We start from the raw sequence: 288,358 nt of genomic DNA, 5'->3' as shown, positions 1-288,358 counted from the left end.
ATGTAGGGTATGTGAACAAAGTGGCATAGTTTAAAGTGGCTAGTGATACATGTATTGTATAAAGATGCAGTAGATGATATAGAGTACAGTATATACATATGCATATGAGATGAGTAATGTAAGGTATGTAAACATTATATTAAGTAGCATTGTTTAATGTGGCTAGTGATATATTTTACATCAATTTCCATTATTAAAGTGGCTGGAGTTGAGTCAGTGTGTTGGCAGCAGCCACTCAATGTTAGTGGTGGCTGTTTAACAGTCTGATGGCCTTGAGATAGAAGCTGTTTTTCAGTCTCTCAGTCCCTGCTTTGATGCACCTGTACTGACCTCGCCTTCTGGATGATAGCGGGGTGAACAGGCAGTGGCTCGGGTGGTTGATGTCCTTGGTAATCTTTTTGACCTTCCTGTAGCATCGGGTGGTGTAGGTGTCCTGGAGGGCAGGTAGTTTGCCCCCGGTGATGCGTTGTGCAGACCTCACTACCCTCTGGAGAGCCTTACGGTTGTGGGCGGAGCAGTTGCCGTACCAGGCTGTGATACAGCCCGACAGGATGCTCTCGATTGTGCATCTGTAGATGTTTGTGAGTGCTTTTGCTTTTAGCTCAATCAATGTTGCTTAATATCATGTGGCCGTCCATGATATTGATTTGTGTGTGTGTGTGTGTGTGTGTGTGTACTAGTTGAACGCCAATGCCATCCTCCTCGTGTTGCCAAAGCAGTCTATGGTCTGTCATATACTACGCTTTTAGTTTTTCCATAGGCTAGCAAGCATTTTAGCCACAGTAGGTAGCCTAACTTCCTCGCATGGGCAAAAATTAACCAGTTAAATTAGCTAGCTAGTTAACGTGAGCTTACCAGGCTACATCTAGGCTACATATTGAACTTCAGTCATCTCAGGCCAGTGGCACAATATATTCATTTATGGTTAGATCCTAATCGTTGGCCTGTACAGAGCATTATGTCAAAACCACAAGTCCAAATCCACATCTCCATCCACGGCTTAGGAAAGGGACGATTTTAGCAAGCTAGGTACTGCAGGTCAACACAAGCAGACATGAAACAGACACGTTTGTCTGACAATGATGACGTTTTGATTAGGATGTGATTTGATTGGTGTGAAGCCAAATCCAAACTGGTTGCCCTTGGGGGGAATTTTGCTGTGCCAGGACAACCCACAGTTGAGCTCAGCTCAACGCTGATAGGCTAATTATTTTATAATTGTTTTATCAAAGGAGGCCAAATGCTTGCTGGCATCAATCAATCAAATGCTACGGTGGCAACATGTCATACTCTTTTGTTCCAGACAGCATCAGATACATGGGCTACACATACTGAGACAGAGGGGCGCCGTTTCCCTCGCTCAGATGATTTCTCCGGTGAGATTCAGCCACTAGCGAATTGACGGAAAATTATGAAAACACAGAGAGACGAAAGATCAATTATTATGATTATTTATTTATTTTATTGGTCAAATATTTGGGGAAGTCTGGCTTCCCTTGGCATCCATGAATACACGACACTGCAATTAATGTGGCTAATTCATATAATCAGAATCCACCACGGCGTTAATTAAGACTGAAACTGGCAAGTCATTTGTTTAATTGGCTAGCTAGCTAACGTTAGCTGGTCGAGGATGGAGAGAATCCGAAAGCAAGACGGCAGTGGTGTGCTCCGATGAGGATTGTAGGGAGGACAAATTTACAAGGCTGCTCTTTAACTATTATTGAAATGTGGTATGCTTTCTGGCACCACTTCGTGACTGCCATAGCATCATCCAAGTGAGGGCTTCATTTTTGGGGTAGTGAAGTAGGTAGTTAGCTAGCTAACTACCTACTTACTACAGAGTCCATGAACTGCAGTGGCTTAGCCACAACTTCATCCGACTGAGACACCTTGATGAGACTGCGTTTCCTACCCTGCCTACGGACTTTCTCTCCCCACTTGACCACCTCCCTCAGATGACCACTCAAGCCATGAAGTTTCTATCGACTGTCTATTTCATGATGTCGTGATGTTGTTTTTCTCAATTACTTGTCTTTTTTTTGTGTGCTTTGAAGCGCTTTTGAGATTCTTTGAAAAGCACTTATATAAATTGAATAAATTATTATTGTAATTTGTATTATTACTTGCACAATGCAAATAAGATATGAGTTGTGTCATAGGTCTACACACGTCAGACTAACACAGTAAAGTATTCAGACCCCTTGGATTTTTCCACTTTTTGAATACGTTACAGCCTCATTCTAAAATGGATTAAATCAAATAAAAAATAAAAAATATTTTTTTTAAAGTGCCATGGGATCTTTAATGACCTCAGAGAGTCAGGACACCCGTTTAACGTCCCAGCCAAAAGACGGTACCCTACACAGGGCAGTGTCCCCAATCACTGCCCTGGGGCATTGGGATATGTTTTAGACCAGAGGATAGAGTGCCCCCTACTGGCCCTCCAACACCACTTCCAGCAGCATCTGGTCTCCCATCTAGGGACTGACCAGGACCAACGCTGCTTAGCTTCAGAAGTAAGCCAGCAGTGGTATGCAGGGTGGTATGCTGCTGGCTTAGCAACTGCAGTGTCTTCTGGGAGTTGTAGTCTCATCTCAACATGTTCTCTCTTCCTGTTTTGCTGTAGGACTTCCTGACTGACCTGATGATGTCAGAGGTGGACCGGTGTGGGGAGAACGAGCACCTGATCTTCCGAGAGAACACCCTGGCCACTAAGGCTATAGAGGAGTACCTCAAACTGGTGGGGCAGAAGTACCTGCAGGACGCACTTGGTAAGTCTGTCTGTCTGTATCTATATATCTGTCTGCCTGCCTCGTTTTCTGAATGTCTGCCTTCCTGTCTTCTCCAGCCTCTCTATGTGTTCAGTTATAGGAGAGGAGAGATAAAGCTATTGGAGACGATGTATGTGGTAGGATCTGCTGTACAGGTGAGGAGGATGGGGCTGTAGATATGGTCTTTGTATTCAGCTGTAGGAGATGGCTGTAGAGATGACTGCTCCAGTCTGTGGACCGTGACATTTCCCTTCAGCGCAGGCCACCCTCTGGAGGAGAGAAGATAAACATTATTTATCTCTCTAATGCCTGCCTTCAAGCCTTCAAGTCTTCACACTATTAATCAAACAAGCATGAATTCATAGAATGCTTGGGAATGACGTAGAGTAAGGCTATTTGTGAATATTCTATAGCATTATAGAGTGGGATAGCGGCCGTGCGTTTGGACAGTCAATAGACACTGCGGTAAATAACGCCTAATTAAAAACCATCTGTCTTCACCGGGAAAAATTGAGAGGAAAGGTCGGTCACTCACCCACTCCTCCAATGACCTGACATCCTCCAAGCAGCGAGCTAACGTTAGGCCCTCGGTTTCTAGCTTGCTAAATAAATAGCTAAATAAATAGCTAAATCAATAGATATGTTAGCCTATTAGCCATGTTGACTGACTTGTGATCATTGCCCTTGGTAGTTTGATTGTATTGACATTCCCAGCCTTAGTTACATCAATCCGTTTTTGTCCAAAATATTGAGTCATTGAAACTGAAACTGTCTAATATTATGATTGTCTGTTTGTTTCATATCTGCAAAGTAGTTCAAACGCTGCCAGTTCCACTTTAAGTTCAGATGTGGAAAATGAGTAGGCGCGGTCAACACACTTAACACGATAGGGGATAGAGTTTTGTTGATGCTGAGAAGAATGGAATGTATATGTTTTAAAATAACATTATTAGAACGTTCCCTGAACGTTACTAAAATGTTCTTGTTGTTTTTGTTGAAAGTTTTCTTAACGTTCCGGAACAATTTGAGAACATGGCTTTAAATAGAACCATAAGGAAACCTGTAGGAAACATTATGCTGAAGTACTGAAATTCCCACAGAAGAACGTTGTTTTTTAACATTCTCTGAAGTTGTGCCGTCTTTCGGAGAACGTTCCTATAACATTACCAAAATTGAAATTAAATATAACCATCTTTTAAGTTTCAGGAAATGTTCTGTTAAAGTAATGAAATACCAATTTTTTTTAGATAGTTCATAGTAAAGAGCTTACTGAGCTGTAGTAGAGGTCAAAGGTCATTGAGCTGTAGTGGAGGTCTTAAGGCAGAGAAGGCCCAACCCTCCTGTACACAGGACTTTCTCTCTTTTTTCCCCCCTTCCCTATCTCACTCTCCCTTTCTCTACCATAAGGTTAGTCCAGTGTTATTGTTTGGCCGTGGTCCCGGCGATAAGCCTGGTGCATGTTGCTGTATTTACCTCATCCAGCCTGATTTAGACACGTACACAGCAGCAGTTTTAGCTGCAGAAAAGCACACGCCCTCCCTGCAAATGCTCTTTCTTTTTCCATCCCTCTCTCATTTCCCTCTCTGTGTATAGATCTAAAAGGTCTGTCTGTCCGTCTGTCCGTCCGTCCGTCCGTCTGTCTGTCTTTATTTATTTCTGGGGTTGTGTTAAGAATATATTGGGGCCTCAGGGAATCATCCATGTGTGTATTCCTTGGAGCTACTGTGCTTTGAAGACTACTGAAGGTGAATAATGGAACATCTCATCGCATGCCATGATGAACTGGTTCTGGTCTGCCATGCAGGGGTGACATAAGGATGACCAGGAGTAGGGGGAGGGAGAGGGGGAGGGAGAGAGACAGACAAACTGGTACAGGGGAAGTGATTACACCTTTATCACTGTCAAACTACGGATGAGATCTTCTTTTTATAGTCTTACCACATCCACTCTCTCGTTCTTTCTCTCTCTCGGTCTCCTCCCTCACTCTCTCTCTCTCTTCCTCTCTTGTTCTCTTTCATATGGGAAGGGCAAGGTTGACAGGAAGGGGGAGAGGGGGGGGGGTTGTGGAACGTTGATGGAGCGTTGTCTGAAGCACATGAACATCAGTTGTGTTACCTGGGATGACCTGGGTCTCTGACTCAGGTTCACTCAGGGTTCTTATTGTTGGTTGACATACTGTTGCCATTGGATAGTTGGTGACGGTCTGAAGTGATGTCTTGCTTATGGTATGCTGTTATGGTATGCTGTTATGGTATGCTGTTATGGTATGCTGTTATGGTATGCTGTTATGGTATGCTGTTATGGTGTGATGTTTTGAATTGAGACGGTCATTCTTTCAGCGATTCAGTGTCATTTTAATTGTTTTAAATCCCAGCGGTCAATAGCAAAAACAGCCCCCTGGTGGTCAATCATTATAACTACCTCCAGCAACAAACTATTTACTGAATGAATTAATGTTTTGTGTCTGAATTAATGAATGTTTGTGTCTGAATTAATGAATGTTTGTGTCTGAATCAATGAATGTTTGTGTCTGAATTCATGAATGTTTTGCGTCTGAATTAATGTTTGTCTGAATGGATGAATGTTTGTGTCTCGTCACTCACCTGTCTCCCTCTCCAACCCCATTGACTCTCCGAACTGGCTGAATGTCCGTGTCTAACTGTCTCCATCTCCAACCCCGTTGACTCTCCGAACTGGCTGAATGTCCGTGTCTGACTGTCTCCCTCTCCAACCCCGTTGACTCTCCGAACTGGCTGAATGTCCGTGTCTAACTGTCTCCCTCTCCAACCCCGTTGACTCTCCGAACTGGCTGAATGTCCGTGCCTGACTGTCTCTCACTCCAACCCCGTTGACTCTCCGAACTGGCTGAATGTCCGTGTCTGACTGTCTCTCTCTCCAACCCCGTTGACTCTCCGAACTGGCTGAATGTCCGTGTCTGACTGTCTCTCTCTCCAACCCCGTTGACTCTCCGAACTGGCTGAATGTCCGTGTCTGACTGTCTCTCACTCAAACCCCGTTGACTCTCCGAACTGGCTGAATGTCCGTGTCTGACTGTCTCTCTCTCCAACCCCGTTGACTCTCCGAACTGGCTGAATGTCCGTGTCTGACTGTCTCTCTCTCCAACCCCGTTGACTCTCCGAACTGGCTGAATGTCCGTGTCTGACTGTCTCCCTCTCCAACCCCGTTGACTCTCCGAACTGGCTGAATGTCTGTGTCTGACTGTCTCTCTCTCCAACCTCGTTGACTCTCCGAACTGGCTGAATGTCCGTGTCTGACTGTCTCTCTCTCCAACCCCGTTGACTCTCCGAACTGGCTGAATGTCTGTGTCTGACTGTCTCCCTCTCCAACCCCGTTGACTCTCCGAACTGGTTGAATGTCCGTGTCTGACTGTCTCTCTCTCTCTCTCTCCCTGTGTTACAGGTGAGTTTATCAAGGCGCTGTATGAGTCAGATGAGAACTGTGAGGTGGACCCGTCCAAGTGTTCGTCCAATGACCTGCAGGAGCACCAGAGCAACCTGAAGATGTGCTGCGAGCTGGCCTTCTGCAAGATCATCAACTCCTACTGGTAACTACTGGGACACCGGGCCACAATACACTACCATTTATCTCTCATGACATTTTAGGAACCACAGTTACCACAGGGAACAGCACACTGTCTAATCCCCTCCCTAACGTTGTTGATACGTCCCCCTCCCTGGCAGTGTGTTTCCAAGGGAACTGAAGGAGGTGTTTGCGTCGTGGCGACAGGAGTGCAGTAGCCGGGGCCGACCGGACATCAGCGAGCGGCTGATCAGTGCGTCTCTGTTCCTGCGCTTCCTGTGCCCGGCCGTTATGTCCCCGTCGCTCTTCAACCTGATGCAGGAGTACCCTGACGACCGCACCGCACGCACACTCACGCTCATCGCCAAGGTCACCCAGAACCTGGCCAACTTCACCAAGTGAGTGTGTGTTGACGGCGTGTGTGTGTTGACGTCGTCCGTTTTCACTGTGTTTGCGAGAGAGATATTTCTATACGCAGGCACTCACTCTCTCCCTCTCGCTTTCTTTTTCTCTCCCTCCATCCCAGGTTTGGCAGTAAGGAGGAGTACATGTCCTTTATGAACCAGTTCCTGGAACATGAGTGGACCAACATGCAGCGCTTCCTGCTGGAGATCTCCAACCCGGAGACCATCTCCAACACAGCAGGGTTCGAAGGTTACATCGACCTGGGACGGGAGCTGTCCACCCTGCACAACCTGCTGTCAGAGGTCGTCTCTACCATGGACCAGGTAGGGCTGACAACCAGAAGGGGGGGGGGGGACAACAATGAATACAAGGGACATTTTGTCATTTGTTCATATACACTTACGTCTGTATATCGTTTTTCATGAATTGAATTGTCCTGACCACTCAAGGCCCCAGCTATAAGTGGATTTTCATGATCGGAATTGACCAAGAACATTTTCTGAGACCTGGTGAAAGCCTATATAACTAGGCCCCCAGACCTTTTTCTCTGGTCAGGTCATGTAGTCAGGAAAAACCTCTGGCCCTAATTAAATACGTACTTTGAAAGTACATACTTAAAAATGCTGTGGTGCATTATCACTACCCTTCAGGTTTTAATGATGTACAGGGTGCATTAGCATGTTTACCGAACAACATTCACCAATGTGTACAGCACACCATTGCTTATATAATACAACTACCGCGACCACTCTCTGTCAATGAGAGTGCACTATTGGTGTGCTCTGACTTGCAAATGGATTTGCTAGGGCACCTAGTGCATAAGCCATGGTTCCGTATGGAGAGCCATCCCAGCGTGGTAATGACTAGGTACATTTGGGGTCAAAACCCATATAGACGCAAATCAAATCAAATCAAATCAGCAAACCCATAACCCATCAGCAAAACCCATATAGACTCCATTTGTATGTGTGTGTGTTCCATCCAATCCTCACAGAGAACAACACCCTTCCTTTAATTTCATTTTTCTTTTTAAATCCTGTCTGTCCCCGTTCGACATCAAGTCCTCCCAGGCTCGGATTCATTATTCAAACTGAAGGGCATAATTAGAGTAAGATTAGCACTCTGTAATTGGAAAAAGAATACGCCATCGAGCAGCTGACTGACTGACACAGACACGGGGAGGAAAATAAGTTGCCGTCTCATCTGCGATCCAAGGTTTCAGTTAGTGCCTATAAAAGTTGCAGCAACACCACACGGATGCTTAAAATGTCTTCATATATCGTGGAGTAGAAGACTGTGAAGAATGCCATTAATACAGAGTGAGCCTAAGTAGGATGACGTTTGCCCCCAAGCCTAGACACTGATCTAATGTCAGTCTTGTCAGTTTAATGTCTTCCGTACCCCACCGCCCTGATTCATTATTAGGATTGCAGGAGGTGGAAGTGGATCTCAGATCTGTGCTTAAAGGCCTCAACTTTTCTACTGCGCTACCCTCACCCCTGACCCCATCTCTGACTTTGAACCTTTTGCCCCTCAGACCTCCGCCTCCAAACTGGGGCCTCTACCCAGGATCCTCCGGGAGGTGAACACAGCGCTGACCAATCCGTCCAGTATGACCATGACCATGACCGCTCCGTCCCCCTCTGACCGTACAGGGTCTCCGCCCAACACCGGGGCAGGCTGCAGCATCTCCACCGGCCTGCAGAAGATGGTCATCGACAATGACCTCTCAGGGTAAGGACAGGGTGAGGGTAGGGTAAAGGTTAGGAGGAACAAAACAAACAAAAGGAAACGGTATGGGTAGGAATGATTAAGGTGGTCAAGGTTTGCTCTTCAAATTTCATGTGAGATAAAAGGTCATGACGATCTCTAATGAAGGTCAACAAATGAAGAATGATAATGACGATCTCTTGTAAGTTCATTTCTTTGATAGGTGAATGAGATGACGGTCATTGTTGTCTATTGTGTTCAACAGCGGTCCAGGATCAATCGGTATAATTAGCCACTGTCGTCGCGCACCCCCCTTATCAGACCACGCTATGGTGTGTTGACCCAGTCACAGTCCCTGTCCTGTCCCCTCCTTATCAGGCTGGCAGAGAACCTGTAACCCCAGTCAGATTTATGGCGGCTGGAGTGAACAAGACTAGCATTCTAGCAGTCTTTCTTAATTACATCCCATTCACACAGAGGGAGGGAGGGAGGGATATAGAGAGAGGAGAGAGAGAAAGCAGCAGAGAGAGAGAAAGTGAGAGAGAGAGATTATGGGGACATAAATCGTGGCTGTCAAGGTAATCGTCTCCAGACAATAAAGCTTCTGACTGGGTGGTGGAGGAAATGAGAGGAGGAGGAGGAGGAGGAGGGGAGGGGAGGAGAGAATGAGTGTGGATCACTTAACTTCTCCCTATGACTCACATCCTCACCTGCTGCTGGTTTGCTGTTTTTATACCATGTGTCCTGTTGTGTAGGGTGAGTGTTCATTGGGATTTCACACTTAACTGTTTCTCATGTGTGGGCTGAAGGGTTTGACTGGTCATTTTTCATGTCTGTAAGGGTCAATAGATACAGCCGTGTACAACTGTTTTACAGAATAGTCAAAACCTCTCTATCTTTGCCATTCCTCCTTTTTACCTCCTGCTCCTCCTCCCCTCAACCCCCCCCCCCCCAGGTTGGTGGACTTCACCAGGTTACCCTCCCCGACCCCGGAGAACAAGGACCTTTTCTTCGTCACCAGGAATTCTGGGATCCACCCCTCCCCGGCCCGCAGCTCTAGCTACTCTGAGTCCAATGAACCCGAGCTGGGCATAGCCAACGGCAGCAAAAGCCTTTCCATGGTGGACCTCCAGGACCCCCGCATCTTAGAGGGCGGCCCCTCAGACGGACTGGGAGAGGGCATCGTTCCTGGGGGAGTGTGGTCGGCCCGGACCCCCCAGGGTAACATCATTGGAGGTCCTACACTGAGGAGGCCGGTCCAGACCCCCACCACCCCTGGGTCGGAGAGTGCCCCAGGCAGGTCGGCTCAGCTTCTGGCCCCCCTGTCCTTCCAGAACCCCGTCTACCAGATGGCGGCAGGGCTGCCAGTGTCGCCGCGAGGCATGGCCGACTCAGGCTCCGAGTGCCACAGCTCACACAGTTCCCATAGCAACAATGAGGACGGGCTGGGAGGAGGAGGGAAACACAACACCTTCCTGAACCACGGAGGAGGAGGTGGTGGTGGGGGGAGTAGCGGGGAGGAGTATGCACGTCGTTCGGGGGAGTTTGTAGGCACGCGGAGGCAGCTGTCACTCACAGAGGCCCAGCCCACCATGCCCAGACAAAACAACGCCGGCCCCCAGCGCAGGATAGACCAGCCCCCTCCGCAGACCACCGTCACCAGGGGCCGCACGCCGCCGAACCTGCTCAACAGCGGGCCCTACCCGCGCCCCGCCAGCGGCAGCATGATGTCATCATCGCCCGACTGGCCCGGCAGTGGTGCGCGGCTACGGCAACAGTCATCGTCATCAAAAGGAGACAGCCCCGAGACCAAGCAGAGAGCCCAGCACAAACAGGTCAGGCAACGTACACTTGTTCAAATGACTGTGTATGGGGATAGCTGTTACAACGTGGTCCTTGGCTGGCAGTCATGTTGGTAACTTCAAAATTGGCTTTCAGGAGGGTTCGTAACGGATCAGCGTTGAAACATGGTCATTTGTCTCTCAATGAGTTCTCAGGCTAAATAAGGCTTTAAATGAACAAATGACGCAGAGTCGCGGAAAGCTTCCATTAACACAACTTTATCCCATTATGCGCTGCATGTTGACGAGGCCTGTCTGTCCGGTGGGTGGTGCCAGAGCTCTCAGTTGATTCTAGTTGTCGGGGGCAGCCAGCGTGTAGTGGCCGTAAACGCCACGCTCAACGTCTCCACCACTTTTACACGTGGAAGTCTAATAGCACGGGATCACAGGTAGAGTGATGGATGCAGGCGTAGGTCTATCGTTTCCTGCTTTTGTACTGACGCATCGAGATAGACAGGCTAGTTTGTTTATTAGTTAGTCGTTTTTTGGGGGGGGTTGGTGGGTTGGTAGCAGGTCACACACACACTCATGCAAATCTTGCGCTCGGTTATTCGTGTGTGTGTGTGTGTGGCTGTGTGTCTCTCGCTGTTGGGACTGGGAGTTGTTCTAGTGTGTCTATAATTGATCTGCTGGCATCCTGGGGCTGTTAAAGATGACCTCAGTCAGCAGGTCACCATCGACCAGGTTGGCTGTTCGATGGTCCCCCCCCCCCCCCCCGGTGATCTCTGGCCTCAAGGTGACAGGAAGGACATTTACATTCCCAGTTTCCCGCAATACCCCCCCCCCCCCCGCGCACGTGCTTAGTGATTGACTGATTGGTGTAGCCCGAGGGTCGAGGGTTAATGGGGTCGTAATGGAAACCAGACAGACACCATGCGCGCTCTACTGGGATTTGTTAAGCATGTTGTTTTGAATGTCTCCCTTCCTTCCTTCCTCTCTGAACTCCATTAGAGATACATAGCAGGGGGATTAGAGCGAGACATTGAGAAGGAAATCAATTGCTTGATTGAGTCGCTGTCTGGCTACACTGACTGGGTTTCAGCTGTGTCTGGAGACGCATGTATTTTTAATAGAGCTCGGTGCTTTATATACTGACAAGATTGCAACTGTAGTTCTCATCCGTGCAACACAGCTGTAATCAAACCTGGCTAGGTTCTGAGTTTACAAAATGATCCTGTCTCTGTCCAATTTGGAATGACGTCCAGATATGTCGATAGGCTGCTGGGCATGTCGCCAAACATCACATGAATATGTCGCTACCTAACTAACTGACTTACTAACACTGTATATTCAGTAGAAATCTCTTGTCTGTCTTGACCTTGGTATTCTTCTGAGAAGTGTCCAAGGACAATGAAATGACAGTGTGAGGTTTGAGCGAATATATTTGAATTCATTCAGCACACCATATCTGAGATTCAAATAAATTTAGTCAATGTTTCAGTTCCAAAGAGTGTTTTGGACTTTGTCTGTGAAACGACCCTACTGTTCTTCCCCTCCCTTCACAGTCCAAAGGCTCCATCTCCCTCTGACCAACTGTCAGTCACCTTAACTGACACATTTAATGACACACACACACACACTCTCTCACTCATACACACACACGCTCGCTCTCTATCTCACACTCAAACACACACACACACACACTCTCTCACTCATACACACACACACTCTCTCACTCATACACACACACGCTCGCTCTCTATCTCACACACACACACACACACACACACACACACACACACACACACACACACACACACACACACACACACACACACACACACACACACACACACACACACACACACACACACACACACACACACACACACACACACATACTCTCTCACTCATACACACACACACTCTCTCACTCATACACACACACCCTCGCTCTCTATCTCACACTCAAACACACACACATACACTCTCACACATACCACACCCTCTCTCTCTCTCTCACACACATACCACACTTTGCTCTGGTGATCACATCTGTTCGTCACGTTCCATGCACATTCCATGCTTATTCCGGTGTGTATGTAATCTGTATGTCGGCGTGTGTGCACCGTATGCTGGTGTGTGTGTGTACCGTATGACGTGTGTGGTCGTCCCACTCGACTCAGCTCATGTGTGTGTGTTGTGTTGGTTCCACTAGGCCCCCTCCCCAATGAACCCCAATGCGCTGGACCGTACGGCTGCCTGGCTGTTGAATATGAATGTGCAGTATGTAGACCATGAGGGGATGGACCCCGAGTTCAGAAACAGAGAGGATCTCACTCTGGCCGAGAAGGTAACGTCCAACTCCCAAACCAACCTTAACCCTCTCTCAACCTCCCTTTTACCTCCCTAACTACCCCCCCGGTCCTCAGCACCCATCCTCTACCTCTCCGCCTAACCCTCAAATGTAAACACTACCTCACTCCCTGTAACCAGTACTCTCTCTACTCCCCTCAACTCCCAATGCCAAGACCTCCTTCCTACCCTTAAGCTTTCCCCCCTTACAACTTACAATCACTCACAGTAACCCGGCATCTCTAATAACAATACTCTGAATGGTCAAAGGATTTCAACTTTAAGGTATTCTCTTTTGTAATTGTGTGTGTGTGTGTGTGTGTGTGTGTGTGTGTGTGTGTGTGTGTGTGTGTGTGTGTGTGTGTGTGTGTGTGTGTGTGTGTGTGTGTGTGTGTGTGTGTGTGTGTGTGTGTGTGTGTGTGTGTGTGTGCGTGCGAGCGAGTGGTTATGCTTCCTGCTGCTTATTCACTTGCTTGTCATCCCACCAGCGCATCTCATTGGCTCTCAGCTCCTCCTGCTTTGACTGGCCGTCACGCCTCGGCTGCACATGATTCATACATGATCGTTGGCGCTCTATCAAAACGCTGAGGAAAATGGAGCGTGCATAACCAACACACCATCAATAACTAACTCCAGCTTTGATGGGATCCTTCACAGGACGTTTTAAAACTACACACACACAAAAAAAGTCTGGGTTCCTCAAGGGGATGGTTCTATGTGGAACCATAATGACTCAAATAAACCTTTGAGTCTCCGATGGTTCTTCACAGTTCACAAAATACTTCTTTGCTCTTTTAGTGATAATTAAAATGTAGGGGAGGCGGCTCACTATAATTCTTTGGGGGTGTGGTTTGCGTAGCGCTCTTTTTGTGTGTCAGAGTGTCATTCCAGTTGAAGTAATGTGTTTTAATGCCGTTACATGTTATATAAGACTATGACCAGTGACGCTGTCTTGTGAAACACTCCAGGATGGCTTTGTGTCGATTGAGTCTGGTTGACTAAATCAGTCCTTGCGTTCTCAATTCTCTCCTCAGGGACACCCAGCTGTTTCAAAGGTAGCACACTCGATTCAACTTGTCAATTAACACAATCATAACACCTATGGAATTTTAACAATATAATGTGGCTGATAGAAAACCCTGTGGTTCTTCAAAAGGACCTATAAAGAACCATTTAAAAAATGGGTTGGAACCATAGCGGAACCCTTTTTGTGTGCTTTATAGATCCTTAGGAAAGGGTGTTCTTTATACCACCATACAGGTTCCATTTAGAACCCCTATCTGGTACTATTTAGAACCATTATTGTTTAGTGCGTACCCTTAAATGCAGCTGCAGGATCCAGGATGTGTTTTATTAAAGGGATTTGCTTCTGCGCCTCGTTTCTCCCAGCCAGCACAAACTCTCTCCACTCCAGTACCGTTCACAGGTCCGTGTTCTCCCTCTCATCCCTCCGTCTATTCCCTCTCTTCCTTCTTCTTCTTCTGGAACAGTGCTCAGCTTAAGTCCCCTCACAGGCCCAGGTTTAGAGGTTAGGGATCAAAAGCAAGTGCTGGTGGGATTTGGGACATGGAAGGAATGGAAACTTATCCCTCCCAGGAGTACTGGTGGCTTAGAAAAGTTTGACGTTTTACTATGAGTATTGGCTAATGGGTACTTATAGTCTTCCACACTTCCAGCGCTTTTTATAATCCTGATTCGTGCGAGTTTCAGTTTCCCTTCAATATTTGACTATGTAAAACGCGAAACCAGGTGGACCAACAAAAAAAAACGAATCAGATAAGATGCAGAAATTGTGTGACAAGGAGGTGATACACCTGTCAAGGTCTACCGGAGGACCACTTTGATGAGGAGGACATTGATAGTGGTGGTAATGTTGACAGTCAATGCCCTCCTTAACCTAGAAATAACAGGACAATTGAATGGGCTAGTATTGGTCGGCACCATTTGAAACAATTATCGGGTTGGCGCTGTTGATGATGATAATAATACAAATTCTGACTCTCTCTCTCTCTCTCCTGTCTGTAGTAGCAGGTGGCTGTATTGCTGGTGACTGACTCTTCCTCTAACCCTGTCTCTCTCTCTCTCTCTCTCTCTCGGTCTCTCTCTCTCTCGGTCTCTCTCTCTCTCTCGGTCTCTCTCGGTCTCTCTCTCTCTCTCTCTCTCTCTCTCTCTCTCTCTCTCTCTCTCTCTCTCTCTCTCTCTCTCTCTCTCTCTCTCTCTCTCTCTCTCTCTCTCTCTCTCTCCAGTACCAGCAGGAGATCGTGGTCCTCCAGGAGAAGCTGCGTGTGTCGGTCCAGAAGCTGGAGGAGTACGAGGCTCGTCTGAAGGGCCAGGATGACGGAGGTCCGAAGGTTCTGATTGAGTACCAGGCACGGCTGGAGGAGTCTGAGGAACGCCTGAGGCGACAGCAGGACGACAAGGACCTCCAGATGAAGGGTATTATCAGCAGGTACGTCTGGCGTGGGGGATCAGACCCTTTCCCGACAGCCCGGTGAATGTAGAGTGGAGGGATGGAGATAACGTCGGAGGTGAAGAAAGAGAGGTGAACATGTGGAAAGAGAGAGCGAGCTCACGCCGAGAGAGAGAGACAGAGAGAGAGAGAGGGGGGGGGGGGGAGGGTGTGTGTCGTACGAGACAGAAAGTTCAAACTAAAGGCTGATTTTACCTAGGTTTTGTAGAGACACAAGGGACCTCAAGAGTTAACCATCCCTGTGAGTGGGTTTCATGCCTCATATTTCTATGCTTTAACAGAGAAGTGAGATATGTTAGAAGCTTTGTGCAGCAGAGATCTGGAAACAAAAAAGGGGAGAAACGAAGTGATCTACGGGAATTTCGAGAGGTCCAGCCGACCTTCTGATAAAGGATGCGGTGATGAGTATTAAACCGGTCACCTGTGACAAAGTGAAGCGGGCTGCGCTGAATAAAATGGAAGGGGAGAGAGAGATGGGGGATGTTATCTGCTGGTCTGTGATGTCAGGAGAACCAACGCTTCCCTGTACCCGTCAGATCCTTATCACACTGCACTCTGCTGTTAGAGCCTACACACACACACACACGCACAAGCACACAACTCACACACATCTCACAAAACTCAATATACTGGCATTTCACAAACTCAATTAAAGTGAAAAGTGTTATCCTGATGTCTAAATGCCTAGCAGACCAGTGCCCGAGACACACACACACACACCTCACAAACTCAATTAGAAGCTCCACACTCCTACACACACCTCCTAAATACATAGCAGACGAGTGGGCCCAAGATACCCTCCTTCCAATAACTCCATTACAGGCTGTGCAGCGTGCACTCCAGCATACATCTTTAAGGCACGAGCAGACCCCCTGCTTGTCAAGAGTAACACAATCCTTACGCACGCCCCTGCACTGTGTCCACATGCCTTGGTTCTTACACGGTGTGCGTCCTTCTGTTTGTGTCGCTACTGTCCCTCTAACACAGTGTGTGTGCGTCATGTCTCGCTGTGTACGTGTGTGTGTCCAGGCTAATGTCTGTGGAAGAGGAGCTGAAGAAAGACCATAGTGATATGCAGGCTGTGGTCGACTCCAAACAGAAGGTCATTGATGCACAGGTGAGAGTCAGTCACACACACACACTTACCCTAACCCTTAGTACACTACTACCCTCATCCATACGCGGGTATATTATCCCATATTCCATCGCCCCTGCATGCCTTTTCAAGTTTTCAAGCTATATAAAAGTCGTATGTACAATATACACATGGAATGCTTACTTGCAGGCTCCTTCTCGACAATGCAACAACAGTAACAAATTATAAAAGATTACAAACAAAGTAAATGAGCCAATAGAATAAACTGGCCTACACACAATACCCCAAAATGTCAAAGTGGATTTTTTTTTTTTAAATGGCTTGAGCCAGTAAGTATTCAAGCGATTTGTTATGGTAAGAGTAAATTAGTTCAGGAGTAAAAATGTACCGTATGACGTGTGTGGGCTTCTCGCTCTGTGTGTGTGTGTGTGTGTGTGTGTGTGTGTGTGTGTGTGTGTGTGTGTGTGTGTGTGTGTGTGTGTGTGTGTGTGTGTGTGTGTGTGTGTGTGTGTGCGTGTGTGTGTGTGTGTGTGTGTGCGTGCGTGCAATAATAGTGATTTAACATTATTTTTGAATGAATACGTCATCTCTCTACCCCACACATACAATTATCTTTACGGTTCCTCAGTCGAGCAGTGAATTTCAAACACATTTTCAACCACGAATACCAGGGAGGTTTTCTAAAGCCTCGCAAAGAAGAGCACCTATTGGTAGATGGGTACAAAGTAAAAAAATTTAAAAAGAAGACATTGATGAAGTTATTAATTACACTCTGAAAGGTGTATAAGTGCACACAGTCACTACAAAGGTAAAGGCGTCCTTCCTCACTCAGTTGCCAGATTATAAGGAAACCACTCAGGGATTTCACCATGAGGCCAATGCAATGGTGACATTAAAAACAGTTACACAGTTTAATGGTCATGATAGGAGAAAACGGAGGATGGATCAACATTGTAGTTACTCCACAATGCTAACCTATAATTGACAGAGAGAAAAGAAGACTGTACCGAATAAACAATATTCCAAAACATGCACCCTGTTTGCAACAAGGTACTAAAAGTAATACCTCAAAGAAATGTGGCAAAGCAATTCACTTTATGTCCTGAATATAAAGTCTTATGTTTGGGGCAAATTCAATACAACACATATTTTCAAGCATAGTGGTGGCTACATCCTGTTATGGGTATGCTTGTAATCGTTAAGGACTGGGGAGTTTTTCAGGATAAAAAAAAATGTTACAGAGCTAAGCACAGGAAACATCCTAGAGGAAAACCTGGTTCAGTCTGCTTTCCACCAGACGATGGAAGATGGGATTCACCTTTCAGTAGTACAATAGCAAGGCGACAGTGAATGTTCCGGCGTGGCCGAGTCACAGTTGTAAATCTAAGGCAAGACCTGAAAATGGTTGTGTGGCAATGATCAACAATCAATTTGACAGAGTTTGAAGAATTTTGAAAAGAGTAATAGCACATGTCGCACAGTCCAGGTGTGGAAAGCTCTTTGCGTCTTTACCCAGAAAGACTCACAGCTGTAATCACGGCCAAAGATGCGTCGACAAAGTGTTAAAATACTTATGTAAATGAGATATTTGTGTATTTATTTTTCAATAAATTTGCTCAAATGTCTAACAACATGTTTACACGATGTGTATTGTGTGTAGGTGGGTCAAAAAAAGAATAATTCAACAATGGGGGCGGCAGGTAGCCTAGTGGTTAGAGCATTGGGCCAGTAACTGAAAGGTTGCTAGATTGAATCCCCGAGCTGACAAGGTAAAAATCTGTCGTTCTGCCCCTGAACAAGGCAGTTAACCCAATGTTCCTAGGCCGTCATTGAAAATAAGAATTTGTTCTTAACTGACTTGCCTAGTTAAATAAAGGGGAGGGAAAAAATAATTCAGGCTGTAACACAACAAAATGTGGAATAAGTCAAAGGGTATGAATTCTTTCTGAAGGCTCTATAAAACTGCACACTATCTCTACTGCAGTCTCGTGGATCGGGGTCGTGTTCCCTCCCCTGCTTCCTGAAGTCAACAATGAACTTGTTTTGCTGATGCTGAGAGAGAGGTTGTTGTCCTGGCACTACAATGCCAGTTCACGTACCTCCTCCCTATAGACTGACTCGTCGTTGTCGGTTATCAGGCCTACAACCGTACGGTGTCGTCATCAAACTTGATGATGTAGTTGATGTCGTGAAAAGCCACACGGTTGCGGGTGAGCAGGGAGCAGAGCAGAGGGTGTAGAGAGTTTCACACAACCAATGGGCATCTGGGCATCTGGTGTGGGCCTTGCGATTCTTAGTAACCTCCACCACTTTTACACACACGCTACACCACTTTTAGGTAAGGAAGAATGTAAACAGGGTCATTTACTTGTATGTCGAGGTCTGCTCGGATGGGATGAAGCCACGTCTCTCCCGACAGTAGAGCTGAGGATTGGTTTTCATCAGTAGGTGTTTGCTTTTCCAAAGAGATCCCATGGGCGTGGCCGCACCTCGCAGAAACTTGATCTTACATCTGTTAGCAAGTTCTGTAAATTATAGTGATTACTCACAGGGGGACAGGCTTATGACGGTCCGGACAGCATGTTTCTAGTGTACAGTTTAAACAGTCTTTAGGATGTAGTACATAAGCCTGTAGGCACCAAACATGCTTTTGGTAAAATGTGTCTGTTCTATGTTATAGCAAAATACCTGTTATATCCCCTTGAATGACATAGGACAATCGGGAGAATAATAGCACATTATGCTTCCAGATTACATTGATAAGAAAACATGTTTAAATGTCCTTCAGACTCAAAAGACTGGCAAGCCATTTAGCCATTTACAAAGTAGATCACAAGACGTTCTGTTTTCTGTCTGCTGGCCCCCCAGAGTCGTAAATGGGGAAAGGGAGTTTATTTGTCTTGTAAAGGCGGAGGGCGAGAATTTGGGATATCTGTTCTCCATCACCCAGTCCACCCCCCTTGTGGGCTCTTGTTACACCACTCATCGGGGAGGGAGGCTTCGGTGGGCAGCACACAGCTGGATTTGCCTTTGTAGTCTGTGTTAGCATGTAGTCCTTTCTTTCATTTGACCTTTATTTAACCAGGCGAGTCAGTTAAGAACAAATTCTTATTTTCAATGACGGCCTAGGAACAGTGGGTTAACTGCCTGTTCAGGGGCAGAACGACAGATTTGTACCTTGTCAGCTCGGGGATTCAATCTTGCAACCTTTCAGTTTCTAGTCCAACGCGCTAACCACTAGCCTACCTGCCACATGTGTTGTGAGTCTGAGTTGTCGAACATCTATTCAAGTTTGAGTCTGTATTGTCTTTTTGCGTCCCTAATGGATTTACGGCGCTTTGTACCTGGCTTGCTGTGTATGTGTTGCGTGTCATCGGGGTTCGTTCTGCGGACATTGAATGATGCAGTACGGCTCTCAGCATGGTACGGATTTCTCTGTTCATCCAGGGTTTTTGGTTGGGGTGTATCCGGATTGTTATTCTGGGTACAACATCAATCAACATATTTCCTAATGAAGCCTGTGACAGATAGATTTAGCCAAAGCATTCTCAGGGATAGTTAGTTGATTGACTATATAAAATCCCAATGAGAGAGGGCAGGGCAGTCTGCGGTGGTATAAAACAGTACTGCAGGTCATTATGATCATCTTGGAAGGAGAGTTGAGCACTCACACACTTCCTGTCACACACACACGTCCTGTGTTTGCAATGTTTGAACCTCGTGGAGAGAGATGCATGGAGAAAACAAAGCCCATGCAGCGCCTAGTCAACTGTGCTAAATATATTGTGTGTATATTTGTTCCTACTATTTATTTTGCGTGTGTGTGTGTCTGTGTGTGTGTCTGTGTGTGTGTCTGTGTGTGTCTGTGTGTGTGTGTGTCTGTGTGTCTGTGTGTCTGTGTGTGTGTGTCTGTGTGTGTGTCTGTGTGTGTGTGTCTGTGTGTGTGTGTCTGTGTGTGTGTTCTGTGACATCTGCTACAGGACGTGAAGGGTGACAGAACATGGAAATACATCATGTTTAATTCAACCAGTCAGAACTCTGGCGGTGACAAGGCTTGAATGGCTGAGCGCAACACGCGACTCTACGCTTCACTAACTAATATTTACATGAACACTATTCTTCCTTTGCTTGACTCATTCCTGCCCCTGCCGGTCTGTCAATGGCCGTGACTCGTTTTACATTGTAAACTCTTGTCGACTTCTGAGAGCAGAGTGGCAGCTCTGTGTTGTGGCGTAACATTTTCTGATGCAAACACAGACACTGACGCCAGCACACAAGCTTCAACGAGAGTTAAACAAAGTTGCAGAGGTGTGGTTGAAAGACGGCTCAATGTCAACTCACAGACAGCGGTGCACAGACACACACACGCGCGTACAAACAGAAGCTCATCTGCACAGTGAAGTAATGGGAGATGAGTGTGCAAACAAAGAGGCGGTGGCGAGGCAATGAGCCGCTCCCTGAGTCAACAGACAGAGAGAATGAATATGGAAAGCTCATTAAGAAGAGAGGGAGAGAAAGGGAGAGAAGTGAATGGTGAATTAGAGAGCACCTCGGGTGGATGAACATGAACGCGATGGGACTTCAGATGATACCGTAAGCAACACTAACAGGAGCAGGAGGCTACATCGCCATTTTGCCATTAATGCGTCTGGTCGTCTGGCTGGCTGCCTCGCTGGCTGGTCATCTGGCTGGCTGCCTGGCTATCTGCGTCTGTGTACCTCACCGCCTATCTTTGCACAGGCCTATATTTGGTATCTCTCTCTCTTGCTGTTTGCTGCTCTGTCTCACCCCCCCTCCCTCCATCTCTCCCGCTCTCTAACCCAGTGTTTCTCTCTCCCTCCCCCTCTCTCTCTCTCTCTGCAGGAGAAGCGTATCGCGTCTCTTGACGCAGCCAACGCCCGTCTGATGAGTGCCCTGACCCAGCTGAAGGAGCGCTACAGCATGCAGACCCGTAACGGCATCTCCCCCACCAATCCCACCAAGCTCCAGATCACAGAGAACGGAGAGTTCAGGAACAGCAGCAACTGCTAGAGAGAGTCTGATAGAGAGTGTGTGTGTGTGTTGGCTGGTGCTTGTAAAGGACACTTCCTTATATGGACACTAAACGGGGGTTAGTCTGAGTGAGGAGACCACTGTGAGGGGCCAAGCAGCGAGGAGGCAGGACTTCAGTTTGACAGACAGCTGACCAAGTCAGTGACAGCGAATCAATGGACAGAGCTGAACACCAGTGGGCCCTGCAGAGGAGGAGGCTGGACAAGCTGTAGATATGAACTGAACTCTCCATTAATCAACCGATTTGGATGTTTCCATTGGATGTATGCAGTTGCTGGGACAATTTCAGACTCTCTTCCCTAAAGCTTTGGACAAATCACTATAATCAACACAATGTCTGTCAGATAGTCACCCAATCCTCTCTCTTCCCCTCTCCTCTGTTTTCCTCTCCTTTCCTGGCCTCCTCTATTCTCCTCTCTTCTCTGTTACAACCAGGTCATGTGGACCATGTACAAAACAAAACAATAATAACTGAAAAATAATTTATAGTAGTGTTAAATCTCAAAGTATTTTTGTCCAATGGTTTATTTAGATCTTATCTCATTCTTTAAAACAAAAAACAAATAGGAGCTTTTAAATATTTTTTGTCCAGACTGATATTTCTTTTTAAGTCCTTTTGTGTTCCAAAGTGCCCCCCAACCCCGAACAATTAATGATACTTTTTGAGGGAATTTTAGTTTGTGGTCAAAAAGACTGTAAAATCACTATGAATTCAGCAAAAGATGTGTTTAATTTAGGAAATCTGTTCCTAAGTATTCCCAAGAATTAAAAAAAAAGGAGACATACAGTGCCTTCGGAAAGTATTCAGACCCCTTGACTTTTTCCACGTTACGTTACAGACTTTAAAAAAAATGTTGAGCACACAATATCCCATAATGACAATGGGAAAACAGTTTTTTAGAAATGTTTGCAAATGTATTAAAAAATAAAAACAGAAATACCTTATTTACACAAGCATTCAGACCCTTTGCTATGAGACTCGAAATTGAGCTCAGGTGCATCCGGTTTCCATTGATTATCTTTGAAATGTTTCTACAACATGATTGGAGTCCACCTGTGGTAAATTCAATTGATTGGACATGATTTAGAAAGGCACACACCTGACTATATCAAGTCCCACAGTGCATGTCAGAACAAAAAACAAGCAATGATGTCAAAGCAATTGTTCGTAGACCCCCGACACAGGATTGTGTCCTGGCACAGATCTGGGGAAAGGTAACAAAAAAATTCTGCAGCATTGAAGATCCCCAGGAACACAGTGGTCTCCACCATTCTTAAATGGAAGAAATGTGGAAACACCAAGACTCTTCCTAGAGCTGGCTGCCCGGCCAAACTGAGCCATCGGGGGAGAAGGGCCTTGGTCAGGGAGGTGGACCAAGAACCCGGTGGTCACTCTGGCAGAGCTCCAGAATTCTGTGGAGATGGAATAACCCACCAGAAGGACAACCATCTCTGCAGCACTCCACCAATCGGGCCTTTATGGTAGAGTGGCCAGATGGAAGACACTCCTCAGTAAAAGGCACATGACAGCCTGCTTGGAGTTTGCCAAAAGGCACCTAAAGACCCCCCCCCCCCCCCCCCAACCATGAGAAACAAGATTCTCTGGTCTGATGAAACCAGGATTGAACTCTTTGGCCTTAATGCCAAGCGCCACGTCTGGAGGAAACCTGGCACCATCCGGATGGAGCAAAGTAGAGAGAGATCCTTGATCCTCTCCAGAGCACTCAGGACAGACTGGGGCGAAGGTTCACCCTCCAACGGGGCAATGACCCTAAGCACACAGCCAAGACAACGCAGGAGTGGCTTTGGGACAAGTCTCTGAATGTCCTTGAGTGGCCCAGCCAGAGCCCAGACTTGAACCCAATCAAACATCTCTGGAGAGACCTGAAAATCGCTGTGCAGCGACGCTCCCCATCCAACCTGACAAAGCTTGAGAGGATCTGCAGAGAAGAATGCGAGAAACTCCCCAAATACAGGTGTGCCAAGCTCGTAGCGTCATACCCAAGGACACTCGATGCTGCAATTGCTGCCAAAGGTGCTTCAACAAAGTAAAGGGTATGAATACTTATGTATAACGTGATATTTAATGGTTTTATTTTTTTATTAGCAAACATTTCTAAACACCTGTTTTTGCTTTGTCATTATGGGGTATTGTGTGTAGATTGATGAGGGGGGGGGACGATTTAATCAATTTTAGAATAAGGTTGTAACGTTACAAAATGTGGGAAAAGTGGGGTAAAAAAAGTACTTAGCGAAGGCACTGTATGTGACCTGTGACCGTGTCTCAATGTAATCAAGGTATTGAAATGTATTATTATTTTCAAATACAATCTTCTTTTGGGCTTAGTTGTGGTCAATTTGCAGTGTACAAATTATCATAGCAATGTTCCGGTCCCCAACCATCCGCTCTGAAAAAAATAGTCCCGCAGCAGAATCGAGTTGCCTACTCCTGCCCCACCCCCGGGCTGTTCAGTGTCAGTCCTGGAGGGCCAAAACACTTCCGCTTTTTCCTCCTCTCCCTATATAATGCACTTTGTGAAAGCTATTGGTACATGAAACGCCTTAAGTAAGGAACACATCTCTACTTTGTCCTTCAGACCCCCTATTCCTACAACAACAAAAGGCACATCTTATGATACAGTAGATTTGTAAAGGAATATAAATATATTGTACAAATACATCACGCAAAATGTGTTATGAACACTAAATCATGACCTGTATGTGAAAATATACTAATGAAATGTAAGATAGATGTATGCATATTTCATTTTTTCCTCTATAAAATATACATGAGAGATATAGATATATTTGATCAGGTCAAGAACGAAAGAAGCCCGTTCCAAGGAGTGGGTGGTTGCAGCTATAGTGTGTCTCATAGGGCTTCGGGGCAGGGAGAGACTACACACTATGCTGTGAGTTGCACCATAAGCAGATGAAATACAAATCCTGTTTCCCTTCTTCTTCTTCATGACCTGTACTTTATCCAGGTTTTTGGAAACAGACCTGGTCGGGATTGAGGTTTGCTTTAGTGCTTCACCAATAATGTTGAATCGACGTTGAAACGACGACGTATGTTGGTTGTGTGTCGCTTTGCGTTCAGGACCCTTGCCATGGCTGGTCTGATAGCCCTGTAGCACAAGGGGAGAGAGAGAGAGTTGCGTTGTTGAACACGATGTTATACTATACACTGGACTGGTGTGTGTTATAATGTGACCTCACAGGTTAGAATCGTACGCTTTTTCTTAAAACTCTCCTGTTTGCTAATTCATGTCAAAGAAGCATGCCGCATAAAGACTGTGACCCCCCCCCCCACACACTTCGCTTCGAGGCATCTATCTCTCCTCTCCTCTTTTTTCCCTCTCCCCTTCTCCCTCATTCCCTCTCTCTATTGAATGTGAAGATGCTACTCAAACACACGGTTGGTCTTAATGTGGGGGTCTAGACCCTAATGTGGGGTCTAGACCTATTGTCCCTGAATGATCCTATAGCTACTGTTCCCGCTTGCTCCCACCACCCCACAGACATTTTCAGCACATCTATATTTTGTATATTTTTGTAATTCATTTTTCTTACCTTTACAGATGAGTTAGGGTTGAAAAATCTGCATGCTTCATTTTGGCGCTGTAACGAATGGTAGCGACCCACTGCGTCACCATTTCAAATAAATAAATAAATAATATGTTTCCAATGTAGGAAGATGATGGAATGTTGTTTTTATGAGTTGCTGCAGACATGAATGATATGTGATTTATATATCATATAAATATATGATAATGAGTGTATCAAGAGGCTGGACAGCCTTGGAGACGAGAGTGTAGATAAATTGTTCACAATATTTTTTAACTAATGTTAAAAAGAGAGCCTTTTTTTGTAAATGTACCTTGTGTTCAATAATATTGCTGTATCGATTGATATTACTGTATCATGGACATTGTAAATAGCTCAACCAGCCATCTGTCCTGTTCAGTTAGATCTCCAGGTTTTAGTGCAATCCTCTAATCACCCCCCCCACCCCCCCACCCCGCATTCAGTATGCTCTTTTTTTATCAAGGGAAAAACACTTCAAGAGTATATTGCAAATAAATGTAAATGACTATGTTGACTCTGGGAAGGCAGGGTAGCCTAGTGGTTAGAGCGTTGGACTAGTAACCGAAAGGTTGCAGGTTCGAATCCCCGAGCTGACAAGGTACAAATCTGTCGTTCTGCCCCTGAACAGGCAGTTAACCCACTGTTCCTAGGCCGTCATTGAAAATAAGAATTTGTTCTTAACTGACTTGCCTAGTAAAAATAAAGGTAAAATAAATAAAAATGTCTGGCGTGTAGAGGTCAGAGAGAGTCCAAATGTCCAGCGACCTATGACCCAATCAGGTGCGGTGAGAGAGAAATACAAGCACAAAACCCCATTTGTCATCAGCCCAGCTCATCAGCCCAGTTTTAAGCATTGATAGAGCTGGATCCAAACCGTATCGGATTTAACTTCAAAGGCAATGTCCCCAGCGTTCGCAGAGACTTACTTACGTTCCTTCGGGAGCTCCCTTGTGGGTTCCAGTATAGAGCTTGCCTGGTGATGTTGGAGGGGAACTTTCGGAGGGTGGGAGCTCCCTTGTGGGTTCCAGTATAGAGCTTGCCTGGTGATGTTGGAGGGGAACTTTCGGAGGGTGGGAGCTCCCTTGTGGGTTCCAGTATAGAGCTTGCCTGGTGATGTTGGAGGGGAACTTTCGGAGGGTGGGAGCTCCCTTGTGGGTTCCAGTATAGAGCTTGCCTGGTGATGTTGGAGGGGAACTTTCGGAAGGTGGGAGCTCCCTTGTGGGTTCCAGTTTAGAGCTTGCCTGGTGATGTTGGAGGGGAACTTTCGGAGGGTGTGACCGATCCATCCCCATCTTCTCCTCTTCCACCGGAACCTGGCTGATGCGCTCCCACGGGTCAATGCTACGGACTCTGCCCATCCATCTGATGTGAAGGATGCGTCGCAGGCACTTGTTTATGAAGCTCTGAGTTGTTGTCATTGTGGGTTTTGTTGTCCTCCATTTGTCTGAGCCATGCAGCCATCACTGACTTAACATTGGTGTTGAAAGGGTTTGCGTTTTCATTTTCCTGGAGCTCCAGATGGGACATGAAGGCTACTCTTGTTTCTTTGGGAGATGAAGGCTACTCTTGTTTCTTTGGGACATGAAGGCTACTCTTGTTTCTTTGGGACATGAAGGCTACTCTTGTTTCTTTGGGACATGAAGGCTACTCTTGTTTCTTTGGGACATGAAGGCTACTCTTGTTTCTTGAATTCTGCCTTTACATCCTGCTCGGTTTCGCCTTGTTTGGTGATGACGCATCACAGATCGGTGAAGGAACTGGCATCCTCCAGGGGTTCTTTTTCTGAGGGGGATTGGATAGTTAGATTTGTCATTGATCGTTATTTTGGTTTTGTTTTCTGTGGATATGGAGTCTTGGCTGGGATGATGTGGTGTCCAGGTCTGACGTTTTATCTTACATTTGCTGTTGAATGTGCGACAGGAGTGCTAGATCCTCCGTCGTCCAACTGTGTCCATAGAGACCATTGTATGCCATGTCACCTGTTCTCGGTTGTCTTCCTCATGACCCAGTCAATGTCTAACAGGAAAAGGAAGGGTGACAGGAGACATCCCTGTTTTTCTCCAGTCAGGAGTCTGAAGGGTGTGCTAAGCTTGCCTGCATGCACAACCCTGCATGTTATGCCATTATAGGTAGTGCAGATCATTCTGGCAAGCTTCTCTGGTCTGAGGAGCCTCCATAGGGCGTCTCTGTCTAAGCTGTCAAATGCTTTCTCATAGTCCCCGAAGTTGACATACAGGGATGAGTTTCAGTTTGAATGTAACGCGGAGCGTGGCACATTCGCGGAAACTGCATTTACCCGTAAACGCTGCCTATGTCAGCGCAATTGGAAATGATCTAGACATTTTAACGTGGATCTTCCGCGACACGGATTGACTCCAGCCCCTAGTCTACGTTCCATAAACACACCCCTGTCTTTTGGACTGCAGACGTGTGCACTCCTGGCTTGATCAGCCATGTCGTGGAGTTGTACTACTGAGCGCAATACTCATATACATTTGCTCACTCAATTTACTTCAATTGTGTATTTTATGTCCAGCATTTTGAGGGGAAAAGACATTAGTGACTGTTGTCGAGAGGACTAAATGAAGTCAAGACTTCCGTCTTTAGGGATGTGTTCTCTCTAGTCCTATGTATAGTCTCTACCTCTAAACTGAAACAGGAAATGGAAAATGCCAACTCTCCCAGATCAGCTAGTTTAATACTGGTATAAACTGTCATGATCAATTTGTGTTACCAGTGGCACATAGCATAATGCCACTTCCACAGAAATAGGCAATGCAATGTCCTTCATTTGGCTGTCAATTCTAAATCCTCTTGTCTGTTTCTGGTCACGTCCCACCGCCGTTCCACCTTCGTTAAGTTGTTGAAGAATGTAGGAGAAGAGAGTCAGAGAGAGAAATGTGATGATGATGTCTCTGTAGCCACACACACACACACACACACACAATTATATAGTACATACAGTGCAGTTACAGCCAGTGGAGGGAAAAATACTATAAACTAAATATATATCTATAAATAAAGTAAAAGATGTATGTTTTCTAATATCTTGTAGAAAATGCTTTTGTAATGATGTTGAAAGTAAAGTATTGGCTGGATTCTGCTTCCTTGGACAACAGTGACAAAAACAATAATGTACAGAGGAATTTGTTTGTGTTGACGATATATATATATATATATATATATATATATATATATATATATATATATATATATATATAAAAAACAATGTGGCTGTGCAATTTATGTACATTTGCAACTAGACTTATTAAAGTTTTATTTACCTATTATAAGCCTTGTGTGTTTCTTGCCACTGTGGTGAATATATTTTCCAATACGTTTATATTTTCCATACCATGTGATTTTGGTAAATGCAACAAATCACGTAACGGTTGTCTCAAATTACTATGCGGTTTTCATGTGACTCAGACAAAAAAACATTAACATATTTCCAGCCACAACCTATAATTCAGCCGCAAACCAGTAGATTCAGACCTATAATTTGGTAAACACTGTCTTAGTTGATTGACAGGTATTAAATCAGATACTACTTGGCTTATAATTAGAAAATGTACATATGTTCTAAGATATACTCAGTCTAGTAATAGAATGATGATTACGAGAACCATTTAGAGGAGGGGAAGATGGAGGGAGAGAGGTAAAAGAGGGAGAGAGCTAAAAGATGAGAGGAAGATGGAGAGAGAGAGGTAAAAGAGGGGTAGTGAGTGGTGCATGCTCCTCAGCTCGGCTGACCTACATACTCCCTGATTGTTATTCCCCACAGTAGCTGGGAGAGAAGATGAAGAGAAGAGGGAAAGAGGGAGAATGCTCCAAAAACACATGAGCTGGAAATGCTCAAAATCTCTATCCTACCCAAGGTAGACATTATTTCTTGCCATGTATTACAGTCAGGGTTGGGTAGGTTACTTTCTAAATGTAATCCATTACAGTTACTAGTCACCTGTCCAACATTTTAATCTGTAATGTAACTTTTGGATTATCCAAACTCAGTAACATAATCTGATTACTTTCAGTTACTTTTGGTTCACTTTCCGTTTAAGAGGCATTAGAAGAAGCCAAAAATAATCCATCAAACGTGTTTGGTTTGTCATCATAGTGGTCTCTGACTTGTGGTAAAACTCGCTCAGGTGGAACAAACGTAAACTTGTGCTTTTTCCAGTGCTGCACTGAATGTCATTGACAAAACAGAAAGGTGTGTTTTTTTTCCACTAACATTGTTTAAAAGTAATCCAAGAGCGCTGTGTTTACACAGGCAGACCAATTCTGAACTTTTTTCTACAAATTGGTCTTTTGACCAATCACATCAGATTTGATTGGTCAAAACACCAATTAATGAAACAAATATCAGAATTTGGCTGCCTGTGTAAACACAGCCGAAGTAATCATCTAGTTTTTTGAAGGTATCTGTAATCTAATTACAATATTTTTGCTGGTAACATAACTGATTGCAGTTAGTTTTTTTTGTAATCCAATTACGTGTAATCAGTTACTCCCCAACCCTGATTACAGTATGTGAAAGTGTGCTATATGCTACACTTCAAATAAAATGGCTTAACACCAGTGTAGAATTACTGCCCTGTGGGCCAGTAACAGGCAGTGATGTGCAGTAAGGGTAGGCAAGGTAGGCAGTGCTAACTCTGTGAAAAGACAATAAGATGGCACCAATATACAGTGGGGCAAAAAAGTATTTAGTCAGCCACCAATTGTGCAAGTTCTCCCACTTAAAAAGATGAGAGAGGCCTGTAATTTTCATCATAGGTACACTTCAACTATGACAGACAAAATGAGAAAAAAAATACAGAAAATCACTCATGAATTTATTTGCAAATTATGGTGGAAAATAAGTATTTAGTCTCCTACAAACAAGCAAGATTTCTGGCTCTCACAGACCTGTAACTTCTTCTTTAAGAGGCTCCTCTGTCCTCCACTCGTTACCTGTATTGACAGCACCTGTTTGAACTTGTTATCAGTATAAAAGACACCTGTCCACAACGTCAAACAGTCACACTCCAAACTCCACTATGGCCAAGACCAAAGACCTGTCAAAGGACACCAGAAACAAAATTGTAGACCTGCACCAGGCTGGAAAGACTGAATCTGCAATAGGTAAGCAGCTTGGTTTGAAGAAATCAACTGTGGGAGCTATTATTAGGAAATGGAAGACATACAAGACCACTGATAATCTCCCTCGATCTGGGGCTCCACGCAAGATCTCACACCGTGGGGTCAAAATGATCACAAGAACGGCGACAAAAAATCCCAGAACCACACGGGGGGACCTAGTGAATGACCTGCAGAGAGCTGGGACCAAAGTAACAAAGCCTACCATCAGTAACACACTATGCCGCCAGGGACTCAAATCCTGCAGTGCCAGACGTGTCTCCCTGCTTAAACCAGTACATGTCCAGGCCCGTCTGAAGTTTGCTAGAGAGCATTTGGATGATCCAGAAGAAGATTGGGAGAATGTCATATGGTCAGATGAAACCAAAATATAACTTTTTGGTAAAAACTCAACTCGTCGTGTTTGGAGGACAAAGAATGCTGAGTTGCATCCAAAGAACACCATACCTACTGTGAAGCATGGGGGTGGAAACATCATGCTTTGGGGCTGTTTTTCTGCAAAGGAACGAATGAATGGGGCCATGTATCGTGAGATTTTGAGTGAAAACCTCCTTCCAATCAGCAAGGGCATTGAAGATGAAACGTGGCTGGGTTTTTCAGCATGACAATGATCCCAAACACACCGCCGGACAACAAAGGAGTGGCTTCGTAAGAAGCATTTCAAGGTCCTGGAGTGGCCTAGCCAGTCTCCAGATCTCAACCCCATAGAAAATCTTTGGAAGGAGTTGAAAGTCTGTGTTGCCCAGCAACAGCCCCAAAACATCACTGCTCTAAATCAAATCAAATCAAATTTTATTTGTCACATACACTAGAGGAGATCTGCATGGAGGAATGGGCCAAAATACCAGCAACAGTGTGTGAAAACCAGTGTGTGAAAACCTTGTGAAGACTTACAGAAGACTTTTGACCTCTGTCATTGCCAACAAAGGGTATATAACAAAGTATTGAGGTAAACTTTTGTTATTGACCAAACACTTATTTATTTATTTACGCTGGCCTGACCAATCCATGCTTAAAGATTGTTTTGATCACGCCAGTGGTAATGGCTGGAGCGGAATCATTGGAATGATACATGTATACCCCAAACACATGGTTTCCATGTGGTTGATGTGTCATGATAATTCTAATCAATAATGAGGAGAGGATATTAACTTTATTAAAAACACATCGATGAGGGTGCAGGTCAATGCAACATACAAGGTGAATCGACTGAGTTCTCAAATAATACAGAGACGCAAGGGGTTTACATAGAAACCCCAAAAACTGCTTAGTCATGGTTGGTTCCATCATAAGCTACCTTGTTTTCTTCTTGTGGCCAGGTGTATTGGTTGTGTGAGGTCATAGTGCAGAAACAAGTGATAACGGCTGTTCCATTTACTCCTTTCTCTACCAAGCTAGTCTCCATTCTCTTCCACCTCCCCACAACGGTGCCCTTGGAAGATAGTAAAAGAACAGGAGGGACTGTAGAACTGTGGTCTCTTCTCAGAGGCTCTTTGTCTTATGCTGTGTGATCAGGTTACTCAGAAACAAAGATGAAAACAAGACAGGTCTATCTGTTCCTCAAGTTTATCTCCATCCCATGTCCTTGACTACATGCCTAGACCAGCAGCGGGGAGTGAACTTGGAAGAGATCAGATAAATACGGGATTCTCTCTCACAGATGCCATTCCATTTACTCCCTTCCAGACATTATTATGAGTCGTCCTCCCCTCAGGAAACTATGAGGTATTTAATACCATTCCACCGATTCCACTCCAGCCATTACCACAAGCCTGTGCTCCCCAATTAAGGTCCCACCAACCTCCTGTGGATCACGCGGACTGGGATATGTTCCGGGTTACATCTGAGAATAACATTGATGTATACACTAACACGATGACTGAGTTGTTAAAACATACCCAAACCAAAAAACGTGGATAGAGGGCAGCATTCGCGCAAAACTGAAAGCTCGAACCACCTCATTTAACACCAGCAAGGTGACTGATAATATGGTTGAATACAAACAGTGTAATTATTCCCTCCGTAAGGCAATCAAACAGGTAAAACGTCGGTACAGAGACAAAGTGGAGTCACAATTAAACGGCTCAGACACGAGACTCATGTGGATGAGACTCCAGACAATCATGAATTACAAAGGGAAAACCAGCCACATCGCAGACGTCGCCATCTTGCTCCCAGACAGGCTAAACACCTTCTTCACCCACTGAGAATAACACAGTGCCACCAACATGGCCCTCTCCCATGGACTCTGGTCTCTCGTTCTCCGTAGCCGACATGAGTAGGACATTTAAACGTGTTAGCCCCGCAAGGCTGCCGGCCAAGACGGCATCCTAACCGCGTCCTCAGAGCATGCACAAACCAGCTGGCTGGAATGTTTATGGGCATATTCAATCTCCCCCTATCCCAGTCTGCTGTCCACATGCTTCACGATCTTCCTGTACCCAAGAAAGCAAAGATAACTGAACTGAACTAAATGACGATCGCCCTGTAGCACTCACTTCTGTCATCATGAAGTGCTTTGAGAGGCTAGTTAAGGATCATATCACCTCCATCTTACCTGACACCCTAGACCCACTTCAATTTGCATACCGCCCCAAGCTCATCATTAAGCTCGGAGCCATGGGTCGGAACCCCGCCCTGTGCATTTGTGTCCTGGACTTCCTGACAGGGCGCCCCCATGTGGTAAAGGAAGGAAACAACACATGTACTACACATCCTCAACACAGGGGCCCTACAAGTGTGTATGCTCAGCCCTCTCCTGTACTCCCTGTTCACCCATGACATGCATGGCCACGCATGCCTCCAGATGACAACAGTATTAGGCCCGATTACCAACAATGAAGAGACAGCCTACAGGGAGGAGAGGAGAGTCCATCCACATCGACAGGACCGCAATGGAGAAGGTGAAAAGCTTCAAGTTCCTCGGTGTACACATCACTGGCAATCTGAAATGGTCCACACACACAGACAATGTGGTGAAGAAGGCGCAACAGCACCTGTTCAACCGCAAGAGGCTGAAGAAATTTGGCTTGTCCCTAAGACCTTCACACACTTTTACAGATAAAAAAACCATTGAGGGCATCCTGTCGGGCTGTATCACCACCTGGCACGGCAACTTCACCGCCCGCAACCACAGGGCTCTCCAGATGGTGCTGCGGTCTGTCTAACGCATCACCGGGGGCACACTGCCTGCCCTCCAGGACACCAACAGCAACCGATGTCACAGAAAGGCCAAAAATATCATCAAGGACATCAACCACCCAAGCCACTACCTGTTCACCCCGCTAACATCCAGAAGGTGGGGTCAGTACAGGTGCTTCTATCTCAAGGCCATTAGAATGTTAAATAGCCATCACTATGCCCCACCCTGCCCTGAACTTAGTCATTGTCACGGCTACCACACGGATACTCAACCCTACCCCATAGAGGCTGCTGCCCTATGTCCATAGACATGGAATCACTGGTCACTTTGATAATGGAACACTGGTCACTTTGATAATGGAACACTGGTCACTTTGATAATGGAACACTGGTCACTTTAATAATGTTTGATACTGTTTTACTCATTTAATTCAGAAAGCATTCAGACCTTTTTCCACATTTTGTTAAGTTACAGCCTTATTCTAAAACAGATTAAATAGTTTTTTTTCTCATCATACTACACATAACCCACAATGACAAAGGAAAAACTGTTTATCCATTTTAGCAAGAATATTTATATTAAAAGGAAATAACCTTAACATAAGTATTCATGCCCTTTACTCAGTACTTTATTGAAGCACCTGTGGCTGCGATTACCCCCTTGAGTCTTCTTGGGTATGATGCTACAAGCTTGGCACACTGTATTTTGGGGAGTTTCTCCCATTCTTCTCTGCAGATCCTCTCAAGCTCTGTCAGGTTGGATGGGGAGCATCGTTATTTTCAGGTCTCTCCAGACATGTTTGATCGGGTTCAAGTCCAGGCCCTGGCTGGGCCACTCGAGGACATTCAGAATCTTGTCCCGAAGCCACTCCTGTGATGTCTTAGCTGTGTGCTTAGGGTTGTTGTACTATTTACCACAGGTGGACTCCAATCAAGTTGTAGAAACATCTCAAGGATGATCAATGGAAACAGCACCTCAGCACCTGAGCTCAATTTCGAGTCTCATAGCAAAGGGTCTGAATATTTATGTAAATAAGGTATTTCTGTTTTTTTGCTAAAATTTCTAAAAACGTGTTTTTGCTTTGTAATTATGGGGTATTGTGTGTAGATTGAGGAGGACATTTTTTGAATAATGATGTAACATAAATGTGGAAGAAGTCAAGGGGTCTGAATACTTCCCGAATGCACTGTCATGACTTGCCCTTTTTGGTGAGGACCATAGGCACCAGACCCCCCCCCCCCTTCTCTTCTCTTCTCTTCTTGTTCACACCACAGTTTTATGATGGTCGTAAATACCTGCAGGAAAACTCGTTCTCTCTTTCAGAAATGGAAGTTAAATCCCTTTGTTACCACAGAGAGAGATGTTGCAGTGCGGTAACATCAAAAGGTTGAATAATGAAACAATATTTCTGTAATCCAAACAGTTGGAAGGGTACGTGGGTACTTAAAGAACAATCATGTCGAATTGATTACTAATTCAATGAGTCTGGTGGTTTTCCTGCTCAAAATCTAAAACTGCATCAAAAGTTCAGAAAAGGCACCAGAGTACGCATGCCTTCCTTCCTATCCATTCAAATTCCTTTAAAATCGTTGACGAGCATGGCCATCCCTGATGACAGTCACTCTTAATGGACAGGCTCAGCATAGGTCTTGCTGCCTCGCTTCATTCATTGCATTGAGCCCATTTCATATTTTGTGCATGCGTATTGCCTAAACAAGTTGTGTGGGTAAGCTCTGCACATTTTGGGCATGTCTACATCATTTGGCGCTTGCATCCTTTGAACTGAACAAAGCTACAGTAGCTAGATAGCAAAAACAACCCGGCACATTGACATTATACTACATTATACAACATTTTTATACAACATTTTCCAAACTTGGTATAATTCAGAGGGGAAGACCAACACCTGCGCTGCCGACCTTCATCAGAGGAAGCGACAGAAAATCATCAGGACAAGGACACGCTCAGGCCCGGCTCAACGAGGTGGCAAAAGGTAGATTTGCCACCTCAGTTTTAGTGTTATATCCCTGTATTAAAATAGCAAAAAAGTGAAAATGATTTAGTGACAGGTTGGCGCTGTCTCCACTGCGCTGTATCAGGAACCATGGACAGAGCGCCCCGCGGAGTGTGTGTGTGTGTGTGTTTGTGTGCGCAAGGGGGCTATGGAAAGCCACTGGGCGGTTAGGTAGGATATGATTCCTTTGGGTTTCCATAAGCGTGAAAAAACGCTACTTATCTGTGGTAGGCTACGTGAATAACGTGGTAGGCTATGTGAATACGGTGATACGCCTCCGCCTGTAATTTTGATTTTGATTCATAAGGACGGGGTCAAGTTTACAATTGAAACTGCTTCACTCAACTCTGCCTCACACCCCACCACTACAGAAATGAGTTCGCTTCTTAGCTAGCTGTAAAAGGCATTAGCGTTTTTAGCCTATTTAGCTTCAACCAGCTAATCTGCCACTGCCACAATGGATCTCAGAAATCAAACCACGAGGCCGCTGCCAAGCCCAGCAGCGATGATGCTCGAAGAGCTTATCACCCCTTCCAAAAGTAGCACCAGGATAACTGCTCAACAGCCCCCTCCAACTGTTCCTGATGATCTTGGAACAGAGGAGCCAGCCCAGGTTAGCCTAGAATCCTAATGCAAACAGGGCTTTCACCCAAGGCGGATATTGAAACTGGAAGCATGCTATTGACACAACCAAATTATTCGCATCAAGCAAGGAGAATTTTAAAGGTACTGCACTGTGGCAATAACTAATTTTCCACTTTGACAAACCGTCAATCAATCAAAAGTATTTATAAAGCCCTTTTAACCTGTCTAGGACACAGGTTCCGCTAACGGAACCTATGGCTGGGGGGCAGTATTGAGTAGCTTGGATGAATAAGGTTCCCAATGTACACGGCCTACTCCTCAGTCTCAGTTGCTAATATATGTATATTGTTATTAGTGTTGGATAGAAAACACTCTAAAGTTTCTAAAACTGTTTGAATGATGTATGTGAGTATAACAGAACTCATATGACAAGCAAAATCCTGAGGAGAAATTAAAACAGGAATTGAGATATCTGGGCTTTGTATGTATTCACCCGAGTCCCCAATGAAATCCCCTTGAGATATGATGTTGCACTGACTAGGGGTTCCACTAATGTCAACCATCAATAGAAATTATAATGAGGCTTCTATGTTGTTGTGGGAGTGAATGAGAGCAGAATATATCAGCTGTCCATCAAGCAGCCATTTTGTGATTGCGCTTTTTCCTCATGGTACCCACTTGCGTTCCATTGCTCACGAAGACAAGAAGGAATACTCCGGTTGGAAATTTATTGAAGCTATATGTTAAAAACATCCTCATGATTGATTCTGTACTTAGTTTGAAATGTTTCTTCAACCAGTAATATCACTTTTTGAAGTTTTTGTCCGATATAACGCTGACCAGAATTAGCGTTTGGATATGTATACCAAACGCTCTAACAAAAGAAGGTATTTGGACATAAATAACAGACCTTTTCGAACAAAACAAACATTTATTGTGGACCTGGGATTCCTGGAGTGCTTTCTGATATAGGTAAGGGGTAAGGTAAGGGAATATTTATCATGTCATTTCTTGTTTATGTTGAAGCCATCTTTGCAGCTGTGGTGTTTTTAAATTGAGCTCCGTCTCAGGTTATGGCATGCATTTCTTTTTCCGTAAAGTTTTTAAAAAATCAGACACAGCTGTTGCATTAAGGAGAGGTATATCTATAATTCTATTATCATCTACATTTATGATGAGTATTCCTGTTGAATGATGTGGCTATGCAAAATCACTTGATGTTTTTGGAACTGGTGACTCTAACGCGCCAATGTAAACTCCGATTTTTAAAATATAAATATGAACTTTATCAAACAAAACATGCATGTATTGTGTAACATGAAGTCCTATGAGTGTCATCTGATGAAGATAATTCAAGGTTAGTGACTAATTTTATCTTTATTTATGGTTTCTGTGAATGCTATATTTTGCTGGAAAATGGTTGTGCTTATTGTGGTTTGGTGGAGACCTAACATAATCGTTTGTAGTGCTTTCGCTGAAAAGCCTATTTGAAATCGGACACTTTGGTGGGATTAACAACGAAAATGGATTTAAAATTATATAAGACATGTATATTTTAGGAATTGTAATTATGAGATTACTGTGGTTTGAATTTTGGCGCCCTCTATTTTCACTGGTAGTTATCATATTGATCCCGGTACCGGGATTGCAGCCATAACAGGTTAACATCAGCAGATGTCCCAAAGTGCTATACATAAACCCAGCCTAAAACCCCAAACAGCAAGCAATGCAGATGTAGAAGCACGGTGGCTCGGAAAAACTCCTTGGAAAGTCAGGAACCTAGGAAGCAATCTAGAGAGGAACCAGGCTCTGAGGGGTGGCCAGTCCTCTTCTGGCTGTGCCGGGTGGAGATTATAAGAGTACATGGCCATTTAAGGCCAGATGGTTCATCAAGATGTTCAAACATTCATAGATGACTAGCAGGGTCAAATAATAATCACAGTGGTTGTAGAGGGTGCAACAGGTCAGTAGCTCTGGATTAAATGTCAGTTGGCTTTTCATAGCCGAGCATTCAGAGGTTGAGACAGCAGGTGCGGTAGAGAGAGAATGAGCCGACGACAGGTAGCGCATCCAGTGAACAGGTCAGGGTTCCCTAGCCGCAGGCAGAACAGGAGCGGCAGCACGACCAGGTGGACTGGGGACAGCCAGGAGTCAACAGGCCAGGTAGACCTGAGGCATGATGCTAGGGCTCAGCTCCTCCGGGCAGGGAGGGAGAGAATTAGAGGGAGCATACTTAAATTCACACAGGACACCAGATAAGACAGGAGAATTACACCAGATAAAACAGACTGGCCCTAGCCCCCCGGCACATAGATGTGTTCAGTCAGCACAGATGAAGCATGCTACACTCAAGGAATGCTCAACTAATCCAACTGGGATTTGAAGGGGATTTTGGAATGAATAAGCTACTTTCAGCATTTAGTTTGTATTCTTTTGGTAAGATAGCTGTGTGTACGGCTGCACTCACGTAGGGTAATTCACCTATTACGAACGGTCTATCTAGCTTGCAGTCTAAATTTATTGCCAAATAGGCCTTGCTTTAGTGTCTTGGGCGCTGTCAATTGTGCTGATGCACTCTTTCGTGTTCTGCAGCATAAAACAATAGACATTTGGGTTCTGCTGCGCACGTATCAGCGACACGATGTATGATGCGGATGCCAGGAGGCAAGTGTTTCTATGATTGGTTTGAGGAGAACTGCACTACACTCGGCCTGAAAAGACAAAGTAATCCGGAGCAGACGGCCGATTGGAGATGAGAGGAATGTTTTACAACATTTTGGACAATATCAGTGTTCAAATGAAAGCCAGGTTTGATCATTTTGTCACCCATGGCCCTACAATCCTGTCACTGAGAGGTTCACCCTGAAGGACAGACTAATGGACTTAATTTACAAGTAAAGTTAGTTCTAAATGCATTTTCTTTTGCAATTTACGGGTTAGTCAACTGTTGAATAAACATGAGAATAGACAGCATTCCCTTTGATGCATTTCAATGATCAAGTTGGAATTTGTCAAGCTGGAATTTGTCATGGAAAATCCCGTGTGTGTCCCGCGCAGTGCATTGGAAGAATTGTAAATCCATTGTGAAAGACTATGGAGTTTGCGTTGAAAACTATTCAGATAAAATGTGTCCATACATTGGTCTTTTAGTGCCACCTATTGGTTGTAACTGTGGATGTTACATCGGTCTATGGCTGAGCTCAGTTGTGCTGTGTCATTTTGTCAGATGATACAAAAAAAATTATTGGCTACATTGGTATTTACAATTTGGTGACATTTTTCAATTTCGGTTAATAGCCTATGTCACTGGTTGTTAGAGCTATCTGTTGTATGGTGAAGTTGGGCACTATCAATGTTTATTATTGACTAAGAGCTCGACTCAATCTGTATCGCGGAAGGTCAGCGTAACAGCGGAATTGAAATTTAAAGGCAATGTTTCCACGTTAGCCGGAGACCGCATTCACGCTGCATACACAGTATGTCGGCTCAATCGTTAACTTACCTTTACATTTCTATTGTGCAATCTGTAACACTTCAGCGATACAGATTGAATAGATCCTTAAATCTGGATTTGATCATAGCCAGTGCCTACCCAGCCACGGACCTCACCACACCACACATGCTTCACCACACGTGCTGTGGACCACATATTAGACGGTGTAGAAAATGTACAATATGTAAGATCTAACAAATCTAAGATTAGACACAGGCAGCCCAGAATGATGCAAAGCAGAGCATTACCATCATCCTATAGCATAACGCCTCGTCTTTCCACATCCACTTCAGAGGCTGAATTGATTGAATTCTTGAATGCATTTCCATTGACTCAGGCCTAGGAGCAAATAGCTAGCGGGGAGGGAGAAGACGGTGGGTAGGGAACGGACCACATTCATAATGCCTCCTCATGCTTATTTCACAGAGATGCCTTTAATTGCTCCCTTGAGGCTCACTTAAGGCCTGATTCAGACTTAGGAAATGTACGTCTTTCCTACGCATTTCTCCGTAGTTGGTACTCCGACTTAAGCACCGACATAAGTTAACAGGCGTTTGCAGGCGTGATTACCTTGAGCGTGCTGAATACATTTAATTAAACCGCTAAAAAACTTGCTGGTCAACAGATTTTCTTGTGGAGTTTTCATTCAATAGAGCTTTCAGTACATTTATCGAAAGCAATTCCTTAACATTTGGTGTGCCTTTAATTGGAGTTTTCTCAACAGAGAACAGTCCAGAATATTAGGGGTCAATGAAAGAAATCCATTTAAATACATGCATATTAGTCTCCTTTTCAGCAGATTTAAAATACTCGGATCTTGTATATTATTTAGGGTGAGTAAAACATTTATAAATAGTTTTTTTTTAAATGATGCAGAAAAAACACCGCTCAGAAAAATAAAGGGAACACTAAAATAACACATCCTAGATCTGAATGAATGAAATATTCTTATTAAATACTTTTTTCTTTACATAGTTGAATGTGCTGACAGCAAAAATCACGTAAAAATTATCAATGGAAATCAAATGTATCAACCCATGGAGGTCTGTATTTGGAGTCACACTCAAAATTAAAGTGGAAAACCACGCTACAGGCTGATCCAACTTTGATGTAATGTCCTTAAAACAAGTCCAAATGAGGCTCAGTAGTGTGTGTGGCCTCCTCGTGCCTGTATGACCTCCCTACAACGCCTGGGCATGCTCCTGATGAGGTGGCGGATGGTCCCCTGAGGGATCTCCTCCCAGACCTGGACTAAAGCATCCACCAACTCCTGGACAGTCTGTGGTGCAATTATTGGAGCGAGACATGATGTCCCAGATGTGCTCAATTGGATTCAGGTCTGGGGTAAGGGTGGTCCAGTCCATAGCATCAATGCCTTCCTCTTGCAGGAACTGCTGACACACTCCAGCCACATGAGGTCTAGCATTGTCTTGCATTAGGAGGAATCCAGGGCCAACCGCACCAGCATATGGTCTCACAAGGGGTCTGAGGATCTCATCTCAGTACCTAATGGCAGTCAGGCTACCTCTGGCGAGCACATGGAGGGCTGTGCAGCCCCCCAAAGAAATGCCACCACACACCATGACTGACCCACCGCCAAACCGGTCATGCTGGAGGATGTTGCAGGCAGCAGAACGTTCTCCAGACTGTCACGTTTGTCACATGTGCTCAGTGTGAACCTGCTTTCATCTGTGAAGAGCACAGGGCGCCAGTGGCGAATTTGCCAATCTTGGTGTTCTCTGGCAAATGCCAAACGTCCTGCACGGTGTTGGGCTGTAAGCACAACCCCCACCTGTGGACGTCGGGGCCTCATACCACCGTCATGGAGTCTGTTTCTGACCGTTTGAGCAGACACATGCACATTTGTGGCCTGCTGGAGGTCTTTTTTCAGGGTTCTGGCAGTGCTCCTCCTGCTCCTCCTTGCACAAAGGCGGAGGAAGCGGTCCTGCTGCTGGGTTGTTGCCCTCCTCCACGTCTCCTGATGTACTGGCCTGTCTCGTGGTAGCGCCTCCATGCTCTGGACACTACGCTGACAGACACAGCAAACCTTCTTGACACAGCTCGCATTGCTGTGCCATCCTGGATGAGCTGCACTACCTGAGCCACTTGTGTGGGTTGTAGACTCCGTCTCATGCTACCACTAGAGTGAAAGCACCGCCAGCATTCAAAAGTGACCAAAACATCAGCCTGGAAGCATAGGAACTGAGAAGTGGTCTGTGGTTATCACCTGCAGAACCACTCCTTTATTGGGGGTGTCTTGCTAATTGCCTATAAATTTCCACCTGTTATCTATTCCATTTGCACAACAACATGTGAAATGTATTGTCAATCAGTGTTGCTTCCTAAGTGGACAGTTTGATTTCACAGAAGTGTGATTGACTTGGAGTTACATTGTGTTGTTTAAGTGTTCCCTTTATTTTTTTGAGCAGTGTATATTGTATAAACATAATTATATCATATAAAAATATACAGCTGGTCCTATAAATTTACTCTAATAATTATCACTAATCATGGAACTGTGATGACAATGTTCCAGTAGTCCAGTGAACCTTCATGAACCGTGCCAGGCTCCAGGTTTAAACGAGCGTTCCATAATAATAATTCAAACAGGCTACATTATTGCACAACTTGTAATACATTAGTCTAATATGATCCACTATTGCTAGAGATCCTCAGGAACAACCACATGAACGTGACAGAGGAAATAATGCTAAAATAACATTGTAATGGAACGATGCTAAACGCAAGGAAATTAACATTCACATGAGTTATAAATGTAGGTTATGGGTATAACTGACGGTGTTTACTGATAGTGGCTAACATTTAACACGATACAAATTGTTTAAAAAAATGCAGTGAAAAGTCCTGGAATAGAATTAAAACATTTTATAAATCAACTCAGTAGGTTTGGCGCTATACTGTTATTAATTTGCGCATGGCTACTGAAGCCTATATCTTGGGTCTCCAAATGTTTAAGTACGTTAGTCTACTTAAGTAGGCAATAGAAAAAAAGCCTGTCTATCATGTTCATTGATTGGGTTAAGACGAACCGTCACTCCAAAACTAGCGGACCAATGGAGACTCATTGTCTCCGCCTCCCTCTAAACCCCGCCCTTCACGGAAAAATTATGCAAAAACTCGCAATCGAAAAGACTGGCAGTAAAAGCAAAGAAACAGACATTGAGAGCAAAGATTAGAGTAGCGTAACCAAAAGGTAGTACATGCAGGGAAGAGCGGTGGCTAAATCTATTCAATAGGATTGGTTGCTGGGAAAGTTGAACCGAAAAAGATTTTTTTTCCAAATATATATATATTTTTTAAATAATTTGTCATAGAGTTCAGCTCTTGCTTTAAAATGATCTGCTTGTAAGTTGGTATTTTGCTTTTAACACCTTATTTGTGTTTACAATTCTATACATTTTGCTCTCAATCGTTTGGTTTTTGATTTCAACATTCATTATTTCACCCGCCCTCGAAAATGTTTACAATTTTATATTTAACTAGGCAAACAAATTCTTATTTTCAATGACGGCCTAGGAACTAGGAACAGTGGGTTAACTGCCTTGTTCAGGGGCAGAATGACAGACCTTGTCAGCACTGGGGATTCGATCTCGCAACCTTTCAGTTACTAGTCCAACGCTCTAACCACTAGGCTACCTGCTGGTTACTAGTCCAACGCTCTAACCACTAGGCTACCTGCTGGTTACTAGTCCAACGCTCTAACCACTAGGCTACCTGCTGGTTACTAGTCCAACGCTCTAACCACTAGGCTACCTGCTGGTTACTAGTCCAACGCTCTAACCACTAGGCTACCTGCTGGTTACTAGTCCAACGCTCTAACCACTAGGCTACCTGCTGGTTACTAGTCCAACGCTCTAACCACTAGGCTACCTGCTGGTTACTAGTCCAACGCTCTAACCACTAGGCTACCTGCTGGTTACTAGTCCAACGCTCTAACCACTAGGCTACCTGCTGGTTACTAGTCCAACGCTCTAACCACTAGGCTACCTGCTGGTTACTAGTCCAACGCTCTAACCACTAGGCTACCTGCTGGTTACTAGTCCAACGCTCTAACCACTAGGCTACCTGCTGGTTACTAGTCCAACGCTCTAACCACTAGGCTACCTGCTGGTTACTAGTCCAACGCTCTAACCACTAGGCTACCTGCTGGTTACTAGTCCAACGCTCTAACCACTAGGCTACCTGCTGGTTACTAGTCCAACGCTCTAACCACTAGGCTACCTGCTGGTTACTAGTCCAACGCTCTAACCACTAGGCTACCTGCTGGTTACTAGTCCAACGCTCTAACCACTAGGCTACCTGCTGGTTACTAGTCCAACGCTCTAACCACTAGGCTACCTGCTGGTTACTAGTCCAACGCTCTAACCACTAGGCTACCTGCTGGTTACTAGTCCAACGCTCTAACCACTAGGCTACCTGCTGGTTACTAGTCCAACGCTCTAACCACTAGGCTACCTGCTGGTTACTAGTCCAACGCTCTAACCACTAGGCTACCTGCTGGTTACTAGTCCAACGCTCTAACCACTAGGCTACCTGCTGGTTACTAGTCCAACGCTCTAACCACTAGGCTACCTGCTGGTTACTAGTCCAACGCTCTAACCACTAGGCTACCTGCTGGTTACTAGTCCAACGCTCTAACCACTAGGCTACCTGCTGGTTACTAGTCCAACGCTCTAACCACTAGGCTACCTGCTGGTTACTAGTCCAACGCTCTAACCACTAGGCTACCTGCTGGTTACTAGTCCAACGCTCTAACCACTAGGCTACCTGCTGGTTACTAGTCCAACGCTCTAACCACTAGGCTACCTGCTGGTTACTAGTCCAACGCTCTAAACCACTAGGCTACCTGCTGGTTACTAGTCCAACGCTCTAACCACTAGGCTACCTGCTGGTTACTAGTCCAACGCTCTAACCACTAGGCTACCTGCTGGTTACTAGTCCAACGCTCTAACCACTAGGCTACCTGCTGGTTACTAGTCCAACGCTCTAACCACTAGGCTACCTGCTGGTTACTAGTCCAACGCTCTAACCACTAGGCTACCTGCTGGTTACTAGTCCAACGCTCTAACCACTAGGCTACCTGCTGGTTACTAGTCCAACGCTCTAACCACTAGGCTACCTGCTGGTTACTAGTCCAACGCTCTAACCACTAGGCTACCTGCTGGTTACTAGTCCAACGCTCTAACCACTAGGCTACCTGCTGGTTACTAGTCCAACGCTCTAACCACTAGGCTACCTGCTGGTTACTAGTCCAACGCTCTAACCACTAGGCTACCTGCTGGTTACTAGTCCAACGCTCTAACCACTAGGCTACCTGCTGGTTACTAGTCCAACGCTCTAACCACTAGGCTACCTGCTGGTTACTAGTCCAACGCTCTAACCACTAGGCTACCTGCTGGTTACTAGTCCAACGCTCTAACCACTAGGCTACCTGCTGGTTACTAGTCCAACGCTCTAACCACTAGGCTACCTGCTGGTTACTAGTCCAACGCTCTAACCACTAGGCTACCTGCTGGTTACTAGTCCAACGCTCTAACCACTAGGCTACCTGCTGGTTACTAGTCCAACGCTCTAACCACTAGGCTACCTGCTGGTTACTAGTCCAACGCTCTAACCACTAGGCTACCTGCTGGTTACTAGTCCAACGCTCTAACCACTAGGCTACCTGCTGGTTACTAGTCCAACGCTCTAACCACTAGGCTACCTGCTGGTTACTAGTCCAACGCTCTAACCACTAGGCTACCTGCTGGTTACTAGTCCAACGCTCTAACCACTAGGCTACCTGCTGGTTACTAGTCCAACGCTCTAACCACTAGGCTACCTGCTGGTTACTAGTCCAACGCTCTAACCACTAGGCTACCTGCTGGTTACTAGTCCAACGCTCTAACCACTAGGCTACCTGCTGGTTACTAGTCCAACGCTCTAACCACTAGGCTACCTGCTGGTTACTAGTCCAACGCTCTAACCACTAGGCTACCTGCTGGTTACTAGTCCAACGCTCTAACCACTAGGCTACCTGCTGGTTACTAGTCCAACGCTCTAACCACTAGGCTACCTGCTGGTTACTAGTCCAACGCTCTAACCACTAGGCTACCTGCTGGTTACTAGTCCAACGCTCTAACCACTAGGCTACCTGCTGGTTACTAGTCCAACGCTCTAACCACTAGGCTACCTGCTGGTTACTAGTCCAACGCTCTAACCACTAGGCTACCTGCTGGTTACTAGTCCAACGCTCTAACCACTAGGCTACCTGCTGGTTACTAGTCCAACGCTCTAACCACTAGGCTACCTGCTGGTTACTAGTCCAACGCTCTAACCACTAGGCTACCTGCTGGTTACTAGTCCAACGCTCTAACCACTAGGCTACCTGCTGGTTACTAGTCCAACGCTCTAACCACTAGGCTACCTGCTGGTTACTAGTCCAACGCTCTAACCACTAGGCTACCTGCTGGTTACTAGTCCAACGCTCTAACCACTAGGCTACCTGCTGGTTACTAGTCCAACGCTCTAACCACTAGGCTACCTGCTGGTTACTAGTCCCAACGCTCTAACCACTAGGCTACCTGCTGGTTACTAGTCCAACGCTCTAACCACTAGGCTACCTGCTGGTTACTAGTCCAACGCTCTAACCACTAGGCTACCTGCTGGTTACTAGTCCAACGCTCTAACCACTAGGCTACCTGCTGGTTACTAGTCAAACGCTCTAACCACTAGGCTACCTGCTGGTTACTAGTCCAACGCTCTAACCACTAGGCTACCTGCTGGTTACTAGTCCAACGCTCTAACCACTAGGCTACCTGCTGGTTACTAGTCCAACGCTCTAACCACTAGGCTACCTGCTGGTTACTAGTCCAACGCTCTAACCACTAGGCTACCTGCTGCCTACATTCTTAACTTTATTCTTCATGTTCACAATTTATTTTATTTTGAATTGAATACATATGGCTTTAAAATTGACCCCCCATACCCCTTATTCCACACTGGCGCAGGAAAATATGTATATGCACTGCACATTCAAAACCTATTGGGAGTTAGGAGATTTCGTTTTTACAACCTGTCAGCATTCATTTCGAGACCAAGAAAAACACTTTCAACTGGTTTAAATACAGTCCTTTATTCTGCATTGCAGTGCAATGAACAGACGCACAATACATCCCAATGGAGGTCATGGTTGAGTATCTATTTTCTCAGATGCTGTGGTGGAGTACAGTAGTAGATGGCGCAAACGTCTATAGTCTTAGTAGTGTAGTGTGTGTTCTTAATGATGAGCTTGTGAACAAGCAGCAGCCCATATGGTACTGAAGGAACCAAGATGATAGCTTCAGTGTTTAGTTTCATTCTCCGGCAAGCGGCAACTGTTTATAGGTGACACTGACTGGAGGGAATAAGTGACGTGGAGGAAAAACTAACTAAATCAAATACAATACAAAACATTCCTATGGATACGGATGACACAAGTATTCGTAAACAAGCAGTGTTGAATAACAGCATTCTCCTGATTACAGTCCTGGTTCGGTCTCGTAACTTCCTATTCCCCATGAAGGGCGTCAAAGCAAAGGAGACGCGCTCCTATTTGGGTCTGTGGCGGCCATTTTGAGTAACCATCTGTCTCGCTCACTGCTGTTTGTCTAAGGCTGCTATGTTATTGGAGTAGCTGCTGTTATGAAAGGAGAGGAAATGCCCAGTCCCAAATCAAACCAAAGCCCATATGACCTACACACTGGAGATCTGAGAGTATATGATAGGTATTGGCAAATCATTAATTACTTGACTTTGTCTTCAGATAGGCTGTTTTTTTTCTTCATATTACTTATATACCATCCAATCTTCTCAGGTGGTCTTCAGTGCATGGGGGGGTACTGTTGGGCTAAGGGACGATTTGTGATTGGGTAGAACGGTCTGGGAGGATGTCCTTTTCCCTTTGGTACAATGATGAGACATCTCATCACTGATTGGTTCTGTGAGCAGGAACAGCTGAATGGCAGAACCGCTGGCCATTACAGTTTATGGCCGTTATCTCAAATACACTAAACACACACACACACACACACATCTGTGCAAATGTTGTAGGTTCTAAAGCTATCGTGGAATTGCTCAGATCCATACCCGCAACATACACTGTGTGTAAAACTGCAGTACGTGCGTCGATTTCCCTGAAGAGAGAGCGTGTGTGTGTGTGATTGCTCAGTGGGTTGCTCAACAGGGCTGAAGCGAGACACAACCTACCCTGAAGTTATTAATCAATAATTGCATCTCAAGCAGGGCCTTACAACCAACCATCTCCCCCTCTGGACCTGAGTGACCTTTCTTGACACACACACACACACACCCCCTTCATACCTCGTTCTCCCACTTCCTCAACCACCCTGTGGACTTCCTCCTCTCCTTTTAAAGGAAAGTAATGAATTCCAGAAAAGGCCTCATGGTGCTGAGCCTCTGAGGTCAGCTCCCAACAATCTGTGTCTCTTCTCTCAACAGGACCCCCTGGGGGAGCCAGTCTTTGTGTTCCTCTGTTAGGAGTGTGTGTGTGTGTGTGTGTGTGTGTGTGTGTGTGTGTGTGTGAGCGTGTGTGAGTATTGCTCCTTAGGCCCCAGTCGGGTCAGTTCTCTACATTGCCCTTGTGTGTGGGACGTAGTCTCTGATGCAGCCTGTAGTCTTGGGACGAGGCCCTGCGCGGGGTGGCCGGGGAGCAGAGCTGGGGGGCCGACAGAGCCTGGCCTGGGGTGGAGGTTGACATATGGTGGGGGTGTACAGTCCTGACTGGCTGGGTCCTGCCGCAGCTTACAGAGCGCCTGGTGGAGGAGGTGCTGTCCTCGGGTAGAGCTCCTCCAGGATCCCCTCTTCCCTGGTTCTCCAGCTGAGCCTCACACACCTCCAGCAGGGACACCACCTGCTCCCTCAGGGGGAGGGACTTGAACCGGCGCTGGGCCAGGTAGAAGAAGGCCTCTACAAATGCCTGCAGACCCATCCCTGAGAGGAGGAGACAAATAGAAGAGATGTGGTAGAAGGGGGAGAAGGGTGAGAGGAAGGGTGAGAGGAGAGCGGGGGGGGGAAAAGGATAACAGGGAGGTGGAAGAGTATTTGCCGTGTATCAAACTGATTCTCCCTGATCCTTGAGTCACTCTCCTATAATGAGTAACTATACTGAACAAAAATATAAAACGCAACATGCCATCTCTAAGATTTTACTGAGTTGCAGGTCATGTAGGAAATCAGTCAATTTAAATAAATACATTTGGCCCTAATCTATGGATTTCACATGATTGGGAAAATAGATATGCATCGGTTGGTCACAGATAACTTCTTTTTTTTAAAGAGTAGGGGAGTGGATGAGAAAACCAGTGAAAGAGATGTGTTGTACTGCATGATTTCACATTAAGTTGATCAGGCTGATTGTGGCCTGTGGAATGTGGTCCCACTCCTATTCAATGGCTGTGCGAATTTGCTAGATATTGGAGGGAACTGGAACACGCGGTTGTACACGTCAATCCAGAGCATCCCAAACATGCTCAATGGGTGACATGACTTGTGAGTATGCAGGCCGTGGAAGAACTGGGCCATCTTCAGCTTCCTGGAATTGTGTACAGATCCTTACAACATGGGGCCATGCATTATCATGCTGAAACATGAGGTGATGGGGTCAGATGAATGGGACGACAATGGGCCTCAGGGTCTCGTCACGTATCTATGTGCATTCAAATTGCCATCAATACAATGCAATTGTGACTGTAGCTGTCCACTAGCTCTCCCACATCCCTCTTGTTGTCCATAACTTATGCCTGCCCATACCATAACCCCACCATGGGGCACTCTGTTGACATCAGCAAACCTGCTCGCCCACAAGCCGTAGTCTGTGATTTTGAGACCAGTTGAACATACTGCCAAATTCTCTAAAACTTTGGAGGTGGCTCATGGTAGAGAAATTAACATTCAATTCTCTGGCAACAGCTCTGGTGGACATTCCTGGTCAAAACTGCACATTTTAGAGAGTGGCCTTTTATTGTACCCAGATTAACCAGCTTCTTGACATGCCACACCTGTAGGTATCCACATCAAGATGAAGTTAAACTAATAAATCAACCTACCTACGACACACAGAAGCTCTGACCGTCCAACCAGAACACACCCAGAGACACACCATCCAGGTAGGTGCACTACATCCCTTTGATATACTGTACTTGCACATTGCACACCATTTATTCTAGCTTTTACTATTTACCACACGTTCCATCAAACTGTGCTGTGGCCCTCAATAAAACATTAGGAAGAGTGGGTGAAACACACGAAGAAAGTGAAAAACAAGGATTAAAGTGAGAGTTATTTTCCTATAAAGTCTCGTGGAGGGGGGGAGAGAAAGCCAGAGAGAGCGACTTTCTTCTGAGGTGATAAGGGGCTTTTAGCATTCAGCTAAAGTCCTGAGTCAGCGCTTCCCTCTTCCCAAAACACAAGTATTTATTATTAATCATAAATACTTGCCTTATCCCTACATACACTCCACAATCCTTCCCTCCCCAACACTGCGACCCAATCATCAGAGAGAGATTGGCTCTGTTTTCCTATTACCCGTAGGGGTAATGACCAAATTCTCACCCCTTGATTTTGGTCTGGAACCAAATATTCAGCTCACAACTCCTCGCGTTGCGTCCTGCTAAAAACGGTCCCCCCATGCCAACCGAGCCCAGCAAGAGGAAACCCGAACAGCAATCAATCGTACCGCTGTACCCCTCTCTTCCTCCCTCTTCCTGCCCCCTTCCTGCATATTTTCAGGTGGAAGCTGGTGAATTATTCATAGTGGATGCTCTCACAAATGGATGTCACTACGCTGTGAGCTCATTTCAATGATGTGAGAGGGGATTCCGTAGACAGTTAAGAGCCAAAAACAAAACCTGGCCAATTAAAAAAAAAAGGTCACAGCTAGTTCTGCCGGAGAAGACCTGCATTAGCTTCCCCAACGAATACCTAGTGCTTAGTTCAGCGGGCTAACACAATTACGGTTTGTTGTTATTGGTGGGCAGAGTGATTCGTGACTGGTGATTGGCGGGCTGTGTGAGAGGTGACTTGTGATTGGCCGGAGGGTTACCCGCTTCTCTGGAGCCAGGCAGCATGCTGGCCCAGCGTCGTGTGACGTCGATGTAGAGGATATCCACAGTCGCCATGGAGAAGTGACTGTTGCTCAGTTTACAGTTCCTACACACAGACAGACGGATAGCATGGTTTTATGTGGCCTATGGGTTTCATTGACTAGAAAAAGAACACAACGCACCATCGGCAGCCAAGAAGTGGAATCGCTTGAAACAACTGACAAATTAGGTTACTTATCAAAAAAGAACCATTCTAAGGCACTGCTTGACAATAAGTCCACGCACACACCAATGTAAGCTCTCTGACTCTGTGTGTGTAAGGGGTGAGGAAGAGGAACTAGTACCTGATGAAGGTTCTGAAGCCAGTGGGCCCCAGGCGCATGTTGCCCTTGACGCCCAGGAAGCGCAGGAAGAGGGCAGTGATGCGCTCCACGGTCCGCAGGTAGCTGAACTGCTTGGTGTACTTAGGGAACACCTGCTTCAGACACATAGAGGGTAGGACACGCCCCTCCTCCCCAGCCCCCCTCACTGGTGACCCCGACAGCTCCTCCTGCTGGTGCTCTGGGTAGGACCTGGGGGAGGAGAGGGGGAGGGTCATTGATGGGAAGTGGGTGTATCCACCTAGATTCACCTATTCTACGGAGGTCAGGTGTGTGTGTGTGTGTGTGTGTGTGTGTGTGTGTGTGTGTGTGTGTGTGTGAAGACAGAGATAGATTGAGAGAAAGAGAGAGAGGTTATTTAGGGGAATTGTGTGTTGATAGGAGTTGATCTATGAGTGAATAAGAGCAGTCTCCATCTTGTGTAGACGCCTATAGTGATGTAACACTGATGCGGCGTCTGAACCTATGCACCCAGGCAGCAGGGCTGAGTAATGGCCTCTATAGTCCTTCTGGACATAGGAGCACAAGGCCAGCCTAATGAGTCAGCTGGTATACTGGAGAGGAGGAGAAAGAAAGAGAGAGCGAGGAGATGGACAGGCGAGCCAGAGGAAAAGGAGGACGGAAGGTAAGGATATGTGGATGGAAGGTTTCACTGCGCTCGGCCGGGAGATTAAATCATCTGTCTATAAAAGCACTGTGCTGTGGCTCTTCACTGGAGCAGATAACACACTCATGCCTGGCCCATACACACACACACACACACACACACGTCGTAAATGTCACCTAAAAGGCCGGCTACCAGATGGACTACAAACAAGACATAAACTAAGTGGTGAAGAGCGGAAGATGCTAAGCTCTCCTCTCTGTTCCTGGACGTCTAGGTCCGTCTTAGCGGACCGAGGGAGAGGAGGAGAGAGAAAAGGGGAGAACAACATAACATTCTTACGGTTCAAGGAGAAACAAAAGCAATTATTTGTGAATGATGTTAATGTGATGCAGGCCACACGCCTTACTTTCAATTAGTCCTCGAGGCAGGGGAGGAAGAGGGGACCAGAGAGGACAGGGTGCAGGAGTTCATCCCACCATTCCTTCTAGCGGTGCTCCCATGTACTCAAAGAGGGACCAGGGGTCTACCACCATTGGCCCACTGTGGCGAATCATTAGGATAATGCACCCACGGCCCACAGCACCCACACAGGTAAAGGAACCCGCACGCACGCACACGCACAGAAGACAAATGAGGTAGCAATCTCAGCACTCTGGTTTAACTTGCTGTAGGTTATATCTGTATTCCTCTCCGATACAACAGCTGAATATGCTGAAGTACCGCTCGTGTTTGATGAACAAAGGACAACGTCAACAGAAATTTAAAGCCAACCCGGAAAACCAGTCACAAACACAAGTGAAAACAGGGGAGCAGAGTACCACTTCCCGAGAACAAAACATTTGAGCTTACAATGCAAATCTCCAATCCTCACTTTCCCTGCATAATACCTCACCTTCATCGGGACACTGAATCGTACAAAATCAGCAGCACATGGGGGGGGGGGGGGGACTGTAATGCTGTTAAAAAAACAATTTTGCTGTTCTGCTCCTTTAGTTGACGTGGAACAAAATCACTCACACGTGTTCTACCAGAGGAGTCGAACACAACTCGTCCTTTCAGAAGCGGTGTAAGAACTTTAGTCTTTCTTAACGTCGTTCTTTCAGGAGGTAGGATGGTTCAGTGCTAGCTCTGCTAGGTAATTGGGAGTTTTGGGCTGCCCTGGTTGAAGACCTAAGAGCAGGTTAACATACATTCACACATGCTGGAAGGAGACAGGACACACAGATGAATCCCTCAAGCTCCCCTGTGTGAGCAATTCATAAACACTCGGCGTTGGTTGTGGAGGATATTCGGCAGTGTTGAGCAAAGCTGTAGCGGCAAAACAATTAGTGTTTAGTTCGGAGTGGCATACTGCTGCTCGGGAGAACAGATAGCGCTCGACTTTCGCACAGACCAACTCAGATTAACTGTCATGTTTCTATGTCAGACTCAGTTTGAACCCATTCTCTCTCAAGACAGTTCTCTAGGAATATCTTTGTGTTTGACGTTACCTATTCGATTTGACCTTTATGCAGAGTGCCATGCTTTGATGAATGACGGCAGAATAAAGCAGAGAATAAGACAGAGGTGAAAAACATACGGTACCAGTCGAAAGTTTGGACGCGCCTGCTCATTTCAAGGGTTTTTCTTTATTTGTACTATTTTCTACATTGTAGAATAATAGTGAAGTACTGTTAATACAGTCCCAAAGTGTTGTGCGTGTCATCAGTCAAGTTTTCAAGAGAGTAGACTTACCCTGGATGATTATGTGTGGGCGATGGTAACAGGGTGGAGGCAAGAGAAAGAGTCAACAATAGGTTGAGCAAGAGAGGGAGAGAGAAAAGGACAGAAGCTAAAAAAATAAAATATGAAGAAATAGGAGAATGAGTAGAGTGCAGAGGAGCGATTAGGGTCTACTGTTGGTGCATAGTAGGAGAGAGAGACACCCCGAGAGAGAGAGAGACACACACCCCGAGAGAGAGACACACACCCCGAGAGAGAGACACACACACACACACCGAGAGAGAGACACACACCGAGAGAGAGAGAGAGACACACACACACACACACCGAGAGAGAGAGAGACACACACACACACCGAGAGAGAGAGAGACACACACACACACCGAGAGAGAGAGAGACACACACACACACCGAGAGAGAGAGAGACACACACACACACCGAGAGAGAGAGACACACACACACACCGAGAGAGAGAGAGACACACACACACCGAGAGAGAGACACACACACCGAGAGAGAGAGACACACACCGAGAGAGAGAGACACACACCGAGAGAGAGAGAGACACACACACACACACCGAGAGAGAGAGACACACACACACACACCGAGAGAGAGAGACACACACACCGAGAGAGAGAGACACACACACACCGAGAGAGAGAGAGACACACACACACACCGAGAGAGAGAGACAAACACACACCGAGAGAGAGACACACACCGAGAGAGAGAGACAAACACACACCGAGAGAGAGAGACACACACCGAGAGAGAGAGACACACACCGAGAGAGAGAGAGACACACACCGAGAGAGACACACACCGAGAGAGACACACACCGAGAGAGAGACACACACCGAGAGAGAGAGACACACACCGAGAGAGAGAGACACACACCGAGAGAGACACACACCGAGAGAGAGACCGAAAGAGAGAGAGACACCGAGAGTGAGAGAGAGACTGTCCATTGGAAAGGGTAACCACAGAGCTGAGCTACAGCTAATCAATGAGAGAAGAAACAACCTCATTCCCACCCTTTATCCGTCCACTCTCCTGTCATCCACATCCATCTCTCCCTCCCACATCTCTCCCTTTCCACTCAAATTGCTGTGGTGGTAGCAGAGTGGCCACATAACTCTTAAACCTGCTGTCACACTGCAGAGGGGGGTTTAACCAGCAGCAAGCGTTTCCAAAACACTCCCTGCCAAGCCAACCGTAGCCAGCTAAGGACCTAAAACAATCTATATTCCACTTTCTGTTTTCTCACGGCAACTTTGTGAATCGTCACCCTCCAGTAACCAACGTGACCACGGAGAAGAGAAAGTAGCATTGATCAACGATAAAACAGCCCGGTTGTTGTTGACCAAAGTGTGCAGCTGACTGATTTTCTACTTGTCTGAATCGGAGCCTTCACTGGGTGGGAAAAGACGGATGTAAAGACGAAACACAGATTCAGGCTGAAGCATCCCATTGAAGTTGAATAGGAGTGTTGGGGGAAAAAAAGAGCGATGGCACAGGATAGGGTGAATTTGTCACCAGGCAGTCAGTGTAATCTAGGTTTGGCTTGAAGGAATTGACAGTCTTCCTTACGATGGGTCTTCTGCCAGTTGGCTCAGCCCTTCACCTTTTCCAGCAGTTTTAGAACTAAAGAAAAGACTCCTGTGGCCCGGCTCCACAAAGGGTGATATTTCTGCCTTTAATGGGTTCAAATCAGCCCGGCAACAAGAAAAGCAGATCCAAAACAGAACCAGAGCAAATACAATGCTACAAACGGTCCTCTCATTTCATATAAATATACTTTATTGTCCCCTTGGACAATAGAGAATGCTGCTGCTCCCACATAAATAGAATCAATTGAGAATAACACTCAATCACACACACACACACAAAAAGTTCATGTCAGGCCAGGCCGTGACAAGGTGGCAGTTCCACATGATGAAGAACTACGGGCCAGGCTCCAGTCAGTCATTGCCAACTCCCTCAGCTCTACTGTATGTCTCCCCTGTTGTTAAGATGTTTTATTGACAGGGGTACAAACTAATGTTTCTATCTGTTCCGACTGCATATAGGCACCCTATAACGTCTCCTCGATGGCTGGAACTCTGTTTTCAGTGCATGTATGGGGTCCCATGTGACCTTTCTGGCCTGTCTGATGATGGTGTCTTGGAGAGAGAGGAGGGAAGTGTCATGCCTATAAATCTTCCCTGCGGTCTTGGTTAATCTCAAGATTTGGGCATCGGGCTACACGGTCAGGTTACCAAACCATGTAGCAATGCTGTAGTGTTGACGCCATAGACCCGGCGTTGACGAGCTCTCCACAGCGGTGCGCCAGCACAGCCCAATGTCGACGCAGACCCCCGGGTACTTGAAGGAGCGGACCTGCTCAACGTTCCCCTCTGTGCACCCCTATGGGGCTGTGGTGCCCAACAGACTTAGGGTTGAGGATAATCTCCTGTTTATTTTTTTGTCACATTCACTTGTAGGTGATGTTCATCACACCATCTGACAAATACTTTGAGCTCTGCCCTGTGGCCGTTGGTGTCGACCAGAGTGGTGTAAAGCGCTCTGCCGTTGGACTCTGGAGCAGTGGAAACGCGTTCTCTGGAGTGATGAATATCGCTTTACCATCTGGCAGTCTGACGGACCAATCTGGAGCCCGAGGACAGCGGTGTTGTCCGAGAGCTTAACCACGTAGTTGTTGGGGTGCCTGATGACGCAGTTGGTGTTGTCGTATACAGCGTGAAGAGGATAGGGGAACTCACGCAGCCCTGGTCGCCCAGTGCTATTGGGGGCACCCCAGGGTAAGTGAAGTGGGTTTTCAGTCAGGTAAAGCTTCTTGTATGTTGGGATGTGTGTGTGAAGTAATGACACACACACACACCTCATTCCGACTCATAAATCGTCCTCGCCGACGGCACAGGACACACGTCGTAGCTCACCGCGACACACACCTCAGCTCACCGTAGCTCAGCGTAACACCGTAACACAGAGTCTGTGCTGAAAGATTAATGTGCTAGGTGAGTGCGCTGCATGTCTGAGTGTGTCAGTGATACCATCAAACCTCTCCATTCTACCGCTCTCTGGGTGCCGGTCGAACCGTAATTATTCATCCTGCCTGTCTAGCTCTCTCACTCCCTCCTGTCAAACCTCACCAGTCTTTCCACGCTCTCAATTTTTTTTTTTACCTCTATATTTGACTCCAACACCATCATTAAGTTTGCTGATGACACAACAGTGGTAGGCCTTATCACCGACAATGACAGGGAGGAGGTCAGAGACCTGGCTGTGTGGTGCCAGGATAACAACCTCTCCCTCAACGTGATCAAGACAAAAGGAGACAATCGTGGACTACAGGAAAAGGAGGGCCGAGCACGCCTTAATTCTCATCCACGGGGCTGCAGTGGAGCAGGTTGAGAGATTCAAGTTCTTTGGTGTCCACAACACCAACAAACTATCATGGTCTAAACACACCAAGACAGTCGTGAAGGGGGCACGACAACACATATTCCCCCTCAGGAGACTGAAAAGATTTGGCATGGGTCCTCAGATACTCAAAAGGTTCTACAGCTGCACCATCAAGAGCATCCGCACTGGTTGCATCACTGCCTGGTATAGTAACTGCTCAGCCTCCGACCACAAGGGACTACAGAGGGTAGTGTTACGGCCCAGTACATCACCGGGGCCAAGCTTTCTGCCATCCAGGACCTCTATACCAGGCGGTGTCAGTTGAAGGCCCTAAAAATTACCAAAGACTCCAGCCACCCTAGTCATAGACTGTTCTCTCTGTTACCACACGGCAAGCGGTACCGGAACACCAAGTCTAGGTCCAAAAAGCTTCTTAACAGCTTCTACCCCCAAGCCATAAGACTCCTGAAAAGCTAATCAAATGGCTACCCAGACTAAATGCATTTATACATGTATTTTTTTTTTACAGATAGCCAGGGGCCCACTCCAACACTCAGACATAATTTACAAACAAAGCATGTGTTTAGTGAGCGCCAGATAGGGATGGGTAGTAGGGATGTTCTCTTGATAAGTATGTGAATTAGACCATTTTCCTGTCCTGCTAAGTACATTTGGGTATCAGGGAAAATGTATGGAGTAAAAAGTACATACTTTTCTTTAGGAATGCAGGGAAGTAAAAGTAATCAAATATACAGTGCCTTGCGAAAGTATTCGGCCCCCTTGAACTTTGTGACCTTTTGCCACATTTCAGGCTTCAAACATAAAGATATAAAACTGTATTTTTTTGTGAAGAATCAACAACAAGTGGGACACACTCATGAAGTGGAACCACATTTATTGGATATTTCAAACTTTTTTAACAAATCAAAAACTGAAAAATTGGGCGTGCAAAATTATTCAGCCCCTTTACTTTCAGTGCAGCAAACTCTCTCCAGAAGTTCAGTGAGGATCTCTGAATGATCCAATGTTGACCTAAATGACTAATGATGATAAATACAATCCACCTGTGTGTAATCAAGTCTCCGTATAAATGCACCTGCACTGTGATAGTCTCAGAGGTCCGTTAAAAGCGCAGAGAGCATCATGAAGAACAAGGAACACATCAGGCAGCTCCGAGATACTGTTGTGAAGGAGTTTAAAGCCGGATTTGGATACAAAAAGATTTCCCAAGCTTTAAACATCCCAAGGAGCACTGTGCAAGCGATAATATTGAAATGGAAGGAGTATCAGACCACTGCAAATCTACCAAGACCTGGCCGTCCCTCTAAACTTTCAGCTCATACAAGGAGAAGACTGATCAGAGATGCAGCCAAGAGGCCCATGATCACTCTGGATGAACTGCAGAGATCTACAGCTGAGGTGGGAGACTCTGTCCATAGGACAACAATCAGTCGTATATTGCACAAATCTGGCCTTTATGGAAGAGTGGCAAGAAGAAAGCCATTTCTTAAAGATATCCATAAAAAGTGTTGTTTAAAGTTTGCCACAAGCCACCTGGGAGACACACCAAACATGTGGAAGAAGGTGCTCTGGTCAGATGAAACCAAAATTGAACTTTTTGGCAACAATGCAAAACATTATGTTTGGCGTAAAAGCAACACAGCTCATCACCCTGAACACCCATCCCCACTGTCAAACATGGTGGTGGCAGCATCATGGTTTGGGCCTGCTTTTCTTCAGCAGGGACAGGGAAGATGGTTCAAATTGATGGGAAGATGGATGGAGCCAAATACAGGATCATTCTGGAAGAAAACCTGATGGAGTCTGCAAAAGACCTGAGACTGGGACGGAGATTTGTCTTCCAACAAGACAATGATCCAAAACATAAAGCAAAATCTACAATGGAATGGTTCAAAAATAAACATATCCAGGTGTTAGAATGGCCAAGTCAAAGTCCAGACCTGAATCCAATCGAGAATCTGTGGAAAGAACTGAAAACTGCTGTTCACAAATGCTCTCCATCCAACCTCACAGAGCTCGAGCTGTTTTGCAAGGAGGAATGGGAAAAAAATGTCAGTCTCTCGATGTGCAAAACAGATAGAGACATACCCCAAGCGACTTACAGCTGTAATCGCAGCAAAAGGTGGCGCTACAAAGTATTAACTTAAGGGGGCTGAATAATTTTGCACGCCCAATGTTTCAGTTTTTGATTTGTTAAAAAAGTTTGAAATATCCAATAAATGTCGTTCCACTTCATGATTGTGTCCCACTTGTTGTTGATTCTTCACAAAAAAAATACAGTTTTATATCTTTATGTTTGAAGCCTGAAATGTGGCAAAAGGTCGCAAAGTTCAAGGGGGCCGAATACTTTCGCAAGGCACTGTACATAGTAAAGTACAGATATCCCAAAAAACTACTTAAGTAGTACTTTCATGGATTTTTACTTAAGTACTTTACACCACAGGTGTTTGATGGGGTTGAGGTCAGGGCTCTGTGCAGGCCAGTCAAGGTCTTCCACACTGATCTCAACAAACTATTTCTGTATGGAGCTCACTTTGTGCACAGGGGCATTGAGATGCTGAAACAGGAAAGGGCCTTCCCCAAACTGTTGCCACAAAGTGAAAGCACAGAATAGTCTAGAATGTCATTGTATGCTGTTGCGTTAAGATTTCAGTTCCCTGGAACTAAGGGGCCTAGCTCAAACCATGAGAAACAGCCCCAGACCATTATTCCTCCACCAAACTTTACAGTTGGCAATATGCATGGGGAAAATAGCGTTCTCCTGGCATCCGCCGATCCCAGATTTGTCCGTCGGACTGCCAGATAGTGAATCATGAATCATCACTCCAGAGAACGTGTTTCCACTGCTCCAGAGTCCAATGATGGCGAGGGCAAGGTTTACACCACTCCAGTCGACGGTTGGCATTGCACATGTTGATCTAAGGCTGCTCGGCCATGGAAACCCATTTCACGAAGCTCCCGATGAAGTTATTCTGTTGACGCTGCTTCCAGAGGCAGTTTGGAACTCGGTAGTGAGTGTTGCATTAGAGGACAGATGATTTTTACAAGCTTCAGCACTCCGCGGTCCCATTCTGTGAGCTTGTGTGGCCTACTACTTCGCAACAGAGTCGTTGTTGCTCCTAGACGTTTCCACTTCAAAATAACAGCACTTACAGTTGACCGGGGCAGCTCTAGAAGGGCAGAAAGTTGACGAACTGACTTGTTGGAAAGGTGGCATCCTATAACAGTGACACTTTGAAAGTCACTGAGCTGTTCGGTAAGGCCATTCTACTGCCAATGTTTGTCTATGGAGTTTGCATGGGTGTGTGCTCAATTTTATACACTGGTCAGCAACGGGTGTAGCTGAAATAGCCGAATCCACTCATTTGAAGGGGTGTCCACATACACTATATATACACAAAAGTATGTCTCTAGTCTACAGCCTACCTTTGTGTCCTACCTTTCGATGTGCCATCTTTTCCACATCCTACCTTTTCTACATCCTACCTCTCTACATCGTCTAAAGCTGCCTGCGGTTATAATCCACTCTGGTACGTTTGGTTACGGATGTACCTGCACCATCTGCTGAGTAAGCAACGCCTTAGTTCCCCCAAATGACGCTGGAAACGCACATTGTTTTCCTAGAGTTGAAGAGAGGAGTCCCTGATCAGCGGTTTTTAAATTTTTTAAACGCATTCCGGAACAGTAAACGTCGGATAATGAGAGGTATGCTGAGAGAGTGAGCCGTTATTAACTCATTAATAGCCAGCCAGAGCGAGGACGAGGAAAACAGACGTGTATCCCATCCAGTTCCAGTGAAACCAGGGAAAACCGCAGAGTTGTTCGAGTTGTTATTGCTTTCCTGCTAACATTGTTATTGCCTGTTCTGTTTTGAGCCCACGACATCCCCCTGGGAGAGCGAGAGAGAAGTCGAAAGAGGAACAATACCAGCAGCTATGGATGGGTGGCCTGTATTCACAAAGCATCTCAGAGGAGGAGTACTGATCTCGGAACAGTTACGCCTTTCAGATCATAATATTATACGGACAAATCCCGGATCAGCAATCTGAGACGCTTTGTGGATACGGGCCCTGGCCTTAGAACCACCTTCATGGTGGGTTTGACACACGGATGTGACCTCCCTTGGCCACCCGGTCATTACTTTCTTCATCTGTTCCCGTGACGATTCCCGAATCAAAATGTCTCCCATTCATTTTTACACTTCGTTTTATTTGAATTTTGCAGATCATTACTGGAAATCAGACGCGTTTGGCTGCTGTGGAAGGTATGGAGGGGGAGGAAAGAGCTTGTCAGTGCGGCTAGTTTAGGATGCATCAGATGAAGCCACCAGCAGCAAGTTTTGGCTGGCTGTTGCCATCGCTGCGTCACGTAGTTTCTTAACGATGGGTTTTTGTTCGATAGACAGAGTTGATAAACACAGCTCAGGACACACACACACACACACAGTAACTCAAAAAAAAAAGAAGACATGATTAACGTCTTCTCATTTTGCTCACTGTATCGCTCGGCGCTGCACTGATTGCATGTTTTAGCAACATATCAAATCTAAATGGCTAAATTAATAAGTATTAGCGCTAGGTAGCCGGGGATAATTAGCGTTTTCCACTACAGGCAGCCATCAGACTCTGTCACACTCCATCTGCACAGCTGACAACACATCACCGCCTCACCTGCCTGACACGATCACTCACATTTTTGTTCCCGCCTGGCAGAAAAAGCAGGGGGAGTGTGTACTGTGTGTGGGTGCGTGTGTCTTAGCAGAATACATAAAGGGAACCAAAGCAAAACAATCGGATTTGTTGTGTCATTTTCCATTACTTTGTCGTTTTCAGCAGATTTCAGCAGACTGAAACACTGAATCAAACAGAATTGTGAGCTAGAAGACAATCAGAAACTGTTGACGGCTTAAAAGCAACTCAATACTCCCGTCATCTGATATAGAACACAAGTGGGCTAAGGCAGAAATGACGACAAGGGAATACCAATGCCAAAACACCATGACAACTGAGTCAAGTCTTCAGAAGGTCATAGCTCTCCTGGTAGTAGGAACCAATGTCATTGGTTGTCATTGGTGTCATACATGATATCTACGGCAGTACTGTAACTATGGCATTACACCTTGAGGAAAAGAATCCAAAAATCACTTTACTGTTCAGTGTATTTTCCACTAACGACGTCACAGAAAGTATGAATCCCTCATAAAATATGAAAATACTGCCCTATTCAGCTGCGATGTACACGATACAACGGGTTACCAACATATTCAAATAATTCGACATATTTTCATTATTTTGATGAATTTATTCATTCTATTTCATCCGTAGTAGTCCCGACACAAATCTAGGGTTGCTACCCAAGCCAGCTGGTCGTTCGTTCTATCGGTTTGGTTGCCATGATGGCTGGCAACGTTCTAATCTCTTGCTTGCTAGAACACTTGCTCTCTCGCCAGGCCACTGTTCAGACGAGATACACAGCAGACTACACAGCTAACACGATCACTTCAAAATGAAGCTGAAATGAAAGCAAACTAGCTGCATTTTGTGTTTTTCGATTGATATTTCTTCATGTACATCCATAAAAAATTATGCCAATTCATGATTTCGACTGGCTAAGAACAGCTGCCAGCCTGTTTCTTGTCCCGACACGTTGGAGATCGAACTTCAATATTGAAACAACGTTGCAAATGTTGGAGACAGACGGCAAGGTCATTACAAATCTCTGCTGTTGAAAACCTAATGCTACACGAAAAGAAAAATGGAACATAATGTCTAGATGCTTTTTACAGTGTAGATCTAGTATATAAATTGCCTGGCTGAGCTGAAAAGACAGTGGATTGAACAGTCAGAAGGAACAGAGTAAAATAGGCATTTCAACATAAGATTTAGCCGGTGGTAACTTGTGGAATAGACACCGGCTGGAATGCGGTTTTAACCAATCAGCATCCAGGTTTAGCCCCACACCGGTTGTATAAAGAGCGAGAGATATGCAGTGAGGATGATCTAGGATTATAGATATTATACAGGATTATACCAATAAGGTCCTGGTCATGAATATGGTAATAGCTAAAAGGGCATTATCCCCCAGCAGATATTCCTCTCACATAGGAAAAACTGACTGATCATAGAAGATATGTGACCGACCGGCATGATTAGTCTTATTTAAATTGTGTTTTTTTTTATACATTGGATATAAAATAGAGACTCAGAGCTAGAAAATGGTATATCATACACTACAGTTGAGGAACAATGGGAAAGTAATTCTGCTTTGAAAGTTAATAAACTTGTAACCTCACATTTGAGAAAATGGCCCTTGAATGTTATGGTAACTACTGGAGAGTTCTCCATTGTTTCCACCCATTCAGCATCATTCACACCCTCTTAAGCTTTAGCCCCACCCATCTGTTTAAGGATTCCAATGTGAGGCCATGTGCTAAACCAGTGGTCACCAACCTTTCCTGAGTCAAAATGTATGCAGAGATCTACCGCTCTGATTTTTTTATTAACATGACTTAAGCCTATGCAACATTAACCAATTAAAAACAGTACTGTAGCAGTGGTAGCAGAGGTTTGTGCAGTAAGCGATAGGTCCAATACATTATCACCGCATACTGGCTTTGCTTGAATTTACCTGCCATTGCGTAGTTGTTCGGGACATTTTTTTAAATTCTATTTCAAAATTTGAGGTAGGCTATACGATCACACCGGAAATAGATCCATTGTTGTATTACTTGTGAGGCACTGCTGAGTGAGCATACATTAAAATCATTTTTATTTTATTTTACTGGGCTGATGGTGCCTGAATCTGATGGTCAGTCTCAGCAGAGGGAGAGAGCAGCAGACTGAGGGTCGTCTCAGCCGAGGGAGAGAGCAGCAGACTGAGGGTCCGTCTCAGCAGAGGGAGAGAGCAGCAGACTGAGGATCCGTCTCACAACATCCCTCCGCTCTCCCTTTCCTCCACTGACACTGACCAAAAAGGTCTTCCAGCTGATGGCGAAACTCGAGTCACGCCGCATTATTTCTGCCTCATGCACAAACTCATATTGTTACTCCTATGAACAGAGAAAGTGAAATACTTGATATTAAAAAAAGACCCAAGCCGCTAATAATAACAAAAACAACGTACGCCTATAGATACACTTTCCTACTCCTTCATTACTGCTGAACTGCTTGTTGTAGAGCTGAGTGGAAATAGGAAGAACACACATTATATGGGTTATAATAAAGTGTTGAATACAAAGTGTCGACAGTGCTGAGTAAGAACTTAAACATGAACTCACTCATAAAAACAGCAGCTCTTTGCTGTGTTCGTTGAGTCTCTCTCTAGTCGTGGTCTTAAACGTTTTGAAATCTCACAGTATCAACTTTGCCGTAGCTTTCTTTTATGCCTGATATGTTACTGCAGGTCATCTGAGCAATCTGATTGGCCAGCAGAGACATAGTGCACTTGATTTCCTCTCCAGGCCCACCGGGAAGGCAGAGTTCGTACCTTCAGACACATGAAATGGCAACAGTTTGCCTAACTGGCACGCAGGGCAGCTGAATTGGCTGCACCTACTATCAACACAAGGCTTTATCAATGTTTGGCGATCGACTAGAAATGCCTTGGAAATCGACAAGTCGATCACGATCGACCAGTTGGTGACCACTCTACTACACAACCTAAGATTTCAAGACTAACGGCTGGTTTATACTACTGGTGTGTTCCTAAATGAAATCTGGAGTGTCCGAAGGCGCTCTGGGTTTGCAGGAACTCAGATCCATTCGTAAAGTCAGACTGTTTCACTCACGGAGCGTTCAAACACTGGATGTTCTGGCTGAGGTGTAGGGTTGATTCGAGCGCTCTGTCCTAACAGCAGCAGTCAAGCACCCAAGCTAACTGGCTAACGTTGGCTAGCTACCTCCAGACACAAATGAGAGAACAGCTCACTGACCATTTTACTCACCGCAAGAGAGCTGGGTTAAGCTGTTTTTATGTTATCCAGAGCGTTGGTGAATCCAATGTTTACTGACACCGGCTATATTCAACAGGTGTTGAGTGTTTTGTAAATTGGTAAATTCACAGTTGTCGCAGTGACATCGTAAACATTCTATTGAAATAGTTACTTGCATTGTGGAGTCTTATTTTTAGACATGTAGCATGAATCTGCAGGTCGCTAACCAACAGGGTTCAATGTCAGCTAGCTAACATTAGGCTATAACTAAACCCGGTTTATTTTCAGCAAACTTAACTTGTAAATATTTGGACGGTCCTGTCTCCCTGTAGCGCTGTCTTAGGCGTCTCACAGTACAGACATCGCAATTTATTGCCCTGGCCACATCTGCAGTCCTCATGCCTCTTTGCAGCATGCCTAAGGCACATTTCCGCAGATGAGCAGGGACCCTGGGCATCTTTCTTTGGGTGTTTTTCCAGAGTCAGTAGAAAGGCCTCTTTAGTGTCCTAAGTTCATAACTGTGACCTTAAATGCCTACAGTCTGTAAGCTGTTAGTGTCTTAACGACCGATCCACAGTTGCATGTTCATTAATTGTTTATGGTTCATTGAACAAGCATGGGAAACAGTGTTTAAACCCTTTACAATAAAGATCTGTGAAGTTATTTGGATTTTTCCAAATTATCTTTGGAAGACAGGGTCCTGAAAAAGGGACGTTTAGCAATGCAAATGGCTCTGAGATGTGAATAATATTACTACACAGATCATACACGTAACATGAGCTAGTTAGCTAACAGTACTTGAAATATAAAATTACTTTGACAAAATTAGAAACATGTAGTATCTGAAGATGTAACTAGACTCTCTTACCTGTATACATGGATGGACGCTTCTCCCTCTGTCACGGATGCCATGGTTTCCCTTTGTTTGAAGATGTAATCCGGAGACAGGTGTTTTATACAACAGCATTCTGTGTGTTCTCTTTTCGACTCTGTCTGCATATTTGCAGAATTCTCTCTCTCTCCTTAGCTATCATACTCCACTGATTTCAAAACTCAGTCCTCCAGAAAGGGGAGAACAACACTTATGCAGCTCTACGACGTGATTTCTTTTTTTTCTTTTCTTCTTTTATTACACGTTAGAAAGGATTACCTACACATACTGACCAGCTCATTAATAGAATAGAAGCATGCTACATGGCAGACCAATCTGAACTCATCTCTCCAGCCAACTCGTTATTTTAGCCAGTCATGGCTAGCGGGAAGGTTGCTGACTTTTTCCGTGGCTAAACCAACTAGGCTCGTAATTTAACCATTTTTATTCGTATTTACAGATGGCATACGAGTTTGTTATTAAAGGCACATGAAAGATCACATGTTCCAGAAGTTTACGTTCAAATGGCGCTCCTGCGAAGTCGTGACGTGCAACACGTGCCTAGTTTCCTGAAATGAGTCACATGTGGAAGATAATCGTACATAGAGAAAGAGATACGGAGAGAGAGAGACCATTCTGACTGTGAACGCCGTGTCTTGATAACCAAGGAAGGGAGAGCGAGAGAGAACAGGGATAGATCAAGACAGAAAGTGAGGGGATGAAAATGATAGGAAATGATAGAAAAGGGCAGAGAAAGCAGAGAGAGAGGGAGAGAGAGAGAGATACCGTTACGGTAAGTCTCAACGGAAGAGTGGTAAGGGGAGGTTAGTGATGGCCACCCCATGGGCCGCAGAGCATCGAGCTGCCTGCTAGACACACACACACACACACACAAACATACCCGGTATAGACACACACGGCAGTCATGTGTGAAATTTCATCACGGCTGGGCTGGAATTGAATGTTTCCCTTTAACAGGCTTATGGAGAGCTGCTCACTGGGGCGTTTCTAAAGCTGGCTGGCCAGAGAGACCAGAGGGCGAGAGAGAGATAGACTTTCCCCTATCAGCAATCCCCAGGTCCAGCCTAGAGCCCAGACCCACACACGTCACACTGATTGGCTAATATCACCACACACAGGGTGAACTTAGTCAAGATGGAGGGAGGTAGGGAAGGAGAGACTTGGGTCGCTGACACCAGCTATGGTAATGGGGGAATGATGCAGCTTCACCCTAAGCTTCATCCACATCTCAGTAGAACACTAACCCTAGCCTCAAAATAAACCGTCTTCAAAGTAACTACTGTTGTTCTCGTTACATAGAGGAGAGTCACGGCTTTCTGGTCGTACATAATTTATTTGATATAGAGTTCATAGCATCACTTTACAATCAGAGTAGGCTTCTTCTTGGACATCTGCAACCTGTCCCTGTCCCAGGCTGTAGTCCCCACTTGCTTCAAGGAGACGACGATCGTCCCAGTGCCCAAGGAAAGACAAGGTGACATGACTATCGCCCCTTCGCACTCACCCCGGTCATCATGAAGTGCTTCGAGAGGCTGGTCACGGCCCACATCAAGGCCAACATGCCAGGCACACCGTACCCACTCCAGTTTGCATACCGCCAACAGCTCCACGCAAGATTACATTTCCATCGCCATTCACACAGCTGTAGCACATCTAGACAAGAGGAACACCTATGTGAGAATGCTGTTAATTGATTACAGTTCAGCATTCAACACTATTGTTCCCTCCAAGCTCGAGACCAAGGTCAGAGCCCTGGGTCTGGACACCTCCCTCTGCAACTGGATCCTGGACTTCCTGAAAAGCAGACCGCAGGCTTTGAGGATTGGCAACAACACCTCCTCCACACTGACTCTTAACACAGGGGCCCCCTGGGGTGTGTCCTCTGCCGTACTCCCTCAGTGGTGTGGGGGCTGTGCTTTGGCAAAGTGGGTGGGGTTATATCCTTCCTGTTTGGCCCTGTCCGGGGGTGTCCTCGGATGGGGCCACAGTGTCTCCTGACCCCTCCTGTCTCAGCCTCCAGTATTTATGCTGCAGTAGTTTATGTGTCGGGGGGCTGGGGTCAGTTTGTTATATCTGGAGTACTTCTCCTGTCCTATTCGGTGTCCTGTGTGAATCTAAGTGTGCGTTCTCTAATTCTCTCCTTCTCTCTTTCTTTCTCTCTCTCGGAGGACCTGAGCCCTAGGACCATGCCCCAGGACTACCTGACATGATGACTCCTTGCTGTCCCCAGTCCACCTGGCCATGCTGCTGTTCCAGTTTCAACTGACCTGAGCCCTAGGACCATGCCCCAGGACTACCTGACATGATGACTCCTTGCTGTCCCCAGTCTACCTGGCCATGCTGCTGCTCCAGTTTCAACTTCCACCTGACTGTGCTGCTGCTCTAGTTTCAACTGTTCTGCCTTATTATTATTCGACCATGCTGGTCATTTATGAACATTGAACATCTTGACCATGTTCTGTTATAATCTCCACCCGGCACAGCCAGAAGAGGACTGGCCACCCCACATAGCCTGGTTCCTCTCTAGGTTTCTTCCTAGGTATTGGCCTTTCTAGGGAGTTTTTCCTAGCCACCGTGCTTCTCCACCTGCATTGCTTGCTGTTTGGGGTTTTAGGCTGGGTTTCTGTACAGCACTTTGAGATATCAGCTGATGTACGAAGGGCTATATAAATAAATTTGATTTGATTTGATTTGATTTGATTTGATGCACCCACGACTGAGCGACGTTGCAAGACACCAACTCCAAGTTTGCGGACAAAACTACGGTTGTAGCCTGATAACCATAATGACGACTCAGCCTATAGGGAGGAGGTGAGTGAACTGGCATTGTGGTGCCAGGAGAACAACCTCTCCCTCAACGTCAGCAAAACAAATGACTTGATTGTTGACTTCAGGAAGCAGAGGAGGGAACATGCCCTGATTCACATCAACAGGACTGCAGTAGAGAGAGTCAGCAGTTTTAAGTTCCTCGGCATCCACATTACCGAGGACTCGACATGGACCAACAACACCACCACTCTTGTCAAGAGGGCGCAAAAGCGTCTCTACTTCCTCAGGCGGCATCCTCCTCAAGCTCTCCACATACCCCAGCCAAGAGCTGTGCCTTACCGTCGGGCAGACGGTATCGGAAGCATGAGGTCTGATAGAAAGTTTTACTGAGCCGTTTACTTTATGTTCGTATTCTTATTATTTCGTATTGTTGCATCGTCGAGAAGGAACCTGCAAGAAACCATGTGTATCCCGTACATACTATACTACTAGTTTTATTAGTGGTATGAAGTATATGGTTTTGATGCACCCGCGGAGCGGAGCACACCACATGCAGTGACTAGGCCTACCTAAAGTAGCCTGCATAGGCCTAGCGCTGGAAAGTTGCTGTAGGACATTACATTTATTGATAGATGACTCAATTAGCCTACATGGCTATCTTGCAACATTGTCATATTTAAAGTTAGCAATATAAGTGTTTTGGAGTTCCCACTTCCTCAGGTGGTGAATAATATAGCCCAGGCCAATATGCACAAAAACCTAAAAAATACTAAAATCTGATCATTCGATAGGTTGCACGTCAAAATATCACGCATTCCCTGGATATGTCAGATTAAAATAGCTTACGTTTTTTTTAAATCATAGGCTACCATCTAGGTTGTCTTACTTGTCACCGGGAGAAGAAGAAAAAAAAGGTGTCTATTGGCTACTGATAGGCTACAAAAAGAAAAAAGGTACAAAAAGACACCTAGCATTTGTCTTGGCTAGCCTACTGTCGTCAATCTTAAAAAGACACCTAGCATTTGTCTTGGCTAGCCTACTGTCGTCAATCTCAAAAAGACACCTAGCATTTGTCTTGGCTAGCCTACTGTCGTCAATCTTAAAAAGACACCTAGCATTTGTCTTGGCTAACCTACTGTCGTCAATCTCAAAAAGACACCTAGCATTTGTCTTGGCTAGCCTACTGTCGTCAATCTCAAAAAGACACCTAGCATTTGTCTTGGCTAGCCTACTGTCGTCAATCTCAAAAAGACACCTAGCATTTGTCTTGGCTAGCCTACTGTCGTCAATCTTAAAAAGACACCTAGCATTTGTCTTGGCTAGCCTACTGTCGTCAATCTCAAAAAGACACCTAGCATTTGTCTTGGCTAGCCTACTGTCGTCAATCTTAAAAAGACACCTAGCATTTGTCTTGGCTAGCCTACGGTCGTCAATCTTAAAAAGACACCTAGCATTTGTCTTGGCTAACCTACTGTCGTCAATCTCAAAAAGACACCTAGCATTTGTCTTGGCTAGCCTACTGTCGTCAATCTCAAAAAGACACCTAGCATTTGTCTTGGCTAGCCTACTGTCGTCAATCTCAAAAAGACACCTAGCATTTGTCTTGGCTAGCCTACTGTCGTCAATCTCAAAAAGACACCTAGCATTTGTCTTGGCTAGCCTACTGTCGTCAATCTTAAAAAGACACCTAGCATTTGTCTTGGATAGCCTTACTGTCGCCAATCTTAAAAAGACACCTAGCATTTGTCTTGGCTAGCCTTACTGTCGTCAATCTTAAAAAAGACAGGCCTACTTTGGAAACAAAAATAAACGCAATGCAATCCTAAAGAATAGAGTAATGTCTTACATTGCTCAGATATGTCATAACGCTTTGTAGCCTTTTACACTGCTTTGCATATTTGGTCACCAATAAATGCCTAAAATTGGAACACAGTGGCTGTACAGTGACATGCGATACAAGACGTCAGAGCTCTGGCTCCGCGCTGGATGGGGTTTTGACTGACAGCCGTTCTGAACTTGAGCACCTCGCGTGACAAGACGCGCTAATTGGGCAAATATTTCAAATGTTTTTGTTGTCGGAGTGAGGGAAATGCTATAAATTAAGAGGACTCTCTGTATTTTGAACGATAAGACATTGAGGATTATAATAAATATACATTTACGATCACTACGCTTGATGTAAAGTTACATTGTAGTCATTTAGCAGAAGCGCTTATCTTGAGCGACTTACAGGACCAATTAAGGTTAAGTTCTTTTGCACAAGGGCACATCAACAGATTTTTCACGGAGTCAGCTCAGGGATTCGAACCATCGACCTTTCGGTTACTGGCCCAATGCTCTTAACCTCTAGGCTACCCTGGGTTGTTCTGAACAGAATGAGCCTGTGTTTGTATATTGTGAAGAGAATTAGCCGCGACACACGCACTCGAACGCACTCACGAGGACTCCTTTCTGCGCACGTCAAAATCACAAACCTGTTTCCTTGAAATGGATTGTGAACACCTAACGCTGTGATGTCATAGGGCCCTGAACCCTAACTTCATGTCCACATTCCAGGTCAATCCAAACCCCTGCCTTAACCATAGCTTCATGGTCACGTGTGTGTGTGTGTGTGAGACTCACGTTAGTGATTTCTTCTGAGCAGGGTCCATGAGACGAAGTGTGTCCCTAATGACTCCCACCTTCACCTCCTCGTCTACTGGGCTGGGGACGTACTCAAACACCCCCGGGGACACCTGAAACAGACACACCATTAGCATTTCAGAGCATGGCAGTGGTGGTGATGATGATCGTCCTACTCACTTCCTGCTCGTGTTCTATTCTCATACTGGGGTTGGCGTTGACCTCCAGTAAAACTGGCTTTAGGTTCTTCATCAGGAGGATGTCAAATCCTAAGATCTAACACACACACACACACACACGGTAGAGATGGGCGTTATGTATTGCAAAACACCACATCTACAACTCAGTCAAATTATCCTTGAAAAACATCTAGCACCTAAGAACACATATCATATATATTAGGTGTAGTTTTCCATAACTCCGTCTGCGCTCAAACCTTGATACAAGGTGTGTGAGAGGAAAATGACGTATTTACCTGATTTTATTTCATATTAAATGGTTAACAATTAATATTTAACTAAGAGTAAGACATTTCTGTCCTACTAGTGTCTGTGTTTTTAATAGTCTCCACTCTAGTTCCCTGCAGCTAATCTGGGCGTATGGTCACCAGAGAAGGCTTGAGCTGACAAATGAGTTAGACTGCATTACAGAAACAAGCATGTGTTTTACTAGGAATAGCTTAGGAGTAGAACGATCCCTCACTGTCTCCAAATCATCCTTGCATCTGGGAAACTAAAAACAGGGTGGGGTTAACACAACAACCCCGTGCAGATAACGACTGGATGAACCCAGAGTGGCTTATGATGCATTTTTAGTCTCAGCTATATTTGGACTCTGCATTTGTGTAAAGGTTAGGTTACTCGACCAGCCTCATTATTGCAATAATGAATCAATATTGAATAAAGATGATTGTTTGAAAAAATGACAAGTCTCTCTCACTTGATTCGAATATTCAACGACAATAGTTGTATTAGACTGCAAAACCTCTTTCCCGTGACATTCACATGGCAACTAACTGAGTCACACACTCCACCCTCTCCTCTTCCTACTCCGTACCTGGAAACAAGTGGGTCCTGGTTTGCCGGGCGGTATGTCGGCCTGGTAGTAAACCTTGAGCTCAGGAACCAGGGCGATGATCGTCTTGATGACCAGAGAGATGATGTCTGACCACACCTTCTTAATGTCCACTCCTTTAGAGGCCAGGCGGTAGAGCACGCTGGAGAAGGTGCGCTTGCTGCCCGACGACAGGCTGTCGGAGTGGACAAAGTTCCCACTCTGGACGTTGAGAGAGTAGTTGGTCAGGTGCATGAACACGTGGCTCAGGTTCTTCTGACTGGGCTCCTAGTGGGGTGGCAGGGAGATGGGAGAAACACATTTCAGAATACTATATTCACTGTTTAAAACATGAAGAAAGGCAATGTTGAAAATGCTAGTCGTATGCTTTTAGGCCAAGTGGAAGATAAGATATTTTATGTACTGCTTATGGATGCGGTATGTATGCGTCATGAAGGCCATGCGTAGGTGCTCTTCAGTTAAAGTGTTCCTACCTGGTATGGCTCGGTGCAGAAACGCGACAGACCCTCTTTCGCGATATAGATCTCCAGCGGCTCCAGGGACTTGACCAGCACGTAGAGACGGATATCGAACTTGAGCTTGTCGATGAGCAGGGGCTTGTGGATGTACTCCTGGACCACGGACTGCTTGGTATGTGACCCCGCTATGACCCTGAGGTCGCCGGGGTCACGGATGAGGTAGATGCCATCCCCCTGGGACCCTCCGTCCGGCTTGATGATGAAGGTGGGCTTCTGGGACACATCACCGTCCTTGGCCAGACTGATCTGAGACAGACAGCAACACTCAGAAATAAAACATTTGACCAGCCAGGAGTCTAAATGGGAGAAGACGTTAAAGGTCAATCAAGCAAGGGTCATCTGATTTGATGTTTAGGGGAAAATGCCAAATATTTTTGTGCTTTAACGTTCAAACCAATTCTCATCAATGGCAAAGAGGCCAAATCAGCTGGATTGTAAAGGAGCCCCCTCCGAGTCAAATCCCAGTACATTTAGTGCTGAAAGATGATAGCGCACTTCCTGTCATCCCCCGTAAACGTGACTTAAGCTCATGCAGAGTGATATAAGGAGAGCGATATGCTTGACTGCATCTTTAGCGCAGGACATTATCCTGTCCGTGTCTCTCTGGAAAAACATGACTGCTAATGTCTGTATGGACATTTTTCAATATTCACTCTCTCATGAGTATTTTTGCACCAGTCAGACACCACATCACAAGGCCAGATATTGAGCTCAGGGGGGTGGGGGCTTATATTTATCTAGAGCAATTTCCTACATTGGGATTCATTCATATTAAACTACATACAGTCTCATTCCTTATCGTAACTTACCGTGATTGAAGAATGAAGTAATTCAGCCTGATGTTAATACTTAACGCCCTCAGCTCTGATAGGATCCTTATGTCACAGCCCCATCGAGGTTAGTCTATGTCTAGTCCAGGGCTCTCCAGCCCTGTTCCTGGAGAGCTACCGTCCTCTAGGTTTTCAATTCAACCCCAGTTGTAACTAACCCGATTCATCTTACCGACCAGCTAATTATTGAAATCAGGTGCACAAGGTTAGGGTCGGAGCGTAAACCTACACGACGGTAGCTCTCCAGGAACAGGAATTGGAGAGCCCTGCTGTAGACCGTCTGTGGTAGAGATGTAGAGCCTTTAAAAAAAAAAGGGGCTGTAGTGCCCCCCTCTGTTGGACTAGCTGAGCTGTGTTTTTTTACACTGTGCCCTTTCAATGTCAGTTCATTCACAAAACCAGTTGAATGACCCATCCACCATTCATCCCTATGCTAGGCAGGGAGGCTGTCCGAGGACACACCCTCTCAAAGTCACAGTGACCTCCGAAGGTCAAACACCATTACATTTTCTAGCTCTAAATAATCCTGCGTGCCAACCAGGGGAGAACGACTGCCCCCTCTCATCGAAGCCACAATAGTTCAAGGCCAACTTCTGTACGGCAGGCATTGTTAGCAGAAAACAGGATGTCCAATTATAATGAATAGGTCTATCTTCTTGTACATAATAAAATGTTTCAAAGACAATCACGGTGCCAATAATTGCTTCTAATACACCCGATGTATGTCCTTGAACCAATCATTTTAAAAATCACACACAAAATAAGATAAAGATAATCGAGTTGCTAATGGGAGCCTGCAGTACACCGGTCGGCCATCAACGTGAGTTACTCAATGAGAGGGGGCAGCACTGAGCTAGCCTGCAACATCACTTCCTGGAGTAGCTCAAACTGCGCATGTTATGTCTCCATGAGAGGCCATCGTAACCGACTTCATTTGGCTTCAAAGCGTTATTAGACTTATATGGTGTCACGTAATCAAAGGCTTTATCCATTCATACAGTCAGGTACATAAATATTTGGATATTGACCAAGTTATTATTATTTGACCTGTCTACCACAGCATATTAAATAATGAATATTCATTTGCGGGTATTTACATCAAAAATCCGGTGAACGGTGTAGGAATAACAGTACTTTATATATGTGGTCCGCCCCTTTTTAAGGGACCAAAAGTAATTGGACAATTGGCTGCTCAGCTGTTCCATGGCCAGGTGTGTGTTATTCCCTCATTAGTTCATTTACAAGTAAGCAGACAAAAGGTCTAGGGTCGATTTCATGTGCGGCATTTGCATTTGGAATCAGTTGCTGTTAACCCTCAATATGAAGTCCAAAGAGCTGTCACTGCCAGAGAAGCAAGCCACCATTAGGCTGAGAAATCGTAAAAAGAAAGAACGCACTGGTGAGCTCAGGAGCACCAAAAAGCCCAGAAAGACCACAGAAAACAACTGTGGTGGACAGAAGAATTGTTTCCCTGGTGAAGAAAAACCCCTTCACAACAGTTGTCCAGATCAAGAACGCCCTCCAGGAGGCAGGCGTATCTGTGTCAAAGTCGACAATCAAGAGAAGACTTCACCAGAGTAAATACAGAGGGTTTAGCACAAGATGTAAACCATTGGTAAGCCTCAAACAGGAAGACCAGATTAGAGTTTGCCAAAACAAATCAAAAATAAAAGCCTGTACAGTTCTGGAACAACATCCTATGGAGAGATGAGGCAAAGATCAACTTGTACCAGAATGATGGGAAGAGAAGGGTATGGAGAAGGGAAGGAACTGCTCATGATCTGAAGCATACCACCTCACCTGTGAAGCATGGTGGAGGTCGTGTTATGGAGAAGGGAAGGAACTGCTCATGATCTGAAGCATACCACCTCACCTGTGAAGCATGGTGGAGGTAGTGTTATGGAGAAGGGAAGGAACTGCTCATGATCTGAAGCATACCACCTCACCTGTGAAGCATGGTGGAGGTAGTATTATGGAGTGGGCATGTATGGCTGCCGATGGAGCTGGTTCCCTTGTATTTATTAATGTGACTGCTGACAAAAGCTGCAGTATGAATTCTGAAGGGTTTAGGGCTATATTATCTGCTCAGATTCAGCCAAATGCATCAAAACTCATTGGACGGCACTCCACAGTGCAGATGTACAATTTTGTTTTACATTTTTACTTTTATTTAACTAGGCAAGTCAGTTAAGAACAAATTCTTATGTTCAATGACGGCCTAGTGGGTCAACTGCCTTGTTCAGGGGCAGAACGACAATATTTTTACCTTGTCAGCTCGGGATTCGATCTTGCAACCTTTCGGTTACAGGTCCAACGCTCTAGTCTACCCGCCCCCCCATGACCCCCAAGCACACTGCGAAAGCAACCCAATACTTTAAGGCAAAGAAGTGGAATGTTCTGCAGTGACCAAGTCAATCACCTGACCTGAATCCAATTGAGCATGCATTTCACTTGCTGAAGGCAAAACTCCCCAAGAACAAGCAGGAACTGACAACAGCAGAGGTAAAGGCCCTGGCAGAGCATCACCAGGGCTGAAACCCAGCATCTGGTGATGTCTATGGGTTCCAGACTTCAGACAGTCATTGACCGCAAAGGATTTGCAACCAAGAATTAACTCGTGATTCGCTTGGTTTGTCCAATTACCTTTTAAGACCCTACAATTGGGGGCCATGTATAAAAATGGTCGTAATTCCTGCACCGTTCATGCAATCATTTTGACAAAACCCTTAAATTAAAGATCAAAGTCTACACTTTCACCATGCATCTTGATTGTTTCCTTTCAAATTCATTGTGGTGGAGAACGGAGCCAAAATGAGGCACATTGTGTCACTGTCCAAATACTTATGGGCCTGACTGGCTTCAATATGGAGACAGGAGGACTGTGTATGTGAGGTGTGTGTGTGTTAATATATGTGCGAGTACATGCGAGCATTAGAGTATGTGTGTGTGTGTGTGTGTGTGTGTGTTCAACACAGCAGGAGCTGTGGTACAGTATGTGTGTGTGTGGTATGCTGTGATATGGTAGGGACCAGGGTGTGTCACAACCTGTTAGAGAGCGTGTCATTCACTATTAGCAGCTGCTGCTGGCTCTCTCTGTGCTAAACTGCTTAGCCATGCCCTGTTCGCACTGAGCACGCTCAGAACAGATCCACTGTCCCTGCCAATTACCCCAGAAGTGTGTGTGTTAGTGTACGTGTGTGTGTATACACATGTGTGTGTGGAATACACAAAGGCCTGTGCACCACTAGTTTGCATTAAATCATTGGACGCAAAACTGTGCCATAGGAGTTAAGACACTGTCTGGATTGCCATTTTCGACAGATGGGTTAGCGGTACATGCCAAACTGTGCCAAAGAAAGTTAACTAAGAATAGTAAAACCTCATCATTGACTCAGAGATGCCAGCGAGCACTTACACTATTTTACAACATCCAATTAAGGTCAAGAGCTCAGCCTTGTGACTGGATGCCCTGGGGAGTGAATGTCCCTGGTCCACTATGGGAGGACAGTCTCTGGAGGGAAGTAGAGGCTTACAGTGCCAGTGTTTCCCCTATTTTAATGTAGCAGGGGCGGGGCGCCAGTACTAAATAGTTTACGCCACAAAAAAAAGATTAATGATAAGATTATATACTCTGTTTATTAGGTACACCAATCTAGTACCGGGTCAGACCCACCCTTTGCCTCTGGAACAGCCTGAATTCTTCGGGGCATGGAAACTTTGCTTAATTGGTATTAAGGGACCTAACATATGCCAGGAAAACATTGACTGATACTGGAACCAGCGCGCCTGGCACAGACGATCATACCATGCTCAACGTCTCTTAGGTCACTCGTTTTGCCCGTTCAAACGTTCAATCGAACAGTAACTGAATGCCTCGATGCCTGCTTTATATAACAAGCCACGGCCACTGTCTGTGGGAGCAAACCATTTCGTGAATGGGGTGGTGTACCTAATAAACAGTCCACGGAGTGTATATACTGTATGTTTTTATATATAATTTGGGGGATGGTAAAACATTCAGTGTAAACTTAAACTACTAAAACCAGATATAAAGTATGCAGAAATGATATTGCTATATATATTTTTTTTTTAATAAGATCATCTTTGAGAACTAATAATCACCAACAATAAAAAAAACACAAGTCAGGGAGAATCAAACATTCTCAGTGTCATGGCATGGGGCCCCCGTTGATTTTATCATTTTTTTGTCACTTAGATATAAGAACACGGCATAAGCCATGGCAAAATGTGTAGAATTACAAGAAATTTGCTTTAAAACCGAGGGCCTCTAAAACCCACACCAACTTTGCCACCGGGAAACACTGAACGCAGTTGAAAACAGAGGTGGGGAGACAGGCATTTACACAGGCAGCTCAATTCTAATCTCTTGCCCAATTATTGTCCTGTACCTGTGTGGAGAAGAGCTGGTACTCCTCGGGCAGGATCCAGGAGCGGGGGTAGAAGTTGTACTCCTCAGGGAACAGCTCCTGCATGGTCCTTACAGCTCGGGTCAGGTTGATCTTCCTCAGCATCTCAATCATACCTGCAGAACAATTCACAGATGGTCAGATAGACAGAGGCCAAGTTAAAAGGTTCCCTACATGAAAGTATCTGGACACTTGCTCGTCGAACATCTCATTCCAAAATCATGGGCATTAACATGGAGTTGGTCCTCCCTTTGCTGCTATAACAGCCTCCACTCTTCTGGGAAGGCTTTCCACTAGATGCTGGAACATTTCTGCAGGGACTTGCTTCCATTCAGCCACAATAGCATTAGTGAGGCCAGGCACTTATTTTGGGGAATTAGGCTCTCAATCGGCATTCCAATTCATCCCAAATGTGTTTGATGGGGTTGAGGTCAGGGCTCTGTACAAACCAGTCAAGTTCTTCCACACCGATCTCGGAAAATCATTTATATATGGACCTCGCTTTGTGCACAGGGGCATTTTCATGCAGAAACAGGAAAGGGCCTTTCCCAAACTGTCGCCACAAAGTTGGAAGCGTAGAATCGTCTAGAATGTCATTGTATGCTGTAGCGTTAAGATTTCCTGTCACTGGAACCTAGCCTGAACCATGAAAAACAGCCCAAGACCATTATTCCTCCTCCACCAAACTTTACAGTTGGTACTATGCGTTGGGGAAGATAGCGTTCTCCTGGCATGCGCCAAACCCAGATTCGTCCATCGGACTGCCAGATGGTGAAGCGTGATTTATGACTACAGAGAACGTGTTTCCACTGTTCCAGAGTCCAAATGGTGGTGAGCTTTGGTGATATTTGGCTTGTTTGTGGCTGCGCGGCCATTGAAATCCAAGGTCCCGAAGAGACAGTTATTGTGCTGACGTTGTTTCCAGGGGCAGTTTGGAACTCGGTAGCGAGTGTTGCAACTGAAGACAGACTATTTTTACACGCTACGTGCTTCGGCACTCGGTGGTCCTGTTCTGTGAGCTTGTGTGGCCTACCACTTTGCAGCAGAGCCATTGTTGCTCCTAGACGTTTCCACTTTATAATAACAGCACTTACAGTTGACCGGGGCAGCTCTAGCAGGGCCGAAATTTGACAAAATGACTTGTTGGAAGAGTGGCATCCTATGACAGTGCCACGTTGAAAGTCCCTGAGCTCTTCAGTAAGGCCATTCTACTGCTAATATTTGTCTATGGAGATTGCATTGCTGTGTGCTTGATTTTATACACCTGTCAGCAACAGGTGTAGCTGAAATAGCCCGAATCCACTAACTTGAAGGGGTGTCCACATACTTTTGTATATATAGTGTATATTGAGAGGTAGAAGACAAGAGAGAAACAGATAGGTGTAAAAGAGGTAATTTGGTGAACCACATTCAGGTGATAAGCAACCTTAGCCAAGTCTTCAGCTCTTGGGCAAGATCTTACACCAAAAAAAAAGGTTCCAAAAGGATGGCTGTCTCCTTAGGACAACCCTTTTAAGTTCCAGGTAGAACCCGTTTGGGTTCCAGGTAGAACCCTCTATCGAAAGGGTTCTACACTGAACCCAAAAGGGTTCTACAGACATTACAATAAATCAGTAATACTTGGTTATTACCTTGGCATGACAAGGCATTAACAAAGCTGGGCTTAGCAAGGCTCACATTACAGGATGCATGCCACAAACCTGCCTGACAACAGTGTTTCCCACTATAACATTATATAGGGGGTAGGACTGACCAATACATTTTTTGTTAAAAGAGGCTCTGGATGTTGAATTGGGAAACTGGAAAATCATCTGTGGGAAACACCGGCATCTCCCATAGGTTCTTTCCATAAATAGAGGGGATCAGTCTACCTGGGAACTTGTTGACCTGTCCAGAGATGATGTTGTCATTGTCATGGAAAGAGACACCATGCCAGTAGATGTCACAGGCAGACCGTCTACCCACAGGGAACTGTAAAAGGAAGAAGAGCCATGTTAGAGGATAGGGTTTTGATGAGGCCATTTGATGGTTATGAATAAGAGAAATCATTTCAGGCCAAGGCGTAGGGGTGGCCCTTCCTGTGACACTAGGAGACAGAGCTTATCCTCCCAGTAGATAAAGTGAATGAGACTTGCAATCCGGTGTTAGCTAATCATATACTGTAAGTCTCTGTTGAGGAGGAGCCCTGGCAGGGGGGATGACATGATTTCAACAACCCCCTGCTGGGGCCTGCCCTGGACCACTGAAACCTTCCTGCTAACCCTTCACACACACACACACAGAGAAACCCATGGTGTCACCAGCGGTGGCAACATACTGTCTCGTCACATCAGACAGAAAATGTGGGTTATTGTCTGGAATCTACCTTTATGACGGTTAAAGTTAGGGAATCTCACAACTCCACACATCGTATTTCTATCTGCGATGTTCTGAAATATCCTCATTGCCACCTCAAGTGAACAGGCCCAAGGTGGCCCTTGAAGAAAAACGACTTGGATTTCAGATGTGAACACGTGATCTTACGTGAGGTCAACGTGGTAACACGCAAAGCAACGTGATAACACAAAACAACATGTGAAACATGAAAATCGTGATTTTCCACACGTGAAGTCCTTTAGTTTTTTTCTGTTTGGGGAGCTACATGCCAGGGGAGGTGTAGGACCATCCCGTGGTGCTAAACTGAATAAAGAAAGAGAGTGCGAGACAAAAACATGCATGACAGTCAAAGCCTGCTATAAATACGATCTCATAGATTTCAATGTTTAACCACCCCTTAATCTTATCAGCCAATTGGGTCACATTCATTTGGGAAGTATCTAGTGGAGGAGGGGGAAGAGAGGACGGGAATAGCCCCATCTGTGAGTGCATTCCAGAACTTCATCTAACACACGAACACACACACAAAGGGTCACTTGTGGACATTGCGTGATTTGAGTGAATAATGAACAATTCTAGTTCTTCTGGCACCGTCCCACAGTTCAGAAGAGGACATGAGCTCATCTCCTTACCATTCAATCATAATTGGCTGAGAGACATTGGCATGAATTAGCAGACTTGTCTTGGCAAGCCTGATCATTCCTCCCGATCCAGCCTGGTAAGGTTGCCTGGCAGTGGGCACGTAACAGTTTTATAACAAGATCTGTACTCTGCCGGTCAACCCGTCGCCTCACTATTCTTTCACATCATACTAAAGTTGGAGTTGTTAGGCGAGCTATCCATGTCAACAACGCTACATGTGGCCGAATATGCCAAGCGGTTAAGTCAGCCCTTGGCACATGTGGCCATGTATGGTGTTGTTGGTAGAGGGCAAGTGAGAGACAGACGGGTTTAACAGAGGTGATTTGGTGAACCACGTTCAGGTGCTTGGTAACCTTGCCCAAGACCTGAAGACTTGCCTACACTCTTAGGGGGGGAAAGTCTCCATCGGGTAACCCTTTTTTGGTTCCCGGACAACCCATTTTTGGTTCCAGGACAACCCATTTATGGTTCCAGGACAACCCATTTTTGGTTCCCGGACAACCCATTTTTGGTTCCCGGACAACCCATTTATGGTTCCCGGACAACCCATTTATGGTTCCAGGACAACCCATTTATGGTTCCAGGACAACCCATTTATGGTTCCAGGACAACCCATTTATGGTTCCAGGACAACCCATTTTTGGTTCCAGGACAACCCATTTTTGGTTCCAGGACAACCCTTTTTGGTTCCATATTTTTCTTTTAATCCAGAAAAGGTTAATGATGACAGCCTACTGTCTTAAAAAAAAAAATTCGCAACCTCACTTGGCAAGTAGTAGAAAACAGAAACATAATCTGTCAGATCCAAATTAAAACAGACATTATCCTCCCTATTTCAAGTGACGTTTGACTCTCTCTCTTTCTCCCTCTCAATCTGACTCTTTCCTGTGCAGCTCCCTGAGGGGAATATAATCATATTGGATTATCAGAGATTACTCTCTAATCATTTCCTACCGTTAAGAGAAGGCCATATGCTGAAAAGTCAGCAGGCAGAGATGCCTCTGGGGCAAAAGTGCTGTGCCAACAAAACCACCCAGTTAGACAGCAGCCAGAATGTTAGGCCTAGTTCACTGACACATTATGGCCAAGCCTTATAGGCTACACTAACTCAGTGAGCAAACCATGATTACGACCCTGCCCAGGGCCTATTATAGTGCTATAATCTAACAAACAAAATGCCCTTAGTGACAGTCAATGATACAGAGGGCTTGTTCCCCCATAGCAGAGCCAGGCTTTGGACAGTTTCTCTCATGCAGGCTGAAGCTACTCTACACAAGACTAGCCTACGCCTGGGGAATAACACTAGTGTCGGTCCTCATCCTAAAAATAATTGTTTTGTTGTTTTTTTAAACTCAGGAAATGGATAGCAGCGAGTGGGTGTAGTGAGCGACTGAGGGTAATGTCTAACGACAGATGACAGTAAGGGTGGGTCATCTGCAGTGGAGCATGGATCAATAACAACCGTAGAGTGCGGGAGTAGTGTAGGAAATGAGAGGAGAGATGGGTCACTTTCACTCTGCCGTCGATCAATACATTTAGGCTTAGCGGGAAGACTGTGCGATTCTCCCACTGTGCATCTTGTCTTTCGGGCCTAGCCCACATCGTTTCAGTATACGTCGAGGCAATGCACAGCAAGCATATCCAATGTCATGTTAGGCTACTGGCAAAACTCAAAACCGCATGTCCCTTACTGGTTATCAGTGAAAAGCGGAGTTGAGAACCAGAGCCATACAGTAAATGGCTCTGGAATCAACTAACTAGACCGGCTTCCTGCCGTAGGAAGGAATGGGGGAATTAGATGTCATTATTGTAATGTAATTATTGTAATTGAATATGGAGGGAGGAACCGCTCTCCGAGTTCACATATGGGTCAAAATCTTCAAAGACCTACTCAGATAATAAATGACACTAGATAATCAAATCGTTCCAAGTTCCTCCTCTCCATACACCTGGCTTTAGTCTACTAAAGGTCAAAAGGTCAAAGTGTCACTCAAAACATGTTAAGCTGAATATTCTCCTGCCACTGAAAAGGTAGGTGGGCCTTAATATACTTTCCTACCTACCTAAACTAGTGTTATTCCTTATGAAACTAAAATAAAAAAAATATACCATGATTTGGGGTATTTTCACAAAATGTCATCCATAGAACGGAAGGATTATTGACACATATCTTAAAACATAATTGAGAAATACATTTATGACATGTTGGCCTTACCAAAGCCTCTATCATGAAAATATATATATATATATACACACTGCTCAAAAAAATAAAGGGAACACTGAAATAACATCCTAGATCTGAATGAATGAAATATTCTTATTAAATACTTTTTTCTTTACATAGTTGAATGTGCTGACAACAAAAATCACAGAAACATAATCAATGGAAATCAAATTTATCAACCCATGGAGGTCTGTATTTGGAGTCACACTCAAAATTAAAGTGGAAAACCACGTTACAGGCTGATCCAACTTTGATGTAATGTCCTTAAAACAAGTCAAAATGAGGCTCAGTAGTGTGTGTGGCCTCAACGTGCCTGTATGACCTCCCTACAACGCCTGGGCATGCTCCTGATGAGGTGGCGGATGGGCTCCTGAGGGATCTCCTCCCAGACCTGGACTAAAGCATCCGCCAACTCCTGGACAGTCTGTGGTGCAACGTGGCGTTGGTGGATGGAGCGAGACATGATGTCCCAGATGTGCTCAATTGGATTCAGGTCTGGGGAACGGACGGGCCAGTCCATAGCATCAATGCCTTCCTCTTGCAGGAACTGCTGACACACTCCAGCCACATGAGGTCTAGCATCGTCTTGCATTAGGAGGAACCCAGGGCCAACCGCACCAGCATATGGTCTCACAAGGGATCTGAGGATCTCATCTCGGTACCTAATGGCAGTCAGGCTACCTCTGGCGAGCACATGGAGGGCTGTGCGGCCCCCCTAAGAAATGCCACCACACACCATGACTGACCCACCGCCAAACCGGTCATGCTGGAGGATGTTGCAGGCAGCAGAATGTTCTCCACGGCGTCTCCAGACTCTGTCACATGTGGTCAGTGTGAACCTGCTTTCATCTGTGAAGAGCACAGGGCGCCAGTGGCGAATTTGCCAATCTTGGTGTTCTCTGGCAAATGCCAAACGTCCTGCACGGTGTTGGGCTGTAAGCGCAACCCCACCTGTGGACGTTGGGCCCTCATAGAGTCTGTTTCTGACCGTTTGAGCAGACACATGCACATTTGTGGCCTGCTGGAGGTCATTTTGCAGGGCTCTGGCAGTGCTCCTCCTTGCACAAAGGTGGAGGTAGCGGTCCTGCTGCTGGGTTGTTGCCCTCCTCCACGTCTCCTGATGTACTGGCCTGTCTCCTGGTAGCGCCTCCATGCTCTGGACACTACACTGACAGACACAGCAAACCTTCTTGCCACAGCTCGCATTGATGTGCCATCCTGGATGAGCTGCACTACCTGAGCCACTTGTGTGGGTTGTAGACTCCGTCTCATGCTACCACTAGAGTGAAAGCACCACCAGCATTCAAAAAGTGACCAAAACATTAGCCAGGAAGCATAGGAACTGAGAAGTGGTCTGTTGTCACCACCTGCAGAACCACTCCTTTATTGGGGGTGTCTTGCTAATTGCCTATAATTTCCACCTGTTATTCCACCTGTCTATTCCATTTGCACAACAGCATGTGAAATTTATTGTCAATCAGTGTTGCTTCCTAAGTGGACAGTTTGATTTCACAGAAGTGTGATTGACTTGGGAGTTACATTGTGTTGTTTAAGTGTTCCCTTTATTTTTTTGAGCAGTGTATAATTTATATATTCCAATATTCATAAATGAATGTAAGAAAATTGTAATTGAAAATACCAAATCATATTACAGAGCAAGTTTCATATGACACAAACTTAAGCAACGACAGATGAAAGAGTTTCAAAGGAGGCCTGGGTAAGGCCAAAGGCCATGTCACAAATATTCCCAACTTAAAATGAATTGTGTAAATTATGCTTAAAAGATACAAATATCACATATACAGTACCAGTCGAAGGTTTGGACACACCTACTCATTCAAGGGTTTTTCTGTATTTGTACACATATGGAATCATGTGGTGACCAACAACAACAACAAAAAGTGTTAAACAAATCAAAATATATTTTATACTTAAGATTCTTCAAAGTAGCCACAACTTTGCCTTGAAGACAGCTTTGAACACTCTTGGCATTCTCTCAACCAGCTTCATGAGGAAGTCACATGGAATGCATTTCAATTAACAGGTGTGCCTTGTTAAAAGTTAATATGTGGAATTGATTTCCTTCATAAATGGTTTGAGCCAATCAGTTGTGTTGTGACAAGGTAGGGGTGGTATACAGAAGATATACTTTTTTGGTAAAAGACCAAGTCCATCTTATGGCAAGAACAGCTCAAACAAGCAAAGAGAAACAGTCCATCATTACTTTAAAAGACATGAAGGTCAAGAACTTTGAATGTTTCTTCAGTCGCAAAAACAATCAAGTGCTATGATGAAACTGGCTCTCATGAGGACCGCCACAGGAAAGGAAAACCCAGAGTTACCTCTGCTGCAGAGGATACGTTCATTAGTCACCAGCCTTAGAAATTGCAGCCCAAATAAATGCTTCAGAGTTCAAGTAACAGACACATCTCAACATCAACTGTTCAGAGGAGACTGTGAATCAGGCCTTCGTGGTTGAATTGCTGCAAAGAAACCATTACTAAAGGACATCAATAATAAGAAGAGACTTGCTTGGGCCAAGAAATATAAGCAATGGACATTAGACCGGTACAAATCTGTCCTTTGGTCTGATGAGTTCAAATTTGAGATTTTTGGTCCCAACCGCCATGTCTTTGTGAGAAGCAGAGTAGGTGAACGGATGATCTCTGCATGTGTGGTTCCCACCGTGAAGCATGGAGGAGCAGGTGTGATGGTGCTTTACTAGTGACACTGTCTGTGATTTATTTAGAATTCAAGTGACAGTTAACCAGCATGGCTACCACAGCATTCTGCAGCAATACGCCATCCTATCTGGTTTTGCGCTTAGTGGGACTATCATTTGTTTTTTAACAGGACAATGACAGGACACCTCCAGGCTGTGTAAGGGATATTTGACCAAGAAGGAGAATGATGGAGTGCTGCATCAGATGACCTGGCCTCCACAATCACTCGACCTCAACCCAATTGAGATGGTTTGGGATGAGTTGGACAGCAGAGTGAAGGAAAAGCAGCCAACAAGTGCTCAGCATATGTGGGAACTCCTTCAAGACTGTTGGAAAAGCATTGAAGCTGGTTGAGAAAATAGTAATAAAAAGAAGAGAAAACCCCTTGAATGAGTCGGTGTCTAAACATGTGATTGGTCCTGCATGTCAACAATCCTTCCTCCAAAAGGACCCCCCCCCCCCCCCCCCCCCCCCCGCAAAAAAATGATATTGTTCTGTTCTGTTCTATTTGTGAGAAATCACTCACTACACCTCAGCATTGCATGCCTCAAACCTCTTTTCAGACTGACAGGGGATCAGTTACGCCCTTGACTATGCTAAAGGTGTATCTGTCAGAACAAAGGGTAATGTATAGGGCCTCCGTCTACAAAGGTTTTGAAACCAGATCAGATGCGCTGAGGCGGACTTGGAAAGGATTACGTTTCTACGCATGACGGTCATCTGTGGTGATAGTGAAGAGAGTTGTTTACCTCTCACAAACTCCTCTGGGTCTCATGTATAATGAACCACACCGTTGATAATGGCTGCAGGCAGGTATTAATTGCGTCACATTCGATGCCTTTAGGGCCGAACAGATGGAGCTCACCTGGCGACGTGAGGAGACCCGTATCAATTAGCCATCTCATAAATGTATTAAAAGACATTGCTTGCCATTAAGCACAACTTTCAGATGGCACATACCCAGGTGCAGGCTGTGTAACCGTATACGGGACTTGGGGTGGTCAGGCCGGTGTGAAAGGGTTAACAGAGGCCGTGTGACCTCATCAATGTGTTGTAGGACACTGTCTATCAACACTTTAACATTGAAGGCCTTCTATGCTATTCTTTATCAAGCCCTTGAGGGACAAAAGACTACAAACAGATTAAAACTGTTGATGCAACAAAGATTAATGGGGTGTATAGTGGTAGCTGCTATACCGGTTATAACATTGTTGTTCCTTTATATAGTTGTTGTAGTAATTTATGCTGTTTTGTATTATTACGCAAGCGGAATAAGCGTCAGTCCTACAGTAAACTGGAGTCGTGCACCCCTGATAGATGTAGGCCACTCACGGCCGGCCCGCTCATTAGGCAGGATTAGGCGGCCGTCTACGGCGGCAGATTGACGCGGGCGGCCTTTTCTGAGGCAAACTGCCCAACAACCTGAAAATAAAAGGAGAGTTACACTCTAGGAGCTCAGATGCAAAAAAAAAACATTATACCCAACGTTTGGACAGCCAAGCTATGTCTTCGTCAGGGTATATGACTGCCCAACAACAACACATAAAACCTCACATTATTCTGCCCCCAAAACAATGACAATTTGCTTCATCCAGTGGCATAACGGTTTTTTTTTAGGTTGAGTGTTGATGTCGCCCTGTGATAAGCAGTGGCCACTTAGTCAAAATATGTTGCGTGTCCATTCCCAGCGTGCCTCTCCAGGGTGCTGTTGGATTTGACTGCTACTGTATGTCAACAATCCGTCCTCCAAAAGGAGCCTAAATATGGATAGAAATTTGTCAAAATCCCCTTGATCCCATTCCACGCCAGCCATTACCACAAGCCCGTCCTCCCCAATTAAAAAGGTGCCACCAACCTCCTGTGATGGTCATTCATACAATTCCATTGAGGGCTGACATGGTAAACTACACCCCAGTAAACACGAGCCAATGTCTTTTTGGATGTTTTTTTGTTGGTCTTGTCCAGATGTCCTTTTTGGTGTATTACAAACAGTAGGCTTACCACGTAGATGTGCATTCATCAAATTCAATTTCAGCTAACAATGTAGGCTACACCTCAGTAAGCACAGGCCGACGCCGACTGGATGCTTTTTTTGGTGCAGTCCGGACCGGCCTTGATTTCCACACCCACAGATATTGATTTTTGGTCCGGACCAAATCTGAACCAATTATAGATGTCTATATTTGGTTCAGATTTGGTCAGGTCTGGAACAGCCTTGATTTGGCCCAAAACATAGACGTCTATAAATGACATCTTTTCAACTTTCATTCAGAACCTAAAAATGACCTAGTTTCAACTTCCGGAAAATAAGTATTATTCAACTTCCTGGAAGATGCCTTCTCAACGTCCTGGAAAATATGTACTAAACGTACGGAAAATACGTATTTTCACCTTTCATTCAGAACCTAAATTGAACGCAACTTTAACATCTGAACAATACGTATTTTAGACAAATTTTCAATGTCCTTTAGCTCACTGGGACTATACTAGTTTTGCAGGGGCCACATTTTTTGGTCTCAACGAGGGCGGCGGGATGCCAAGGACCGGCCCATAGGCTTCTGAACTCCCTAACTTAAGCACAGAGGCCATGTTGACTATCTATAGCCTACATTTTGTCAATAAATATGAATCAATGAAACAAGGACTTACCTCTTTCCATTTGAGCTGCCTGATGCTGAGCTTCAGTGCCTCCAAAGAGGTTTTGGCTTTGAACGTGTCCACGGTGACTGGCTTCCTCCTCTTCGCAACTTTGTTGGCGTCCTCTTTGTTGTGTGGGTCTACTTTGTTGTCTTCTGGCAGGTGGATGGGAACAGCGTTCCCATTTGTTTCCGTCTTCCCCTGCAGCATCTTCCCAGTCCCTTTGATTTGAAGCGTCTGCTGCTCATGGTCTTTTCGATTCACAGGTTTCCCCAAATTGGCATTGGAAGCTACTATTGTCCCTTGCAGTGCAGGGACTGAATCCTGCTTGGTGCCGGTGTTCTTCTCATCTTTGCCTAGTTTTCTCCTACTTTTACTCTGATTCCTGCAAGTGACAGAGGTCTTGGGTGGTTCCCTTTGGGCTGCGGGGGTACAACTAGCCGGGACTGGGGAGACAGATGCGGGCGGGGATGCCACCAGCACCTCCGGGGATGCCACCAGCACCTCGATCATATCTGCCTCCTCCTTCTCCACACCCTCGCCGGATGATTTCATTTGTTCGAGTTGAACCTTCACTTTTACATAATGATCACTCATTATACGAATCAATACCACAAGGCAGGGCTCGGCAATAACGCACAGCCCGAAAATAATGTGTGAGCCAGTGACAAACAGAATTTTGCATAGCTGTCCAGTCACACGCTAGCTACAGTGCAACCACTCGTGGACCAGTTTGCCTAACGTTGCAACGGTGCCCACAGTTCAGCTAGACTACAGATGATTCAGTGAAACCGCCCATGGACAGAGCCCATGTCAGCTGTCATCGTTAAGTTGCCTAGTAGCTAGCCAAGTAAGGCTTTGAACTAGGCTATTGTATGTGAGGTTTGGGCAAAATCTTCCCACGAGATATAGCTAACGTTAGCTATCTAGACACTTTGTTTCATCCCCGGAAAGTAAATGTTTGCTTAGGTTGCGATAGCTGGCTATCATTATTCAATCACTGAGTAGAGTAAATTGCAGGGCTAGCAGGCTAGCTAACACCAGTGGACATTGCTGGCTTGACTGCCTCACACCGCTAGCTTGCACCTAGCGAACAGTAACATATCAGTTGTCTTTTGTGTCATCCACAAAATTGAATTTCGCCAAATAATCTACAGATTGTATCGAGTTACCTTACAAGACTGTCGCGTTGCAGATGTGCCCCTGCCTGGCTGTCACTGTGCCTGATTCGGCAGAAGAGTCATTTTGGCAACAATTGCGCAAGGCCAGCAGCACAAATGATGACGTCACTTCGCATGGAAAGGTTGAAACCTTCAAAATAAAAGCCCGCATTTCAAAACATTGCAAATGTGAATAACTCAATGAAAATATTTTACAATTGAACTAATGTCAATTTTTATTGTGCGTATAAGGATAAGGAATTGATGGAAACAATTATGCTTCCCCTACAAAAAATGAACACCACTATCGAACAATACAATGTTTAGACTGCCTGTTCACAATATTGGGCTGTAGAGAAAAAAACATTTTATGTGCAGAGGAAAAGTTGGGTTGGGTATACTCAGTAGGGCCTGTAGAATACCCAGCAGCACTTTCTATTCCACTGACTACATTCACTGCAATATAGGCATACTATAGGCATATATTATAGGCACATAAATGACATATTTGCTTATAGAGAAACAAATATTCCATGTGTCGAAGTAAACGTGGCGTTGGGATTAATCAGTAGGGTCTGTAGAATATATACAGTACCAGGCAAAAGTTTGGACACATCTACTCATTCAAGGGTTTTTCTATATTTTTACTATTTTCTACATTGTAGAATAATAGTGAATACATACTATGAAATAACACATATGGAGTCATGTAGAAACCCAAAAAGTGTTAAACAAATTTAAATGTATTTAATATGAGAGATGACTCTATACTCCTCTATAAACTGGTAATCTCTGTATACCTGTCGCAAGACCCACTGGTTGATGCTTATTTATAAAACCCTATTAGGTGTCACTCCCCCCTTGTTCCCCTCTGAGACAACCCAATTGAGATGGTTTGGGATGAGTTGGACTGCAGAGTGAAGGAAAAGCAGCCAATAAGGGCTCAGCATGTGTGGGAACTCCTTCAAGACTGTTGGAAAAGCAGTTCTCATGAAGCTGGTTGAGAGAATTGCAAGAGTGTGCAAAGCTGTCATCAAGGCAAAGGGTGGCTACTTTGAAGAATCTCAAATATATTTGGATTTGTTTAACATTTTTTTGGTTATTACATGATTCCATGTGTTATTTCATAGGTTTGATGTCTTCACTATTATTCTACAATGTAGAAAATAGTCACACACAAAAAAATTGAATGAGTAGCTGTGTCCAAACTTTTGACTGGTACTGTATAAGGTGTTATTTCTTGGGGGACTGTGGTATAAATACCCAGCTGCACTTTATACTGCACCCACTACATTCATTGTAATACACTATAGGCCTATAAATTGCATAGTAGGAAGTGCCGCTGGGTATTTACACAACAGTCCCACAACAAATAACACCATATTTAGATTCCACAGACCCTACTGAGTATTCCCAATTGCACTTTTACCTCGGCATGTAGAATCGTTTTTTCTCTATAAGCCAATATGTTAAAGGGTTCCAAAGGGGTTCTACGGTGATCCCCATAAGATAACCCTTTTTGGTTCCAGGTCAAACTATTTTGGCTTCCAGGTAGAACCCTCTGTAGAATGGGTTCTACCTGCAATCAAAAGCGTTCTACCTGGAACCAAAAATGGTTCTTCAAAAGGGTTCTCCTATGGGGACAGCCGAAGAACCATTTTAGTTTCTACATAGCACCTTTTTTTCTAAGAGTCTAGTGTGGGCTTATTGCATCGCAAGTGAATGGAGTGTGGGTGGAGTAGAAAGTGCTGCTGGGTTTTCAGACCTCAATCCCCCATGAAATAGCACAATATATAGATGATACAGACCCAACTGAGTATTCCCAACCCCAATTTTGCCTCGGCACATAGAATAGTTTCTCTATAAGCCAATATGTAATTAACAGGCCTATAGTGTCTTGCATTGCAGTGAATGGACTGGGTGGAGTAGAAAGTGCTGCTGGGTAATTAGACCTCAGTCCCCCAACAAAAAAACACCATATATAGATTCGACAGACCCGACTGAGTATTTCCAACCTCACTTTCACTTTTTACACATAGAATGGATTTCGACGAGCCATTGCTGCATGGACCTAGCTTTGTGCATGGGGGCATTGTCATGCTGAAATGGGGAAGGGCCTTCCCCAAACTGTTGCCACAAAGCTGGAAGCACATAATCGTTTATAATGGCATTGCATGCTGTAACGTTAAGGTTTCCCTTCACTGGAACTAAGCGGCCTAGCCCCAACCATGAAAAACAACCCTAGACCATTATTCCTCCTCCACCAAACTTTGCATTTGGCACTATGCATCCGGGCAGGTAGCATTCTCCTGGCTTCTGCCAAACCCAGATTTGTCCGTCAGACTACTGTTTCCACTGCTCCAGAGTCCAATGGCAGCGAGTTTTACCCCACTCCAGCCGACGCTTGGCGTTGCGCATGGTGATCTTAGGTTTGTGTGCGGCTGCTCAGCCATGGAAGCCCATTTCATGAAGCTCCAGATGAACAGTTATTGTACTGACTTTGCTTCCAGAGGCAGTTTGGAACTCGGTAGTGAGTGATGCAACCGAGGACAGACGATTTTTACGGGTTACCCGTTTCAGCACACTGCGGTCCGGTTCTGTGAGCTTGTGTGGCCTACCACTTCGTGGACGAGCCTTTATTGCTCCTAGATGTAATAACAGCATTTACAGTTGACTGGGGCAGCTCTAGAAGGGAAAGGTGGCATCCTATGACTGTGCCATATTGAAAGACAAGGAGCTCTTCAGTAAGGCCATTCTACTGACAATGTTTGTCTATGGAGATTTCATGGCGGTGTGCTCGATTTTATACACCTGTCAGCAACAGGTGTGGCTGAAATAGCCGAATCCACTCATTTGAATGGGTGTCCACATACTTTTGTACATAATGGGTATTCATTTAATTAAAATTGTATTTCTTTAAATATAGCCTACACAATAGATTTTAACATACCAGTATTGGTGTGTAAACCTTCTAAAGAAATGCTGGTATAAATAATACAATATAAAAAATAAAAGTACATCAAATTATCAATTTATTTATCCGAAGGTGGTTCCAAACGCGACTCTTATTTTGAAAAGGAATGCACCATTGTGCTGCCAGCATGATATCCCGCTTCTAGGAGAACGGTCATCTCATTTTGTTGTACGGTGGACGTCGCCTGTGTTTTGATCCCCTTGACAACGCAACTGACGGAAGAGTTTAAGGGACAAAACAGCTGACAAACTGGCAGTGCTGTAGTTCTATTACCAACAGAGGACGTGCTTTCTCTATTTTAGGTACATTTATCTACTGTTTCTCCGATATGCTGCCAAAATTGTATTTCTAACAACACTCCCTCTGCGCGGATTAGTGACGCGGAAGGTGTGGTGAGGTATTAGTGGTTGTGAAGGTTGCACAAGTACCTGTAATGTGCCCACCATTAAGAAAAAATATTGCAGTCTGACTAGTGTAGAATAACTGCAGAAAACACCGCGTCCAAAATAACCGTTTTTTTTACCAAAATATAACTGCCTGTAACTCGGGCCCTGAAGCAAGGATATGCATATTATTGATACCATTTGAAAGGAAACACGTTGAAGTTTGCAGAAATGTGAAATTCATGTAGGAGAATATAACACATTAGATCTGGTAAAAGATAATACAAAGAAAAAAATATGCGTTTTCTTTTTGTTGTTCCATTATCTTTGAAATGCAAGAGAAACGTCACAATGCATTATTTCAGGTTAGGCGCAATTTAAATTGGTCACTAGACGGCAGCAGTGTATTTGCAAAGTTTTAGACTGATCCAATGAACCATTACATATCTGTTCAAAATGTTGTGTCAAGTCTGCCCAAATGTGCCTAATTGGTTTATTGATACATTTTCAAGTTCATAACTGTGCACTCTCCTCAAACAATAGCATGGTATTCTTTCACTGTAATAGCTATTATAATTTGAACAGTGTAGTTAGATTACCAATCACTTAAGCTTTCTGCACCTAACAGATATGTCTATGTACTGGGAAATGTTCTTGTTACCTACAACCTCATGCATCCTGTAGAGAATAACCGCAGTTCAACTGCAGTACACTTTTATAATTTTTTCATGGCTTGCCTTTAGCAACAACTTAGGGTACTAGGGGCTAACTAGCCCCCCTAAGAACAATGTCTAATTGCTGACACAAAAAAAGCACATTTTGGAGAGAAAAAAATGTGGATGTGGATGAAGATCATGCTTCGGCGAATAAACTACAAAGGGAAATAAATGTTTTTGTTATTTCATGGGGGGTGCCAGTTACCCCGGTACTACGACAGAAGATTATGGCATAGGGTTTCACACAAGTGTGTTAAAATCCATTTAATCCGTTTTTATTTAGAAATGATTTAGTAAGTAATACCTAAAAGCTAAATCTAGTTGTCTTATTTGAATGATTTAAATTAAATATGGGGGATAAATGGTGTTGCACATGTCACACTATGGGGAGATTTGATGTAAAGTCCCTCTTTTTAACTCACCTGCACATTCATTTTCTTTGTTCTTTCTGTGTTGTTCCTTTTCCATACAATCCATTATGTACAATTGCACTAAATCTCAGCAGACTTAAAAAATGCCATTCAGGACCACAAGGTTTTCAATTGTTTTTTTTTTCATTCATGAAAAATATTAATTGGAATATAACATTGGAATGGAATATAACCAATAACATTAAATAACATTGGAATATAACATTTAATAACAATAACTAACTAATTCAGTGTAACATTGATGTGGCAACTCTCTTATGCTCTGCTATTGCACCATCCTCGGTCACAAATAAGGCTATCCCCAGTCAAATTGGAGCACAACTCATGAGCCCACCTTCTGCACTGCTCAAGCCTAATCCAGCCCCCACCTGTGACTGAAAACAGGGGGAGAGATGCCAATTGAAAAGTTCCCTCTTAAAACCATAGCTAACCATTAGCTAAAAGTGGATTACTTATCTTAAGGCTTTTCTACTGGTATATTTAAAAAATCATATATTATGTCCATAAAAGTTGTGACGAAACAGAGGAAAAGTGTTGTTGAGCAAGAGCAGTGGCAGCCAGGGAAATTGTTGGGGAAAGAATTTGGTGACATCTTGTGGTCTTAATGTGATTTACGGGGGGGGGGGGGGGGCACTTACCCCACCCATTGTATCCTACCTGTGATGCCGCTGCACCTGGGCGCACCTGTATTCGTTTGGTCGGTTACTGTAGGCCTAAGCTGACAGATCGAACGCTTTAGCCTAGCCTACTTTATCCCACTTTTGAAACAAGTTTATGTTAGGGTAGAGTAGGCTACTGCGTTTTTAGAACGGTATTTGGTTAAGAAACACTTTCCCATTTTATGGAATCTATCTCCGCATGAGAACGAGAACCAGGCTATGCGCGTCATCAGTAGAATGGATGGTAGTTAAATCTGTTTGAATAAGGTAAAGGAGAGAAAAACGAAAGTTGTTCCAGTCCGCATCACTCTGCAACAATGGAAATAGATAGTATGGTGGCAAACAGCGCACTCATCAGTGCCAGGGAAGGTAAGAAAGATATAGGAAAAACTACTTCTTCCATTACCATATAGAAGCAAGAAAACATTTTCTTCAGGAAAACATTTTTTCTTCTAGTTGTCACTTGTCAACATGTCTGTCTTTATGCATTCGTTTTATTTAACCATGGAAGTCAGTAATGATGCGTCTACAGTTAGTTGTACAGTATATTCGTTTAAGAAGTTTAGAAAAACATAGCCTATTTACACCTCTGTTACAATGCTGTGTTGCCACATATGAGTAGGGGGGTTACAGTAGGCTACAAGGCAGTAACGATTTTAGCATGTACATCTTGGTGGGGTAAATTATTATTTTTTGCCAGCAAAGCCACTACACAACACTAAACAATACATTCATTGCACTATAAAGGTGACCACAAACTGTTAGGGTCTGCATAAAGCTGTCCCAACAGCAGAGTTTTCTTTTCAACACAATGAAGTGAAGGAGCCTTGTCTGGCAGCGAAACAGTTCATTCAGACTCATTACACTGCCTTTAAAATAAAAAAAAACATAGCTGATATGGATTACTTGTTTCAACAAATGTGGTTTATACTGACAATTCAGATGTACAAACCCTGGCATAAGGGAATGACGAGTGGAAAAGAGCCCATCCATAATTTCGAATTAAGCCATTATAATGAGCGAATTAGGACAGACGTAGTCAACGTAACTATTTGACCAGAACCTTTGAAATGTACCGTGACAGAACTCAGAATATGGACAGTTCTAGAATATGAACAGTTCTTACATTTTTCTCCATGTACACCAAGTCAGAACCGTAGAATAAATCAAATCAAACTTTGTCACATGCGCCAAATACAAAAGCCGATTAATCGGAATGGCCGATTAATTAGGGCCGATTTCAAGTTTTCATAACAATCGGCAAATCGGCGCCCAAAAATACAGATTTCCGATTGTTATGAAAACTTGAAATCGGCCCTAATTAATAGGCCATTCCGATTAATCGGTCGACCTCTACTTGTAAGTAAGAATTTCACGGTAAGGTCTACAGGTTTTGTAGTTGGCGCATGTGACAACTACAATTCTACGGTTCTGACTTTTAAAAATGTCTTTAAAAAAACAAACCTTTATTTAACTAGGCAAGTCAGTTAAGAACACATTCTTATTTTCAATGATGGCCTAGTAACGGTGGGTTAACTGCCTTGTTCAGGGGCAGAACAACAGATTTTCACCATGTCAGCTCGGGGGATCCAATCTTGCAACCTTACAGTTAACTAGTCCAACGCAATAACGACCTGCCTCTCTCTCATTGCACTCCACAAGGAGACTGCCTGTTACGCGAATGCAGTAAGCCAAGGTAAGTTGCTAGCTAGCATTAAACTTATCTTATAAAAAACAATCAATCATAATCACTAGTTAACTACACATGGTTGATGATATTACTAGATATTATCTAGCGTGTCCTGGGTTGCATATAATCTGACTGAGCATACAAGCATACAAGTATCTAAGTATCTGACTGAGCGGTGGTAGGCAGAAGCAGGCGCGTAAACATTCATTCAAACTGCACTTTCGTGCGTTTTGACAGCAGCTCTTCGTTGTGCGTCAAGCATTGCGCTGTTTATAACTTCAAGCTTATCAACTCCCAAGATGAGGCTCGTGTAACCGAAGTGAAATGGCTAGCTAGTTAGCGCGCGCTAAATGTCGTTGTGTTGCTGGTTCAAGCAAAGGGAGGAGCGAGGAGAGGGACGGAAGCTACAGTGGGGAAAAAAGTATTTAGTCAGCCACCAATTGTGCAAGTTCTCCCACTTAAAAAGATGAGAGAGGCCTGTAATTTTCATCATAGGTACACTTCAATTATTACATACAAAATGGGAGAGAAAAAAATCCAGAAGATCACATCATAGGATTTTTTATGAATTTATTTGCAAATTATGGTGGAAAATAAGTATTTGGTCACCTACAAACAAGCAAGATTTCTGGCTCTCACAGACCTGTAACTTCTTCTTTAAGAGGCTCCTCTGTCCTCCACTCGTTACCTTTATTAATGGCACATGTTTGAACTTGTTATCAGTATAAAAGACACCTGTCCACAACCTCAAACAGTCACACTCCAAACTCCACTATGGCCAAGACCAAACAGCTGTCAAAGGACAAAGTATATAGGATGCCAGAGAGATATGTATACCGTAGTTAAGAAAGTAATACTAAGTGTATGTTGTGTAGTAAGCTTGTTAGTAAGCCCATGTGCCTCACCCTAATCATTTGGTCTGTTTTCACCAACGCGGTATTGTAAACACATAGTTTGTGGCCGGTGTGCTGCTTTGACAGTGCTACTGATAGTAGTGGTGGTGTTTGGCTTGTACACAACCTTCTATAATAGAATTGTGTTATTTGGCCTGTCAAATGAAAAGCTTATTTAACGCGTCAAATCGTGTATCCTTTTCGACACACAAAGACCCAAACGGTGTTCAATGTGCCTCACCCTCATAATTTAGTCTATCTTCACCTCTTCATTTCACCTACTGTTCTAACTTGGTGGTGCACGTGTAGCCTATAACATGTTTTAGAGAAATGTAATCATCAAATATTGTAAGAGCTTTCAGTGTCTGTTTATAGGCCCCCTTTATTTATCGTACGGTTCTGACCTGTTGTACAGGGAGTACACTGTAAGAACGGCCCATGTTCTGAATTCTATCACTGTACTTTTCAAAAGTGCTGAACAAATAGTTATATTGACTACGTCCGTCGTCCCTCGCTCATGAATGTCTTAATCGAAATTACGGATGGCCTCTTATCTGCTTGTCGTCCCCTTATGCCATAGTTTGCACATCTCAATTGTCAGTAGAAACCACATTTGTTTAAGCAAGTCAGCCATATCAGCTATGTTTTTTTTAAAGGCAGTAAATGAGGCTGAATGAACTGTTTCGCTGCCAGACAAGGCTCTGTTGATAGCCAGGTGTAGCAGCGGTAAGGTGCTGGGACTGCTGTTGGGACTCTGCTGCTGGGCCAGTTTTATGTAGGCCCTAACAGTTTGTGGGCCCCGTTTGTCACCGTTATAGTGCAATTAATGTATTGTTTAGTGTTGTGTTGTGTTGTTGTGTGTAGTGGCTTTGTTGGCATGCATCCCACATTTTTGGTTTGTTTTCCCCACCAAGCATAGATAATAAACAGCGAGTAGCAGTGGTGTAAAAACAAATGGGGGGGTCAATGTAAATACTCCAGGTGGTCATTTGATAAATTTTTCAGCAGTCTTATGGCTTGGGGGCATATAAGCAGACAATGAAAGCTCTTACGATATTCAATGATTACATTTCTCTAAAACAGTCTATAGGCTACATGGGCACCATCAAGTCAAATTAAATCAAACTTTATTTGCCACATGCGCCGAATACAACAAGTGTAGACTTTACTGTGAAATTCTTACTTACAAGCTTAACCAACAGTGCAGTTCAAGAAGAAAATATTTACCAAGTAGGCTAAAATAAAATTTTATAATAAAAAGTAACATAATAAGAATAACGAGGCTATATACAGGGGTCACCGGTACCGAGTCAGTATGTAGGTAAAGTAATTATGTAACGCTTGTCGTTAAAGGAAGACCAAGGTGCAGTGTGGAAGGCGTACATTTTCTTTTAATTTTAAATGTTCCACCAAAAACAATAAACAACTCAACAAATGTAAAGCTAGGAGTGCAAACACATGCAACACACAAAGACAAGATCCCACAACAGAAGGTGGGAAAAAGGGCTGCCTAAGTATGATTCCCAATCAGCGACAACGATAGACAGCTGCCTCTGATTGGGAACCATACTCGGCCAACAAAGAAATATAAACATAGTTTTCCCACCCTCGTCACACCCTGACCTACCAAATAGAGAATTTAAAGGATCTCTAAGGTCAGGGCGTGACAGACTATACATAGATAACAAACAACAGCGAGTAGCAGCAGTCTAGAAAGGGGGGTGGGGGGGTCAATGTAAATTGTCTGATGGCTATTTTTGTGATTTGTTCAGCAGTCTAATGGTGTGGGGGTAGAAGCTGTTGAGGAGCCTTTTGGTCCTAGACTTGGCCCTCTGGTACCGCTTGCAGTGTGGTAGCAGAGAAAACAGTCTATAACTGGGGTGATTGGAGTCTCTGACAATTTTATGGGCTTTCCTCTGGCCTATATATAGGTCCTGGATGGTAGGATGCTTGGCCCCATTCGCACTACCCTCTGTTAGAGGTCGACCGATTATGATTTTTCAATACCGATACCGATTATTGGAGGACCAAAAAAGCGGATACCGATTAATCGTCTGATTTAAAAATATTTGTAATAATGACAATTACATCAATACTGAATGAACACTTATTTTAACTTTATATAATACATCAATAAAATCTATTTAGCCTCAAATAAAATGAAACATGTTCAATTTGGTTTAAATAATACAAAAACAAAGTGTTGGAGAAGAAAGTAAAAGTGCAATATGTGCCATGTAAAAAAGCTAACGTTTAAGTTCCTTGCTCATTTACATGAGAACATATGAAAGCTGGTGGTTCCTTTTAACAGGAGTCTTCGATATTCCCAGGTAAGAAGTTTTAGGTTGAAGTTATTATAGGACAATTTCTCTCTATACGATTTGTATTTCATATACCTTTGACTATTGGATGTTCTTATAGGCACTTTAGTATTGCCAGTGTAACCGTATAGCTTCTGTCCCTCTCCTCGCCCCTCCCTGGGCTCGAACCAGGAATACATCGACAACAGCCACCCTCGAAGCAGCGTTACCCATCGTTCCACAAAAGCCGCGGCCCTTGCAGAGCAAGGGGAACAACCACTCCAAGTCTCAGAGCGAGTTATGTTTGAAACGCTATTAGCGCGCACCCCGCTAACTAGCTAGCCATTTCACATCGGTTACACCAGCCTAATCTCGGGAGTTGATAGGCTTGAAGTCATAAACAGCTCAATGCTTGAAGCACAGCGACGAGTTGCTGGCAAAACGCACGAAAGTGTTTGAATGAATGCTTATGAGCCTGCTGCTGCCTACCACCGCTCAGTCAGACTGCTCTATCAAAGCATAGACTTAATTATAACATAATAACACACAGAAATACGAGCCTTATGTCATTAATATGGTCGAATCCGGAAACTGTCATCTCAAAAACAAGACGTTTATTCTTTCAGTGAAATACGGAACCGTTCTGTATTTTATCTAACGGTTGGCATCCATAAATCTAAATATTCCTGTTACATTGCACAACCTTCAATGTTATGTCATAATTACGCAACATTAGGCGGCCCAAACTGTTGCATATACCCTGACTCTGCGTGCAATGAACTCAAGAGAAGTGACACAATTTCACCTGGTTAATATTGCCTGCTAACCTGGATTTCTATTAGCTAAATATGCAGGTTTTGTCAGATATATGTGTATAGGTGGCAGGGAAGTCAGGCGCAGGAGAGTCAAACGGAGTGTAAAATTGAGTCTTTTAGTAAATGTCCAAGTAACATGCTCCATAACACTAAATAGAAAAATGAATATAAACAAATATGGGTACGAAGACCCGTCGCGCACCTATACAAAAAAACACTACTACCCTGACAATAAAACAATCTCTGACAAAGACATGAGGGGAAACAGAGGGTTAAATACACAACAGGTAATGAATGGGATTGAAAACAGGTGTGTGGGAAGACAAGACAAAACCAATGGAAAATGAAAAATGGATCAATGATGGCTAGAAGACCGGTGACGTCGAACGCCGAGCACCGCCCGAACAAGGAGAGGCAACGACTTCGGTAGAAGTCGTGAGAGGTTTAAAAATATATACTTCTGTGTATTGATTTTAAGAAAGACATTGATGTTTATGGTTAGGTACAGTCGTGTAACGATTGTGCTTTTTTCGCAAATGCGCTTTTGTGAAATCATCCCGTGTTTGTCGAAATTGGCTGTCTTTGTTAGGAAGAAACGAGCCAGGTTAGCAGGCAATATTAACTAAATATGCAGGATTAAAAATATATACTTGTGTATTGATTTTAAGAAAGGCATTGATGTTTATGGTTAGGTACACATTGGAGCAAGACAGTCCTTTTTCACGAATACGCACCGCATCGATTATATACAACGCAGGACACGCTAGATAAACTAGTAATATCATCAACCATGTGTAGTTAACTTGTGATTATGATTGATTGATTGTTTTTTATAAGATAAGTTTAATGCTAGCTAGCAACTTACCTTGGCTTCTTACTGCATTCGCGTAACGGGCAGTCTTCTCGTGGAGTGCAATGTAATCAGGTGGTTAGAGCGTTGGACTAATTAACTGTAAGGTTGAAAGATTGAATCTCCGAGCTGACAAGGTAAAAATCTGTCATTATGCCCATGAACAAGGCAGTTAACTCACCGTTCCTAGGCCGCCATTGAAAATAAGAATGTGTTCTTAACTTACTTGCCTAGTTAAATAAAGGATAAATAATTTAACCAGCAAGTTGAGAACAAGTTCTCATTTACAATTGCAACCTGGCCAAGATAAAGCAAAACAATTCGACACATACAACAACACAGAGTTACACATGGAGTAAAACAAACATACAGTCAATAATAGAATAGAATAATAGAAAAAATAATAGAAAAAAAAGTCTATATACAATGTGAGCAAATGAGGTGAGATAAGGGAGGTAAAGGCAAAAAAAGACCATGGTGGCGAAGTAAATACGATATAGCAAGTAAAACACTGGAATGGTAGATTTGCAGTGGAAGAATGTGCAAAGTAGAAATAATGGGGTGCAAAGGAGCAAATTCATTAAATAAATACAGTAGGGGAAGAGGTAGTTGTTTGGACTAAATTATAGATGGGCTATGTACAGGTGCAGTAATCTGTGAGCTGCTCTGACAGCTGGTGCTTAAAAAGCTAGTGAGGGAGATAAGTGTTTCCAGTTTCAGAGATTTTTGTAGTTTGTTCCAGTCATTGGCAGCAGAGAACTGGAATGAATGAACAGCATTCTCACATAGGTGTTCCTTTTGTCCAGGTGAGATAGGGCAATGTGGAGTGCGATTGAGATTGTGTCATCTGTGGATCTATTGGGGTGGTATGCAAATAGGAGTGGGTCTAGGGTGTCCGGGAGGATGTTGTTGTTGTGAGCCATGACCAGCCTTTCAAAGCACTTCATGGCTACCGACGTGAGTGCTACGGGGCAGTAATCATTTAGGCAGGTTACCTTCGCTTCCTTGGGCGCAGGGACTTTGGTGGTCTGCTTGAAACATGTAGGTATTACAGATCGGTCAGGGAGAGGTTGAAAATGTCAGTGAAGACACTTGACAGTTGGTCCGCACATGCTTTGAGTACACATCCTGGTAATTCGTCTGGCCCAGCGGCTTTGTGAATGTTGACCTGTTTAAAGGTTTTGTTCACATCGGCTACCGAGAGCATTATCACACAGTCATCCAGAACAGCTGGTGCTCTCGTGCATGCTTCAGTGTTGCTTGCCTCGAAGCAAGCATAAAAGGCATTTAGCTCGTCTGGTAGGCTCGCATCACTGGGCAGCTCGCGTCTGCAATAGTTTTCAAGCCCTGCCACATCCGACGAGTGTCAGAGCTGGTGTAGTAGGATTCAATCTTGATCCTGTATTGACGCTTTGCTTGTTTGATGGTTCATCTGAAGGCATAGCGGGATTTCTTATAAGCGTCCGGATTAGTCTCCCACTCCTTGAAAGCGGCAGATCTAGCCTTTAGCTCGATGCGGATGTTGTATGTAATCCATGGCTTCTGGTTGGGATATGTACGTACAGTCACTGTGGGGACGACGTCATCGATGCACATATTGATGAAGCCGATGACTGAGGTGGTGTATTCCTCAATGCCATTGGATGAATCCTGGAACATATTCCAGTCTGTGCTAGCAAAACAGTCCTGTAGTGTAGCATCTGACCACTTCCGTATTGACCGAGTCAAGTTTTTGCTTGTAAGCAAGAATCAGGAGGACAGAATTATGGTCAGATCTGCTAAATGGAGGGCGGGGGAGAGCACCAGCTGTTATTGACAAAAAGACACACACCCCTCGTCTTACCAGAGGTAGCGTCTCTGTTCTGCCGGTGCATGGGAAATCACGCTAGCTCTATATTTTCCACGTCTTCGTTCAGCCATGTCTCGGTGAAACACAAGATGTTACAGTTTTTAATGTCCCGTTGGTAGGATAATCTTAATATTAGGTCATCAATTTTATTTTCCAATGATTGCACATTAGCAAGAAGAATGGAAGGCATTGGAAGTTTACTCCTTCGCCTCCGGGTTCTCAGAAGGATCCCCGATCTGCGTCCCCTTTTCCGGCGTCTTTTCTTCACGCAAAAAGGCATGGATCTGGGCCTGTTCCAGTGAATGCAGGATTTCATTCTCGTTGGACTCGTTAAAAGAAAAAGTTTCTTCCAGTCCGCGATGAGTAATCACTTTTCTGATGTCCAGAAGTTATTTTCAGTTATAAGAGACTGTAGCAGCAACATTTATGTACACAATAAGTTAAAAAATAAGTTACACAAAACGCAAAAAAATATAACTAAATAGCACAAATGGTTTGGAGAATGTAAAACGTGTTCTTCAGTGCATCTTAACAGTTACAACAGTCAGAACAGTAGGCCAAATTATGAGGTAGGAAAGGGACCAAATTATTAGGGTGAGGCACTTGGGCTACTAACAGTTTACTACACAACATACACTTAGTATTACTTTCTTAGCTACAGTATACATATCTCCCTGGCATATTACATCATTTATGCAGCAGCATACAATACATTTTTGGACTCACCTTGTTGTGTTGTTGTCACGACTTCTGCCGAAATTGGTCGTGCTCCTTGTTCGGGCGGCGTTCGAAGTCGCCGACCTTCTAGCCATCGCTGATCCTCTTTTCATTTTTCTTTGGTTTTGTCTTGTCTTGTATCACACCTGGTTCCAATCCCATACATTACATGTTGTGTATTTAACCCTCTGTTCCCCCTCATTGTCCTTGTCGGTGATTGTTTCTTTGTAAACTATGTGCAAGATATGTTCTGGTGTGCGACGGGTTTTGAACCCACTCGTATTATTTTGTATATTTTGGTTTTCGGTTGTGCTTCACTTGAACAGGAAGGTGGCGCGGCGGTCCTGCTTGTGGGCTCTAGACAGAGGCCTGAAATCCTGACTTGGAATTCCGAGTTGGATGAATGTTCAAAATTATTTCCCGTATTTTCCCAGTCTGAGCTAGTTTTATCCGAGTTCCCAGTTGTCTTGAACTCACTGAAGTCTGAGATTTCCCAGTTGCGAGTTTCCAGTTGTTTTGAACGCGGCAGAAGTCATGCTGGATTGACAGCATGGCCAATGTATTAAAACTTTTCTGGCCCATGGCATTACCCCCCTTTTTTATATCCAAGTGGTAGTTATGAACTTGTCTTATCGCTGCAACTCCCCTACGGATTTCTTCTTGACACACTGCTCACTTAACCCGGAAGCCAGCCGCATCAATATGTTGGAAGAAACACTGTCGAACTGATGACCAAAGTCAGCTTGCAGGCCACTGGCCCGCCACAAGCAGTCGCTAGAGCATGATGAGACAAAGAAATCCCGGCCAACAAAACCCTCTCCTAACCCGGACAACGCTGGGCCAATTGTGCACCGCCTCATGGGTCTCCGGGTCACAGCCGGCTGAGACACACCCTGGGATCAAACCCGGGGCTGCGGTGGCGCCTCAGCACTCATTGTTGAATTTGCGATTTCCAAGTTGTTCTGTAATGTTTATGTCCAATGGCCAATAGGCACCGATATGTTTTATCTATAATTTATAGGGTTATAGGGTTGGAAAAGATTTTCCAGTAGATTGCCTACTTGATGCATGACTGCTTGTCTAGCTTGCTCGCAAAGATTTTGAAAGTGTGATGACATGGTCAGTCCAATCAAAGCCACGGTAGATATAACGTGATTTGACATAATTTTATCTGTGGCCAATGACCTTGAGCCTTCTTGGACGGGCACTTCTAATGTAGGTCTATGGCAGCACCCAAGTGGCTTGAATTTTCTAGGTCTACATTTTGCGGCGACGTGTCCCCATGAGTGACAGAACACTGAGCCAATCACGGCGCAACTAGAGAACATTACCAACCTCTACACACCATATTTTCCGCTGGCTACCCCACCACAGAAGCACTGAGTTAGGCTGAAACACCTGTATTTTGGAGCTGCCTTACTCAAGAAAGCTAAAAGATACAAATGTTTGTATGCAGCTTTTGTAAACTGATATGTGACACGTATTAATACCAAAATTACATGCAAAAAAATCTATATATTATTAGTTTTTAGTTAAACATGACCCTGAATAATACGTCGCCACTGGCTACAGGCCATGCCCTGCTTTGTGGGAGATTGCAGTGCAAACGCTTGGACACAGCTACTTATTCAAGGGTTTTTCTTTATTTTTACTATTATCTACATTGTAGAATAATAGTGAAGACATCAAAACTATGAAATAACACATATGGAGTCATGTAGTAACCAAAATAATTGTTAAACATATAATGTTTTAGGGAAGATCCAGATGCAGAGTGTCGAAGTAACAAAAGTTTATTACTAGAACAGGTGGCAGGCAAAACAACAGGTCAAGGGCAGGCTGAGGTCAGTAATCCTGATCAGAGTCCAAAAGGTACAGAACGGCAGGCAGTCTCAGAGTCAGGGCAGGCAGAGGTCAATAATCCAGTGTGGTGTGACAAGGTACAGAACAGCATGGTCAAAAGGCTCATGGTCAGGGCAGGCAGAATGGTCAAACCGGGAAAACAGGAACTAGAAATGGACAAGAGCAAGGGTAAACATGCTGGTAGGCTAGACGAACAAAACAAACTGGCAACAGACAAACAGAGAACACAGGTGTAAATACACTGGGGATAATGGGGAAGATGGGCGACACCTGGAGGGGGGGGGTGGAGACAAGCACAAAGACAGGTGTAACAGATCAGGGTGTGACAGTAACCTCCCTCTTGGGGCGCCACCTGGCGTTCTACCTGGGCACATGAGTGGTGGACCGGGGTGCCGGCGTTGGAAATCAGTGATGAGGCCTGGGTCCAGGATGTCCCTAGCGGGGGATTCTAGACACATGAAAAGTTGGATGTATAAGGAGGGTACGGGGCAACAGAAGACGAACAGCAGAGGGGCTAATGACCTTGGAGATGGGGAAAGGACCGATAAACTCGAGGGGAAAGCTTGCGGGACTCCACCCGCTCTTGCTCAGGGAAGAGTGGGGTTTGATAACCCAGGGAACACTCAAAGGGCAAGAGACCCGTGGCAGAGCAAGGAAAGGTGTTACGACCTTTCGACCCACACTAGTTTTCGACCCACACTAGTTGCTGGCTCCAGGTTGTGGGGTTGGCGGAGACCAGGCAGTGAAGAGTCGTCTCCAAGTCTTGGTTGGCTCGCTCCGACTGGCCGTTGGACTAGGGGTGGAACCCGGAGGAAATGCTGGCCGACGACCCAATGAGTGTGCCGAACGCCTTTCAGAAGCGGGGCGAGAATTATTATATATTTTTTATTTAACATTTATTAAACTATGCAAGTCAGTTAAGAACATATTCTTATTTACAATGACGGCCTACCCAGTCGGAGACCATGTCCAATGGGAGTCCATGGATCCGGAAGATGTGCTGCACCATGAGCTGGGCCGTCTCTTTGGCAGAGGGTAGCTTGGGGAGAGGAATGAAGTGGGCAGTTCTGGAAAACCTGTCCACTACTGTCAGAATGGTGATGTTGCCATCAGACGGGGGGAGACCCGTGACAAAGTCCAGGGATATGCGAGACCAGGGACCGTGAGGGTCAGGCTGAGGTTGAAGGTAACCAGCCGGAGCTTGCTGAGGAGTCTTGTTCTGCGCACAGATCGTGCATGCGGCGACGAATGCAGAGACGTCAGGGCCACAAAAAGCGTGGTCGCACAAAGGCCAAGGTTTAGCGGGAGCCTGGGTGGCAGGCAAGCCTGGAGGAGTGGGCCCACTCCAGGACCGAGGAGCGGACCACGTCAGGACCGAGGAGTGGGCCCACTCCAGGACCGAGGAGCGGACCACGTCAGGACCGAGGAGTGGGCCCACTCCAGGACCGAGGAGTGGGCCCACTCCAGGACCGAGGAGCGGACCACGTCAGGACCGAGGAGTGGGCCCACTCCAGGACCGAGGAGCGGACCACGTCAGGACCGAGGAGTGGGCCCACTCCAGGACCGAGGAGCGGACCACGTCAGGACCGAGGAGCGGACCACGTCAGGACCGAGGAGTGGGCCCACTCCAGGACCGAGGAGCGGACCACGTCATGAACAAACATCCGGTTATCTGGGCCTCCCACCAGGGTTCTGCTGGGAATGCTGAGCCTCACGAACCTGCTTCCCTATTCCCCAGCTGAACGCAATCGGCAGGCACGAGGTGGGAAGGGTGGTCTCGGGTTCCGAGGTTGTAGCCGTGGGGCTATAGCGGCGTGACAGAGCATCCAGCTTGGAATTCTTGGATCCCAGTCAGTATGAGAGGGAGAAGTTGAACCGGGAGAAAAGCAGTGCGCCACGAGCTTGCCTGGAATTGAGACGCTTGGCGGGGAGGAGATAATCCAGGTTCTTGTAGTCGGTCCAAACAATGAATGGATGTTCCACCCTCTTCCAGCCAGTGCCTCCACTCCTCCAACGCCATCTTCACCGTGAGGAGCTCACGATTCCGCACATCGTAGTTCCTCTCCATGGTATAGAGGCGATGGGAGAAGGCGGCGCAGGGATGTAACTTGAGGTCCAGGGCAGAATACTGGGACAGGAAAGTCCCCCACTCCAACATCATAACAAAATTTGGAAAAAGTCAAGGGGTCTGAATACTTTCCGAATGCACCATGTTCTTCAGACTTTTACTGAAGCAATTGTTGATATCTTGAAAACGATGGGTTCCAGCTAAGATTCCCTTGGAGATTATATAGTGCCTTGCGAAAGTATTCGGCCCCCTTGAACTTTGCAACCTTTTGCCACATTTCATGCTTCAAACATAAAGATATAAAATAATTTTGCACGCCCAATTTTTCAGTTTTTGATTTGTTAAAAAAGTTTGAAATATCCAATAAATGTCGTTCCACTTCATGATTGTGTCCCACTTGTTGTTGATTCTTCACAAAAAAATACAGTTTTATATCTTTATGTTTGAAGCCTGAAATGTGGCAAAAGGTCGCAAAGTTCAAGGGGGCCGAATACTTTCGCAAGGCACTGTATGCTGAAATACATTTGTCATATATGGCAGTACTGTTTGTTTTTTTAGATGGAAAGATAAGTGTCCTTTTCAAATGCAAACAAAATATTCTGACGTCACCCAGTGTCCAGAGAAGTGGGTTGGCAGTATAGGCACGTCTATGGTCTTATTTGCATGCATTGTTACAATATTTCAGAAACATTTAAATATTTTTTAATGTTTTATTTAACTGGTAAAGGTACATTTTTAAATACATCAAGAGAAAAAAAGGACCTATTAGGGTGTGGTGCCTGGCAGTCTATTATCCAGGGTACATGTTATGTATGCAATCCTAATATACTATGCCTTCGATAGGACTTTTTAAAAACATGACAACAAATATGTTGTGATAGATTTTTATCAAGAAATGTTTAAGATTCGAATGTCTATTTCAGACTCAGTACTAATGGAAATGACACGTTTCTCTTAATTATTGTTTTTGTGTTCAACCAAGCCTTTCCTTCCAACTGACCATGCATGTTTTGACCTAAGGTCTACGAACTCAGACTTTTGCTAATTAGTTCAGTCTGCCCAAAAAGTGTGTATATTTCATGTAACATACATAACGCTTCTTATTTGCTTTTTCTCCAACATCCGCTTTTTTGTCTGAGTACCAAGGGGTACCAGTGGAGGCTGCTCATTACCACGAGTCTGTCCTCCCCAATTAAGGTGCCACCAACCTCCTGTGGTAGGCACACACATCAAAAGATGACTTTATATTTTGTTTTTCCATTCTGTGAGACATTAATGTTGGGATTTTGCGTGAGGTCACAAAACAGGTTGGACTCCTCTCTAGATTCCATCTGTCAATGACATCATCAGTAGGGGACACCTGTAAGCAGGACACAGCTATTTTTTACACTGTGAGTATGTGTTTTTTTGGTTTTACTATCCTTGTGGGGACCAGAATTTTCAGACAAGTGGGGACATTTTGCTGGTCCCCACAAATAAAAAGGTTATTTTAGGCTTAGGGGTTAGGTTTAGGGTTTGGTTTACAATTAGTGTTAGAATTAGGGTTAAGGGTTAAGGTTAGGGAAAATAGAATTTTGAATGGGAATCAATGGTTTGGTCTCCGCAAGGATTGTAAAACAAACGTGTGTGTGTGTGTAGGATGCAGTGCTACTGTATGTGGACCCATAGGCTTTGTTCCTGCTCCTAGACCTATTTATAGATCTCTCTTTTGGAATGGATGGATGCCAGGGCTGGAACCTGATTGACAAGGAAACTACACACACACACACACTGGAACAAAGGCTGTTGTTGACAGACTGATAGTAATCTATTTCCAGTGTGTTGAGGTGAACGAAAAGGTAAACAGAGCAAAGACCTTCAGGTTAAGGTTGTAACTGCTCAACTAGAAGCCTGAATCTGCCCAGTTATCAAATGTGAGATGTTTTGGTCTTACTGCTGATATTGTTTATATATTTATTTGATTTCTGAAGCCCCCTGTTAACATATCACACACAATACATAACCCAAAGGGTTGAATAAACTCACATGCTTTTGGGTAAGAAAAACAGTATACTATGACAGCTCAGCCTTAAAATCAAATGTCTTCTCATTCTTCTCTACCCTGTTGCATCTCTCTCCAGGTGGAGGAGGAAAAGGCAGGAGTTGGAAATGGAGAAGGATGCTACGCTTCCCTCACATAAGCCAGTGTATGGAGCTGGGTAACACCATCGGTCAGTGTGTGTTTGTTTGTGTGTATATATATATATATATACCAGGGCTGTGCTCCGTTCATAATTTTGGAATTGACTCCCATTCAACTCATTGAAATTTGAGTTGAAATTTGAATTGAATTGACCACACCCAACAGGATCTAGAATTTGAATATCAGGAAGTAGAATTTAATTTGGTTCAATTCAAAGAAATTCCACTCTATCGTTGAACATGAGAGTTTCATTGAATCTGACAGATCACACTTCCAGATAGCAAAGAATATATAACTTTTCTATATAAAATGTTCATATGGTCTTTGAAACTTAATAGCCAATTATATTTCCACCAACCATTGTATTTGTTTGGAAAATAAATGTAAGGCCTCAGGGTCAACTTGAGGGTTAAACGAATGCATTCTGGGAAATGTATTATTTTTCCCATATTGAACAAAATGTAAGTGATTACTGAAATATAATAACTTAGAATATTCACATACAGGTTTTGTTTTCCTTGATCATACATTAAGGTTTTGTCCTGAACATCTATTGTATCAACAATATTTTATACGCATGTACAGTTGAAGTCGGAAGTTTACATACACCTTAGCCAAATACATTTAAACTCAGTTTTTCACAATTCCTGACATTTAATCCTATTACAAATTCCCTGTCTTAGGTCAGTTAGGATCACCACTTTATTTTAAGAATGTGAAATGTCAGAATTTTTTATTTCAGCTTTTATTTATTTCATCACTTTCCCAGTAAGTCAGAAGTTAAACTTAAACTCAATTAGTATTTTGTAGCATTGCCTTTAAATTGTTTAACTTGGGTCAAACGTTTCGGGTAGCCTTTCACAAGCTTCCCACAATAAGTTGAGTGAATTTTGGCCCAGTCCTCCTGACAGAGCTGGTGTAACTGAGTCAGGTTTGTAGGCCTCCTTGCTTGCACACGCTTTGTCAGTTCCGCCCACAAATGTTCTATGGGATTGAGGTCAGGGCTTTGTGATGGCCACTCCAATACCTTAACTTTGTTGTCCTTAAGCCATTTTGCCACAATGGGGTCATTGTCCATTTGAAAGACCCATTTGCGATCAAGCTTTAACTTCCCGACTGATGTCTTGAGATGTTGCTTCAATATATCCACATCATTTTAATTCCTCATGACGCCATCTATTTTGTGAAGTGCACCAGTCCCTCCTGCAGCAAAGCACCCCCACAACATGATGCTGTCACCCCCGTGCTTCACGGTGGGATGTTGTTCTTCTGCTTGCAAGCCGCCCCCTTTTTCCTCCAAACATAACGATGGTCATTATGGCCAAACAGTTCTATTTTTGTTTCATCAGACCAGAGGAAATTTCTCCAAAAAGTATGATATTTGTCCCCATGTGCAGTTGCAAACCGTAGTCTGGCTTTTTTTATGGAGGTTTTGGAGTAGTGGCTTAGGACTCGTTTTACTGTGGATATAGATACTTTTGTACCTGTTTCCTCCAGCATCTTCACAAGGTCATTTGCTGTTGTTCTGGGATTGATTTGCACTTTTTACACCAAAGTACGTTCATCTCTAGGAGACAGAACACGTCTCCTTTCTGAGCGGTATGACGGCTCCGTGGTCCCATGGTGTTTATACATGCGTACTATTGTTTGTACAGATTAACGTGGTACCTTCAGGTGTTTGGAAATTGCTCCCAAGAATGAACCAGACTTGTGGAAGTCTACAATATTTTTTCTGAGGTCTTTGCTGATTTATTTTGATTTTCCCATGATGTCAAGCAAAGAGGCACTGAGTTTGAAGGTAGGCCTTGAAATACATCCACAGGTACACCTCCAATTGACTCAAATGATGTCAATTAGCCTATCAGAAGCTTCTAAAGCCATTACTTCATTTTCTGGAATTGTCCAAGCTGTTTAAAGGCACGGTCGACTTAGTGTATGTAAACTTCTGACCCGCTGGAATTGTGATACAGTGAATTATAAGTGAAATAATGTGTCTGTAAACAATTGTTGGAAAAATTACTTGTGTCATGCACAAAGTAGATGTCCTAACTGACTTGCCAAAACTATAGTTTGTTTCACAAGAAATTTGTGGAGTGGTTGAAAAACGAGTTTTAATGACTCCAACCTAAGTGTATGTAAACTTCTGACTTCAACTGTATATAATGACATGTTTGATGTTTTATGTACAATATGTATATTTGTATAGACTACACCTAATATAGGCATTTGAATTTCAATTAATTTCACTGAATTCAGTTCTATTGCATTTAATACCAATTTCAATTGAAATTCTGTATCATGTTTACTACTTCAATTCAAAATGACTTATGACGCATTCTCAATGCAATTATGAATTGAGCACAACCCTGGTGTGTATGTGTGTCTATGTGCGTGTGTGAGTGAGTGCAAGTTTTGTATGTGTAATACTGTATGATTGTAATGTGTTTGTTTCAGCGAGAGACTACTCCAGTCTGTGTGTGAAGCAGCCTATTGGCAGACAACTATTCTGTCTCTTCTGTCAGAGCAAACCTGAGCTACGGCACTGCAACTCTCTACTGGACAAAATGGTGCGATTCACTATATAGGCCTTATTCACTATGAAGGTGGTGGTATGGTCCATTTTGGGGGAGGTGATCTGACTGAATGCTGCGAGCTGATGTTAAAGTACACTCTGCTGAAAGACCTGTGTCATAGCAAAGTGATGCCATATTTCCCGAAGGGTGTGTGTTTTGGGTGCACGGCCAGGAAAGAGTTCTAACATGATAACTTTGTTAGAAACGTAAAGTATGTTACAGTATGCAGAAGACGACTTATGTCTACTGTGTTATAAATAACTTTGTTATTCAGATCTCTCTGTATTTCCTTATTGGCCTGGATTCAATGGCATGCTGAGATTTCGTGACCTGAGTCGTTCATGAAGAACGATCAAGCAATCAGTGACAGATACTAGACGGGGATCTTCAAAATTCATGTTGACAAAACAGGAATCACAAGTGCAGATGTCTTTGAACTTTTACAGGGGGAGTATGAGGTGCAATCAGATGAAGATAGGAAGAGTTTTGGCATGCAAATCATTAACAGGTTCCTCAGTAGACAGGTACTGTCTTTACACACACACACACACACACTAAAGGTTGATTTCTCACTTTAGATTTGTGTTAAATAACTGTGTATGTTCTCCTGCCAGTCGTCTGAGTGTGTACAGGTTGTGGAGAGCTATGGTAAGAGGTGCAGAGAGAGTCTGGAGGTGTGGCACGGTAGAGACATCTTCATTGACTGCACAGAGTGAGTCTGACCCTTATCCTAACCACAGATCTCTAAACCCTGACCTCCCTCTTACTCCAACCTTCCCCATGTTACTCTCACCCTTCCCTCCACTATCTTACCCCACGCATGTGAGTGAATGTGTGTGCTGCGAAGTAATTCACCCTTCTTTCACTGTGTCCACAGTGACCTCCATGAGTTTCTGAGTGGTGCCCCCTTCCTTCAGTACCTACAGAGCATGTACTTTGAGCGTTTTCTGCAGTGGAAGATGGTAGAGAGGTCAGTGCATATGGACGGGTGTGTGTTTGACTGAGTAATCAAACTAAGTGAGATATGTCCCCACGTGCTTGACACCCAGCCGCTAACTGTGTATTTCTCTCCCACCAGACAGCCCGTTACCAAACACACCTTCAGACAGTACAGGATGCTGGGCAAGGGAGGCTTCGGGGAGGTTAGGCTTCTTTCACTACACTTCTTTTCACAAAGTTTTGGAGAGAAATCAAAACTCTGAAAACATAGAGCCCAAATCCAACTTGAGATGCAAATTATTAACTACAATTTTGATCGTGAGGATTCAGCTCATACAATCTCCGCCTCCCCATCCTTTACTCCCTTCCCCCCCCCCCCCCCCCCCCAGGTGTGGGCATGCCAGGTGCGAGCCTCTGGGAAGATGTATGCGTGTAAGAAGCTGGAGAAGACTCACATGAAGAAGAGGAGAGGAGAGGCCATGGCCCTCAACGAGAAACAGATACTGGAAAAGCTCAACAGCAGATTTGTGGTAGGGTTCTTCACACAATCGGACTCTCTCTCTCTCTCCATCCTCTTCTCTTTCTTTCCATCCTTTTTCCCTCAACCCCTTCTTTTCTTTTCCTTTTTCTCATCCTCCCATAACTTTATCTCTAGGTGAGTCTGGCGTATGCGTATGAGACCAAACAATCTCTTTGTCTGGTGCTAAGCATAATGAACGGAGGAGACCTGCGGTTCCACATCTATAACATTGGTCCTCCAGGCCTGGAGCCGGCCAGGGTTCGGTTCTATGCTGCTGAGGTCTGCTGTGGTCTCCACCACCTCCACCAGAGGAACATTGTCTACAGGTCAGTAGACACGGGCTCTGTCCTGATTCTACACTCTTTTCCAGAAGTGTGCCCTCGCACACTCGCCTTCATGGATTTAAAAGCATAGGATTGGCGTAAGTATTGACTGGAAGGAGTCCCCCCCCCCCCCATTGTAAATCTGTGCGAGAAATTGTTTGCCCACCTCTTGCACACTTCTGGAAAAGGGTGGAGAACTGGAACACAACCAGATTAAAACAGATTGTGACATTGAAAAGGCACTGTACTGACTTCTGTCTTTTTTGTTTTTTTGTTTCAGAGATCTGAAACCGGAGAACATACTTCTGGATGACAATGGTAGGTACACTTTAATAATATCGCAATCCAGGAGCGCAACTTTGGTTTGAGAAGTGGTGGTGGGGGGCATAATTATTATTATCCAGTCAGATAAACACACCAAACAAAAGTTGAAAGTTGCACCTCTGTCGCAACCTTATCTGTGCTTCACGCCCAGATCAGATCACGCTTCCATCTCTGTCGCAACCTTATCTGTGCTTCATGCCCAGATCAGATCACGCTTTCATCGATGCAGATTCTAGTTTCCCCAAGCAGGATATCCTGGTGACGTCATTTCAGATGTTCTTTTCACACAAACGGTTGGTCTATCAGGAAGTAAGTTAACGGTGTGTGATAAGCAGGTCTAGTATATATTTAGATCAACTTATTTGCACCTGTTCCAAACTTGGCAGTGTGTTGGAGGCACCTGTAGATGATATCAACCATACCACTGTAATTAGTAACTACCTCAAAGGATACAAACACTCTGCCAATGTCACCTGCCAAAAACATCCTACTTCTTCCCTCATATACAGTGCATTCGGAAAGTATTCAGACCCCTTCACTTTTTCCACATTTTGTTACAGCCTTATTCAACATTGGATTACATTGAATAGGGGGGAAAAAATCTACACCCAATACCCCATAATGACAAGGCAAACACTAGTTTAGTAATTTTTGCAATTGATTAAAAATAAAAACAGAAATCATTCTGTGTTCAGACCCTTTACTTAGTACTTTGTTGAAGCACCTTTGGCAGCGCTAACAGCATTGAGTCTTCTTGGGTATGACGCTACAAGCTTGGCACACCTGTATTTTGGGAGTTTCACCCATTCTTCTCTGCTGATACTCTCAAGCTCTGTCAGGTTGGATGGGGATTGTCGCTGCACAGCTATTTTCAGGTCTCTCCAGAGATGTTCGTTCGGGTTCAAGTCTGGGCTGAACCTTCGTCCCAGTCTGAGGTCCTGAGCGCTCTGGAGAAGATTTTCATCAAGGATCTCTCTGTACTTTGCTCCATTCGTCTTTCCCTCAATCCTGACTAGTCTCCCAGTTCCTGCCACTGAAAACATCTCCACATATGTGACGCTTGGCATTCAGGCCAAAGACTTCAATCTTGGTTTTATCAGACCAGAGAATATTGTTTCTCATAGTCAGAGTCCTTTGGGTGTCTTTTGGCAAACTCCAAGAGGGCTGTCATGTGTCTTTTACTGAGGAGTGGCTTCCATCTGGCCACTACCATAAAAGCCTGATTAATGGAGTCTTGCAGAGATGGTTGTCCTTCTGGAAGGTTGTCCCATCTCTACAGAGGAAGTCTGGAGCTCTGTCAGAGTGACCATTGGGTTCTTGTTCACCTCCCGGACCAAGGCCCTTCTCCCCCGATTGCTCAGTTTGGCCAGGTGGTCAGCTCTAGGAAGTGTCTTGGTGGTTCCAAACTTCTTCCTTTTTACGAATAATGGCCGGCCACTGTGTTCTTAGGGACCTTCAATGCTGCATAATTGTTTGGTATCCTTCCCCAGATCTGTGACTCGACACAATCCTGTCTCGTAGCTCTACGAACAGTTCCTTCGACCGCATGGTTTGATTTTTGCTCCAACATACACCGTCAACTGTGGGACCTTATATAGACAGGTGTGTGCCTTTCCAAATCATGTACAATCAACTGAAATTACCACAGGTGGACTCCAATCACGTTGCAGAAACATCTCAAGGATGATCAATGGAAACAGGATGCAACTAAGCTCAATTGAGTCTCATAGCAAAAGGTCTGAATACTTACGTAGGTATCTGTTTTTTATTTTCAATAAATTTGAAAAAACTCCAAAAATCTGTTTTCGCTTTCTCATTATGGGTTATTGTGCGTAGATTGAGGAAATGTTTATTTAATCAATTTTAGAATAAGGCTGTAACGTAACAAAATGTGGGAAAAGTGAAGGGGTCTGAACACTTTCTGAAAGCACTGTACTTTGTGTTCGATGATTTTCCCTGTCATGGGAAAATGTTGATCTAGTATGTGAAATAATCTGTGGCTACCATACTATATGAACTAATGCTCCACTTAACCCCTCCCCTCACCTCCTCTCTTAGGGCACATCCGTATCTCAGACCTGGGCCTGGCGGTGAAGCTATCCGGGGGGAATCTGGTACGAGGCAGGGTGGGGACCCTGGGTTACATGGGTACGTGGCTCTAACCTACTGTACACTTACAGGTTGTAGTGGTGATTCCCCATGAAAAGCCGCTGGCACAGGAGAGAGCCGTCCATAACACGTCCACAGAATCAACTTTCCAAACGTTACTCGTCGGCTGAAGTTCCCATTTATTGCGTATTTAAAATATAAATAGCTCCAATACACATATTCCTATACAAAAAGGTGCAGAGAGAAGCATTTTATAAGCTGTATGGTTAAGAACTGTATGCGCTCTCCTCTCAACTGTGCTTACCCTTCCTGGTCACCTGTGCTACCTACACACACACACGACCAGTGACCCCATCATATAGTGTACAAAACATGTTAAAATAGCCCTTGACAGACAACATACACACAACACATAAACAGGCCAAAATGGCTCCTAAACACCGGCCCCTAATTGTTCTCTGATTTAGGGAAGAAACAATTACACAAATTACACAAATGTATGTGTGTGGATTAGTCCTTAGGAAGGGATGATCTTCAGCACCAGAGGTTGCTAGCACTTTGCCCCTGTTCAGCATAAGTGTAGTAGCTCCCGAGTGGCACAGTGGTCTAAGACACTGCATCTCAGTGCAAGAAGCATCACTGCAGTACCTAGTTCTAATCCAGGCTGCATCGGTTCTGACTTAGAATATGTGGACATCTACAAATACCTAGGTGTTTGGTTAGACTGTAAACTCTCCTTCCAGGCTCACATTAAAATACCCCAATCCAAAATTTAATCTAGAACCGGCTTCCTATTTCGCAACAAAGCATCCTTCACTCATGCTGCCAAACATACCCTCGTAAAACTGACCATCCTACCGATGTCATTTACAGAATAGCCTCCAACACAATACTCAACCAATTGGATGCAGTCTACCACAGTGTCATCCGTTTTGTCACCAAAACCCCATATACTACCCACCACTGCGACCTGTACGCTCTCGTTGGCTGGCCCTCGCTTCTTACTCGTCGCCAAACCCACTGGCTCCAGGTCATCTACAAGTCTCTATTAGGTAAAGCCCTGCCTTATCTCAGCTCACTGGTCACCATAGCAGCACCCACCCGTAGCACACGCATATCTCACTGGTCACCCCCAAAGCCAATTCTTCCTTCGGCCGCCTCTCCTTCCAGTTCTCTGCTGCCAATGACTGGAACGAACTGCAAAAATCACTCAATCAAAGCTGGAGACTCTTACCTCCCTCACTAGCTTTAAGCACCAGCTGTCAGAGCAGCTCACAGATCACTGCACCTGCACATAGCTCATCTGTAAATACCCCATCCAATCTACCTCATCCCCATACTGTATTTATTTATCTTGCTCCTTTGCACCCCAGTATCTCTACTTGCACATTCATCTTCTGCACATTCTACCATTCCAGTGTTTAATTGCTATATTGTAATTACTTCGCCACCATGGCCTATTTATTGCCTTACCTCTCTTATCCTACCTCATTTGCACATGCTATATATAGATTTTTGTACTGTATTATTGATTGTATGTTTGTTTATTCCATGTGTAATTCTGTGTTGTTGTATGTGTCGAACTGCTTTGCTCTATCTTGGCCAGGTCCTAGTTGCAAATGAGAACTTGTTCTCAACTAGCTTACCTGGTTAAATAAAGTTTAAAAAAAAAAATAATAAATCACATCCGGCCATGATTGGGAGTCCCATAGGGTGGCGCAAAATTGGCCCAGCATCGTCCGGGTTTAGCCGGGGTAGCCCGTCATTGTAAATACGAATTTGTTCTTAATGGACTTCCCTAGTTACATTTTTTTAAAGTAGCTTGTCCCAAGTGTGCCACTTTCTATGTGTAGATGAGGTGGGCAGTAACAGCAGGGCAGCCAATCTGTCCTGGGTTGCCACCACCTCCTCCTAAGTGGCCGCCAGAGACCCACACCAATGGGATCCATCTCCAACACGGTCGTCACCAGCAGGGTGGATGGCCTGTGGAGCATCGCTGCCAATCCACCATATTGTAGTTTTTATCTGTCAATTTCTTACATGTTATCAGAGCAGTGGAAATGCTTGCCACAACCCTTGCTCGTTGTCACAGGCATAGCATGAGCGATTCCAATAACCTGACATTCTGCACGCAATGATCCATTAGTCCAATTTCCAATCAAAGTTAAGTTCTTACTTTTTTCCCCCTTTTTTGTTGATTTTATTAACCCTGACAGGCACGACGACTAGGTTGCAATCAGGATTCCTGTCCCCAGCATTTCCATCCAAATTAACAAATGCACTGGTAGCACTCTGCTCTCCGTTTTCATTTTTTTTGCAGTGGTTTACCTTTTTGTGGGTGATGTGCAACATGGTAGGATTATTTGCGCGAACAAACTTCACGGGTATGTCTGTGTGCATCCTTTGCTCGTGTTTCCAGGGGTCAGACAACCCGAAGCAGGCTCCTTTGGATCTTCAACAAGTCCAACTTCTCTCGATGTGGCTTTTTGTTCAGTTCTGTGCATGTGCCTGGACTGTGTTCTCTTTTGACAGAACGGACACTGCCGGAGTGCCGCACTAGAGGGATTGCCAACCCAGCTCTTTCACTGTTTTCACAGCTGGTGTGACACTGATGGCAAAACCATTTTCTCTCTCTTTCAAAACACTTGACCTATTTACAGGTACTGAGCCTCCCCTCACTGCTGAGGTGGGGGGAGGGTTTCCCTTAGGTTTTCAAACACAGGATGTTATGCTATTCTGGCTTGGCAATCAACAAAAGTGAACCAGATCAGCAAACCTGGCTCTTCTTCCATTTCTCTTGTAGGTAGCCGACCCACCTTTAAACTTACATGGCAGCTTTGAGACTACAGCTCTCATTTGTTGGGCTGTCCATTTCCTCCCTATATTGAACATTATCCATAGTGTTGAGGCCTCCAGTGAGAGAAATGTCGGAATCTTCAACCCTGATTGGCGACCAGCTTCTCAATGTAAGCTGTGGCGACTCTATACTCATCTCAAGTGGGGGGGTTCAGAAGCCTTTTGGCATCTGCATAATCTCTGTCAGCCTCCACGTGTCGGCAACTGCAGACTAGATGTCTGGGTTGGCCCATGGTGCATTGCTCCAAAAAGTACAGCCTGTCTTTGGTGTTCTTGGTACTGTCTTCAATAGCATGTTCAAAGAACCTGTAGTCTAGTGGGTCACCCTTAAACACTGGTACACTAAGAGTTGATGAGGACAACCTTTGCTGCTTTACCAGTGTTGCCAATGCTTGTTTCCTTTTCAATGCTTCAACTTTAACCAGTAAGAAGGCTGTCTTTTCAGACTGGCGTTTGGGCCAGACCATTCAACCGGATCCTTTTCTGCCCCCTCGGCAGGAAACAAAGCCTTCATGGACTCATTGAGATCATGCAACTCAACCAACTTTGAGAAATCAGTGCACATCTTTGACAACCAATTGAACATTTTCACCATGAGCTGTGTGATCTCATCTCTTTTAAGTAAAGTACGCCGAACTTAGCACTTTTAGATCCTTTGAATTTTTGCAGTTTCCATTTTAAAAGGCATGTAACACTGAACATAAATCCCATTGATTTGCAACCACCAGCACAGCAGGAATACAGTTTAGCAAGGCACAGTGTAATGAATGAGTCCAACACATAACAGACAACCAGCAAAGCGTCTGCTTTTCTCTCCGCTGCAAAGAGAGCTCTCAACTCAGAGCCCGAATCCAACAGAAGGCACACACAGCTAAAGTTCCACAATCTCAAAAGTTCCCAAATTCATCCAACACTTCGAGCAGATTGAGCAATAGAAAGAGTAACCGCACTTCATTACCCTTCTCCCTTCTCCATTTCATGTACTTTGCGATTGTGTAGGCAAGTAGCACCAAGGGAAAATAAAAATCAGTCAGAGCTACACTAGCTTCAGTCAATATTGTAGTACCCGAGACCACATATTGATCTATTGATCGGGTACTCGGCCTTGACTCGGTCTCGGACAGTGAGGACTAGTAATTTCTTCCTGAGATCAGCCGAGTAAAAAACCCAATCATCAGCATCTATTAAGTCAGCGCATAAAACCACTTCACCAGATACATACACTCCTTTCTTGAAACATTAATACAGTATCTTAACAGCCTTTATATATTTTATAGCCATGTTTGCGCAGGGGTGAACCTATAGTCTTTCAGTGTGTGACAGTTTTGTGATTCTGAAAGGACAGAAATGTAATACCAGCATACTAATGTGGGAGAGTGTACTTTTCGTCAAACACAAAGGGCGTTTGCTAACCATACCGTTTGCTAACCATATGCTAACCATACCGTTTGCTGACCATATGCTAACCATACCGTTTGCTGACCATATGCTAACCATACCGTTTGCTGACCATATGCTAACCATACCGCTTGCATTACGTGAGCGAGCGTTGCAAAATAAATGTACACGTTATTCAATCATTGCATCCAAACTGCCCACGAGCATCTGCGTAGCTTGGCGCTAAAATATAACTTGGTTCTATTTGTGACGCTTGACACGATGCAAGTCCTGCCTCTCCCATCCCCTCATTGGTTTATAGGAGCATATACACAAGTGGGTGATTGAAGATAAACTGAGATCAACACTCCAGTCCAGTCGGTGGTGGTAATGCACCTTAAAGTTGGTTGCCAACCGCCATATAAAGTCCAAAGAAGACAGAGACTGAACGAGAGATTACAAGAAACTAACTCGGTTTACTCTTTTATCTGTGGATTAATTGTCGGAGTAGAGGACCTTGTGCATTTCAGGTAAAATAACAACCCAATGTTTATATCCCAGGACAAATTAGCTAGCTAAATCGCCATGAACGGTTAATGCTTATCCAGGCCATTGGGCAGCGCACAATTGACCCAGCATTGTCCGGTTTTGGCCGTCATTGTAAATAAGAATGTGTTCTTAACTGACTTGCCTAGTTAAAAGGTTAAATAAAATAAAAAATATGCTCTCTGTGACTGCTGTCTTTCCATCGGCCCTATGCAGTGGAGGAGTGGGTATACTCAAATTTAGCCAAAAAGTTCCCACACGGCCCGCCCAGCAAAGGAAATGCACCCTGTGTGAAATATCCTGTTTTGTTTGTTTTCCTATAGATTTTTCTGATTTTCACTGTCAGTAGTTTTATTTTGAACAATTTGATTGTCACAACGATGCTTAAACCACATCAAATCTGATTGGGTGGGCCAGTCAGGGCCCACCAGTGGGTGGGCCTCTGTCCACCTAGGCCCCATCCATATCTACGCCCCTGATGCAAATAGCACATGAAGACAATTGCACATCACCAATAACCTACTAACCAACACTTCGGACTAAACTTTTTCAATTCCTGGTTTGCATACCCATTGTTGCCTTAGCATTTCTTACCCTACCAGCTGCTGATGTAATTCTTCGGTGAGCTGCTCCATGCCAAGACCAGTTGAGCTGCACACACTTGCTGCCTGCAGATGATATTCCGTTGAAAGTAAGCTATGTGTGCGGCGCATATGTGAATATATTTCATGTACTTTGCGATTGTGTAGGAAACTTTTTGCATCATTTCTCTATTGTACTACATCATAATAAGTCATATACCTCCGCTACACTACTTCGATACGCATCAGTAGGGAATAAGAAGTGAGTATACGTAATGTCCACTGAAAAGAAAGTGGGTGTACGGCTTACCTGCCGACCTAGACCGGGCTCGAACACACGCCATTGCGAGCATATTGATTTTGTCCATCCACACCAGACACGATCAGGACACGCAGGTTGAAATATCAAAACAAACCCTGAACCAACTATATATTGATTTGGGGACAGATCGAATAAGACTTTTTTTTTTTTACCTTTATTTCACTAGGAATCGAACCAGGGTCTGTAGTGACGCCTCTAGCACTGAGATGTAGTGCCTTAGACTGCTGCGGCACACGGGAGCTCCCATGACATTAAAGGATAAGCAGTCCATTCACTCAGCCATAAGCCTGTAGAGGTCCCAATCATAAGAATACAAAAACACAACCATTCAGCATTTCCCAAATCGAAATGTACAACTATTACTTCCCAAAGAAACATCACATTTAGCACACAAAGTGACCAGTGACAAAGTTTAAAGTGGAACTGTCAGCATTTTAATATGAAACAGACAATCATATCAGTCAAAAATATAAAATTCCCAGTTAATGCTACAAAACCAACTTTATAAAGGAGGTTTTAAAAATAGGGTATATTTAACTCAACGTTCCATGACACACACTAAGGCATTGTTGGCAGTATAAATGGATGCAGTTCAATGCATGATTCATTCACCAGTACATTTCTTGGTAGTCCAAAAAATAATGCTATCAGTTTGTAAATCACAGCTGGCCTGGTACATTGTCTGCTGCCTCCATTCAAATCAAATGTATTTATATAGCCCTTCATACATCAGCTGATATCTCAAAGTGCTGTACAGAAACCCAGCCTAAAACCCCAAACAGCAAGCAATGCAGGTGTAGAAGCACGGTGGCTAGGAAAAACTCCCTAGAAAGGCCAAAACCTAGGAAGAAACCTAGAGAGGAACCAGGCTATGTGGGGTGGCCAGTCCTCTTCTGGCTGTGCCGGGTGGAGATTATAACAGAACATGGCCAAGATGTTCAAATGTTCATAAATGACCAGCATGGTCAAATAATAATAAGGCAGAACAGTTGAAACTGGAGCAGCAGCACGGCCAGGTGGACTGGGGACAGCAAGGAGTCATCATGTCAGGTAGTCCTGGGGCATGGTCCTAGGGCTCAGGTCCTCCGAGAGAGAGAAAGAAAGAGAGAAGGAGAGAATTAGAGAACGCACACTTAGATTCACACAGGACACCGAATAGGACAGGAGAAGTACTCCAGATATAACAAACTGACCCTAGCCCCCCGACACAAACTACTGCAGCATAAATACTGGAGGCTGAGACAGGAGGGGTCAGGAGACACTGTGGCCCCATCCGAGGACACAGGGCCAAACAGGAAGGATATAACCCCACCCACTTTGCCAAAGCACAGCCTCCACACCACTAGAGGGATATCTTCAACCATCAACTTACCATCCTGAGACAAGGCTGAGTATAGCCCACAAAGATCTCCACCATGGAACAACCCAAGGGGGGGCGCCAATCCAGACAGGATGACCACATCAGTGAATCAACCCACTCAGGTGACGCACCCCTTCCAGGGACGGCATGAGAGAGCCCCAGTAAGGCAGTGACTCAGCCCCTGTAACAGGATTAGAGGCAGAGAATCCCAGTGGAAAGAGGGGAACCGGCCAGGCAGAGACAGCAAGGGCGGTTCGTTGCTCCAGAGCCTTTCCGTTCACCTTCCCACTCCTGGGCCAGACTACACTCAATCATATGACCACTGAAGAGATGAGTCTTCAGTAAAGACTTAAAGGTTGAGCCTGAGTTTGCGTCACTGACATGGGTTGGCAGACCGTTCCATAAAAATGGAGCTCTATAGGAGAAAGCCCTGCCTCCAGCTGTTTGCTTAGAAATTCTAGGGACAATTAGGAGGCCTGCGTCTTGTGACCGTAGCGTACGTGTAGGTATGTACGGCAGGACCAAATCAGAGAGAGAGGTAGGAGCAAGCCCCTGTAATGCTTTGTAGGTTAGCAGTAAAACCTTGAAATCAGCCCTTGCTTTGACAGGAAGCCAGTGTAGAGAGGCTAGCACTGGAGTAATATGATCAAATCTTTTGGTTCTAGTCAGGATTCTAGCAGCTGTATTTAGCACTAACTGAAGTTTATTTAGTGCTTTATCCGGGTAGCCGGAAAGTAGAGCATTGCAGAAGTCTAACCTAGAAGTGACAAAAGCATGGATTAATTTTTCTGCATCATTTTTGGACAGAAAGTTTCAGATTTTTGCAATGTTACGTAGATGGAAAAAAGCTGTCCTTGAAATGGTCTTGATATGTTCTTCAAAAGAGAGATCAGGGTCCAGAGTAACGCCGAGGTCCTTCACAGTTTTATTTGAGACGATTGTACAACCATTAAGATTAATTGTCAGATTCAACAGAAGATCTCTTTGTTTCTTGGGACCTAGAACAAGCATCTCTGTTTTGTCCGAGTTTAAAAGTAGAACGTTTGCAGCCATCCACTTCCTTATGTCTGAAACACATGCTTCTAGCAAGGGCAATTTTGGGGCTTCACCATGTTTCATTGAAATGTACAGCTGTGTGTCATCCGCATAGCAGTGAAAGTTAACATTGTGTTTTCGAATAACATCCCCAAGAGGTAAAATATATAGTGAAAACAATAGTGGTCCTAAAACGGAACCTTGAGGAACACCGAAATTTACAGTTGATTTGTCAGAGGACAAACCATTCACAGAGACAAACTGATATCTTTCCGACAGATAAGATCTAAACCAGGCCAGAACTTGTCCGTGTAGACCAATTTGGGTTTCCAATCTCTCCAAAAGAACGTGGTCATCGATGGTATCAAAAGCAGCACTAAGGTCTAGGAGCACGAGGACAGATGCAGAGCCTCGGTCCGATGCCATTAAAATATAATTTACCACCTTCACAAGTGCAGTCTCAGTGCTATGATGGGGTCTAAAACCAGACTGAAGCATTTAGTATACATTGTTTGTCTTCAGGAAGGCAGTGAGTTGCTGCGCAACAACCTTTTCTAACATTTTTGAGAGGAATGGAAGATTCAATATAGGCTGATAGTTTAAATATTTTCTGGGTCAAGGTTTGGCTTTTTCAAGAGAGGCTTTATTACTGCCACTTTTAGTGAGTTTGGTACACATCCGGTGGATAGAGAGCCGTTTATTATGTTCAACATAGGAGGGCCAAGCACAGGAAGCAGCTCTTTCAGTAGTTTAGTTGGAATAGGGTCCAGTATGCAGCTTGAAGGTTTAGAGGCCATGATTATTTTCATCATTGTGTCAAGAGATATATTACTAAAACACTTGAGCGTCTCTCTTGATCCTAGGTCCTGGCAGAGTTGTGCAGACTCAGGACAACTGAGCTTTGAAGGAATACGCAGATTTAAAGAGGAGTCCGTAATTTGCTTTCTAATAATCATAATCTTTTTCCTCAAAGAAGTTCATGAATTTATCACTGCTAAAGTGAAAGTCATCCTCTCTTGGGGAATGCTGCTTTTTAGTTAGCTTTGCGACAGTATCAAAAAGGAATTTCGGATTGTTCTTATTTTCCTCAATTAAGTTAGAAAAATAGGATGATCGAGCAGCAGTAAGGGCTCTTCGGTACTGCACGGTACTGTCTTTCCAAGCTAGTCGGAAGACTTCCAGTTTGGTGTGGCGCCATTTCCGTTCCAATTTTCTGGAAGATTGCTTCAGAGCTCGGGTATTTTCTGTGTACCAGGGAGCTGGTTTCTTATGAGAAATGTTTTTAGTTTTTAGGGGTGCAACTGCATCTAGGGTATTGCGCAAGGTTAAATTGAGTTCCTCAGTTAGGTGGTTAACTGATTTTTGTCCTCTGGCGTCCTTGGGTAGACAGAGGGAATCTGGAAGGACATCAAGGAATCTTTGTGTTGTCTGTGAATTTATAGCACGACTTTTGATGTTCCTTGGTTGGGGTCTGAGCAGATTATTTGTTGCAATTGCAAACGTAATAAAATGGTGGTCCGATAGTCCAGGATTATGAGGAAAAACATTAAGATCCACAATATTTATTCCATGGGACAAAAGTAGGTCCAGCGTATGACTGTGACAGTGAGTGGGTCCAGAGACAAGTTGGACAAAACCCACTGAGTCGATGATGGCTCCGAAAGCCTTTTGGAGTGGGTCTGTGGACGTCACCAAAGATTAGAATATTATCTGCTATGACTACAAGGTCCGATAGGAATTCAGGGAACTCAGTGAGGAACGCTGTATATGGCATCCATTCAGGATGTACTGTTTCAGTTTCAATGACTCAATATTCTGGACAAAAACAGACATGTAATTCAGGCTGGGAATGTCAATACAATCAAACTAGCAAGTGCATCATCACAGGTCAGTCATAACATGGCTAATAGGCTAGCATATCTATTTGTATAACAAGATGAAAACACAGAGCCTAACATTAGCTAGCTGCTAGGAGGATGTCATGCCATTGGAGGAGTGGGTGAGTGACTGACTTTTTACCTACATATTCTTTTTCGGTGGCTACACACAGCTAGAGATACAGGTGTCATTTGGTTAGCTAGCAAGAACTTGAACAACTGTTATCAAGTTAGCATATCTCTTTCTCTCTGACACCCGCTGAATATGACCGGTGTCAGTAAACGTAGGCAAAAAAAAGTAATAGTCAAGAATGCCCTAGATAACATGTAAACAGCCTAACCAGCACTGCTACAGTGAGTAAAATGGTCAGTGAGGTGTTCTCTCATTTGTGTCTAGAAGCAGCTAGCTAGCAAACTTTAGCCAGTTAGCTCGGGTGCTTGGTTGGGACAAGCAAGAATGTATTTATTATTTTACCTTTATTTAACTAGGCAAGTCAGTTAAGAATAAAATCTTATTTTCAATGACGGCCTAGGAACAGTGGGTTAACTGCCTGTTCAGGGGCAGAACGACAGATTTGTACCTTGTCAGCTCGGGGGTTTGAACTTGCAACCGGTTACTAGTCCAACGCTCTAACCACTAGGCTACCCTGCCGCCCCAGGGAATTGGCAGGCGAGCTGCAGAAGGACGATGAGGCTACAATCCCCATCATTTTTCAGTGCAATTTTGATGGCCAAGTAGCTGAAAAAGTTGTTCCTTCATTAGATTTTAGCTCATCTTGCTCTGGCAAGCATTAGTTGTTGATCTTGTTGTTGATGTTCATAACTGAGGGAGAGGGAGCCTACCTTTTTCAGAGTTCTTTGATCAATAAGACTGTAAAGTTCCCAAATGTAAGAGGACTCCTGTAGTGTTCACAGATTTATTTTCAGAAATCTATTCATGTGTATTTTGTGGCTTTTGGTGAATGTGTTGTAATGATCTAAAGTCACGCTGTTCCAGCTTCCTGTAAAAACAGTTCATTTAAAAGTGAATGATGACAGGCCCTTGTGGCAAATACGGGGGATTTTCCGGTGCATGTGTAGTGCGTCTTGGAGTGGTGAGCACAATCAGTGTAGGCTTGGGGGGAGGCCATTGTGTGTGTGTGTGACTGGGCTTGAGGGAGGCCGTTGTCTAGTCCTTTGGGTGTCCTTGGACATGTTGTGTCAAACTGAAACTGTATAGAAAGTGATCTCAGTCTGGGACCGGCAGTTGCTCCATGGACCAGCTCGGCTTGTTACTGTGTAATAAAGTCAACATTGAATTCACAAGCTCCGGTGTCTAAGATATATTTTTAATAAGTATTTCCGACACAAATGGCTTGTTTGTATAGAGGCTTACTGTAGCTCTGATTGGCTATAGTGCACCGGTCTGTGTAGACCGGTCCTGGACAACACCAATGTTTTAAGTATTATTTAAGTGGTCACTTGTCAGAAAATGTTATTTTTAAGTGTCATTCCTGGAGATTTATATTAAGTGATTTTAATAAGATTTCATGTTGCTAAAATGCTATCAGTTCCACTTTAAATGCAACAATGTTTCACAAGTAATTTTCAAAGAGATGGCTAACAGCAAAAAAGCCGCAATAAAAAAAATCATTAAATAACAGTTCCACTCACCAGATGGTGATCATTTGAAACTTAATTTCTTGTTGAAAGTTATTCCTGAAAAGGGAGAAGCTAACAAATTAGCAACATCATCCTCTTTGATAACACCTGCTGCAAACTAGCCGACAACAAGCTAGCTAGCCCACCCATGGGAAAACTACTGCTCGCTATTGCGCAGTAAGTTTACCTAAATTATTGTAATAATGGTCCCATCCATTAAGTCAAAATGTGATTCCACTTCAACATTTTTCCCTAATACAATTTAAATAGTGGACATTTTTAACTTTTGTGGTGGCAATTTGACTAAATTAAAATCATGATAATTGAACTCGCATATTTCTGGTCTCGGTCTTGACTCGGACCCCTTCTCCCGGACTCGACATTTGGCTCCAACACAGGTTGTGTATTCATATCTTGTGGACTTCAAAAAGTGCAAGGTATATGAAATATCATTACAAAGACTTGCACACTGTTTAGATGCCCACAGTGGTCAAAATGAATATATATATATTTTTTTACATTCACCTTTTCCTTCCAGATGTTGTACTATCACTAAGTCTCATTACAGATCTAATTTAGGAGCAACAACAAACAGTGAGTGGACATTTCCAAACCCGTCCTTCTTTCACTCAGCTCCAGAGGTGATTGGCCATGAGTACTACGGGATGAGCCCTGATTGGTGGGGCCTGGGCTGCCTTGTGTACGAGATGACGGCCGGACGATCCCCATTCAAGAGACAAGGGGAGCAATTGACAGAAAAAGAGATGGAGAGAAGGATACAGGAGACGGAAGAGGTGTACAGGAAGACATTTAGCAGCGAGACAGAAGACTTCTGCCGCTCTGTGAGACTAGACTTTTGCTCAGCTTTGACCTGAAGCTTGTCAACTAAATGTAGTTCAAATATAAATGTAACTGTCAACATAAAGGAAACACCAACAATGTGGGCGTTGGGCCACGACCAGCCGTCAGAACTAATTCAATGCGCCTTGGCATAGATTCTACAAGTGTCTGAAACTCTGATGAAAGGATGCAACACCATTTCCCCCCTGAGAAATTCCATAATTTGCTATTTTGTTGATAGTGGTGGAAAACACTGTCTCAGGCACCACTCCAGAATCTCCCATAAGTGTTATTGGGATAAGATCTGGTGACAGAGACAACCTTTAATTAATGCTCCTTTGAAAGTCACTAAGATCTCTTATAATGGACAACTGGGCATTTATATACATGACCCAAAGCATGGGTCAGGGACCACGTGTGGAAGCACCTGCTTTCAATATACTCAAGTGTTTCCTTTATTTTAGCAGTTACCTATACAGTGCCTTGCGAAAGTATTCGGCCCCCTTGAACTTTGCGACCTTTTGCCACATTTCAGGCTTCAAACATAAAGATATAAAACTGTATTTTTTTGTGAAGAATCAACAACAAGTGGGACACAATCATGAAGTGGAACGACATTTATTGGTTATTTCAAACCTTTGTAACAAATCAAAACTGAAAAATTGGGCGTGCAAAATTATTCAGCCCCCTTAAGTTAATACTTTGTAGCGCCACCTTTTGCTGTGATTACAGCTGTAAGTCGCTTGGGGTATGTCTCTATCAGTTTTGCACATCGAGAGACTGAAATTTTTTCCCATTCCTCCTTGCAAAACAGCTCGAGCTCAGTGAGGTTGGATGGAGAGCATTTGTGAACAGCAGTTTTCAGTTCTTTCCACAGATTCTCGATTGGAATCAGGTCTGGACTTTGACTTGGCCATTCTAACACCTGGATATGTTTATTTTTGAACCATTCCATTGTAGATTTTGCTTTATGTTTTGGATCATTGTCTTGTTGGAAGACAAATCTCCGTCCCAGTCTCAGGTCTTTTGCAGACTCCATCAGGTTTTCTTCCAGAATGGTCCTGTATTTGGCTCCATCTATCTTCCCATCAATTTTAACCATCTTCCCTGTCCCTGCTGAAGAAAAGCAGGGCCAAACCATGATGCTGCCACCACCATGTTTGACAGTGGGGATGATGTGTTCAGGGTGATGAGCTGTGTTGCTTTTACGCCAAACATAACGTTTTGCATTGTTGCCAAAAAGTTCAATTTTGGTTTCATCTGACCAGAGCACCTTCTTCCACATGTTTGGTGTGTCTCCCAGGTGGCTTGTGGTAAACTTTAAACGACACTTTTTATGGATATCTTTAAGAAATGGCTTTCTTCTTGCCACTCTTCCATAAAGGCCAGATTTGTGCAATATACGACTGATTGTTGTCCTATGGACAGAGTCTCCCACCTCAGCTGTAGATCTCTGCAGTTCATCCAGAGTGATCAGGGGCCTGTTGGCTGCATCTCTGATCAGTCTTCTCCTTGTATGAGCTGAAAGTTTAGAGGGACGGCCAGGTCTTGGTAGATTTGCAGTGGTCTGATACTCCTTCCATTTCAATATTATCGCTTGCACAGTGCTCCTTGGGATGTTTAAAGCTTGGGAAATCTTTTTGTATCCAAATCCGGCTTTAAACTTCTTCACAACAGTATCTCGGACCTGCCTGGTGTGTTCCTTGTTCTTCATGATGCTCTCTGCGCTTTTAACGGACCTCTGAGACTATCACAGTGCAGGTGCATTTATACGGAGACTTGATTACACACAGGTGGATTGTATTTATCATCATTAGTCATTTAGGTCAACATTGGATCATTCAGAGATCCTCACTGAACTTCTGGAGAGTTTGCTGCACTGAAAGTAAAGGGGCTGAATAATTTTGCACGCCCACTTTTCAGTTTTTGATTTGTTAAAAAGGTTTGAAATATACAATAAATGTCGTTCCACTTCATGATTGTGTCCCACTTGTTGTTGATTCTTCACAAAAAAACACAGTTTTATATCTTTATGTTTGAAGCCTGAAATGTGGCGAAAGGTCGCAAAGTTCAAGGGGGCCGAATACTTTCGCAAGGCACTGTAGTTCTATATTAGAACTGCATCGATGCTTTTCTCTCTCTCACTAATCTTTCTCTTTCACCCCCCACCGCTCTCTCAGCTGTTGACCAAAGACCCGAGACAGAGGTTAGGGTGTCGAAGGTGTGGGGTGGAAGGGGTCAAGTCCCATTCCTTCTTCAGCACCATCAACTTCAGGAGGCTGGACGCCGGAGTCATTGAGCCACCCTTCAAACCGAATGTACATACCCTATCTGTACCCACTAACCTCTACTTGTTAACCCCCAACTATAGCATTAACCCTAATGAAGGCATGTCATCATCCCCATCCTTCCCTCCCTCTGTCCAGCCCAGGGCGGTGTACTGCAAGGATGTGCAGGACATTGATGAGTTCTCCACAGTAAAAGGAGTCATTTTGGAGAGGACAGACGACAACTTCTACACCAAGTTTAACACAGGCTGCGTGGCCATACCCTGGCAGACAGAGGTAAAGTCAACTGCAGCAGATTACCTTTGATTTAGTTTACGTTTTGTTCAATTCAATGCAATTTATCCTCTTTGAAATTTGAACATAAGGTTAGGTATGGTTACGTCATAGGCTAATAGAGATCACTCGCCTTTCTCCCCCGTCTCTCTCTATAGATGATAGAGATGGGTTGTTTCAAGGAGCTGAATGTGTTTGGCCCTCAGGGTTCTAGACCCCCTGACCTGGACTGGGGCCAGAATCCTGCCCCAGAGAAACATAAACGTAGACTGCTGGACCGCATCTTCCACAAGACACACACCTGTTGATAGATGGGCTTCCTCAAACCCTCTCACCACTGCAACATTAGTTGTAAATGAGAACATTCCCTCAATCAGCTTACCCGGTGTAGAGTAAAATGATTTGTTGGTGTTGATGATCACTCAGCACACTGATCAATACACAGATCAAACCGTTAGTACTTTAAAAAATGTTTTATGTATGTTACCTTTATTTAACTAGGCAAGTCAGTTAAGAACAAATTCTTATTTTCAATGACGGCCTAGGAACAGTGGGTTAACTTGTTCAGGGGCAGAACGACAGATTTGTACCTTGTCAGCTCTGGGATTGCAACCTTTTGGTTACTAGTCCAAAGCTTTAACCACTAGGCTACCCTGCCGCCTTCTGCAAATCAACAACCCAAACACAGCCAAAGAAGAACAAGAATCTGTGGCCAGATGTTCTCACTTTCTCTCCAGCACTTAAAGAGCGCACACTTTAAAGATGAAGTGATAGGACAGGGCTTTATTTAAGAGATGTCTTTAATGTCTCTGTCACACACTCGGGCCATACCATCTATCATTCACCAGCACAGGCCAAAGGGACCATCCCCAAACTATCATACTGAGGAGAGGCGGTCTTATTTCTGTAAAACACTCATTTAGAATGATCAAAGGGAAACCTCAGCAAAGACAGTGTTTTGATTTTGTACCTACCTGTGTTTTGTATGTAACCTCAGAATAAAGAGCCTGAAAACAAATCTTTCCAAAAATCTTCACTTTATTAAAACCAGTATGAATGTAAAACAAAATAACATTGTAAAAAAAAAGACCAAACTACTTGGTAAAACAATTCGATTTTACATCTACGAGACCAGCTAGTAGCTACACTACATGGCCAAAAGTATGTGGACACCTGCCCGTCAAACATCTCATTCCAAAATCATGGACATTAATATGGTGTTGGTCCCCCCTTTGCTGCTATAACAGCCTCCACTCTTCTGTGAAGGCTTTCCACTAGATGTTGGAAACTTGCTTCCATTCAGCCACAAGAGTATTAGTGAGGTCAGGCACTGATGTTGGGCGATTAGGCCTGGCTCGCAGTCGGCGTTCCAATTAATCCCAAAGGTGTTCGATGGGATTGAGGTCAGGGCTCTGTGCAGTCAAGTCAAGTTCTTCCACACCGATCTCAACAAACCATTTCTGTATGGACCTCACCTTGTGCAGGGGAGCATTGTCATGCTGAAACAGGAAAGGGCCTTCCCCAAACTGTTGCCACAAAGGAGGAAGCACAGAATCATCTAGAATGTCATTGTATGCTGTAGCGTTAAGATTTCCCTTCACTGGAACTAAGGGGCCTAGTCCTAACCATGAAAAACATCCCCATACCATTATTCCATCTCCACCAAATTTTATAGTTGGCACTACACATTGTGGCAGGTAGCGTTCTCCTGGCATTCGCCAAACCCAGATTCGTCCGTCGGACTGCCAAATACTGAAGCGTGATTCATCCCTCCAGAGAACGAGTTTCCACTGCTCCAGAGTCCAATGGTGGCGAGCTTTACACCACTCCAGTCGACGCTTGGCATTGCGCATTGTGATCTTAGGCTTGTGTGTGGCTGCTCGGCCATGGAAACCCATTTCATGACACTCCCGACAAACAGTTCTTGTGCTGACGTTGCTTCCAGAGCCAGTTTGGAATGCGGTAGTGAGTGTTGCAACCAATGACAGATAACACACTACACCCTTCAGCCCTCGTGGTCCCATTCTGTGAGCTTGTGTGGCCTACCACTTCGCAGCTGAGCCTCATACTTCGTTATTGCTCAACGCTCCTAGACATTTCCACTTCCCAATAACAGCCCTTACAGTTGACCGGGGCAGCTCTAGCAGGGCAGAAATTTGACAAACTGACTTGTTGGAGGTGGCATCCTATGACGGTGCCACGTTGAAAGTCCCTGAGCTCTTCAGTAAGGTCATTCTACTGCCAATTTTTGTCTATGGAGATTGCATGGCTGTGCGCTCGATTTTATACACCTGTCAGCAACAGGTGTGGCTGAAACACAGGTGTGGCTGAATCCACTAGTTTGAAGGGGTGTCCACATACTTTTGTCTATATATAGTATTTTACGACGTTCATTTGAAGATAGAACCTCTGTCAATAAGACTACTTGGGGTGCTGACAAACGTTAGATATATTAAATTGAAACTTAGTTGGGTCAAAACAATGTACAGATTTGTTCCTTCCTTTTGAAGGACATTTCACAATTTTAACTTCACATTCATCATCTCCACGCCAACATATGTGAAACTGGCGTGTTATGTTTTATAGTAAAAGAGGAAGATAAGTGTTTCCAATTAGTAGGCAATGCCTACTCGTAATTGGTTAAAAATCACATGATGCACACCGATGATGTCATTAGAAACACTTAAGGTTCTCTATCTTTTTTACTACAAAACAGAAACGCGCCATTTTCACATATGTTGGGATGATGCTGGAGATGAATATGAAGTCAAAATTTTTTTTTTTACACTTCCCTTTAACTGTTTATGCATACTAGTACATGAATTTACAATGCTGAAACACCTGGATGTGCTTCATAAGCTAAGAGTTTTATGTTCAGACACACATAAAAATCAGTCAACTGACATCAAAGTCTCCCTATTTCAGATCACACACACATCTTATCCATTAGGATTTTTTCAAAGTTACTAATGAAGGTAATGTTTAAAGAGTACAGTGAGAGAGTACAAAGAGAGTACAGTGTGTCAGTGTTCAGGTCGACATCAGCCCACCTATATCTGCTGGAATGGACTCCTCCGTGCCTTTGTCCAAACACTCAACTGGCCGTCTGTGTGTTGAGCTCTGGTGTGCGCGTGCGTTTATCCTTCCCAGGGCGGGCTACGTCGTCCGTCCACGTCCGTCTCTACGTGGTACAGCATGTCAGCCAACGTGTGTTCGATCACTGCTCCCCAGCCCATGTCACTCATCTGGGAGGGGACACACACAAACGTACACCAATTAATCCCATCTACAACCTCAAGTTACGTCAAAACTCCCAAGTACTGTACCTCTATTGCTCGTCTAATCAAAAAATGTTAAAGCATGCACGTCTGTGTACTCACTGGCTGGTACTTGATGTCCTTTGGAGGGTGTTTGAAATGTGGTCCAAAGTTAACGGACACCTGGGAGAAAGGAGGTACAATCAACATAATGTGATTCAAATGGGAATCCCTGAAGTAGATACTTGGCTATATCAGAGCACAAAACTTTGGGGCATTGAATTATTTCTAGTGCTGTAGGGCAGGGGTTCTTAAACGTTTTCAGCCTGGAACACAAATGAGAAATTCAGTGTTTTTCCTGGGACCCAAGCTTAGGACAATATGCAACTACACATAAATGTCGGTACATTTCATTGCCCTTATGCCTAAAACAAATGCAATAGAGACAAAAACAAATAACAATGAAATGTAATATCCATATAAATATATATTCATGTTTATTCTCCCCCATAAAAAAAAACACTCGTAAATATCTGTCTAGGTTGGAACTGTTGCTGTTAAAATACAATAAATCATTTACATTCTGAACTGGAATAAACAGATTGATCACATCACACAGATGTAGACCAGAAAACACACAGTCCTAATGACAGCATGTCTATTCTGAGGTCAGAACTTGTGGCTAGCATGAGTCCATTTGATGATAGCGGTGAGTGATGGCGAGTGGGAATAACAAGTCGGTGACTTGAACGACAGCGCTGCATCGTGTGGGGTCGCCGAGTGATCTTAAAGAAAACTGCAGAAAAAAGATCTGGTAAACCGCGAAGCACACGGGCATCTCCCTCTCACACTTCCGCAGCTGCCAAACTGAGCAGAGGCTGCTGCTAAGCAGAGAGCAAACTGAACGGAGAGAGCAAATGCACGTTGCCAAATCAATTTCAGTAATTAATGAAATAATTACACATTTACTCTGACACGTCGCGACCCACCATTAACAGGTCCGTGGGTCACGACCCATACTTTAAGAAAGGCTGCTGCAGATGGAGAGAGAAAATAGAACCCTTCAAACAGACACACACACAGCACTAACCGTGCAGCCCCTGTAGAGAGAGATGGCAGGGAAGTAAAGCCCCTCAAACAGGTTCTCATAGGCCTGACCCTGGTTCACCCCATTCTTATAGAACAGCATCTAGAAAGAGGGAAGAACAGAGATTTCAACAAATGGAAAAGCCAATTGCTATATCTACTGTCAACAAACGTATGATATTGACAATAAAAATAGATTGAGATTATCCAAATTCATCAACATTCCAAATGGTACATCCAATATGGCCTCTGGTTGCCACTGCTCTGAATTATCTACTGGTTCTAGTTATGCGTTCCACTGCTCGGAATGATCTACTGGTTCTAGTTATGCGTTCCACTGCTCTGAATGATCCTCTGGTTCTAGTTATGCGTTCCACTGCTCTGAATGATCGACTGGTTCTAACTATGTGTTCCACTGCTCTGAATGATCCTCTGGTTCTAGTTATGCGTTCCACTGCTCTGAATTATCGACTGGTTCTAGTTATGCATTCCACTGGTCTGAATGATCGACTGGTTCTAGTTATGCGTTCCACTGCTTGGAATGATCCTCTGGTTCTAGTTATGCGTTCCACTGCTCTGAATTGTCTACTGGTTCTAGCTATGCGTTCCACTGCTTTGAATGATCTACTGGTTCTAGCTATGCGTTCCACTGCTTTGAATGATCTACTGGTTCTAGCAATGCGTTCCACTGCTTTGAATGATCTTCTAGTTCTAGTTAGGCATTCCACTGATCTACTGGTTCTAGCTATGCGTTCCACTGCTTTGAATGATCTACTGGTTCTAGCTATGTGTTCCATTGATTTTAATGTCTGAGCTATTGGTTGGAGTTCTATGCTGGAGCCTCACCCTGCTGGGGGTAACAGTCTTCAGGCTCTTCTCTGCCTTGTCCACATAGTCCTTCTCCTCAAAGTACAGATAGCTCTTAAACTTAATCAGCGCCTGAGTGAACACAAACACAAAGGGATGAGCAGTCAAGTCTCATAAAAACAGAGAGTGGATGTCTGCTATTTGCTCATCATAATTCAGATATTTTATTGATTCTCAGTTAGTCATTTATCAACTATAGTATTTGAAAAATAATAATAATTAAAGTACCTTGTCTTTGTACGTGTCAGGCAGTGCCTTGGCTGTCTCAGTGCCGTCCGGCAGTTCTACGAAGAAGCCCAGAGTGTCTCCTTGTCCGTAGCCTGAGGAGTAGTGTTTCCCCACAGACTGGTGGAAGCGTGTCCCTTTCTTACTGCGCCACGAGTAGCTGAACTTATCATATCCCAGAGGGGCCTGCAGGTTACCTACAACACACACAGGGAGACAGGACATGTTTTAACGTGTGGTATCAACTAGATGTAGCTGCGGAGTTTGTACCTGTCTCTCAGTATGTGTGAGTGTGTGTCTCTGCAGTATCTACCTAGGGGCTGAGACCAGCCCAGTCTGGCTGCGGTGTCCGGGGGCATCTCATCGATGGAGACCTCAAAGTACCAAGATCCTTTCCTGACACCGTGGGAGGCTCGGACCATGGAGTAACCCTTCTCCCCTGTCACGGTCAGACGGTCATCTGAGATCTTCAGCTGGGGGGCTGCATACAGACAACTCAAATCAACGTTTGTCATGTGCACAGAATACAGCAGGTGTGAAAAGAACAGTGAAATGCTTACTTGCAAGCTCTTCCTCGACGCAGTATTCAATGTAAAGAAATGGAAAACTGTCAAATCCAGAATAGATTCTTAATAAAAACATTGAATCAATACGAAGTCAAAGAAAAAAAAACACGCTAATATATATATATTACACAGATAATACATTTGAATTTATTTGCAAATTATGGTGGAAAATAAGTATTTGGTCAATAACAAAAGTTTCTCAATACTTTGTTATATACCCTTTGTTGGCAATGACAGAGGTCAAACGTTTTCTTTAAGTCTTCACAAGGTTTTCACACACTGTTGCTGGTATTTTGGTCCATTCCTTATGCAGATCTCCTCTAGAGCAGTGATATTTTGGGGCTGTTGCTGGGCAACACAGACTTTCAACTCCCTCCAAAGATTTTCTATGGGATTGAGATCTGGAGACTGGCTAGGCCACTTCAGGACCTTGAAATGCTTCTTACGAAGCCACTCCTTCGTTGCCCGGGCGGTGTGTTAGGGATCATTGTCATGCTGAAAGACCCAGCCACGTTTCATCTTCAAAGCCCTTTCTGATGGAAGGAGGTTTTCACTCAAAATCTCACGATACATGGCCCCATTCATTCTTTCCTTTACACGGATCAGTCGTTCTGGTCCCTTTGCAGAAAAACAGCCCCAAAGCAGGATGTTTCCACCCGCATGCTTCACAGTAGGTATGGTGTTCTTTGGATGCAACTCAGCATTCTTTGTCCTCCAAACACAACGGGTTGAGTTTTTACCAAAAAGTTATATTTTGGTTTCATCTGACCATATGACATTCTCCCAATCTCCTTCTGGATCATCCAAATGCTCTCTAGAAAACTTCAGACGGGCCTGGACATGTACTGGCTTAAGCAGGGGGACACGTCTGGCACTGCAGGATTTGAGTCCCTGGCGGCGTAGTGTGTTACTGATGGTAGGCTTTGTTACTTTGGTCCCAGCTCTCTGCAGGTCATTCACTAGGTCCCCCCGTGTGGTTCTGGGATTTTTGCTCCCCGTTCTTGTGATCATTTTGACCCCACGGGGTGAGATCTTGCGTGGAGCCCCAGATCGAGGGAGATTATCAGTGGTCTTGTATGTCTTCCATTTCCTATTAATTGCTCCCAAAGTTGATTTCTTCAAACCAAGCTGCTTATCTATTGCAGATTCAGTCTTCCCAGCCTGGTGCAGTTCTACAATTTTGTTTCTGGTGTCCTTTGACAGCTCTTTAGTCTTGGCCATAGTGGAGTTTGGAGTGTGACTGTTTGAGGTTGTGGACAGGTGTCTTTTATACTGATAACAAGTTCAAACAGGTGCCATTAATACCAGGTAACAAGTGGAGGACAGAGGAGCCTCTTAAAGAAGAAGTTACAGGTCTGTGAGAGCCAGAAATCTTGCTTGTTTGTAGGTGACCAAATACTTATTTTCCACCATAATTTGCAATTCATAAAAAATCCTACAATGTGATTTTCTGGATATTTTTTTCTAATTTTGTCTGTCATAGTTGAAGTGTACCTATGATGAAAATTACAGGCCTCTCTCATCTTTTAAGTGGGAGAACTTGCACAATTGGTGGCTGACTAAATACTTTTTTGCCCCACTGTATATATACAAACACACGGTTGAAGCCAGAAGTTTACATACACCGTAGCCAAATACAAATACATTTATTGAATCTGACAGGTCACACTTCCAGATAGCAAAGAATATATAACTTTTCTCTATAAAAAATGTTCATATGCTCTTTGAAACATAATAGCCAATTATATTTCCACCAACCATTGTATTTGTTTGGAAACTAAATGTAAGGCCTCAGGGTCAACTTGAGGGTTAAACGAATGCATTCTGGGAAATGTATTATTTTTCCCATATTGAACAAAATGTAAGTGATTACTGAAATATAATAACTTAGAATATTCACATACAGGTTTTGTTTTCCTTGATCATACATTTTAAGGTTTCGTCCTGAACATCTATTGTATCAACAATATTTTATACGCATGTACAGTTGAAGTCGGAAGTTTACATACACCTTAGCCAAATACATTTAATCTCAGTTTTTTACAATTACTGACATTTAATCAGTTAAAATTCCCTGTCTTAGGTCAGTTAGGTTCACCACTTTATTTTAAGAATGTGAAATGTCCGAATAATAGTAGAGAGAATGATTTATTTCAGCTTATTTTTCTTTCATCACTTTCCCAGTGGGTCAGAAGTTTACATACACTCAGTGGGTATTTGGTAGCATTGCCTTTAAATTGTTAAACTTCGGTCAAACATTTTGGGTAGCCTTCCACAAGCTTCCCACAATAAGTTGGGTGAATTTTAGCCCATTCCTCCTGACAGAGCTGGTGTAACTAAGTCAGGTTTGTAGGCCTCCTTGCTCACACATGCTTTTTCAGTTCAACCCACACATTTTCTATAGGGTTGAGGTCAGGGCTTTGTGATGGCCACTCCAATACCATGACTTTGTTGTCCTTAAGCCATTTTGCCACAACTTTGGGAGTATGCTTGGGGCCATTTGGAAGACCCATTTGCGACCAATCTTTAACTTCCTGTTTGATGTCTTTAGAAGTTGCTTTAATATATTCACATAATTGTCCTCCCTCATGATGCCATCTATTTTGTGAAGTGCACCAGCCCCTCCTGCAGCAAAGCACCCCCACAACATGATACTGCCACCCCCGTGCTTCACTGTTGGGATGGTGTTCTTTGGCCTCCCCCTTTTTCCTCCAGACATAACGGTGGTCATTATGGCCATTTTTGATTCATCAGACGAGGACATTTCACCAAAAAGTACCATCTTTGTCCCCATGTGTAGTTGCAAACCGTAGTCTGGCTTTTTTATGTCGGTTTTGGAGCAGTGGCTTCTTCCTTGCGGAGCGGCCTTTCAGGTTATGTCGATATAGGACTCGTTTTACTGTGGATATAGGTACTTTTGAACCTGCTTCCTCCAGCATCTTCACAAGGTCCTTTGCTGTTGTTCTGGGATAGATTTGCACTGTTCGCACCAAAGTACGTTCATCTCTAGGAGACAGAACGCGTCTCCTTCCTGAGCGGTATGATGGCTGCGTGGTCCCATGGTATTTATACTTGCATACTATTGTTTGTATAAATATACGTGGTACCTTCAGGCGTTTGGAAATTGCTCCCAAGGATGAACCAGACTTGTGGAGGTCTACAATATTTTTCTGAGGTCTTGGCTGATTTCTTTAGATTTTTACATGATGGCAAGCAAAGAGGCACTGAGTTTGAAGGTAGGCCTTGAAATACATCCACAGGTACACCTACAATTAGCCTATCAGAAGCTTCTAAAGCCATGACATCATTTTCTGGAATTTTACAAGCTGTTTAAAGGCACAGTCAACTTAGTGTATGTAAACTTCTGACCCACTGGAATTATGATTCAGTGAATTATAAGTTAAATAATCTGTCTGTTAACAATTGTTGGAGAAATTGTGTGTGTGATGCACAAAGTAAAAAAACTATAGTTTGTTAACAAGAAATTTGTGGAGTGGTTGAAAAACTAGTTTTAATGATTCCAAACTAAGTATGTAAACTTCCGACTTTAACTGTATATACACACACACACACACACACACACACACACACGGTATCAGTATCGTAAAATTGAAATAACAGACACACAAGCACAAAGACGCCCACACACACACAGTATTCTCAGAGAAGGTGAAAGACATTACTGGGTAAGGCTAATAAGAAGAAGCCCATCTCTACTACATTACAGTAGGGTTTCCTGGGTGTGTGTACCTCTGTCGTGCAGGGCTAGCAGTACTCTCTCGTAGAGACAGGCTCTGTAGAGGTCTCCGGGGATGGGTTTCCCAGCCCAGCAGTCCAGCTCTAGTTTCTCTGGGTCGGGGGCATGGGGGTCCGGCTCTGCTAGGATATAGCGGTAGCCATCTTTGTTGAAGGGGTGCTCCAGGGGGTAACCATGGGGGGGTAGACGCTGGGCCGAAAACAGAGGGTCACTACAGAGGGGAAGGAGAGAGGAAAGAATGAGAGAAAGAACAGGATTGTGTGCATGTGGGATAGAAAGAGAAATGAGGTGGAGGGAAAGAGAAGGAGAATAACAGAGAGGAGAGTTGCATTGATTGCATATTATAATACATCCTACATATGTTTCAGTCTGTGTTGTACCTGCGTGTTCTCTTGGCTGCTCCGGCTGTAGCTCCCTCCTGTTGCTGCTGCTGCTTACGCTTGGCTCCCCTACCCTTCCCTGGGCCGGGGGCCAGACCACCTTCACACGACAAATACACAAGTTACAATATAGAACGCACACACTTTCAGCAAAAAGTCACCGAAGAGGCACAAGCATGGATTGAGCAGGGAGGGACACCACATATTAGGGTGAAAGGAGAGTAGCAGCCACACAGAGGAAGCCAGGGGATTATTTCACACCACTTCACGGCTGCATCCCAACAGTAACAGCCTCCTTTGGTCTGTCCTTTAGCACTCACCACTGGGTACGGAAAGGAAGACAAGGCTTTTCCAGAGCATTGGGATGAAGCCCGGGAACTCAGGAGCAGAAGGCCAGAGGAAATTAAATCATTCAATCAGTCCACTAATCAAAAGCCAGATCAAAAGGGTAAAAGCTTCAGGGCACCAAGCATAAGCGCAGAGCAGGTGAGGGACGGGGTTTCCATTGGAGCAGGGTGAAGTTGCCCATTGACGCTGATCTAAGGTCAGATTGCATTTTGCCCCTTCGTTGTTTCGCTAAGGAATGGGGGAGGGGGTACGCTGATCCTAGATCTGTGCCTATGGCAACCTCTAACCGGAAAGTTGTGATTGCACAAAACACAGAGCTCAGAGGTAGATACCAAACCACCACATCATATTCACCTGAGAAACAAGGTCCACCTGGAACGCAACACAGCATGTCGAGAGCATTTATAACAGAGGAACCCCTTAGGGCTTTAGTGTGGAATTATAATCTGTGACACAGTTTTTCATGGAATTAGTTATCAAAGTGTGTGTGACATGTGTTGTGTGTTTGGTGCGAATTTGTGTTGATGTGTTTAGCAAGTGTGTTGGTATGTTTTGAGCTTACCGTTGAGCCCTCCAGGAGTGGGAGCAGCGGTGGTCTGTTTCTGGTTGTCGTAAGATGGTCCAATGTTTCCCAGATCCTGAGATGAAAAACCAACCAACAGTCAGCCTCACTGTGTGTGTGTGTCTGTGTGTGTGTGTGTGTTGTGTTTTCCTACCTGGTCCAGCAGGCCAAACTTGGGGTAGTCCTCCTCTGGGTCCTTACTGCCTGGGTCTGGATGCTCCTTCACCAAAAACACATCCCGCTCTTTACTCTGAAACACAGTCAAATCAAGTAAAGACATGATTCTAAAGAGAAAGTCCGGCTACTTTTTCAACAGTGATCATTTGGTGTGACGTGTACAGTTTGGTGCACTTGTGTAAGTCGGTGGTTGCTCATAGAATCACCATGGCTTTGACTATGTTGTTGGGCCAGGTGAGCTTTCCAGGTCTCTGTCGGGTGGTCATACACTCCCAGTATTTATCAATGAACGGGATGATGTCCTGCAAGGAGAGAAGGGGAATACAGGAAAACACTAACAAAACACATCCAGAGTCTTTAAGGAGAAGTGGATCTAAAATTCCATGCATAACACTTGTATCTTTTATCAATGTTTATTATGAGTATTTCTGTAAATTGATGTGGCTCTGCAAAATCACTGGATGTTTTAGAACTACTGAACATAACGCGCCAATTTAAACTGAGATTTTTGGATATAAATATGAGCTTTATCGAACAAAACATACATGTATTGTGTAACATGAAGTCCTGAGTGTCATCTGATGAAGATCATCAAAGGTTAGTGATTAATTTGATCTATATTTCTGCTTTTTGTGACTCCCCTCTTTGGCTGGAAAAATGGCTGTGTTTTCTGTGACAAGGTACTGACTTAACAATCGTTTGGTGTGCTTTCGTCGTAAAGCCTTTTTGAAATCGTACACTGTGGCTGGATTTACAACAAGTTTATCTTAAAAATGGTGTAAAATACTTGTATGTTTGAGGAATTTTAATAATGGGATTTCTGTTGTTTTGAATTTGGCGCCCTCGCAATTTCACTGGCTGTTGGCAAGGTGGGACGCTACCGTCCCACATATCCCAGAGAGGTTAAGCAGGTGTAGAGAATGGAAAAACATACGCAAAAGACTGTGTCGTATCTTGGCGTGACATGTAGTATCAAGCATTTTCAAAAGATCACATTGGCTTTCAAAGTGGATAATGTAGGGACTGTTGAGAGGACTAACCTTGTCTTTGGAGAACATCGTCTTGGGGTGCTCTTCCTGAGTCCTGGACCTCCATGTGAGGTTAGCCAGGGCAGTCAGACACATCTCCTTCAGGTCTGGAACACACAGCGACACTCAATCAGTACAATCAATCGATAACAGACCATCAATAATCCCAAAGCTCACACATGCACACGGAAGTGACTGAGAACACCTACTGGCTTGTTTCCTGAGGAAGTAGGTGTTGCCGCTGTGATGACACACGTTACAATGGAACACATAGTTGGTCATGAAAGGCAAACAAGTCCTGGAGAGAGAGAGGGAGAAAGACTCATCAAAAAACCTTGATCCTTATATGTTCATCTCAGCCAGTACCTGGTTAGTCGAGCTACAGGGAGCAATTTTAAAAAGTCTAACAAGCTTAGTCTTATAATCAGTTGGCCAGAGGCCTCCATGAAAAGAGAGAGAATGAGTTACTCAGTGAGTCAGACGTACGCGGTGTCGATGCTGAAGGTGTCGGCTGTGAACCACTTCATACAGAGAGCACACTGCAGCTCCACCTCTCCCTGGTGCCTGCCGCTTTCCTCGTCCCCAGAACCTGTCTGGGTGTCCGCCGCCTCCAAACCCTCACCACCCGTGTCCTGAGGAGAACACAGGAAAAAGGGTTAGCTACTGTCTGTCTGAGAACAGGGATGCCCAGAGAACTGCTGTATAAGAGGTGTAATACCATGGCCTCTTTGCCATTTGATGACTCAGTGTCCATGTTGCCTGTCAGGTCCCCAAATCCAGCATCACTGAAAGTAAACAAATATATCAACATGAACATTAGCTTAGCTTCAGCTATGTATTTGATACAAATAATTCCCTAAACTCTAGACCTTAGCTGAATCTGGTAATGAATGGTGTGGCTGTTGAACAAGTTGAGACTAAATGACTTAGCGTTACCTTAGATTGTAAACTGTCAAAGTCAAAACATAGATTCAATGGTTGTAAAGATGGGGAGAGGTCTGTCCGTAATAAAGAGATGTTCTGCTTTTTTGACACCACACTCCACAAAGCAAGTCCTGCAGGCTTTAGTTTTGTCTTCTCTTGATTATTGTCCAGCCATGTGGTCAAGTGGTGCTAAGAAAGACCTAGTTAAGTTGCAGCTGGCCCAGAACAGAGCGGTGCATCATTGTAATCAGAGGGCTAATATAAATACTATACATGACAGTCTCTTGGCTAAGAGTTGAGAAACTGACTGCGTCACTTTTTATAAGAAACCATGTGAAAATTCAAAATGATTTGCGTCGTCAACTTATGCACAGCTGACACACACATACCACCCCAGACATGCCACCAGGGGTCTTTTCATAGTCCCCAAATCCAAAACAAATGCAAGAAAGCGTACAGTATTATTGCATGGCACTCCTATCTCATATTGCTCAAATAAACAGCAAATCTGTTTTTTTTTTTAAAAACAGATAAAACAACACCTCACAGCACAAGACCTGTCCCATATTTGCCCTAGATATTTTGTGTATGTATGTAGTTATGTCCTTGAACTGTTCTTGTCTATTAATGTTCTGTATTGTGTCATGTTCTGTGTGGACCACAGTACGACTAGCTGCGGCTTTCGCAACAACTAGTATTAGGGCTCCTAATAAAATACCAATGCTGCCAGCTGGGATAAAGCGCTCAAAACTCGTTTATTTCGTATTTTGGATAAATGACAGCTTGTGCACACAGTCAATGGTTATTCAGCACTATAGTAACATCTTTACTTTTATGAGTAACGAAAGTATAATAGAGAAAGATGCAGAGCCCCGCTGCTGAACCTTCAGCCTTCGCTCAGCATCCGCAAGCCGCACGTAACTCCCCGGACCTGAGCTAGCTATTTTCACTTGGTTTGCTAGTTAGCTAGGTTCTGCAGGATTCATGCTAGATATTTATTTAGAAGTAAATATTCGACAAGGAAACGAACCTGTTCTTTCATGCTTTAGTTAGTTTGTTGCAAGTTAGCTTACAAGTTGGGCATTTGAATGAGGCGTCTAAGGGTTGTTAGCTTGCTAGCCAGCTAGCTTCAGTTTAGTTAGCTAACATCAGCGGTCTAGCTTGTTGAGCAATATTTATCTGGTTATCTAGCATCACACTTAAACAACAAACAAAACGACTGCCCTTTCCCTGTTTTAACGGAGACTTACCAGTCTCCATTATCTGGTTCAACAACAGAAGCACTACCCGCTTCTCCTTCCGACGCCATGTTTCAAATCTATGAAATATGACCTCTCGCGAGACGTTTTGGTGTAAACTGACGCTAGACGCCAAGCGCTGATCTGGAGTCAGTTTCAGCTTTTCGCATGTAAACATTATACATACATTGGGGTAGGGGAATTATGATCCTATATCATTGACAATTAAGTAGAAACTTTTGTGAGTGTGCCATGAAATTGTGTCGCACTGCTCGGGATGGTATTTGCTAAATGGAATCCCTACCTTAAACCCAAACCCTTGCCTAACCATAACCTTAACCTTTATATCAATCATACCATACCATAACCCGTTTTGCATTTCAACTTAAATTGGGTCAGAGGTGAACGTCCCAAGGTTTTCACTTAGACTTTTCTCAGCGAGGATGGTCCGTATAGAAAAACATTCTCTGAGTGCAGCATTATTGTAGAACAGAAACACAGCTGATTAATCAAATTGCATTCTAAACTGAAGATCATGATTAGCTGATTATTGGAGTCGGGTGTTAGCTGTGGCTGGGGCAAAAATGTAACACCAATCAGGCCCTCGGGGACTGGAATTGCCCACGCCTGTTGTAGAACATGTTTTTTAGGCAAAACCCACATCCTATAAATGAAATAGCAATTTCTTGTTTGAACACATAAGCTTACATTTATGACCACAGACAAACCCCTTCCTAATGTGTGGTTAAACATGTCTAAAACACATTTATTACCACCATCAATGCTATAATGCCATTCTGATATTTATTGGCAGTTTCCTCCGGCTTTACCATGACGACAGAAAGGCACCATTATACCCCATAGGCGTGTGTCCAAAAGTGTGGCAGATAGATAGACCATAAAGGAATCCTACTGCTGTGGAATGCTAAGAGCACCCCTGAGTGTGGTTAGAAGTGCTTTTAACTGTTGTTAAGGAGATGACCTATTTGTAGGTTCTCCTCCTTTTCGCTCTCTTATTGTAGCGGAGCCCATCTGTGAAGTAGAGTGGAGAGAGGCAGGTCGAAGGGGGGTAAGGAGGAGAGGGGTGAGGGGTAGTTATGAATGGGGTACCCCCTGTAAGCCCATTCAATTCTCAATTACACCATGACTGTCAGGATACATACATTTCACCAAAGGAGAGCGATACAGATGGATACTAGTTCATTATTTCACCCACTGTAGGCTCTACCATCGGTATAGCTTATGATATCTACCCACAATGCATGATATCTACCCACAATGCATGATATCTACCCACAATGTTGATGGGTAAGTTCAACCTTTATTTAGGCTTTACTAATAGACACAAAGGATAGACCTGGGCCTGGTTAAAGTTAAAAAGTATACTGTATAATCTAGAAAATCTCTGCCTCTTCCACAGTTTTCTTCTTGCCCCCCCCCCCCCCCCTTATCCTCACCTCCTTCTCACCCCTCTCTGTCAGATTTAGATCAGATACACGTTTTATTAGATTTTTAGCAATATGGAAGGTCATGTAAAGTGTAAGGTAAATACACTCACTTTTTAAGTCAAGATTATGTCAAGAATATAGAATAAAGTTGATGCAATAGTACTTAGGACTCTTTCTTCGACCCTGGGTAAGCCAGTGCTTGGTGTGGGTTGATAAGTTTGACGCTCTTCACCACACATTTCATAAATGCCCCCCCCCCCTGGACTCCTCTGGTCCTGCTGGACAAAGGCATGGGTCAGGGAGGGTCAGGCCCACTGGTGACATCTGCTAATTGTCCCGGTGGGCCGGCCTCTCTTCTCCCCTCAATACCAGCCGCTCTGTAGGGGTCACTGCTGGAAGAACGCTGGCAGATGCCATCCTGCTACCCCACCTTTACGACATGGCCTGCTCCAAGGGGTCAGGTCATTTAACCCCCTCATATACCCCTACGGACCACTCTTCAGTTGGAGCCTCAACCCCCCCCCCTCTTTCCCTTTACTCATTCCCTGGAGACTACAGATCAGTAGAGGTCATATTACTACTGTACAGCTAAGGACAGGACTATTACTAAGGCTTAAAAGCGCTTGGTGCAATTATAGACCATTCCTGATAGAGGATGCAGATATACAACATGTAGGCTGCAAAGAATGTATAGTTGGCCCTACAGTTATTTGGAGGACCAGTAGACTGCACCACCTAAAAAAAGGTTGCACTTATCAGTGGGCTTGATTATCATACAGTACAAACTTCCAGGTGGATCTCTCTGTGGTCATATTACGCTCTGTGGCTGATGTTGCTCTCATCTCGGGTTTGGTTGACATGAAAGAGACCAAGAGATTTGTGTATAGACGTTTGTTGACTGGTTTGAACTGTAATCTATAACAGTCCACAGTCAGATAGCAATAGGTTCCCACTTCCACCCCAGCAGGTGTATTTGGAAACGTTGGAGAAACTGTACACCAATGAAGAGCATTTGAAGAACCAATATCAAGGGGGTTTTAAACTAACTTTCTAACAGTAGCATTTCATGACTACAGTGGAAATACATGAACAAAACGGGCACAACATGCTTCCCAATGATAAAAATCGGAGTCTCGTTTCCCCCTGTTGAACAGGCAGATGGGCACTCATAATCTTGTTAGTTCTAATTGTGTGGCCCTCTAATTATAGCGAAGTACTTTGTGTGATTAGACTGACTACAAAGCTATACACTTTAACCACATTCAATAAAAAACCCAAATGCCCCTATTGATATTCGTGCACAAGTGAAGCAGCAGAATTTTGCCTACAAATCCCTCTGAGTAGAGTCGATTAATTAGCATTACAACCCGCGTTTACGTGTCCTACCAGCGTAAAATCACACAATTGCAAATAACGACAACTCAAACAACAAAACAGGAACACGGTTGTAAAGAAAGGGGCACATTTTAACCAGATGCCCTGCAATAAGTAACCCAGCTAGCTGAGCGCGGACATTAGCATTTTAAAGTACCCGCGCGGGGGTTCCTTCTTCCGCGCACGAGGTCGATTTCGTGTGTGTGTGTGTGTGCGCGTGTGTGGCGCGCGCCAAATTAGGCACGCAGAAAGAAGGAGCGCGTGTTTTGTCTTGCATTGCGCAGTGACTTGTCATTGTGGGCCTTTACTGTTTTGGAAATGTAAATGTTATGCTTGTGATGGGCGTGTTCTTGACCTGTATAAATAGATGTGGCGTAAGGGCCACATGCATCAGATCACAGGGAAGCGAGGTGGATATACGATACGTGTGTAGTGGTCGTTCTCTGTCACGGTCTTCAGCGAACAACGTGCCTTTTCGTCCAATTTTACAGAACTAAAAATAGAAATGCAGCCAGACAAGTTGCTGCAGGTCAGCAGAACCTCTTTCTATGTGGCAGACATCCTGGATCCGTCTAAATTCACTGGGAGACCAAGCATTACTCATCCAAACCATGGTTCAATTCAGATTGACGCAGCGAGAGGGACCACAGGTGAGATTTCTGTTATTCGATCTATATATTTTGAAAGCTTAACGGGCTTTAAAGCTTTACAAATACATGAATGGCTTCGAAGCTATTTACTTACTCGTGAGCTGTTGCTTTTTTATAAATATGATCCTTGGACTGAGGTATAGGTTTTATGCAGAAGTTTAGTTTAATAAGAGTGTCCTCCTACGTTTAGATGCGGTAGTATTAGTTTCATCCCAGGAGAGGTCAGTGTTGGTTTATTTATTATTGGCCCAGCCTCAGACTAGTATCATAATGACAAACTTTAATGAAAAGGTTATTTCTTCATCAGCATTCAATTAATATCATCATAACTGCTGATTTTTATAATTTTTTAAAATTAATTTTCATTTTATTTTAAAGAATGGATGAGTTCCTGCTTTAAACTCACTATTTTCTATTCAGGTGGGGCAGCCATTACTGAACACCAATCCAGAGTAGAGTTCCCAAGTGGTCCAGCAGCCAGTGAATGCTCCACCACAGTGGAATCAGCAATGTCGCCGGTAGCGAGCGAGGCCCGTCCTGCATCTGCATGCCATTGCCCGGAGAGGTCAAAGGGCAAGTTGCGGCGGGTCCGGACAGCGTTCACCCTGGACCAACTACGCATTCTAGAACATAGTTTCCATAGCAGCCGCTACCTGTCTGTCTTTGAGCGCTACGCTGTTGCTTCGACACTCTGTCTCACTGAGACACAGGTGAAGATCTGGTTCCAGAACCGACGCACCAAGTGGAAGAAAGAGTGTGAGGGGAAAGGGGTGCCTGAAGAGCAGCTCCAGTGTGGGGTCGGATACCCCTCACCGCCTCCTGTCTATCCTACAACCCGGCCACTGTACAACACTATACGTTGTCACCAGGGACCACAGATTCAACTATTCACGCCACCCTGCTTCCTCGTTCCACAATACCACCGTCGTCCGTATTAAATGAGAAAGGATGTAGCCTGTTTGTTAGAGCTAACGTTGGTGTTTTGTAAGGAGATTGAAGTCGGCGTTCACAGTTTAGATACTGTAACCTGCCCTATCCTAAATGTATTTGTGCAATATACTATAGTCCACTGTAAATGAATGTAAGTATTTATAAATGAGTTACTATTTATGTGCTGTTTGAAAGCCAGTGGGAAAACTAGCCAAGCTATCCTGTAATGTGCCAAAGGATTATCACTGTGACATGTTGACTGATGGGCTTTATCTTTCTTACTGTTTCAAAGGATGGAACTTATCTTGATACATTTCCATGAGCATGAAATATTTTTGTACTGTACCACGAGTGTTCTTCCAAATAAAATAAGTCAATCAATCCTGCATTTTATTATGCAAGAAAGACACACGCACAGATGGAACGGAAATGATCGTAATAGCCGCCAGTCCTCCTAGTGGTTTCCTGGTCTCTGAGACGAGAGACGGCACCACTCAGATGAGGAAGGTATACAATCAGTGTGCAACCCACCAGCTCTTGTGTTGTCGTCGGGTTATTAGATCCCCTCCCTCACAATCACCAACCCCAGCAGAATCATCACTAAGGAGACGCAGCTAGTAAATAACCCTTTTTATGCTTCTTAGGTTTTCTTGATATGGATCCTCAAAGAGAAGCAGCTGTAAATGTTTAGGGTAGCCCTAATATGGCAATTCCGAACACTGCAATCTGTGACTTCCAAGTGTCACTCAAAAAATAAGACACACCCATTGGTTGTAAATCGCTCTTTGGCTTGGTTGTTTCACAGCGATTTCCTTGTACTTTGTCATGTAGCCAAGGGGGGACAGACAGTCCGAGACGCAAGTTAGAGAGCACTTCAAGTTGTAAGGGAACTCGTTGGCACTGCTCTGTAACCACTGAGATAGAGAGGTCTCTCTCTCTGACAGAACATTAACCTATGATCTTTTATATGGACGATCTTTCCATGTAGTAATCTCTGTCCATTAAACAGCACTGTACAGCCATCTGAACTAAAGCACATTGTTTTGTTCTGGAGATCTTTAAGAGAAGCAGAACTCCTCCTTGACCACCAGGCACCCCCTCCAGCACCACTATTACAACCAGATGGATCCACCGCAGAAGAATGCACAACGGGGAGAACATAGTTAACTCAAACGGAGAGAAAACGGCGACTTGAATTTCTGTTACATTTAAGAAACAAACTATTTTTTTCTTCCAGAATTAAAGAACAACATCCACATGGGTTGTGATAGGATATTTGATCTCTGGGTTGATTTCCGTGGGTATATACTTTGTTGGTTCTGTTGATATACTGTATGTGGTAGCTGGTACCAGTCTGTTTGTGCTATCATTCATGTTTCACGTGACAGAGTGGCAAGGAGTGGAATGATAGCACAAACAGACTGGTACCCAGGCTAATATATGGGTCATTGGATGGTCCTCATCATTGGGTTAAACGTAGCTCGTTGTCCTTGCTTTGATAATCGGACACAGCCGTTGGGCAGAGTGTCAACACTGACTCTGTCTTTAACAATGGAGGGTGCGTTCTCTGGTTCTCTCCATGAAATGATCTCAGTCACTGTGGGACTAATATAAGACTGAGTCCAATAGTGCACGCACGCACAACACACACACACACACGGTTAATAATATCAGGTCACCCTTTGTAGGCCTATCACAGTCACTAACAGCAAGGCCAAATGTGTGTAAGTGAACAGGAGAGAGAGAGACGAGATCTTATGGAAATAAATCTGCCAATTTTCCATGAGACACACAGATACAGATGATACAATGCAGACATCAGTATGACTGATTGGGTGACTGGTTACATGCTACAGTAATAATGAGGAAGGTATTTTCCCGTCCTTGAGGCTTCAACATAGACGTATCTACCAAGTCATAAACTGTACAGGAATTCACAACCCATTCATTTATAACTTTTATGCATGATCAAATGTACAACATATGATAACCAGGTATGTTGAGCTAAGTACATACACTGCTGGATTACCTCCCAGAGTTCATAGCATTTTTATTCATGTTCACTGACTTCTGATGATCTGTGAATAGCAGACTTCTATCGTTTCTTTGTACATCAGATCAGATGTGTTCTTTGATGCATGGCAATACAAAGGAATGTCCTCCTGCTGACATTCTGCAGTCTGACTCACTGCTCCAGAAATAGAGAACGTAGATATCCCAGCACATCTGGCCTAGAAATTGAGCACTTAGACATCACAGCACATCTGACTGCGATTACTCTCACAGGAGAAATAACTCTCTGTAACTCAGTGGCCCCTAGATTCAGTAGTCCGAGCATGAGTTGGGGTCATACTAAATGTATTACTGTAACTGCAGGTCACTTTCGGTACAAGTCTATGACGAATGAATAGTAACAAACATATTTCTTTGTTATGAGAGTATATCGACCAACGCAAAGCTGTAGGTTCTTTCTCGTTGTGTTTCTAGTCGGAACCCAGAGAACTCTGAAGGAATGAACTGCAACTCACCACTATGTCCCGACCCACCTTTGGGAACCAGTGTAACTTCATGTATTTTTGGGGGGGGAATTCACTTTCAGCTCACACTCTCCTTTCCACACTTTCTCTCTCTTTTTCTCTCTCTTTCTCTCCTGTTTTCTGCTTGAGAGCAGAGTAGGCGAAAGGGATAGGTCCTGACATCTCCTGTATGACCTGGAGGCATGTTAAGCTGAGCTGGGTTGTTTTGGTGTGTGTGCGTGCGTGTGCGCGTGCACGTGTGTGTGCGTGTGTGTGCGCTTGTGTGTGCGTGTGTGTGTGTGTGTGTGTGCGTGCGTGTGTGTGTGTGTGTGTGTGTGTGCGTGTGTGTGTGTGTGTGTGTGTGTGTGTGTGTGTGTGTGTGTGTGTGTGTGCGCGTGTGTGTGTGTGCGTGTGTGTGCGTGTGTGTGTGTGTGTGCGTGTGTGTGCGTGTGTGTGTGTGTGTGTGTGTGTGTGTGTGTGCAGTCTTTTAGCAAGTCTGCTGAAGCACTTATATCCAACCACACAATGTGGGTACATTCTTAAAGATGGAATGAGTTTTCCTCTCCAATAAATCATTTCATGTGTAAATACTGTAGTTTTTCCGGAACACATTGAACAAGTTGACCTAGCTGGATAAAATGGATTCACTATTTTGTCTTTCTGTGCAAATGCCTTGTCAATTTTTTGAGCCTAAACATTCTTTTTTTTTTATGCTCATTACTATTCTTCTCTTTTCTTTTCTCTTTTCCTTGTCAACTTTTGTCAACTTTTGAGTCTAAACATTCTTTTTTTAAACATTTTCATTACTATTCTTCTCTTTTCTCTTTTCTTTCTCCCTCTCTATCTCTCCTCCTCTGGAATGTGAAGTGTGGAAGGCTCCTCCCCTGTGTTTAGTGAAGAGAGGGAGAGGGGGATAGAGGGAGAGGAGAGGAGAGGGGATAAGAGAAGAATGCCTACGGAGAAGCGAGAGGGAGAGGAACAGACGGGAGCCAGGAGGTGTGCTGTGTAGCTGCTTCTGAGACTCCAGACTCCTGCATGCATCTGCGGTTCCTTTCCTTGGTCTCTGCCAGGAGGCTGCTTAAAAACCCTGAGCCCACAGCTATATCTTCCTCCTCTCCTCTCTCTGACACACCAGCAAACAGGAATAGGTTCTATACACATCTGCACACCAAAGTTTTCACCACAGCCTTCTACGAACCAAAACGTTCTACACACCAAAGATTTCAACAATATTTTCTTCAGTCTCCTGGCTCTTAGAGACTCTTCAAGCTCTTAGAGACTCTTCAAGACAGACTGACTCCGGCTGAGACGTCTTCTAAACCTGTGGACTGTTGGATGTCTGTCTATTGTCTGTCTATTGTTGTTGCTTGTCTAACTCATGCAGGTCATCTGTTAGCTGACTACTTTGACTGGTCTGTGTGAGAGGCTGTGGGTGGCCTGAGGATTTTGTGCGTCACTAAAACATTAGTTGGCCTATTTGGTCTGCAACCTTGCCTTTGTTTCGTTGGTACAACCCAGAGTGACTGAGGCATCTTCTCCTGCACGGCAGATAAGGCCTTTTTAGAGCTGGGGTCAGGTTGCACTGTGAGTCCTGGTTCTGAGTGTAGGAAGAAGATGAGGGGTGCAGGGTTGAGTTTGTGGGTGTCTCTGGTCCTGTGCTGCTGGGTTCTGGGCTGGGCTGGAGGTGTAGAGGGACAGGACACTGCACGTGTCCAGACACAGGTGAGACAGACTGGACCTGTGGCACGTGGGAGAGAGGTGGAGAAAAACAGGGAGGAGGTTATGATGGACGACCCTGGCGTGGAGGTGGAGGAGAGCAAACCAAAGAAGAAGAAATCTCCAGAGGAGGTCGAGGAAGGTAAGAGTTGGCTCCTTCAGTTCTTCTTCTTCTCCTTCTTCTTCTTTTTTTGTCCTCTTTCTCTCCTTGACTGTATCTTCCTGGTGGTCCATCAACCAGCAATCCCTGTAACAACCTCTTGGGAACAAACTTACCAAAGACTTGGCCCAGTTTCCCCCTTGTTGCGTCTTGTTCACAAACATGCGTGGAGACAGAGGCATTGGCAGAGATGATCCTGGTCCAGTAGAGCTCCCAGCGGAATGATTCCCACACACTCCTCTCTGAAACACGTGTGCATGGAGCCAACCAACGTGGTGTGTCTCATCCAAACCCAACACGCCTGATGCTGTCGGCTCTGAGAGAGGAGGGTAACGGAGCACTTTTCTATAATGTTGTTTCTCTATAGTTTAGATATGTAATAATACTACTGAACAATGTGTGGGAGCCCGAGTCGTTCCTTGAGCCTCTTACTGTCAAAAATTACTCACAATTTCTCACAGGCAGTGGGAAACATCCCAGTTCAGCAGTGTGCATGTGTGTGTGTGCCTGTGCGTGTGCTTGTGTGTGTGTGTGTGTGTGTGTGTGCGTGTGTGTGTGTGTGTGTGTGTGTGTGTGTGTGTGCGCTTGCATGTGTAGATGGCAAACACCTCTGGTCTGTCTCATGGTAGAAGCGGGGTGGTAAGGGGTACGTGGTGGTAAGGGGTAGAAGCAGGGTGGTGAGGGGTGGTTCAGTGGGTTTCCTTTCCATCCCTTCATCATCCTTCATTTTATAACCCTTCTCTCTATACCTTCCTCTTTACGCCCCCCCCGCCCCCCTCCCCCCTCCATCCTCTCTACACTCTCCATTGCGTGGGGAAAACACACAGTTAGTTATCTGTCAACAATATGTTTTCAGTGAGACTGTTGATGTCTAGACTCCGTAGTGCAGTAGTCTTTATTATCCACAAAGGATCTCCGAAGACCAATTTTCTAAGAGGCATGCATACATATATATACAGTTTACTTAAAAAGTTTTACAAGTTTGTGTTGTAGTGGGAAAGTGGGGAAGACTCCCTACTGTGGATTTAACCGGTTAGTAACCATGTGGTGTTTGGCTGATGCAGAGTTGTGCTCACTCTCAGCCTGAAGAAAGTGTATGTTTCCGGTTTTCGAGGATACAGTATTTTCAACCTAACTTCCGTTTCCGCTGAGAAACGGATCTGGGTACTCCGCTCAGGTGTTTTTTCACGCTTCCTACAATAGGTTAGGTTGTGAGTAAGTGTGTTGTTGCGTGTGTGTCTGCATGCATGCCTGTGTGCGTATGTGTTGCTAACACTACAGTAATTCAGGGAGGGAGAGGGTTACTGTCATATACACTTACTTAGCGGTCTGACAGCATTTTCGTGGCAGAACCAACACATCTTGGGTTTCACACTTTACATCATTTATCTGAGAGAAAATATTGCATTGAATTGAATACATTATAACATCTTTCTGCATACCCAGGCCATCAATTTCCAGAATACTTTTGTGTAAAATACAAAAACATTTTCACAGTAAGGAGAGAGAATTTATGACTGGGCCCAGTTATAACAATGGAATTGATGTTTAATGTGTGCACTATTACATTTTCCACTGCAAAGCCACAACTCTACTAGTTCTTTCCAAGTCCATTCCGGGCGGTTAGAATTAGGCTACATTTCTTTTTTTAAAGGCTGAGTTTGCAGAACCGGGAACCACTGAGGGATCTTTCATTTGGTTGTGCTGCAGGGAGATACAATTATGAACAAAAACTGCTTGATTTATGCATTTAACTTGCATGATTCACAGTGCCAAAGACGTCTCACAGGGATCCAGGACTGCTTCCTCGTTTTTACCTTCAGATATCAACGTATCAACGTATCTTCATGGGGGGGAAAAACAGCGTTCTTCAGGCTTGAGTTCTCACTTATTCATTGGTTAACAGCACTTGAGGAAAATCCTTACCTACCAATAAAATGTGAGTGGAAAAGGTGAGTAGACAGAGACAGAGCAGACAGCTTCCTGGGCAGTGTGTTTAGCTGGCCTGTGTGTGTGTGTGTGTGAGGATGTTGACATTTACATTTCAGACAGCTAGGTAATGCTGCGATCATGGAACCATAACAGAGCTGCAGGAGCAGGTCTACTGAAGTCTACCGGGGAGAAAACAAGCACTTCTTTGTCTGTTACAGTCCTGTGTCTGTCTGCTAGTCTGGGGATAGTTATGCTACTGCTCTGTCTGTTACAGTCCTGTCTTCTAGTCTGAGGGCAATTGCATGGATGGCAATGGTTGACTAGTCTCTTTCCACAGCTGCAGTGTCTCTGAGTATGGCAAGTCTCTGAACACTTTTGATTACAAACTAGTTTAAAAAAAAAAGTTTGTTAACCATAAGTAAACTGCTTTTAAATCATTATATGAAATAGTAGTATTCCACAATACTTTCCTGGGTGAGCACTGTAGCTCTACAACTCAACTTCTTGCTTGGTGCGGGGACTGAAGTGTAAATGATTACACCGTTAATGAAGCATTGGACAGCTGTCGACACTCAGAGAGTTGAAGGATCGTCAACACGATGGGTTTGAGCTTGGCCAGCTGGCTGCCTGGCCTGCAAACCAAAACAAAGCAGTGACCTGGCTGACCCTGTCTGTCCGTACAAGGGCTCAGCATCATTGCTGAACCCTTGAACCCTGTGGGAGAGGGAGAATGTGTTCAGGCCTGTCCTTCAGGAAATAGGAAAGAGAAGAGAGGGAAAGAGAGGGCAAATGGATATCTGTGGAGAGATTTCTCTCTCTCTCTCTCTCTCTCTCTCTCTCTCTCTCTCTCTCTCTCTCTCTCTCTCTCTCTCTCTCTCTCTCTCTCTCTCTCTCTCTCTCTCTCTCTCTCTCTCTCTCTCTCTCTCTCTCTCTCTCTCTCTCTCTCTCTCTCTCTCTCTCTCTCTCTCTCTCTCTCTCTCTCTCTCTCTCTCTCTCTCTCTCTCTCTCTCTCTCTCTCTCTCTCTCTCTCTCTCTCTCTCTCTCTCTCTCTCTCTCTCTCTCTCTCTCTCTCTCTCTCTCTCTCTCTCTCTCTCTCTCTCTCTCTCTCTCTCTCTCTCTCTCTCTCTCTCTCTCTCTCTCTCTCTCTCTCTCTCTCTCTCTCTCTCTGTAGTTAGTGGTCCCGTCTTCTGTTCCAACCTTTTAGTCTCTTTCTCTAATTTTCTGGATGGAGCTAGGGTGTAGTAATGGTGGTGGTCATTTTTTATTAAATGTTTTTCTCACACTCTCTCTATCTCTCTTCAGCCAGGGCAAAGAAAGCTGCAGAGAGGGAGGCCAAAGCCAAGAAGCAGAAAGCCCCCAAGGCACCGAAAGCCACCAAGGCACCCAAGAAGCCCAAGGCTACCAAGGCACCGAAAGCCACCAAGGCACCCAAGAAGCCCAAGGCTACCAAGGCACCTAAAGCCACCAAGGCACTCAAGGTCACCAAGCCCAAAGCTACGAAGGCCTCCAAGACGACTGGAAGGAAGGACGAGGTGGTGGAGCCAGTGGCCAAAAGGCCCACTCTGGAGGAAGAGGAGGAGAAACTGCTGATTGAGCTGGGCTGGGATAGATGTACTTATACAGAGGCTTTAATAATAATGTTACAGATGTATATTTGATTTATACAGGGCTTTTCTAAGGACTCCTAAATGCTTTACAATATTAAATGAGTCTTTTAGTGGGCTGTAGGTTTCAGTAGACAATATAGTCTTTTAATGTTGGTTTGTGACTGAGTAGAACGGTTGGTGACTTAACAGAACTGTCTCTGCAGTGATTCCACCTGTGACTCCCAAGGAGCCCCAAGAGCCAGGCCAGGGTAAGAGATGGTTTGATATCAGACAATGGGATCACACATGAGAAATCAGCTTATCTCTGTGCTATGAGCTGGTTCTTTTCACGCGAGACCTTTGAAAACGGCAGGTCACGTTCATGTAACATTTCAGTGTAATCTCATTCATTTGCAATGTGCAGGTGTTGTAGCCAATAGTTCTCTGTTGATTCTGCGTTGGGGTTTGTGTGTGTGTGTTGTTTCTGCCCAGTAGACAGGAGACCCTCGGGGCCCACACCACCCTCTGCTGGCTCCAAGACCCTGACAAAGCATGACCAAGATTACTGGGATGCCAAGCGTGCGTCTGACATGACTCAACAGTCACTTTCAATCCAATCTTCTCTGTTTTGACGCATGAGTTCAGTTTGGCAGAGATTATGATCATACGTCATCTATGAGAAATTGAAAAAAAAAGCAAGACACTAATATTGTCAAAGCCTAATGTTCATGACAGTTGAGAGGAAACACTTTCATGTAGAGAAAACTGTTGTTGTTCAGCCCTCTAAGACATCTAAACGTCTGTTTACAGCTGACAGAGAGAGGACCACCACTGAGGTCATTATGTATGTACCAGGTAACAGCCAATCCCGTCACATAACAAATTACAGTACTAGTTTCAATCGTTTATTTTGCATCTATTTAACACGCACACAAATAAATGTATTTTTCTTTCAGAGGAAACCACCGTACCGCCCATGCCCTGGTACGAAGAGTATGATTATGCAGATTGTAGGTACACCACCTGCCTGTCTGGTTATTTATCATGCTCTGTAAGAGCACTCCCCTCTGTAACGTCCAACCTCTGCTCTCTCCACAGTGGCAGCTAAGAAGCTAGAGGAGGAGGCAGAGAAAGCTCGCAAGGAGAAGGAGGAGAAAGGTCTGAATCCCTTTGAATCTTTCTGCCAGGAAGAACCCTGTAGCTCTGTCCCTTTTAGGACACCCTTATGTGTTAATTCCTCACTTAGGCGACTGGGCTGTTTATGGGACACGGTATGTTATATCCTGTGGATTGTGACGGTGTCAATATCGGGGAGTGGAAGGAGAGAAGAGTCCATCGCCATGTGGCTGTTGGAGAGAGAATGGGGTGGATTGAGAAAGAGAGAAAGGGGGAGAGGAAGGGAGAGCGATAAGGAAAAGAATGGGGTTTATCAAAACAGCTGCTGTCACGTGTTGGCGCCCTGGGCCTCAGTATCAGTGAGACAGACAAGGGGGGGAGGGATGAAGAGAGGGAAGAAGGGAGGGAGGGTAGGAGGGGGGTTGGGGTTCATTTTGAGTATGTGCAGAGCAGGCGGAGAGATTTCAAGTGTACATTTGATGATGTAAAGTGGAGTTAAATTCACCACTCGGTGTAGGCCTATCAGGATAGTTTCATAGAGTAAACTGAGCCATCTGTTTTTGAGAATATGCAGGGAGGGTTATTGGAGGGTAATGGAATGGCAGTAACTGCGCAGTGCTATACCGGCAGCACATATGAGAGGACAGTATTTGATGCTTGCTGAGCTGGAGAGTAATGGCGGTGTCTTGCACCACAGTGGAGCGGCTGAGGAAGATGTGGGAAGAGGAAGAGGAGGAGAGGCTGAGGCAGATCCCGTTACACGCCGAGTCCAAGAGTAAGAAAATCACCTCAATACCGGTTTTCATAATCATATTCACCAATGATCAGCTTCAACTTTACTTGAACCCCTAACCCTATACTCCCAAACCTCCCCTACAGTAAATGTCTCAGTCACAGTCTTTGATATGTGAGTGTTTATCTGTCGCAGTTAGATACTGTTGGAATGCTGGCCTGTTTTTCTTCTGTTTCCTGTAATAAACTTGTTTTCTCCCCAATCAGCCTTCTGGTCCGGCCAGAAATAGATGTTTACTGTACAGTCAGACTAGGAGACGACTAGCCTGTTCTCTCTTTATCTCACCGTCCCTTTCTCTTCCAAGTACCAGATCTGAGACTCGTGTTATGGCCTCCGAGACCTCATAAAAAGGAAAAAGAATGCTATGAGAAAGCAAAAAGTTTTGCAGCACTTGAAAACAACCATTCCCTTATAGCCTTTTCCGAATTTTAAAAAAGCATTGTGTGTGGTTGTGGGTGAGTGTGCGTGTGTGCGTGTGTTTGTGTAAGATGTGGTCAGTATTGGACTGTGTTTTTAGCCTGTTGCTCTTGACGACTACAGACCAAAACATTTAGCATGGCTGACTGAACTGTTTTGGTGTGTGTCCCATTAGTTTTCAGTTGTTTTGTTTTCCCAGAATGCCCTCCTCTAGGCCTGGAGTCCCATCGTGTTGATGATGACCAGCTGCTGGCCTCGTCTCAGTCTCACCACGGCTTCTCAGCTCAGAGAGGCAGGCTCAACATGCAGGTACACAGAGTACACTATAGTGTAGAGATACACAGTACTACACCATAGTATTGCCTTGTCTCAGTCTCACCACGGTTTCTCTGCTTAGAGGGGCAGGCTCCACATGCAGGTACACACTGTATTGTATAACATATTCTACATAACATACACATCATAGTACTGCAGATATACTTAGAATACTACATACTGGATACCAAATAAAATAAAATGTTATTGGTCACATACACATATTTAGCAGATGTTCCTAGCTCCAACAGTGCAGTGGTATCTAACAATTTACAACAATACACACACATCTAAAAGTAAAAGAATGGAATTAAGAAATATATAAATGTTAGATTGAGCAATGTTGGAGTGACATTGACTAGAATACAGTAGAATAGAATACAGTATATACTTATGAGATTAATAAAGCAGTATGTAAACATGATTAAAGTGACTAGTGTTCCATTATTAAAGTGGCCATGTCTATGTATATAGAGCAGCAGCCTCGAAGATGCAGGGTTGAGTAACCGGCTAGTGATGGCTATTTAACTGTCTGATGGCCTTGAGATAGAAGCTGTTTTTCAGTCTCTCTGTCCCTGCTTTGATGCACCAGTACTGACCTTGCCTTAAAGATAATAGCGGGGTGAACAGGCTGTGGCTCGGGTGGTTGATGTCCTTGATGATATTTTTGGTCTTCCTGTGCTGTAGGTGTCCTGGGGGTCAGGCAGTGTGCCCCCGGTGATGCGCCGCATCACCCTCTGGAGATCCCAGTGGTTGTGGGTGGTACAGTTGCCGTGCCAACTGTACCACCCACAACCATTGCCGTTGAAGATGCGCTTTTGCGCCTTCTTCACCACACTGTCTGTGTGGGTAGTCCATTACAGATTGTCAGTGATGTGTACGCGGAGGAACTTGAAGCTTTCCACCTTCTCCACTTCGGTCCCATCGATGTGGATAGGGGCTTGCTCCCTCTACTGTTTCCATTGTTGGTAATCAGGCCTATTGCTGTTGTGTATTCTACAAACCTGATGATTGAGTTGGAGGTGTGCGTGGCCAAGCAGTCATGGGTGAACAGGGAGTACAGGAGGGGGCTGAGCACGCACCCTTGTGGGGCCCCTGTGATGAGGATCAGCAAAGTGGAGGTGTTGTTTCCTACCTTCACTACCCGAGGGTGGTCCGTCAGGAAGTCCTGGACCCAGTTGCACAAGGCGGGTGCAGACCCAGGGCCCCGAGCTTAATGATGAGCTTGGAGGGTAATGTGGTGTTGAAGGCTGCGCTATAGTCAATGAACAGCATTCTTACGTAGGTATTCCTGTTGTCCAAATGGGATAGAGCAGTGTGATGGCGATTGCATTGTCTGTGGATCTATTGTGTCGAATTGAAGTGGGTCTAGGGTGTCATGTAAGGTAGAAATTATATGATCATTAACTAGCCTCTCAAAGCACTTCATGATGACAGAAGTGAGTGTAGTCATTTCGTTCAGTGACCTTTGCTTTCTTGGGTACAGGAACAATGGTGGCCATCTTGAATCATGTGTGGACAGCAGACTGGGATAGGGGGAGATTGAATATATCCTTAAACACTCCAGCCAGCTGGTCTGCTCAAGCTCTGAGAACGTGATTAGGGATGCCGTCTCGGCCGGCAGCCTTGCGAGGGTTAACACGCTTAAATGTCTTACTCACATCGGCCACGGAGATCGAGAGCCCACAGTCCTTGGGTGCAGGCTGCGTCGGTGGCACTGTGCTATCCTCAAAGCGGGTGAAAAGGGGGTTTAGCTTGTCTGAGAGCAAGACGGTGTCTGCGACGTGGCTGGTTTTCCCTTTGTAGTCTGTGGTTGTCTGTAGACCCTCCCATACGTATCCTGTCTGAGCCATTGAAATGTGACTCCACTTTGTCTCTGTACTGACGTTTTGCCTGTTTGATTGCCTTACGGAGGGAATAATTACACTGTTTGTATTAAACCATATTATCAGTCACCTTGCCATTGTTTAATGCGATAGTTCATGCTTTCAGTTTTGTGCAAATGCTGCCATCTATCCATGTTTTCTGCTTTGGGTAGATTTGAATAGTCACAGTGGGAACAACATCCCCTATAGACTTCCTGATGAACTCACTCACCGTGTCCGTGTATACGTCAATGTTATTCTCAGAGGCTACCCGGAACATATCCCAGTCCGCGTGATCAAAACAATCTTGAAGCATGGATTCTGATTGGTCAGACCAGCGCTGAATAGACCTTAGCACGGGTACTTCCTATTTGAGTTTCTGCCTATAGGAAGGAAGGAGTAAAATGGAGTTCGGATCTGATTTGCTGAAGGGAGGGCAGGGGAGGGCCTTGTAGGCATTTCGAAAGGGGGAGTGTTTTACCAGAGCGAGTACTACAGCAAAAGTGTTGATAGAACTTTGGTAGTGTTTTCCTAAAATGTTCTTTGTTAAAATCCCCAGCTACAATAAATGCAGCCTCAGGATATGTGGTTTCCAGTTTGCATTATGTCCAGTGTAGGTCCTTGAGGGCTGTCATGGTATCGGCTGGAGGGGAATATACACGGCAGTGACTATAACCAAAGAGAATTCTCTTGGGAGGGAATACGGTCTGCATTTGATTGTGAGGTATTCTAGGTCGGGTGAACAAAAGGACTTGAGTTGCTGTATGTTATCACAATCACACCATGAGTAGTTAAAATAATCATGAAACATACAGCACCACCCTTGTTCTTCCCGAAGAGTTCTTTATTCCTGTCTGTACGATGTACTGAGAACCCAGCTGGCTGTATGAATGGGAACAGTATATTCCGAGAGAGCCATGATTCCGTGAAAGAGAGTATGTCACAGTCCCTGATGTCTCTCTGGAAGGAGATCCTCGCCCTGAGCTCGTTTACTTTATTGTCCAGAGACGGAACATTAGCACGTAATATACTTGGAAGTGGTGGATGGTGTGCACGCCTCCTGAGTCGGACTAGAAGTCCACTCCGAATACTTGTTCTCTGCTGGCTGCGTCTTGGAGCAGCCTCTGGGATAAGTTCAATTGCCCTGGGGGGTACGAACAAAGGATCCAATTTGGTAAAGTCATATTCCTGGTCGTATGTTGCTGATGAGTTACCATCGCTCTGATATCTGAAAGTTATTTCCGGCTGTATGCAAAAACACAAAAAAACGCTCTGGGCTAAAAATGTAAGAAATAACACAAAATACTAAGTATTGCAAATTTTCTTAGGAGCTAGAAGCAGAGCTGCCATGTCTGTCGGCACCATCTTGCCACCATTGTACTGGAAAATGGGTTCCCCCTCTAGAGACAGGTTCCTCTCAAGGTTCATTCCTACCTAGGGAGCTTTTCCTTCCAACTATTTCCTCAGATCTTAAGAGGATGCTGCATGATTGACCAGTTGAAGGGATAATTTTGTCTCCCCAGAGTTCCGGTGATGACGACGGTGTGTACGGGGGTGCGTGGTGCGCAGAGCCAGAGGAGAATAACCACTGGTTTGAGGTGGACGCTCGCAGAGAGGTGGAGTTCACTGGAGTCATTGTACAGGGCAGGAATTCAGACACAGTGTAAGTCCTGCTGTCCGGGGTCACTGCCCTGGGGTCACTGCACTGTTCACACAGCCAGGGCCAGTTGGAATCCCCATTAGCCTGGACAATTGATTTGAAATGAACAACACGTGAAATGAATACAAACCAAACACCATTCACATCAATGTTTTTTTTATCCATTAGATAAGCAGAATGCTGCAAAAATGATTTATAGGGAAAAAGTAATAGGAAATTGAATATTTCCTGTGGAATCAACTGGCACTTTGAATGTTAAAGATTACACAATGTTGGCTATTCATATGACTTATAAAGTCTCTTTCTCTCTCTCTCTCTCTTCCTGTATTTCAGGGAAGATTTTGTGTCCACGTTCCACGTGTCCTTCAGTAACGACAGTCGTGATTGGACGGTGCTCCATGATGGCTATGCGGAGTGGGTGAGTAACCTCTTAAGATTGGTTAGTGCAGCTGCCAATTTATTATCCAATTTATCTCTCAACTTTCCTCCTCTCTAATCTTTCCCCTCTCCATCCCTCCAGTTGTTCTATGGCAATGTGGATAGGGACACTCCAGTGATGGTGCAGTTCGATTGGCCAATTGTGGCACGTTACATCCGTATCCTTCCCCAGAGCTGGAACGGTAGCTTGTGTCTCAGAGCTGAGGTCATGGCCTGCCAACTGCCAAGTGAGTACAGCACAATGCATAACCCCATCACCTCAGTGAAAACATCCCCTCCAAAAACTCCAGAACCTCATCACGTCCCTAACTCCATCACCTCATGACCTATAAAAGGATCATAATCACGCCCACAACCATCCCCGTTACTCTCCCATATGAATTCCACCACATACTTCCAATGTTGTTCCTCCCTTCACTCCCCGCAGGCAGCTTCCGTAGTGAGAATGAGGTCCACCCCACAGACGACCTGGACTACAGACACCACAACTATAAGGACATGAGACAGGTGAGTCTTTAAGGAGAGTGGGGCACAGGTGGGTATGTCAGGTGAGATAGCCACTGTCCCTCTCATCTCTCCCTCATCCCTCTCCTCTCTCTATCCTCCTCTCCCACTCTCTCCTCCTGCTCCATCTCCCCCTCCGTCACCTCCACCTAACACATCACTCTCCTCTCTCCCTCCATCTTCCCATCTCTCCCTCGATCACTCCCACATCCCTCTCCTCCCTCTCTCTCTCCATCCCAGATGATGAAGGTGATAAATGAGGAGTGTCCTAACATCACAAGGATCTATAACATTGGGAAGAGTTCTGCTGGCCTGAAGATGTACGCCATGGAGATCTCTGACAACCCCGGGGAACACCAGACAGGTGTGTGTGTGAGTGTGAGTAATTGGTGAGCCATACAGCAACGGACCGCGCACACATACTAAGTGATCACAAAACACTGTCACATAAAGACATCTTACTCAACAGGTGAGCCGGAGTTTCGCTACACAGCGGGTCTCCATGGCAATGAGGCGCTGGGGCGGGAGCTGCTCCTCCTGCTGATGCAATTCATGTGTAAGGAGTACAATGACGACAACCCACGAGTGCGCCGCCTGGTGGAGGGTGTGAGAATACACCTGGTTCCCTCACTCAACCCAGACGCCTACGAACTGGCTTACGAGATGGTGAGGGACCTGGGCTCATTCCAGAAAGATGCTCCAACAAGGGATATATATGTTTTAATTGATGAAACAGGAACCAATGTAACATTACATAATGTTCTTTCCATATCCTATTTCTCTCCCCCCTGGTCCCAAACTGCCTGCTATCTTTGCAATAATCTCTCCAATAGAGATGGCATTTTCTCACCTCTCCTCTCTCATTTCCAGGGCTCTGAGATGGGGAACTGGGGTCTGGGCCACTGGACGGAGGAGGGATACGATATCTTCCAGAACTTCCCGGACCTCAACAGTGTTCTGTGGGGGGCAGAGGACAGGGGCTGGGTCCCACGCATTGTACCCAATCACCACATCCCACTCCCAGAGAACTTCCTCAATGGCTCTGTGAGTGTTTGGGCTCGAGACGTTGTTGTTTCTGTTATTGATGTTGTACTGTTCAATTTCCAATTACACTAGTCTCTATTTTCTCTCTCGCTTTGTCTCACTCTTTCTCTCTCGCAATTTCCAATTATACTACAGTTTGAATTTCTGAAGTGACATCTCTATTTTCTCTCTCTCTCTCTTTTTGTAGGTTGCCCTGGAGACCAAAGCTGTCATTAACTGGATGGAGCGGACCCCATTTGTGTTGGGAGCCAATTTGCAGGGGGGAGAAAAAGTAGTGGCATACCCGTTTGATATGCAGCGGCCTCCAAGGGCTGCAGGGGTGGGTTTCGGTTGTGACTGAAATAAGACAAAGCAGGAAAAGTAGTATCCTATATCGGGAATCTTTATCTCGGGAATTTCAGACATACCCATAGATTTATATCTGCACAGGGACCCAAGAGAATAGGATCCCATTTCCAGCCCTGCTATCTTCTATTACATTAACATAATCTGATTCCTGTGTCTTTCAACAGACGTTGGGGTCTCGGCGTGGGTCTCGGCCCGGTATGGACCATGAGATGAACGAGGAGACGTGGGCCCGGATGCAGCGTCAGAACGGGGACGCGCTACGGGAGACGGCAGACGACACCATGTTCCGCTGGTTGGCCATGTCGTACGCCCACAGCCACTTGACCATGACGGAGACCCAGCGGGGCTCCTGCCACACCGACGACATCTCTGGGGGACAGGGCATCATCAACAGGGCCAGCTGGAAGCCTGTGGTGGGGAGTGAGTGTCAATGGGGACGGGGAAAGATGTGAAGAGTGGAGGAGAGGCGAGAGAAGAGAGGAGTATGAAGGAAGGGCGCAGGAGAGAGATAGGGAGAAAAAGGGAGAAAAAAAGGAGAGAGAGTATCAAGGCTCAGGAGAACACCCCGATGCAGTCAGTTGAGGTAACAAAAGTTTATTACAAAAACAGTGGGGCAGGCAAATGACAGGTCCAAAAGGTACAGAACAGGGTGGTGTGAAAAGGTACAGAACATCAGGCTGGCTCAGGGCAGGCAGAATGGTCAAAACCGGGAAAACAGGAACTAGAGCAAGACAGGAGCACGGGGAAAACGCTGGTATGCTTGACGAAACAAAACAAACTGGTAACAGACAAACAGAGAACACAGGTATAAATACACTGGGGATAATGGGGAAGATGTGCCACACCTGGAGGTGGGTGGAGACAAGCACAAACACGGGTAAAACAGATCAGGGTGTGACAGAGAGAGGAAGAAATAAGTATGAAGAATCAGGTTAAAGAGAGATAGAGAGAATCAGACAGTGTTAAGAAACATCTCATGTTTTATACTTCCCTCATGATTTAAACCCCCAGGTATGAATGACTTCAGCTACCTGCACACTAACTGCTTTGAGCTGTCCGTCTTCTTGGGCTGTGACAAGTTTCCGCACGAGAGTGAGCTGCCTTTGGAGTGGGAGAACAACCGAGAGGCACTACTGTCCTTCATAGAACAGGTCAGAATACACACTACAAAGACAACATCAATTAATGTTTAAGATTATCTTGTTTTTTAATGTATTTTACTGTGCCTTTTTTTACTTTGTTATTTTATAAACATTTGGTATTTTATTAGGATCCCCATTAGCTGTTGCAAAAGCAGCAGCTACTCTTCCTGGGGTCCACACAAAACATCAAACATAATTACAGAACATCATTAGACAAAACAGCTCAAGGACAGAACTACATACATTTAAAAACGGCACATGTAGCCTACATATCAATGCATACACACACACTATCTAGGTCAAATAGGGGAGAGGCGTTGTGCTGCGAGGTGTTACCTTTTCTGTTTTTTGAAACCAGGTTTGCTGTTTATTTGAGCCATATGAGATGGAAGAAAGTTCCATGCAATAAGGTCTCTATATAATACTGTACATTTTTTGAATTCGTTCTGGATTTGGGGACTGTGAAAAGACCCCTGGTGGCATGTCTGGTGGGATAAGTGTGTGTGTGTCAGAGCTGTGTGTACGTTGACTATGCAAACAATTTGGGATTTTCAACACATTGTTTCTTATAAAAAGAAGGGACGCAGTCAGTCTCTCCTCAACTCTTAACCAAGAGAGACTGGCATGCATAGTATTTATATCAGCCCTCTGATTACAATTAAGAGCAAAACGTGCCGCTCTGTTCTGGACCAGCTGCAGCTTAACTAGGTCTTTCCTTGCAGCACTGGACCACACGACTGGACAATAATCAAGATTAGACAAAACTAGAGCCTGCAGAACTTGCTTTTTGGAGTGTGGTGTCAGAAAAGCAGAGCATCTTTTTATTACAGACAGACCTCTCCCCATCTTTGCAACCATTGAATCTATATGTTTTGACCATGACAGTTTACAATCTAAGGTAACGCCAAGTAATTCAGTCTCTTCAACAGCCACACCATTCATTACCAAATTCAGCTGAGGTCTAGCACTTAAAGAATGATTTGTACCTAATACAATGCTCTTAGTTTTAGAGATGTTCAGGACCAGTTTATTACAGGCCACCCCTTCCAAAACAGACTGCAACTTTTTGTTAAGGGTTTCAGTGACTTCATTTGCTGTGGTTGCTGATGCATATATGGTTGAATCATCAGCATACATGGACACGCTTTGTTTAATGCCAGTGGCAGGTCATTGGTAAAAATAGAAAAGAGTAGAGGGCCTAGAGAGCTGCCCTGCGGTATCCCACACTTTACATGTTTGACAGAGACGCTTCCAATTAAAGAAAATCCTTTGAGTTCTATTAGATAGATAGCTCTGATATCCACGATATGGTGGCAGAGGTTGAAAGGCCATAGCACTTAAGTTTGTTCAACAACAGGTTATGGTCAATAATATCAAAGGCTGCACTGAAGTCTAACAGCACAGCACCCACAATCTTCTTATTATCAATTTCTTTCAACCAATCATCACTCATTTGTGTCAGTGCAGTACATGTTGAGTGCCCATCTCAAAAAGCAAGCTGAAAGTCTGTTGTTAATTTGTTTACAGAGAAATAGCATTGTATTTGGTCAAACACAATTTTTTCCAAGTTTGCTAAGAGCTGGCAGCAAGCTGATAGGTCTGCTGTTAGAACCAGTAAAGGCCGAATTACCACTCTTGGGTAGCAAAATTACTTTGGCTTCCCCCAAGGCCCGAGGACAAAGACTTTCCTTTAGGCTCAGATTCAAAATATGACAGATAGGAGTGGCTATAGAGTCAGCCAGCATCCTCAGTAGCTGTCAATGCCAGGAGGTTTGTCATTATTGATCAATAAAAAAAATCTACCTTTCCCTCACTAACTTTACAAAATTCAAACTTGCACTGCTTTTCTTTCATTATTAGTTTTTTATGCATAAATATAATTGCTCAGTTTGTCGTGGGCATTTCCTGCCTAAGTTTGCCCACTTTGCCAATTAAATAATCACTAAAATAATTGGCAACATCAAATGGTTTTGTGATGAATAAGCCATCTGATTCGATGAAAGACGGAGTTGAATTTGTCTTTCTGCCCATCATTTCATTTAAAGTACTCCAAAGTTTTTTTTCCATCGTTCTTTATATCGTTGATCTTGGCTTCATAATACAGTTTCTTCTTTTTGTTGAGTTGAGTCACATTATTTCTCAATTTGCAGTAAGCCAGCCAGACTTATTAGCCACTCCTTTTGCCCATCTCTTTCAACCATACAGTTGTTCAATTCCTCATCAATCAATGGAGTCTTAACAGTTCTAACAATCAGTTTCTTTACAGGTGGATGTTTATCAATAATTGGAAGAAGCAATTTCATAAATTCATCAAGTGCAGCATCTGGATGCTCCTCATTAATCACATCAGACCAACAAATATTTGTAACATCATCCACGAGTCACAGCAATATCTTTTGTATGATCTCTTATACACAATTTTAGGCCCAGCTGTTGGAACTTTGTCTTTCCTGTATATAGCCACTATATTGTGATCACTACATCCAATGGGTACGGATATAGCTTTAGAACAAAGTTCTACAGCATTAGTAAAAATAGGGGTTGATACATGTGGATGATCTTGTTCCTGTAGTGTTTGTATACACCCTGGTAGGTTGATGAATAACCTGAACCAGATTACAGGCACTGGTTACAGTAAGAAGCTTCCACTTGAGAGGACAGCTTGATGAAAACCAGTTAATATTCAGGTCCCCAAGAAAGTAAGGGTGGCAGGTGGCCTAGTGGTTACGAGTGTTGGGCCAATAACCGAAAGGTTGCTGGATCAAATCCCTGAGCTGACAAGGTAAAAATATGTTGTTTTGCCCCTGAGCAAGGCAGTAACCCACTGGTGCTGAAGACGTGGATGTTGATTAGGGCAGCGCCCCGCACCTTTAATTCAGAGGGGTTGGTTTAAATGCAGAAGATACATTTCAGTTGAAGTCATTTAGTTGTACAACTGACCAGAAATCCCCCTTTCCCTATATGCCACTGAGTAAATGCTGTACTTGATTGAATTGTGCCCAGTGATGTCATCTGAGCGTTGAGCCCTGATAGAGGTTCTGTTTCCTGTGCCAGGTGCATCGTGGGATAAAGGGTATAGTGAGGGACATGGAGGGCAATCCTCTGGCCAACGCCACCATCTCTGTGGAAGGCATCAAGCACGACGTCAAGACTGGTAAACCTGCATTTACACACACAGCATATCGCAGAGGAAGACCAAAGACAAATGTACATGGCAGTTCCTTCCAAAATGATATGACATTTCTGATCCTCTCTTTCTGGTCTTCTCTCCCCTCTCCCTCTCCCCCCGTCCCCCCCCCCCCCCCCCCGTCCGTCCGTAGCTGCAGCCGGAGACTACTGGCGGTTGTTGAACCCTGGGGAGTACCGTGTGATGGCCCGCGCCGAAGGCCACACTCCCCAGACCCGGCTGTGCATGGTGGGCTACGACTCCGGGGCCACCCCCTGCAGCTTCACCCTGGCCAAGTCCAACTGGGATCGCATCAAGCAGATCATGGACCTCCACGGCAAGAGGCCAATACGGCTTGTCACCAAGGCACCACCCCAGGCAGGAAGTGACATCAGTGGTGGAGCCGTTGGCAGCATGAACACCACAAAGACGGACACCAGTGGCAGGGCAGCCGACTCACAGAATGCTAAGAACCTCCGCCGCTTACGGCTGATGCGCCTGCGCCAGCTGCGCCTGCGGAGACTCAGGGCAAACCTCTCCACCACCACGACTGTTGCCACCACGACCACCACACCGGCCCCCACGACGACGGCGGAGCTGGTGACCGAGAGCACTACTTCCTGGTATGACTCATGGTTCCCTGTGGAGAGTTCGTACACAGAGCCCACGCAGGCCGAGATCCTCACGGAAATCCAGGAGTCAGAGCCCACACAGGACTACATCTTTGATTACAAGTTTGATGATTACTAAATTGAATTGCTTAAAGTAACAAATTACAGTTTGTAAATACACAATCATAGCTAAAAGGCATTATTCAAATTGTGGGAAATAAAAAACACATTTAATTCCGTCTCGTGCTGAAAGACAATATTGTAACTGCATTTTTTGTAGCACTTTTTATATTAAAAGAATAATACTTCTTTGGTGCTCTTCTATTAATGTCTCATGATGGTTTTACATTTATTCTGATATATTTTTGTGACGCACACACATTGATCAGAGAATAGGGCACAGTCTTTCTGTGCAGATGAGGGAGTCAAAGGCATGCTAACGGTATTATTTACTCAGGCAAGCCTACTCTGAGGTATCTAGCCTTGCTATTATGTTACGGGTCAATTTGACCCATTTCCACTTTTTGAGTCGTCTAAAATACCAGTTAACCTCTCTTTTTCGCCATGAAATTAAATGACTTATCCTCATTTAGGGTCATGAACCTTCACTTCAAAATGTGGACACACTGATGTGTTGTGGAATGTCTGTCTAGATTGTGTATAAAAACATGATGTCGGAGGTAATTTTGAACAGGAGGCTTTCATGTGTCTAGATAAATCCAAAATAAACAAGTGTCTTTGATGTATTTTGTTTTGACTGGTTCTGGTTGTACTTTTATAATTATGTTTGGGCGAAAAGGAGCTTTCCCCAAGCTTCTCCTTCTCAGTGCGAGAGCAGCAGATCTCTGACACAGACGGTCAAAAATGAGCTCCGAAAGATGTTCAGTCCATGAAGCCTTATCACAAATTCTGGACTGTGACAGTCAAATAGAAGAAGAGGTTTCGGAGACGGAGGACATTTCAGAGATGGAGGACAATGCTGTCGATGATCCAGACTGAATTTTTCTTTGGTGAAGAGGATTCCGAGATGATATCTTCCATACCATCCCCTCCATCAGATGAGAGAGAGAGAGAGCGCAACAGCCATCATCCAGAGAAAGGACATAGAAGTCTAAAGATGGTAATACTGAATGGTCACCGTCACCACAACGAAGTCAAGGTAGACTGTCAGCTTCCAATGTAATCAGAGTTGATCCAGGGCCTACACGATTTGCTGTCACTCGAGTCCATGATGCTCTTTTTTACCCCAAGCAATAGAGAAGATTGTACTGGACATGACCAACTTGGGGGGGAGCCGTGTGTTTCAAGAGAACTGGAAGCCACTGGATCGGATTGACTTGCAGGCGGACATTGGATTGCTGATATTAGCTGGAGTGTACAAGTCAAATGGAGAAGCGAAGGGCCAACCTGTGGGATGAAGAAAATGGAAAGCCAATATTCCGGGCAGAACTCCACATCATTTCTCTGGTGATTCGCTTTGATACCCATGATACTAGACCCGGGCGACGTGAGAGACAAACTAGCTGCAATCAGAGATGTATGGGATAAATGGGTGGACATGTTACTGTACAATCCTGGTCCTCACGTTAAGGTGGATGAACGATTTGTTCCATTCTCCCACGCGCCACAGGTCCAGTCTGTCTCACCTGTGTCTGGACACGTGCAGTGTCCTGTCCCTCTACACCTCCAGCCCAGAACCCAGCAGCACAGGACCAGACACCCACAAACTCAACACTGCACCCCTCATCTTCTTCCTACTCAGAACCAGGACTCGCAGTGCAACCTGACCCCAGCTCTAAAAAGGCCTTATCTACCGTGCAGGAGAAGATTCCTCAGTCACTCTGGGTTGTACCAACGAAACAAAGGCAAGGTTGCAGACCAAATAAGCCTAATAATGTTTTAGTGACGCACAAAATCCTCAGGCCACCCAGTCTCTCACACAGACCAGTCAAAGTAGTCAGCTAACAGATGACCTGCATGAGTAAGACAAGCAACAACAATAGACCATCCAACAGTCCACAGGTTTAGAAGACGTCTCAGCCGGAGTCAGTCTGTCTTGAAGAGTCTCTAAGAGCTTGAAGAGTCTCTAAGAGCCAGGAGACTGAAGAAAATATTGTTGAAATCTTTGGTGTGTAGAACGTTTTGGTTCGTAGAAGGCTGTGGTGAAAACTTTGGTGTGCAGATGTGTATAGAACCTATTCCTGTTTGCTGGTGTGTCAGAGAGAGGAGAGGAGGAAGATATAGCTGTGGGCTCAGGGTTTTTAAGCAGCCTCCTGGCAGAGACCAAGGAAAGGAACCGCAGATGCATGCAGGAGTCTGGAGTCTCAGAAGCAGTTGCACAGCACAACCTTTCATTAGAGGGAGAGACCTCTGGGAGTGACATGATCAACAGCAAACAGCTTAAAGAGCACAAACCATTTAATAAAATGTTACACTTTTCTGAATTATTATGTTACAAAGAAACAATACCCACATGTAACCATCTGAAATCACACGGACATTTCAAGGTACATCGTGTGTGTCGTAAAACAGGTGTCGCATTTCAGTTAGGAAGTAAATTGAGATCCCAATTCAACAATAGAAAGTTACTTACTGAAACGAAATGGCAATTTTCATTCTTCAAATTAGGATTTTGAACACTAGTGAAGGTAATTTGCTTCAGTGGAAGTTCAGAGTAATGCAGTCATTGTTACATTACTGTGATAAACACCTGTTGTTAACCAGACAATGGAAACGAGGATGTAAGTTCACTGACAGAGGAGTAACGGTGCTGCTGGTAGGTTCCTCAAACCTGGGTGGTATTCATTAGTGCACACCGTTTCAAGACGTAGCAAAACTCAAATAAGCGTTTCTTATTGGAAAAGTTCAGGCAGTCCCGCCCTGTTTCAGTCGGCTTTCTTCCGTTTGGGGTCTAGTGAATACCACCCTGATGTTGGACACTCCGGCTGCATCTCAGTAGTCTACAATGGCTTCCTCAGTTTGTCTCCTCTCCACCTGAACTGATCTGGAAACTGGTGATGTCATAGGCCAGCTGTGCACAGCAAGTCTGATTGGTGCACGTTGACATGGAGGCCTAGGATTTGCCAGCCTTGCCCCCTCGGCTCCTCCCCCCGGTGTAGTGGAAACTCTTCAAGGGGTTCTTGCCTCGGAAGTCCTTCTAGGAGGAAAAAGGGATGAGACGGGGTTAGATGGATCAGAGTATCCATTACAAGGAAATGCTTGCTTATTGTTTGCTGTTCCCAGTGTGAAGGAAATAATGGGAGAAAAAAAAGCTACTGGAACATCTGCAACTCCCCAGCGCGGTCTTTGTTGAGCTAGGCTAGGGTTAAGGCCAGGGGTATAGGGATTATGTTAGGGTTAAAGTTATGTCTGGGCTAGAGGTAGTTCGGAACCTTACCTTAAAGGTCGTCTTGACGACCCCATCAGGTTTGGGCTTCTCTCTCCTCCTCCTCTTCCTGCCGGACATTGGGTTGGCCACTCCCCTCAGCGTCGGAGGGACTGAAACGGCCAATGAGAATATTGTTTACATATTACCATAAGCGGAGTGTATGGTTGAAAACCATTATTGATAGGAGAGAGGTCCCTAAGCAATGTGTGTGTCTTACTGAGGTATTCTGGTACGTTCTTCAGGTGTGGCTTGATGACAGCAGGGTGCAGGTCTTTATCGTGCCTCAGCAGCTGCAGGTCTCGGGGGTTGTCCTCAAAGTACGTCTGAGTGACAGAACTGACCAATCAGTGCCATGGAAAAGGAAGAGAAACAGAAAGGGGAGCAGGAGAGAGAGCGAGAGAGAGAAGCCCACTCACCTTGAGTTTCTCTGAGTTGAGCAGCTCCTGTTTGATCTCTTTCAGTCTGGCCTCCCTCACCGCCTGCTTAGTTACTGACCTCATGGCATCCTAGACACACACATTTATTATTACAAAATCCAAACTCAGACTACCCGGTGTATAGCCCACAGCTTTTCAAACCGCACCTGCCCACACCCGCTGGTTCTGTCCAACTCCCACCCGCTACCGCAGAACTGGTCCCGAACCCAACCGCAGTCCCACAATGTTATTTTAGGCGTATGTGACGCAGCTCACTTGCCAGCCATATCAAAAACACGCAAAAATAACCTAAGTAAATAAGGTTAAATTACCAGACATTCTCACATGGCCCATTATATTAGTTTTATAGCCTATCTTTTAGGAGCAGGACGATTTTCAGATGGAGACAAATGTGGGTGAACAATATTTATTTCTAGGCAATGTAGTAAACTATAGCCTAATCATATTTAGGAAGTAAATTTCCTTGAGAAGACTTCCTTGGAAAGTTGCACCATGCTTCTCTGCCCATGCAGGAGGCTGGATCCTACTCTAATTGAGACCACACACACACGCACAAACCTGAACTCGCAGATATGACTACTGAACTGGAGGCAGCAAGAATGACGACAGCGACACTTTCTAGATTTCGCAGTGTCCTATAGGATATAGCCTGCCTTTAAGGAGGACAATATTCAAGCAGAGACAAAATGGGTCTTTTTGTATGAAAATTAAAGTTGCTCGCAACGCTCACCACGGTAGCCCATACGCACGTGCTGCGCCTTTATTCCATCACGTCATTTTTGGATTGCACCCCCACTCACGTTGGTTGAGCGCCATCTACATCTTTCCACGATCCATATTTATTAGCAAAACTTAAGTCTAATCATACATTTCCTTGGAGAGATAACCGCCACGTGATTCTCCACCCATGCAAAAGGCAGCCTACCCTCTTTCACTGAGAGCACACATAAACTAGGCGCACTTGATCTCACATGCCCGACCAGGAGAGGGTTAGTTAACTCCAGGAGCGAATTGTACCATTTTCTTTGTGTGCTTTTAACACAATAGGTAGGCCAACTCATGCAAAGCAGAAAGACGACCGTTTCCAAATGATCGGCGGAAACAACTAAAATAGTTGAATAGTTGTCCGTCTGACCGCCCGCTCCCGACCACAGCATGAAAGAATCCAGACCGCGCCGCAATGATCTCTGTTGGGACCCGCAGCCCCTCTAGTGTGAGGTGAACAAGTGTGATATAACATCCCAGGTGTGCTGTACGTACCCGACAGCGGTATCTGAAGCCCTCAATCTCCTCCATTTTAAACCCGTACGGCTTCAGAGCACACTCGGTGTTATCTGAAAACGCACAACACAGAGACTCTAGGTCAAACACACACAGACTACCGTTACATCCACACAGAGAATAGGTTGTCGTCACAAAGACAGACTACCTCAGATAGAAACACAGTGCCTGATCTTACCGCCAATGAGTGCATCCTCCACCTCTGCCAGCAGGGGGAGCTCTGTGTGTGAGATGAAGGTGAGAGCGGTGCCTGGGTTGTCTGCTCGTGCCGTTCTACAGAAGGAAAAGGTTGAATTGTTGAGCTTTATCCAATACCTTCATCCTTTGAGCGGATAGCCCAGGGGCAAATTTTGAATGACACCCTCTTATAGAGCTCCGCTCAGAAAGTAGTGCACTACAGGAGCAATAGGGCGTGATTCGAGACGTAGACTTTGTGTGTTATTTCAGAGGTGCAGGCTTGTTTATTCAAAATTGAGCAATAGAATTGTATTCTGTTGACACTGACCGTCCAACACGGTGGATATAGGACTCCACGGTGGTGGGAAAGTCAAAGTTGATGACGTTGGAGACATTCTGGAAGTCGATTCCTCTGGAGACACCGTACTCCTTGTCCTTGGCTCTGTGGGAGTCAGGTGTGAGAGGTCAAGGGTCATTGTACCATCACCTGGGGGTGTATTACCTATAAACCGAACCAAACGAAGCAGGGAGCTATGTGAATTTGTCCAATTTGTCCAATAGAAGCAGCTGTACACTGCTACAGTGTACAGCATCCTAACTAAGTGGCTCCTTCTCTGCTACAACAAACAAATTCAGCCCAACTGGGCACAAACGGTATCATTTCAACTCTGGATAAGGCGTATAAAACGACCGATTGCTAAATAGCTTAATTGTATGTTGCAGTATCCCATACCTCCCTGCATTCTTCTTCTTCTTCTTCCCTTTCCCCTCGGTAGCCTGCGCTGTGGTGGTGGGATCAGCCAATACCTGCTCGTCCGTGGCGATGATGTAATCATAGAACCCCTGGTTAAACTGGGTTATGATGTGACACCTGGGGTGAGGGGGGAGGGTGAGAGAGCAGGTAAGTGTTCAGATGTTGATGGATAAAACGGATGGACGTCAATCAACACCTGCATCGTTCCTTCCTTCCCTTCCCTCCCCCCCTCCTTCCCACCCTCCCTCCTCACCTGGAGTGGACAGGCAGCTCAGAGTTGAGTACACAGGTGGGGATGCTGAACTGTTCCAGAAACAGTTTGAGTCTGTAGCACCTCTCCACTGCCCCAACAAACACCAGGGTCTTGCCCTGAACCAGGTGCAGTTTCAACAGGGTGTAGATGAGCAGGAACTTGTCCTCTTCCTCACACTGAACACTGTACTGCTGCAGCTGGGAGCTGTCTGGCAGCTGGGAGCCCTGCAGCTTTAAAATCACCTAGGACGGACACACACACACCACATGAGAGGAATTCCGACAGAGAATATGCTATCAAAGCAGGGCCGTGGTCAGTTGGGCACACCGTCAAAAAACATTTTGAAAAGGAAAACTAAAATGAGCACTACTCTTGTTTGCCTTACAGGATTGTGCAGCAGCAGTTCCTTCAGGGCCTGGACATCCTCACTGAGAGTAGCTGACATTAGGAAGGACTGGTAGATCTTTGGCAGGTGGCTGATGGAATGACACACACTAATTAAAGCATATATACTAAAAATGGGAAAGGGAGATTCCCTCTAAACAGGTTTCCATCCAACCTTTCTTACGCAAGTAAATGTCACAACAGGTCTGATGGAAACGTGTCAACAAAATGACCCTAGACTAGGTGGGATCTTATTGTGTCTGCAAAGATAGTTATGCGAGAAGTTGCGGTGGAATACAATAACCATCATATCGAAGTAAACGGAGTCAAGCAATGACATGTTGTGTGGCCCTCCCACCACGATTCCAGTAAGCACGCACTGTATTAGGCTACAGATCAAATAAGTTATGATGAACTTCACAGGGTGGTGGAAGTGCACGGCGATGAGGGTCGATGCTGCTTTTCAAGCGAATATCGAGCGTCTTATTCCGGTGGCATGATTGGCGGCCGTGACACAAATAAAAAATAATCTTGCGCTTATCCCTAATAATCTCATCATATCGGTAGTCTTCCCGCACTATCTGCAAGCTATTGGCTAGAGAACACCTGCTAAGACCAGAGTGGGTACATTCGCTATACAACGCAACGTTTATTGTGACCTAATTATCAGGAAACCCATGTAGCTTGTATTATTTGGGGGGGGGGGGGGGGGTACAAGGGAATTTAACCGCAAAAGTTATTTGTATGTGCTCGGTCATCACGCACAGCATTTTTATGCAAAACACGTCAATTTGATGGAAACATCTCTCATTGTGAAAATGAGCATATTGATTTTTAGAATATTCACATACATCTTTTGCTAATTCGATGGAAATCTAGCACATTTCAACATAACCACTCACAAACAGTACTCTATTATAGTGACACTATCAGAGTGTGTGCACGTCTCTCCGTCTTGGTGTCTTACCATAGCAGGCTCTTGAGGTCGGCCTCGAAGCCGAAGGAGAAGAGCAGGTCAGCCTCATCTATGACCAGGGTCTCCAGCGAGGACTGCAGGTCCAGGCTCTGGGCACTGAGGTGGGCCAGAACCCTAGAGGGGGTCCCCACTACCACATCTGGCTTTTCCATCAGGATGGGCCTGTCATGAAACACACACACACGTAAGTGCAGGTACACACACAAGCATGAAGACTACAAATGCTTTTCCCCAGGCATTAATATGCAGACCAGAACAAACTGACCTCTGGGCAGACAGGTCAGCCTTCCCGGAGATGTCTGCCACCCTCACGTCTCTGGCACAGTAGGCAGTCAGCTGGCGGATCATGGCCTGTACCTGCTGCCCCAGCTCCTTGGTAGGAACCAGGATCAACACTCTCACTGCCTGCTCACGGACATTCTGGAGAGAACACACACGCAAGGTTCAAGCTGCTCCCCCTCGCTACATCACCTACCACTATGCTAACTACTGATTACTCTTAGCCCAATCGAAGGGCCCTGCCACTACTACCAGAGATGGTCTAAAGCACAGGTGTCAAACTCGTTCAACGGAGGGAAGACTCAAGTCTCTTTGGGTTTCCACTCCTCCCCTGTACTTGATGGACCAAAGAATAATCAATTAAGATCACTGGTTAGTTAGGAACTGCACTCACCTGGTTGAGGTCTTACTTGGCTCCGCTCTAGCCTCTATGAATCAGAGAGTGAAAGACTCCTCTCTCTCGTCTAACATTTTGTGAACAGTCCCATGAATGCGCTCTACCTGTTGTTCTGATTTTGTCATGTAGGAGGTAATCGGAGACAAAATACCCAGAGAGTAGTGTTATTAACCTGACTTGCAGTATGCTGGTCTGTATATCGGTTTGTATTTTCAATGCGAATGCAATTAGCATGCGACTTGCATAGTGTGTCAACAATGGCCGAGTTTAACCCGAAGCACAGACCAAATGTTATCCCACCCAATCAGCTGGCATATTTCACAAGCACTTCCAGGTGACTGCAAAGGAACACGCTTTGGTCGACAACGTTCGGTTACATGCAGCCATTGTTCACATATTGTGCATCACATGGAACTCACCAGAACCTACCGGTGCTGCAAAACGTTGGGTAAACAACATTTTCCTGTGGATACCCCATCCACACTTCCTACAGCCAAACGTACCAACAGCACAGACAACCAGTAAAGTACGTTTAAATGTCTTGTTGAAACTATTGAATATTTCTTAAAGCGGCTTATTTTGGACTGATAGCCATGGAGTACCCATGGTAAGTGTTGATTAGACCACAGCCATACCACCCTCCACCCATCCATCCATGGAATGAGTTTGACACCCATGATCTAATGTTATAAACCCCTTGATACTGTATGGCCTTTGCTACTACTACTTCTCACTTGTTTGGATGTCAAGATACGCTGGATGATAGGCACAGCGTAAGCAGCTGTTTTTCCTGAGCCAGTCCTGGCCCGGGCTAGAATGTCCTTGCCCTCCAGTGCCAGTGGAATGGCTTTCTCCTGGATCAAAGTGGGCTGAGCCCAGCCCAAGTCCGCCAGCGCCTAGGTGGGGGAAAAAAATAGGTGTCTTAGTTACTAGCTAGGAAATCATATCAGAACAAAATACTGTGTGACGTTATATGATCTCATTCGTTAATTTCTGAAATATTCTCCATGACAACTTCTTGAATTTCCTGTATTTAAGGTGATTGTTTAAATAACTAGCGAACTAGTTACATAACGAAATAACGTAGTTACATAGATAACTAGGTTAATTCTACGTCCCATATAAAATTGAATACGTTGATATCCAGACAGATTGACAGGCAAAGTAAACACTTTTCCATGGTAGCTAGCTAACAGTTAGCTATCGTTAGCGACGTATGTTAGCTATCCACGGCGTTCAGTGTCTACTGGCGTATAGTTCTCGCATTTATATCACAATTGAGGTCATGCAATTTAACAATTCATTTATCCTCATATAGTTTCACAGGAGATAAGAACATCTACCTTTAAAATGCGATCATCTATGCCCATTTCATGGAACTGCAGCCTGTCGGTAGCCATTTCTTGTCTCTAGTGCTTCCACCAGGCTTCGACACGTGTGTACGTCGCTTGACTTCTACGTCATCCATCACTTGAGCAGGGACGCGTATAACATTTTTTATTTGTTTTTACAAAAGGCAACATTATTCCCGTCAATTAATACATTTTCGAATCTATATTTTGGCCGTTTTTAATTAGTTAAAATATGTACAAATCACGTATGCAATAATAGATTAAATAGATTATTATACCACAACTCAATTGTATAAAGACCAATAGACTCTGGATGGCGATATTGGACTACTTATCCTTAAAAGCACACGTTTTTAACCTCGATATATACATGATATATACCTTTCTCCAAGCAGCAGGATACTATGACCGCAGGAGCCACGGGGCACGAACGCAGATTTTTTTCTCTCTCAAAATATGTCCCCTGCAAAGTGCAGTGCAACTGTTTTTCACAGCATTGCAACCATCTATGAAAAAAATATATGAATAATTTTGACGTATTTAAGCTAAACTTGCCACACACTGTATATGGGATACTTATTGGTTTGTAGAGAAGAAGAAAAAAAATGTACTAACTGTCTCGTAAACTGGGGTGTGAAATACTCAATAGGGTCTCTACTAACCAAATATTATTTTGGGGGACTATGTTACATTACCTGCTACTGGCTTTTCACTCCACCCCTCCACAGCCCCCAATAAAATACACTATATTTGGGGGAAAATACTGGCTTGTAGAGAGTACTGTTCTACCGGTCTCGGCTAAAGTGGGGTGGAAAATAGAAAGTAGGGTCTCTACTAACCAAATACAGTTAGTTTTGGAGGTAAACTGTATCGAACATATCCAGCAGCACTTCGTTCTCCACCTCCTCCATAGCCCCCAAATGCAATACACTGTAACGCACTGTAACACACTGTACATGGGATACATAGGTTATTGGGTTGTAGAGAGAACTATCCTACCTGGCTCAGCTAAAGTGGGTGGGTCTCTATTCTCTGTTAACCAAATATGGTTCATTTTTGAGGGGGGGTCTGCGTCTTACATATCATATTAGCCATCTAGAAACACATCTTTAAATTACCTGGTAATATCCACGGTCCTGAAATCAATACACACTCAACAAAAAATAAAAGAAACCAAAACGAAAATCTTGTTTATTTACAAGTGAAATGTAATGAACATTAACAAGGCTATTAGGACACAGTATAATCACACTTTCTGAACAGGAATGGAGAAAATGATTTACAAGTTGTAGGCTGATATGTGCAGCTTTTCTGTCAAGGTTTGTAGGAAGGATCACATATTTCCATCCATGTCACCAGGAAGGCTCAGACAATGAATTGTACTCGTGAGGAAACACTCTATAACTGCAGGTGGCAGTACATCACCAACCTTGGCTTTATACCTCTTCAGGTGGCAGAAATGTACCCTTTTAGTTTGTTTACCAACTCATTTTTTATTTTTTACGAGGCAAGCCAGTGAGGGAAATGGGGATAACAAGTCACAACAACTGAAATATGTCTTCCGCATTTAACACAACCCCTCTGTCAACATCCACATCTTCGGCGCCCGGGGAACAGTGGGTTAACTGCCTTGTTCAGGGGCAGAACAACAGATTTTTACCTTGTCAGCACGGGGATTCGATCTAACAACCTTTCGGTTACTGGCCCAACGCTCTAACCACTAGGTTACCTGCCGCCCCTCATAGAAGTATTAGTAGAAAATGGACTACTTCAAAAGGGAGATGTTTTAGGGTTTGGCCAGGGTAGGCCGTTATTGGAAATAAGAATTTGTTCTTAACTGACTTGCCTAGTTAAATAAAGGTTAAATATTTTTCTTTTTTCAAAGCACTTGGCCTTCCCGTTCTGTGAGCTTATGTGGCCTACCACTTCGTGGCTGAGATGCTGTTTCTCCTAGAGGTTTCCACTTCACAATAACAGCACTTACAGTTGCCCGGGGAAGCTCTAGCAGGGAAGAAAGTTGACGAACTGACTTGTTGGAAAGGTGGCGTCCTATGACGCTGCCACGGTGAAAGTCACTGAGCTCTTCAGTACAGGCCATTCTACTGCCAGTGTTTGTCTATGGTGATTGCTAATTTGAATGGGTGTCCACATACTTGTGGTGTATTTGTGTGTCTGTAACTTTCTCACTCATCATTATTAATAATTAACGACTAAAACTTCTGTAATTTCTAAATGTACAAACAAAACAAACCAAAATAAAATATGAACCATCATGAATTATGTTTATTTAGAATTTTTGGCGGGGCAAAATCTGACAAGGTTTTCAAAAAACATATTTTTTTTGGGGGGGGGGGGGGGGGGGGGGGGGTTCAAGCCTCTAAATCTTTTTGTCCCGAATACAGTGTTATGTTTAGGGAAAATCCAATATGACACATTACTGAGTACCACTCCACATATTTTCAAGAATAGTGATCACTGCATCATGATATGAGTATGCTAGTAAGGACTGGGGAGTTTGTTTGGATAAATTGTTTAACTAAGAACATGCAAAATCCTAGAAAAAAACCTGATTCAGTCCGCTTTCCACCAGACACTGGGAGATTAATTCACCTTTCAGCAGGACAATAACCTAAATCTACACTGGAGATGCTTACCAAGAAGACAGTGTATGTTTCTGTGTGGCCGAGTTACGGTTTTGACTTAAATCTGCTTGAGAATCTATGGCAAGAACCTGAAAATGTTTTTAGCCAATGTAGGTGTAAAGGACGTCACGCTGTTTGCTTAGCGAGTACCACTTCCTCCTGATTATGCTCACACTGAGGCTCGAACCCAGTAACTATGCCTTGCTTGCACACGTGACCACCCTCCCAAAGTATTGTACCAGTCGGCACCACACTAAAAGCTAGCTATTTGCTTGCATAAGTGGGGACACTTCAGGCTGAGGAGTACGTTTTACACATCCCCATGTGCTACACTTGCACCTGTCTGACAAATTTTCTCCCCATAATGCAACACACTTTGAAAGGTGGTGACCAATGATGGTCATCGACTTGATGGCTGGGGCAGAGGCACCAGAAAGAGATCTGCTGAGGTGTGTGATTTGTCTCTTTGTTCACCTCAAAGGAAAATGTATGTTCTGTGAGATTGGGCCATGTGTTCATGTATGTGTGTTTCTGGGAGGACAGCAGAGTGAGGGGTTGTGACCAGAAGAGGAGGAGGTGGAAGGAGGAGGAGAAGTGAGCTCATCCCAAAAAGACCTCCACTACCGCACCTCAGTCCTGCCCTCTTCTCCTGCTTCCCCAGAAATCGGTGAGTCCACCTGTCATTCATTCATTTATCTAATCAGGCATTCAACAAATCTGTACATCTGGTAATTGATCCTCCCCTCCCTTCTCCCTGTCTCCCCCAGTGTGTCCTGTGACAGTCTAGAGCTCCAGCGTCACTACCCCCACCTCCCGCTTCTGCCACCTCACAATCAACTGGATTGACAGCCTTCCTTCCTTCCTTCCTTCCTTCCTTCCTTCCTTCCTTCCTTCCTTCCTTCCTTCCTTCCTTCCTTCCTTCCTTCCTTCCTTCCTTCCTTCCTTCCTTCCTTCCTTCCTTCCTTCCTTCCTTCCTTCCTTCCTTCCTTCCTTCCTTCCTCCCAACCCCTCCACTCCCCTTCCTCTTCCCACAGCCCTGTCTCTTACTACATAGGTCCGGCCCAGCCCGAGCCCAACAAACACACACACACACAGAGAGAGAGGCCACAGAATAAGGCACTCACACACACTCACCACCCGTGTGTCTTGTTTGCCCAATGGATGGTAACTGTGTGTGTGTCACAGGTGCTGCTGTTGTCCATGGCCAGATCAGAGGAGCTGTACAGACGGTCCAGTATGATCAGACATAACCACAGGTGAGCACTGTGGGCACCATGCCTCTTTCATCAAGGTGAGGACGGTTACGTTGTGATTGGGTACAGACCGCAATTTACCTCAACTATAATAAGCACATCATCTTTCTCTCTTCTCCCCCTTCTTCGACAGTTCCTGTTGGGGGAAGTGGGGTCCAAGCCTGCTGAAGGACCTTCAGGCGCTGCTGAGGACCGCCTTGCACTGCGTGATGGAATGTAGTGGATTGGACCTCGGCACCTGCTCCCAGTGGTCAGTATACACACACGTTCACAGTCAGTCCCACACACACACTACACAAGCACATGTTCATGCTCACACACTGTGGAGATTAGATGAATTTGTCCCAGGCGTCCAGAAAGGCGTGTTTTTGCACTGGGTTAAAGATGAGTGTATCCGTTTTGCACTGGGTTAAAGATGAGTGTATCTGTTTTGGAATCGGACAGCCTCCTGGTCAAAAGGCAAAGTCGGACCCATAAAACTGTGACATAATTGGCTCAAAACAAAAGTGACGTAAGCATGTTGAGTATTGTTTTGTTTTTTAAAGCTTTATCTGCATTCCCAATGAAAACTAGTTTGAAAATACAAACAGATATTTTATGGAAAAGAGATGTATGTTTCTGGACGATGCATCATGCTGCCTTGTTGACAACATGACCGAACAGATTTGAGAAGGGCACTCCTCCCTCACCGTTTTTGCCCGTTCACGCCACGGGCCGTAGACCGGTGCCCCACGGCTCAGTGTAATCAAATCCGTCCGCTCTCTCAACTCTCACAGATATACACACACATATACATAGGCAGTACAACAGCCAATCAGATGCTTGCTTTGTTTTGCCCTTTTCCACTTTATGTGGCACTCCATCTACAAACCAGTAACAGTGAATTGGAATGAACAACCGTCCCTCTCTCTCTATCAGGTATAAGTGTCTCTGTTACCTGATGTCTGGCGGATGGTACCTACGGAGGAGGACAAGAACACATTCAGAACGTAACATCAGACGTGTGTGACCTTGTGTTTGTGAGTGAGTTCCAGCCATATCATCTAGAAGTCACAGCTCGCTGCTATTCTAAGGCTTTGACATTGTCTGTGTATCAGGAGGGGGCCCCTCTCCCTGCCAACCTGTGCCTGGTTACAGAACGTAGACCTGGGCTAGGCCCGTCCCCCTCTCCTCTCTCCTGAAGCAGCACACCTCAACAACCAAGGAGGCCTTCGAGGTAAAGTAGGCCCCTAGACCACACGGAGTTACACTGATATGTAATGTACTAATCTGCTTTGGAGTAAATTCATCCTCATGATACAAAATAAATTATTATAATGACCGCTCTCTATTCTCACCTGCAGCGACAGGTGAGCTGACCTTCACAACATCTTACTGCCACTAGGGCTGTGGCTCACACCTACCCAGGTGCAGGAGTTGTTGAATAAGGTGTGTGTGGAGGGACAATGTCCATACAAGATAGCCTCTCGCTGGGAGGAGCCAGAACCTAATATCAGCATGGAAGGCTATGCATTCTCTTATCTAAAATTAGATGATCATTCTAAGAAATTCCTTGTCTGTGTCAGGCGATTGCCTCAAGGCCAGGATGTAAAGTGGATATTCCAACAGCCCTAGAGCTATGAGATCAGAGGTATTTACACAATCAATTTAAATAAGGAGAAATGGCCTCACTTTTACTCTCCTGCTGGATGATAACGTTGTGAATGAGCCATCCTCACACCATTATACACACACACACACACGCACACGCACACACACACACACACACACACACACACACACACACACACACACACACACACACACACACACACACACACACACACACACACACACACACACACACACACACACACATACACACACACACACACTGAGCGAAAGAGAGTGGTGGCCAATAAAGATAAGGATCTGTACTTTACTCTGTTTCTACAAGACAACTATAGATATTGAATAGATAATGATATAATGGACAAACAGAGATACTGGACACATCTACCTTCTTTACATGCCACAGTTTATGTAGGGTATGTTTTTGACCATGACACCACTTAGGATAGACAATGACAAAGTCCTTGTTTGAACCTTTACACAAACACATTCATAAACAGTCATATAACATACAGTCGTGGCCAAAAGTTTTGAGAATGACACAAATATATATTTTCATAAAGTCTGCTGCCTCAGTTTGTATGATGGCAATTTGCATAAACTCCAGAATGTTATGAAGAGTGATCAGATGAATTGCAATTAATTGCAAAGTCCCTCTTTGCCATTCAAATGAACTGAATCCCCCAAAAACATTTCCACTGCATTTCAGTCCTGCCACAAAAGGACCAGCTGACATCATGTCAGTGATTCTCTCGTTAACACAGGTGTGTTGACGAGGACAAGGCTGGAGGTCACTCTGTCATGCTGATTGAGTTCAAATAACAGACTGGAAGCTTCAAAAGGAGGTTGGTGCTTGGAACCATTGTTCTTCCTCTGTCAACCATGGTTACCTGCAAGGAAACACATGCCATCATCATTGATTTGCACAAAAGGGCTTCATAGGCAAGGATATTGCTGCCAGTAAGATTGCACCTAAATCAACCATTTATCAGATCATCAAGAACTTCAAGGAGAGCGGTTCAATTGTTGTGAAGAAGGCTTCAGGGCGCCCAAGAAAGTCCAGCAAGCGCCAGGACGTCTCCTAAAGTTGATTCAGCTGCGGTATCGGGGCACCACCAGTACAGAGCTTGCTCAGGAATGGCAGCAGGCAAGTGTGAGTGCATCTGCACGTACAGTAAGACGAAGACCTTTGGAGGATGGCCTGGTGTCAAGAAGGGCAGCAAAAAAGCCACTTCTCTCCAGGAAAAACATCAGGGACAGACTGATATTCTGCAAAAGGTACAGGGATTGGACTGCTGAGGACTGGGGTAAAGTCATTTTCTCTGATGCATCCCCTTTCCGATTGTTTGGGGCATCTGGAAAAAAGCTTGTCCGGAGAAGACAAGGTGAGCGCTACCATCAGTCCTGTGTCATGCCAACAGTAAAGCATCCTGAGACCATTCATGTGTGGGATTGCTTCTCCGCAAAGGGAGTGGGCTCACTCACAATTTTGCCTACGAACACAGCCATGAATAAAGAATGGTACCAACACATCCTCCAAGAGCAACTTCTCCCAACCATCCAGAAACAGTTTGGTGACGAACAATGCATTTTCCAGCATGATGCAGCACCTTGCCATAAGGCAAAAGTGATAACTAAGTGGCTCGGGGAACAAAACATCAATATTTTGGGTCCATAGCCAGGAAAATCCCCGGACCTTAATCCCATTGAGAACCTGTGGTCAATCCTCAAGAGACAGGTGGACAAACAAAACCCCACAAATTCTGACAAACTCCAAGCATTGATTATGCAAGAATGGGCTGCCATCAGTCAGGATGTTGACCAGAAGTTAATTGACAGCATGCCAGGGCAGATTGCAGAGGTCTTGAAAAAGAAGGGTCAACACTGCAAATATTTACTCTTTGCATCAACTTTTTGTAATTGTCAATAAAAAGCATTTGACACTTATGAAATGCTTGTAATTATACTTCAGTAATCCATAGTAACATCTGACAAAAATATCTAAAGACACTGAAGCAGCAAACTTTGTGGAAATTAATATTTGTGTCATTCTCAAAACTTTTGGCCACGACTGTACACATACATGTTAAGTCTCTCTCTCTGTGTGTTCAAGTAACTGTGGGCTGTTTACATGGAGCTCCAGTGAAGGAGAAGACGTGTGGCTGGAAGTCTGGAGGGTCCAGGGAGGCAACACCAGGTGTGGGGGCTGAGGTGGTGTCCTACAGGGGCCGTGTGGTCAACATCCCCAGCCTGCTGCAGGCCCTGGAGGCAGCAGACGGGACAAGGCAAGCCCCGGAACTCAGCATCACAGCCCTACAGGACACACTCGGTTATACATGCACACATACCTCTCTCTCTTTTCATTCTCTTTCTCACACGCTCACTCACTCACTCACTCACTCACTCACTCACTCACTCACTCACATAATATGTTAGACTCCTATTATCCATGTTGTTAATGTCATAGATTTAGACCGGCTAACCTTCTGTTCTCTCTCTACCACCTCCCCCTCTTTACCTTTCTTCACTCTCCCTTGCTTATGACAATTTGTTCTTAACTGACTTGCCTAGTTAAATAAAGGTAAAAAAAATATATATATATTATAATGTGCTAATATGGCTCAAATTCGCCAGCCAGGGAGGTCTTAGTAGCAGACTGGAAAAGGTGGCGCTTCCGATCTCGTCCTATAAGAAGCCGAAGGAGGACGCTGGTCACATGATTGCCCTCATCCACAAGATGCAGAAAATGGTGGAAAAGGTGAGACGTTATAATTGTTAAATAAACAGTCCAATGTTATAGCAGAGTGTGTTGCCTCACAATCCTCAATACGGGGTTTGTCTAGCACAGACGACAAGCCTGACCCCATCAAAAACAGAGACGGAGGATGAAGAGCACTGATTGGTTGGAGCAGAACAGAGGAGGGAAGATGAACTTGAAAGATTACACTACTACTACACACACAATACTACTACAGTCACTCTACTGGGATGATAGAGTGACGACACACACAATACTACTACAGTCACTCTACTGGGATGATAGAGTGACGACACACACAATACTACTACAGTCACTCTACTGGGATGATAGAGTGACGACACACACAATACTACTACAGTCACTCTACTAAGATGATAGAGTGACGACACACACAATACTACTACAGTCACTCTACTGGGATGATAGAGTGACGACACACACATAAGTACATGATGTGTTTCTCTTTCCAGACTGTCACCACACAGGAGACCATTTCAACACTAGAGCAAAATTATAAAATGTATTAACTTCTATTTATTTCTCAACTTACTCCCTAGTTCTGAACTCGTCAGGAGAGATATATGTATTTTTTCATGATGATGTAAATGTTACTGCAAACATTCTTCCTTCAACAATTACTTCCATCCATGGTTGAAATGTGATTTTGGAGGAATAAACACTTTTGAAAACATTTGCACGTCATTGTCAAGCTATTTTGGTATTCCTGTTGTATGTGTGATTTGACAAGGAAAACGATTCTGGCCTCAAATATTGGACTATCTACTCACACGGCTAACTTTTCACACAGCAGTGCAGCTACGGGGAGCTAGAGCTTCAGCCGTACAGGCTAAGACAAACTAGCCTAGTGTCACGAATATTACCGAAGGGGAGCCCCTTCTTGTTCGGGTGGCGCTCGGCGGTCGTCGTCGCCGGTCTACTAGCTGCCACCGATCCTTTGTTCCGTGTTCGTTTGGTTTTGTCTAATTAGTTTCACCTGTTCCTTGTTTGGTTGTTAGGGTGGGGTTATTTAAGTTCGTTTAGCCCGCTCCTGTTTGTGCGGGCTTGTTCATCTGTATTTCTGAGAGGTGTTAGTGTTTTGTTGGGTTTGCTCGCTGTCCTAGTATTTCACAATAGGGTACTATTTTGTTTTATAGTTACACCTGTGTTGGGTATACTATTTTGTTTTATAGTTACGCCTGTGTTGGGTATACTATTTTGTTTTATAGTTACGCCTGTGTTGGGTATACTATTTTGTTCCTGTGATTTTGGACATTAAAGCGTGTTTTAATAACAAAAAGCTGCTATGTGGGGAATCAAAGATGGCTTTTCAGCTTGTTGTATTGTTATTGATACCATGTCTTGTCTTGAGGTGTTTTTACTGACCTCATGTAAATGCTAATATTTGCAAAGATTCGCTAGCTAACTAACAAATGTAGCAATGACATTTGAGAGACAAGTGCTCATTGTGCAGATGTATTTATGTTTTAGTTAAGTACTTGGAGACTAAATGTAATTTAAATGTTATCAACAATCTAAGCCAACCCCGTCTCTTTTGCCCCATAGTTGCGAACATGTCGGTTTTGTTGCTAAACAACCAACCCCTCTATACAGTGGCCCAACTACAAATGACTGTTGGTACTCTCCGATATCAATATATTTGACTGTAATGTCGGGCCCTACCACTGAGGTATAATAAGAACTGGAGATTTCTTCCAAGATTGTCTGACAGTTGTTATCAAGATAATCTACTAACGTTTGCATATGCCAATTTATGGACTGCCTATTTCCAGGTTGCATCCAGTTTATACTGACATGCACACTAACACACAATGTCATCACATTGGGCTGTGAATGATGACAATAGCAACAAAAAAAAACTGTCTCAGTGACAATTATTTGATTAATTCAATGGATGTTTTGTGCACAAAGATGACTACGGTGTCTTATTAGGAATTTTCTAATATTACTTCTCTGTGGCCGTCTATGGAAATTGTCTTTCTGGGCCGGGAGTCAGTTAAACTGCTGTGTTCTTTTTTGTTCTGGGTCTGTGTCTTGTGACGGCTTTAGAACAGGAAACCAGGGCCATTTGGAGGAAGTGAGTGCATGGAGACACATCAAATCAAATCAAATGTTATTAGTCACATGCGTTGAATACTCCAGGTGTAGACCTAACAATGAAATGCTTACTTACGGGCCCCTAACCAACAATGCAGTTCAAATTAAAAGATAAATACATTCGAATAAGAATAAGATTTCAAGTAAACAGCAGCAGTAAAATAACAATAGCAAGACTATATAAAGGGGGGTACCAGTACAAAGTCAATGTTAGTCGAGGTAATTGAGGTAATATGTACATGTAGGTAGAGTTATTAAAGTGACTATGCATAGATAATAACAACAGAGAGTAGCAGCGGAGTAAGGGAGGGGGGGCAGTGCAAATAGTCTGGGTAGCCATTTGATTAGCTGTTCAGGAGTCTTATGGCTTGGGGGGTAGAAGCTGTTTAGAAGCCTCTTGGACCTAGACCTGGGACTCCGGTACCGCTTGTCATGCGGTAGCAGAGAGAACAGTCTATGACTAGGGTGGCTGGAGTCTTTGGCCATTTTTAGGGCCTTCCTCTGACACCGATTGGTATAGAGGTCCTGGATGGCAGGAACCTTTTCCCCAGTGATGTACTGGGCCGTACGCACTACCTACCCTCTGTAGTGCCTTGCGGTCGGAGGCTGAGCAGTTGCCATACCAGGCAGTGATGCAACCAGACCACCATGCTCTCGACGGTGCAGCTGTAGAACCTTTTGAGGTTCTGGGGACCCATGCAAAATATTTTCAGACTCCTGAGGGGGAATAGATTTTGTTGGGCCCTCTTCACGACTGTCTCGGTGTGCTTGGACCATGTTAGTTTGTTGGTGATATGGACACCAAGGAACTTGAAGCTCTCAACCTGCTCCACTGCAGCCCCGTCGATGAGAATGGAGGCGTACTCAAACCTCTTTTTCCTGGAGTCCACAATCCTCTTCTTTGTCTTGATCACGTTGAGGGAGAGGTTGTTGTCCTGGCACCACACGGCCAGGTCTCTGACCTCCTCCCTATAGGCTGTCTTTTCGTTGTCGGTGTCGGTACCACTGTTGTGTCATCTGCAACTTAATGATGGTGTTGGAGTCATGCTTGGCCGTGCAGACATGAGTGAACAGGGAGTACAAGAGGGGACTGTGCATGCACCACTGAGGGGCCCCTGTGTTGAGGATCAATACAGTTGTTGCCTACCCTTACCACCTGGGGGTGGCCCGTCAGGAAGTCCTGGATCCAGTTGCAGAGGGAGGTGCTTAGTCCCAGGCTCCTTAGCTTATTGATGAGCTTTGAGGGCACTATGGTATTGAATGCTGAGCTGTCGTCAATGAATAGCATTCTCACTTAGGTGTTCCTTTTCTCCTGGTGGGAAATGGCAGTGTGCAAGAAGATGAAGTATGGGGCAAAGGGATAAGACATTCTGCTTAGTATAGTGAGTAGGAATGAAGGTCAGTCAATCCGGAAAATGTCAAGAACTTTGAAAGTTTCTTAAAGTGCAGTCACAAAAACCATCAAGCACTATGATGAAACTGGCTCTCATGAGGACCGCCACAGGAAAGGAAGACCCAGAGTTACCTCTGCTGCAGAAGATAAGTTAATTAGAGTAACATGCCTGAGAAATTGCAGCCCAAATAAATGCTTCACAGAGTTCAAGTAACAGACACATCTCAACATCAACTGTTCAGAGGAGACTGCGTGAATCAGGCCTTCATGGTTGAATTGCTGCAAAGAAACCACTACTAAAGGACACCAATGAGAAGAAGAGACTTGCTTGGGCCAAGAAACACGAGCAATGGACATTAGACCGGTGGAAATTTTGACATTTTGGTTCCAACCGCCGTGTCTTTGTGAGATGCAGAGTCGGTGAACGGATGATCTCTGCAAGTGTGGTTCCCACCGTGAAGCATGGAGGAGCAGGTGTGATGGTGCTTTACTAGTGACACTGTCTGTGATTTATTTTGAATTCAAGGCACACTTTACCAGCATGGCTACCACAGCATTCTGCAGTGATACGTCATCCCATCTGGTTTACGCTTAGTGGGACTATCATTTGTTTTTCAACAGGACAATGACTCAACACACCTCCAGGCTGCGTAAAGGCTATTTGAAGGAGAGTGATGGAGTGCTGCATCATAGTGCTGCATCATATGACCTGGTCTGCACAGTCACCCGACCTCAACCCAATTGAGATGATTTGGGATGAGTTGGACCGCAGAGTGAAGGAAAAGCAGCCAACAAGTGCTCAGCATATATGGAAACTCCTTCAAGACTGTTGGAAAAGCATTCCAGGTGAAGCTGGTTGAGATACTGTCAAGAGTGCGCAAAGGTGTCATCAAGGTAAAGGGTGGCTACTTTAAAGAATTTGTTTAACACTTTTTTGGTTCCTACATGATTCCATATGTGTTATTTCATATTTTGATGTCTTCACTATTATTCTACAATGTAGAAAATATCAAAATAAAGAAACCCCATTGAATGAGTAGGTGTGTTAAAACTTTTGATTGGTACTGTACATACTTTAGTATACTGTACTTGAAATACCAGGATGTCATTGCAACACAAAATAAAATCACTATACTGGTCATATAATATAAATACCATCAAAGGATAAATACTATACAATCAAAAAACTGTGCACGTTTTCTGGAATCTTTCTCAGCTGCATTTGATTTGCACAGCAGTGTATCCCAGTGGATACAAACCAATGAAGCTGTTGAGTAATTATGTGCATCGCTCTATTGTGATTTGATTGCCCATCCTTTTCATTCCAACACCACTGTGGGCAGTTGTGTTGGAGGGGTGATCTAGGATCAGCCCCCCCCCCCGTTCATTCATTCAAATCTTAAATGCAAGATCAGCAATTCTACTCTGAGCCGCCTATAAATACAATGCTACCTTGAGAGAAAACTATTCGAAAACAGAATATAGCTATGTTTAGGAAAGGAATGCTTTTTTTGTAGCTCTAATGAAGTTATAATTAGAATTCAGTTTGAGTCTGACTGAGCAATAAGAGGGCAGACAGACGGCCTCTTGACTTCATATTCTACCACTAATAAAAGTATTCACTCTGAATAAACTGATAGAAATCAGTGCAGTGTTTACCTGATAGAATGTTACTCTAGACAAAGAAAAGGAAGTACTCGCGGGAAAACCACGTGTTTTGGTAATGTGACTGTCACCATGTCAGAGGCCGTGTGATTCAGTGTGTGCCTGTGTCAAAAACGGTGTTATGCTTCTGTCAGCGATTGGGCAGGAAGGCATGTGACAGAACAACCATTTCAGCTCTTGATCACTCCACCAGACAGGTCCTTTGAAGCTCAGTTGGTAGAGCATGGCGCTTGTAACACCAGGCTTTTATGTCTGATCACACGAGAACAGTACTGATCACCGGCTTCAGTCCATTTCTATAGTTTTCAATACATTTTTTTTTTAAATCAAAATAAAAGCCAGAAAAACAGACAGAACATACACAATGTCCAGATAGAAACACAGTGTATAGAACAGACATGCCTGTCTGTCATGCAGAGCTAGTAGTGGCATCAGGTCTATGTGTTGCAGCCCATCGATACAGCTCCACGATGAGGTGTTTTTGGGTGAGAAGAGACACAACTGGAGAGGGCATGCCCCCCCCTAGTAAGACTGACTGATCCTGCAGCCTGTTCTCTCACCAGACTACCATTAAACACCATTTGAGGTCCAGATCCTTTAGCGAACTGCAGTGTTTTCCCAAGGTGTGAAGTATGTGATGTAATGAACACAATTCAACTATCTCTGGCTACAATTGCTGTTCAAGCTTTTTACCAGCCAGCTAGCACACAAAGTTCTGAGAACTATATGTTTCTTAGAGCTTGGTGAGAGCGTATTTGACCTACGGTTATTTTGCATACAACCTTCCCAGGATTGCAGGATAGTTGCTTGGCATTGGAACATTCTTAGCACATTTATTAAGGAACTTTACAACAACAAAAAACATTAACTGAACGTTTCCTAAAAGTTCAAACATGGTTACATTTCATTAAAATGTTGGTAATGTTCTAGGACCGTTCTTCAACTGGCTTATTGAAATGATGAAATGATTGAATATTGTAGATTTATCGGTGGTGACAGTGTTTCCTAGTCTCAGTGCAGTGGGCAGCTGGGAAGAGGAGCACTTATTCTCCATGGACTTTACATTGTCCCAAAACTTTTTTGGAATTAGTGCTACAAGATACACATGGCCATTTGACCGTGGACCTATTATGCACACAGGCAATGAGGCAGTGATCCTGGTTGAAGACAGCAGAGGTGTATTTAGAGGGCAAGTTGGTCAGGATGATATCTAAGAGGTGGTTGGTTACAGATTTAGGGTTGTACCTGGTATGTTCCTTGATCATTTGTGTGAGATTGAGGGCATCTAACTTAGATTGTAGAACAGGCGGGGTATTAAGCATGTCCAAGTTTAGGTCACCTAACAGTACGAACTCTGAAGATAGCTGGGGGGGCAATCAATTCACATATGGTGTCCAAGGCACAGCTGGGGGCTGAAGGGGGTCTATAACAAGTGGCAACGGTGAGAAACTTGTTCCTGGAAAGGTGGATTTGTAAAAGTTGAAGCACGAATTGTTTGGGCACAGACCTGGATAGTATGACAGAAATCTGCAGGCTATCTCTGCAGTAAATTGCAACTCCGCCCCCGTTGGCAGTTCTATCTTGTCGGAAAATGTTATAGTTAGCGATGGAAATGTCAGGACTTTTTTGTGGCCTTCCTAAGCCAGGATTCAGACACAGCTAGGACATCCGGGTCAGCAGAGTGTGCTAAAGCAGTGAATAAAACAAACTTAGAGGAGGCTTCTAATGTTAACATGAATGAAACCAAGGCTTTTACGGTTACAAAAGTTAACAAATGAGATCACCTGGGGAATGGGAGTGGTGCAGGGGGCTGCAGGACCTGGGTGAACCTATACAACACCAGAGGAACAGAGGAGAGGTAGGATAAGGGTAGGGCTAAAGGCTATAAGAACTGGTTGTCTAGTGTGTTTGGAACAGAGAGTAAAAGGAGCAGATTTCTGGGCGTGGAAAAATAGATTCAAGGCGTAATGTACAGACAAGGGTATGGTAGGATGTGAGTACAGTGGAGGTAAACCTAGGCATTGAGTGACGATGAGAGAGGTTTTGTGTCTAGAGGAACCAGTTAAGCCAGGTGGACCTCAACTTGAACAAAAGGGCTAGATAAGGCATATCGGGCAAGGCTGGAGGCTCTACAGTGAAATAAGACAATAATCACTAACCAAAACAGCAATAGACAAGGCAAATTGACATTAGGGAGAGGCATGTGTAGCCGAGTGATCATAGGGTCCAGTGAGTAGCAATAGATGAGTCAGGAAGCCAATTCAGTAGTGCTACTACGCTGGGCGAGCTGGAGACACGGCGATTCAGACAGCTAGCATGCCGGGGCTATCAGATTGGCATCCGGGGACTTCGCAACGGAAGAGCCTGTTGAAACCACTTCGGACGGTTGGGTCGGCAGACCAGTCGTGATGGATCGGTATGGCTCCGTGTCGACAATAAAAAGGGTCCAAGACAATTGACAAACAAGGTATTGTAGCCCAAGAATTGGCTGATGGACCTCTTCAGCTAGCCGGGTGATGGGCCTAGCTCCAGGCTAGCTCCAGGCTATCTGGTGCTTGCTTCAGACAGAGATGTTAGCCAGGAGTAGCCACTCAGATAGCAGCTAGCTAGCTGCGATGATCCGGTGTAAAGGTTCAGAGCTTGCGGTACGAATCCAGAGATGCGGTAGAGAAAAACAGTTCAATATGCTCTGGGTTGAAATCGCGCTGTGCAGACTGGCAGGAATTGACCGCGCTGAGGCTGGCTGATGTCCGAGCTAACAGTGATGACCGCTAGCAGTGATGACCGCTAGCAACTGACAGCTAGCTTGTAGCTAGTTAGTTGGCTAGCTTCTGGTGGGGGTTCTGGTTCTAAAGTATAAAAATAGCAGCCCGTACCACATTGGGTGAGGCAGGTTGCAGGAGAGTATGTTCAGTCTGTAGATGGAAATCAAGATTAAAAGTATATGCGAAATATATACAAAGAAAATGAAGAAAACGATATATACATGGGATGGGACAGGACAGGACAAGACAAAAACAGGCGTTGGAAAAGGCCATTGTTACCAAATTTAGTTAGCTACAGTTACAGACACTGACATCGTTAGCTAGCCAAACGTGGACAAAAACCGTACATTTAGTTATATTCACTTCAGTAAGCTAGCTTCACAAGCATGGTCGCGAGGCTAACATTAGCTAGCTAGCTAAGGTTACCACAGCCAGAGATATTAGCATAGAAAATGGCTAGCTAGCTAGCCAAGGCTCTAGTTAACATTAGTAAGTAAGCCAAAACACCCTTAGTCTGTCGAAATAACATTAGCCGTTTTCCACTTGTCAGTCACCTAATTGCACTAGAACTAGAATATTAGCAAGCAATGTTACCTAAAAAAAATTGTCACTGAGCAGGTCTGCTGAACATTGTCATAATTCTAATAATTCTTAAATTGAATTGACTTTAACATTGGTTGGCACACAACAACACCTGGGATTTATTTTACGCACAACCCTTTAGATGACAGAAAACTGCATTTCCTGGTTCACCGCTAGGTCAGCCACAGATTTATTGGCAAGAATACATTTCTGCACTTTGCTGAAAGTGCCCGGAATAAAGTCATTAATTGTGAGATTATCTGACAACACCAGCTGAAAAGTAGCAGTGCTCAGTGACACTTGACATTAAGGCCTAGATTCAATCAAATCAAGCGTAAACACGCAATAGACGACATCCGTATAGCTGGTGTTTTGGCGATGTCGGAGGTGTAACTGCATTAAAGGTGTAACTGCATTAGAGCTGTCAAATTTTTTAAGAAAATGAGGATTTCTATCAACCTTATCGAGGTGTAGATTAAATACTGTATCACATTCCAGTGTTCTAACTTGTAAAAACTGCTGCATGGGATTTGTCTTAATGCAGCTCCGTGCAGCCAATGGCAGTTTCCGCTTCAGGTATAATGCCGGGAGACACTTGTAGATTTGACATCTCTAACCCAACGCCACCTCCGACACAGCAGAAACAACCGGGTGTCCGCTATGTGGATCTGATCAAATCTAGTCCTAAGTGTGCAAAAATGCTCTCGGTATTTGAACGTTAAAGGACAAGCAATCCATAAACTCCGACATAATAAGCCAGTAGGGCCCAATCATCAGAATACAAAAACACAACCATTAAGCATTTCCCAATCAAAATGTACCACTATAACTTCACATAAAAAAAAAACATTTCATGTTTAGCACACAAAGTAACCAGTGACCCAAAGTTTAATGTGGAACTGACAGCGTTTTAACTTGTTATAGCCATATGACAACTACCAGTGAAAATAGAGGGCGCCAAATTCAAACCACAGAAATCTCATAATTACAATTCCTAAAACATACATGTGTTTTATATAATTTTAAAGTTAATCTTGTTGTTAATATAGGCAAATAGGCTTTTCAGCGAAAGCACTACAAACGATTACCAAACCACAATAAGCACAGCCATTTTCCAGCTAAATATAGCATTCACAAAAAGCAGAAAGAGATCAAATTCATCACTAACCTTGAATTATCTTCATCAGATGACACTCATAGGACTTCATGTTACACAATACATGTTTTGTTTGATAAAGTTCATATTTATATAAAAAAATCTGAGTTTACATTGGCGTATTAGATTCACTAGTTCCAAAAACATCAAGTGATTTTGCATAGCCACATAGTTTCAACAGAAATACTCATCATAAATGTAGATGATAATACAAGTTATAGACATGGAATTATAGATATACCTCTCCTTAATGCAACCGCTGTGTCAGATTTAAAAAAAGGTTTACGAAAAAAGCAACCCATGCAATAATCTGAGACGGAGCTCAGAACAGTAGCCAAATTAGCTGCCATGTTGGAGTCAACAGAAACCAGAAAATACATGATAAATGTTTCCTTACCCTTGATGAACTTCATCAGAATGCAGTCCTAGGAATCCCAGGTCTACAATAAATGCTTGATTTGTTCGAAAATGTCTGTTATTTATGTCCAATTAGCTACTTTGGTTAGCACGTTTGGTAAACAATTTCAAAGTCACAAAGCGCGTCCACTATAATGTGACGAAATGTCAAAAAGTTCCGTAACAGTCAGTAGAAACATGTCAAACGATGTACTGAATCAATCTTTAGAATGTTGTTTACATATATCTTGAATAACATTCCAACCGGAGAATTAGAATTAGAATTAGAATTAGAATGACAGATGACCGGTGGAACGTAGGTCCTTCCCCTGTGAACGCGCATGGTGAAAGCATGGTCAACTCGTGGCAGTGGTGACTATTTCCTGTCTCATTCGACCCCCCTTCACATTAGAGTCATCAGACAAAGTTCTATTGACTGTTGACATCTAGTGGAAGGCGTAGGAAGGGAAAACTCATCCATATCTCGCTGTAATTTCAATGACAGCTTAGTTGAAAATCTGCCAGCCCCAGAAAAATACAAACAGGAAGTGGAATTTCTCAGGTTTTTGCCTGCAATATGAGTTCTGTTATACTCACAGACATAATTCAAACAGTTTTAGAAACTTCAGAGTGTTTTCTATCCAATACTAATAATACTATACATATATTCGCAACTGAGACTGAGGAGCTGGCCGTTTACAATGGGCACGTTTTCATCCAAGCTACTCAATACTGCCCCTGCAGCCATAAAAAGTTAACTACATTGCAGATATGAAACAAACAGACAATCATAATATCAGTCAAGAATATTAAATTCCCTGTTTATGCTACAAAACCAACTTTATGAGAGAATTTACAAATATGTTATATTTGACTCAACTTTCCATGACGTACACTAAGGCATTGTTAGCAGAATACATGGATGCAGTTCAATGCATGATTAATACAATTGACCAATACATTTATTGATAGTCCAAAAAATATTGCTATCAGTTTGTAAATCACAGCTGGCCTGGTACATTGTTTTCTGTCTCCATTCAGGATGCACTGTTTCAGTTTCAATGACTCAATATTCTGGACAAAAACAAAAATGTAACTAAGGCTGGGAATGTCAATACAATCAAACTAGCAAGAGCAATTATCACAAGTCAGTCATAACATGGCTAATAGGCTAGCATATCTATTTATGTAGCAAGATGAAAACACAGAGCCTAACATTAGCTAGCTGCTAGGAGGATGTCATGCCATTGGAGGAGTGGGTGAGTGACTGACTTTTTCCCCTCATATTGTTTTTTTGGTGGCTACACACAGCTAGAGATACAGATGTAATTTGGTTAGCTAGCAAGAACATGAACAACTGTTATCCAGTTAGCATATCTCTTTCGTTCACAAATTTACTCTGGCTATCTATTCCGATTTCAGAGCACTCGCATCTGAGTGTGCCAGAGCGCAAAACTGATGAATTTATGAGCGCTCAACACCGGCTGAACATGACCGGTATCAGTAAACGTCGGCAGAAAAATGAATAGTCATGAACGCCCTAGATAACTTGTAAACAGCCTAGGTAACCAGCTCTGCTAGGGTAAGTAAAATGGTCAGCGTGAGGTGTTCTCTCATTTGTGTCTGGAAGTAGCTAGCTAACAAGCTAGCCAACTTTAGCCATTTAGCTTGGGTGCTTGGTTGGGACAAGCATGCATTGGTAGGCAAGCTGCAGAAGGACAAGGAGGCTACAATTCCCCATCGTTTATCAGTGCAATTTTGACAGCCAACTAGCTGAAAAAGTTTATCGAATGTTCCTTCTTTCGATTTTAACTAATCTTGCTCTGGCTAGCATTAGTTGTTGATATTGTTGTTGATGATGTGCATAACTGAGGGAAAGAGAGCCTACATTTTCATGGTTGTATGATCAATAGGACTGTAAAGTTCGCAAATGTAAGAGTGTTTGCATATTGAGGGTGTTTGCATATTTGCAGAAATCCATTCAGGTGTATTTTGTGGGTTTTGGTGAATGTGTTGTAATGATCTAATGTCACGCTGTTGCAACTGCCTGTAAACACACAGTCCAGTTCAAAGTGAATGATGGCAGGCCTGTGTGGCATATGGCTTGTTTGTATAAAGGCCTACTGTGGTTCTTATTGGCTTTGTGCAGACTCCGGTCCTGGACAAGACAGATGGTTTTATTCAGGTTTATTTACTGCAGTGTCTAATAATTGTACAAACGCTAGGCCACTTTCCCACTTTATATTGCTATAGAATTTTTACAAATGTTTACAAATTAATCTCTCCAGAGTGGAGCAAAGAAAAATCCTGTTCAAAAAAAATCATTAACTTAAAGTACAGCTATCATTCATGTAACCAAATTATAGAGTTCAAAAACCATATTAACAGATTGCTTTTTATGAATAATGTTTTGTTACATTTAACTGCCAAAAATACTGTTATCGAGCTAATTTCTTTAGTAGGTGGCGTCAGAGGTCAGCATGTTGGAGAATTTGGAGAAGATGCATTTCCCACTAGTAATTACCAGTTGGAGGGCCATTCAACTGGATTATTACCAGTTGTATGTGGTAAACTCCCACTTCCCACTTGGCAACGAACGCAGCATTAGGTACACTCATTACTGCACTTTGAAATGTAGGAGGTGGCAATGTGCTAGTGGGGCTTATTATCATATTTGGGGTCATGGTCTAAAATATGTTGTATTTTTGCCAACCTTCAGTGTGAATGGTGTATAATTTTAAGTGGTTTTATTGTTATGTTGATTAAAGTTGAGGCCTTTTTTGTCTCCACATTGTCAGTTCTGCAATATTTATACGATCTTGTGACAATTGAGATCTGCATTGTTAAGAGGTTACTGTACAATTTCTACTAGCTTAATGGCAGCTGGTTCACTGGAAGTTACTGTTTAATTGTCAATAATTTACTGTCAACTAGTTACAAGTGAGTTATAGTAACTTACTGTAGTTAATTCATCATACTCACTGACCTGATGGTGTGGTAGGAAAGTGAGTAGTACAATTATATGGAGACTAGCTTATACATGTATTTTGTGTTATAGAATAGTGTGTGTGTGGGGGGGGGGGGGCACACTTAATGTTTTTAACTGTATAACTGCCTTAACTGTTCCTTGGCAGCAGCTAATGGGGATCCATAATATATAACTTAAATACAAATTAAATATCTTATTTATTTTTTGTATTAAATGCAGCTTTTTTTGTCACAGGGTTTCATTAAAACAGCTCATACTTTTACATAATACTTTGTACACTTCAAAACAGCATAATATGTGTTAAAAACAGCATTGAACATTTACAAAACGGTATGCGTTTTTTAATAAAAAATAACAAAGCAGCCTAAGATAGAAGTACTTAAAAAAAAATCTAATCAGTAAAATCCATGTAAAAAGTGCACATAATGATTTAAACAAGAGTATACATTTTTGAGGCATGAAAACATGTTAAAAAGTCACTTTGTTCAAAAAGCTGTCTTCTGTCCTTTGTGTAGGAACAGGGTGAGTCCTTATCAAACTCGCCTCCTCCTGCTCTTCTGAATCAACTCCGTCCCATTCCTTCAGGGCACAGATCCCTCCTCTAGGCGCCGTAGCACTGTCAGGCCGTGGCCACCGGTACCTTAAATGTTGCGGGAGACCCTTTGTCTGGTGTTGAGGCATCCTTTCGTCCATACCATCCCATGGCTATCAAAGCCACTGAATACGGCTAGTCAACACGCTATTCCTGATATAACATGCCATTTTTTATTGTGTTTTCTTGTTGAATTTTCTTTAAAAATTTGCTTGATTATATTTTTTTTGATCATTTTATGTACATAAAAATGGCATAAAAACATAAAAAACAGCATTTGAATATTACATTGAAATTAGTTAAAAAGTACATGTGGTTAAAAACAATAGAAACAACCATGAATAAAAGTACTTTTTCTTGTAAAACATAAAATCTGTAAAAGGCATTTGAAATGTGTACAAATTATTTAACCAGGCTAAGACATTTAAGAAATGAAAACATGTTAAAAGCAACTTAATTTTAAAGCGGTCTTCAGTCCTTTGTACAGGAACGGGGTGAGTACTTATCAAACTCGCCTCCTCCTGCTAGCGCACAATTTAATAGTTTATGAACAGACCAGATTAACTGGGATGACATTCCCTCTTATGGGAGACCTAAAAGCGCTAGCTGAAAGCCACACCTATAATAAACTGTGCCTGCAATCTTCTGGCTACCACTGTTAGAGTATGCTGCCAATCAGCAAGCGATGTGCATGTTGTCAACAGAAGTTATTGAAGGCACAGTTGGTTATTGGCAAGATTGCTCGTGGCAGCAAGTTTGTTACAGGCAACATTTTGTAAGTAAGTTATTGTAGTTTCCTGTTAAGAAATGACAAATTCGCAACAGGCTGCCGTTAAGTTACGGGAAAATACACAATAACCTCTTTTCACTGCAGTACATCACTGACAATATTTTACCAAATTTGCAAACCTTCCAAAATAGGTTCTCTACCTTCATCAGCATAAACATCAAACTGTCATTACACTTTTTGGTGTTTTGTGTAATGGTCTCTTTCCATTCTCCATTGTTTGGAGGCTGGAAATATGTGGCAAGTGGATGAATGCGCTTGGGTAGCCTAGTGAAGGAGCCATTGAAAGTCAGATTTTAAAAAACAAACATAATGACTGGTTGTGTTTACGCCGCAATAAAATGTAATACATTTTACAACTGAAATGACATCCATCTTTATGACTATGTCCATAGAGATCGTAATGAATTAATATGTAATTCTATGATTAGGCCCACACGATGTTTTGGAGCATGCGCAATGTCCTGTACCCGGAAAAAATGTATCTACTTTCACCCTTGCTCAACATCAAGTGTCCTTTAGCACTGCTCGTTTTAAGCTAATGATACTTTCGTGGTGATAATTCGATAATTATGTTCTTGATTCTGTGCAGCTTGTGTGATGTGCAGAAATGCATTCTGGGCCAATAAATCTGTGGCCATATTTCTTTCACACTCACAAATCTGATGGTGTAGCTGCACTGTAAGCAGGAGATTACCGGTTGCCTGTGACCAAGAGGATATGAGTTTGTCACAGTACAAGATTTGTCAAAGTACAAGATTCTTGACTTATTTCTATACTAGATTCTAATATATCTACTGCTGTACATATCACTCTTAGTATATATTGTGTTAATTGGATAATTGTTACAGTGCTATTTGATTGGATATGCGGTGCCATTTCTTGATTTATTTAACATTTAAAATGATTGTGTACTGTTTGACATTTTACTGCAGTGTTAAGAGCTACAATGCCCACTACAACATTCTACTAAACTGTGTCGACTATGTGACCATTTATTGATATTGATGAATGTACTGCATTGTTGAGGGAGCTACCACATAAGCATTTCACTGCACCTTTTATACCTGCTGTACACTGTGTATGTGACGAATAAAAAGTCATTCAAATTCTGATTTGACATGCGCCGTATGCCATGCATGTCTGTTTTCTGCTTTCCCACCACACACCCCAGCCTCCACATGTTTGGCCTCGGCTTTTGTTTCGGTCAGGGGGATTGGTATAGCACATCTTGTTCACTGCCTGTAATTCTTATTATCTTACATGATGTATGCTCTGGCAGTGAGTTACCCTGGAGTAGCAGAGCTTAATGCTAAGCCTAATGTACTGCAATCTTCTAATAAATAAATGGTTAACGAATACGTGGTGTTTTCTGTCTAAACTAAAGGCTTCCCTTTTACTATTTCTTTGAAGGGCTGGAGGTTTCAAAAACGAATCTAAAACTGTAATGTGTATGTCAGTAAGTCAGCCTTGAGTGTACAGATTTGCTTGCTGCCTTCCACGGGGCTCTTTCGGTCCAGAGCGTTTCACCACAATTTACACATGGCATTATTATTTTCTGTCTGTTGTTTGTCTGTCTGCCTCATAATTCACAACTGCAAACCAAAGGTGACTGATCAACATGTTGTGCTCCATCTTCCTTTTCCCACCTGGGGCCTCATTTATAAAAATGTGTTTAGTTTTCAAATGTTAGTGTATGATCAGTTCTTAAAATGTGAGGAAACTCTATTCATACAATATTGATATACATGAATAATGTGTATATCACATTTTCTTAGATTTTGCACGAAACGTCATGACATAAATGAAATGCGTCTCTGTTAACGTAAATAAACTACAGCCCCCACCAGCCTCAGCGTGAAGGAAGGCGTGGCTTGTACAATATAAACACTGCGGTTCCTCTGCTAATCGCGTACACTCGACTTCAAGACAAGCCTTATTCATGTACCTGTTTTTGGACTTTAAGATCATCTTCTGAGGAGTGGCAAGGTCCTTCAACACTTGAGGTGTTGTTGTGAGTCGGTTGACAGTCCGTCATCTTCTTGCCTTGTTTAGCTCTGCAACGAACCAGGCAGCGTCCGAACAAAAGCCAGTGAACTTGGCATTGCAGATAGCGTACATGCGTTGTTTTTATCTATACATTTCAGTAGGCCTGCAGTTTTATCGGTGAACAGTTAAACTGTGTCCATAACAATGAATAAATCTAAGTTAGCAATCGGACTTTTTGTCGCGGGTACTCTGACTGCAGTGTTTGGGTTAGTTATTCTATTCGTTGGACCAATCATCATTGACGACCAAATAGTAAAGGTAAGTTATTGAGATTAAAGCTATGGAGTTTAGCTTTTTCCTATAGTTTTATACTTCTGTTGTAGGCCTACATCTAATGGAAAAGGCTTCGTTTTCTCCTGGTCAGTCACGACTAACGTATATTGCGAAGAATGAACTTGACTTATTACTCGTATTTCTCGTTCTTTTTCTACTTATTTGATTTATGTTGATATTGATTACTGCATTGTTGGGAAAGCGCAAACAAGCTAGGCATTTTACTCTAGGGCTTAACTATGCTTAATACCTACCACATGGCTACAGTCTGAGATGAATGCCATACATTTGTTTGGAATCCTAGTTCTCTACAAGCCGGAACGTACTCTACTGGTTGCGGTCGATACTTCTGTGGGTGTGATTAAAAAAAAATAATAATAATAATAATCGTGTTTTGCTAAATATAAGAAATTTGAAATGATTTATTCTTAAGTGTGTTTGAGCAGCTATTTTTTTTTTTTTACTTTTGAGATTTAAGTAAATATAAAATCTAAATTTTACTGAAATAACTCTTATCTGTGACAATTGGCTACTTTTTTTTGTACTGTGTAGACTAAACACATGCAAGACTTCGGTTGGTGTCGATGACTATAGACCTATAGTAGGGTATCCCAACTGGCGGTGATTTTATTTGACACTCCCAAATTCTCTGAAATATATAATACTTTGATTTCATTTCTGGACATTACATGACCAAAAGTATGTGGACGCCTGCTTGTCAAACACCATTCCAATATCATGGGTATTAATAATAAGTTGGTCTCCCCTTTGCTGCTATAACAGCCTCTGCTCTTCTGGGAAGGCTTTCCACTAGATGTTGGAACATTGCTGTGAAAACTTCCATTCAGCCACGAGCTTTAGTGAGGTCGCACTGATGTTGGCCGATTAGGCCTGGCTCGCAGTCTGCGTTCCAATTTATTCCAAAGGATAATTGATGGTGTTGAGGGCAGGGCTCTGTACAGGCCAGTCAAGGTCTTCCACTCCGATCTCAACAAACAATTTCTTTATGGACTTCGCCTTGTGCACAGAATCATAACAATGTAATTGTGTGTGGTAGCGTTAAGATTTCCTTTACTGGAACTAAGTGGCCTAGCCTGACCCATGAAAAACATCCTACCTAACATCGCTACCTGCACCTACCCGCCTGTCCAACATCACTACTCTGGACGGCTCTGACTTAGAATACGTGGACAACTACAAATACTTAGGTGTCTGGTTAGACTGTAAACTCTCCTTCCAGACCCATATCAAACATCTCCAATCCAAAGTTAAATCTAGAATTGGCTTCCTATTTCGCAACAAAGCATCCTTCACTCATGCTGCCAAACATACCCTTGTAAAACTGACCATCCTACCAATCCTCGACTTTGGCGATGTCATTTACAAAATAGCCTCCAATACCCTACTCAACAAATTGGATGCAGTCTATCACAGTGCAATCCGTTTTATCACCAAAGCCCCATATACTACCCACCATTGCGACCTGTACGCTCTCGTTGGCTGGCCCTCGCTTCATACTCGTCGCCAAACCCACTGGCTCCATGTCATCTACAAGACCCTGCTAGGTAAAGTCCCCCCTTATCTCAGCTCGCTGGTCACCATAGCATCTCCCACCTGTAGCACACGCTCCAGCAGGTATATCTCTCTAGTCACCCCCAAGACCAATTCTTTCTTTGGCCGCCTCTCCTTCCAGTTCTCTGCTGCCAATGACTGGAACGAACTACAAAAATCTCTGAAACTGGAAACACTTATCTCCCTCACTAGCTTTAAGCACCAACTGTCAGAGCAGCTCACAGATTACTGCACCTGTACATAGCCCACCTAAAATTTAGCCCAAACAACTACCTCTTTCCCAACTGTATTTAATTTTTATTTATTTATTTATTTTGCTCCTTTGCACCCCATTATTTTTTTATTTCTACTTTGCACATTCTTCCATTGCAAAACTACCATTCCAGTATTTTACTTGCTATATTGTATTTACTTTGCCATCATGGCCTTTTGTTGCCTTTACCTCCCTTCTCACCTCATTTGCTCACATTGTATATAGACTTGTTTATACTGCATTATTGACTGTATGTTTGTTTTTACTCCATGTGTAACTCTGTGTCGTTTTATCTGTCGAACTGCTTTGCTTTATCTTGGCCAGGTCGCAATTGTAAATGAGAACTTGTTCTCAACTTGCCTACCTGGTTAAATAAAGGTAAAATAAATAAATAAATAAAATCCCCAGACCATTCCTCCTTCACTAAACTTTACAGTTGGCAGTGGCATCGTTCTCCTGGCATCCTCAAAACCCAGACTCGTCCGTCGGACTGCCAGATGGTGAAGCATAATTCATCACTTCAAGGAACGCGGTTCCACTTCTCAGTAGTCCAATTTTGTCCAAAATGTCTACCCACAAAAGAATGAAATCAGCGAATGGGTGGCTTACACTAGATAGTACAGCCACAAAGTAAAAAAAAAAAAAGGTTCAGTGTAGTAATCTATACTATTTATTATACCACCCTGCATCCCACTGCTGGCTTGCTTCTGAAGCTAAGCAGGGCTCTTCCTGTTCAGTCCCTGGATGCGAGACCAGATGCTGCTGGAAGTGTAGTTGGAGGGCTAGTAGGAGGCACTCTTTCCCCTGGTCTAAAAAAACATATCCCAATGCCCCAGGACACAGCCGTGTGTAGGGGGCCGTCTTTCGGGTGGGACTTTAAACGGGTGTCCCGACTCTGAGGTCATTTAAGATCCCATGGCACTTATTGTAAGAGTAGGGGTGTTAACCCCGGTGTCCTGGCTAAATTCCCAAGCTGTCCCTCATACCATCACGGTCACCTAATCATCCCAAGCTTACAATTGGCTCATTCATCTCCTCTCCCCTGTAACTATTCCCTAGGTCATTACTGTAAATGAGATCGTGTTCTCAGTCAACTTACCTGGTAAAATAACAGCAATACATTATTTTTTATTTGCTCTTTATATATTGGTTTTGCCCCACAACTTCCTTTTAAATGTTAAGCTAGTTCCTCCTTGATCATTTACCGTTTTATGCCGTGTAATGCATAATCTTCAGCTTTTAAGTTCCTGGTTGTTAAAACTAGAATATAGAAATTGTGACCTCCTTAAATGATTGCTATGAACGTGCATATTTGAACCAGCGCTACTGTCCGATGACATGGAAAAATAAAGGTCTTTGGCCACACAGACCAGTGGTGGGTTTGCTCTGGAAATATTGATGCATAAGCGGAAAATAACTCATGTCTACTGTAAAATATGGTGGAGGATCTGATACGGGGCTATTTTGCTTTCACTGGTGACGTGACTTTCATTAATGTAATGTCTGCTATTCATTGAATAATAATCTTCTCCACTTAAATTGGGTAATAATTAAATGATCATGTAACAATTAACTCATTAGGAATCTGGGGCACCGTGGGAGGATTTTGTTTAATGAGTTACCAAATTAACTCCATAACGGTCAATAATTAATCATTTCCTCATATCAGCCTTGCATAATTAGCACAAACCCGAGTCTCACTGATCATTCTGTACCACTCATTGATTTGATTATTTATTTGCTAACAAGCTAAATGGTAACATACACACACTCTGTATTGATTAGAAACTTAATATGACGACAACAGTCCCTAGTGGATCAACACATTGACACGTGTTACACAAGATGGAGATTTAAAGAGAAGCAACACTTGGATACACTAAGCGTAGTTCACAAAATGTATCTCTAGTACCTTGAACTGCCACTCTTATGGTTAAGAAGTAGAATGTATGTATTTACGTGTTGAAGGTCTTTGTTGGGCAGAGGCCTTCGCGGGCTGAGTTCCGCTTAGTGAGGCCTTGTTCTCGGGTGTAAACTGTGTAGACGACCGATGATTTGAAGCGAATAACCAGATGGTCTAGCTTAAATTGACCTTAGATAAAAGTACATTGATTGTTAAGAGGTTCCTTTTGTCTTCAACCTCGTTTTGGGGTCGTGACTAATCGTAGATCCCTGCTGTAGCGCGTGGTCATCCTAGTCTGTTAATTCTTAACTCAAATGCGTTATACCCTCGGGTAGAAAGGGCCGTTTCCGTCTTGCTGACACGCTCTCTGGGTTCCCTGGGGCGTAGCTAGTTACGAGGCAAGGCATCACAACTTTACGATCTCGTTTTAGATAACTAAAATCAGTCTTATTGTCACAATGTTCTCGTTCATCTGGATATTTTCTACACAATGTAAAGTATGTAAACATAATGATACACAAACTAAAGTTAGTGTTTGTCATAACGTCTTCATATAACTTTTAATGGCATCACAAAATAGACATTAATTTTCCACAATCCACCTCTTATTACCAGAATTTGGAGGATGATAGATCTCTTTCTGTCCTCATGTCCATTGTTTAATGTTGTAGTTTTGGGCTGTAAACCCCTTCATAAGGCACACAGACTTTCCAATCCCTCCAACTAGAGCAGAAAGGAATCGTCTGCTGCCTTACAATTTCTGATGGGCTTGTGGTGTGAACCACACACACACACACATCAATCCCCCTCCCTCTGCGGGAGAGTTCTGTAGAGCTGATGCACTGTAACCTGATCCTTTGGATCCTCCCAGGAGTCATGACACTGGTCTTGGCGCCCTTGTTAAGGTCAACGGCATCATTACCTTTACGCAGTACCAGGACATTTTAGCCAAAAACCCAGTAGCCTCTGCCAGGAGGCTGAAACTTGATTGCAATTGGATCTTCTAGCAAGACCACAGCCCCAGGCACACACCAACAAAACCCACAAATAAATGGTTATCTGACCTCACAGATCAACATTTTGCCATGGCCATCAGTCTCTGAACTCTGTTGAACCCCATTAGAAACCTGTGGTTTGAATTGAAGAGGGCAGTCCATAAGCACAGACAAAGGAAATCAAGGATCTGGGAAGATTATGTGTATGTATGGAGGAATATGCAAACAAATGTAAGGTTTGAAATTGTTTTAGTCAAATATTATATCCGTTTGGGCTTCTTGCGGCCAATTTCGATTCTACAAATGATTTCACAAATGCTTGTTTATAGGTGACCAAATACTTATTTTCCACCATAATTTGCAAATTCATTAAAAATCCAATGTGATTTTTCTGGAATTTCTCATTTTGTCTGTCATAGTTGAAGTGTACCTATGATGAAAATTACAGGCCTCATCTTTTTAAGTGGGAGAACTTGCACAATTGGTGGCTGACTAAATACTTTTTTGCCCCACTGTATAATATGCCTTTCATCATTTCTCTCAGAACTTAGTAATAGACCCTGAGAATGAGGTGTCCTACACCATGTGGAAGGACATTCCTGTCCCGTTCTTCATGTCTGTCTACTTCTTCAACATCCTCAACCCCACCGAATTCCTGGCGGGAGAGAGACCCATGGTGGAGCAGAGAGGACCCTACGTATACAGGTAGGCTTTCACACCTGACCGGCTACGTAATATAGAGCAGTGATACTAGCAGGAAGTAGTGTGCGGATTTCTTTTTATTTCTCATCTTATTCAGCTGTTACCTGCAACAAAGAGCTCAGATTTGCGAGTGCCTTTTTGTTTGCCCGTTTTCAATTCGTGTGACCCAAAGTTTGGGGAATGCTGCGCTAACCCGTAACTAACATGTTACCTAGCCTTAACCCTTAGCTAGCATTTAACAATTTAACACTCCAAAACTTAACCTTAGCCCCTAGCCTAGCTAACATTAGCCATAAATTGGAATAACAACATGTAATGGACACAATTTACTTTAGAAAATCTTGTGGTAATTTGTCTTTCACGAGATTCTATGATGGTGTGTTGACTGAACTGTTGTACGTTTGGAGAAGGATACAATTGCATCTGCAGGAACCTCTCGCTTTTATTTCTATTGGTCAATTTTTTTTAAAGCTAGAATCCCGGTACACAGTTGGGAGGTGGGGAGCCCTACAGTAGGTGGCGGTAATGCACCATAACGTTGGTAAACCCCACAGAAGAGGCGGGAACTGGTTTCTCACAGGTCTGTTAATGATGGCGAGGCAGGTGTTCGGCAAGTGGGAGCGAAGGACACTGCTAGGTAGGACTCTGGTACACAGCAGGTGTGACGAGTATCTAGCTAACAATAGCTAGGACACTGTTAGATGGTGTACTTCGCCCCCACCTGTCAGGTGCCGGTTTCCCGCAGCTCTGTTAAAGATGGCGAGGGCACACGTGAGCGTAAGATGCTGTACTCGCTAGTAGGATTCCAGTACACAGCAGGCTAGAGACTGGGGCGACACCGGTAGACTGTCCTTCAACCCCTGAATAACTCATTTTTGACCCACATTTTAATTGCGTTGACAATCAGTGGAAATCAAGTGCCACACAAACATGAAGACAGTGTGCTCAGGGGGACGTTCATGCAGGAACCAATGAGACGCTCGAGGAGGGGGGGGTTGCCCAAATGACTGCGTCCTGCAATATTTTGTGCCATTAGTTCTTCCCAAACTAGTTTTCTGCTCTGATCCACCAAAATCCTCTGAAATATACAGTGCAATTGGACAACCTAGACTGTTCCCAGAGCTGGCTGCCCGGCTAAACTGAGAAATGAATTTGGCCTGAATGCCAAGTGTCAAGTCTGGAGGAAACATGGCACCATCCCTATGGTGACGGTGGTAGCATCCTGTGGTGATGTTTTTCAGGGGCAGGAACTGGGACACTAGTCAGGATTGAGGAAAGATGAATGGAGAAAAGTACAGGCAGATCCTTGATGAAACCTGCTCAGGACCTCGGACTGAAGCGACAGTTCACCTTCCAACAGACAACGTCCCTAAGCACACAGCCAAGACAACGCAGGAGTGGCTTTGGGACAAGTCTTTGAGTGGCCCAGCCAGAGCCAGAACTTGAACCCCATCTAACATCTCGGGAGAGCCCTGAAAATAACTGTGCAGCGAAGCTCCCTATCCAACCTGGCAGAGCCTGAGAGGATCCGCAGAGAAGAATGGGAGAAACGCCCCAAATTGAACCCCCTTTCCTTATGGATCTGGCCTATCTCACCCTGTAACGTATCCAATTGATCTATCCAGTCTCTGTTCTAGGGCTGCACAATTAATTGAATTTGCATCAACATTGCAATATTGACATGCAATATTCATATTGGAAGAGATCTACACTGCATGCATTATTTGGAAATGCTCATCAGCCACATGTAACAAACTTTTTGATAGTTTTTTTCTGCTCTTGTGGCTGCTTTCCGCACACGTCACGCCCCGCCCCCTTACTCAAGCAGCGCAGCTCCTCCTCGCTGTTAGATTCACCAAGTTTGCATGCTCTTCTGTTAGGTCAAATGCAGTCAGGTTGTTCCAAACAAGAACGATGCTGCGTTTTACTTATAAAGAAATCGGCATCGCAATATTTAGTTAAAAATAAATCAATGTTTTTTTGCCCATATCGTGCAGCCCTACTCTGTTCTCAAACTGATCTTCCTTCTCTCATTACCTTACCTCCCTTTCTCTTTATCCTTGAGTAACTCTGAATTTCTACCCTGTTCATCTCGGTAAGCGATTTGTAGGATGCCAGTGTCAGTGGAATGCCCTTTGTGATTGAATAAAATAACCTAAACTGACATGCCCTATCCCTGCAAGTTAACTCTCCTTTCTCTGCATCTTTTCTCTATCAGCTATTCAATCAGACTTAGTAGTTAAGACTGGAGATCTATCAACCCTCTGTAAAGTGTCTCCATTTGCATCTGTCAGTTGTGAGGGTTGACCTGAGGTTGTGTGTTTTCAGGAAGCGTCTTCAGAAGCAGAACATCACGTTCCATCCCAACCATACAGTGTCGTATCTTGAATACAGGAGCTACTTCTTTGAGCCCAGCATGTCAGTGGGCAACGAGTCGGATGTGGTCACCATCCCTAACATGCTGGTGTTGGTAAGACGGCACTGCTGCACACAATATGAACTGGACTCCTATCTCTTTGCCCCCCTCATCTCTCCCCCACTTCATCCCGTTTCTCCTCATCCTCTTTTCCCTCTCCCCTCTGTCTTCCAGGGTGCGGCGGTGATGATGGACAACATGCCACACGCAGTGCGTCTGTTGCTCAGTGCCACCTTTAAGAGCTTTAAGGAGGGACCCTTCCTGAGCAAGTCTGTAGGGGAGCTGATGTGGGGCTACGACAGCAAGCTGGTGGACTTCCTCAATAAGTGGTTCCCTGGGATGCTACCCTCCACTGGCAAGTTTGGCCTCTTCTCTGAGGTGAGTGAGCGGGTGGAGGAGATGAGCGCACAATGACCGGAAGTCTACAGGTACAGTAGCATATGCTAGTGTACCTTTGGACTTCGCCATTGTGCTAACGTTAGTTGGCATTGGCTTGCGAAACCACCTCGTTCTTCCTTCACACTGCACACGGAGACATGATGCGATTCACAAGTTCATCTCTACTCTGAGTAAGTAGCAAAACAATTGCTAGGATCTCACGGTATCCCTTTAATGCTTGAGCTAATTTAATCAAGGCCTCAGTCAGGCTTTGAAATGATGTAGTGCGAGGGCAGTTTCCTGACTGTTAATTCACAGGCAGACCTTAAAGCACTATTAATACCATGTCAGAAATGTCCAGTTGATCAAGTGTTAGATGGCTTACCAGCTATTTAAATCTTGTAGTTATCCAAGCCAAATAATGTGCCTAGTGGCCTCATCCCCCAGGAGGTAGTTTAGTGTTGGAACCTAGATGGACATGACCACATCCACACTCCATCCCCAGGGGACGGTTTGAACAGTTTGGGGTCGTGGGTAGTGAGCAATGACTGTATGAATGGACAAAGCCATCGCACCTCTCATTCCTACGTAAAGATTTTAACCGACTTTATTTGGCTTCAATGCTCTGTTAAGATGCTGTTTTCATGGAGACTTAATATGTGCAGTTTTGAGTTGCTCCTGGAAGTGACTTTGCAGGCTAGCTCAGTGCTGCCCCCTCCATTGAGTAACTCAAGTTCAAGGCTTCAATTGGCATCAAAGTAATCCTTTAACTTCTTCTGTGGGGGGGGTATTTTTAATGTATATAAAAGATAATCTGTTCAAGAACCTTATCTGGTCTATTAGAAGCAATTATTGGTACCATCATTGTCTTCAAAAATGTTTTTATTTAGATTGGCCACGAAGATTGGCATTTTTTCCATTCACTCTAATGGGGGATCCTGTTTTCTGTTAACCATGCCTGCAGTACTGAGGTCAGCCTTAAACTTCTTTGGCTTTTTTTACATTTAAAAAAAAATATTTTCACCTTTTTATTTAACTAGGCAAGTCAGTTAAGAACAAATTCTTATTTATATTGACGAACGCGCTGGGCCAATTGTGCGCCGACTTATGGGACTCCCAATCACGGCCGGTTGTGATACAGCCTGGAATCGAACCAGGGTGTCTATAGTGATACCGCTAGCACTGAGATGCAGTGCCTTAGACCGTTGCAACACTTGGGAGCTTCAATGAGGGGGCAGTCGTTCGCCGCTGGTAAATGACTATCCATCCGGACTTGTGCCACATAGGAAGTATGTGTTTGTGACCCAACCTTCTCAAATAATATATAAGTACCCCTTATCTACAGCCTGTTTAAGTTGGCTGTCTTTTTTTTTTTTGTGTGTGACTGGTTAAATATCAGTCCTTCTGTTTTCTCCCATCAGTTCAACAACTCCAACACTGGTATGTTCACCGTCCACACTGGGAAGGATGACATCCGGCTGATTCACAAAGTGAACTCATGGAATGGCTTGACCAAGGTGAGATGTCTGGAGTTTAGTGATCACACAGCCAGGACCTTTCACCTTTACAGATTTGGTTTGAGAAGGGCAGTTAGAAGCACAGATGAGGGAAAACAAATATGGGCCCTTTGTTTTCATGGGGTCCTTTTACAATGGGAAAGGGGGATACCTAATCTGTTGTACAACTGAATGAATTCAACTGAAATGGGCCCTCTGCATTCAACCCAACCTCTCTGAATCAGAGGTGTGCGGGTGACATCCACGTCATCGGCACCCGGGGAACAGTGGGTTAAATGCCTTGCTCAGGGGCAGGACGACATATTTTTATCTCGTCTGCTCTGGGGTTTGATCCAGCAACCTTTCGGTTACTGGCCCAATGCTCCTACCCACCAGGCTATCTGCCGCTACTGTTACGGAGTGGACCATTTTCACTTGGTCCCCCCCACAACAGGCTTCACTCTGCCTCCACCTCAATGTACACTATCTATTCATCACTGCCACAGTGGTTATGTGTGTATATAGTGCTATTTCTGTGGGTTTTATGACCATTTTCATTATTTTATTTCACTTGTCCTACATGTTAGAGCTCAATGCCTAAGATGTTCCCTGTACCCTGCAATCACACCAACAACCCTATGCATGTGACTATTAAACTCTCAATCTGACTAGCTCAGCTAAATGAATATAAAGTTTGACTTTAGTCAAATCCTGAATGCACTTTTTAAACTTTCTTGCTCTAGAGAGCTTAATGTGTAACGGATGTTAACCTTCTGTCTCTAGTTGATATATTGGAAGACTCCCCAGTGTAACATGATCAACGGTACAGCAGGACAAATGTGGCCGCCCTTCATGACCAAAGAGTCCACACTGCCGTTCTACAGTCCTGACGCCTGCAGGTACACACGCTTTCCAACACTCACGTAGCCTAGTGGTTAGAGCGTTGGGCCAGTAACCGAAAGGTTGCTGGATCGAATCCCCGAGCTGACAAGGTAAAAATCTGTTCTGCCCCTGAGTAAGGCAGTTAACTCACTGTTCCCCGAGAGCCGAAAATGTGGATTATGGCAGGCCCCCCACACCTCTGATTCAGAAGGGTTGGGTTAAATGTGGAAGACACATTTCAGTTGAATGCGTTGTGACTAGGTATCCCCCTTTCTCTCACACACTCTCTATAGGTCTTTGGAGCTGGTGTATCAGCGTGAGGGGATAATGAAAGGGATTCCCCTCTATCGCTTTGTGGCTCCTAAGACGATGTTGGCTAATGGCTCAGACTACGCTCCCAATGAGGGCTTCTGTCCCTGCAGACAATCTGGCCTCCTCAACGTCAGCAGCTGTCGATCCAGTGAGTACAGATGCATACACACTCCCCTACGTATTTATTTGGACAGTGGAGTTTAAACTTGTAGTTTGGCTCCAGCATTTTGAATTTGAGATCAAATGATTCATATCAGGTGACAGTACAGACAGGATGTCACTTATTATTTGAGGGTATTTTCATACATATGATTTACTGTTTAGACATGAATGCACTTTGTATCAAGTCCCATTTGAGGAAGTCATAAGTATTTGGACAAATTCTCTGATAGTGTATTAAAATAGTCAAACGCTTAGTATTTGGTCCCATATTCCTAGGACTCGACGACATCAAGCTTGTCACTCTACAAACATGCCATTTGTAGTTTTTTGTTTTTGCCCAATAGGAACTGAATGATGACTGGAGTAATTATTTCCAAGTGAGATGTTTCTGAGCACATTTCGCTGCTGTTTACCCTGTTAGTCATAACCGACATACCTTGTCTGGCAAACAGACTGGAGGAGGAAGTATGGCGCACACACACCGAGGAACCATGTCGCTGTATAAACACATTGTAGAAACACTTGGGCATGAGACGACAACACGAGTCATTACACACTTATGTTTCCAATAGCGCCCCATAGAACATCACATCTCAAGATCACATGAGCACTTGGCGCCGAATTGTAGCTTGACTAAAGGTGTTAACCCTCCACATCTCTCAAGACACCTGGAGTACTGGGCCAGCCACTCTTAAATATCACCTGGGCCAACACTGATTAAACACTTTCCACTAACAAGATGACAAACCAGCTGAAGTATAACACATTCTGACTAATGAGGTGACACCCATCGGCCCGCTAGCGTCCAACCTCGAAATTCTAAATGGAAAAACCAAAGCCTGTAACAAATTTGTATGCAATTTTACACTTTTTGCCATCGGGTGATGAGAAATGCTTGCAGTTTTCAATGTGATATCTGATTGCGTGATTAACAAAATCAACTGGGGCCCGACAGGCTGTTGAACCATGATTAATAAAAGTTTGGATAGATTTGTATTAGTCTAGCCAGATTTTTATTTTTTTGCTGACATGGGATTATTGAGTGACTGACATAACAAGCGAAACTGCTGTTGCACGTCCAGATTTCAAATTTCTACTATTCTAACTCTTAGAATTGATCCACATGCCTACAAAAGTTGGGCCACCAGTTGCCCGTCCCTGATTTCAAACTAAGTTCTAAATTATGACTCAACCTCTTGTCCACATTATAGTGTCTAGTTTGAGAAACGGACGACCTCACAAGTCCTCAACTGGCAGCTTCATTAACTAGAAACAGTGAAGCGGTGTCTCCAGGATGCTGGCCTTCTAGGCAGAGTTGCGAAGAAAAGCCATATCTCATTCTGGCCAATAAAAAGAGAAGATTAAGATGGGCAAAAGAACACACTCTGAACAGAGGGGGAAAAAGTGTTATGCACAGAAAAATCTAAGTTTGAGGTGTTTGGCTCACGAAGAACATTTGCGAAACGCAGAAAAAAAGATGCTTGATGACATCTGTCAAGCATGGTGGAGGCAATGTGGTGGTCTGGGGGTGCGTTGGTGGTGGTAAAGTGAGATTTGTACAGGGTAAAAGTGAACTTGAAGGAAGGCTATCACTCCATACATCCCCTGTGGACGGTGCTTAATTGAAGCCAATTTATTCCTAGACCAGGAGAATGAGCCAAAGCACAGGTCCAAACTATGGAATAACTATTTAGGGAAGAAGCAGTCAGCTGATATTCTGTCTATAATGGAGTGGCCAGCACCGTCACCAGATCTCAACCCTATTGAGCTGTTGTGGGAACAGCTTGACCGTGTGGTACATAAATGCCCATCCAACTTGTGGGAGGTGCTTGTGGGGTGAAATCTCTTCAGATTACCTCAACAAATTGACAACTAGAATGCCAAAGGTCTGCAAGGCTGTAATTGCTGCAAATGATGGATTCTTTGACGAAATCAGAGTTTGAAGTTCAATTTTTTAAATATAAAAATTAATATTTCATAACCTTAACATCTTGACTATTTCCTATTCATTTTGTGACTCATTTCATGTATGTTTTCTTAGATATTTTTTTTCTTGTCCCAAATGACCCCAAACTTTTGAACGGTAGTGTGCTTGTTAAAAAGGAAATGCATGATGGTACAAGTCAAGGTGACGCTGTATTAATATTGTGTTCTAGACGCCCCAGTGTTCATTTCCCAACCCCACTTCTACAATGCTGACCCTGTGCTGCTGGACTACGTACAGGGACTTCAGCCTACTGAGGACGAACACGGACTTTTCATAGACATCCACCCTGTGAGTAACACATACACGCTGTCCTGAATTGGAACACTTAAACTCAGCAACAACAAAAAAAAGAACGGTCCCTTTTTCAGGACCCTGTCTTTGTAAGATAATCCAAATAATTTCACAGATCTTCATTGTAAAGGGTTTAAACACTGTTTCCCATGCTTGTTCAATGAACCATAAACAATTAATGAACATGCACCTGTGGAATGGTCGTTAAGACACTAACAGCTTACAGATGGTAGGCAATTAAGGTCCGTTAAGAACTTAGGACACTAAAGAGGCCTTTCTACTGACTCTGGATGAAAAACACCAAAAGAAAGATGCCCGGGGTCCCTGCTCATCTGTGTGAATGTGCCTTAGGCATGCTGCAAGGAGGCATGAGGACTGCAGATGTGGCCTGGGCAATAAATTGCAATGTCTGTACTGTGAGACTCCTAAGACAGCACTACAGAGAGACGGGACGGACAACTGATCGTCCTTGCAGTGGCACACCAAGTGTAACAACACCTGCACAGGATCGGTACAGCCGAACGTCACACCTGCGGGACAGGTACAGGATGGTAACAACTGCCCGAGTTACACCAGGAACGCACAATATCGCCATCAGTGCTCAGACTGTCCGCAATAGGCTGAGAGAGGCTGGACTGAGGGCTGTTGTAAGGCAGGTCCTCACCAGACATTACTGGCAACAATGTCACCTATGGGCACAAAGCCACTTGCTGGACCAGACAAGACTGGCAAAAAGTGCTCTTCACTGACAAGTCGCGGTTTTGTCTCACCATGGGTGATGGTCGGATTCACGTTTATCGTCGCAGGAATGAGTGTTACACCGAGGCCTGTGCTCTGGAGCGGGATCGTGCTGGAGGGTCCGTCATGGTCTGCGGCGGTGTGTCACAGCATCATCGGACTGCGCTTGTTATTGCAGGCAATCTCAACGCTGTGCATTACAGGGAAGACATCCTCCTCCCTGATCTGGTACCTTTCCTGCAGGCTCATCCTGACATGACCCTCCAGCATGACAATGCCACCAGCCATACTGCTCGTTCTGTGGGTGATTTCCTGCAAGACAGGAATGTCTTGGTGGAAGAGTGGGGTAACATCTCACAGCAAGAACAGGCAAATCTGGTGCAGTCCATGAGGAGGAGATGCACTGATACTGATGAACATTTGATTTTACCACTCTTTCTCCCCCCCCTCTTTGTTCAGGAACACATTATTTAATTTCTCTTAGTCACATGTCTTTGGCACTTGTTCAGTTTCTAAGTTGTTGATTCATACAAATATTTCCCCATGTTAAGTTTGCTGAAAATAAGCGGGGTTGACATTGAGGACGTTTTCTTTTTCTGCTGAGTTTAAGATGAATTTTTCCCGTTGACTGTGGACTCGTCCCCTTTTTGATCGAATACGTCTTGGATAAGAAGAGATCAGATTAGTGGACGGCCACACACACACCTTTATGATCTATTAGGGTCAAAGACCAGTGGGTTTCTGACAGGCGACCATCCAGAGACAAGACGGCTCCAATGTGGTCTCTACAGTTTCGCAGTCAATCGCTTAACCCCTGAACTAAAACCCCGGTGGGTTTATTTAGATGAAGAACGGCACTTCTCTGACAGATATATTGAGTTCCAGTTAGATTTGCGACGCTGATTTTTAGCCCCACTGGTCTGTATCGGGGGTGTAAGTGTTTCAATACCGTGGTGGTCTTGGTGCCACTTAGTGTCAAAGGTCAAATTGAATGCCTGAAGCATCTGTGCCAAGTTCTTCCCTATTTAGACGTGTGAATTGGGCCCATTCACATTGTTATAAACATATATCTCTGACAGTAAAAGCGAGGCTGTTTCCCCTTATCTAAATTGATTGTGTAAACACATCTGATCTCCTAGCCGTAGCGAACGCACACCATGCAGCCTGTCCTTGAGGCAATCACCTGACGCACACACCGAGGAGGCTTGGCCAGAGCACTTTCTTAGAATTAATTTAGATAACATTTATTTTCCCTGGCTGAGGGTGAGAAACTTGTGTTGGACAGTCATTCTCGTAGATTCACATTTTTTATTTTTGTGTTTGTGACTCCTATGAGTCCTGCCTCTGAACTCATTTGTAGAAAAACATTCATATCCACTCGATGTTTGATGCAAACGTGATCTTCAACTGTGATCGCAGAGAGCTTGGTTTCAAAATACACTTGTGGGGCAGCCAACGTGAGCAGATATCATCCAAATCTTTTTTTGTCCAGCTCCTGTGCCAAGTTGGATATGGTGTACTCTTTTTCATAGTACATTTGTCATTTAGCAGACGCTCTTATCCAGAGCGACTTACAGGAGCAACGGGTTGCTTAATTAAGAGCACATCGACAGATTTTTTAAAAATAAAATAACGTTTTAACCTAGTCGACTCGATGCCTTGCTGTAGAATGTTGGCCACAGCATGAGTTGTTCTTTAGGACTGAAGGCCATTAGTGACCGTGGTTGCTGGGGGTCCTTAATTATATACAGTGCTTTTCTGTGGCAGTAAATGTCCTCCTATAGATTGCACCAAAAAACAGAGCTGATATCTTAACAATCCTCTTAGGCTTGGGGGTCATGGATGTGGTTTAGGTTGCCTGCCATGCAGTCATCCTCCCGGTCCAAGATGAAACTATAAAAAGTCTCAAGTCAAATTGTCTGGAACAGACATTAGCAGCTAAATATTTAAAACGTGTGCATGCTAATGGTAAACTGTCTGGCACAGTTTACCATTAGATAGAAAAGCTACAGCTCCAATTTAGGCTATGTATTACGGTATGAGGAAATGGGTATTATGATGGTGTTGAGATTGCTCCTATAAACAGATTAAGGCCGGGGGGGGGGGGGGGGGGGTGGTGTGGTAAGGCTGTGTCTGGTGCTTTTGGTGATCCCGTACTGTTGCTGGCCAATACACTGCAACTAATTATTGGCACCATGTCCATAATATGGCTGAAGGTGATAAGATGTATTGTACAGATAAGACTGTGCATCTGAGCTGCTAGTATTTGCACCAATAAAGTTGGTTTATGATCGCTGACTAAGCAAGAATCGCACACTTATTTAGGTCACTCTACTATCATACCACTGCCAATTATAAAAGCATTGCAGACATGGCAATAAGCTTTGCCCAGTAATTGTTTATGATCGGTCTGTTGGTGTGTAGCAATTTTAAGGGGGGACAACCACAGCAGGGTTTGAGCCTGTCACTACCAACTGTGCCAATTAGGGCCAGATCTCTTGGTAGTTTACTTCCATACAAGGCGGCGTCGTTATCTAAGTGAAGACATGGTTTGTAACTGCTGTTGTAACGATTGGCAGTGGGATCAGACGTGGACTGTTGAGCAATGCATAGTTCCAGGAGGGAGAGGATATGGCGAGAGGAAGGCTCCCCGATGTGGGACTGACCATCTGGGGTTGGTCAACACCGACTTCCCTCAAGTAACTTCCCTCAAGTAACTTGACTGGGCTTTATGAAAACTGGAAACCATATATCCTGAGGCTGCAGTTAATGTCGCTGAGGATTTTAACAAAGCAAATTTGAGAAAACCACTGCCGAAGTTCTCTCGACTAGCACTCACGCTGGAAAAACACGACCATTGTTACGTTAACTTCCACGATGCATACAAGGCCTCCACCCTCCTTTTGACAAATCTGACCACGGCTCCATTTTGCTCCTCCCTTCCTATAGGCAGAAGCACGGGTACTTCCTGTTTGAGTTGAGGTCTATTCAACGCTGGTCTGACCAATCGGAAACCATACTTTGAGATTGTTTTGATCACGCGGACTGGGATATGTTCCGGGTAGCCTCTGAGAATAACATGGACGAATATGCTGATTCAGTGACTGCGTTTATCAGGAAGTGTATAGGAGATGTTGTACCCACTGTGACTAAAACCTACCCTAACCAGAAACGGTGGATAGACGGCAGCATGCGTAAAACTGAAAGCGTGAACCACTGCATTTAACCATGTCAAGGCGACTAGGAATATGGCCGAATACAAACAGTATTTATTATCCTCCAAGGCAATCAAACAGGTAAAATGTCAGTATAGAGACAAAGTGGAGTTGCAATTCAAGCGGCTCAGACAAGGTACTACATGCGTAAGAGGTTTTCTGTTTTCAATATCTCGCATGGAATAACCTTGATTTCTTAGAACAAGAATAGACTGACGAGTTTCAGAAGAAAGTTGTTTCTGGCCATTTTGAGCCTGTAATCGAACCCAGATACTCAGCTAGTCTAAAGAAGGCCAGTTGTATTGCTTCTTTTAATCAGCACAACAGTTCAGCTGTGATTAACATAATTGCAAAAGTGTTTTCTAATGATAAATGAGCCTTTTTAAAAATGATAGACTTGTCTTAGCTAACAACCTGTTGGAACACAGGAGTGATGGTTGCTGATAATGGGCCTCTGTACACCTATGTAGATATTCCATTTCCAGCTACAATAGTCATTTACAACATTAACAATGTCTACACTTTATTTCTGATCAAATCAAATGTATTTATATAGCCCTTCGTACATCAGCTGATATCTCAAAGTGCTGTACAGAAACCCAGCCTAAAACCCCAAACAGCAAGCAATGCAGGTGTAGAAGCATGGTGGCTAGGAAAAACTGGCCAATACCTAGGAAGAAACCTAGAGAGGAACCAGGCTATATGGGGTGGCCAGTCCTCTTCTGGCTGTGCCGGGTGGAGATTATAACAGAACATGGCCAAGATGTTCAAATGTTCATAAATGACCAGCATGGTCGAATAATAAGGCAGAACAGTTGAAACTGGAGCAGCAGCGTGGACTGGGGACAGCAAGGAGTCATCATGTCAGGTAGTCCTGGGGCATGGTCCTAGGGCTCAGGTCCTCCGAGAGAGAGAGAAAGAAAGAGAAGGAGAGAATTAGAGAACGCACACTTAGATTCACACAGGACACCGAATAGGACAGGAGAAGTACTCCAGATATAACAAACTGACCCCAGCCCCCCGACACAAACTACTGCAGCATAAATACTGGAGGCTGAGACAGGAGGGGTCAGGAGACACTGTGGCCCCATCCGAGGACACCCCCGGACAGGGCCAAACAGGAAGGATATAACCACACCCACTTTGCCAAAGCACAGCCCCCACACCACTAGAGGGATATCTTCAACCACCAACTTACCATCCTGAGACAAGGCTGAGTATAGCCCACAAAGATCTCCGCCACGGCACAACCCAAGGGGGGGGCGCCAACCCAGACAGGATGAACACAACAGTGAATCAACCCACTCAGGTGACGCACCCCCTCCTGGGACGGCATGAGAGAGCCCCAGCAAGCCAGTGACTCAGCCCCTGTAATAGGGTTAGAGGCAGAGAATCCCAGTGGAAAGAGGGGAACCGGCCAGGCAGAGACAGCAAGGGCGGTTCGTTGCTCCAGAGCCTTTCCGTTCACCTTCCCACTCCTGGGCCAGACTACACTCAATCATATGACCCACTGAAGAGATGAGTCTTCAGTAAAGACTTAAAGGTTGAGACCGAGTTTGCGTCTCTGACATGGGTAGGCAGACCGTTCCATAAACATGGAGCTCTATAGGAGAAAGCCCTGCCTCCAGCTGTTTGCTTAGAAATTCTAGGGACAATTAGGAGGCCTGCGTCTTGTGACCGTAGCGTACGTGTAGGTATGTACGGCAGGACCAAATCAGAGATAGGTAGGAGCAAGCCCATGTAATGCTTTGTAGGTTAGCAGTAAAACCTTGAAATCAGCCCTTGCTTTGACAGGAAGCCAGTGTAGAGAGGCTAGCACTGGAGTAATATGATCAAATTTTTTGGTTCTAGTCAGGATTCTAGCAGCCGTATTTAGCACTAACTGAAGTTTATTTAGTGCTTTATCCGGGTAGCCGGAAAATAGAGCATTGCAGTAGTCTAACCTAGAAGTAACAAAAGCATGGATTAATTTTTCTGCATAATTTTTGGACAAAGTTTCTGATTTTTGCAATGTTACGTAGATGGAAAAAAGCTGTCCTTGAAATGGTCTTGATATGTTCTTCAAAAGAGAGATCAGGGTCCAGAGTAACGCCGAGGTCCTTCAGTTTTATTTGAGACGACTGTACAACCATTAAGATTAATTGTCAGATTCAACAGAAGATCTCTTTTGTTTCTTGGGACCTAGAACAAGCATCTCTGTTTTGTCCGAGTTTAATAGTAGAAAGTTTGCAGCCATCCACTTCCTTATGTCTGAAACACATGCTTCTAGCGAGGGCAATTTTGGGGCTTCACCATGTTTCATTGAAATGTACAGCTGTGTGTCATCCGCATAGCAGTGAAAGTTTACATTATGTTTTCGAATAACATCCCCAAGAGGTAAAATATATAGTGAAAACAATAGTGGTCCTAAAACGGAACCTTGAGGAACACCGAAATTTACAGTTGATTTGTCAGAGGACAAACCATTCGAAGAGACAAACTGATATCTTTCCGACAGATAAGATCTAAACCAGGCCAGAACATGTCCGTGTAGACCAATTTGGGTTTCCAATCTCTCCAAAAGAATGTGGTGATCGATGGTATCAAAAGCAGCACTAAGGTCTAGGAGCACGAGGACAGATGCAGAGCCTCGATCCGATGCCATTAAAATGTCATTTACCACCTTCACAAGTGCCGTCTCAGTGCTATGATGGGGTCTAAAACCAGACTGAAGCATTTCATATACATTGTTTGTCTTCAGGAAGGCAGTGAGTTGCTGCGCAACAGCCTTCTCAAAAAATGTTGAGAGGAATGGAAGATTCGATATAGGCCGATAGTTTTTTATATTTTCTGGGTCAAGGTTTGGCTTTTTCAAGAGAGGCTTTATTACTGCCAATTTTAGTGAGTTTGGTACACATCCAGTGGATAGAGAGCCGTTTATTATGTTCAACATAGGAGGGCCAAGCACAGGAAGCAGCTCTTTCAGTAGTTTAGTTGGAATAGGGTCCAGTATGCAGCTTGAAGGTTTAGAGGCTATGATTATTTTCATCATTGTGTCAAGAGATATAGTACTAAAACACTTGAGCGTCTCTCTTGATCCTAGGTCCTGGCAGAGTTGTGCAGACTCAGGACAACTGAGGTTTGGAGGAATACGCAGGTTTAAAGAGTCCGTAATTTGCTTTCTAATAATCATAATCTTTTCCTCAAAGAAGTTAATGAATTTATCACTGCTAAAGTGAAAGTCATCCTCTCTTGGGGAATGCTGCTTTTTAGTTAGCTTTGCGACAGTATTAAAAAGGAATTTCGGATTGTTCTTATTTTCCTCAATTAAGTTAGAAAAATAGGATGATCGAGCAGCAGTAAGGGCTCTACGGTACTGCACGGTACCATCCTTCCAAGCTAGTCGGAAGACTTCCAGTTTGGTGTGGCGCCATTTCCGTTCCAATTTTCTGGAAGCTTGCTTCAGAGCTCGGGTATTTTCTGTGTACCAGGGAGCTAGTTTCTTATGAGACATTTTTTTTGTTTTTAGGGGTGCAACTGCATCTAGGGTATTGCGCAAGGTTAAATTGAGATCCTCAGTTAGGTGGTTAACTGATTTTTGTCCTCTGGCGTCCTTGGGTAGGCAGAGGGAGTCTGGAAGGGCATCAAGGAATCTTTGTGTTGTCTGTGAATTTATAGCACGACTTTTGATGTTCCTTGGTTGGGGTCTAAGCAGATTATTTGTTGCAATTGCAAACGTAATAAAATGGTGGTCCGATAGTCCAGGATTATGAGGAAAAACATTAAGATCCACCACATTTATTCCATGGGACAAAACTAGGTCCAGCGTATGACAGTGAGTGGGTCCAGAGACATGTTGGACAAAACCCACTGAGGCTCCGAAAGCCTTTTGGAGTGGGTCTGGACTTTTCCATGTGAATATTAAAGTCACCAAAGATTAGAATATTATCTGCTATGACTACAAGGTCCGATAGGAATTCAGGGAACTCAGTGAGAAACGCTGTATATGGCCCAGGAGGCCTGTAAACAGTAGCTATAAAAAGTGATTGAGTAGGCTGCATAGATTTAGATGTTATAACTGTATTATGGCTTGGGGGTAGAAGGTGGGTGGGTGGGGTGGTTGTATGTTAGTCAGGGTGTGTCACGATCTAAACTCAGGTTAAGATAATGACAGATCAATAACCTCCCTTCAGTCAGTTTTCAGTCATCTATTGATTTCTGTTAATGTTCACATATGTAGCATTGCATATGAATGTAACCTATAGATATACTGACGTCTTAGTTAGTGGACTCAGTTGATAATGTTGGTTTAGCAGTCTGTTTTATGGCTATAAGCAGTAAAATTTGAATGTGACAATGGTGGAGAGATTGCTCTTATTGACCAAAGTCTCATGTTATCCAGTCATATTAGGGCTGGGACTTGCCAGAGTCGATATGATATCACGATACGTAGTTGCTGAGATATGTAGTGCGACTCTATGTATTTGCCATTTTTTTGAAGATTCAAACGTGTTGCTCACTATGCCTGCTGCAGAGGGACAAAGGGAATGCTGAAAACCAGTTTTGATCAGTCAGGGAAGTAAGTGATGACACGTTGCCTCACTATTTAACCCTGTGACCCAAGCATAGATTCAAATGAAGGGGGGGAAAAAAACCTATTACTCGCCAGAAATGCTTGTAAAAAGCCTCGTAAAAATAACTTTGTCTTTTACAAATTTCAAAATCTATCTGCTGGAAGTGTTGCAAAAAATGCAACATTGGGCTTCAATGGTAAAAAAAAACATTTTAACTGTGAAATTGATATTAAAATCACATGAAAATGGATCAAAAGTGTATACATGTGATATAAAATAGTGTCTCATGGTGTATACATTAAATATTACTTCTATTCGAATCTGAAATAGCCAAATTGATCAATTTGACCAATTCAAATGTTAAACTTTTTTTTGATAACCCAAAATAGTTTATCCTTAGTATTTAATTCTTTCTATGTAGAGAACATCTAACACATTTTTTAGTAAGAAGAGAACTGTACTACTTACCATAAAATGAATGGTCTCATAAACCACTATTTAAAAAAATAATAATATATATGACATTTAATGTGACAAGTTACGTAAGTAATTGGTTGTCCATATTTGGAAGGGAAACAATCCAACGTGTCTATCAATATATGATCTTGACCCAATGTCTGTTTGGCAACCCTTTAAGCCTTTAGTGTTTTTACGAAACTAACTCTGGCTCGGGAATGTTTTGTTTCTGGAGTTTTTCACTTATTTTTGTTTAACATAAAGAAGGAACACATTTTTCTAGTCATGTACTGGTGTGAGCTTGTGTAGGTGACCAGTGTGGTGCCAGATGCGTGGACAGTTTTCCAATGTTTCAGAGGCTGCAGATGCCACAATCATACTGACACAACGCATACTACCAAGAGATATGTGGGCCTAATGAGCTGCACTTTGTAGTGTTAGACCTTTTTTAGTTTAGGACCTGTACAGGATGCAAATCAGATTTTTTTTGTTTGTTTTGCAAAGTTGGTCTCACGGTTTAAAAAGAAGCTGCAGAACAAGCTATATGATGACAAATACTGGAATATTGGTTCAGGTACAACTAACTTACGCTAGCTAACGCTACCTACAGTAAACACGATTGAGTCATATCAATATCATCTAAAATATTACTAACTTTTTGCGATTTTTGTTAGCCTAAGTCATATGGTGTGACATGATATCGGCAGGTGTTGGTGTTTCAGATGGGGTATTAAGCGACTCATGACATAAGTTGTGAAAGTAGGCAGAGGTAGGCGTCTGACGACGCCGCCTTCACAAACTGCAGGCCTTTTTGCTCAAATCAGGTTTGGAATACTGACTGAACAGCAAGTGACCAAATCGGAGCTGTTTGTGGGTTCAGACAGCAGTCATTTGCTGATGTGGCAGTTCTAGATGGGTGAGTACGCAGTGGTGTTGGCGCTCGTGCTTCCTGTCACTCAGAAGTTATGTAGCAAGCGAAAGCTATTTTTGGTTTTAAAAAATATATATATATATTTTTAGGATCCCAATTAGCTGTTGCAAATGCAGTAGCTACTCTTCCTGGGGTCCACATGAAACATAATACAGAACATGCTTACAATATTTTAGATTAAGGCTGGAATGTAAAGTGGAACAAGTCAAGGTCTGAGTACTTTCTGAAGGCACTGTATAGTTGAGTTCAGGACTTATCTTGATCACCGTTGGTGTTTTTATGTTTTTCATTTGTCATTTTTAAAATGAATATGCCAGTGAACTGAACAGTTGATTTGTGAGGTTGGACTGATGCTCAGTCTCCGAGCTCATAGTGGTGGTGTCCGTATGTGTATGCCACTTGTGTTAAATTAACTCGCCGTGTGTTTTTAATCCCGTGTTTTGACAAAATGCAGACTTTAAACTATGCCAGTCAAGTTATGAGGGGATTCACTCGTTTGTGGCACAAAACTGTTTGGGAACAAGGGAGTGGAATGAAATGATCCTGGTAAAAGAGAAGGCGAGACTAGATGTGTGGTTCTTGCTCTCTCCCTAAGCTTAACGACTGTATCCAAATAAGAGGGCAGAGAGCCTTTGTCCAAACACACTATTTTTCCATTGAGGACGCGCAGTGCTTTCTCATTAATGTGCATTTCCTCTCCTTCAACGGAGCATTTGTTTACTTGCTTACTGTAGCAAGTATTTTTGCAGTGACACTCTCCTCTGTCCTTATCCTTTTTTTCTTTCTATCCTTTCCCACTTTTCGCGGATTGTTTGTGCTATTCAGAGGGTGAATGGGCAAGACAAAAGATTGCAGTACTTTTGAACAAGGTGTGGTTCTAGTTGCCAGGTGCACCGGTTTGAATGTGTCAAGAACCGCAGCGCAGTTTGTCCCCGCGTGTATCCAGAATGGTCCACCACCCAAAGGACATCCAACAACTGGACACAACTGTGGGAAGCATTGGAGTCAACTTGGGCCGGCGTCCCTGTGGAACGCTTTTGACACCTTGGAGTCCATGCCCTGATGATTCTGAGGCTGTTCGGAGTGCAAAAAAGGGGTGCAACTCAATATTAGGAAGTTGTTCTTAATGTTTTGGACACTAAGTGTATCTATTTCTCTCTCTGCAGGAGACTGGTGTGCCTCTGAATGTATCTATCCGTCTGCAGCTCAACCTGTACATGAAGGAGGTGTCGGGTATCACGTAAGGACCCCCCCCCCCCCCCCCCAACCCAGCACTCCTCACATGATGACAACTCCTTATCCCTGACCTTTAACCCCAAAGGCAAAAAAGCTGAAGGATCCCGTTCAATCTGGGAGTTTCAGTTCTTTATTTGGATGTGTCTTTGTGCATCTCTGTGAGTGAATCTTTTGTCTGTTGCAGGGAAACAGGGAAGATCTCAGAGGTTGTGATGCCCATGATCTGGTTTGAGGAGGTGAGTGGTGATGAGACTATTACTGGGTTCGTTTACCCCCTAACCTGCTCTCTACCTCTACCCCCCCCCCCCCCCCCCCCCCAACACTCTCCTAACCTAACCAACACACTCTCTATCTCTCACCCATACCCCTAGATCAGTGTTTCTTAATCCTCGTCCTGGGGACCCAAAGGGGTACACCTTTTGTTTTTGTAATATCACTGCCAACCTGATACCAGTAATCAACTCACCAAAGACTAGGATTAAGCATCCCCGCCCTAACGTGTGTCTAGCCCTTTATAACACCCTCATAACTCTGTCCGCTCATCAGATTTGCGTTCCACGTGTTTCTCTCTCTCGTAGAATGGCTATATGGACGGTGCCATCGTGAAAACGTTCCACACCAACCTGGTGCTATTGCCAATGGTGATGGTGTACATGCAGTACTGTTTCCTAGTCCTGGGCCTGGCCACTGTTCTGGGAGCTGTACTCCTACACTACAGTGGGAAGGTAAGGCCTCTACAGGCCTCTATGGTCTCTGCTCGCTGACTGTGTGGATGGGAACGTTTTGCGTGTTGGATGGGAGAGCGAGAGTGTTTGTGTGTTCACAAACAGAATGTGCGGCAAGTAGTTGTGAGAGGGGAGAGACATGAGTCATTCTTTAGTTTGCATGGGTACTAGGTACTGTGACTCTTGCAGTCTTGAGCAGCCCTTTGTTACCCACCAGAGAACAGGCTCTTCCCACAGCCTCGGCTAACAAACCAACACACTGGCGCCCCCCTTTCTAACCATCAGAAAGGGTGCTGTGAGGTTTCCATCTCCCTCTGAGTGGCTGTAGATTGTGATTTATACAGTACAGTGGTGCCACTTCGGGACACACACACACACACACACAGTGCCACCTCCACTCCCTCACTCTCGTTAGACTAATCATGGGAGAGATTTCCTTAACAGACACTCATCCAAAGGCAGATGTTGTATTTTACATGGCTGACTCTATACGTTAGCCAGTTAATTTGCTCAATGCATGAACGGAACTCTCAAGCCAATGCTAACTAGAGTTGTTGCGACGACTTGAAGTCTATGGGTATATGCTAGATTAGCTCAATGATGACGTCTATGGGTGTATGTACTAGCAGATACCCTCAGACACTCAGTCCTTGTGCTAACGCCAGTTAGCATTGGCTCACGAAAGTACCTTCTCAAACTTCATACTGGACACGGACACAGAAATGGTCTCCACAAGTTCATCTGACTCTGGGGAAGTAGACTAAGGGCCTCATTGCCAAGATTCTTAAAAGGATACTTCAGGATTAAGTATGGGGTTATTTGGTGTATCAAGTCAGTTCTATGCCCATTTCAAGGTTATTTTAGTTTTGGAACACAATGTTCCCCAGAGACCATAAAGACTACCCAGACGTACAGTGTATGGTTATGGCATGTACACAGGCATTTCAGGTCACGTGGTTATGACTAGTGTGGTGTGAACGGGTTTCTTTCTTGCAGGTGTTGTTGAAAAAAGATCCGTCTACAGTGATAGAGAACCACGGGGTTGGTTTACACATTAAACTGTTCCAATCACTCCAGAAAATATGCCTCTGTCAATCAGGAGAATGTGATGGCAATATGAATATAAAATTATATACCCTGACAGCTTCTGATCGGCTTTGATTTGATTATAAGGACCCATCCGTAGGGAGGGGAAGGCCAACTTTGGGCCTTGGGGGCTGCTCCCCCATGTGCAGGCTTTTTCTCCAGCCAAGCACTTGCACACTAGTGTTCATGGTCTTCGATCTTTATTAAAGTTATGTTGATGGAGATTGAAGACGGTGAGTACTGTTGTGTTAGCTGAGCCAGGTGTGTGTGTGGAAGCTGGGTTGTCGCAAAATGGCTGCACACGCTGGCCTTCCCCGACCGGAGTTTTCCTGATCCGGGGGGGGGGGGAGAGAATGTGTATAAACGTGTCAGTTTCAGCCTGATTGTATTTACTGTACGAAGTTGATTTGATCAGAGGAATATGGAATTTGATCATCCCTTCTCAACTGGGTCAGGTGTCAATCAATCCAAATGGTACAATTGATTTGTCAAGACTGTCTGAGGTGCGTCATTAACCAATCGCATGAGCCCTGCATGCCACACCTTTTAAATATGTTGTCTTTCTCAGTTTTGAATCTACACACACAAACTGCAAAAATTAAAACACACACTGCATGAACACACACATTCAGCCCGTGATTAAATGACCCAATGGCTGAGTGACTAAATACTGCACTTCCTGTCTGTCAGTCAAATCAACCACCTGACAGCCAATCAGGTTGGTCAATGATTTCCTGTAGCTGCTTCTGACTGGCTCATTAGTAAAGGTCTGGCTATCTTTTAGGCAACGGTTAAAGACCCAGTAAACGGCACCGATGGACACATTTATCATGAATGGCACAGGTAGGTTTCAGGCCGACATGCACACTCACCCTTTTCCTGTACATTGTGTGTGTGCACTTTTTTTTTTTTCTACAGGTCACACGAACATAAACTGAGGGCTCACACGAGGCATCACGCTCACCCATATTTAATGTACAAACATCACTATCATTTAAAATCAACTCTTCTTATCCGCTGTTGTGCCATGTTTCATACGACCCAGTGGTCTGCCCATGTTTGTTTAAGTGTCCAGTCAATCTGAACATGGTTTGAGCCAGAACTCCCGACAGGCTATAGTTAACTTTCTCTTGCAGCAGACCCTCTGGTTGAAGACTGCTGTTAAACAATTAGGATCAATGTTTTGGGAGTTTAAATGATGTTACCCGAATGTGGATTACAGGCGACGTTCTGTAGTCAAACGGGTGTATTCATTACGGAAACAGTTTGCTTCCATTTTGTTTGAGGTAAACAACTCGACAAGAGTGTCTATTGAACATATTCGGGTAGGTTCCTCCATTTTTTGTTCCGGTTGTTTCAGTTTAAGACTGTTTACAACAGAATCAGTGGAATGAATACACCCAATGTAAATCAAACTGAAAAGTATCTGAAAATGTCTGTTTTGGTACGAGGCATTGGTTATGGGCCTTTTGTAGTGAAAAGGTGTTGGTGTGTAAGTTTGATAGATCATTAAGAAGTTTACTCTATGCCCACCACAGGAGGCTGGTGAGTGGAGGACAGCTCATAATAATAAAAACTGAGATGAAGTGAATTGTATCAAATGCAAGGAAACCATGTCTATCATTCCAGCTATTTACTATGAGCCTGTTCTTCCAAATTTAAGGTGCCACCAGCCTCCTGTGATGCACAAATTAACTCAATGAAATGACGGTGTCCGCTGCCTAGTTCGGCTCCAAAACAGACTTGATCCTCACTACGTTGACGGTGTTGTGCTTCTAACATCCGTTCTCTTATACCCTCGCCTCTGACTTCTCCCATCCCGTTTCTTTCTCCTGACAGATCATAAAATGTGAGAGGACTGTCATACCGGACGCCAGCGTGAGCACTTCATCCAGCGAGCAAACCCCTCTAATACAGGACCATGTGGACTAACACGCATGTAGGGGGCGAGCTGCCTAGCCCAGTTCTGCATGTGTTTTATTGAGACTGATGATCACTGGAACTCCAAAAACCACTGATTCTCTCCTGCTATCTATATCTCTCTCTCTCTCTCTCTCTCTCTCTCTCTCTCTCTCTCTCTCTCAGCTATAAACTTTCTCACCTGGTACAATTTTCACCTGGTCCTGCATCTGCTCCGGGAGACTTCATTCTGTTCAGTACTCACCGGTCAACAGGGAAGGGCAGGACCACCCCGGTTGGTTCTGCTCTCTGGTGGTGTCCCATCCAATCCTCCAATGAGGATCCACTATTGGACTACATCACCGCATCCTCAGTCACTGTTATGTGAATCCTTCCTTTGTCTGTTGGTCCTTCCAGTTCCTCCGATGTTTTAACAACTTACTATCATGTGTTTTTACTATTCCTGAAATGCCATAGGAAACCACACCACTAGATCTGTATTGTCCTGCTTTCCTCTCCTCTGGTGTGTGTGTAGAAGTTGCCTGTATGCACAGACCTAGGATCAGATAATCCTACCCTTTGCCTTTTAGGGGAAGAAATGGAAAAGTGACCCAAAATCGGCACCTAAAAGCAATGTCATTCTACAATATCTCACCAGAACAACGAATCAAAAAGTGAACTTGTTTCTGGGGTAAAGTCCAGTCAATTCAGGAAGTAGACTGAAATTCCAACTATCTTCCATGCTTTTCAATTAGGGGAAACTGGAATTTGGTTTACTTTCTGACTTGACTGGCATTTAAATGGGATTTACCCCCAACTCAGGGACAAAGGCTTACCCACTCAAGCTGCTCCAAAAACGCATGACTTGTCGGTGTTCCACATGGGATATTATTTGTCTTTTTACCTAAGCACAGTACTTGACTTGGGCAGGAGCTCACTGGAACTGAGTACCGGCAACTCAATGTTCTTCTGCTTGAATTCCTGCACCTCCTATTGAGTATTAACTCAAGTATTAAGGAGTTCTCTACCAGCACCCAAAATGAGTACCGGAAAGTCGAACACATTCCTAAACATGTCTACACCATCAGCTAGAATTCATAGCAAACCGAAGGAAGGGTGTGTGAAAACAAAAGGGATATATATTTACAATGCATTCTATTTGGCAATGTCCTTGAGTGTCCTGAAAGGCATCTTACATAAAATCTGGTGCTGTACATAAAATCTATTTCATTTAGGCCTATGTAATGAATTTGAATGAATTATTTACCGGGGAAACCCAAAAAAGAAACTGTCAGCTTACCCATTTCAAAATAATGGGAGGGTTCTTGTACGTGTCACTTCACACTGATACCATGTGCAGCAAACCGTAGCAATAGCTGTGTAGGCTAGACTGTGTAGGATACTCACCGTGAGCCAGCGGGAGCTCACTAGCCAACAACGCTCACTGTTTACATTTTTTTTTTTTTTTAAGATCCCATTTCTAGAAGAGGATGTTGGAGCATATGCCATGTTATTTGATCTTAGTGATTTCACCATGAAGGGCCTCCTGTCCCCCTCCTATATTACTCACGGATCTCATTTAAGGGCCTTTTAAGACATTGTCAGTCAATTCAATCAGCGCTTACAATTCTGTTTTCATTCAACACTTTTTTATTTGTGAAATGATGAAACGCTCTTCTCTACTTCGACTCATGGACATCAGTCCAGTGAAAAAGTTATTTAAATGTATGCTCCGATGTGCCTCGCAAATAATAGGCTATTGTCTTACCCGTGTTAATAGCCTAGCGTGAGACTAATTTTGAAATAGAAGGGATTCTATGTTATAAGGGTAGGCCTACGTGGATAAAACTGGATCTGTTATTTATATATGAAAATAGGCATATGCATGAAACAGTCAAACCTGTATTTCCAGTCAATGATTTTTAGGAATTGAATTGGAAACAGAACTGTGCCCTGTTTCTCTGCCCATGCATTATAGTTAGGCCCTATAGGCTATCGATCATTTAATTGTTCATCAGATACTTCATATACAATTAATTATATTCTCACCCATTACGTTATTGTCAATTTAATCCAGTCTTTATGCTAACTATATGTAAAATTACTTTTGATATGGTTTATGTGTTGGGCCATCGGCTGCACAGACCTGATGGGCAGGGGAGGGAGTGACATCCTCTTAATATCAACCAGAATTGAGGTTATAAGCATTGCGATTCTAACAACGATCATGTGTTGGACTTATTTAGGACAGGGGTGACTGCTTTAAAAAATAAAAATGGCAGAGTAATTGGATAAAGTGGATTTCCAGTCAATGACTTTTGGCTCTCCTAGTGTTGAAGGGTTACATTTGTGGCTGCCTAGTCTACTAGTCTCCTGGTTGCTGATCCAGAGAAGTTGCCAAGCCTGTTGTGATTATTACTGCTATATCAGGGTGTTTTATGTTCTAGTCTCACTCTATTAATTATAGCTCTATGGTTTATGTGTAGGTCCGAGTTTTTTTTTTTTTTTGGACCACCTACATTTTTGCGGGCCCTGCCATGAATGGATTTCTGCCTATGCCACTGCCTCGACCCCATTTTTTTTTTTTTCATTTTTTGTTGTTGTAATTGTTAGGAATAACGCTTCATTCAGAGTAAATTAGTTGACCTAGAAATGTCCCTCTACTGAGGCACTAATAATGACTGATGTTTTACTACACCGATGTGCCTTTTCAATTGGAAACTTCTCCTTTGCCCAAAAGGACTCCTAAACCCTTGCCACTCCATGTAGATTTGAGAGGATTGGATCTGGTAGCTCCACCTTACCCTCTCTGGATTTTCTCCATACAGCAAATGCTCATGGGCGTCCAAGGCTAGGGGTCAATTTGGAATTGGGACGTTTATGGTGTGTATTGTGGCCAAAGACCAGGGGTGCTCAAACTTTTGGGTGGTGGGCCACGGGCTGAACGTATAAGTATTTATTAAAATTTCAATAAAAGATCGCTTTTTAGTAAGCAAACATAAAATCGCACTTCAAAACATTGTAGCCGTAACTTGAAACCCAACTACATTCTGATTACCACCTCACAGGCAAGACAATTTAGTGTCCCCTCCCCCCAGGGGCCATTGTACAAATGTTGTCGGCCCTGCCATAGACCATACTGTACACAGTAATAATTCTGTGATTGACTGTAAAGAGCGTAGTACCTAAAAATGCTTGTGTCCAAACTATGGCTGTGTCTCAAATGGCACCCTATTCCCTATATAATACACTACCTTTGGCCAGAGTGCACTATTAGGGTGCCATTTGGGACGTACGTATTGGGGAATAGGGTGTCTCTTGGGACACATATATTGGGGAATAGGGTGTCTCTTGGGACACATATATTGGGGAATAGGGTGTCTTTTGGGAGGCACACAAGGGTCTGTATGTGTTTCATTGTGCTTTTTGACCATGCAGGATCTTTGAATGAGATGGCTGTTGTGAGATTTGTGAATTTGCACCATCGTACTCCTTTAAGTGTCGAGGATAATTTTGTAAATAAATGTGCCATGAATTGGCGTACATTACTTCCACTGCTGGGTTGGTCTCCTGTGGTATTTTACATCGGGGGTGTGTGCTTGTGTGATGACGTAAACATACTTTTATATTGCTAAAACACAGACCTGTTCATACTTAAAGTGCAATATAACCCATGATGCTTCCGATGTGTGTGCTCTGTACGCATGTTTTAAATGCGTCATTGTAGAACTGTGTATGCATGATTGTGTGCTTTATTTGTAATGCATACAAAGACATTGCATTACACACACACACAGTGTTAATGTTAGTGTGTGTGTGTCTTCTGGTGGTGTGGGAAGTGTTTGACATTCATGGGAATGACTCCAGTGGTCAACAGAATGAAGGTGATGACAATCACAACGGCTACTATGCCAACAATCAGGAACGAGCCACCATTTCACTTTCTCTCTTTTTTTCCCTCCAGCTTTGACTAAACACACCAGAGAAAGAGAAGGGTAAAACATGCACTGTAGTCTATGGCATGTGGTGAACTGCCAAGATCCCACTGTTTGGATAGTTTGAGCATCTATTAGGGACTATCAACGACAACTTGATATGCAACAACTTTGGAAAGAGAGAGAGAGGAGGAAGGAGCATAGAGTAAGAGAGTTGGTTTGGGATATTTAGACATCTTCCTGATTCTTCAGTCCTCTTCTATAGTCCCAGGGCCACCCATAGAAATAGAAAGGATGTCTCCATTCAAGATGATAATGGCATACTACCATGACAATCCAGCATCAGTTGATAGAATGAAACACCATGGGAATTATTGCATCACCAGGCAGCCATTGCGACTTTACCAGTCACATTGCCAGGGTTAGAGCTTCCAAGCCACACCTGTAAAATCAAGCATGCAACCATGCAATCTCCATAGACAAACATTGGCAGTAGGACGGCCTTACTGAAGAGCTTAATGACTTTCAACGTGGCACCGGCATAGGATGCCACCTTTCCAGTCAGTTTGTAAAATTTCTGCCCTGGTAGAGTTGCACCGGTCAACTGTAAGTGCTGTTATTGTGAAGTAGAAACATCTAGGAGCAAAAAGGCTCAGCTGCGAAGTGGTAGGCCACACAAGCTCACAGAACTGCACTGCCAAAAAAAATGGCTGTCCTCGGTTGCTACACTCACTGCCGAGTTCCAAACTGCCTCTGGAAGCAACGTCAGCACAATAATTGTTCGTAGGGAGCTTCATGAAATGGCTTTCCATGGCCGAGCAGCCACAGACAAGCCTAAGATCACCATGCGCAAGGCCAAGCATCGGCTAGAATGGTGTAAAGCTCACTGCCATTGGACTCTAGAGCAGTGGAAAAGCATTCTCTGTGTGTGATGAATCACGCTTCACCATCTGGCAATCCGACGGATAAATCTGGGTTTGGCGGATACCAGGAGAATGACAACTGTAAAGTTTGGTGGAGGAGGAATAATGGTCTGGGGCTGTTTTTTATGGTTCGGGCTCGTTAATTCCAGTGAAGGGTAATCTGTGCTTTCAACTATGTGGCAACAGTTTGGGCTAGGACCTTTCCTGTTTCAGCATGACAATGCCCCCTTGCTCAAAGCGAGGTCCATACAGAAATGGTTTGTCGAGATCAGTGTGGATACATTTGACTAGCCTGCACAGAGCCCTGACCTCAACCCCATCGAACAACTTTGGGATGAATTGGAATGCCAACTGTGAGCCAGGCCTAATCGCCCAATATCAGTGCCTGACGTCACTAATGTTCCAACAACTAGTGGAAAGCCTTCCCTAAAGCCTCCACTCCGCAGACCTACTCCATATTAAAGCCCATGATTTTGAAATAAGAATTTTGACAATCAGGTGTGCACATACTTATGGTCATGTGTAAATTGTGGGTTTGAGTTTAGTTTACTAGAGTCACAGCAGCTACTCTTCCTGGGGTCCACATAAAACGAACAAATACATGACAAAGTACAGAACAGTTATAGACAAGTACATGAAATACAATTACCATAATAATAATCAAAAACATGTTTTAAAAATAAGAAAAAAAGAGTTAAATATTGGAAAGACACAACAAAAATACCACTGTACTTACACACTAGTCACACGAGTAACTATTCATGTTCGTCCTTGCATAAATTCAAGCAGCACGTTACCAGTCCTTCACTGATCCAGATTAACCCTGAAGGTAATGTGTTTTAACCATGGAGTGGTTTTCTCATTTAACATAAGACATTTTGCCAGATATATTTAGCCTACAAGGGCCACCATTTGTGTTTGCCTGCTATCCAAACTAAAGACAGCAATTTGCTAGCTAACAACAGCTCTCAAAACATTCAAGGTCCAGAAAGCTACATAATCCGCTCTTCTGGCATCTGAGAAAAAAAAATGCTTTTAGCACCTTTCAACAGCTTCTTGCGCTATGATTTAGAAATGTTACCTTTTGATTTATAACATTTAATTCATCTGCAACTTGTAAAATTTTTAACCCACACAGTGTTCATATTCATTAAAGTATCTACGTAATGATGTTGAAACTTTGCAATACCTTTTCTGAAGCATTTATTGGTGGGTGGCCCATGGCCTACTACAGTCTATCTACTCACCCCCTAATCACTCACCAAACTCTCCTATTCTCTTCCTTCTCAAACAGGATTTTCTACATATTTCCACTGCACCTTCTAACCACTCTACGAGTCAGCTGTTGTTTTGAATAAGTGCTTGCATTTGCATGTGTTTGTGTGTGTCAGAGAGAGCATAGTCTGCTGCAGTTTTAGTCTGGTCAACTAGGTGGCACCAGAGTGAAACAGATGCTTGCTGTTGAGGGACAGAACCAGTCCTCATTCCCCTCTGCCTCCTCTCAGATGGATGTGCGCCAGAGGGCAGAGATGGCCTTTAAAAAAAGAGGGGGGGGGGGGGGGTAAAGAGAAGGAGGGAGAGAGTGAGAGAGACACCTGGAGGAGTGTATGTCGGTGAACAAGAGATGAGCAAGTCTAAGAGGAGATGACATATGAGGTCAAAAGAAAGAGGGACAGAGGGAACAAGATTAACAGCGAGGGAAATGAAACAAGACAGCAGTCAGGTAAACAAGCGAGGGAGGAATCTATTAGAGCTGAGAGATCAGAAGAGAGAGAGGGAGGGAGAGAAACAGAGAGGGGACTTACAGAAGAAAAAGGGGCTGAATTAACTGTCTGGTGACCTTTAGAGAGGCTAGACCTTGTCTGGCTGTTGCCACGACAAATGCATGTCGTGCTTTGGCTCTGTGCGTCTGCGTGTGTGTCTGTTCGTTCGTCTGTCGGTGTACATGCAGGCGTTTCTTTGTATGCAGGTGTGTGTTATTTCAACTTGCCCTCGCTCTGAACCCTTTCTCCATCCCGTCATCCTCCTCTCCATCCTTCCCTCCTCTCCTCTGAGGTTTGAAGGTAGGCAGGGATGACAGTCCTATATGGGACATCAAACAGAGCATATAACCCAGGTCCTCCCCACAGGCTTTTAGAAGTCTGACCACTGGTTCAGAACAGAACAGACTCTCACACACACCTTGATGTGGGTGTCCAGGTGCCTCGGTGATGTAGTAACTGTCTGAAACAAAACAAGAAAATAAACTATTCAAATCTAATCAAATTGTATTGGTCACACACACACGTACTTGGCAGATGTTATTGCCGGTGTGAGGAAATGCTTGTTTCTTGCTCCGACAGTGCAGTAATATCTAACAAGTAACATCTAACAATTTCACAACATACACCCAATACACACAAATCTAAGTAAAGAATTAAGAATAGTATATGGGCGAGCAATGCCAGAGCGACATAGACTAAGATACAGTAGAATAGTATAGAATACAGTATATAACATTTTAAAAAAGAAACGTCCCTTTTTCAGGACCCTGTCTTTCAAAGATAGTTCGTAAAAATCCAAATAACTTCACAGATCTTCATTATAGGACTCTAAAGAGGCCTTTCTACTGACTCTGAAAAACACCAAAAGAAAGATGCCTAGGATCCATGCTCATCTGCGTGAATGTGCCTTAGGTATGCCGCAAGGAGGCATGAGGACTGCAGATGTGGCCAGGGAAATACATTGCAATGTCCGTACTGTGAGATGCCTAAGACAGTGCTACAGGGAGACAGGACGGACAGGTGATCGGATTGCACAGGATTGGTACATCCGAACATCACACCTGCAGGACAGGTACAGGATGGCAACAATAACTGCCCAACTTACACCAGGAACGCACAATCCCTCCATCAGTGCTCATACTGTCCGCAATAGGCTGAGAGAGGCTGGACTGAGGGCTTGTAGGCCTGTTGTAAGGCAGGTCCTCACCAGACTTCACCGGCAACAACGTTGCCTATTTTTTGCTGAGTTTACATATGAGATGAATAATGCAAGAGATGTAAACATTATTAAAGTGGCATTAATAAAGTTACTAGTGTTCCATTTATTAAAGTGGCCAGAGATTTCAAGTCTGTGTATATAGGCAGCAGCCTCTGTGCTAGTGATGGCTATTTAACAGTCTGATGGCCTTGAGATAGGAGCTGTTTTTCAGTCTCTCCTTCTCACCTTCTAGATGATAGCGGGGTGAACAGGCAGTGGCTCGGGTGGTTGTTGTCCTTCATGATCTTCTTTGGCCTTCCTATGACATCTGGTGCTGTAGGTGTCCTGGAGGGCAGGTAGTTTGCCCCCTGTGATGCGTTGAACAGACCGCACCACCCTCTGGTGAGCCCTGCAGTTGTGGGCGGTGCAGTTGCCATACCAGGCGGTCATACAGCAGACAGGATGCTCTCAATTGTGCATCTGTAAAACTTTGTGAGGGTTTTAGATGACAAGCCAAATTTCTTCAGCCTCCTGAGGTTGAAGAGACGCTGTTGTGCCTTCTTCACCACACTGTCTGTGTGATTGACAGAGTCGAAAGCCTTGGCAAGGTCGATGAAGACAGCTGCACAGTACTGTCTTTTATCGATGGCGGTTATGATATCGTTTAGTACCTTGAGCGTGGCTGAGGTGCACCCGTGACCGGCTCGGAAACCAGATTGCACAGCAGAGAAGGTACGGTGGGATTCGAGATGGTCAGTGACCTGTTTGTTGACTTGGCTTTCGAAGACCTTAGATAGGCAGGGCAGGATGGATATAGGTCTGTAACAGTTTGGGTCCAGGGTGTCTCCCCCTTTGAAGAGGGGGATGACTGCGGCAGCTTTCCAATCCTTGGGGATCTAAGACGATATGAAAGACAGGTTTAACATGCTGGTAATAGGGGTTGCAACAATGGCGGCGGATAGTTTCAGAAATAGAGGGTCCAGATTGTCAAGCCCAGCTGATTTGTACGGGTCCAGGTTTTGCAGCTCTTTCAGAACATCTGCTATCTGGATTTGGGTAAAGGAGAACCTGGAGAGGCTTGGGCGAGTAGCTGCAGGGGGGGCGGAGCTGTTGGCCGAGGTTGGAGTAGCCAGGCGGAAGGCATGGCCAGCTGTTGAGAAATGCTTGTTGAAGTTTTCGATAATCATGGATTTATCGGTGGTGATCGTGTTACCTAGCCTCAGTGCAGTGGGCAGCTGGGAGGAGGTGCTCTTGTTCTCCATGGACTTCACAGTGTCCCAGAACTTTTTGGAGTTGGAGCTACAGGATGCAAACTCCTGCCTGAAGAAGCTGGCCTTAGCTTTCCTGACTGACTGCGTGTATTGGTTCCTGACTTCCCTGAACAGTTGCATATCGTGGGGACTATTCGATGCTATTGCAGTCCGCCACAGGATATTTCTGTGCTGGTCGAGGGCAGTCAGGTCTGGAGTGAACCAAGGGCTATATCTGTTCTTAGTTCTGCATTTTTTTAACGGAGCATGCTTATCTAAAATGGTGAGGAAGTTACTTTTAAAGAATGACCAGGCATCCTCAACTGATGGGATGAGGTCAATGTCCTTCCAGGATACCCGGGCCAGGTCGATTAGAAAGGCCTGCTCACAGAAGTGATTTAGGGAGCATTTGACAGTGATGAGGGGTGGTCGTTTGACTGCGGCTCCGTAGCGGATACAGGCAGTGATCGCTGAGATCCTGGTTGAAGACAGTGGAGGTGTATTTGGAGGGCCAGTTGGTCAGGATGACGTCTATGAGGGTGCCCTTGTTTACAGATTTAGGGTTGTACCTGGTGGGTTCCTTGATGATTTGTGTGAGATTGAGGGCATCTAGCTTAGATTGTAGGACTGCCGGGGTGTTAAGCATATCCCAGTTTAGGTCACCTAACAGAACAAACTCTGAAGCTAGATGGGGGGCGATCAATTCATAAATGGTGTCCAGGGCACAGCTGGGAGCTGAAGGGGGTCGGTAGCAGGCGGCAACAGTGAGAGACTTATTTCTGGAGAGAGTAATTTTCAAAATTAGTAGTTCGAACTGTTTGGGTATGGACCTGGAAAGTATGACATTACTTTGCAGGCTATCTCTGCAGTAGACTGCAACTCCTCCCCCTTTGGCAGTTCTATCTTGACGGAAAATGTTATAGTTGGGTATGGAAATCTCAGAATTTTTGGTGGCCTTCCTGAGCCAGGATTCAGACATGGCAAGGACATCAGGGTTAGCAGAGTGTGCTAAAGCAGTGAGTAAAACAAACTTAGGGAGGAGGCTTCTGATGTTGACATGCATGAAACCAAGGCTTTTTCGATCACAGAAGTCAACAAATGAGGGTGCCTGGGGACATGCAGGGCCTGGGTTTACCTCCACATCACCCGCGGAACAGGGGAGGAGTAGAATGAGGGTGCGGCTAAAGGCTATCAAAACTGGTCGCCTAGAGCGTTGGGGACAGAGAATAAAAGGAGCAGATTTCTGGGCATGGTAGAATGTATTCAGGGCATAATGCGCAGACAGGGGTATGGTGGGGTGCGGGTACAGCGGAGGTAAGCCCAGGCACTGGGTGGTGATGAGAGAGGTTGTATCACTGGACATGCTGGTTGTAATGGGTGAGGTCACCGCATGTGTGGGAGGTGGGACAAAGGAGGTATCAGGGGTATGAAGAGTGGAACTAGGGGCTCCATTGTAAACTAAAACAATGATAACTAACCTGAACAACAGTATACAAGGCATATTGACATTTGAGAGAGACATACAGCGAGGCATACAGTAATCACAGGTGTTGAATTGGGAGAGCTAGCTAAAACAGTAGCTAAAACAGTAGGTGAGACAACAACAGCTAATCAGCTAGCACAACAACAGCAGGTAAAATGGCGTTGACTAGGCAGGGAGGGTCGGATTAACTACACATAGAGCCTGAGTGCGGCTGGGGCCGACAGATAAAACATAAACAAGCAGAATGGAGTACCGTGATTAATGGACAGTCCAGCATGCATCAGCTATGTAGCCAAGTGATCAGTGTCCAGGGGGCAGCGGTGGATGGGGCAGGGAAGCTAGACTGGCGAGTATTATCCAGGTTAAAAATAAATAAAAAAACTGTCTGGCTGTGCAGAAGGTAAAAGGTAAAAGCCGCTAGCAGTGGCTAACAATGACTAAATAGCTTGTAGCTAGTTAGGTGGTTAGCTTCTGGAGGTTCTTGAGTGTGTTCTAAAAATAAAAAATAATAGCGATTCCGTATCACATTGGGTGAGGCAGGTTACCGGAAGGTATAAACAAATTAAAAATCGAAAAGAGATTGAAAGTAAATATGGGTCCAGTGAGTGTTTGGGACGCGGCGATTCAGATGGTTAGCAGGCCTGTGCTAACAAGCTAACAGTTAGTAGGCCGGGGCTAAACAAGGTAGCAGTTAGCGAACCGGGGCTAAACAAGGTAGCAGTTAGCGGACCGGGGCTAAACAAGCTAGCAGTTAGCAGGCCGAATTAGCAAGCAAGGAGATAGCAAGGGCTAGAATGTTAGCCTTTGGGGGGGGCGTCGCGATGGGGTGAGTCTGTTTATGCCTCTTCATGCGGTGACATCGATAGACCGGTCGTGGGTCCGGATATTGTAGCCCAGGAGTATGCTTCGGTGGTAGCACAGGAGCTCTGGCCGGGCTAGCTTCAAGCTAAGTGGGTGGAAACGCTAGCCAGGAGTAATCATCCGGGGTTGCGGTTAGCTAGTTAGCTAGTTGTGAAGATCCAGCTGAAAATGTTCCGTTTGCGGTGGGAATCCGGTGGGAATCCGGGGATAAAAAAATAATAGGTCCGTTATGCTCTGGTTAGAGTCGCGTTGTTCGAACTGGCGAGAGCTTTCCGAGCTTAAGGTTAGCTGATGACCGGTTAGCTGAAGACCGCTAGCAATGGTTTGCTGACTGATAGCTGGTAGTTAGCTGGCTAGCTTCAGTTGAGGGGATCCGGATCCGAAGTAAATATAAATACTTTAGAAAAAATAGCTACATTGGGTGAGGCGGGTTGCAGGAGAGTATTTAGAAGTTGAGGTTTAGCAAAATGTTTTAAAAGATATGCGAAGAAAAATATGTTAAAAAAACGATATATACGATATATACAAGGGACACGACACGACAAGACGTCCGACTGCTACTCCATCTTGGATCTTCTCTGACGAGTAAAAGAGAAGAGTAGAATTGCTTAAATTGATTGTTGATTTCTTGGGGATTGGTAGAAATTAAATCCGCTTCAACACAAATTTCAGGTATGGTGCTGCTAGCAGTGGATTGTGGAAGCTGGTGAGAACTTGCCAGCTTTCTCTCCGTGTTCACTCGATTTTAACAGAAGCCTTTCGGCTTGTTAAATTCCATTTGAAGTAGCAGTCTCTCTTTGTAGAGTTCCGGAGTTGGAGAAGAGGCATATCTGTTGTCCACATCTACAATGGGTTTAGATAGCTTCGATATGCATTTAGTGCGCTGTTTGTTGTCAGGTGCTGTGTATGAAAAAATGTGGCCCCTTAGATACGCTTTTAACGACTCATACACAGTAGAATGAGAAATGTCAGGGGTGCAGTTGACCTGTAAATAAAAATCTATGTGAGTTGATATATATATTTTTAAAGGCACTACATGATAGTAGTAATACTGTCCGGAAAGTGGATATCAAGCTGGACAGGGCTATGGTCTGAGATAAAGATGCTGTGATAGTTACAAAAGGAAGAATTCTATTGTTCTGCAGGAACAAGTCAATCCTAGAGTATGAGGGAAGGACTGGAGGAAACAAGTCAATCCTAGAGTATGAGGGAAGGACTGGAGGAAACAAGTCAATCCTAGAGTATGAGGGAAGGACTGGAGGAAACAAGTCAATCCTAGAGTATGAGGGAAGGACTGGAGGAAACAAGTCAATCCTAGAGTATGAGGGAAGGACTGGAGGAAACAAGTCAATCCTAGAGTATGAGGGAAGGACTGGAGGAAACAAGTCAATCCTAGAGTATGAGGGAAGGACTGGAGGAAACAAGTCAATCCTAGAGTATGAGGGAAGGACTGGAGGAAACAAGTCAATCCTAGAGTATGAGGGAAGGACTGGAGGAAACAAGTCAATCCTAGAGTATGAGCGAAGGACTGGAGGAAACAAGTCAATCCTAGAGTATGAGGGAAGGACTGGAGGAAACAAGTCAATCCTAGAGTATGAGGGATGGACTGGAGGAAACAAGTCAATCCTAGAGTATGAGGGAAGGACTGGAGGAAACAAGTCAATCCTAGAGTATGAGGGAAGGACTGGAGGAAACAAGTCAATCCTAGAGTATGAGGGAAGGACTGGAGGAAACAAGTCAATCCTAGAGTATGAGGGAAGGACTGGAGGAAACAAGTCAATCCTAGAGTATGAGGGAAGGACTGGAGGAAACAAGTCAATCCTAGAGTATGAGGGAAGGACTGGAGGAAACAAGTCAATCCTAGAGTATGGGGGAAGGACTGGAGGAAACAAGTCAATCCTAGAGTATGAGGGAAGGACTGGAGGAAACAAGTCAATCCTAGAGTATGAGGGAAGGACTGGAGGAAACAAGTCAATCCTAGAGTATGAGGGAAGGACTGGAGGAAACAAGTCAATCCTAGAGTATGAGGGAAGGACTGGAGGAAACAAGTCAATCCTAGAGTATGAGGGAAGGACTGGAGGAAACAAGTCAATCCTAGAGTATGAGGGATGGACTGGAGGAAACAAGTCAATCCTAGAGTATGAGGGAAGGACTGGAGGAAAAAACAAGTACTGTTTAGCAGTGGGATGGCTCCTCCTCCATCGATTAGACAAATGATGGGATTCTAGAATTGAGTTGATTATTGCGCTCAATTTTGAAGTTACATGGTTGGGCTTCGGTCTGGATCTGTCTAGACTTGGATGTAGTACACAATTGAAATCTCCGCCCGATATCAAATGATGAGAGTTGAGGTCGGGAAGTGTTGCAATGAGGTCAGGGGGAAATGTTTGCGTCATCCCAATTAGGACCAGAGAGGTTAGCCAGAGCAACCTGTGTGTTAAACAATTTTCCCATCACTGTAACATATCTTCCATTAGTATCTGAAATTACTTTGGAGGAGACAAACGGGGTGCTGTTTCTGATAAGGTTGGCTGTCCCTCTGGCCTTGGCACTAAATTTGAAGTGAAATATTTGGTCTACCCATCCTCTCTTTAGTTCATCATGGTCGCTGGACCGGAGATGGTCTCCTGGAGACAAACGATGTCCATACTTAGGATGAGCACACACTCGGCTATGCTTGACCACACGATTCATGCCTTTTAAGTTCCAGCTGGTGGAGCCTAGAGCACGTGAATTAGGCATAGTCAGAGTAATTACACTGAACAAAAATATAAACGCAACATGTAAAGTGTTGGTCCCATGTTTCATGAGCTGAAATAAAGATCCCAGAAATGTTCCATACGCAAAAATATCGTACTTATCAAAATGTTGAGCACAAATTTGTTCACCTCACTGTTCGTGAGCATTTCTCCTTTGCCAAGATATTCAATCTGCCAGACAGGTGTGGCATATCAATAAACTGATTAAAAAGCATGAACATTGCACAGGCCACCTTGTGCTGGGGACAATAAAAGGCCACTCTAAAATGTGCAGTTTTGTCACACAACACAATGCCACAGACGTCTCAAGTTTTGAGGGAGAGTGCAACTTGCATGCTGACTGCAGGAATGTCCACCAGAGCTGTTGCCAGATAATTGAATGTTAATTTCTCTACCATAAGCTCCCTGCAATGTCGTTTTAGAGAATTTAGCAGTATGTCCAACCGGCCTCACAACCGCAGACCATGTGTATGGCTACATGTGGGCGAGCGGTTGCTGATGTCAATGTTGTGGACAGAGTGCCTCATGGTGGTGGTGTGGTTATGGTATGGGCAGGCATAAGCTACAAACAACGAACACAATTGCATATTAACGATAGCAATGTCAATGCACAGAGATACCCTACGGAGAGATCCTTGATGAAAACCTGCTCCAGAGCTTTCAGGACCTCAGATTGGGTTGAAGGTTCACTTTCCAACAGGACAATGACCCTAAGCACACAGTCAAGACAACGCAGGAGTCCTTGAGTTGCCCAGCCAGAACCCGGACTTGAACATCTCTGGAGAGACCTGAAAATAGCTGTGCAACGACGCTCCCCATCCAATCTGTCAGAGCTTGAGAGGATCTGCAGAGAAGTTTTTGTTTTGTTATGTAGTTCATCTGTATGTAGTTTATTTTTTATATAGCTTATTTATCGGTTTTAAGATATGAGAACAGAAACAAAAACTGTACAACAACCCCAACCCCTCATTCACCCACCCACCCATCCCATCCACACCAATAATAAAAACAAAAACAATGGGGGGAAAAAATCGGTATCAGGTTAAGCCAAACTTTTGTTTGGACCCATGTAAAGTGTACCTAACCTTTTCCGGAGGCAGAGATGACATCACCTCCTCAACCCAAAGCATAAAGGAAGGCGGCTTTGCAGACTTCCAGTGAAAGAGGACAAGACGGTAAGCTAGCTGCGAGGCTAATTCTGTCGCATTCGCCTGATGTCGCATTCGCCTGATGTGTGATAACATTCTGGTCTAGGGGAAGTACCACAAACATAACATTGAACGTGTTGGTTTTAATACAAATACAGTACCAGTCAAAAGGTTGGACACACCTACTCATTCAAGAGTTTCCTTACAACCCAAAAAGTGTTAAATAATTCAAAATAGATTTTATATTTGAGATTCTTCAAAGTAGCCACATTGTGCAAAGCTGTCATAAAGGCAAAATCTTGGCATTCTCTCAACCAGCTTCATGAGGAATGCTTTTCCAACAGTCTTGAAGGAGTTCCCACACATGCTGAGCACTTGTTGGCTGCTTTTCATTCACTCTGCGGTCCAACTCATCCCAAACCATCTCAATTGGGTAGAGGTTGGGTGATTGTGGAGGCCAGGTCATCTGAGGCAGCACTCCATCACTCTCCTTCTTGGTCAAATAGGCCTTACACAGCCTGGAGGTGGGTTGGGTCATTGTCCTGTTGAAAGATAAATTATAGTCCCACTAAGCGCAAACCAGATGGGATGGCGTATCGCTACAGAATGCTGTGGTAGCCATGCTGGTTAAATGTGCCTTGAATTCTAAATAGATCACTGACAATGTCACCAGCAAAGCACCCCTACACAGTCCCACCTCCTCCTCCATGCTTCACTGTGGGAACCTCACATGTGGAGATCATCCGTTCACCTACTCTGCATTTCACAAAGACATGGTGGTTGGAAGGAAAAATCGCAAATTTGGACATATCAGACCAAAGGACAGATTTCCACCAGTCTAATGTCCATTGCTCGTGTTTCTTGACCTATGAAAGTCTCTTCTTATTATTGGTGTCCTTAAGTAGTGGTTTCTTAGCAGCAATTCGACCATGAAGGCATGATATATGCAGTCTCCTCTGAACAGTTAATGTTGAGATGTGTCTGTTACTTGAACTCTTGTGAAGCATTTATTTGGGCTGTAATCTAAGGTGCAGTTGACTCTAATGAACTCTGGGTCTTCCTTTCCTGTGGCGGTCCTCATGAGAGCCAGTTTCATTATAGCGCTTGGTGGTTTTTGCAACTGCACTTGAAATTTTCTGCATTAACTGACCTTCATGTCTTAAAGTCATGATGGACTGTTGTTTCTCTTTGCTTATTTGAGCTATTCGTGTCATAATACGGACTTGGTCTTTTACCAAATAGGGCTATCTTCTGTATACCACCTCTACCTTGTCACAAGACAACTGATTGACTCAAACTCATTAGGAAGGAAGGACATTTCTCAAGTTAACGTTTAACAAGGCTCACCTGTTAATTGAAATGCATTCCAGGGAACGGATTCACAAAACCTTCTTAAGAAGAAATGTCTTTCTTAACTATAGACATATGAAGAAAGTTAAGCAAAGTCGCTATTCCTTAATAAAGTTATTGGAAATGTTTTTTTCCTATGTTTCTTCCTAAGAAAAAAGTGAAGAAGAAATGGGATTCTTGAAAATAATGTTTTAGGATTTCTTCTTGGAAATGTACATAGTTTTAGGACAGCTAAAACCTTGTTTTGAAACTAATGGATACTTTTGTAAACATGAACGTTTTGTTGCGCAACAGACACAGTTACTGGATATTTAGATACAGCAAGAACACAAATTAAACATTAAACTAGCTAGCTAGATAATGGAAGTGTTAAATAGCTAGCGCTATATCGTCAATTTGCAAAGAAAAGCTTGGCTAACTTAGCGAACGTTAACATCGTTAGCTATGTTGTTGGCTATAATGTTGCTTTTTTTACGGCGTCACACATTGCCATACCCCCGACAGCAGAGACAGACTCGGCCACTCTCGCCCATCCTCTCTTTTGGTCCCTGCAGCGACCCCGCTGTTATCAAGTCTCCCCAACATCAACCTTTTCCTGGGTGCCATTTCCTCCACCGTCACTTCAAGACACGCTCTTGTTTTCTGAAGTTTTTATTGTGCCTTGGTTATCCGTTTCTGATCTTGCTATAGCTAGTCTGAAGGCTATAATGTTTGAAAAATAACGAAATAACCAAACCCCATCATCATCATCACATAAGCTCATTTATTGGTTTCAAGCACGTCACTAATGTCAATGACACATAAGAAGATATTTACAAAGTTCATAAGAAAACTACGAATTCCTAAGAACATTTTGAAGAATTGCGTTTACGAACTATCTTATGAACTTCTTATTTTTTTCCTTAAGAAACTTCTTATGTTTTTTCGGTAGTAATGTTTTGTGAATCCGGCCCCAGGTGACTACCTCATGAAGCTGGTTGAGAGAATGCCAAAAGTGTGCAAAGCTGTCATCAAGGCAAATGGTGGCGACTTTGAAGAATCTCAAATATATTTTGATTTGTTTAACACTTTTTTGGTTATTACATGACTCCATATGTGCTATTTCATAGTGTTGATATCTTCACTATTATTCTACAATGTAGAAAATAGTAAAAATAAAGAAAAACCCTTGAATGAGTAGATGTCTAAACGTTTGACTGGTGATATATGTGTAATAAAACTATTAGCGTCAACACGTTCAATGCTATTTTTGGAGTACTTCCCCTACACCAGAATGTTATCACATATCAGGCGAATGCGACAGAATTTTGCCTCGCAGCTAGCTCACCGTCTTGTCCTCTTTCACTGGAAGTCTACAAAGCCGTCTTCCTTTATGCAGTGGGATAATTAAGGAGGTGATGTCATCTCTGCCTCCGGAAAAGTTTAGGGTCACTGTGCATAGATCCAGACAAAAGTTGGACTAAACATGATCCCCAGTCATACAATACGCGGAGAGCCCGTCTTTTACTTAGTATAACTTGTATATTTGGATGGATGGGATGGGTGGGTGAATGAGGGGTTGGGGTTATTGTACTGTTACTGTTTCTGTTCTCATATCTGAAAATCTGTAAATAAACTATATAAAAAATGTACCACATACAAATAAACTACACAACAGAAACTTTCTTCAACTGAACAGCAGGAAAAGCGAGGCCCTACTTGTTGTCACCCACCACCAGGTCCAGCACGAACTAAAAACACACCTCACCATTGCAGGACAAGAACATCTCTTTCCCCCCTCAGTTTCCAATCTGGGTGTAAAGGTTGATTCCTCCCTGACCTTTGACAGCCACGTCAAACAACTGTGTCAAGTGTCATTCTATCACTTCAAGAACATTGACAAACGCCGTCCCACACTCACTCACTCTGGTGCGGATGAGCTTGTCCACGCCTTTATGTCCTCAATGCTGGACGACTGCAATGCACTGTTCATCGTGATCCATGGCAGAAGTCTCCAGAAGCTCCAATACAGAGCTGCCAGTATCCTGATGAGAGTACGGAAACACCATCACATCACCCCCATCCTGGCACCTCTGGCTCCCCGTCTAATTCCTGATTGAATTCAAAACCCTCCTGCTGGCTTTCCAGTGTATTCATGGCAATCCTTATCGCAAAGAACAATGTGTGTGTGTGTGTGTGTGTGTGTGTGTGTGTGTGTGTGTGTGTGTGTGTGTGTGTGTGTGTGTGTGTGTGTGTGTGTGTTGTGTGTGTGTGTGTGTGTGTGTGTGTGTGTGTGTGTGTGTGTGTGTGTGTGTGTGTCTGTGAGGCTGTAATATGTGGCACATTAATATGATATCAATATTCAGCTATCGGCAGCTTCCTTTCTACTCTCACTCTGGATAGGAAATTACCTGCAATTTTCTCGCCAGTACGTGTGTGTGTGAACACGTAATAGTGAGAAAATTGCAGGTAATTTCCTATAGGCCCTAATGGCATCCACAGTGAGAGGAGAAGAGAGACAGAAAGCGGCTAATATTGATCAAACATCAATTTGCCACATATTACAGGCACACACACACACACACTCTCTTTCTCTCTCTCTCTCACACACACACACAGACACACACACACATGCTAAAGCAGATGGGTTCACGTAGAGGAGCTGTAACCATAACAACCTGGCCATCCAGAACAACCTCTCTCTGTGTCTATATCTCTATGACCTGTTTCTGTCTCTCCTCCCCTCTCAGTCACTTTGTCTCTCTTTCTTTGTCTACCTTGCTTTTTCTCCCACTGCATCTCTCTCTTCCTCTCTTCCTCTCTTCCTCTCTTCCTTCTCTTCCTCTCTTCCTCTCTTCCTCTCTTCCTTCCCTTCCTCTCTTCCTCTCTTCCTCTCTTCCTTCCCTTCCTCTCTTCCTCTCTTCCTCTCTTCCTTCCATTCCTCTCTTCCTCTCTTCCTCTCTTCCTTCCCTTCCTCTCTTCCTTCCCTTCCTCTCTTCCTCTCTTCCTTCCCTTCCTCTCTTCCTCTCATCCTCTCTTCCTTCCCTTCCTCTCTTCCTCTCTTCCTTCCCTTCCTCTCTTCCTCTCTTCCTTCCCTTCCTCTCTTCCTCTCTTCCTTCCCTTCCTCTCTTCCTCTCTTCCTTCCCTTCCTCTCTTCCTCTCTTCCTCTCTTCCTTCCCTTCCTCTCTTCCTCTCTTCCTCTCTTCCTTCCCTTCCTCTCTTCCTCTCTTCCTTCCCTTCCTCTCTTCCTCTCTTCCTTCCCTTCCTCTCTTCCTTCCCTTCCTCTCTTCCTCTCTTCCTCTCTTCCTCTCTTCCTTCCCTTCCTCTCTTCCTCTCTTCCTTCCCTTCCCTTCCTCTCTTCCTTCCCTTCCTCTCTTCCTTCCCTTCCTCTCATCCTCTCTTCCTTCCCTTCCTCTCTTCCTCTCTTCCTCTCTTCCTTCCCTTCCTCTCTTCCTTCCCTTCCTCTCTTCCTCTCTTCCTTCCCTTCCTCTCTTCCTCTCTTCCTTCCCTTCCTCTCTTCCTCTCTTCCTCTCTTCCTTCCCTTCCCTTCCTCTTGTTAATACCAGCGCTGTCAAACACTGGTTTGAAAACAGAGGAACAATAAAAAATGATCTGTCATCATTGGATAGGAACACAAAGGAGTTATATGTCAGTTATGTTTCTCTCTCTGATACACACACACACACACACACACACACACACACAGAAAACACACGGTCAACACACTCAACACACACACTCATCATTGCAGAACATGCAGTCACAGGTGGCTGATGAGGGCTTACAATATCCTTATTTACTATCAATTCAATTTAAATTTAAATGTGTGTTCACTCAGACTGTTAACACTCAATCAGATGTGTTAACTGCCATGATAGCAGCTGCACGGTTTCGATTAATTAGCAAATGATTTCATTTTTGCAGGCCTATTATGAGATCAGACTGAAGTTGTTGTTCCTGTGGAGTTCCTCCAGACACCAGAGCCTGTTGTGGAAAATACTGAATCAAATACTTCTCAGATACCGGCGCTTGTGAATCCAAATAGACTTTATTACAGAGAGTAGCAAAGCCGAGCAATTCCATTCTTAGTGCTTGTTACGTCCTGACCTTAATTCCTTTTTTATGTCTCTATTTTAGGTTCTTCAGGGCGTGAGTTGGGGTGGGCATTCTATGTTTTGTTCTATGTTTGTATTTCTATGTGTTTGGCCTGGTATGGTTCCCAATCAGGGGCAGCTGTTTTCTGTCTCTGTACCAGACAGGACTGTTTCGTTTGTTCCGTTTTTGTCATTTTTGTTTTAGTGTTCAGTGTAATAAATAGATCATGAACACGTACCACGCTGCACCTTGGTCCTCTCCTTCTTCCACCTACGACGATCGTTACAGAACTACCCACCAATAAAGGACCAAGCAGCGTGGTAAGAAGGAGGAATGGACACGGGAGGACATTCTGGACAGGAAGGGATCCTACACATGGGAGGAGATCCTGGCCGGAAGGGATCGCCTCCCATGGGAACAGGTGGAGGCAGCCAGGAGAGGTGAACCAGCGGTACGAGGGAACACGGCTGGCAAGGAAGCCCGAGAGGCAGCCCCAAAAATGTATTGGGGGGAGACACACGGGGAGATTGGCAAAGTCAGGTAGGAGACCTGAGCCAAATCCCCGTGCTTACCGTGGAGAGAGAGTGACCGGGCAGGCACCGTGTCCCCAGTGCGCATACAAAGCCCGGTGCGCTACATCACAGCTCCTCGTATCAGCCGGGCTAGAGTGGGCATGGAGCCAGGAGGGATGAAGCCGGCTCAGCGCATCTGGTCTCCAGTGCGTCTCCTCGGTCCGTGTTATATGGCACCAGCCCTACGCACTGTGTCTCCCGTTTGTCTGCACAGCCCAGTGCGTCCTGTGCCTGCGCCCCGCAAGTGCCGGGCTAAAATCAACATCCAGCCAGGACGGGTTGTTCAGGCCCTTAGTTTGAGACCTCCAGTGCGCCTCCACAGACCGGTCTATCCTTTGCCTCCTCCAAGAACCAAGTCTCCTGTGTCCCTCCAGTCCAGATCTGCTAGAGCCTACCTCCAGTCCGGACGCTCCAGAGCCTCCCTCCAGTCCGGAAGCTCCAGAGCCTCCCGTCACTCCGGCGCTGCCAGAGTCTCCCGTCTATTCGGGGCCCGCTGAAAGGGTCCCCAGTCCGGGGTCGGCGGCGAGGGTCGCTGCTCCAAATGTGCCACCTAAGTGGGCCCAGACTAAGGTGGAGTGGGGTCCATGTCAGGCGCCAGAGCCACCATCGCGGACAGATGCCCACCCAGACCCTCCCCTATGGGTTTAGGTTTTGCGGCCAGAGTCCGCACCTTTGGGGGGGGGGGGGGGTACTGTCCCGTCCTGACCTTAGTTCCTTTTTTTATGTCTCTATTTTAGGTTGGTCAGGGCATGAGTTGGGGTGGGCATTCTATGTTTGTTCTATGTTTGTATTTCTATGTGTTTGGCCTGGTATGGTTCACAATCAGAGTCGGCTGTCAATCGTTGTCTCTGATTGAGAACCATATTTAGGCAGCCTGGTTTCGCCCTTGAGTTGTGGGTAGTTGTTTGTCTCTTCCTCTGTACCAGACAGGACTGTTCCGTTTGTTCCGTTTTTGTTATTTTTGTTCTAGTGTTCAGTGTAATTAAAGATCATGAACACGTACCACGATGCACCTTGGTCCTCTCCTTCTTCCACCTACGATGACCGTTACAGTGCTTGGTTTTTATACAGTCTTACCCTTACATAACGTCATCACTTCACTTTATGAATCTTGTTGTCTTACTTAGTTTCCATTCTCTTATTGGCTCAGACATTGGGGCATAGATTCTATTGGTGGCATGACATGCATACTCCTACTGTTGCCTATCACTGATTAGCTAATATTCCTGTCCAAAGGTCTTCACAAGTTCAGACAGATGTTGTCTATGTGTGATTAACCCATTTGCGTGTCCAGTAGCCTTCACAAGATCAGACATGGCCCAGACCAGACACGTCTTGTTGGTTGACCTTGCCTCATCCACACAGATTCTGCTTACGTACTGTTCTGTACATGTCCAATGGTCAATTCCATGTTGATCCAGCTTTGTACACTAACATAGCCTCAGCCTTCATTCTGTTTACACATGTCTAATATTTAAACTTATATCGATTATTCTTTCTACTTCAAAGAGAACAGTATATGTTACTAAAAATCAACCATAGTCATGAATTTTCACCTACAAGCCCCATTTATATCTGGTGCTAATATTCATCCTTTGTCCTGATCTTGTCCACATTCTGATTGTGCCCGCAATTTTAGACAGGTGTAGACGATTAAAATACACATTGTCTGATTGGGATCAGATCTTTCTGACCAGCTCCGGAAGTAGTCAGGCACACATTGTGAAAACAGATCTGGATGGTTGAGCCATTTAAATCATCATTATAACGTTCTCTAAAATCCTTGACAGGTAGCACCATTGACTTAAGGCATCAGTAATTGTCTTAAAATACGTCCATGTTAGTTTGAAAGACTATCTCTCAAATAATTTTCAAACAGGGATGCAACATCTAATCTGGTCACAATGCAAACATAGTGAACAGATAAGCGACACATTTTACTACAATGTGTAGACGCACCAAACCTTAAATCAAATAGTGATTGGATCACGTATTTTAGATCATGAAACTCACGTTTGCTCAAGGTGTAAAAGAGGCTCTGGTGGCACCTGAGCTCATCTCAAGCCTCGTTTATACCTGGTTCTAACATGTGTCCTTTGTCTTGAATTTTTTTGACAGATGTAGACGATTAAAAGAGGGATTGTGATCTGATTGTGATCAGATCTCCCTGACAACCTCTAGAGGTAGCCAGGGAGTCATTGTATCTGGGTATCAATAAAGTGTCAACAGATCTGGATTAAACCATTGAAATCATCACTATACCTCTAAAACCATTGTACCACCATTGACTCATGGCATCAATTATCTTAAAAATAAATGATTTCATTTTTGTTTAAAATAATAAAAATAAAAAAATTGCATATAGGGGAGCACCAGGAAATCTGGTCATATAGGGGAGCACCAGGAAATCTGGTCATATAGGGGAGCACCAGGAAATCTGGTCATATAGGGGAGCACCAGGAAATCTGGTCATATAGGGGAGCACCAGGAAATCTGGTCATATAGGGGAGCACCAGGAAATCTGGTCATATAGGGGAGCACCAGGAAATCTGGTCATATAGGGGAGCACCAGGAAATCTGGTCATATAGGGGAGCACCAGGAAATCTGGTCATATAGGGGAGCACCAGGAAATCTGGTCATATAGGGGAGCACCAGGAAATCTGGTCATATAGGGGAGCACCAGGAAATCTGGTCATATAGGGGAGCACCAGGAAATCTGGTCATATAGGGGAGCACCAGGAAATCTGGTCATATAGGGGAGCACCAGGAAATCTGGTCATATAGGGGAGCACCAGGAAATCTGGTCATATAGGGGAGCACCAGGAAATCTGGTCATATAGGGGAGCACCAGGAAATCTGGTCATATAGGGGAGCACCAGGAAATCTGGTCATATAGGGGAGCACCAGGAAATCTGGTCATATAGGGGAGCACCAGGAAATCTGGTCATTTTTTAAAAAATTTTTAAATTTTATTTCACCTTTATTTAACCAGGTAGGCTAGTTGAGAACAAGTTCTCATTTGCAACTGCGACCTGGCCAAGATAAAGCATAGCAGTGTGAGCATACAACAAAGAGTTACACATGGAGTAAACAATTAACAAGTCAATAACACAGTAGAAAACAAAGGGGGGGTCTATATACAATGTGTGCAAAAGGCATGAGGAGGTAGGCAAATAATTACAATTTTGCAGATTAACACTGGAGTGATAAAAGATCAGATGGTCATGTACAGGTAGAGATATTGGTGTGCAGAAGAGCAGAAAAGTAAATAAATAAAAAACAGTATGGGGATGAGGTAGGTGAAAAGGGTGGGCTATTTACCAATAGACTATGTACAGCTGCAGCGATCGGTTAGCTGCTCAGATAGCTGATGTTTGAAGTTGGTGAGGGAGATAAAAGTCTCCAACTTCAGCGATTTTTGCAATTCGTTCCAGTCACAGGCAGCAGAGTACTGGAACGAAAGGCGGCCAAATGAGGTGTTGGCTTTAGGGATGATCAGTGAGATACACCTGCTGGAGCGCGTGCTACGGATGGGTGTTGCCATCGTGACCAGTGAGCTGAGATAAGGCGGAGCTTTACCTAGCATAGACTTGTAGATGACCTGGAGCCAGTGGGTCTGGCGACGAATATGTAGCGAGGGCCAGCCGACTAGAGCATACAAGTCGCAGTGGTGGGTGGTATAAGGTGCTTTAGTGACAAAACGGATGGCACTGTGATAGACTGCATCCAGTTTGCTGAGTAGAGTGTTGGAAGCCATTTTGTAGATGACATCGCCGAAGTCGAGGATCGGTAGGATAGTCAGTTTTACTAGGGTAAGCTTGGCGGCTTGAGTGAAGGAGGCTTTGTTGCGGAATAGAAAGCCGACTCTTGATTTGATTTTCGATTGGAGATGTTTGATATGAGTCTGGAAGGAGAGTTTGCAGTCTAGCCAGACACCTAGGTACTTATAGACGTCCACATATTCTAGGTCGGAACCATCCAGGGTGGTGATGCTAGTCGGGCATGCAGGTGCAGGCAGCGACCGGTTGAAAAGCATGCATTTGGTTTTACTAGCGTTTAAGAGCAGTTGGAGGCCACGGAAGGAGTGTTGTATGGCATTGAAGCTTGTTTGGAGGTTAGATAGCACAGTGTCCAAAGACGGGCCGAAAGTATATAGAATGGTGTCGTCTGCGTAGAGGTGGATCAGGGAATCGGCCGCAGCAAGAGCAACATCATTGATATACACAGAGAAAAGAGTCGGCCCGAGAATTGAACCCTGTGGCACCCCCATAGAGACTGCCAGAGGACCGGACAGCATGCCCTCCGATTTGACACACTGAACTCTGTCTGCAAAGTAATTGGTGAACCAGGCAAGGCAGTCATCCGAAAAACCGAGGCTACTGAGTCTGCCGATAAGAATATGGTGATTGACAGAGTCGAAAGCCTTGGCAAGGTCGATGAAGGGGAGCACCAGGAAATCTGGTCATATAGGGGGGCACCAGGAAATCTGGTCATATAGGGGAGCACCAGGAAATCTGGTCATATAGGGGAGCACCAGGAAATCTGGTCATATAGGGGAGCACCAGGAAATCTGGTCATATAGGGGAGCACCAGGAAATCTGGTCATATAGGGGAGCACCAGGAAATCTGGTCATATAGGGGAGCACCAGGAAATCTGGTCATATAGGGGAGCACCAGGAAATCTGGTCATATAGGGGAGCACCAGGAAATCTGGTCATATAGGGGAGCACCAGGAAATCTGGTCATATAGGGGAGCACCAGGAAATCTGGTCATATAGGGGAGCACCAGGAAATCTGGTCATATAGGGGAGCACCAGGAAATCTGGTCATATAGGGGAGCACCAGGAAATCTGGTCATATAGGGGAGCACCAGGAAATCTGGTCATATAGGGGAGCACCAGGAAATCTGGTCATATAGGGGAGCACCAGGAAATCTGGTCATATAGGGGAGCACCAGGAAATCTGGTCATATAGGGGAGCACCAGGAAATCTGGTCATATAGGGGAGCACCAGGAAATCTGGTCATATAGGGGAGCACCAGGAAATCTGGTCATATAGGGGAGCACCAGGAAATCTGGTCATATAGGGGAGCACCAGGAAATCTGGTCATATAGGGGAGCACCAGGAAATCTGGTCATATAGGGGAGCACCAGGAAATCTGGTCATATAGGGGAGCACCAGGAAATCTGGTCATATAGGGGAGCACCAGGAAATCTGGTCATATAGGGGAGCACAAGGAAATCTGGTCATATAGGGGAGCACCAGGAAATCTGGTCATATAGGGGAGCACCAGGAAATCTGGTCATATAGGGGAGCACCAGGAAATCTGGTCATATAGGGGAGCACCAGGAAATCTGGTCATATAGGGGAGCACCAGGAAATCTGGTCATATAGGGGAGCACCAGGAAATCTGGTCATATAGGGGAGCACCAGGAAATCTGGTCATATAGGGGAGCACCAGGAAATCTGGTCATATAGGGGAGCACAATGCAGACACAGTTAGAGCACTGGGCCAGTAACTGAAAGGTCGCTGATTCGAATCCCCAAGCTGACAAGGTGAAAAATCTGTCAATGTGCTCTTCAGCAACCCTAATTGCTCCTGTAAGTTGCTCTGGATAAGAGCATCTGCTAAATGACTAAAATGTCAATATTGATCAGATCACAAAACTCACATATTAGCGCAAGGTGTATATTTGACTTAAGTTAACTTTCCTCAGGTTACTCGGGTACCTTATTCCCTACATAGTGCTCTAATTTTGAAATGAAAGTGTTCTCATCAGACTGATCAACAGGCAGTTTACAGCATCTCCCCAGGCAGACAGCAGGTCCTCTTGTTGAATGGGTTGTCCTGCAGGCTGTCTGCCGAGACAAACACTTAGAGAAAGTGAACTTCCCATTTAGACATTTCCAAGTTAACTTTCCTGATGTTGTCCAACATATAATACACAACTTTAGAAGTCGAGTTTTCTGTATCATAAATACGTACATTTTGTGTGTGTCAGCAGCATTCTTCAGCTGGTTCACAACTGTGACAGAAGGAAGTCTGGCTACTGTTTGATGCAGTAAATAATGTGTATTCACACTACAGTCAGGGAGCTGAGGTCACAATTTAATTCAATACACCACAAATATGAACACCGTAAAGCTCTAGGCAACATCTTCTGATGCACGACAAAACCAAACATGGACACAGCTGTATATTCAGTACAGAGTCATGATAACATAACATGACATGACTCATAAAACAGTTCAACTTTTCACGTTCATTTATGTAAACACACTCAAGAAGAATAATGACTATGATTCATAAAACATTGTGTGAACTGGCAAATCACAGAGGACATAATGTTCTCAGTTCTTCAGGTGTTTAAATGGTTTGATTACCTTATTAAAAGAAAGAGTGACAATCATGCATCAATCGCACTATGCTACTTATCGTCATGAACTCAACACACACAGACAGCTGAACCAGTAGGCATAATAATGTGGTCAGTCAGTGTGTGTGTGTGTGTGTGTGTGTGTGTGTACACCCATGTTCTGCCAGACACACGCACGGTGTAGGGAAGGAGCAGGTGCAGCTACTGAATGCTCAGTCGGGTGTTCAAAGCAAATCACAGACACACACACACACACACACACACACACACACACACACACACACACACACACACACACACACACACACACACACACACACCTGGGCATTGGGTGACACTTGGCATGTCATACCTGGCTGTGAAAGAGCCAACACACAGAGGGGATAACAGTCCCTACCCTCACAGCAGTGGCAGAGACTTCCAGTGCCACTGTTTGTGTCAACCGAACATGTATATACAGCACATACATACTGTACATGACACATAAACCACAGACACATACTACCATGTGTTTCTCCATTTTACCTCTGCACATTTAGGGTAAGCATACCTATTAAGCCCACATACCTATTAAGCCCACATACCTATTAAGCCCACATACCTATTAAGCCCACATACCTATTAAGCCCACATACCCATTAAGCCCACATACCCATTAAGCCCACATACCCATTAAGCCCACATACCTATTAAGCCCACATACCTATTAAGCCCACATACCTATTAAGCCCACATACCTATTAAGCCCACATACCTATTAAGCCCACATACCTATTAAGCCCACATACCTATTAAGCCCACATACCTATTAAGCCCACATACTTATTAAGCCCACATACCCATTAAGCCCACATACCCATTAAGCCCACATACCCATTAAGCCCACATACCTATTAAGCCCACATACCTATTAAGCCCACATACCTATTAAGCCCACATACCTATTAAGCCCACATACTTATTAAGCCCACATACCCATTAAGCCCACATACCTATTAAGCCCACATACCTATTAAGCCCACATACCCATTAAGCCCACATACCTATTAAGCCCACATACCCATTAAGCCCACATACCCATTAAGCCCACATACCTATTAAGCCCACATACCTATTAAGCCCACATACCCATTAAGCCCACATACCCATTAAGCCCACATACCTATTAAGCCCACATACCTATTAAGCCCACATACCTATTAAGCCCACATACCTATTAAGCCCACATACCTATTAAGCCCACATACCTATTAAGCCCACATACCTATTAAGCCAACATACCTATTAAGCCCACATACCTATTAAGCCCACATACCTATTAAGCCCACATACCTATTAAGCCCACATACCCATTAAGCCCACATACCCATTAAGCCCACTCAAAACTAAGATGTTCTCCTATTTAATGTTCCGACATAACTTAGTGAACTACAAGATGTTACATTTCAGACATTCACAGCTTACATTTTTAAATACATTTTCTCATATTTTACTGTTAAATGAACCGTGCATTGTTTTGCATAGACACAATTTTTTTTTTATATGACATTTATCTTAGGTGGGTTTAAAGGATTAGGTAGCACAGAAATCACTCCCTCTATACAGAATGTAAATGATAATAAATACATTGACTACAAGTGGTGGACAAAAATTCAAACAAACGAGGGACAATAAGATGACTATTGGGCGACTACTCATTCACGTTTGGGTGGGGGCATATTGTTGTCCTTCATTCATCCAGGTGATTCTGTTTTTGGGTCCACCACCTGTAAAAAAAATTATACACAGCAGAGGGAGATTTGAAACTGTCTTCAGAGGGAGATTTGAAACTGTCTTCAGACAGGCTTAAGGAAGACAAGTTGAACTAATTAACAAGTTTAGCAGTACATTAAATGTTATTCAGCTTTCAGATAACCCGTTGACAATTGTGAGTTTTATGGTCTTTGAGCGTCGCTTCTTATACACAGAGGTGCCGGTGTGGGTGCAGGTTTGTGTTCCAACCAAGCAGTAACACACCTGATTCAACTAATCGTGTCTTGATTGAAGTCTGTGGTTAGTTGATTAGTTGAATCAGGTGTGTACTGGTTGCAAAGAACAAAAGCATAAGTCCACATTGATCTCTGTGGATAAGATTGGACCCCCCCCCCCGTTATAAATGAAACTTTCACGATGAATACTAATATTTATTTTAATAACTTCAGGGGAGTTAAATATATTCACATTTTACACATCAGTTTCTAAGTTTTAAACATTTGTTAATTAAAAAATATATATAAATATTTTAGAGGTGAGATTATTTGGAACCCCCTGTAACACTCGATACCCATTAAGCCCAGTCCAGACTTTTCACATATTTTATCAAATATTTGTATTGCCTCATTAAATTCATAAAACCTCACATAAGAGATTCACCTTTCATTTTATCTCCACTTTTCTTACAAAAATGAGGGCAGTATATGTTAGAAATGTCTAAACTTAGCTTTTGGTGGGTTTAAGTACACTTACCCACATTTTTCAGTGAACTATCGAAAAACGAAATGTGCATAGGTAAAATCATGGGTGTGGGAGTTAATAATATTGTTTTTTACAACATAGACATATACTCACACATCTGTTTAATGGCTGTCGACTATCACTGACTCGGATCAGGCCCTTCGTTGTTTTATTTCCCTGTTTAAATCTAATCCTTGAGAAATGACAGGAAAGAAATGTAGCTTTGGGCTGAGGCTAGACTGACTGACTGAAGTCTGATAGGCAGAGTTTCAGACAGTTTTGAGAAATAGATGTCTATCTCTGGTTAGAAAAGCTAAATAGACATACTTCTTGAATTGTGTGTCGGAAACTGGTAGTAATCCAGCAACATTTCTGGAAAGTGGTCAAATCTTTGAAACAAAACTCCATCTCCTCGTTGCCTCAACAGGTTTTGACAGCCTCTGGTCCCATACTAGACCAAATTGAAATGTGTAGTACTTTTAATAACCGTTTTTGATTCAGCTGCCCACTTGTTTGAAAGGATAGTGTCTGAAAATGAATCTCCTCCCACTAAAAGGAGTCCTTTAGTCACCTCAGAACAGATTGTAGAGAACGATGCTCTAACAGACTCACATACTTTATTTTATTTTCAACCATTTGATGTCTACGATGTATTATTGATTTTTTTATCCACAGGGGCTGATTCACTTGACCCCTTTTTACTACAGCTCTCTGCCCCACTCGTTGTTGAACCTTTAACCTGTATTTTTAACTTGGCATTTGCTACTGATGTTCTCCCCAAAAAAATGTGGAAAGTGGCACGTCCTCCCCCTACATAAAGGGGGAGATCCTTCTGACTTAGATAATTACCGTCCAAATCTCCACGTTTTTTAACTTCTAATTCTATTGTAAATATGCACCGGTCTGGTTTTAGATGTGGAACACAGCACTGTTTCAGCCACTATGCTTGTTTTAGATGTAGATTCGTTTAGGATCTCTTTTAGTCCTCATTGGGAGTAATCTTCCAAGAGTCCTTAAACATTAAAATACAATTTATAATACGATCACATTTTCACTGTTACAAACAGACATAATACACGGACATATTGACCAGATAAATACTCTAACAGTCTAAAAAGACAGATTGATTCTTCATCGACCACAGTCCAGCACAACTTTCCTATGTGTTTCCTGTGTGTTATATTTAAATGATGTTATTTTGCCCATTTCCCTTTTCTGTCTGGACAATTTATTCCTAGTATTGACTGAAGGTCTGTCTCTTACCAACTGAATACTGTTTGTGAATAGAACTTGGGCGTTTTAAATGATGTATATTATGAAATAAAATAAACATGTTCCTTTCAATTATCTTGTTGATTGATGACCAACCAAGAGCATTGCGCATGACTGCAACAGAAGAACCATAAGAACCTTAAAACAATCCTTGCTGCGTTGTTCTGTGCAATCTGCAGCCTCCTAATGTCACTTGCTGTTGCATTTCCCCAGACCACAGAGCAGTAGTTCACCTGACTCTCAATTCATGCTTGTTTTAGATTATGTGTTAAATTGCCTAGATCATAAAAAACATTGTGTTCCCCTATTTATAGACCTTTCCAAGGCATTCAACATCGTTGACCATTACCTACTCATTCAAAGACCATTCTTAAATGGTCCTGGACTAGGAGTCTTGCATCTGGCAGTCTGATGGACAAATCCACAGTGGAGTTATGGTCCAGGGCTTTTTAATTCATGGTTAGGACTAGGCCCCTTAGTTCCCATGATGTGAAATCTTAACGCTACAGCATACAATGACATTCTAGATGATTCTGTGCTTCCAACTTTGTGGCAACAGTTTGGGGAAGGCCTATTCCTGTTTTAGCATGAAAATGCCCCCCTGCACAAAGCGAGGTCCATACAGAAATGGTGATCGAGATCGGTGTGAAAAGAACTTGACTGGCATGCACAGAGCCCTGACCCTAACCCCATCGAACACCTTTGGGATGAATCGGAGCTCCGACTGCGAGCCAGGCCTAATTTCCCAACATCAGTGCCCGACCTCACTAATGCTCTTGTGGCTGAATGGAAGCAAGTCCCCACAGCAATGTTTCAACTTCTAGTGGAAAGCCTTCCCAAAAGAGCAGAGGCTATTATAGCAGCAAAGGGGGGAACAGCTCCATATTAATGCCCATGATATTGGAATGAGATGTTCGACGAGCAGGCGTCCACATACTTTTGGCCACAGAGCTCTGTGCTCTGACCAGACAGACAGAGTACTGCTCCGCACATTGTCGGCTCTGAGCAGCAATCCCTGACAACAAGTGCTGGGCCAGCACACATCACCTCGCAGAAATCCACACACACGCACGGTTGCACAAACGAACCCACACACAACACGTGCTTGCACGAAGAAACAAATGCAGGCAGGCACACACCCTGCCTGACACTGTTCACACACACACACGCATGCGCACACACAATCATCAGTGTTTTCTTAGCGAGAGACCCGTGGCTGCTGTTGTTGCTGAGGGACGTGGTGGTCTGAGTGTTCCAAACACAGCCCTATGGTTCTGGAATGCAGGGGGGGTGAGGCAGGGGGTACACAGGGACTGTGAATGATGGAAAGAATCCTTAATGTGTTCCCCACTTGGCCTGGTCAGATATACTAGACAAGAATAATAGAACTGCAGGTCGTAGTCCACCAAAACCACATCTGCCTACAGAAGCGCTCTCAACGCTAGTCCTGTTTAATACCTCTTGGTGAACTAGTTGGTACCGTACTAATGCACATATACCTGCAGAAATGTTTTAGACACCAGTCCAGTTAGGCGTTTATTGAGCTACTAATCCATGATGCGTCGGCCGCAAAAAAACAGGGCTGTCGGGGGTGTTTGGGGCTGATTGTGAGGCCATGGAGTCACGCTCCAGAGTTGTCTGGCTGATAGGGGTGCTAGCTGGCAGCTCGGCCCCACAGCACTCCTCCTCAGTGGGCTGCAGAACCGTCGACACACTGGTCTCCGTCCGGCTGGCTCGGTACACACTCACCTGGAAACCGAGATAAAGTAGACAAAGTTTATACACACATTCATGCATATACAAAGTACACGGACTTGAAACACACACACACACACCTGAGTTTGTAGGTAGCTGGTGGACTTGAGTTCCAGTCCCTCGTAGGAGCCTGCAGGAACACACGGACACCAACAGAACACCTGCTGAAAGCCTGCTCTGAACCTAGAGAGGGATACATATACGTATAGAGACAGACAGAGGAACAAAGAGACAAATGGGAACAGCTCATAGCCACCCACAGAATGGTGTGTGGATGTCTGTGTATGTAGGTAATCCCACCTGTCATTGAGACAGCAGTAGATGATAGGGTTGTACATGGTGGAGCTCATGGCCAACCACATGACAGCCAGGTAGACCTGCTGGATGTAGCGCCACTCAAATAGCTGCATGGGGTCAGGGTGGAACTGCTGGAGCAGGAAGTAGATGTGGTACGGCAGCCAGCACACTGCAAACGTACACACCACCACGATCATCATCTTCACTACCTGAGAGGGAGGTTAGAGAGTTGAAGGAAATTCAGGGATTTGCCTAAGAATATTCATTTAAGAGGTTCCTTGCTGTGTGCGTGTGGGCGTACGTCAATCATCACGCACGGTCATCATCTTCACTACGCAGAGAGAGGGGAGGGGGATGGATAGAGAGAGAAAAAGGGAGGGAGAAATAGAGAGAGAGAGAGAGAGAGAGAGAAAGAAAGGGAGGGAGAAATAGAGAGAGAGAGAAAGGGAGTGGGAAATTGAGAGAGTGAGAGAGAGAGAAAGGGAGGGAGGGAGGGAGGGAGAAATAGAGAGAGAGAAAGGGAGGGAGAACTAGAGAGAGGGAGAAATGGAGGGAGAAATAGAGAGAGAAAGGGAGGGAGAAATAGAGAGAGAGAGAGAAAGGAAGGAGAAATAGAGAGAGAGAAAGTGAGGAAGAAATAGAGAGAGAGAGAGAGAGAGAGAGAGAGAAAGGGAGGGAGAAATAGAGAGAGAGAGAGAGAGAGAAAGGGAGGGATAAATAAAGAGAGAGGGAGAGAGAGAGAGGGAGGGAGAAATAGAGAGAAAAGGGATTGGGAAATAGAGAGAGAGAAGGAGGGAGGGAGGGAGGGAGGGAGGGAGGGAGGGAGGGAGGGAGGGAGGGAGGGAGGGAGGGAGGGAGGGAGGGAGGGAGGGAGGGAGGGAGGGAGGAATAGAGAGAGAGAGAGAGAGAGAGAGAGAGAGAGAGAGAGAGAGAGAGAGAGAAAGGGAGGGAGGGAGAAATAGAGAGAGAGAGAGAGAGAGAGAGAGGGAGAGAGAGAGAGAGAAAGGGAGTGGGAAATAGAGAGAGAGATTAAAGCAATTTAGTAATTTGCCTAAGAATATCTACTTAATTAATAGGTTTCCCACTGTGTCATGCTTACTTGTGTGTGTGTGTGTGTGGTTGATTGGGTGTGTACCTTGCGTTTGGCGATGAGCTGTTCTCGGTAGCGGTGGGTGGAGTCTCCAGGGATTGTCCCCGCCCACAGGGACAAGCCCACCACCAGGTAGGCACATCCCATAATGCACAGCGGCAGGAAATAGTAAAGCAACACCACAGACAAATAGTACCTACACACATAGAGAGTTAGTTAGACACATGCACAGATCTGTCAAAGTGCCCTTGAGCAAGGGCACTTAACCCTAGTTTCTCCAGTGTCGCCATTAATATTGGCAGATCCCTGGCTATGACCACAATCTCCGAGGGTGTCTCAGGGAGAGAGGAATATGCAAAAACTTTTCCAATTCACACATGCGTTAAAATGCACACTTATACAAATACAGGGACCCGCCAAATTATTACACACAAAAGTCGGACAGGGATGTCACTCAGATAGTAGTCTAGTGGAACACAGAGTCCTGAATTGCTTCCTTATCTCTGCGTCCGCCTGTCCACACATACAAACACACACACATACTGTCTGCTGATTGATTATCAGTCTCGCTACAGGGAGTAGCGAGACTCACTGAAAGATGCATGAAATCAATTAACTGAGAGTAGGAGAGGAGAGGGGGAGGGAAGAGGAAGAGGAAGGAGGGAAGGTCACGAGGATTTATCATCTCCTAGCCCCTAACTTTACCATCAGACTAACTACAGGGAGTCAGCTGCTTATGGAAATGACTTCAATTCCTTCAACACCTGAGACTAATGGAGATACTAAATAACACACAGACACACACACACACACATATATACTCATGAGAGAGGGAGAGGGAGAGGGAGAGAGGGAGGGAGAGGGAGAGGGAGAGGGAGAGGGAGAGGGAGAGAGAGGGAGAGGGAGAGGGAGAGGGAGAGCAGGTGGAGGGCGAGAAAAACGGCAAGAACAAGTGAGAGAGAGAGGCAGAAAAAGTGGGGACAGCGAGAGCGAGAACTGTGAAACTAGTGATGCCGGGATTCAATCCGATCGCGGGTTACAGGCATTGCGGCTTTTAAAGTCAATTTCCGATTGAGCCGATATAAGCAGCGTTTACTGGGATTAATGGGATTAATGGGATGTCCGCGAACGCCGCAACTTTTCCTTTAGAAGTGGAAATGCCTAGAACCCGTGATCGGATTGAATCCCGGCACGAGACAACTAGGAAAAAGCCAGGACCATGTGCATCCACATGCACGTGTGTGTGTGTGTGTTTAGGAACTATAAAATCAATAATGTCAGGTAATTAGTAGAGTAAATTCTGTAATAAAGAATTGTTTAATAGCTAAAAAGACCACTTTGTGTTTCTTGGGCAATTGACAAATAAGGTTTTTCGAGTTAGAAAATGTCAAGTTAATGAATTAACATGAACTAATGATACTTGAACTGATAATGAACTGATAATATGAACTGGTAATACTGCCATCGTCATCGAGGCAGAGGCAATGGACATGTACATTCACTATATATGCAAAAGTATGTGGACACACCTTCAAATTAGTGGATTTGGGTATTTCAGCCACACCTGTTGCTGACAGGTGTATAAAACCAAGCACGCAGCCATGCAATCTCCACAGACAAACATTAGCAGTAGAATGGCCTTACTGAAGAGCTCAGTGACTTTCAACGTCCAATACTTTCAACGTCCAACAAGTCAGTTCGTCAAATTTCTTCCCTGCTAGAGCGGCCCGGTCAACTGTAAGTGCTGTTATTGTGAAGTGGAAACATCTAGGAGCAACTACGGCTCAGCCCCGAAGGGGTAGGCCACCCCAAGGAAAAGGGTGGCTATTTGTAGAATCTCAAATGACACATAATGACACATATGTGTCTCAAATGACACATAGAATGTCAATGACACATATTTACGAAGTTCCTAAGAGAACCACAAATTCCTAAGAACATTTTGAAGAATTGCGTTTACGAACTATCTTATGAACTTCTAATTTTTTTCCTTAAGAAACTTCTTATGTTTTTTCGGTAGTAATGTTTTGTGAATCCGGCCCCAGGTGACTACCCCATGAAGCTGGTTGAGAGAATGCCAAGAGTTTGCAAAGCTGTCATCAAGGCAAATGGTGGCTACTTTGAAGAATCTCAAATATATTTTGATTTGTTCAACACTTTTTTGGTTACTCCATGATTCCATATGTGTTATTTCAAAGTTTTGATGTCTTCACTATTATTCTACAATGTAGAAAATAATTAAAAAAATAAAGAAAAACTTGTGACCAGTTAGTGTACATGTAAACTCAGCAAAAAAATAAATGTCCTCTCACTGTCAACTGCATTTATTTACAGCCTACATGTCAGCCTATATGAACATTACAAGATTCAACAACTGAGACATAAATACATGTGACTAACAGAAATGTAATAATGTGTCCCTGAACAAAGGGGGGGGGATCAAAATCAAAAGTTAGTCAGTATCTGGTGTGGCCACCAGCTGCATTAAGTTCTGCTGTGCCTCTACTCCTCATGGACTACACCAGATTTTCCAGTTCTTGCTGTGAGATGTTACCCCACTTTTCCACCAAGGCGCCTGCAAGTTCCCGAACATTTCTGGCGGAATGGCCCGAGGCCTCACTCTCCGATCCAACAGGTCCCAGACGTGCTCAATGGGATTGAGATCCGGGCTCTCAGTGCCTTCATCAACCACTATCGATGCAGCCTGCGCGAGGACATCCGATGGGAGTTGGCCTGCAGGGATGCCACCATCACCTTTGACCAACTGGTGGATCTGTCCATCTGGTTGGATAACCTGCTGGTCACGTGGACATCGTGACGGTGGCTATGGAGACATATGTCTCAGAATCCCTGCGTCAGGGGTACCTTCAGAACTCCACTTCACCCGCCTCCTCGAGTATATTTTTTGTGAAGAAGAAGGATGGAGGTCTACGCCCATGTATTGACTATAGAGGTCTCAATCAAATCACGGTGAGGTACAGTTACCCGCTACCTCTTATCGCCATGGCGATTGAGTCAATGCATGCATTTTCCCATTTGTTTGTAGCCCCCAGCACAGAGGAGATAGGAGCACTGAGGTTTCTGGCAAATTTTCACCCCTGAGCATAGCTTGCTAGAAAGCTATTTAGCAAACCAGCTACAAAACATTATCCAATAAGCAAGCAGGCAGACCACTTTCCTGCAGTTAAATCACCAAATTGCTCTCCAGTTGCCTAATGGGTGGAATGTTCTAAAGATTTTTCATAATTTCATAAATATATATATATATTTTTGGGCGCTTTTTCTCCCCAATTTCATGGTATCCAATTGTTTTAGTAGCTACTACCTTGTCTCATCCCTACAACTCCCGTACGGGCTCGGGAGAGACGAAGGTTGAAAGTCATGCGTCGTCCGATACACAACCCAACCAAGCCGCACTGCTTCTTAACACAGCGCGCATCCAACCCGGAAGCCAGCCGCACCAATGTGTTGGAGGAAACACCGTGCACCTGGCAACCCGCCACAGGAGTCGCTGGTGTGCGATGAGACAAGGACATCCCTACCGGCCAAGCCCTCCCTAACCCGGATGACGCTAGGCCAATTGTGCGTCGCCCCACGGACCGACAGAGCCTGGGCGCAAACCCAGAGTCTCTGATGGCACAGCTGGCGCTGCAGTACAGCGCCCTTAACCACTGCGCCACCCGGGAGGCCCATTTCATAAATAATTGTAAAAAAAAATTAAACAGCTATGGAAGTTGATAATGTGTCATCTAAATCATCCTAAACTGCCTCTCAGTGAGTCTGTCACTGCAAGTTATCTTGTCTCCTCTTCTGTTTACCTGGCTATGCAAATTAATTGACATAGGGGTGTTCATAAATTCACTCTGGAGTGCCAGAGTGTGCTCAGAGTGCACTCTGAGTGTTCGTAAAGTCAGAGCATTGTCAGATTGTCTTTTCGTAAATGCCGAGTGTTTCGCTCTCGGAACGTTCAGCTCTGGCCGAGGAGTAGGGTTGATCTGAGCATTCTGACCTCACAACGGCAGTCAAACACCCAAGATAATTGGCTAAAGTTGGCTAGCTTGCTAGCTACTTCCTGACACAAATGAGAGAACACCTCTCTCTGACCCTTTTACTCACACTAGCAAAGCTGGCTGGCTGTTTTCATGTTATCTAGAGAGCTGGTGACTGTAACTGTGCTGCTGGCAACAATTTATCAATGTTTTTTGCAGACGTTTACTGACACCGGTCATATTCAAAGGGCATTGCTTGTTTGTAAATTAACCAGTTATTCTGATTTCTGGCACAGTTAGACGAGAGTGCGCTGAAATCGGAGTAGATAGCACGAGTGAATTTAATTTGGAGTAGATAGCCAGAGGTAATTTGGAGTAGATAGCACGAGTGAATTTAATTTGGAGTAGATAGCCAGAGGTAATTTGGAGTAGATAGCCAGAGGTAATTTGGAGTAGATAGCCAGAGGTAATTTGGAGTAGATAGCCAGAGGTAATTTGGAGTAGATAGCCAGAGGTAATTTGGAGTAGATAGCCCGAGTGAATTTACAAACGCAACCATAAAGTCTCCGTGGGCTAGTGACTGAAAACAGGCATAATTGAAACAAAAGTGGCTTTTAACTCTCCGTTCAAAGGCTGTCATGGAGTTTCTCATATGCACCTTCATTTGTAATAACAAATACATGTTTCTATTATATACCATTCGATATTAGTGGTTGTACCATACGTAAGCCCTGTGTTTTGGTTAATCGTGTCACATAACCTGGATTTGAACCTTTATTTCAAGCTTTCTCATCAAACTGTCCCCTTTTCTTTTTGTATCAGACGGTCCGGCAACATCCTCAGACAATTGCTTACATTTTTGGTCTAATTCTCATTTGGAAAAGGCTTAACATAAAAGGTTAAACGCCAAGTCATGTGACATGATTAAACAAAAGCTTTGGCTGCGGATCCGACTTATTTTCTTCTTCCAAACGCGGAAGGTCCCAAAGCTTCTGTGCATATGGGGATCACGTTCTGCACGTGTGTTTCTTAATACCTGTACTTCACACTCACATTTTGTTGGTCTCCTTCCCCTTCACATATCTCACTGTCAATCGTGAATGATAATTCTTCAAGTTGTACCCGGTGAAACGGGCCTTGCAGCATCAACCATTTGATCTCAATCAGTTTAACAGGGATCTGCATATAAGATCGTGTTGAGTTATAGGGCTTACAGTGTTGTTTTCAATGATGTACAGTGAGACAATTTTATAGCATAGCAAACTGTAGCATAGCCCACCTGTGTCTTTTGCCTCGTGGCAGTTGAGTTTTGGCCATATGAGAGAAAAATGTGGTGGTGTTTTTGTCTTCCAGTAACTCTATGCTTCTATATTCTGTTCGGTAGAATACTATCATTATGTGATCGTGCAGACATTGATTCCACTTTGATCTGACTTTATTAAAACGAGAACCATTTGCCAGAGTAGCCTGTTCTCTACGATTATAGCAGAGTGTCCAAAGTACAGAATAAAGACATGCGCAGAAGCTTCGGGACCTTCAGCGCTATGGAAAAAATCGTCTCCAGAGCCACACGGGGCCCTAACCATTATGACATTGATAATATGTCATGACAGAGGACAAAGATGTGAACATTTGTGAACATTTGTGAACATTTGTGGGAGATTTCTTTCTGCTGAATTGGAGGGTCCACTCCAGCGTGGGCTTTGATGTCATATCATGAAACATGGACAGAAATAGTGTTATGTAGTCCCCTTCTACGGTTGGTCGCACTATATGATGTTAGTGATTCTCAAATAGAATTATTCAAGTATTTCAAAGAAAATAATTCCATCCTAGCCAAATACTTGGACAGTATTTCATTATATCATCAAATATGTATGTCAAAGTTAAATATTTGCAGTTTTCTTATGAGTTACACCAAATTCACAACACTTCTGTCGTCAACATCAGACGATTGCACCACATGACATTATAACCATTTGACTTGTCAAAACAATAAAAAGAATTGGCTTTGTGATAAATTGATGGGCTGCCAAACAAAGGAGAAATGTACTATTAGAATCATTTTTGCATATCTTGTTTTTCCCATATAAATATTATCCTTTGAAACAGAAAATGATCCATCTGGTCAATTACGCTCTTAAATGCTGCATCCTTGACTAACAATATGAAACTGGTATCATTTATAGAGAGGAACTTACAGTATATTGTCCCGGTTTGGAACATGGCTGTCTAGGGAGCCTAGGCAGTTAATGAAGAATATTCATATCTTTAATATACTTGATTTGAATTTGCTTATTTTCTGTGTGCCAGACAAAATGCACCAGATACATAACATGGCCACACAGCATCAATAGACGACATGACACTACAAAAAAAAACAGAAAAACAACAACAGCAATGCAATTCATTCAAGTCCTTGAAGTCCTACGACTTCTGCCTAACGATGGTTCTTCGTAACACAACACACAGAGGCTGTGCATCTACTATGTGTCTGGTTCTTAATCAATCTGTTGACTAATCGAGGTTGGATAGACTCATGAATCTATTCCACTAGACTAGGATGTTACAGACATTTCAGAGTGATTCCATTCCAGTATGGGCCGGAAATATTTTTTGGTATCTCAGATTGTTCTGGCAATTCTCACATAGAAACTGCATTGGAAGGATGTTTGATATTATTTTTTTTACCATAAAATCATGATGAAAGTGGCAATTTTAGGCCTTTCTTTGACCTGTGAGAATTGCCAGAACAATCTGTGATACAAAAAAATATGTTGGGGCTATCATGGTGTGGGATCACCCTTACCTCAAAGACAGAAAAAGGAAGTGAGTACTAAATCAGATTTTACAGACAGAAAATGATGCAGTTTATTCTCTAATGTCTAATGCTTTGTGTGTGTGTGTGTGTGTGTGTGTGTGTCAGTACTCACATCTTCTTGAAGTCCATGGTTGTGTTGTTGGTGTAGTCGGGCCATTGGATGTAGCAGACAGTCCTACCAGGCAGCTGTTCTGTAGCTGAGTAGAAGTACTGGGGGAAGGCCAACAGTAGAGCTAACACCCAGATCACTCCGATCACTACACGGGTCTCTGTCGAAGACAACCTCTGCCTCAAGGGGTGGATGATAGCCATGTATCTGGAACAAACACACACACACACACACACACACACACACACACACACACACACACACACACACACACACACACACACACACACACACACACACACACACACACACACACACACACACACACACACACACACACACACACACACACACACACACACACACATTGTGATCAGTAACACACACACACACACACATGCAGACCCTTCCTCCCCTTCATCCTTTCCACCTTCATCCTTCCATCCTTTCCACCCCTTCTCCCTCTCCTCCCGTCCGCTCCGCTCCTCTTCTCCTCCCCTCCCCTCTAGGCGCATGATTATTGCCCCTTCCCATTTCATTCTCATTTTCTCCCTGCCTTTCTCTATCCCTACCTCCCTCTCTATCCTCCTCTCCCTCCTTCCCTCTGCCTGTTGAGGTCAAATCGATCATCCGCAGACACACCTCTTGTAAACACCCAGCAAAACAAAGTTGGTTCTGTTAAAGTTCCCAGAGCATTTGCAAGGTTGCGGCAAATCAAATCAAAGTGTTTTGGTCGTGTGCACAGACTTACAGATGTTATCACGGGTGCAGCAAAATGCTTGTGTTTCTAGCTCCAACAGTGCAGTCATACCTAGCAAAAATGTAATAAAACAATATACACATAAAACAGAAAAATAAAATACATTTATATCAGAACGTGCAATGTCAGAGACAGGAATATAAACATACATGCACTACCAGTCAAAAGTTTTAGAACACCGACTCATTCAAGGGTTTTTCTTTATTTTTACTATTTTCTACATTGTAGAATAATAGTGAAGACATCAAAACTATCAAATAACACATATGGAATCATGTAGTAACTAAAAAAGTGTTAACAAATCCAAATATGCTTTGCACAATCTTGGCATTCTCTCAACCAGCATCACCTGGAATGCTTTTCCAACAGTCTTGAAGGAGGTCCCACATATGCTGAGCACTTGTTGGCTGCTTTTCCTTCACTCTGCGGTCCGACTCATCCCAAACCATCTCAATTTGGTTGAGGTTGGGGGATTGTGGAGCCCAGGTCATCTGATGAAAGCACTCAATCACTCTCCTTCTTGGTAAAATAGCCGTTACAAAGCCTGGTGGTGTTTTGGGTAATTGTCCTGTTGAAAAACTAATTATATGCCAAACCAGATGGGATGGCATATTGCTGCAGAATGCTGTGGTAGCCATGCTGGTTAAGTGTGCCTTGAACAAAGCACCCCCACACCATAACACCTCCTCCTCCATGCTTTACGGTGGGAAATACACATGTGGGGATCATCCATTCACCCACACCAGTACCCGCAAAACACCAGTCTCAATGTCAATGGTGAAGAGGCGATTCCGGGATGCTGGCCTTCTTGGCAGAGTTCCTCTGTCCAGTCTCAATGTCAATGGTGAAGAGGCGACTCCGGGATGCTGGCCTTCTAGGTAGAGTTTCTCTGTCCAGTCTCAATGTCAATGGTGAAGAGGCGACTCCGGGATGTTGGCCTTCTTGGCAGAGTTCCTCTGTCCAGTCTCAATGTCAACAGTGAAGAGGCAACTCCGGGATGCTGGCCTTCTAGGTAGAATTCCTCTGTCCAGTCTCAATGTCAACAGTGAAGAGGCGACTCCGGGATGCTGGCCTTCTTGGCAGAGTTCCTCTGTCCAGTCTCAATGTCAACAGTGAAGAGGCGACTCCGGGATGCTGGCCTTCTTGGCAGAGTTCCTCTGTCCAGTGTCTGTATTCTTTTCTAAATGACCCCAAACGTTTGAACGGTAGGGTATATACACATATAATGTTGTGTATAGACAGCATGGACAGTATTTGAATAAAGAAGGTGTGTACAGCAGTAGTTATATAGGATGAGCCTTGACTAGAATACAGTATATACCTGTACATATAAAGTGGGTAAAACACTATGTAAACATTATTAAAGTGACCAGTGTTCAATGACACTATGTACATAGGGCAGCAGTCTCTAAGGTGCAGGGTCGAGTACCGGGTGAGAGCCGGCTAGTAACAGTGACTAAGGCTAGTGGTGACTGTTTAACCAGTCTGATGGCCTCTCAGTCTCTCGGTTCCAGCTTTGATGTACCTATGCTGCCTCCGCCTTCTAGATGGTAGTGGGGTGAACAGGCCGTGGCTCAGTTGGCTGAGTTTCTTGGTGATCTTCTTGGCCTTCCTGTGACACCGGGTGCTGTAGATGTCCTGTAGGCAGGCAGTGTGCACCCCGGTGATGCTTTGGGCTGACTGCACCACCCTTTGTGAACCACAGCCCAACTGTGGTTCTCATAACACAAGAACTGTCCAGGTGCGCTGATGATTATACAATGTTTGTATAAAATACTCGCCTGATGTTGTAGGAAAGTTCCCAGAACACTGTCCGTTCTTTCAAGGTTCCCAGAATGTTGTATTAGGTTGTACGGACAGTCTGGTGGGAACATGGCGGGGATATCACTAAGCATATTTTCCCAAAACACTAAAACTGTACAGTTGTGGGGATGATTATACAATGTTTCTTTTAGCGAGCAAAAAAAACACTCACGTGATGTCAAAAGAATGTTCCCAGAACACTTTTTCTTTTTATGTTCTTCAAAAAGTTCCGAATTTTTTTCTTTCGGTTGTGGGAACATTGTGTGGATATGACAAGAGATAGTGTTTTGGGAGCCGAAAACTGTCCAGTTGTGCTGACATTCAGCCAATGTTTCTACTCGGGTGCGCAACACATCCCGTTGATGTCGCAAGAATGTCGACGGAACAGCTGGGTCCTGACTTCTTTAAAGGCTCCCAGGGAACATTTCATTAGGTTGTGGGAACAGTGTGGGTACATTACCAGAGCTATACGGTAGGTACCCCGAAAAGAAGCACGTAAATCTGTCCGGGTTGTGAGGACATTCTTACAACGTTTGCATCAGGGTGCACAAAACGTTCCCTCAACGTTCTCAGAACGTCATGCCTAGGCTTTCCAGAATGATAACGTTACATTTTGAACAGGCCACGGAGGTTTCTTTCATCAAGTCAGTCCCATGACAATGTATTCTACATTTATTGTAGAATAGCGTAGTACTTTGGAATGGTATCCCTGGAATAAAGCCACTGCGCCACTGGGATTGGACTTTCGCCCAAATATAAAGCTGTTGGCACATTTACTCTGACTTCCAGGTTGTTCTAGAAGGTTGTGGAAGAGAGAATCCATCTAGAAGTATCCTCTATTATAATTTACTCCTCTTCTTTATATAATATATATTTATATATATATATATATATATATATATATATATATATATATATATATATATTTATTATTTAAAGTTGTTCTGACTTGTATTTTTTTCCGACAAAACTTGATTTCACAAATCATGTTAAATTATTGCCTGGGAGATTTCGGTGAGGTGTACATACATATGTACTAAGACATAGTGTACAGCCATAGTTTAGACCGTAATTGATGGATTTCAGTACAACGGGAAATCCACTGGAAACATTCTGATCCTGGTTGGGCAGCAGACTAAGTAGCCGGCGGCTTGAAGATGGCAGATCACAGGTTCAAATATACTTGAATACTATTCTTTAAAAAAGCTGTAGCTATTTTGGGGATAATACCCTAATACAATATGATGATGTGAGAAGATTGAAAGGCCATTTGTTTAAAAGTTGGGCAGCACACTTCAATTTTAGAAGAACGTTGAAGCAATGTTTTCCTAACTACTTTCCTTTTCGTTGAAGTATGTTTTTAGAACAATTATGGATTGTCTAACCTTGCAAAATACTTTATAACATAGGAATGTTTCTTGTTTGTTGTTATAGGTGGTAGTAGTAATATCTCCATCAACATTAGCTGAATATTCCAAGATTTAAATAAAAAAATATCTAACTTCGGTTACTTAATTTCTAATGCATGCTCAGGGAACGTTATTAAAACCATCATGTCATAACGTCATGCTATAACTTCGTGAGACCATTGTAGGACTATTCCCTGCTTGTTGTTATGGGTGTTTTGAATAACATATCCATCAAAATTAGAAAGAAGGTTCCTGTAATGTTTCCATGGAAACACTTCTATTGCTCCCACATTTTGTTGCGGCAGTGTGTTCTAAGAACATTACCGGAACGCTGTGTTATTACATTCCCTTGGCAACCTAATAAGAACCTTAGGGGAATGTTCTGTGGTCGTTTTTTACAGATAATTGTGACCAACATTTCAGTGAATGTTAGGAGAAAATTCTAAGGATATTTCATTTCCAACTTTTAATTCAAAAAAAAAAAATTGGGTAATCCCCCCCAAGAATGTTGAATGTTTGTGGGATGTTATCATCCTAATGTTAGCTCAAACCCTAACTGGAAGTTAAGGGGAATCTTAGGTCATGTTTTGAGCATGTTCCCGGTTTGCTGGGCACTCTGTGTGAGCATCAAATGGGGCAAAGGCTGCTCTCTCTCTCTCTCTCACACATACACATACACACGAGAGAGAGAGAGAGAGAGAAAGAGAGAGAGAGAGAGAGAGAGAGAGAGAGAGAGAGAGAGAGAGAGAGAGAGAGAGAGAGATGAAAGCTGACTACTGAAATTGCTGGAATGTTCAGATTGTTCTGACATTGTGGTGACCGACTAATGAGAGGGGGATCTGTGTTCTGACAGTGAACCCAGAACAAGGGATGGAGAGAAGGTGAGATGGAGAAGAGGGGAGCAGGGATGATCTGAAGGAAAAGGCTGCTCACACACACTTACGCTGTGGCGACATACTGATGACAGTATGTGAGAGAGAAACAGGGTTGGAGAATGGATCCCGAGGAAAAGGTTGCTCATACACACACATTTCAAACACATACAGTATATACACACACACAACACCCACTTGAGTTGTGACTAGACAAGACCTTTAAACAAGTCAACATTCACAAAGCCGCAGATTACCAGGATGTGTGCTCAAAGCATGCACGGATCAAGTGTCTTCACTGACATTTTCAACCTGTCCCTGACCGAGTCTGTAATACCTACATGTTTCAAGCAGACCACCATAGTCCCCGTGACCAAGGAAGCAAAGGTAACCTGCCTAAATGATTACCACCCCGTAGCACTCACATCTGTAGCAATGAAGTGCTTTGAAAGGCTGATCATGGCTCACATCAACAGCATCCTCCTAGATACCCTATCCCCAACAGATCCACAGATGGCGCAATCTCAATCGCACTCTACACTGCCCTTTCCCAACTGGACAAAAGGAACACCTATGTGAGAATGCTGTTCATTGACTACAGCTCATCGTTCAACGCCATAGTGCCCACGAAGCTCATCACTAAGCTAAGGACCCTGGGACTAAACACCTCCCTCTGCAACTGGATCCTGGACTTCCTGACAGGCCGCTCCATCTGATCCTCAACACTGGGGCCCCTCAGGGGTGTGTACTTAGTCCCCTCCTGTACTCTCTGTTCACCCATGACTGCGTGGCCAAACACGACTCCAACAGCATCATTAAGTTTGCTGATGACACAACAGCCTGATCACCGACAAGACAGCCTATAGGGAGGAGGTCAGAGAACTGGCAGTGTGGTGCCAGGACAACAACCTCTCCCTCAATGTGAGCAAGACAAAGGAGCTGATCGTGGACTACAGGAAAACGCGGGCCAAACAGGCCCCCATTAACATTGACGGGGCTGTAGTGGAGCGGGTAGAGAGTTTCAAGTTCCTTGGTGTCCACATCACCAACAAACTATCATGGTCAAAACAAACCAAGACAGTCGTGAAGAGGGCACGACAAAACCTTTTCCCCTTCTGGAGACTGAAAAGATTTGGCATGGGTCCCCAGATCCTCAAAAAGTTCTACAGCTGCACCATCGAGAGCATCCTGACGGTTGCATCACCGCCTGGTATGACAACTGCTCGGGATCTGACCTTAAGGCACTACAGAAGGTAGTGGCATCACTGGGGCCAAGCTTCCTGCCATCCTGGACCTATATAATAGGCGGTGTCAGAGGAAGACAGACTGTTTTTCTCTGCTACCGCAAGGTAAGTGGTTCCGGAGCGCCAAGTCTAGGACCAAAAGGCTCCTTAACAGCTTCTACCCCCAAGACTGCTGAACAATTAATCAAATGGCCACCAGACTATTTACATTGACACCCCTTGCTGCTACTCGCTGTTTATTATCTATGCATAGTCACTTCACCCCTACCTACATGTACAAATGACCTCAACTAACCTGTACCCCAAAACACTGACTCGGTACCGGTACCCCCTGTATATAGCCTAAGTTATTGTTGTGTTATTGTGTTACTTTAAAAAAAAAATACTTTAGTTTATTTGGTAAATATTTGTTGAACTCTTCTTGAACGGCACTGTTGGTTAAGTTTCACTTGTTGTATTCGACACTTGACAAATAAAGTTTGATTTGATTTGACAAGTCAAAAGCTAATCCTGTGGTTTTATATCTCCCTCTCTAACTGTAAGCATCAGCTGTCAGAGCAGCTTACCGATCACTGTACCTGTACACAGCCAATCTGTAAATAGCACACCCAACTACCTCATCCCCAGATTGTTACTTATCCTCTTGCTCTTTTTGCACCCCAGTATCTCTATTTGCACATCATCATCTGCACATCTATCACTCCAGTGTTAATGCTAAATTGTAATTATTTTGCCTCTATGGCCTATTTATTGCCTTACCTCCCTACTCTTCTACATCTGCACCCACTGTACATAGATTTTTCTATTGTGTTATTGACTGTACGTTTGTTGATGTGTAACTTCGTGTTGTTTTTGTCACACTGCTTTGCTTTATCTTGGTCAGGTCGCAGTTGTAAATGAGAACTTGTTCTCAACTGGCCTCCCTGGTTAATTAAAGGAGAAATAAAAATATATATTTGTTTTAATGAAGCCAATGCTGAAGAGTATAGAGGGGATTTATGACTCATGTTGCCTTCAGAAAGTATTCATATCCACATTTTGCTGTGTTACAGCCTGAATTTAAAATTGATTCAATGTAGATGTTTTTGTGACTGGCCTAAACACAATCCTCCATAATGTCCTCAATAAAGTCAAATGATATTTTTCAAAATGTGTACAAATTAATGCAAAATAGTATTCAACCCCTTTGTTACCCCTTTGTTACGGCAAGCCTAAATAAGTTCAGGGGTAAAAATGATCTGTAAGGTCCCTCAGTCGAGCAGCGAATTTCAACACAGATTCAACCGCAAGGACCAGAGAAGTTTTCCAATGTCGTCTCGCAAAGAAGGGCAACGACTGGTAGATGGGCACAACAACAAAAAAGCGGACATTGTATGTCCGTTTAAGCATGGTGAAGTTATTCATTCAACTTTGGATGCTATATCAATACCAGGGTTTGGAATCAAAATTATTTTCCAATCGATTCATTCTGAACAGAACCCACTATTATTTTGTGATCCGTTCCACTGTGCCGACCAGCAAAGTTTCTGAACCGGTTCGAACCCCCAAAAAAGTACCGGTTGATATCATTCCTTTCTGTTCCTTTTTTAACCTGTGAAATCAACAGGTTTTTCCATTTAGCTCATTAATTTACCAATCGGTGCGGATAGAGCAGACAAGCTAGTTGTTCAGAGATGGAGAGAGAGAGAGAGAGAGAGAGAGAGAGGGTTGAGGAGCAGGCTTGAAGCAGTAGGCATCTTGTTATGATATGCATTATCTGAATTGGGTCCAAAGAATTATACCTACGATGAAGAAACTTATACCTTCTATGAAGGAACTTTGAATGTCCTTTGAGCTTGCAAGCTCACAAGCTTTCTAGCTAATTACCTTTTTATAGTTAATAAATCCAACGTGAAACGTGATAACTAGGCCTATAGTGTCCTTAGGTAGCATGTAAAAAAGTTAATCCATTCTTCTCTAGCTAATTAAAAATCTCTCTCCTATCTTTTCATGCTTCAAACGTCAGTACAGTCGCTTACGATAACGTCAGTACAGCAGCCTTCGAAAAGGGGGTGGGGCAAGTAGCCTAAACAGGCACACACACTGACAAATATTTTCAGCTGGCTGGCAGATGCTGTAATGCATTTCTGAGGGACATAGTGAGGGCTTTGCATGTTCACTTTGTTACGTTTTATGTGGGACTAGTATATAACTAGTATATAATGTTATTAACCATTTTCCATGCTTTTAAAATAACGGTTCTGTTCCAGAACAGTGTGGAACACTTTCGTTCCTGGTTCCGTTTCTGTTCCTTGAACCGGTTCCAACCCGTGATCAATACACCTAGTCACTACAGAGATACAGGCATCCTTCTTAACTCAGTTGCCTGAGAGGAAGGAAACGGCTCAGGGATTTCACCATGAGGCCAATGGTGACTTTAAAACAGTTACAGAGTTTAATGGCTGTGATAGGAGAAAACTGAGGATGGATCAACAACATTGTAGTTACTCCACAATAATAACCTAAATGACAGAGGGAAAAGAGCGAAGCCTGTACAAAAAATATTCCAAAACATGCATCCTGTTTGCAACAAGGCACTAAACTTGGAGGCCTGGGAAACTCCAATCCTTGGGGGCCTGATTGGTGTCACACAGCCCCAGCTGACTCCAATAATCAAATAATCATGATCTTCAGTTAAAAATGCAATTAGTTTAAATCAGGTGTGTTTCCTAGGGATGGGAGAAAAGTGTGATTGTCTAGACCTGTAAGTAATACTGCAATGTGGCAAAAAAATTAACATGTGTCCTGAATACAAAGTGCTATGTTTGGGGTAGATTCAGTAAAATATATTACTGAGAAAGTTGCACAACTGAATGCATTCAACCAAAATGTGTCTTCCGCATTTAACCCAGCCCCTCTGAATCAGACAGGTGCAGGGGGCTGCCTTAATCAACATCATCAATACACAGTTCTGGTTGGGGGTTAACTGCTTTGCTCAAGAGCAGAACGGAAGATTTTTCCACCTTGCCAGCTCTGGGATTCAAACCAGCAACCTTTCGGTTAATGGCCCAATGTGCTTAACCGCTAGGCTACACACTGAGAATCACTTTCCATATTTTCAAGCATAGTGATGGCTGCATCATGTTATGGGTATGCTCGTAATCGTTAAGCACTGGAGAGTTTTTCAGGATAAAAAATTTACGGAATGGAGCTAAGCACAGGCAAAATCCTAGAGGAAAACCTGGTTCCACCAGACACTGGGAGATGAATTCACCTTTCAGCAGGACAATAACCTAAAACACGAGGCCAAATCTACACTGGAGTTGCTTACCAGTGAAAGTTCTTGAGTGGCTGAGTTACAGTGTTTACTTAAATCTACTTGAAAATCTATGGCAAGAGCTGGAAATGGGGGTCTAGCAAATATCAACAATCAATTTGACAGTGCTTGACAATTTTTGGGGGGAATAACGAGCCAATTTTGCACAATCCAGGTATGGAAAGCTCTTGGAGATTTACCCAGAAAGATTCCCAGCTGTAATCGCTGCCAAAGTTGCTTCTACAGAGTAATGACTCAGGGGTGTGAATACTTATGTAAATTAGATATTTCTGTATTTCATTGTCTATAAACTTGCTAAAATTCTAAAAACATGTTTTGACTTTGTAGTGTGTGTAGGTGGGTGAGAAAAACTGTTCAGGATGTAACACAACAAAATGTGTAATAAGTGAAGGGATATGAATCCTTTCTGAAGGCACCGTACATGTTGTGTAGCTTTACTGTAGCTGGCTGTGGCGTGGTCATACACGCACACACACACACACACACACACACACACAAGCATGCACACGCATGCACACACACAGTATATAGGGTTTCTCACCTGTTCCGAGCTATAGCGGTCGTGCGGTCATGGAGTACAATCCAGTGACAACAAACACAAACACTGCTCACCTGTCCAGTGCTATGGCGGTCATGGAGTATATGCTGGCGAAGACAGCTGCGATGGGGAAGAAGTTATGGAAGCGACAGTAGCCCAGACCAAAGTACCACTCGTTATGGACACTGTAGGCAAAGTTTATCACTGTGTTGAAGGCAGACATGGACGCCTCTGCAAAGGCTAGGTTCACCTGAGAGGAGAAGAAGAGAGGGAAACAGACAGACAGAGAGAGAGAGACACACACACAGACAAACACACACACATTCATTTAAAATACAAATATATATAATTAAAATAAATTAAATAAAAACCATCTCCTTCTTTAGATTTTAAGATGCGTTTGTTTACCAGGAAGTAGTTGGTCACGGTCCTCATGCGTTTGTGCGCGAGGATGATCCAGATGACCACCAGGTTACCGATCATGGAGACGCACACCATGCTGCAGTAGGCGACTGCCCAAAGAGCGATCTGCCACACCGGCTGCACGAACTGGTTATAGTCTTCTGTGTCGTTCAAACCGGAGCCGTTAGTGGCGTTAACGGAAGGGTAGAAATCCGTCATGTTCAACAGCAAGTCCATCTTCGGATCTCAGAGCTTTGATGTTCAAAGAGTAAGAATCCAGATATTATATGCTAAAATAATAAATATTATATTTAATAATATGTTTAGATATTTCCAGTTGCCTAATTTTGTGTGATAAAAATATATATATTTGATTGTTGTTTCACAACAACAAAAATATTCTTTACGGCTCTGATGTAAAATGTCAAAAGAAATTGCCGAGGGTTATAACACCCAAAATATTTTAACTGTGACCGAAAAAAAAGACAAAAGAAAGTGATTGGAATGTTGATCGTAGCAGTCGGGCAGTTACTTTCTTCTATTGCCTGGGTCACTGGTCAAGTGTACGCACTTCTCTCTCCCAAATCCACACGAAATTCTCGGAATCAGAGTTACCGGTGAAATGGTGTTGGTCTTGGTTCTCTGTAATTCGTGTTAAGTTTGACGTCAACGGTAGGCCTAAACCTTGTGTCAGTGTTTTCTCTCCGCGCGCGGGCTGGGATGGACTTAGACTATGTGCTCTCGGGAGTCCATCACAATGCCAAGCATTTGAAGGCGCATGCCATGTCTATGCAGCACACACACACACACACACTTGAGCCACATAGCACGCGCGTAAAAGCCCCCCCCCCCACACACACACACACACACACACATTCGGCAAAGGCTTATGTTTAAGGTGAAGTGCATGTATTATAATAGTTTATGTACTGTATTTATGTATGTATTCAGGTGTTGATTGAAATCTCTCTCCCTCTGGAAGTAATGTTTTCTGCATCTATATAAAATATGGTCCTCTGAGTGGGTCTGCCATCATGTCAGGCTCATAGACCTTCTATATTTTTGCGTTTAAATGACCCTCCCTTCCTGACACACCGATCCAGGCTACATCTCAACCTTCAGGATTCCCCAATAGGCGGCCCACGACCCCAAGTTTTCTGAGCAACAACAATGAATGTATATATTTTTTTGAATTGTCGTTGTTGGAAATGAAATACTGTAAAAATCTGAAGGAAATCATCTAAAAGTGAATTTAATTTAGGAAATCTGTTGTGATCAATGTTTGAAATTATTTTGTTTTTGTCAGATGCTATATCTGTTTGGGAATTTTGCAGTCAATTTGCAGTGTACTAATTATTTATAACTATATTCCAGCCCCCCGACCATCTGTTCATTGAAAAAGCGTCCCACGGCTTAACTGGGGTCCCCTGCTTTAAAATAACATAATCCCTTCTCCACTCCTCATGATCGATGCCCGGGCCTGCTGTCAGAAGTCAGAAGACTATTTCAGGCCTCCCGGGTGGCGCAGTGGTTAAGGGCGCTGTCATCAGAGACCCTGGGTTCGCGCCCAGGCTCTGTAGTAACCGGCTGCGACCGGGAGGTCCGTGGGGCGACACACAATTGGCCTAGCGTCTTCCGGGTTAGGGAGGGCTTGGCCGGTAGAGATATCTGTGGCGGGCCGTGCGCAGTGCGCGCTAACCAAGGTTGACGGGTGCACGGTGTTTCCTCCGACACATTGATGCGGCTGGCTTCCGGGTTGGATGCGCCGTGTTTTGAAACAGTGCGGCTTGGTTGGGTATCGGAGGATGCATGACTTTCAACCTTCGTCTCTCCCGAGCCCGTTCGGGAATTGTAGCGATGACACAGATAGTAGCTACTAAAAACAATTGGATACCACGAAATTGGGGAGAAAAAGGGGTAAAATTCAACAACGAAAAAACTTTAAAAAAGAAGACTATTTCAAGTGTTTCTCTTAATTTCTTCTCTCCCTTCCTCCTCAGTCTCCCTGTTTACCTTCATTATCTCTCCTCCTTCCTCCATCCCTCTTCATCCCTCACCACTCTTCCA

The 288,358-nt window shown here is 44.1% G+C and overlaps 9 protein-coding genes and 1 long non-coding RNA gene across 19 annotated transcripts in view; 5 read left to right on the top strand and 5 right to left on the bottom strand.

Moving 5' to 3' along the window:
• Positions 1–27,968, top strand: part of LOC109880108 (disabled homolog 2-interacting protein) — a 256,453-nt gene extending 228,485 nt beyond the window's left edge. For 3 of the 5 annotated variants that reach the window (XM_031808701.1, XM_031808700.1, XM_031808702.1), the window contains 10 exons: positions 2,630–2,774; positions 6,195–6,339; positions 6,476–6,712; positions 6,841–7,042; positions 8,257–8,453; positions 9,385–10,264; positions 12,429–12,563; positions 14,812–15,014; positions 16,065–16,152; positions 20,995–27,968. In XM_031808701.1, coding sequence (XP_031664561.1) covers positions 2,630–2,774; positions 6,195–6,339; positions 6,476–6,712; positions 6,841–7,042; positions 8,257–8,453; positions 9,385–10,264; positions 12,429–12,563; positions 14,812–15,014; positions 16,065–16,152; positions 20,995–21,162 — 2,400 coding nt within the window. In that variant the 3' untranslated portion in view covers positions 21,163–27,968. The remainder of the gene's footprint in view (positions 1–2,629; positions 2,775–6,194; positions 6,340–6,475; positions 6,713–6,840; positions 7,043–8,256; positions 8,454–9,384; positions 10,265–12,428; positions 12,564–14,811; positions 15,015–16,064; positions 16,153–20,994) is intronic. The other 2 variants (XM_020472352.2, XM_031808703.1) reach the window with 1 other exon arrangement.
• An 18,295-nt stretch (positions 27,969–46,263) lies between these two features.
• ttll11 (tubulin tyrosine ligase-like family, member 11) lies at positions 46,264–89,307 on the bottom strand. Its single transcript, XM_020472343.2, has 10 exons — positions 88,065–89,307; positions 79,322–79,421; positions 77,433–77,566; positions 72,149–72,439; positions 71,658–71,942; positions 70,782–70,877; positions 70,602–70,714; positions 50,594–50,821; positions 50,249–50,355; positions 46,264–48,138 (listed from the first exon to the last, which is right to left on the bottom strand). Exons 1-10 carry the CDS (start codon positions 88,647–88,649, stop codon positions 47,768–47,770), a joined length of 2,310 nt encoding a protein of 769 aa, XP_020327932.1. The 5' UTR covers positions 88,650–89,307; the 3' UTR covers positions 46,264–47,767.
• Positions 89,308–94,357: 5,050 nt separating this feature from the next.
• On the top strand, positions 94,358–131,849 carry LOC109880100 (G protein-coupled receptor kinase 5-like). The gene is made up of 15 exons (XM_031809146.1): positions 94,358–94,744; positions 109,541–109,630; positions 112,057–112,169; positions 112,622–112,699; positions 112,790–112,887; positions 113,053–113,145; positions 113,254–113,317; positions 113,504–113,644; positions 113,770–113,960; positions 114,238–114,275; positions 116,340–116,429; positions 128,619–128,827; positions 131,006–131,143; positions 131,252–131,389; positions 131,545–131,849. Exons 1-15 carry the CDS (start codon positions 94,693–94,695, stop codon positions 131,692–131,694), a joined length of 1,683 nt encoding a protein of 560 aa, XP_031665006.1. The 5' UTR covers positions 94,358–94,692; the 3' UTR covers positions 131,695–131,849.
• A 557-nt stretch (positions 131,850–132,406) lies between these two features.
• Positions 132,407–145,922, bottom strand: LOC109880109 (set1/Ash2 histone methyltransferase complex subunit ASH2-like). Of its 2 annotated transcripts, XM_020472353.2 has the most exons (17): positions 145,814–145,912; positions 144,358–144,424; positions 144,126–144,271; positions 143,849–143,937; positions 143,652–143,746; positions 142,818–142,913; positions 142,589–142,684; positions 142,435–142,510; positions 142,227–142,244; positions 141,525–141,624; positions 141,138–141,355; positions 137,135–137,302; positions 136,825–137,018; positions 136,576–136,668; positions 135,734–135,832; positions 134,767–134,826; positions 132,407–134,631 (listed from the first exon to the last, which is right to left on the bottom strand). In XM_020472353.2, the coding sequence occupies exons 1-17, from the start codon at positions 145,870–145,872 to the stop codon at positions 134,524–134,526; spliced, it is 1,782 nt and encodes a 593-aa protein (XP_020327942.1). In that variant the 5' UTR covers positions 145,873–145,912; the 3' UTR covers positions 132,407–134,523. The 2 variants fall into 2 exon arrangements, with proteins under 2 accessions (XP_020327942.1, XP_020327943.1); XM_020472354.2 differs by lacking the exon at positions 142,227–142,244 and having other exon boundaries at positions 145,814–145,922.
• Positions 145,923–148,874: 2,952 nt separating this feature from the next.
• On the top strand, positions 148,875–150,600 carry pnx (posterior neuron-specific homeobox). Its single transcript, XM_020472355.2, has 2 exons — positions 148,875–149,273; positions 149,694–150,600. The coding sequence occupies exons 1-2, from the start codon at positions 149,129–149,131 to the stop codon at positions 150,209–150,211; spliced, it is 663 nt and encodes a 220-aa protein (XP_020327944.1). The 5' UTR covers positions 148,875–149,128; the 3' UTR covers positions 150,212–150,600.
• Positions 150,601–153,657: 3,057 nt separating this feature from the next.
• On the top strand, positions 153,658–172,274 carry LOC109880097 (inactive carboxypeptidase-like protein X2). Its single transcript, XM_020472339.2, has 21 exons — positions 153,658–154,577; positions 157,830–158,138; positions 158,338–158,382; positions 158,609–158,692; positions 158,924–158,968; positions 159,070–159,123; positions 159,212–159,271; positions 159,927–160,004; positions 160,639–160,748; positions 164,143–164,282; positions 164,613–164,697; positions 164,800–164,944; positions 165,145–165,224; positions 165,462–165,585; positions 165,691–165,887; positions 166,092–166,265; positions 166,453–166,584; positions 166,778–167,033; positions 167,625–167,764; positions 170,810–170,909; positions 171,076–172,274. The coding sequence occupies exons 1-21, from the start codon at positions 154,334–154,336 to the stop codon at positions 171,669–171,671; spliced, it is 3,198 nt and encodes a 1,065-aa protein (XP_020327928.2). The 5' UTR covers positions 153,658–154,333; the 3' UTR covers positions 171,672–172,274.
• A 1,658-nt stretch (positions 172,275–173,932) lies between these two features.
• Positions 173,933–181,327, bottom strand: ddx56 (DEAD (Asp-Glu-Ala-Asp) box helicase 56). Of its 2 annotated transcripts, none has more exons than XM_020472345.2 (14): positions 181,202–181,327; positions 180,593–180,754; positions 179,448–179,602; positions 179,174–179,344; positions 178,208–178,298; positions 177,823–178,064; positions 177,549–177,686; positions 177,144–177,257; positions 176,817–176,911; positions 176,618–176,691; positions 175,337–175,426; positions 175,138–175,243; positions 174,930–175,030; positions 173,933–174,689 (listed from the first exon to the last, which is right to left on the bottom strand). In XM_020472345.2, the coding sequence occupies exons 1-14, from the start codon at positions 181,256–181,258 to the stop codon at positions 174,606–174,608; spliced, it is 1,680 nt and encodes a 559-aa protein (XP_020327934.1). In that variant the 5' UTR covers positions 181,259–181,327; the 3' UTR covers positions 173,933–174,605. The 2 variants fall into 2 exon arrangements, with proteins under 2 accessions (XP_020327934.1, XP_020327935.1); XM_020472346.2 differs by having other exon boundaries at positions 173,933–174,686; positions 181,202–181,311.
• A 24,449-nt stretch (positions 181,328–205,776) lies between these two features.
• Positions 205,777–237,983, top strand: LOC109880098 (scavenger receptor class B member 1-like). Of its 4 annotated transcripts, XM_031808967.1 has the most exons (14): positions 205,816–206,224; positions 211,507–211,667; positions 213,993–214,134; positions 214,255–214,458; positions 215,880–215,975; positions 216,738–216,853; positions 217,130–217,296; positions 219,467–219,585; positions 230,648–230,721; positions 230,902–230,953; positions 231,296–231,442; positions 232,439–232,483; positions 233,313–233,371; positions 234,368–237,983. In XM_031808967.1, exons 1-14 carry the CDS (start codon positions 206,111–206,113, stop codon positions 234,372–234,374), a joined length of 1,503 nt encoding a protein of 500 aa, XP_031664827.1. In that variant the 5' UTR covers positions 205,816–206,110; the 3' UTR covers positions 234,375–237,983. The 4 variants fall into 4 exon arrangements, with proteins under 4 accessions (XP_031664828.1, XP_031664827.1, XP_031664829.1 ...); XM_031808969.1 differs by lacking the exon at positions 232,439–232,483 and having other exon boundaries at positions 234,368–235,894; XM_031808968.1 differs by lacking the exons at positions 232,439–232,483; positions 233,313–233,371 and having other exon boundaries at positions 205,777–206,224.
• Positions 237,984–239,812: 1,829 nt separating this feature from the next.
• LOC109880110 (uncharacterized) lies at positions 239,813–256,782 on the bottom strand. The gene is made up of 4 exons (XR_002253638.2): positions 256,747–256,782; positions 253,002–253,121; positions 241,467–241,508; positions 239,813–241,367 (listed from the first exon to the last, which is right to left on the bottom strand). It is a non-coding gene; the product is annotated as an uncharacterized LOC109880110 (long non-coding RNA).
• Positions 256,783–263,197: 6,415 nt separating this feature from the next.
• LOC109880101 (substance-P receptor) lies at positions 263,198–286,956 on the bottom strand. The gene is made up of 7 exons (XM_020472344.2): positions 286,298–286,956; positions 285,964–286,139; positions 275,951–276,154; positions 269,074–269,224; positions 267,942–268,147; positions 267,722–267,824; positions 263,198–267,635 (listed from the first exon to the last, which is right to left on the bottom strand). Exons 1-7 carry the CDS (start codon positions 286,526–286,528, stop codon positions 267,423–267,425), a joined length of 1,284 nt encoding a protein of 427 aa, XP_020327933.1. The 5' UTR covers positions 286,529–286,956; the 3' UTR covers positions 263,198–267,422.
• Between the last annotated feature and the right edge of the window lie 1,402 nt (positions 286,957–288,358).

The sequence above is a fragment of the Oncorhynchus kisutch genome, linkage group LG29, assembly GCF_002021735.2.
Source record: "Oncorhynchus kisutch isolate 150728-3 linkage group LG29, Okis_V2, whole genome shotgun sequence".
Lineage (NCBI taxonomy): Eukaryota > Metazoa > Chordata > Actinopteri > Salmoniformes > Salmonidae > Oncorhynchus > Oncorhynchus kisutch.
Note: the sequence above shows the minus strand (reverse complement) of the source record. Positions and strands in the feature narration are given on the sequence as shown.

What these genes read in the sequence shown, in the direction of transcription:
- ttll11 (XM_020472343.2), bottom strand. Translation starts at nt 88,649, where the DNA reads ATGAGTGATCATTATGTAAAAGTGAAGGTTCAACTCGAACAAATGAAA. An exon ending in GAATAGAACACGAGCAGGAA is followed by an intron (nt 70,715 to 70,781) that starts GTGAGTAGGACG and finishes TGTCTGTTTCAG; the next exon opens with GTGTCCCCGGGGGTGTTTGA. An exon ending in GCCTGGCTCCAGAGAAGCGG is followed by an intron (nt 48,139 to 50,248) that starts GTAACCCTCCGG and finishes TCCTCCTCTCAG; the next exon opens with GGATGGGTCTGCAGGCATTT.
- LOC109880100 (XM_031809146.1), top strand. Translation starts at nt 94,693, where the DNA reads ATGGAAATAGATAGTATGGTGGCAAACAGCGCACTCATCAGTGCCAGG. An exon ending in GCAAGGGAGGCTTCGGGGAG is followed by an intron (nt 113,318 to 113,503) that starts GTTAGGCTTCTT and finishes CCCCCCCCCCAG; the next exon opens with GTGTGGGCATGCCAGGTGCG. An exon ending in CAGAAGACTTCTGCCGCTCT is followed by an intron (nt 128,828 to 131,005) that starts GTGAGACTAGAC and finishes CCGCTCTCTCAG; the next exon opens with CTGTTGACCAAAGACCCGAG.
- LOC109880109 (XM_020472353.2), bottom strand. Translation starts at nt 145,872, where the DNA reads ATGGCGTCGGAAGGAGAAGCGGGTAGTGCTTCTGTTGTTGAACCAGAT. An exon ending in AGTTTGGCCTGCTGGACCAG is followed by an intron (nt 142,511 to 142,588) that starts GTAGGAAAACAC and finishes TTTTCATCTCAG; the next exon opens with GATCTGGGAAACATTGGACC. An exon ending in GCAGCCAAGAGAACACGCAG is followed by an intron (nt 141,356 to 141,524) that starts GTACAACACAGA and finishes TCCCCTCTGTAG; the next exon opens with TGACCCTCTGTTTTCGGCCC.
- pnx (XM_020472355.2), top strand. Translation starts at nt 149,129, where the DNA reads ATGCAGCCAGACAAGTTGCTGCAGGTCAGCAGAACCTCTTTCTATGTG. An exon ending in CGCAGCGAGAGGGACCACAG is followed by an intron (nt 149,274 to 149,693) that starts GTGAGATTTCTG and finishes TTTTCTATTCAG; the next exon opens with GTGGGGCAGCCATTACTGAA.
- LOC109880097 (XM_020472339.2), top strand. Translation starts at nt 154,334, where the DNA reads ATGAGGGGTGCAGGGTTGAGTTTGTGGGTGTCTCTGGTCCTGTGCTGC. An exon ending in GGCAGGAATTCAGACACAGT is followed by an intron (nt 164,283 to 164,612) that starts GTAAGTCCTGCT and finishes CCTGTATTTCAG; the next exon opens with GGAAGATTTTGTGTCCACGT. An exon ending in GGCCTCCAAGGGCTGCAGGG is followed by an intron (nt 166,585 to 166,777) that starts GTGGGTTTCGGT and finishes GTCTTTCAACAG; the next exon opens with ACGTTGGGGTCTCGGCGTGG.
- ddx56 (XM_020472345.2), bottom strand. Translation starts at nt 181,258, where the DNA reads ATGGCTACCGACAGGCTGCAGTTCCATGAAATGGGCATAGATGATCGC. An exon ending in GCTGACCTGTCTGCCCAGAG is followed by an intron (nt 179,345 to 179,447) that starts GTCAGTTTGTTC and finishes GTTTCATGACAG; the next exon opens with GCCCATCCTGATGGAAAAGC. An exon ending in TCAACTCAGAGAAACTCAAG is followed by an intron (nt 175,244 to 175,336) that starts GTGAGTGGGCTT and finishes TCTGTCACTCAG; the next exon opens with ACGTACTTTGAGGACAACCC.
- LOC109880098 (XM_031808967.1), top strand. Translation starts at nt 206,111, where the DNA reads ATGAATAAATCTAAGTTAGCAATCGGACTTTTTGTCGCGGGTACTCTG. An exon ending in CATGGAATGGCTTGACCAAG is followed by an intron (nt 215,976 to 216,737) that starts GTGAGATGTCTG and finishes TTCTGTCTCTAG; the next exon opens with TTGATATATTGGAAGACTCC. An exon ending in CGTCAGCAGCTGTCGATCCA is followed by an intron (nt 217,297 to 219,466) that starts GTGAGTACAGAT and finishes ATTGTGTTCTAG; the next exon opens with ACGCCCCAGTGTTCATTTCC.
- LOC109880101 (XM_020472344.2), bottom strand. Translation starts at nt 286,528, where the DNA reads ATGGACTTGCTGTTGAACATGACGGATTTCTACCCTTCCGTTAACGCC. An exon ending in AGCTCATCGCCAAACGCAAG is followed by an intron (nt 268,148 to 269,073) that starts GTACACACCCAA and finishes CCTCCCTCTCAG; the next exon opens with GTAGTGAAGATGATGATCGT. An exon ending in CCAGCTACCTACAAACTCAG is followed by an intron (nt 267,636 to 267,721) that starts GTGTGTGTGTGT and finishes CTCGGTTTCCAG; the next exon opens with GTGAGTGTGTACCGAGCCAG.